The 288358-nt window shown below is 36.4% G+C and overlaps 6 protein-coding genes across 35 annotated transcripts; 2 read left to right on the forward strand and 4 right to left on the reverse strand.

Annotated features, from left to right (window-relative positions):
- Positions 1-8104: 8104 nt before the first annotated feature.
- On the reverse strand, positions 8105-119859 carry PMS1 (PMS1 homolog 1, mismatch repair system component). Of its 12 annotated transcripts, XR_012123635.1 has the most exons (18): positions 119735-119858; positions 118855-118975; positions 113963-114114; positions 111230-111412; positions 95800-95902; positions 89434-89597; positions 71121-71237; positions 64293-64415; positions 63627-63770; positions 62559-63445; positions 56973-57458; positions 53870-54000; positions 50626-50786; positions 47302-47523; positions 46988-47061; positions 17241-17263; positions 11785-11840; positions 8105-8490 (listed from the first exon to the last, which is right to left on the reverse strand). XR_012123635.1 is itself a non-coding variant. In XM_073218519.1 (14 exons), the coding sequence occupies exons 4-14, from the start codon at positions 111338-111340 to the stop codon at positions 47359-47361; spliced, it is 2592 nt and encodes an 863-aa protein (XP_073074620.1). In that variant the 5' UTR covers positions 111341-111412; positions 113963-114053; positions 118855-118975; positions 119735-119858; the 3' UTR covers positions 47167-47358. The 12 variants fall into 12 exon arrangements, 10 of the variants coding, with proteins under 10 accessions (XP_073074620.1, XP_017501049.2, XP_073074613.1 ...); XM_073218519.1 differs by lacking the exons at positions 8105-8490; positions 11785-11840; positions 17241-17263; positions 46988-47061 and having other exon boundaries at positions 47167-47523; positions 113963-114053; XM_017645560.3 differs by lacking the exons at positions 8105-8490; positions 11785-11840; positions 17241-17263; positions 46988-47061 and having other exon boundaries at positions 47167-47523.
- Positions 119699-131715, forward strand: ORMDL1 (ORMDL sphingolipid biosynthesis regulator 1). Of its 5 annotated transcripts, none has more exons than XM_037015090.2 (4): positions 119699-119826; positions 121771-121951; positions 126781-126932; positions 130238-131715. In XM_037015090.2, the coding sequence occupies exons 2-4, from the start codon at positions 121778-121780 to the stop codon at positions 130371-130373; spliced, it is 462 nt and encodes a 153-aa protein (XP_036870985.1). In that variant the 5' UTR covers positions 119699-119826; positions 121771-121777; the 3' UTR covers positions 130374-131715. The 5 variants fall into 5 exon arrangements, with proteins under 5 accessions (XP_036870985.1, XP_017501129.1, XP_017501134.1 ...); XM_017645640.3 differs by lacking the exon at positions 119699-119826 and adding an exon at positions 119898-120035; XM_017645645.3 differs by lacking the exon at positions 119699-119826 and adding an exon at positions 120293-120479.
- Positions 131716-138782: 7067 nt separating this feature from the next.
- OSGEPL1 (O-sialoglycoprotein endopeptidase like 1) lies at positions 138783-153370 on the forward strand. Of its 4 annotated transcripts, none has more exons than XR_012123642.1 (9): positions 138783-138916; positions 140346-140579; positions 143675-144062; positions 144884-145088; positions 145165-145313; positions 146097-146227; positions 147152-147256; positions 151392-151500; positions 153062-153370. XR_012123642.1 is itself a non-coding variant. In XM_073218530.1 (9 exons), the coding sequence occupies exons 2-8, from the start codon at positions 140362-140364 to the stop codon at positions 147228-147230; spliced, it is 1242 nt and encodes a 413-aa protein (XP_073074631.1). In that variant the 5' UTR covers positions 138783-138916; positions 140346-140361; the 3' UTR covers positions 147231-147256; positions 151392-151914. The 4 variants fall into 4 exon arrangements, 2 of the variants coding, with proteins under 2 accessions (XP_073074631.1, XP_017501161.1); XM_073218530.1 differs by lacking the exon at positions 153062-153370 and adding an exon at positions 146348-146419 and having other exon boundaries at positions 151392-151914; XR_012123643.1 differs by lacking the exon at positions 151392-151500.
- On the reverse strand, positions 149183-220305 carry ANKAR (ankyrin and armadillo repeat containing). 11 transcript variants are annotated; one of them, XR_012123638.1, is made up of 27 exons: positions 220171-220305; positions 219578-219643; positions 217963-218598; positions 209354-209791; positions 207706-207869; positions 206977-207080; positions 199716-199896; positions 198400-198619; positions 196979-197014; positions 192235-192436; positions 188663-188871; positions 185877-185981; positions 184300-184541; positions 180202-180370; positions 166058-166299; positions 165738-165891; positions 165492-165653; positions 163208-163314; positions 161443-161565; positions 158233-158391; positions 157414-157531; positions 155183-155292; positions 153498-153694; positions 152096-152143; positions 151423-151549; positions 151217-151263; positions 149881-149970 (listed from the first exon to the last, which is right to left on the reverse strand). XR_012123638.1 is itself a non-coding variant. In XM_073218522.1 (25 exons), exons 3-25 carry the CDS (start codon positions 218561-218563, stop codon positions 149723-149725), a joined length of 4338 nt encoding a protein of 1445 aa, XP_073074623.1. In that variant the 5' UTR covers positions 218564-218598; positions 219578-219643; positions 220171-220305; the 3' UTR covers positions 149183-149722. The 11 variants fall into 11 exon arrangements, 8 of the variants coding, with proteins under 8 accessions (XP_073074623.1, XP_073074624.1, XP_073074625.1 ...); XR_012123639.1 differs by lacking the exon at positions 151217-151263 and having other exon boundaries at positions 149850-149970; XM_073218522.1 differs by lacking the exons at positions 151423-151549; positions 152096-152143 and having other exon boundaries at positions 149183-149970.
- A 3113-nt stretch (positions 220306-223418) lies between these two features.
- On the reverse strand, positions 223419-229017 carry ASNSD1 (asparagine synthetase domain containing 1). Its single transcript, XM_037015084.2, has 3 exons — positions 227560-229017; positions 227110-227291; positions 223419-223916 (listed from the first exon to the last, which is right to left on the reverse strand). Exons 1-3 carry the CDS (start codon positions 229015-229017, stop codon positions 223631-223633), a joined length of 1926 nt encoding a protein of 641 aa, XP_036870979.1. The 3' UTR covers positions 223419-223630.
- ASDURF (ASNSD1 upstream open reading frame) lies at positions 228997-233051 on the reverse strand. Of its 2 annotated transcripts, none has more exons than XM_017657943.3 (4): positions 232874-233051; positions 231064-231117; positions 229689-229764; positions 228997-229131 (listed from the first exon to the last, which is right to left on the reverse strand). In XM_017657943.3, exons 1-4 carry the CDS (start codon positions 232961-232963, stop codon positions 229097-229099), a joined length of 255 nt encoding a protein of 84 aa, XP_017513432.2. In that variant the 5' UTR covers positions 232964-233051; the 3' UTR covers positions 228997-229096. The 2 variants fall into 2 exon arrangements, with proteins under 2 accessions (XP_017513432.2, XP_036870981.1); XM_037015086.2 differs by having other exon boundaries at positions 228997-229109; positions 232874-233049.
- Positions 233052-288358: the final 55307 nt, after the last annotated feature.

The following is a 288358-nucleotide window of genomic DNA, read 5'->3' on the forward strand; positions in this document are numbered from 1 at the left end:
TCAGCAGCAAAAAAACAATCCAATTAAAAAATGAGCAGAAGATATGAATAGACATTTTTCCAAAGAAGACATACAGATGGCCACCAGGTACATGAAAAGATGCTCACATCATTAATCATAGGGGAAATGCAGAAAAAAAATATGAGATATCACCTCACAACTGTTAGGATGGCTTTTATCAAAAAGACAGTAACAAGTGTTGGTGAGCATATGGAGAAAAGGGAACCCTTGTGCACTGTTAGTGGATATGTAAACTGGTGCAGCATAGTAAGAGAGGTTCCTCAGAAACAAAAATAGAGCTACCATATGATCCAGTAATTCTACCTCTGGGTTTTTCACAAGGTAAAACATATTTTTTTCTTTCTTTTGTATCTGCATGAGATGATTGATGGTAACTAAATTTATTGTGGTAATCATTTCATAATATATATAAATAATTATACTGCACACCTTAAAATATGTAGTGCTGTAAGTCAATTATGTCTCAATAAAAATGAAAGAAAATAAAGTATTGACTTGAAGGAAGACAAATAATTAAATGTTGATTATATGAATGTTCCTCTCAAAACTGAAAAATGAAGGAATCAATATTCACATAAGTTAAGTAGTAACAAAGAAATGCTTAGTAAAAACATCTTGCTCTCAATAATGGGCATGAGATATGCAAGAATTTGAGAGTCTCTACCAACAGAAGTAAATAAACAAAGACGGGAGAATTGTTTTCTTAAAACAACTCCAACTAATAAATGTAGCATAAATAGGAGTAGAAAAAAAATTATCACTTGTCATGAAATAAAGAGTGAATAATTATACCAGAGTGGAGGAGACTGAGAGAGACATGACAACTAAATGCAATAAGGGATCCTGGACTGAAGTAATAACAGTAGGATATTTAGCAAAATTTGGAAGAACTTTTTCTTTTGCTGTAAAGGGCATTGGTGGAACAACTGGCACAATTTGAATGTCTACAGCACTACTGTCTAAGAGAATCTTATGCAATTATCAAAATGGTCTATATCTATGCTCTCCAATACAATACCCCCTGGACTGCTGAGTGCGTTAAATGGGATTAGTGTGACCAAGGAACTGAATTTCTAATTTATTTTAAATTTAAAAAGCCACATGTGGCTAGTGGCTATCATATTGGACAGCACAGGTTTATAGATTATACAGCAGTACTATATCAATGTTAATTTCCTATTTTTGGTAATTCTATTGTATTGTGAGACAATTCTTTTATGGGAACCAGTTTTTAGAGGTTAAGGGGCATTATGTGTAGCTTGAAGACCTGAAAAAGTTTCACAGTGAGAGAATGCTAAAACAAATGTGATAAATATTTGGAGCACCAAGGTAAAGGGTTCTTTGTAACTTCTGTGACAACTTTTGTGTAAGCCTAATATTATCTCAAATTAAAATTTAAAATGTAAAATAGCTGTATAAAATGAATGTCATTCTCATTGCAACTTATTTGTAAATATAAAATTATTGAGTTCCTAATTCATCTCCATGTTTTTCACTTAGTTTTTTAAGTAAGTTTTCAACTAATTTAACTTTCACAAAAAATAACTCCTCCAACACTATATATTCAACTCATTGGCCAAAAGTGTATAGTACATTAAGGTATTCTAAACTCGTGTGGTTAGTAGAGAAGGAAAAGAGGACAGAGCTCAGATTTCAGCCTGACTACTGAATTGTAAAAGCAGCTAAGATATTTAAAAATTAAGGTTAGTCAGGGGAACATAAATAACATTTTGGGCATCTCTCTGTGGATGTGGGACATAGTCATCCCTACGGAACAAAACATAGAGCCCTGTAAGGAGTGAGATTTATCATCCTTGGGAAGATAATCAAGAAAAAATGCCTGTATGTCCCACCAATGTGATCAATCATATATCAGTGACAAATAAGCAAAAACTGTTGAATAGAAAACCTGGAAAATAAGGAACAAGAAAAAGTATCTAGATTAATTTCAAATCAGAGTTGTTTTTCTACATACTCATTAATCCAGGGTAATCACATTTCCACCATCATTTCCCTGAAATTATTCTCAACAAGATCATATATGAACTTTTACTAAATCCAATGTATAAGTTTTAGTTCTTAATGTCTGGATAATGTTTGATAATATAGACTATTGCTTCTTTCTTGAAACATTCTTTTCTCCTGGCTTTCCCCCATGCTTCTCTTCCTTTATTCACTTTTTAACTACTTTTTTTTCTCAAGATACTGTCCTAGACCATCATCTCTTCTTATTTACACACTATCTCTGGGTAATTTCATCCCATGTTCTTAGCTTCAAACACCATGTGTTGCACATATGGGAATGAACCTAAAAAACAGGCTATCCTAATCCATTCTGAAGTACATACGTACGAAAGGACTCACAGACATATATAGTTGGATTTTTTTCAGAAACTTCTAACTCAATATGTCAAAAACTAAACATTATCTCTGCTTCCTATGGCTAATGCCTCCCCATAAGCTGCTCTTCCTTGATTCCTGCTCTTAAAAACTGGCACCACCATTTATTTGCTCAAGATAGAATCTAGAAGTTAGTTTTTATTTTTTCTTCTTCATTACCTCTATTAAAAGGATAATCAAGTTTTACACATTCTAACACTTAGAGTAGATTCTTGTTATTTGCAGTAGTTATGCTCCACTAAAAAGTATAAAGTAAATGTTATTGATTTAGAACTTTTTTCCTTTTTTAATATCAACCCCCAGTAGCTTCTTATACTTAAGTAAATGAAAGCTAGAACAACAGCAAGCATATTGTTTCAGATGGCCTCAAGTTAAATTAGGGAGGGAAAGGATAAGCAGAAGCTTGAAATAAAAGACCAGAGTATTTAAGTATAAACTCTATACAGTTGAGATTTTTGGCTATGGCTACTTGCATAAGACAAACTGAAATCAGCTAAACTGGAAGCCTAAGATTTGAGAAATTTTTTTTTAAAGCACGCACATTGCTTATATATGTCTATTTGAGCCACTAAAGTAAATAAGAGGCTCCCCAAAAATGCACCAGCAGAAAGTGGCTCCCAAAGTTATGCATCTCTCAAGGAGAGCATACTCTTATATAAAGAAGAATCCAATGTGACCATAAACAAGAATCCTGTAGACAGAAAAAACAGGGATTGCAGAAAACAACAGAAAAGAGGATTCCTCTCAACAAACAAAATGGGAGAAAGGAGACAGGTGATGTTATTCTATATATGGGAAATGGTTTGGATATTTGATGGTTTATTAATTATCTATTATGATGTAATGAATCACCAAAAACTTAGCAGCTTAAAATAATACTCATTTATTATCTCATTGTTTCTGAGGATTAGGAGTTTAGACATTGCTTAAGAAGGTCCACTGCAATGCTATAATCAAAGGTGCTTGCAAGGGCTGGGTTCTCATCTGAAGGCAACCATCCATTCATTGAGATTGTAGGGCTGATCTTTATGTAATATCTGACCTATTCCAGCCAACCACCACAAAAATCTGGGGCCACACCTCTACCACAAAGCCAAAGTGAGGACCCTAGATTTTCACTCTGACCAGGCTATATAACAAGGTACCCCTTAATTATGCAGAGGTGGTATTAGAGAAGACCAATAGGGATCCAGGACTTCCATCCCTACTGGTTAATAATGGGCTTCACCCTGGGATTTCTGTGGAGGCCTTGTGGGGAGCTGGAACTTCCAGACCTTTCCTATAGTGATGAGAAGGTCTTCTCACCCCTACATCAGCACTGGAAATCAATGGAGGACAATTGGGAAACCTAGAACTTCTATTCTCCCTGGGCAATAATGAAGCAATATGCCCCTTCTGTTTTACAAGTGTCAGAGGAAGCCAGCTTAAACAATAGGTTTATGTAATATTCATAGTCTCATACTGTAATTCTGGACAAAATAATGTCCAGGTTTCAACTGCAAGTTACTCATCATACCAAGAACTAGGAAAATCTCAAACTGAATGAAAAAAAAAATCAACGGATGTCAATGCCCAGATAATAGAGATGGCAAAATTATTTTGATGGTAAAATAGAGATGACAAAAATTTTAAAGTTGTCATCAATGGCTCAAGGAGCCATTAATGACGTAGTTTAAACAAGCGAAAATTAGAAAATCTCAGCAAAGAAATAAAAGATATAAAGAACAAATGGAAATTTTAGAAATGAAAACTATATAACCTAAACAAAAAATTAAATGGATAGGCTCAAGAGCTGAGTGATGGAATCAGAAGAAAAAAAATCAGTATACTAGAAGATAAAACAATAGAAATTTATCAATATGAACAACAGAAAAATAGGCTTAAAAAATGAACAAATCTTCACAGACCTGTGGAACTATGATAAAAAGGTCTAACACTAATGTCATCAGAGTCCTGAAATAATGGGAGAAGGAGGGTGGGGCTGAAAAAGTACACAAAGAAATAAATGCTAAAAACTTCTCAAATCTGGCAAAAGTTATAAACTTATAGAGTCAAGCAGCTGGGTAAGTCACATAAATGTAAAACCAAAGAAATCTATACAAGATTCTTCATAGTCAAACTTCTGAAAATGAATGACAAAGAAAAAATTTTGAAAGCAACAAGAAAGAAACAGTTTGGATGAGAGTGGATTTTTCATCAGAAAACATGGAGACTAGAAGGACATGGGACAACACTTTTCAAGAGGAATAAGGAACTGTAAACTGAGAATCCAATATCCACTGAAAATATCTTTCAGGAGTGACAGGTAAATCAAGACATTCTTAGATGAAGGAAAACTAAGAGAATTTGTTATCAGCATATCCACTGTATAAAAAGAGCTATAGGAAATTCTCTAAACAGAAAGGGAATGATAAAAGAAGAAATTTAGGAATATCAGTAAGGACAGAAGAATACCATAAGTAAGAGACATTGTTAATATACTTTACTTCTCATCTTGAGTGTTCTAAACTCTACTTGATGGCTAAAGCAAAAATTACAATATTGTGTACTATGCCACCAAATGTATATAAAGAGGTAAAAGAACATTCACTTTAACTGATAAAATGACAACACCAATAAACAACAGTAAGAGGCATGTGTGTATGTGTATGTATGTGTGTATTACCACTTAGAGGAAACTTAAAAAACTATACAAAGAGGCACTCAAAAACACTAAAGATAAACCAAAATGTAACTCTGGAAAATGTTCCAGTGACACACAGGAAAGCAGGAAAAAATAAAATAAAACAAATGAAAAACATGAGGAACAGGAAAAAAAAAAAAGGTAGACTCAAGTCCAACATATCCATAATAACATTAATTGTAAGTGGTCTACTAACATTAAATGTAAATGGTCTTACTACACCAATTAAGACAGGGATTGGCAGAGTGGATTAAAAAACATGGTCCAAGTATATGCTATCTACAAGAAATTCAACTTCAAATATAATAATGTAGTCAGGTTGAATATAAAAGGATAGAAAAAGATTTATCAAGCAAACACAAATCAATATAAAGCAGGTGTGGCTACATTAAGAGCAGATAAAGTAAATTTCAGGAAGTTACCAGATACAGAGAATGGCACTGTATGATGATAAAAAGGTCAATCCATTTAGACAACATAGCAGTCTGAAATGTGAGTGCACCAAACAACAGAGCTACAGTATTTGTGAGGTAAAAACTGATAAGAACTCCAAGAAGGAAGACAATCCACAATTACAGTTGGAGACTTCAGCACCCCTCTCAACAACTGATAGAGCTAGACAGAAAATCAGGAAAGACATAAGCTCTAAACAATACAACCAACAAACAGGATCTAATAAACATTTATAGACTACTCCACCCCTAAGAGCAGAATATACATTCTATTCAAATATGCCCACAGAACATATGCCAAGATCTTGGACTGTAAAACAAATCTCAACAAATTTAAAGAACTGAAATATTATAGAGTGTATACTTTGACCACCAAGGAATTAAACTAGTAATCAGTACCAGAAAGATAACAGGAAAATCTTCAAATACTTGGAAACTACAAAACACACTTCTAAATAATCCATAGGTAAAAGACAAAGTCTCAAGAGAAATTTAAAAAATACATTGAATAGAATGAAAATGAGAATAAAACATATCAAAATATGCATGACACAGCTAAAGTGGTGGTAAGGGAAATTTATACCACTAAGTGTAGTCATATAAAAAGAAGAAAAGTCTCTTTATCAATAATATATGTTCTCACTTCAAGATCCTAGAAAAAGATAAAAATAAATCCAAAGCAAGTAGAAGGAATAATATAATTAAGATAGGACCAGAAATCAATAATATTGAAAGCAGAAAAATAGAGAAAAATTAAAGAAATAATCAGTTGGCTCTTCAAAAAAGGACCAATAAAATTAACTAACCTCTCACAAAAATCACAAGTAAAAATAGAGAAGACACAAATTACCAATATCAGGAATGAAACAGTGATATCATTATATACCCTAAAGTTGTGAAAAGGACAAGGCAATATTGATTCCGGATGTGGGTAAAATTGAAACATTTCCAGAATATCTTGCCTGGCTTTAGTATATCTGCATATCAATAGGCGTTAAGAGGTGGAAAGAAGTATGGCTTTAGTGCATTTGCATCTTTCCTCAGGGGTGGAGAAGTTCATCTCCATATCAATAGGTGATCACCTGGGCAAGGAGGGCTTATCTGTACCTGAGAGGTGATGGGGAGGGCTGGGAGGGCTGGGGTTGCTGCTGCTTGAGCAAGAGAAGAAACACGACCGGAAATTGCATTTTGTGAGCAATAAACGGGTTTTGGACTTTATTTCTCCCTTTGACTGATTTTGGTTTTTCGGGGTATTTTGCCCCAAGATTTCCTTTCCCTGGACTTACACCGGGGTTCTTGCTCACGAAGCCGAAGAATGAGCTTTACAAACAGTCAAGGTAGGGGAGCAATGTACAGGCTTTTATTTAGACATAAAGTGAAAGGACAGATCTCCCAGCTCACGCCTGGAGGGGACAAGAGAGCCCGGGGTAGTGCCTTGTCTAAGGGTTTTATAGGCAGTTGAGGATATTTGGGAACGTGAAAAAAAGCTTAGGGGTGTGGACTTGCTAAGTTGTCCCTGAATATTAAAAATTAACTTAAGATAAGGAATTTCCTGCCTTGATTTCTCACTGGGATACCGGCATCTTGGTCTGGGAGCACATCAAAAGGCTTCCTGCTCGGCCCCCAAGGTGAGCTGAGGTATTGTCCATTTGCTAAAGAATCCTGCCTCTCAAACTTCCTGTGTGTTAAAATGCAATCTTATCTTTAATTCCTGCCTTTTACCATGCCGTCTACAGCTGGGTCTGCATGCTACATTAGTTGCTCAGTTTGCAAAATAACCTCGTCAGATCTGAAGGAGGAAAGACAGCACATAGGCCTGGGCCTTTTAGTGTGCTAAAGTGAATCTTATACATGATTACAAATGATTAGCATAATAAAACATGTGCTACTCCTCTTTATCTGGGGAACATTAATTGATCTCACTGAAGAATGACTCTAGAGCTTAATGTTCAACATAGAGTTTTAGTAGGGGTGGGGGGTTTCCTTGCACATAGTTACATTGCTCTGACTGCAAATATCTTACCTTGCTTTTTCCGGAGGCCCTCACCGTACTCTGCCTGACTAAATCCACAGTCCCTGTCTCAATATTACAAAGAACCCTGTGTAAATAAATTTGACAACATGTATAAAGTAGTGCAACATCTCATAAATGCAAACTACCATAACTCACCCAATATGAAACAGACAACTTTCAGTGTCCAACATATCCACAATCACTTTGAGTTGAATGACCCAATGACAGTTAAAAAATTGAATTTATCTAAAACCTCCCAATGAAATAAATCTCAAGGCATAGAATTCTATCAAACGTTTAAAAAAGAACTGACATAAATACTGCACAATCTCTTTCAAAAAACAGAAGAGGATGAAGCACCTTGCAATTTATTTTATGAAGTTCATAGCTATTTAAAATAAAAAAACTAATAACCAAAAACAGAAAAAAGGAACCCATCAATATCCTTCAAGAATATAGATGCAAAAATTCTTAACGGAAGATTAGTGTAAGATAAATTCTGACTGAAATAAGCAGGCAAAGAGAGGCAACAAAGGGCCAAGTAGTTTATTTGAGCACAGTCCCGGGCGAGGTTCATCAGTCTACAGAAATGGAGGCTGGGGAAGCTGCGCCCAGCAGTGCAGGCAGCAAGTTTTTAAAGGAGGTAGTGGGAGGCAGAGCAAAGGTATACAGTGGTGTGAGGATTGGCTCCCCTACGGCAAGTGGGGGTCTCTCATTGGCCTTTAGACGGGTACTGGAAAGTTACCATTACTCTTCTAGCTTGGGGGAGGGCTCTAGTTAGGAACTCCTGGAATGTTGTCGCATCAGACCCTGGAATGTTGTCAGACCGGAAACTGTTGGTCTCTTCGCCTTGTTTGTGAGGTCTGAGCTTGTCCAGTAGGCTCACCCCTTCCCCTGGTACCTCCAGCCTTACAATTAGCCTGTAGAATTCAGCAATATATAAAAAGATTTTTTCACTATAGCCAAGGGAATTTATTCCAGGGATGCAAATTTTCAGTATTTGAAAATCAATGTATTCCTCCAACATTAAGATAAAGAAAAATCACATGATCACATCAATTGATACACATAAAGCACTTTATAAAATTCAACACCCAGTTCATAATTAAAAACAAAACAAAACAGAAAAATAGAAATAGAGGCAACTTCTTCAACTTGATAGAATATGTGGGTAAAACTGCAATATTTCCAGAATCTCTCGCCTGGCCTCATCCCATCTCCATATCAATAGAGGTATGGAGAGAATAGGGGTGTTTACAAGGGGTGGAGAGAAGCTGTTCTTTCCTTAGTGCATTTCTGTATCAATTGGTGTTTACAAGGTGGAGGGAGGCAAGCACTAGCCAGGATGAGAAACGGGAGAGTGGGAGTAGCTGCAGGAGAGAGATGAACACAGCCAGGTTTTTTTGTAAGCAACAAACGGGTTTCTCCCACTTTAGTTTTTCCCTCGGCTGACTTCAGTTTCACTGTTTTATTCGCCGCAGGCTGGAAACATGCTTTCCCCTGAGAGCTACAAATATCTGCAAAAATCTACAGTCAACATTACAACTAATGGTAAAACTAAATGCTTTCTCCCTAAGACAGGGGAAAAAGGGAGGGATTTCCTCTCAAAACCATTCATATATACCACAGTGCTGGAAGTTATAGCCAGGGTAAAAAGGTAGAAAAAAGAAATGCATAGAGACTGAAAGGAAGGAAAACTGTCCCTTTTTGCAGATGACATAATTGCCTACACAGAAAATCCCAATAAATAATCAAAAACTCCTAGAACTAGTGAGTTCATTAAGGTTGCAAAATACAAGATAAACATACAAAAAATAACTACATCTACATACTAGCAATGATCATATTGACACCAAAGTGTCTACGTTTGGTAAAATACACTACCCTTTATAACCATTCAAGAAAAATGAGTTATTTAGGTATACATTTAACAAGACCCAGTAGTTGGATGCTGAAACTAATGAAACTGGTGAAAAAAATAAAAGTACTAAATAGAAAAAATACATTGCATTCATGGATTGGAATACTCAATGTAGCAAAGAGTTCAATACTTCCCATGTTGATATACAAACTTGATTCAATTCCTATTAAAATACCAGCAAGAATTTTTGTAGATACAGGCAATATTTTTCTAAAATTTATATGAAGGCTAAAGAAGCTCGAAAGGCTAAAACAATTTTGGAAGGAGCAAAATGCTCCATTTCAAGACATTTATACAGCTATAGAAATCAAGACTTTATATTGGTAGAGGGAAAAACAGATCAAAGGAACACAAGAGAGAACCAAAAAACTTTTCACACCTATACAAATGTACCCAACTGAGTTTTTTATTAAGATGCAAAAGTAATTCAATGAGGTAAAGGTAGCTGTTTCAACAAATGGTGCTGGACCAATTCAGCATCCATTATTCACTCTGCTCCTTGTTCCTCCTCACCTGCCCCCAACCTCCCACCCCCACCCCCAGATAAAGACCCTGGACCTAAGTTTCACACCTTATACAAAAATGAACTCAAAATCAATCAAGGGCATAAGCTTAAAATGTAAAACATGAAACTTTAGAACAAACTACTGAACATACAAAAACCTGGATGACTCTCCAGAGAATTATGCTGATCGAAAAAAATCCCAAACGGTTATATGCTGTATGATTCCATTTATGTAACATTCTTGAAATGCTAAAACTATGGAAATGGGGAACAGATTAGTTGTGAAGGTTACAGGAAGGCAGCAGAGAGGAAGTAGATGTGGTTGTGTAAGGTTAACACAAGGCAGCCTTGTGGTAATGGGAATATTCTGTATCTTGACTGTTTTAACATCAGTGTTCTAGCAGGGATATTATACAGTTTTGCAATATGTTACCGAGGAGAACTGGGCAAAGAGTACACAGGGTCTCTCAGTATTATTATTACTTCTTAAAATTGCATGTAAATCTACAATTATCTCAAAATTAAAATTTAAAAGTCTTCAAAAAATGTAAAGGAAAAAAACAGACTACCAAATAATTCTGCATGGGATATTTCTGAACTATACAAAATGATAATTTTATTGTTTTTCTTCTTTCTTTTCGGTGTTGGGTAATCAGTTTTGATGGAAACACTAATAAAAAATTATTTGAACAAAGTAATGCTGAATCACTACCGGTCTAGTGAATTAAATTAACAAATATATAAAATATTCATTTAAAACTCATGAAAATTGACATTTCATATTACTGCATGCAAAAAGATGTGCATATTCTTCTGAAATTTTAGGCAGCCTGCATTCAAGAACATTTTGCCTAAGAACCACCTTGTGAAGGACTTACACATTATATTAAATTTTTTCCAGCAATACCTCATGACATTGTTGATCTTAGTTAATCTTATAAGCATTTTCATCAGCGTCAAGGGAAATTACATTGAAGTTAGCATCTGTTAGAGATGGAAATCTTAAAACTCTTTACAAAAATAATTAGCTAGACACTTTTAGACTTCTAGTGTTCTTTTTTTTTAAGAAAAAAAATCAAATGCATACAAACATAGTCTTCCAGCTGTGATCTAGATCAATTTAATATCTCTGAGTCTCAGTTTCCTCATGCATAAAATGGGATACTTTCTATGACAAATGACAAAATAACAGAATAGAAGTAGTAATAATATCTGACAGAGAACAGTTATTTAATAAGTTTCAATAATAACTGATAGTTCCAGGTTAAGACATAAAGTAATAGAGCATAGGTAGAGACTAAATCATATTGCTCTTTAAAATCTCTTGACCCAAAGAAAATTTCTTTTGGAAAAGGTAACAGATGGTAGTTGTTGTCTCCACAAAGTAGCACAATCAGAGTACAATCAAAAGGTGGTATCTGAAAATCTTCTCTAGTGTGGACTATGTCACAGTACCTGTGCTGTGGGACACTTCTGATGATGTTGAAGACCACTGACAGTCATCATGTGGTGAGATATCAAGAACTGGAGTTCTCCATGTCCTTGCATGTTTTAACTGTCTTTTCTTTTTAGGCAAAACAACTTTATGATCATATAACTATCACTTTGGAGTACACATAGTGGCTTCAAATAAAAAGACACTGGCAAAATTTACTTTGCACATAATTTCTCCTCTGCATAATGTTGATATTAGATAGTAAAGGCAGGAAAAATAGATGCAAAGTTGTTAAGAATAAGAGGCTGAAGGGTGAAAATGCCTGGGTTTAAAATCCAGTCTCCACTACTTACCAGCTGTTAAGACCCTGGACAATTTACTCCTTGTATCTATGATTGAATTTCCTCATCTACAAAAAAGAGGCAAGAATATTATAATACATATGAAGTTCTTTGCACAATACCTTTCAGATATTAAAAGCACAATTTATGTAAGCTATTAATAATAATCTTAGCTAATATAATTGCTCAAGTATAAAAGTGATTATTACTGAAGTGCTATCTAAAATATCCTTTCTGACAAGATGAGAGGATTAAAACATAATTAAACTGCAAAAAGGCTACTAGCATTGAAATAAGTTGCATGCTGTTTGGTGGTTTACCTTAATATGGTCACTATTCTAAGAGACATTTATGGCACTCTGCTCCATAAGTATTTGATGAAAGTACCGTAATTTCCTTTTTAGCTCATTGACAGCTGTTTTCAAGCATAAAATCAAACAAGAGGGTTATATTTAATAATCTTCACATTCATGACTTTCAACAATTATTTATCTATGTAGGTTAGCCAATTCACAGAAACAATTAATGAGAATTTTATAAACATATGAATTTGTCTCTTTACAGTCACAAAACTTATCTTTAGAAATTAAATTATAATGAACAAACTACATTATGAAACACTTTAAGATTAGAAATTAGATCTCTAAATATTAAAACATTTGGGCCTGGGAAGGAGCAATTAACTAAGAAATTCTATAATTGTAAGTAACAGCTGCACAGTCAATATTTAATCACTATATTGTGAGACAGTTCAGTAGTGGAAGACAGGATTAACATATTGCTTTAAAACATTCCATTACTTTCTGCATCTGTTTACTGATAATAAAAGACACAGCTGTTCTACACGAAACACGCCAACAGGTGTAAAGTGCCAATTTGGCATTTTTCATAAAAGTTACTCCTTATTTCCTTTTGGAATACTCTAAAATTATACTCTAAGCACAGTTACCAATAACTTAAAGACTTTTTTTATACTCACTTGGATTATTCTAGTCATTGAGAAAAAGATATGCTTCTTTCTCCATGAATTCAGGATTATTTTTAAACAGTACATATCCTGAACTAATTATAATTACCCCAGATGTTTTCCATAAAAATGGTCATACATATGAACAGGGCTTTTTTAGCAACCGCTCTATCTCAAATTTACTGCAAAGAGCATCGAAATTATGAAGCAACACTGTATCAGACTCACTATATTTAAACTACAAATGAAGCTTAAGCTTATAATTTATTTTGACAAGTACTCCAGCTCATCTGTTAGCCATATGTATTTAATCCAAGGACACCATGAGGAAATTCAATATTTTTATAATAAATTCTCAGCAATTTGCTCACCTAAAGCATGTTAAAGTAACCCAAATTTGTGAGCACCTTAAATGTAACTAAATAGTTTTGGGTTGTTTGTTTGAACCCAAATTTGTGAGTACCTTAAATGTAACTAAATAGTTTTGGGTTGTTTGTTTGTATTTAATACATAATATACAAGCATCAACTTAAAATGTCCTGAGTAATAAAAAAAAAGAATTACTACATTCTAGTAATATAATAAACCTGAATAACTAATTTCTTAATTTTATAAATTATAACTGATATTATAGGACAATTAAAAATGAATGTTTATGAAAATATTAATGTATTGGTGATAAGAACACTGAGAAATATTTTGATTTGTCCATTACATTTACTTCATTATATAGAACTTGGAGAGTTAAGGAGAATATCAAAGGAGTCCAAAGCATCTCAGTAGCTTTCTTCTCCTAAAGAACGACATTTGTCAAATTACGTTAGAAAGAGAGGTTCACTAACATATACATTTAAAGAGTCTTGAGACTATGTCTCTATTTTGAGATATACACCTGAGGAAAATAATATAAAACATACACATTTCACTTATTTAAACTATATAAAGTATTCAGATGTTCTCCCCAACAGTTCTTTTTCCTTGTTAGCTCAGGTATAGATGATTTTAAATTCATATAAGACACTCTATAGCTTGTCAGTAAACTGTCTTCAACCAGGTCATTTGGTTACAACAGTATTTCTGGTCCTTCTGGAAACAAATTTTGATCAATGAAAATTCTATCAGCTGTTGCTTAAGTTTTTGAAATAAACATAAGAAAATTTTTATATCAAATAAATAAAGCAAAACATGGTTATTGTGAAATCTGTAAAACTTAACTCTGCCTTTTATGTGGTAAAATGATGACATTACCTTAGAAACATACCATGGGATTTTCTGATTTATAAATCAAAGAATATAGTCAATAATACAAATCATATGACACTGAAATTAATGATTTGTTTGTATGGACTTCATAAAGCCATCAGTCTTTGTAAATTTAATTACCTTACATAACCATTTATCGAAGCTATCTTTTTTTATCACATTTAATTATCAAGAAGAGAGTTTGTTATTTGGAATTATGTACCTGCTATGGTGTACCAAATAAAAAAGGAATCAATGCACACTTTAAAGGACTTTTAAATTCCTTTCCCATAGAAGATTATATTAAATTGTTTAATTTTTTACTATGAATGGATATACATATATATTCAAATAATTACATATTTATTTTGCCTTCTTATATTCACAAGGAAAAGTGGGCTAACCAATTTGCATTAAAAGAAATAGTTGAGGTAAGTATAAAAGAAAAACTAGTAGTAGAAAGAAACAAACAGAAGCTCCCTTAGAAAACTCATATTCTAAACTGCTTGCAAAATCAGGGAAAAATAAGACAAAATGGAAACCAAGAGACAAAATGACTTGTCAATTTATTAAAGATAGCAGGAATGACAGTTTCATGCCTTTCAAGAATCAGGTTTTAAAGAAAATACAGGATGGATGTTTCTATTAACAAAAAACTAATTTTAAAAATCTGTATTGTATAATTTTAGTCATATTTCTAGAGTAAGCTAAACTTAGTCAAACTTCTATATGAAACTCTTGATTCTTTGTCTAGGACATGTAAGTACAGTCAGAATCATGAGATATTGGCATATGTTTTTACATTACAAAGGACTTGAGCTGTCACTGAAGTCCATCTAACAATCAAGTAATGAGTTACAGCTGTACCTTGAAAAATTTTAGGATGGTAAGAGATTAATAAATTCTCTAAATCTCTTTTATAATTGAGTAAGTAATCTTACTGCATGTATCGTGTACGTCCATCTCAAAAACCGATGTATTTCCTCCAAAACTAGTTATAAACACGTAATTACAATCATATTGTTAGGTAGAAAGACAGACATGAGCAGCCGGGGAAGGGGAAGATGACGTTCAAGAAAAAAAACCCACCCAAACAGCCCAGGTAGGGGCTCCCACATGAAGACAACAAATGCTTTGTAGGGAGAGAATTTCCTTGCCTATTGGGACCAGGCCAAACTGTTCCCAACCAGATCCCAACATGGGCAAACTGAACAAAACTAAGAACTGCCCAAACCACACCTTGTCGTGGGAAAGGACATGCACACTGAGAAAGATGGCTATATAGGTGGACTTGTCAATCAAATGACCCCACCTTGTCAATCAAAGAAGTGCCTCCTAGCCATAATGTAATATAAACACCTCCTGCCTAAAGGATCGAGGCCTTTGTCTACCTTGATTCTGGTCCCTCCTCCCTTGGAGTGTATTCAAATAAAAATTACACTCTGCTCCACTATTGTGTTTCTGCCTTGCAATTCTTTGTTTTGGTAGGGACAAGAACCAAGAACAAACTCAACCCAAAACAATAGGTTTTAATAAAATGCTATGTCAAGACTACCAAAGCTCAGCTTCTTTGTTCTGTAAAACTTCAAAAACCCCAGTAATTCCTAAAACCCCAGTGTGGTTATCCATCTGGTAAATTCTGAGGGAGTTAATTAATAAGTCTAAGTAATGTGTTCTTCTTTCACCTTCTAGTATGCAGTATTTCTTCAGATGGAGTAAAATTCTTCCCATTCATTCTCTAGCTTTCAAAGATTCAAATAAAAGTTTGCATCAATGTGTACAATGTATACAGAGTGATACATGGGAAACATTTAGGAAGGTTATATTGGAAGTTTATCTTAAATCCATGGAATGAATTCTGCCTCACCTCAACTTAAATTGTGAACAGTGCTTACAAAGGAAACAGATATTGAGGTATGGCTTATGTTAGATTATGTCCAATCTCTAGTGAAAATACTAAATTACACAAAATAGTGTTTATAAGTACCTTTTAAAAAGTTCATATGCTACATATCACCTTGTTTTACACCCCAAAATAAAAATTATATCCTCTTTTCACTAGAAGTTAAATAGCTTTTATTGCACTGTATCAACTTAATTTCTGATTCCAATTTTAAATACTGGCTAACAGTAATGAAAAAATGGTTATGATTCAATTCTTAATGGAATAAGACAACCATAAACATAGAAATAGATTACTCATGCATGTTAATCCAAAGAAAACTATTTTAAGTAGTAAATAAGTGAATTTTAAAGAAGTAGAATTTATTGATAAATACACAGTATCAGGTTTTGTCAAATTATTACCTATTAAAATCAAAAGGGATTGTCAAATTATTCTAGTACTACCTGGTTTTAATTTTTCCAGGTTTTAAAAAGCAATAAAAAGAAAATCAAATGTCACACATCACATGTTTACAAACAGTGGAAGATCATCAATGCATTAGTTTGAGAGTCTAGGGGAGGGGGCAAAACAAGAGAGGGGGTAGGTAGGGGGAGCCCTTAAGCTCAAGCTGACAGATTTTTTGTCTGGTCAACTCTGAAAGATTCCAAATTTTAGTACAGCTGATGAGAAAAGGATAGTGCGAAATGGACCTGTTGGTTTAAATTCAGATTGGCTGGCTCAGGTTCACTTTTAGGAGTATTCAGGTGAGTGTAACAATACTGTGTCTCAAGAGTACCATGATACTATTATGCCAAACAAAAAACTACAAAAAAAAAATACTCTATCCAATGCTGATTTAAGGCTATAAAAGTCATCCTTAACCCTGTTAAATTAGTTTCTAAAAACACGATCTTGTTCTCTGAGATTTCCTATGAAAAGTAGATGGTATTAATTAACACATGGCTTTTATGTAAACAGTGCTTTTAATGTTTGTGCTGTTAAAATATTTCATTTGCATATTAATCAATTTAGCAAAATTTCATAATACAAAGATAAATGTCTGCCTTATCCATTTCAAATGATAAACTATTGAATGAATAAAATTTGGATCAGAAGCCTAAATTCAGAATAGGTCCATATACATGAAACTGATCCAAGCACAGAGCTAAAGCAAAACATATTTATTCTAGATATTATATTTGTACTATAGAAGCCATTTTTATTCTTGAAAAAACATCTTAACAAAATTCAAAATGTAAAATGATTACAATTATCACTACTGAAATCAGTTACTCAAAGGGTTTGAGGTACACAGAAAATAGTAATAACTATTAAGAAAATACCAAGTTTTTGTATATAAGTATTATAACTTACCATTTCAACATTGACTTCTTTGCCTAAAAATAAAAGATACTTCAGAAATCAAATTATATTAAAATATGTCATATAATGGGTCCAATTTTAAAAAGTGGGAGAAAAAAACCACTATTTACACAAGTAATCTAAGCTGTTCTTTATAGCTATCCTTATCAAGCATCTACTATGTGCAAAGTACTGTGTAGAACTTTTTACATGGATTATTTGTGACTGTTAAATCATCTCTATGAGACTGGCATTTTCCGAATTTTATATATTAGGTAACTATGTGACAAAACTGGTGCACTTTGGAGAATAAAGACAGGGAGCAGTAATTGATAATCAAAAAACTACCTAAGAACAAAACACCTGGACCAGATGGCTTCAACACTGAATTTTATCAAACTTTTAGTGAAGACCTAATACCCATCCTCCTTAAAGTTTTCCAAAAAGTAGAAAAAGAGGGAATACTTCCAAACTCATTCTATAAGGCCAGCATCACTCTAATACCAAAACCAGGCAAAGACACCATTAAAAAAGAAAATTGCAGACCAATATCCCTAATGAACATAGATACAAAAATACTCAATAAAATATTAGCAAACCAAATTCAAAAATACATCAAAAAGATCATCCATCACGATCAAGTAGGATTTATTCCAGGGATGCAAGGATGGTACAATATTTGAAAAATCCATCAACATCATCCACCATGTCAACAAAAAGGGCAAAAACCATATGATCATCTCCACAGATGCCAAGAAAGCATTTGACAAAATTCAACATCCATTCATGATAAAAACTCTCAAAAAATGGGTATAGAGGGCAAATACCTCAACATAATAAAGGCCATATATTACAAATCCACAGCCAACGTCATACTTAACAGCAAGAAGCTGAAAGCCTTTCCTTTAAGATTGGAAACAAAACAAGAATGCCTACTCTGGCCACTTTAATTTAACATAGTTCTGGAGGTTCTCACCACAGCAATTAGACAACACAAAGAAATAAAAGGCATCCAGATTGGTAAAGAAAAAGTCAAATTGTCACTGTTTGCAGATGACATAAAAAACCCTAAAGAATCCACTTCAAAATTACAAGATCTAAAATCTGAATTCCGCAAAGTTGCAGGATACAAAATTAATACATAGATATCTGTTGCATTCCTATATACTAATGATGAGTAAGCAGAAAGAGAAATCAGAGAAATAATTCCATTCACAATTGCATCAAAAAGGATAAAATACCTAGGAATAAACCTAACCAAGGTAGTGAAAGACCTATACTTTGAAAACTACAAGACACTCATGAGACAAATTAAAGAAGATACCAATAAATGCAAACACATCCTGTGCTCATGGATAGGAAGAAATAATATTGTTAAAATGGTCATCCTGCCTAAAGCAATCTACAGATTCAATGCAGTTCCTATCAAATTACCAAGAGCATTCTTCAATGAACTAGAGCAAACCATTCTAAAATTCGTGTGGAACCACAAAAGACCCTGAGCAGGCAAAGCAATCCTAAGAAGGAAGAATAAAGCTGGGGGGATTATGCTCCCCAACCTCAAGCTCTACCACAAAGCCACAGTAATCAAGGCAATTTGGTACTGACAAAAGAACAGACCCATAGACCAATGGAGAAGATAGAGAGCCCAGATATAAATCGAAGTATAAATGGTCAATAAATGTACAATAAAGGAGCCATGGATATACAGTGGGGAAATGACAGCCTCTTCATCAGCTGGTGTTGGCAAAACTGGACAGCTACATGCAAGGGAATGAAACTGGATTACTGTCTAGCCCCCTACACAAAAGTAAACTCAAAATGGATCAAAGAACTGAATGTAAGTCATGAACCCATAAATCTCTTGGAAGGAAAGATAGGCAAAAATCTCTTGAATATAAACATGAGCAATTTTTTCCTGAACGCATCTCCTTGGGCAAGGGAAACAAAATAAAAAATGAACAAATGGGAAACTCATCCCATTCTCTTGGGTAGGAAGAATTAATATTGTCAAAGTGGCCATCCTGCCTAAAGCAATATACAGATTTGATGCAATCCCTATCAAAATACCAACAGCATTCTTCAACAAACTGGAACAAATAGTTCTAAAATTCATATGGAACCATCAAAGACCCCGAATAGCCAAAGCAATTCTGAGAAGGAAGAATAAAGTGGGGGGTATTTCGCTTCCTAACTTCAAGCTCTACTACAAAGCCACAGTAATCAAGACAATTTGGTACTGGCAAAAGAACAGAGCCACAGACCAGTGGAACAGAATAGAGTCTCCAGACATTAAACCAAACATATATGGCCAATTAATATATGATAAAGGAGCCATGGATATACAATGGGGAAATGACAACCTCTTCAACAGCTGGTGTTGGCAAAACTAGACAGCTACATACAAGAGAATGAAACTAGATCATTGTCTAACCCCATACACAAAAGTAAATTCGAAATGGATCAAAGACCTGAATGTAAGTCATGAAACCATAAAACTCTTAGAAAGAAACAGGCAAAAATCTCTTGGACATAAACATGAGTGACTTCTTCATGAACATATCTCCCCGGGCAAGGGAAACAAAAGCAAAAATGAACAAGTGGGACTATATCAAGCTGAAAAGCTTCTGTACAGCAAAGGACACCATCAATAGAACAAAAAGGCATCCTACAGTAAAGGAAAATATATTCATAAATGACAGATCTGATATAGGGTTGACATCCAAAATATATAAAGAGCTCATGCACCTCAACAAACAAAAAGCAAATAATCCAATTAAAAATGGGCAGAGGAGCTGAACGGACAGTTCACCAAAGAAGAAATTCAGATGGCCAACAAACACATGAAAAGATGCCCCACATCGCTAGTCATCAGAGAAATGCAAACTAAAACCACAATGAGATATCACCTCACCACAGTAAGGATCGTCACCATCCAAAAGACAAACAAAAACAAATGTTCAAATGTTGGCGAGGTTGTGTAGAAAGGGGAACCCTCCTACACTGTTGGTGGGAATGTAAATTAGTTCAACCATTGTGGAAAGTGGTATGGAGGTTCCTCAAATGCTCAAAATAGAAATACCATTTGACCCAGGAATTCCACTTCTAGGAATTTACCCTAAGAATGCAGCAGCCCAGTTTGAAAAAGACATACACACCCCTATGTTTATTGCAGCACTATTTACAATAGCCAAGAAATGGAAGCAACCTAAGAGTCCATCAGTAGATGAATGGATAAAGAAGATGTGGTACATATACATAATTGAATATTACTCAGCCATAAGAAGAAAACAAATCCTGCCATTTGCAACAACATGGATGGAGCTAGAGGGTATTATGCTCAGTGAAATAAGCCAGGTAGAGAAAGACAAGTACCAAATGATTTCACTCATGTGTGGAGTATAAGAACAAAGAAAAAAACTGAAGGAACAAAACAGCAGCATAATCACAGAACCCAAGAATGGACTAACAGTTACCAAAGGGAAAGGGACTGGGGAGGATGAGTGGGAAGGGAGGGAAAAGTTGGGGGGGAGAAAGGGGGCATTATGATTAGCATGTATAATGGGGGGGCATGGGGAGGGCTGTGGAACACAGAGAAGACAAGTAGTGATTCTACAGCATCTTACTATGCTGATGGACAGGGACTGTAACGGGGTTTGTTGGGGAGACTTGGTGTTGGGGGAAGTCTAGTAAACATAATGTTCCTCATGTAATTGTAGATTAATGATACCAAAATAAAAAATAAATAAATAAATAAATAAAAATAACAAATGGGACTACATCCTACCATTTGCAACTACATGGATGGAGGTAGAGGGTATTATGTTCAGTGAAATAAGCCAGGTGGAGAAAGACAAATACCAAATGATTTCACTCATCTGTGGAGTACAATAACAGAGCAAAAACTGAATGCTAAACAGCTTCTGTACAGCAAAGGACATCATCAGCAGAACAAAAAGGCATCCTACAGTATGGGAGAATTTATTTATAAATGACATATCTGACAAGGGGTTAACATCCAAAATATATAAAGAACTCACATGCCTCAACACCCAAAAAGCAAATAACCCAGTTAAAAAATGGGCAGAGGTTATGAATAGACACTTCTTCAAAGAAGAAATTTAGATGGCCAACAGGCACATGAAAAGATACTCCACATCGCTACTCATCAGGGAAATGCAAATTAAAACCACAATGAGGTATCACCTCACACCAGTTAGGATGGACACCATGCAAAAGACAAAAGGAACAAATGTTGGCGAGGATGTGGAGAAAGGGGAACCCTCCTACACTGCTGGTGGGAATGTAAATTAGTTCAACCATTGTGGAAAAGCAGTATGGAGGTTCCTCAAAAAACTCAAAATAGAAATACCATTTGACCCAGGAATTCCACTGCTAGGAATTTACCCTAAGAATGCAGGAGCCCAGTTTCAAAAAGACATATGCACCCCTACATTTATCGCAGCACTCTTTACAATGCCAAGAAATGGAAGCAACCTAAGTGTCCACCAGTAGATGAATGGACAAAGAAGAAGTGTTGTATATACATAATGGAATATTATTCAGTCATAAGAAGAAAGCAAATCCTACCATTTGCAACAACATGGATGGAGCTAGAGGATATTATGCTCACTGAAATAAGCCAGGCGGAGAAAGACAAGTACCAAATGATTTCACTCATCTGTGGAGTATAACAACAAAGCAAAAACTGAAGGAACAAAACAGCAGCAGACTCACAAAACCCAAGAATAGACTAACAGTTACCAAAGGAAAAGGGACTGGGGAGGGTGGGTGGGAAGGGAGGGATAAGGGAAATAAGGAGCATTATGACTAGCACACGTAATGTAGGTGGGGGCACAGGGAAGGCAGTATAGCACAGAGAAGACAAGTAGCAAGTTACTATAGCAAGTTACTACTCTGATGAACAGTGACTGTAAAGGGTATGTGGTTGGGACTTGATAATGGGGGGAATCTAGTAACCACATTGTTGCTCATGTAATTTTATATTAATGATATCAAAATTTAAAAATAACGTCCGAGTAAAACCTAGGTCATCCTAATATGAAACACATGTTTTAATAAAACACTGGCAGCTCAGTCTGATCCTTAAACCTCCAGAAGTATGGTTTTATGTGTGGTAACCTCCACATTTCTTCAAAGAAGAGTTAATAAACGTTATCATCTATAACCACTGCAGCTTTCATGTTCCTGAGTACCAGCTACACTGAATCAGGGCCTAACTGAGAAGAATATCCAAACTTCTTAGAACCTTACATGATTGAGTTTCAAAGGGAAGTCTCTAATCCTCACAGCTAGGGGTAATTCAAAGTACTCTAAAGATGCTAGATAGACATGAAGAAAATGAGAAAAAGCAACTGAAATCTGTTCTTCCTTTACCTGTTCTTTCTTTAGCTAAAATGTTTCCCAAAAGTAAAGTTCTTCCTTTACCTGTTCTTCCTTTAGCTAAAATGTTTCCCCAAAGTAAAGGCACTATATGATATACATCAATGTGCAATTAAAACTAAGGTATGTACCTAATTTCGGATAGAAAGTGGTCCTCAATATTCCATCCCCCATCAGCCCTTATTTCTATCTCCTTGTATCCTGTGGGATCCCATCTCTCTCATTCTATTCATGATTCCCTCTCTTTGCACCTCTACCCATTCTTATCTATGCTTCTTATATAAACATTGCATAATATATAAATGTGTTTAAAGTTTTTTCTTTACATGTACAAACAAAAATTATCACTTGGCTTCGTATCCCACTTTAGCTAGCACCCTGTGTCCTCATCATGTTATGCTTCATGGACACATGCCTCTCTTTTCTCACAAATTTGCCAAACTGTTATAATAAGATATCTGTTCTTTCTACTCTATTGAAAGTGCTACTGCTAAGGTCACCAAATGATCTCTTAACAGCGCAAGCATAATGCCAAACAGGCACTCCTCATATTTATTGAGCAAATGAACCCATTCATCCAAAGAATTTTGAGTAGGGGGTTCCACACATGATCAATACACAATTATTATCTGACCTTGAGTCCAGCCCTAGGACGTGATGCTCAAGGACATCGAAACCATGTGAGGGCGGTCACAAGTTGTAAGAACTGTTTTGTCTTCACTCATTTTCTTATTGATCATGCATCAGGAGTTGTAGGAGAAACAATCAGGTCATATGCATTTGCACATTTGATTTCTATATTACTTGATTTACGTATTAATCCCATCAATCCCACACACTATCTTGATCTACCCTGCCTCTGCAGCATCTTTTTGGCTGCATATTCTCACTAATCGTTATGGGCTCATCCTATTCCTTAAAACATTAAGGTTGGCTAGGGTTCCATTATTTTCTAAGTAAATTTCTAGATAAACTTAATTCTAAATTTTCTTCCTCTCGATATGCTCTTTAACTTTTCTACATTCAGGGTTTCCCTTGTACAACGATTATTTGAAGTCTGCATTTTTAGCTCTATTTTCTGTTCCAAGTCACAGACACATATGGTTATTCTCATTTAGGTGCCTAAATGAGAATAATCAATAGGCACTTTAGGGGTAGAAAACAAAATAAAAAGAGTATAACTTTTAAATTAGTACAAAAAAATATTGAAATAAGGAAAAAAAACTTCAATCAATCCACAGAAGTTATAGAGAGTGAGAAACAGAAAAAAGGCCAAACCAATACAAAGCACAAAAATGTGATGGGAAAAATAATATAACAGCACATGAGGTACATATATCAATAATTACTGCAAGTAGTAATGGGCAACATTTTCTAATTAAAAAGTGTTATGAGATTACACAAAAATCCAGCAGTATACCTAAAATTCAAGGACATAGAAATGGTTGAAAGAAAAAAAAAGATGGAAAACCTCCACTAATATTCCCAAAACAAAAAGTTGATATAGCTATACCAAATAAAACAGATTTAAAGTCAAAACTGTTTTTTAGCTATAAGAGCTATTACATAAGATGTTAACTAGCAAGATAAAACAATTCTAAACTTTTATGGATCTAATAACATAGCCTCAAAATACATATATAGCAAAAATTGACAGAACCAGAAGGAAAAACCTACAATCACAATGGAATATTTTAACATACTCCTCCAGTACTCAATAACTAATAGAAAAAGGAAACTTAAAAATCAATGGAAGTTTGTACTAACACAATTAACAAGCTTAATCTAATGAAAGGCTGTATGTCTGTGTGTATAACCCATCACTCACAACTAGACACTCTTTCCAAGAACATCTAGAACAGATATATTTATAAAGCTACAATAATTATAAACATTGTATTAACTCTGAGATAGACTAACAGACCAATGTAATAGAGTAGGGAATTCAAAAATCAATGGAGGAAGGATGTATAACTGAAAATTGGAGATCTTGATGATAAGAAGAGAAATTATTTGAATATATACAAAATAAATTCTAGATGAGTACAGCTCTTAAGTGTGACAATGTTGAACTTTGAGCTGTGTTCTCTGAAAGGGGTGATACTTAAGAAATTTCTCCATCTTTCTGTGTTTCCAGAACTAATTACAAAAGGCCACTCTGCTTTCAGATATTCCTAGCTATGACCCACCTCTACCCTTTCTCAAAGACTTGACTTCAATCAATCCACAGAAGTTATAGTAAAAAAGTAAAAAAGGAAAGACTTGACTTCCTGGTTTACCTGCTTTTATAAAACCACAACTCTTCTTCTACTTTGAGATGTTCCTTAATAAGGAATGTTGTTCCTATTGCAATGGCCTAAATAAAATCACTTTTTTAATTGTCTGGTATCTCTGATGAATATGAAAACAGAAGAGAAAATACTGGTAACATTGGGACAAGTAAGAATTTCTTGACTAAGATATGAAAACATTAACTTCAAAAACACTATTGAGTGAAAAAAGTTGTAGAAAAACCTTTATGTAAATAATTATACAACATTTAAAACATACATGTGTATGTGTACATAACAAAGGATACAGACCTATGTAATAAAAACATAAATTTAGGACAGCTATTCCCTCTTGTAAGGGAGGGAAGTGAATAGGATGGGAGATGGGGAGGTTTAGCTTGATATGTGTGTGTGTGTGTGTGTGTGTGTGTGTGTATATACATAAATAAATATATATATATATGTATATATATATATATATATATATCTTCCTTCTTTTTAAAAAAGATTTACAGCAAAGTTTCAAATAACTTTGGTTCTGATTCAGATTCTGATTCAGTAGGATTTAGGGTTAGGGTGGGGTGGTGTTGAGATTCTGCATTTCTAATAAGCTCCCAGGTAATGGGTGATGCTAACTAACATGGCTGGGCCATGGACCACACTTTAGATTCTGGATCTAAAGAAAATATGGCTAACTTTATTAAAGTTAGGTGGTAAGCATGAAAGAATCTATTATTTTCTACATGTTTGAAACAGCTCAGAAATAAATATAAAGTTCAGGAGAATTTCTAGCAGTCTCCATAAGGTACTACCAAGAAGTAGTTAATAATCCCTCTCTTAATTCTACATATAGCCTGAGACTGTTTTCATTTTGTGACATATAGAATCTTTAGAAATACATAAACACATATGAAAATAAGGAAAGCATTTGGGATTCTAACAAAAATGTTATGACAGTAGCTTAAATTCTTATAAAGATTTTATAGTGAACTATTAATAAAAATTTTACTTTTTGTCATTTAGTTCCTAAAAGTTGACAACTTTCTTAGTTAATTTAATCCTAACCTCTTTGTCTGATGAGATACTCCTGAGGGATACTTTCTGAGATGTTTATGTACTATACAAAAATGGAATGTAATAGTATTAATTCAGACTAACATTTAGAATATAGTAATTGGATTAATATTTAGAGTAATATAAGTAAATGGCCTCACACACACACACAAAAGAAAAAACTCTGCTTCGTGAATGGTTATTTTCTGCATTTTGGGAAGTGGGTTTAGGAATTTACATTAATTAGTTAATATAATCATTAAACATAGAATATAGGGTCTATGAAAGCCAGGACTTTTTGGTGTGTTTTGTCCTCTGAAATTTGAATGCATCTAGAATGCTCCTGATATATAAAAGCCTTCAACAAATACCTGTCAAACAAGTAAGTAAAATTTCATCTAGTGATTCCAATAAGCCAGGATGTTGTAAGGGATATTAAGATAAAAATAAAAGATGGCCTCATCCTTCAGATGTTAAAATCTAGTGCAGAAGACAGACACACAGAGTTAATTTACATATTTTACATTATAATATTATATACATAATAAATAATATTGACAAATTTAGAAATCTGTTTTTTACATAGTAGAAAAAAATAAATGGTTATGTAAAAAAGGAAAGATATATATTCAAAGAGAGGAATCATATGTAAATAAGCATATAATGTGAAAATAAATGTGGCATGGGTGGTAAAATAAGTACAAGATGCTATGAAAACACATTAAGGAGAGAGTGCTCAATTTGCTCAAGGAGATCAAGGATTCATTCTCAAGAATTAACATTAACTCTGAGTCTTGAAGGATAATTAAGTTTGATAGGTGGCCCCAGACTGACATGGAGTAGAGTGGGAAGGATGAGGTAGCAGAAAGGTGGACACAAATATTCTAAAGAGGGAAATTTATAAAAAGGGAGGAAAAAATAGATTTTAGAAAATTTTGAGCAGTTTTGCATATCAAAATTCAGGGTAGAGGAGAAAAAATTACTAGAAATGAGGCTGAAAAGATGTATAGAGGCCAGACTATGAAATGCTTTATTTATCATGCTAAGAAATTTGACTTAAAACAGTGAATATAAACAAGAGTGATTTGATTAGATTTGCATTTGAGATTCTTTGGTAGCAACATGAAATATGAACAAGAAGTTTATAGGACTAGAGAAAAAGAACATCAAGGTCTTTTTAAATGGTTGATGCCAAAAAAAATGTTAGAGCTTGAACTAGGGTAGTGGCCTTTGAGTTTGAGAAGAAGGAGCCTCAAGAGCTTTTAGGAAGTAGAACTGACAAGATAATCAGGGAGATGTTAAAATGGCTCCCATATTCCTGACTTGGGAAACTGGGTGGAGAGTAATAGTCACTACATGTATATAAATGCATGTGTACTAAAAGCATGTACACAAGACTTCATGAAAGAAGATGTGAGTACAGAAGCATGTAGGCACACAGGAAAGTGAGATGGAAAAGGTAACATATAAAATGAAGTATATATAATGTGCATGTGAGAGAAAAGATGAAAGTATATGAAACTTGATTGTGGAGAATGTCTTTTTTTTTTAAAGCAGTCCTCATTTTCATTTCAAGTCACTTATAAGCTGTACTTACAATTCAGGCAATGTCCAGTTCCCTATATTAGTTAAAATATATAAATGGCTTAGAATAGTAACTAGCAAATTGTAAATTTTGAATGAGTTAGCAATTTTATTATTACTCTGAACCTTTGAAGAGCTTTAGTCACTTTCCTAGTTTATTGAATTCTGAGTTCTAAGGAGAATTTGGTAAAATCTCTGGGGTATATATAACTTTCAAAATCTTCAATATTGTCACCCACTTAGAGCATTTTGTTCAAATAAAGATGATCTGTTTATTCAAAGAGAAGCTAGAGCAAGAGCTTTCATTAATTGACCATTTGCCCCAGGAAATATACAAAACTTACCCACCCCAAGTAGGTATTACAGTGACAGCAGTTTCAGATATGCCTAAGATACTTTACATAATTGAGAGTTGATGCAATCTGTCTCTAAAATGGAGTTGTAAGAGAAGAATTTGAAAAAAGGATAAAGGAAATTCAGTAAGTTCCAGAGCCTTGAGTTGCACCTTCAAGATGTTCTCTTATTAATTTCTTTGAAGAACTGTAAATAATCAGACCAGAAATATCCATATTCTAAGGAAAACTTCAAAGAAAATATAAATTATTTTTAGCTACAAAGGATTCTCTTTCATTAGTTTAACAGTAAATTAACTGTAAATTTATAGTATCACATTATGGTATCTAATCATTACAATGGTACCTGACTCTAAGATACTGCCATGATGAGTAAGTTTACTGAAAATGATACACATTTCTTATACTAAGGTGCATAATGACAGACTAAGCATTTTAAAATGCTTTGTTAACTACAATATTCCCTTATGAAATAGGTTGAAAGAGATGAGGGATGTAAACTAATATTCACTGAGTATCTACTATGTCCTAGACATTGTGTGTTGTACTATGCTTTACATTTCCTCTCATTTAGTCTTTCCAAAATTCTGCAAAGTAAATATTATTCCATACAACACAGAGGAAGCACAAAGAAACAAGTTAGTCTATATAACATAACTAGGAATGGATAGAGCAGGAATTCAATCCTGAAGCTGTCCAACTCCAAGGCCCACAGACTCTTACGTTATACTGCATTACTGATTCTTAAATTCAAAACATATATGCCTTATATTTGAATAAAAGTTATAAATGTAAAATAAATTTGTATATTTCACTGACATATCATGTGCTTCTCTTGAGCCACCATCTTCACTTACAGTTTGTTTCTTCCTCCATTAGAGAAAAAGAAAAATGAATCATAAGAACAGTCTTAAAATGTATATGAGAATAGGCAGTTTTCCCAAGAAATGTATATCCCTAAATTACCTGAAATTCAATCAGAGACTAATTCAGGGCAACTAATTCTCCTTAAAATCCAAATATCCTTTTCATTTACATTGTATTTTTCCCCCTTTATGATGGAATGCATCTTTATATCACTCACATTGATATAAATCCCTTTAAATCTAATTATTTTTCCTTTAACACTTAGCCAAGATCAGCCAAATTAAGAGAAAAGAAGTATAACTGGTGGTTGGGAAAGAAAGAACAAAGAAGAGTTAATCTGTAAGTATTTAGGTCCATGTGAAATGTAGGAGAAAGTATAGGGACAACAATAAGAACAAGGAACCTAAAAAGTCTACACAGAAGGATTTTAAAAAGTACAATTTTCTCCCAGGCAAAACATCAGAATAATTGCTATTGTGAAAATCAAAATAAAATTAAATAAATTTAAAGCATCTTTTTGTTCAAGTATACCATAAACTCAAAATTCTTTTTAAGTATAGTTCATCCTCCAAAGATACTAATACATTTTATTGGCAAATATTAGAACTAGAAAATTGAAAATAAAAAGATATGCCTTAAAATTTTACTTTGAATTTAAGTTTAGAAAAAATTTTACACAAGAATGTCAAATTCTTTAAGTTCTTCTAAAGAAATTTCTATGTTGAATGAACACAAGAAATATGAGATGACTAAGACACTTAGACACAATATAAATGGAATTCTAGAAGTATGGTTTTTTTCAACTAACCACCCCATCTCTATTTTTACTTATTCTAATTCATTTTCAATACTGATTTAAAGTAATATTCCTAAAGTACAGTTTTTATTACGTTACTTTCCTGCTCAAAACTTTTAATGGCTCTTTCCAAAGTTGAGAATCTTTAGCCTGATATTCAGGGCCCCCCCAAAATTTGTTTCCAAATGAACTTCTAATCTTATTTCCATGACTCTCTTTTGGAAGGGTAGTAAGACCATTACTGGTTTGTCAATACCTGCAGCTTTGGAATTTAAGGGAGAGAATGTTAAGTAAAATGCCATCATTTAAATACAGAGATAATTATAGACTGCCTTCTGAGTTAGGCAACTATACCAGGTTATAAAGAAGTGCTAAAACTATACATAAGAAAAATCACAATACTTAGGGGCTTTAATACTAAGTATACTAAGCATTGAATGAAAGAAACACAAGTCCTAGAGTATAGGGGTTAATTCACTGCTTTGAAAAAATAATAGGAGATTTTTGCCAGCTGAAGGATGTTCAAGCAGTGGGATTAATTCTTAGTGCAGCAGAGTCCTATAAAGCATTAGAAAGGAGGAGAAAATGTGGGAGAACTTTTGTGGTAATCAAACAACACAGGTTCCCCCCCAGTCCTAGAGATTCTTTTCTTCCTGTTGACTTCCTAAGAAATTATGAAAGAGAGACTGTAGCTCCAAGAGGGTGGGGGAGGTTTCCCATCCAGAGCAAGTTCTCCATGAATTCAATCAGACCAAAGGAAGACAAGAGCAAGATGTTGGGAATCAAAGGGTTTATTCTCACAGCTCAGTCTCTCCTCACTTTGAACCCTGGCTGCTCGGCTCTCTCTCCCTGCTCCCACTTGGCCACACTGCCACACAGGGCTGAACTCTGCTGGGTGAGTCCCCAGTGACTGGTTGGTGACTGACCAACTACATACCAGGAACAGAGGGGAGGAGAGGATGGGTGTGTCCTCTGCACCCCCACCCTGGGCCAGCAATCCTGAGTGACCAGGGGCTCTGCCACCAGTAAACATACCGTAAATGTGCAAACATACTCTTATTATATCCACAATGGGTACTATTAAGGCCAGGTGGGAATCCTGGTCAGAAATTTCCATTTTCCCCACAGAGGCAATTTAGGAGAGATGCAAAAATTTTTCTTATTAGGAAAAAGATGCTATTTCAGGCATAAGAAACTATTTAGGGGGAAAACTAAAAGTAGAAATGGGATTGCATAAATAAAATTTTATTGTATGGTATGATCAGGAGGAAAGGGAAAACAGATGAGGTGATCTAAGAAATGAATCTAAAATTGATAAAGTAGCCTCAGGTACTGTTGAAGGACTGAGCTTTAGCTATTATTTATAATTCAAATAAAAAGATTTTATTTAGGGATGCCCAGAAGATATGTATGTCAATTCTACCTGTAAAAGACATGGGTAAAATAGAAAAAAAAAAACCAAACCTACAAATATTCAATCTATGGGAAAGGGGCACTATGATGTTCAGAGACATTAAACTGAATGTTTCTTCATAAATGTGTTACAATGTATAGAAAAATTATTTTTATCTACTCTTCAGCTGCTGTAAAGTGCACCCATCTTTCAAAGATTCTGGGTTTAGGTATCTGATTTTAAAAGTTATTATTCTGTCTTTATAAGACATGAATTATATAAAAATTTTTTCCTGGTCTCCAAACCACTTATTTCTCCCAATGGGGAGGTTGGGTGGGGATGGGGCAGGGCAAGTAGAATACCGCAGGTGGTGGGCCTAGTGCAGGCTAGGGCAGGCTGGTGCAGGCTGGTGACCATGTGACCTTCAGGTGAAGGTCAAGCTGTTCCAGTCCACATTGGCCAAGTTCATGTGTAGATCCCACTGGGGCTGATTTGCAGGTGCTCAGTAAGCAGGCTGCAGAGCAGCTTGCTGGAGGAGTAGTTCTGAGCACCACTGATCTTGTGATGCTGTGCAGGCTTGTCACATTAATTTTTATGTTTAAAGAATCTGTGGTCATTTTTGGCCTATTACCTAATGTATAAAGGATACATTTATAAGGCAAAAAGGTTCATTAAAGGGAGAATACTTTTTATTGAACCTTCTTTTCATTAGTGCTCCTACATTATGTAGCTTTTCCAAACAGTACTATACCTTATGCACACAAGCTCAACTTGAGTTAGCTGTAATCCTATGACTTAATTATCTACCTACCTACCTATTTACCTAACTAGGTAATAATCCATTTAAGTTTATCTGCATTCATCTTTTTTCCTCCTTCCAATTTACAGGGTCATTGCCTTAATTCATGCATTATTTTGTGTACTGACTAAGGTAACAGGCCTCTAATAGGATTTGACTTTCTCACACAAAGAATGTTACACCTTGCTGCCAGATGTAGTTGGTCTTTCTAAGGTACACTTCTGGACATGTTTCATCTTTATTATCTTCATTCTTTTGTTTCCTATGTCCAGAATGTGTTCTCAGATTCCTAATTTAAAAATATGCATCTTACTTGGAATGCTCTGGATTTCTCCATCTTGACATCTGCTTTATGCCTCAAATTAGGAACGTTTTCTGCATTATTTCTTCAAATAAGATTTATGCCAGTTTCTCTCTCCTTCTGGAAGCCCTATAATGCACGTTAGTCTATTTGATATTGTCCTAAAAAGACAGACTTTAAGCTAGCTTTACATTTTTTCATTCTTTTTTCTTACTGCTGCTCTGATTGGGTAAGTGAAACTGCCTTATTTTTGAGTTGACAAATCCCTTTTTTAACTTCATCTTGTCTTCTATTGAACTCTTCTAGTGTATTTTTCAGTTTTGTTACAGTAGTCCCCTCTGATGTGCACTTTCACTTTTCTTGGTTTCAGTCTGGAAAGCAGATGATGCTCCTTCTGACCCATCATCAGAATATTAATAGTAGCCTAGCACTACATCAAAATCCTTCAGCTTACTTCAACTAATCACGTAGGCATTTATTATCACATCATCACAAGAAGAGTACACTACAGTAATGTGAAAAATTACATTTACATTATATACAATATATTTATATTATTTTTTACAATTTTTATTAAGGTATTATTGATACACACTCTTATGAAGGTTCCACATGAAAAACAATGTGGTTACTACATTCACCCATACTATCGAGTCCCCTCCCCTTTATCATATATTAATTGACCATATATATGCTTGGGTTTCTATCTAGACTCTCTGAATTTCTTCTTCAAAGAACTGTGTTCATATCCTCCACCCATTTTTTAATCGGGTTATTTGCTTTTTGGGTGTTGAGGCATGTGAGTTCTTTATATATTTTGGATGTTAACCCTTTGTCAGATGTGTCATTTACAAATACACACTGTATTGCTGTCATTGTCAATCAGTATAGTAAGATACCACAGAGTCACTACACGTCTTCTCTGTGCTACACTGTCTGCCCCATGATCTCCCCCACACCATTTGTGCCAATTATAATACTGCTCAAGTCCCTTCTCCTTCCCTCCCTCCCTCCCTTCTCCCACCCCTTCCCTTTGGTAACCGCTAGCCCCTTCTTGGAGTCTGTGAGTCTGCTGCTGTTTTGTTCCTTCAGTTTTGCTTTGTTGTTATACTCCACAAATAAGGGAAATCATTTGGTACTTGTCTTTCTCTGCCTGGCTTATTTCACTGAGCATAATACCCTCCAGCTCCATCCATGTTGTTGCAAATGGTAGAATTTGTTTTTTTCTTATGGCTGAATAGTATTCCATTGTATATATGTACCTTCTTTATCCATTCATCTACTAATGGACACTTAGGTTGCTTCCACATCTTGGATATTTTAAGTCGTGCTGTAATAAACGTAGGGGTGCATCTGTCTTTTTGAATATGAGAACTTGTATTCTTTGGGTAAATTCCTAGGAGTGGGATTCCCAGGTCAAATGTTATTTCTATTTTTAGTTTATTGAGGAACCTCAATATTGCTTTATATAGTGGTTGAACTAGTTTACATTCCCACCAGCAGTGTAGGAGGGTTCCCCATTCTCTGCATCCTCGCCGGCATTTGTTGATCTTAGTCTTTTTGATGCTGGCCATCCTAACTGGTGTGAGGTGATATCTTATTGTGGTTTTAATTTGCATTTCCCTGATAATTAGCACTGTGGAGCATCTTTTCATGTGCATGTTGGCCATCGGAATTTCTTCTTCGGAGAACTATCTGTTCATATCCTCCACCCATTTTTTAATTGGGTCATTTGCTTTTTGGGTGTTGAGGCATGTGAGTTCTTTATATATTTTGGATGTTAACCCCTTGTCAGATGTGTCATTTACAAATATATTCTCACATACTGTAGGATGCCTTTTTGTTCTGTTGATGGTGTCTTTTTCTGTACAGAAGCTTTTTAGCTTGATGTAGTCCCATGTGTTCATTTTTGCTTTTGTTTCCCTTGCCCAAGGAGATGCACTCAGGAAAGTTTCTCATGTTTATATTCAGGAGATTTTGCCTATTTCTTTTCCAAGAGATTTATGATTTCATGACTTACATTCAGGTCTTTGATCCATTTTGAGTTTACTTTTGTGTATGGAGTCAGACAATAATCCAGTTTCATTCTCTTGCATGTAGCTGCCCAGTTTTGCCAACACCAGCTGTTTTAGAAGCTGTATGTCCAAGGCTCCTTTATCATATGTTAATTGACCATATATGCGTGGGTTTATATCTGGACTCCCTAGTCTGTTCCATTGGTCTATTGTTCTGTTCTTGTGCCAGTACCAAATTGTCTTGATAACTGTGGCTTGTAGTAGAGCTTGAAGTCGGAGAGTATAAGCCCCTCAGCTTTATTCTTCCTTCTCAGGATTGCTTTGTGTGGGATTAATATATAAATCAAATGTATAATCGTATTTGACTTGATTATTTTTCTTAAATTCATGATGCATGATCAAGACCAAAACAGTTTCTGTGACATGACTGCCTTTGTTCACAGTGTAAGAACTTGTTCACCATGAAGGAACATCACACCCCAAGAGACTGGAGACAGCTGAGAATTAATGACTGTATATTGGATTCCATACACAAAATTCTATTGTTGCTAACATTTATTTGCTCAATAGATATGAGGGGTGCCCTCTCAGCACAACTGTTGCACAGTTAAGCCTAAATTCCCCTGGCTGGTCCTTTCAGATCTTCGATATCTCATCATGTCTTCTTCCTTATCTGTGGATCAGAAGCAGGGAGGGGACCGACAGCTTTGGCTATTCAGGCTCTTTTGTAGTTCCATATGAATTTTAGAAGGGTTTGCTCTAGTTCAATGAAGAATGCTGTTGGTGTTTTGATAGGGATTGCACTGAATCTGTAGATAGCTTTAGGCAGGATGGCCATTTTAACAATATTAATTATTGCTATCCATGAGCATGAGATGTATTTCCATTTATTGGTAACTTCTTTAATTTCTCTCATGAGTGTCTTGTACTTTTCAGGATATAGGTCTTTCACTTCCCTCGTTAAGTTTATTAATAGGTATTTTACTCTTTTTGATGCAATTGTGAATGGAATTGCTTTTCTGATTTCTCTTTCTGCTAGTTCATCATTAGTATATAGAAATGCAACAGATTTCTATTTATTAATTTTGTATCCTGCAACTTTGCTGAATTCGGATATTAGATCTAGTAGTTTTGGAGTGGGTTCTTTAGGTTTTTTTATGTACAATATCATGTCATCTTAAAAGACTGACAGTTTAACAACTTCTTTACCAATCTGGATGCCTTTTATTTCTTTGTGTTGTCTGCTGTGGCTAGGACCTCCAGTACTATGTTGAATAAAAGTGGGGAGAGTGGGCATCCTTGTCTTGTTCTCAATTCTAAAGGAAAACCTTTCAACTTTTTGCTGTTACATATGATGTTGTCTGTGGGTTTGTCATATATGGCCTTTATTATGTTGAGGTACTTGCCCTCTATACACATTTTATTGAGAGTTTTTATCATGAATGGATGTTGAATTTTGTCAAACGCTTTTTTGGCATCTGTGTGTGGTTTTTTTCCTTTTGCTAACATGGTCAATAATGTTGATGGATCTTCGAATATTGTACCATCCTTGCATCCCTGGAATAAATCTACTTGATCATGATGAATTCAGTTTTCTAATATTTTGTTGAATATTTTTGCATCTATGTTCATCAGGGATATTGGTCTGTAATTTTCTTTTTTCATGGTGTCTTTGCCTGATTTTGGTATTAGAGTGATGCTGGCCTCATAGAATGAGTTTGGAAGTACTCCCTCTTCTACTTTTTGGAAAACTTTAAGGAGGATGGGTATTAGCTCTTCACTAAACGTTTGATAAAATTCAGCAGTGAAGCCATCTGGACCAGGTATTTTGTTCTTAGGTAGTCTTTTGATTACCAATTCAATTTCATTGCTGGTACTTGGTCTGTTTAGATATTGTCTTTCTTCCTGGGTCAGCCTTCATAGTATTCTCTCATAATTCTTTGTATTTCTATGGTGTCCATAGTGATTTTTCCTTCTCATTTATAAATCTGTTTATGTGTGTAGACTCTTTTTTTCTTGATAAGTATGACTAGGGGTTTATCTATTTTGTATATTTTCTCTAAGAACCAGCTCCTGCTTTCATTGATTCTTTCTATTGTTTTATTCTTCTCGATTTTATTTATTTCTGCTCTAGTCTTTATTATGTCCCTCCTTCTACTGACTTTTCGGCCTCATTTGTTCTTCTTTATCTAGTTTCATAAACTGTGAGTTTAGACTGTTCATATGGGATTTTTCTTCTTCCCTGAGGTAGGGCACTATTTCAATATAGTTCCCTCTTAGCATAGCCTTCACTGCATTCCACAGATTTTGCAGTGTCGAATTATTGTTGTCATTTCTCCCCATACATTGCTTGATCTCTGTTTTTATTTGGTCTTTGATCCATTGGTTATTTGGGAGCATGTTGTTAAGCCTCCATGTTTGTGACTTTTTCATTTCTTTGTGTAATTTATTTTTAGCTCCATACATTTGTGATCTGAGAAGCTGGTTGGTACAGTTTCAATCTTTTTGAATTTACTGAGGTTCTTTTTGTGGCCTAGTATATGAATATTTTTCTGTACCTCCATGAGCATATAGACGGGTCTTTTTTTTTTTTATCCATTCAGTGATTCTATGTCTTTTGGTTGGTGCATTCAGACCATTTACATTTAGGGTGATTATTGATAGGTATATACTTATTGCCATTGCAGGCTTTAGATTCGTGGTTATCAAAGGTTCAAGGGTAACTTTCTTACTATCTAACACTCTAACTTAACTCACTTAGTATGCTATTACAAACACAATCTAAAGGTTCTTTTTTTTTTCCTCCTTTTTCTTCCTCCTCCATTCTTTATATACTAGATGTCATATTCTGTACTCTGTCTATCCCTTGACAGGCTTTGCAGGTAGCTGATTTAATTTTGCATTTGCTTAGCAATTAATTCTACTTTCTTTACTGTGATTTTATTTCCTTCCGTGACAGTTGTTTTGCCTTAGGAACACTTCCATTTATAGCAAGCCCTTCGAAATTCACTGTAGAGATGGTTGTGGAAGGCAAATTCTCTCAACTTTTGCTTACCTGGAAATTTTTAAATCCCTCCTTCAAATTTAAACGATAATCTTACCGGGTAGTGTATTCTTGGTTCAAGGCCCTTCTGCTTCATTGCATTAAGTACATCATGCCACTCCCTTCTGGCCTGTAAGGTTTCTGTTGAGAAGTCTGATGATGGCCTGATGGGTTTTCCTTTGTATGTGATCAGTTTTCTCTCTCTGGCTTTGTTTAAAAGTCTCGTTATCCTTGATCTTCGCTATTTTAATTATTGTATGTCTTGGTGTTGTCTTCATTGGGTCCCTTGTGTTGGGAGATCTGTGTACCTCCATAGCCTAAGAGACCATCTCCTTCCCCAGATTGGGGAAGCTTTCAGTAATTACCTCCTCAAAGACACTTTCTATCCCTTTTTCTCTCTTCTTCTCCTTCTTCTATTACTCCTGTAATGCAAATATTGTTCCACTTGGATTGATCGCAGTTCTTTCAATATTCTTTCCTTCCTAGAGATCCTTTTTTCTTTCTGTGGGTCCACTTCGTGTTCCTCTTCTCTAATTTCTGTTCCACTTACCATCTCCTCCACTATATCTAATCTGCTTTTAAATCCCTCCATTGTACGTTTTGTCTGTGAAACTGTATTCTGTAATGATTGAATATCTGTCTGGAATTCTTTCCTGAGTTCTTGAATATTTTTCTGTACCTCCATGAGCATGTTTATGATTTTTATTTTGAAATCTTTCAGGAAGATTGATGAGTTCATTTTTCACTTGAACCTTTTTTTGGTGTTTGTGGGATTTGGGTTTGAATGTGTTTCCTTTGATGTTTCATATTTGTATGTGGTGCCCTCTAGTGCCCAGAAGCTCTACTCTCTGGACATGCTCAGCCCCTGGAGCGATGTCATGGATTGTGGGGGAGCAGTGCTGGTGTCTGGGGGGAGGAAAAACTTTTCTGCTTCCCTTCTCAGCTGCTATGCCTGCCTCCACTGCCTGAAACAGTGGATCGAGCACAGAGGTGTAAGCCTCTATGCTTTGCATTTGTAGCTGCCATAAGTGGGGTTTTCGTCTGGCTGGCCTGAAGCCAGGGCAGGGGCTGCCGGTTTGTGAGCCAGTGCTGGCTGGCCAGGAGGAAGGCACAGTAGGCTGCGATCATGGTAGGGGGCCATGGGGCTCATAGTGAGCTGGGGCATGGAGTGCCTGAAGCTCCTGAGAGTTCCCAACCTGATTAGCTGACTGCACCCAGAAGATTTTGTCCACCTGTCCTTTCTCCTGAGCAGTAAGCTCTGTGCAATCCTTGCCCTTTTAGCAGCTCTCTCACTGTTAGGAAGTCTCACAGACTGCCTACCTTTCTTTTGTCCCAGAGCAGCCAGATGTGGATCCCTGTTTTCCATAAGCAGCTGGAATCTGTCTCTCCAGGTGTTCTACCTGTCTTAGCTTTCCAATCCCACTAATCTCCAGAGCACCATGCAATGCAGGTTTAAGCTCCCAGAGAAGATCTCCAGGGCTGGGTGTTCAGCAGTCCTAGTCCTGCACTCTCTTCCTGCTCCATTTCTCTTCCTCCCACCAGTGACCTGGGGTGAGGGAAGGGTTTGAGTCCCACTGGATCACAGAAATGTTACCCTGTTTCTTAAGTTTTGTTCTCTTTTCCAGGTGTATGAAGTCTGGCTCTGCATTCTCCCCTTTTGCTCTTAGAGGATTCGTTGTAGTGGTTTTGGGAGGAGGTCTCTGTCTTACCTGTAATGCCACCATCTTTAATCTCTGTACAGTATATTTTTATGACTGTTCTATTTTATCAGTAGTTATTATTGTTTATCTTTTACTGTATCTAATTTATGTCAAGCTTTATCATAGTTTCATATGTATAGGAAAAACAATTTATACAGGGTTTGGTACTATCCACAGTTTCAGGTATCCACCAGGGGTCTTGGAACATGTACCCTATGGATAAGGGGGAACTACAGTATTGTATTCTTCAGTTCTATGACTTTCATGCTTTGGTATTATATTTTCCATCTCTCTGTTGAAGTTTTCAGTGTATTCATCCATTCTTTACACTGGTTCAGCATCTTTATGACTATTAACTTTGAACTCTTTATCAGATAAATTATTTATCTCCATTTCATTAAGGCTTTTCTCTGAGGTTTTATCTTGTTCCTTCATTTGGAACATATTCCTCTGTTCATTTTGCATGGCTGTGTTCATTTCTATACAGTAGATGAAACAACTATTTCTCCCAGTCTTGAATGAATAGGCTCATGCAGATGAACCTTTTTGTTTCACCCTACCCTAGATCTTGGTTCTCTCCCAAACCTCTGTCATGTCCAAGAACTCTATTATATTTTTAATACTTCCCAGTAGTCGAGGATATGCCAAGACCTGTCAGTGTGCCGAAAGGGAGGATCTCAGCACCTAAATTCAGGCTGAATGGAAGCCACATCCTCAGGAAGCAGCTCTTAAAAGAATGCAAATATATACAGTCCTGAGTATAAGCACTGTTGGCCACTAGAGCCAGGCAATATGAAGGTGTCCCTGTAGGGAAAATTGAAGTCACCATGGCCAAGATCCTCACCTTACCCTAATATACTTGCTATTGTGCACATGCAATGCTTGCAGGCACATGCTTTCACACATGTTGGCAATGAGTCATTATTGACTGTTTTGCTATATAAAAACCTCCACTCAGTATGTGGAGGGGGGACTTGGTGAAGGGGGGAGCTTAGTAAACATAATGTTCTTCATGTAATTGTAGATTAATGATGACAAAAAAAAAAAAGAGAAAGAAACCTCCACTCAGTGCTCTGTGCAGAGGCAGAGGTGGAGACTTGCAGATGCAGATGCAGACTTGCTGGATCTAGACATGATTCTAGCACCCGACTTGCCACCATGAGAATAAACCTTTTATAAGCCTTTTTACCCCCAAACATTCATTTGTCATTATTAGGTCTCACTGAATCCAGAGTGAACTTGCCCAGAGCTGAGAGCCTCCAGCACAACATTTTGGCATAGTCAGGAGGATTCAATATAGACCAAAAAAAGAAAAAAGAATATGCAGCCCTCATAGGAGGGGTACTTCAGCAGGCTGCCTCTATGTATGGGGAGACACTTGGGTATTCCCCAATGGGCATGTGGTCTGAGGTGGCAAGCCTCCTAGAGGAACAGGGTCCTCTCCAGGACTGGGGGGAGGCCTTTCTGAGGCAGAAAAGGCCCTTTGCAATATAGGGAATTCTTTGGAAAAACAGATTGCCCATGTGGTAGTGCTTTGCTATTTCTCAGTGTTAAAAAAGGCTACAGATGAGAAGGATGCACTCCTGCAAGAAGCACAAGAGGCAGTGTGATAATGCAAGCTGTGAGACACTGTGGAGGAGGTAAGAGATTTGTTGAAGAATGAGAAGACGTTGCTGCAAGGCACTGATGAATAGGTAAAGGCCATGAAGGAGAACGTACTCCTGCAAGAAGCAGAGAAGAGGCAGCATGAGAACATGAGCTGTGAGGTACTGTAAAGAAGGTAATAAATTTGTTGAAGATTGAGATAGCGTTGCTGTGAGGTGCCATGGAAAAGGTAAAGCATGTGCTCTGTGGAGCAGCAAGAGAGTTGTCATTAGCCCTAGAAATGGTGGAGGATATGTTGAAGAAGAATGATGTGGGGTTGGTGCTGGAGGTACCCGTGCTGGAGGTAACAACCCCTCATCTATTGAAATCTAGTCCAGCTGCAGTAAAGAAAATAAAGACGCAGAAACACAGGTTCCTCCGGGAGTGGTGCAGCCCTCACCCCAGATTGTACAGCACTCACCGTTCCGCCCCTATAGACAGGCAAAGCTGGTGGACTGGGCTCCCAATGTTGGCAGAAGCCCTCAGAGTCCATATCAGCCTGGCTCCTGCACCTTTGGGATGTAGGCATGGATAGTATTCCCCCTATCCAGATCAGAGATGGGAAAGCTGGCTTCCCTGACAACTCAACCTGTCTTATGGCAATGACTGTGCAATGCACACAAAACCCCCAGGGAACCATTCACTTCTCAAATGGCAGATGGCTGCACTTTGTACTGCCTGGCCCAATCAGGGTGACTTACCATCTTCCCCCACTAGATGGCAGACGTATGTTCCAACATGTATTGCTGGAGTTGGGCATGAACAATGCCATTTATAACCCAGGAAATCATAGCCCAGATGAAGAGCTCTTAACCGCAGGGATGATGGATAAGGTGTTGCAAATGGCTCCCCTGTCCCTCTTTGGCCCCTTAGTGGCCATTCTTGCCCCTCACTTAGGGCAGCCCATAAGTGAGGTTACCCGTATAGTAGGAGACTTGGGAGAGGCTGAACCAATGACAACACTGAAGGAAATAAGGTCTGCTACTCAGAGGAAGAATTTAAAGGGCCCGTGAAGGTCACAAGGATCCAGCTGTCAGTTGATTTGATAAAGGCAGGAGCAGACAAAGAGAAATTGGATGGCAAGTCAAATAAAACCTTACTGGAGCCATGGCAACAATCAAAGCTGGAGCAATGGTTTCAGCTGTTGAGGACCAGAAACAGAAGCCAGAGACAAAGCCACAAGTCCAGCCTGTGCACCCATAAGGCTTCCTGCGGGAGAGTGAGCTGACCTCGCCTGGAAGCTGCACAGGAAGCCGATTGGGTGAAACACTTTGATTGAGGGGAGCGTTGAGGCACACACCTCAAGGGATCAGGTGGGGACTGAAGGCCACATGTTGAAATATCAATTCATTGGTCCTTAGTGAATGTACAATGTGTCCTGGTTCTAGCAGACACAGGAGCTGCTGAATGCTCACTGATTTATAACAACCCTGAGCAGTTTCCCAGGAACCCTGCTGTTATAGATGGATACACGTGTAAGTCTATCAGAGTCAAACAAGCCTGAATCCCATTGGGAGTAGGGTGTCTACCCTCAAAGGAATATACTGTCTATAGCTGTCCCATCCCTAATTATTTTGGGGGGACAGATATCCTGAAGCGCCTATGGTTGCAGACCACTGCAAGTGAGTTCAGACTGAGGATATGTGTGGTGAAGGTAGTTGAGAGGACATGCTAAGTAAGCATCTACCTGTAGCTTTGCCTGTGCCTTGGCAGGTGGCTAATACCAAGCAATACAAATTGCCTGGATGGCATATAAAGAAACTGGAGAAACCCTCCAGGAACTGGAGAAGGTTGGTATCAGTCCTTTAATTCTCTCGTGTGGCCAGTAAAAAGCTAGGCAGCTCCTGGCATATGACCAGGGATTACAGAGAACTGAATAAAGCATACCCGCTATGCATGCTACCATCCCCTTTATTGCAGACCTTATGGATACCCTCAGTCGTGAACTAAGGACACATCATTGTTACAGATCTTGCTTGTGCCTTCTTTTCCATTGATATAGTACAGGAAAGTCAGAAGTTTGCCTTCACATGGGAAGGATGACAATGGGCTTTCACTGTCCTTCCATGGGGGTACCTCCAGAGTCCCACCATCTGTTACAGACTTTAGCCCAGGATTTGGTATCATGGGAGAAAATGCCAACAGTGTGGCTGTACCATTATACTGATGATGTCACGGTCACTTCTGACACTCTTACAGACCTAGAAGGCACAGCACCTAGACTGCTGCAACATCTACAGGAGAAAGTATGGTCTGTAGACAGCACCAAGTTTCAGGGGCCTGGTTTGTCCAAATTTCTGGGGGTTGTCTGGTTGGGTAAGACCAAAATTATCCCAGAAGACAATGTGGGCTGTAGCCATCAGTGGGGCATGCCTTTAACCTTTGAAGAAGTCAGTAGAGCCCAGCAGGAGTGCACTTTATGCTCTAAAAGTGACTTACACTGAGTTCCACAGCAACATGGGACAATAGCTAAAGGGTCAATACCCTTCATCAGGTGGCAGACAGACTATGCTGAACCTCTGCCCAGATTAGAAGCGTTTTGACATGCTATAACTTACGTGGACAGTTACTGGACTTCTGGTTGCTTTTCCTGCATGTTGTGCAGACCAGAAAACAACAAAAAGAGGCCTAGAGCATATTTTTGATGGTATAGCCAACCACAGATAATCAAGAGTGTTCAAGGCACCCATTTTATGAGTGGATATGCATTAAAAGAATGGGTGCAACAATTAAGGATAAAGTGTAAGTTTCATGTACCATTTAACTCTACTAGAGTGAGCATGATAGATACAATGGTTTGTTAAAATATGGCCTGAAGTAAGACACTAACAGTCTTCGGGGATGGTCAGTCAGTCTACTTATGGACAGTGCTATGACATTTGAAGGAGAAGTCCTGGAAGGGGACATTGAGCCCCATAGATATGCTAATGCATTGCTGCCACCCCTGTACAACTGCAATTGTTGAAGCCAGGGTTTGGCTAATATCTTGTTGCCAGCACCAACCACAATAAGCCCCAGAGACTCTGTTCAGTGGACATGGTCTTGGATATTTTGACAAGCAGACCAGCAATGGCTAGCTCTCCTGGCACCTTGGGGCCAAGGCTGGAAGGCTGGCCTATGTCATGGAGTAACAGCAGAGTGGACCCCATGGGTCATTGTAGTGTACCCTAAATGGTTGGATGATAAGAGCATCTTACTAGTGAGTTTTGTCTTTATGGCTGGTGCATACATCTCTAGTAGCACCATAGATCCCTCAGTAACAACCACAAGGAGAGGGATAAAGATATGGTATACTAGATCCAGATGCAACCCTCTTCTTGCCACAGGACCACCTTCTTGCATGCATCCTATCTGATGGACAAGATCTGCCTATACTGGTGTCATTAAAAACATATCTTATCACCCTTAATCTCCTCTAAATTTCTTTGTGGACTGGGCACACACCTTAGCAAAAACTGCAGCTTGCTGGGCATGCACAGGGCTTCTATCAGTTCTGCTACTGGCCTCCCATGGAAAGTATAAGTCATGAAGTCGTCTGAGTAGAACTGGTTTGAATACAGCTGGAATGACCACTTAGTGGTAATCATCTCAGGCTTGAAGACAAGTACTATCATCATAATTTTTGTTATCTGTATTCTAGTATGGTGTAGCCTCTACTGCAGTTGTGAAACCTGGTTACAATGTTCTGGATTTCTTGCACAGGGACCATCATGGAAGATTGAGGGTGCATAGATTGTGAGGTGAGAATTCTGGAGGAGTGCAGTGTAGGGAAAATGGAAGTCACCATGGCCAGGATCCTCACCTGATCCTAAACTACTTCCCCACAGCGCACGTGCAATGCCCCAGGCACATGCCTCCACACATGTTGGCAATGAGCCATTACTGTGTTGCTATATGAAGAATCCCACCCAGTGCTCTGGATGACAGCAGAGATTGCAGATGCAGACTTGCTGGATCCAGATGTGATTCTAGTGCTTGACCTGCCACTGTTAGACTAAAGCTTGATATAAGCCTTTTTACCCTCAAATGTTCTGTTGTCATTATTCAGTCTCATGGAATCCAGAGTCAACTTGCCTGGAGCTGAGACCTCTGGTATGAAAGTCCTGTAGGCAGCAAACACAAAAACTGGGGCTCCAGACAAATGTGTATCTCCTTTCTGGGAGATAACACAGAGATGGAGCAAGGCAGAGGGAGAGCACCAAGATGGCATTCACAGTCTACATTCCTTGAGAGCAGCTCTGTAGGCCATTAAATATATGCCAACTCTGAAGCCTGTCCCTCCGTCCGAAGCTCCAAAAAAAGAAAAATGGCCTACTCTACAGAAAAGCTGGAGGACATGTGATCATACTTGCTGATGTGATTTTTATTTTTTCTGAACCGCCTCTGCATTTTTATTCATCTCATTCAACACTGATTCTAATAGGGCAATTTGTGGACAATACTCTTTTAACAGGCTAAAATCTCCCTGAAAGCACAGATTATGTTTTATTTAATCTTGAATCCCTCTGTGTATTGAATCCCCCAGGATGCTTTGGATAGATGTTTGGTTAAAACTGAGTGAATGGTAAGTTTAAAATATCAATAAAATATTCTTTATGAAGGAGGTAAAGCCCAAAGAAGGGTGTCCTTAAGAAACTATTATGGAGAGCAATACCTAGACAAATCATAGCATGAATCAAAGGTAAAAGTTAATTTTCAGTAAAGAATATGGATCTCTTCCTCAATCATCATTTTATCCCATGGATAGGTGACTGCATGGATAAATAAAAATGGAAAATTCTAGCAATTGGGTGGAGGAGCTCAAAATCTGATCTACAAATAGCCAATCCTCAAAATATTATCAATAATCTCAAAGTTAAGGTCATAAAACATGATTCAAATATAAGTTGTTTAATGCTAGAACACTTCAATGAAAGAAAAGAAAATGGTGGATATTATATGAGTAAATTTATGTTTAAAAAATCTCGAGACATTATTTATATGATGATTTCAGATGAATTTGCAACCCCCACACTGATCATTTTCTGGAAGAGCAACATGATATTTCAGTAATAAAATCACTCAAGTTGATATAAGGTAAATGATGTGTTTAGGTGTCTCTGCATAACATCACCTCAAAACTTAGTGGTTTAACTATTAACCTTTCTTAGTTTTGGAGGATAATAAGCTCAACTGGGTGGTTCTCACTGGAGGTACCTCAAATAGCTGTAATCAGATGGCAGCTGAGGCCGGAGTCATCTGAATGCATCTTCATTCAATGTCTGGCACCTAAGCTAGGACAGCTGAACAATTAGGTATGAACTCATTAAGCAACTCTTTCTCCACATGGCCTCTTCATCTGGTCAGCTTGTACTTTCTTAGTACAGACTCAGGGTAGACTGAGTTTTTATGAGGTGACTGACTTCCTCCAAAGAAATTCTTTTAAAAGAGCCAGGAGGAAAGCTGCAAGACTTATGACTTTGCCTTGGAAGGCACACAGTGTCACTTCTGTTACAATCTAACGGTTAATCATAAACTAGCCCAGATTCAAGGGAGTGGAGGAATAGATTCCACCTCTTAATGGGGGGGTGGGGAATAGCTTGTATGTACGTATGAGTAAGTATGAATTGATGGGGGCCATTTTGAAGCCAGCTATATCAGTAACATATTTGAGAATATGTAAATCCAACTTTTTAAAGAATGATGTCCCATAAGAAAACCTAAATCTAACTTTCCAATGAGAATGAGGAACAATAAACACACCCATAATTCTGATCATTTCATTTGCAACATATGTTTAGATTAAAAACATACTGGTGTTCTATTTCAAGAATCTAGCATTTGGCCAAAGGTCTATGTGCACTCTTGGTAACCCAACTGTGGTTCCTGAACTACCAGTGTCAGCATCACCTGGGAACCTGTTACAAATGCAGAATATCATATCCTACCCTAAACCTACTCAGTCAGACATCCATTTTAACAAGATGCCCAGGAGATACATATGCACACTAAAGTTTGAGAATGTTAGGCCACACTCACGTACTAGCATACAAGAGTATTCTCAAATTGATCATCTAAATAAACCTAGAAAACAACAAATATTCTTCTTCCAACTCTGGGGGCAGAGAAGGATTGTACCATTAAAAAATGGTTTTAAGTGGAAAAGATAGCTAAAACTTGATTGCTTCTTTATATAAAATCTTTGACAAGTGAGAAATTATGTGGAAGGGACATCTTGATTTTATTTGGGACATCAAGGATCATCACTATGCACGTGGAAATTGATCTATAACAGTTTTTACTGTATGACCAGGGAAGCTAAGGAGAAAAAGTGTAAAGACATTCAAAATAATAAGTCCCTTATTTAACTTAGTTATTTTCATGTAAAGACACATGAAAAAAATTCTCACTGTAATTCTTAGTGAATTACTTAAATATATTTTTGGACAGAATAGCATTAACTTGCTGTTATTTACCAATGTCTTTAGATAAAATGAAAGCAAATTTAAAAACAAAAATGCCCTTTTCAAAGATATAAAATTAACTTTTGAAAACATACCATTTTCTTCCAAAAATATATTCAATCCATTCACAATTTCTTGCTTGTTTCTTCTTGTCATTCATTTCTATGACCTAAATTATGAAACATAATTAAAATGCCTATGGTAAAAGTTCTTAAAAATCAAGTAAGTTCAACTTTTAAGATAGTTTATAACCAATAATTACTATTAAGGCTGGTTCTTAGAAATAAAATGAATACTCTATTAATTTATTTAAGTTTTCTATAGTTTTTAAAATTTTTTCAATATACAAACAAGTCAGTGAATCTTCACTTATAACATGATAGTATACAAAGATGGTTTAAAAACTGACCCATGTTATTTTATGACCAAATCAATTTCAATAATTAATTTTCTTAATGATATTTAATCATGTATCTTCTGGAACATGGGTTAAATGATGAAAAAATGGGCGACCGTGAACACATCCTTTAATTTCATTTCCAAATTGCTGCTTCATTCTGAAGATAATGTCTTGGATGTCCTCTTTTGATAAGTACATGGGTAACTGTCTACATAGACGCACTGCTTCTCCCTGTGAAGAGAAAGCCACACATTTTACTATGATGTATTACTGAAGCATAAAACATTCCTGGCAAGAAGAAAAGACAAAATGGTTTCATTCTTTTTCTTATTCATTCAACATTTATTAATTACTGATTATGTGCAAGTCACTACTGTAGGTTCTAAGCATACACTGGAGAACAAGACAAGCATGATCCTTGACATTTACACTGTAGCATAGAGAAACAGAAAACAAAAAAATTTCAGTTAGTAATAATGCACACAATTAAACTGGGCAACATGATAATGACTGTGTGGTTAGGAAAAGTTTCCTCAATGTGTTATTTAAGCTTCAATTTAAATAAGGAACCATGATCTAAAGATTATAGAAAAAGAAAAGCATTTCACACATAGGGCACAGAAAAAATTGAATGGTCAATGTAGGTGCAGCATAGTAACTAAAGGGAAGAGGAGTAAGATAGGCAGGGGCCAGATCACTCTTTAGAAGAGAGTGAGCAATTTGGGTTTTAATCTGAAAGCAAAGGGAAGTAACCAGAAGATTTTTAAGCAAGAACCAGAGATTTGTTTCACATTGTAAAACAATCAGTCTGGCTACTGTGTGAAATATGGTTTGAGGCAGGTCAAGAAGAACAAGAACTCTTGCAGGCAATCACTGCAGTCCTGGTGCAAGTTTTTGACCAGGGTGATAGTGTAGATGGAAGCAGGTTATAAAGACCTCAGACATGAAATGGAGGTAGAGTCAAAATTTGTCAATGGACTGGTTATGAGGGAAGCAGAATCAAGTATAATGCCTGCATTTTTGGTATGGTAATGCTGTTTTCTGAGATAGGGAGAACTGAGAGTTTGGGAGTAAAATAGATAACAAAGTTGGCTTCTTTTAAGATTTATTTTTTAAAAACCTATACTTCAAAGAGCTTGAAACCTAACATTATTCTAAGCACATACCTTCTTCTGTTACCTTTTCAACCATCCTACTCTCTTATTCCAAACTAGACCTATTATTTTTCTTCACTTTGTCCTCTAATCACCTCAATCCCTCTTTTTCTCCTGGCCCACCAGCACTCTTCTGTCATCTTTCTACTTAAGGTACAATACAAATAGTTAGTAAGGATACTAGCTCTAGCTTCCTGCATTCTTTTTAGATTCCTACTAGAATCGAATTCACCTTTATATCCCTCCAGTACCTAACACAGTTTCCTGTATATGTGTTCAAATTTCCTCACTTACCCTCTTGTTCTACCATATTCATCTTGCTAATGTCTACCCCTGGATAAATTCTACCAATACTGTTAGAGAATCATAAAACTGTCTGGGCTGGATCCAATACCAATGTTAGCTCATATGAGCCCTTAGTGCCATTTGGACATCTTGCTCTTCTCTAATCAGTCTTACCTTCCCCTACAGTTTGTATTTTCAAATCTTTCCAGTGTACTCATATTTCCAATGCCTCCCCAGCCTCTTCACTCTCAACAGGTTAACTTCTACTATTTTACCATGTTTCATATATGACTTCCCTCAAGTTTACCTTAAACTGTTTATCTTTCAGTTTCCTACTCCTCTCTCTTCTGCTCTTGATTCAGTGAATATTTTCTCCTTTAACGCTTCTATCATTATCTCATCTTCCTTCCTGCCTCTAACATTTGCTCTCCAATCTTTTACCACCAATCTTTTCTGCCAAATTCAATATAAACATGCTCATATCTCCTTCCTGCCTTTCAGCACCATGTGACTTGCTGCCTACACTGTTTCACCATTGCCCCACTCTTTGACCATCGGCAAATGTCTTCCATTCCTACTGCCTTTCATTATGGCTGTCTTTAACTTTATCACTACCATGTAGCAGCCACACCTGATGGTCTTCTAGCAACACTACCCTATAGGGAATGTGATACTACTTATTTTTAGATGTCTTTCCTCTATTGACTTTTATAGCAACCCTTCTCTTGGTTCTTCTTTTACTCTGTCTTTCTCTCTGATTCATTTTATTCAGCTTGATCTTAAACGGAAGCAGACCTCTGGTTCTGAGAGGTTTTTTTTCCCCTAGACTACTTCCTTAACAATCAACCCCCCATTGCCTTAATGTAATTAAGAGGTATAATAGTAAAAATACTTATATCTAGTCCCAACCACTTTGTTATTTCTGAAAACTTATTTCTTCCCACTAGTTCTTCAATACATAAATCCTACCCACAACTGCCTCAACCTTTAAGTTTATATTAACTCCTTCACAATAAAAGATTCCTTTGAAGTCCCTAGAAACTATCAGTGATGAACTGCCCCCACTAAAGGATAGGAAGTTCCATATAACAAAACTCTTGAAGGACTCACAGAATGCTACTGAATACAATCTTTGGAAAGGGTAAAAACTGGACTTTCCTGTTGAGAAAATCTGACTTTCAAAATGCAATGGGCACACCATGATTATAGTCTAAACAAAAATGGCTAATTTTTTAAAAGTTAAAAAGTAAACTTTATTAAAAAGTTCAGGTTTATGTTAAAGTAGTATCAGTCAACCTGGAGGGACAGAACCTTAAATAATAGAGACAATCACTATTATTTTCCTACCACTACCCTATACTTGGAAATTTTAAAGTTTATACTCTTCCTCCACCCTCTTTACTTCTGAATTTTTTAACTCAATTTTACTTTTTTCATTTGTGGTAGATATTGCTGGAAAACAAAAATTTCCATTTATTCAATATTCTATCTTCTACTTTCTCTCTCTTCTTTTGCTCTTGAAAAGATAAGGGCTTAAAAACACATTACAGTTTCATTTTGGTCAAATATTTGGTATAAAGGTGGAGCAATTTTGAAATCCTCCTAAAAAGAAAAAACAAAAAACTAAAAAATAACTTCACTACAAAGTATCTCATGCATAAGGCTCTTCCTCAAAATGTACTCAAGAAATAATGTTATAGTAAGGATCCTGACAGAGTTTACTACAACCAGTCTCTGAGGTGTAACTTTCAATGGAGTGTCTTTTTTTAATAGTATTTCCTCTTGCAAACAGATAATAAACCTTATAGAAACTACTATTTTGAAAAAGTTTACTATTAAAGAACAGTTCAGAATCTTAAAACCTAGCCAATCTATACAATCTAATAATGCATACCTCTAAAAAACTTATCACTTTGCGAGGTCTACACTCATAAACTTCCTTTGCATTTTTGTTTAATACAGCATTAAGAATTTCTTTTAAATCCATTACTCCATAGAATGGGAGACAATTAGCCATTCCTTCTATTTCCCAGTAGTTTTCAGCAATGGAAACTCCTAAAAGAAAAAAGTATAAAGAAAAGAAAAAAACCACATAGTTTTTTTTAAACTATATTTCAAAAAATGTCTATTAAAAACAAAATCACTATTAGAACATTTACTGAACCTTCATTAGAATATATTCAGAATAAAGTTTTGTTCCTTCTTTGGAGAACAAATAATTTCCCATCGAATTTCACATTCACATTAAGTCACAAGTGCTCATATATACCACATGTGCTTCGTATCATTTAATTTAATCTCAGTTATTGGTGTTTTATTCCCTACTTTGGAGAGAAAATGGAGTCCCATGATATTTATTAAAATACAACTGGTTTAAGTGTTTTAACAACTGATGCTGTTCAAATTCTAGGCTACTGAAAGGCCTGAATTATTTGATTACTTAACTTACAGATTATTAGGTAAATACACAGTAACTTAATTTTTTTCCAACTAGATTGATATAATTGACGTATAAAACTGTTAAGTTTGTGTATAAAGTGTTGATTTGACATAGGTATACACTGAAAACTGATTATCACCAAAATGAGTACCTTATTACTATATTAGTAATTTGAGGAAATGAAATACTAATATTTACTAAAAATATTTACTAGGAGGACAATGTTTAACACTGACATGTTATTTGTTATTTAAACTACTTTAAATTTAGTGATTAAAATAAAACTAAAAAACTAGCTGCATGATTAGATATATAATGGGGTGAAATATACATTTTATATTAAATTTGGCTTTAGAATGTATTTTATGATTTTGGAAAACAGTAGAGATTTGTCTTCTTTGGCTATATCTGTGTTAACTGTTCTTAATACTGAAGTCCACACAGTGTTACTCAGAAGTAAAGAAAATGAGATAGTACAATATTTGTGGTAGCTATCAACAGATGAATAAAAAAAGAGGAGTGATGTAGCTTCGCAGTTACAGGTTAGTTCCTTGACCTGGATGGCAGATGCAATGTTGGTAGACTAAGTAGAGTCGGCCCCTCAATGTTATTTCCAGGAAAGAACTGGAGGATAATGTAAGAAGATATATAATCAAGCTTTCCAAAGGGATAAAGTACAGAGTTCAGTAAAAGGAGACAAAATAGAGTTTGAGCAACCCGTGGGAACTTAAATGGAACTTCAAAGAGAGTTTAGATAGCCAAAGAGTAATCAGAATGTTTAAGCTCACATCTTTTTTACATATGTAGATACAAAACTTTACAGAACAATCAGTCAAGTAACTTCTCACTAGTGCTGGTTCTGTAAATTTTACAGTATGATTAGATTGAAAAGTCTAATACTGACTACATTTGCCTTGCAAAATTATTCATGTTTTATAAAACTACTTGCAGATAGGGGCAAAAGTACTTGGTAATATATGAAGAAACTGGGCAATACTTTAATTTTTTTGTAAAATTTAAATATGGAAAACTCAGAGACACTTGGAAACATGTAACAATAAATGTTCAAGAAGTTTCCATAAAATTCTGTGAAATGCTTTTCAATTTTTAAGGAAAATACTTCAGATGAATTAAGTAGTTGGTAAGTTTTCACTTCATCAAATATGGAACTTGTATTAATACAGAATAAAAAGCTATTTCCATTAACAAGTGAAGTTCTTAGGGTCACATTCAGAATCTTTTTCTTCAAAGTCAAGTATATTATTCTTCTCTTTCAAGTGTCTTTATTCAAAGATGTTTTGTGACAACTGGCAAACTGCTGATTCAAAGTTATTTCAATGCAACAAAACTCTCACTAAAAGGAAAAATGGTCTTTAAGGAAACATGACATAAAATTAATGAAGGAAAAAATACGAATCTTTTAAATTTGATCTGTTATAGACAAAATAAATAATGCCAATAATAAATCTAAGTAAAGTTAATTCTGATCAGATCAAGTCAGTTTGCAGATGACTTTCATTCATTTTTACATCATCTTGGGTGCCATGCAAAGCACCTGGGATTCAATAGGACTTAAAAAACATTATCTACAAGCTAAGAGATGAAACATCTGTCAGAAACTTACAGACTTACTAAATGGGTAACTCAAAAATAAACACACTCTTATAACACACAGGGTAGTTATCCTAACTTCAAAAAAAATTTCTGTGATACTATCTTTCATGAAAAAAATGGCACCTACCACCAATACCATACAGTTCATTAGAAAAATAGATTAAACTAAGAAAAAAATCATACACACACATACATACACCCCTTGCTTCTCACTTCGAATAAATTAAAAAAGATGCCAGGCACCCCAAGGAAGAGATTTTTAAGACTAAAATAAACGACTATAAATCAGTTCAGGTCAGTAAAGGGACTTGGAGAATGGTAAGAAAAGGAATATTTGAACACCTATAATTGCCAAGTACTATGTTAACTGATTTACAGAAATACCTCACTTAGTGCTTACAGCCACTTCATTAAGCAAATAACTCAATTTTAATAAGGAAGCAATATAACTAATTAGTTATGAGCTAGGCTTTAAAGGCAGAATGCTTGGGTTCAAACACTGTGTTGTACCCTTCAGCAAAATTCTCTGTGCCTTGATTTTTCCATCTATAACACTGAGAAAGTAAAAGAACCTACTTCATAGGACTATTAGGAAGATTACATGAATTAACTCATTTAATACTTAGAATAGTACCCTGCACAAAATTATTCAATAGTTTTTAGTGTTATTAATGAAGAACATTGCGGTCAACTGACTTTCTCAAGAACACCTTGTTTTTAAACTGCAGAGTTGGGATTTGGACTCTCTTCACTCCAAATCTAAATAACCAGGATTGAGGTAGGAGTTAAGAAGTTCAGGGTAAGTAATCTTAAAACTGTAAAAGTCAGTAAAGTTAGTTAAAGTTCAGAACATCAAAGTATTTTCTGTATATGCCTAATTTCATGGCTTTCAAACATTGTTTTTATTTATTTTCGTATCACAGTAGAACACTCCTTTAAAAATCTTCACTATTTTGGTTGAACTTTGATTTTCTGTACTTCAGCCATGACAAGTTTAGGGACAAGTTTAGGAGCAGGCAGGAGGAAGACAGTGGGACAGGACTTATTTTTCCAAGTCAGGAAATATTAAACCACAGTACTATACCTGGCATCAATTTTATCTTGAAACCATTTGCTGTAAGACGAGGATCCGACAGGTAAATTGATCCATTGTATCTTCGGTCATCTGTTGTCATTTTATATAAAATCTCTAAATAATGAGATCCATTAAAAAGACTGAAAAAGAAATTATGGTCCTTTAACTTATTAAGTATGTAAAATGACAAAGGAGGACAACTTTTATGGAAAAAGTTTATCCAAAAGACCTTTATAGTGTGTTATTAGTAACCAAAATACAAAGGTGTAAATAGTCCTTTACTTTGTTACATTTGTATTAGTAACTTAAAGACCTAATAGAGGAGGGAGGACATAAGAGACAGTTTCTGTCTTCTAGAATGTTACAAACGAATTGTGAAATTAATAAAATGTGATCTCTCTTTAACACAAATGCAAACTTTATAAGTAATGCCATTTGATACCTTTAGGCAGATATAATAATACAGTGTCAAGTTGCTCAATTGGTCCATTCTGTGTAACTTTCAATTGTTCATCAAGGTTTCTTCAATAATAAAAGGTAAGGATATATCTTTTTCTCCCAGGAACTTATAAATTTAGTAATTCAGAGCTTGGGAGAGCTTCATTCAGTCTACTGTAGGCATGGCATATTTGCCAAAGGTGCTGAGTGGTATAGGCCCTAAACAAAATTTCAAGGTAGCCAAAGATTCTAGGGCACAAATTACCCATTCATGTTGGCATTTTACCCCTTGAAAAAGTAAATAAATAGATGATGTCTTTGTTTATCACCTTTGAGAGGCTGAGGACCCCACTGGCAGTGAGAGCAGGTATCACAAAGAGGAGAGCTTTGACTATATTAGATGTGCTCTGTCGGGTCTAATCAATATTCAGAAGATCAATCTAAGCCAGCGTGGTGGTGGTGGTTGATATAGTATAGCAATTAATGGTACAGGCTATACAGTTATAATCTAGATTGGAATCTTGGATCTACTGCTTATTTATTTACTGGCAGTATGAACCTGGATAAATTACTTAATAGTTCTGTGTTTCAACTTCCTCATCTATAAAATGGAGATAATGATTATAATCATTATAAGGTTATTGTGAAGAAAAGATTAAAGAGTTTAGTAAACTTCCTATTGCATAGTAAGTGCTTAATAAACATTAGCAATTGTTGTTGCTATTACTGAGTTCTTACTGTGTATATTATAGATCTAAATTATTCCATTCAGAAATAAAGTACACAACCCCTATTAGGTAACTGAGCCCAACCCATAATTACCCTATGACTCAGTTTTGAAAAACATGTATTATTAATTGTGGTGAGGATGTCACACTTCAGAAGAAAGGTGAAAACAATTTTGAATTAAGCTTTGTTGCTATCTGTGTTCAAATGAAAAAGATTCATTTTCAGGCTAGTATGGGCCCAAAATAATAGTTTTTAATGTATTTGTTTTTAAGTAACAGAACATCACAAAGAGAAAATTTTAAAAACCTGTACTTTATACAAACACAAAAAGATTTTTGATATATAAATGAAATTTACAAATACCATTTAAAAAAGCAATCAAGTTTAAAATTTCAGATATCTCCTAGCTCTTTTTAAGGGAATAGTAAGAGGAGTATTATCATATTTTTGAACTGTTTTAGTAACAGCCTAAGGCTATATTAATTCTTTTTTTAATTTTTCCTTTGGCAATTTGCTAAGCTGATCTTAAGAGACTATGAAAAATGTCGGATTTTACTTAATGTGGTTACTGTTGCAGTAATTAAAAAGAGTTAAATTTTTAAATTTTGTTTCTGGGCCCTATTTTTTCCTTCTGGCTTCAGGATCTTTAACACAGGGGTTTTAATAATTTTATAAATGATTTTTGATTTTTTATTCTTGGAAGTTCTGAAACCAAGTTATCTAGTGATCTAGTGTTATAGAGAACAAATTCACATTATCTTTTTCAGGTTTTTATGCCCTTTGTCATACAGGGTTCTCTCCTACCTATGTCAGACTAAGAAAGAAATATTAAGTATAAAAAAGGGAAATATTATAGGCTAGTTGGTTATTTTTACAGAAAACAGTTTGCTCTGTAGGATATGAAAAGGAAATACCCAATTATACAATCTTTAATAAAATTAACTGCATAACAATCATCAGTGGATGAAACCATTAGATGGAAAGGTTGGTAGGGAACTTTAAGGTGGATGATCAGGCTGTCAGCAGTTGAATCCAGTGACAAGTGCCTTTTGACGTGATTAAATATGAAGCACATAACATTACCTATGAAGCAGTTTTACCAGAAAGTAGAATCTAAATCTGTTAAACCCTACTGAGCCAACTCCCACTTAACAATATGGGAGAGGAAAAAACAAGTTAACACCACAAAGAAGCAAAGAGACAAATCAAGACAAAAGGACAGTCCAATGAACAAGTGGCTCAGTATCAAGAGGAAGCTAATGGTGTGATATTAGAAGAGATTTTAAGAAGATGTAACAAAATGTAATGGTGGGTGGGACCTTGTTTAGATCCAAATTAAACTTAATAATTTAAAAACTATAAAAAAGACATTTTAAGATAATATGGAACAATTCCAAGGAATTATTATTGTGTAGGATAGGAAAAAAGGTGCTGTGGTTAGGTTAGGCTATATGAAAAAATAGCCATTTTGAGAGAGAGAGATGTTAAAAGATGTAGGGGTAGGAATTGTTCCAAAATACTTTAGCAAAGGAAATAAAATACGTGTAAAAACAGAAAAGGATAGATATGCCAATATGGCAAAATCTTGATCACTGCTGATAAAAACATTCAGTATATAATTCTACTTAGGTGTATGTTTGAAATGCTGAAGAGTCCATGATGAAGGATGGTCACAGCACCTAACTTTAAAACTACCCTAGGGAGATCACTAATGTACAGGAGAAATGAGCTTGACATTTATTAATTGGAGAAGTAAACTAGAGTATGCTAAAACTATTTAAGTTCAATTCTTTTAATGATTAGAAATCAAGTTTTAAAATGATTTCTTTGAATAAATAACTTTCCCTAGTAGGAAACACTATCAACCTTTCACCTCCAATTTCTAGTCTAGTACAGTTAATAAATGTTTTTAGAGTAAAAAAAAGATTGTATTACTTTACCATACCTCTCTGTTAATACGATTGGCTTTTCCAGTGGCTCTGCAGGAAGTTTATGATTCTCAAGAAGTCTTTTAAATAGCAGGGCTTCCTCCACTCTGTACGGATTTAATAACATTACCTCTGTTTTGGATGTAATTAGCCATGCATCAGGAAGCTTGAGATTGTGGATCAAGTAAAGTTCGTCCTTCTCTTCTAAGTCAAATTTTGTATGTTTCTCAAAAATTTTTTTTAAGTTTTCCATAGAAAAGGGGATCTGCACTATTTTAACGTTTTGGTTCTTCTTTTTTTCAATTTGGAACTGGAAGAGTTCATCAAGTTTTGGCTGACTAGATAATGAAGTTTTCAATTTGTGCTTCTGTACCAAATTCCATGTGCTGGTGCGTTTTATCTTTTTTCTGCCATCTTGTAATGATACCTGTGACTCCTGTTCAGTGGCTCTCTTGATCTGCCTATTGTATCGTTCCAAGTCCTTAGTAGCCTTCTCTTCATATCTACAAATAGAAATAAAATAGAATTAATGAGGTCATACATAATAAGAAATATATTACCATCTGAAGTAAATTTTATATAAAAGAGTTAGCATTGTAGGCCTGGTTATGATGAAGGGGCTTTTATTGAACTACCCTTCCCATACTATGATAAACTCTAAACAAAATACAGAAATCAAATATTTAAAATAAGCACTGATGAGCAACCAAAAGCAGGCAGAATTTGGAATGATTCAACCTTTGAAAAGACAAATACATATATATTTATACAGCTTTATCCAGAGGGCAGTTCCAAGCATTAAGGAGTGGCAAGAACTCAAGCATTAAACTGGACTCTATTAATCTGAGACAACTGAGTTAGTTTCAAAACAACTGTCAATCAAAGGAGAAAAATCCTGTAAGTGGGAGCCTAGAAGAAAATAACCACTAGGAAGCTCAATGAGCTAGAGATTTCAGTGGCTGCCCACTGCAGGGGAAATAGTTTGAAGCTTAAATTCCACATAATTAGACAGCTTGGTAAATACTTTGGGCTTTCAATTAAAACCTGATGAGGAATTTTAATTTAACTTTTAGTTAAAAAGATGAGGGCCATATTTTAGGGATAAGAAAAAAAACTCCTGTCCTAGAACTAAGGAAGCCCTCCCTAGGACTTAAAAGGCAACATTTTAACAGTCTCACTGAAAGACATAAAACAAAGCCCTCAGGAGCTCAAAGTGATCTGTTAGTAATACAGAACAAAACCAACACAAAAACCAATACTTTTGGTAGAACAAAACCAACACTTTACAAAAGAAAATAACAGAATCCAAAGTTTCTACAAAATATCACCCACAATGTCTATTATACAATCAAAAGTTATCAATCAATAAAATAGGAAAATGTGAGTCATGATCAAGAAAAAGTGGTTAGGAGAAACCAACCTCAAGATGGCTCAGAAGCTGGAATTTGCCAAAAAAATTTTTTTAACAGGTTTTTATAAATATTTAAGGACTTAAAGGAAAAGATGATGATATTGAGAGAATATGAGGGGGAATCTCAACAGAAAAGGTAAATTATATAAAAAGAACCGATGGAAACAAATTTAAAACTAAAAAATACAGTATCTAAAATGAAACATTCCTTGGGTATCCTTAACAGATCAGAGGTGCAAAAGAGTTGGCAAAATTGAAGACGAATAAAAATTATCCAATCTAAACAACAGAGATAAAAATGATTGAAGAAGATTGAAAAAAAACCTTCGGTGTCCTATGGCACAACATGCAACCTAACATAGGTTAATTAGACTCCCAGATTTAAAAAAAATAGTGAGGGGGGAAAACATTTGAAGAAATTATGGCTAACAATTAGCCAGTTTGGATAAATGCAACATTTTACAGATCCAAGGTCAGTGAACACCAAGCAGGATAAATGCAAAAACATCTCTAGCTAAGTATGTTAGAATGAAACTCCTAAGAACCAAAGATAAAGATAAAATCCTGAAAGCAAAGAGAGGGGAAAAAAAGACATTAGAAAAAAGGCAAATTGCCACAAATGATGGATATAACTTCTCATCAGAAGCAATCTAGATTCAGATGACAGAGAGTAACATCTTTTAACTGACAAAAGAATCCAGAATACTATTATATCCAGTAAAAATGGCCTTCAAAAATGAAGAAAAACATTTTCAGATTTTAAAAAAAGGTGAAAATCTGTTGCAAGCATAAATGCACTATTAAAGAATGACACTAGATAGAAAATCAGATCTATGAGGAAGAAATGATGAGTACCAAAAATGGTAACCCTGTAGGTATAGAAAAAGATGACCTTCAAAAATTTTTTCCTTTCTTCGAAAGAAAATTGTTTAAATTAAAAAAGCAAATTTTTAAAGTGAGGTTTATGTTGCATATAGATAAATATATGACACCAACTGTACAAAGGACAGGGAAGTGCGTGTAATTGTATTTTCAAAGTTTTTATATTTTATGCAAAATGGTACCCTATTAGGTCTAAATAGATTATGATAAATTAAGGATGTATAATGTATTCCCCAAAGCAAAAATAATGCAAAGCTAATACAGGAATTAAAATTGAATATTAAAGTATATAGTCTTAGCCCTAAAGAAGGCTGCCTCTCTCCTGAGGAAAAAAGGAGGGACAGAGGAACAAAGAGGAAAATGGCAGACCTACTACCGTATCAGTTATTATATTACATGGACTAAATATTCCAATTAAAAAACAGAGACTGTCATGCTGGATTTAAAAAGCAAAATCCAGCATATGGCTCTATAATAGTTATACTTTAAAGACATGAGTAGTTTGAAAGTGAAATAATGGAAAAGATACACCATGCAAATGGTAAGCATAAAAAAGAGTACCTATAGTAATATAAGATGAAATACATTTTCAAACAAATGTAAACAAGAAGTAAAACCACAGATAGAGGGATATTTCCTTAATAACAAAGGGTGCCGTTAGGAAGATATACCAATCACAAATGTGTAAGCATCTAGTAACAGAGCTTCAAATTACACAAAGCAAAAACTTAGACCCAAAGGCAGAAGTAAATCCAGACACACAGTTGGAGGTTTTAATACTCCTCCCTCAGTAAGTGACAGAACTAAGTCAAAAAACTAAAAATCAGTAAAGCTATAGAACATTTTAGCAACTATCAATTATTTAATTGACATTTTAAAGCACTACATCTAACAACTGCAGAATTCAGATTCATTAGGTGTACACGGAACATTCATTAAGATACTATATGCTGGGCATAATTCTTAATGAATTTCAAAAGACTGAAATTTAACAGTATTTTCCCCATCCATACAAAATTAACTAGATATCAACAATAAAGTATTTGGAAAAACCCCAAATATACAGGAACTAAACAACACAGATTAGGAATTTAGGAATTCTATAAGAATTTAGGAATATCCCAAGATATTTTCTTCACAGGTTCTTATTTGTCCTCCAATTTATATTTAATCTTAACTAAGCAAATGAAAAATACTGTCAATCATAACTGAGAAATTTCCTTTTCACAGATTAAGAACTGATTAACTTAATGGGCACTTACTATGTGCCAGACATTTTATCATGCATCATAATACACAGTATCTTATTTAATCCTCACAACAATTCAGGAGATATTGTCCACACATTTTTACAAAAAGCTAGCTAAGAGAGGAACCGGAGTTAGAACTCTCATGTAGATTCAGAGGTGTGCTCTGACCAAGAGTGCCTCTTTTGTCTATCCTACGGGAATAAGATAGAGAATTTTGGATTTCAGAATACTGCCTTGATGATAAACACATTTTTAGATGAGGTCTAGTAACCATAATCCTTGGGGCCTACAAGGAAAAAGATGCTGACCTTCCCCAAAAGGCAACTGTAACAGTATCTGTTGTTGTGAGACTGAAAAGGAATAGCTGTTATAATGTCCCAACTTCCATAAGACCTGGAAACATCTATTTTTTTCTATTTTCAGACAACTCTCAATTCACGACCTCCACAGGCAATGCAATTAAAAGTGCACTCATTTTTAAACTACTTTTGTCAATTAGGTAAAACCAAAGACAATCACAATGTGTGAAGCTTACTGCATCCCGATTAAAATAAACTTAAAAAAAATCTGACATTTATGAAATACTTAGAAATTGAATACTGAATATTTCATGGTATTAAATAATTCATGTTTTAAAAAGTTAAGACAATTGTATGATAGCTATTATTTAAAATAAAAGTATCTTTTTATAGATATGTATTAAAATAATTATGAAACAGGTGATATTACCCCAGGATTTGCTTCAGAATAACAATGGTGAAGGGGGGTAAGTGAAGTGCGTAGTTATGGATGAAACGGGACTGAGCATGAGATGATGTTTGCTGAAACAGGGTGATGAGTTCATTGCACTGCTTGTCTATTTTTGTGTATGTCTGGAAAAGGAACAATACACAACAACCATCCCCACCAAAAAAAGGTAAAGAGAGTAGTTTATTTACAGAGGTTTTGCCTAATGGTGTTAATAGTGGTTTTATTATTTTAAACTAATAGTGTCTTTGTAAGACTGTGTAAGCTAATGAAAAAAATGAAAAAAAAAATTGGTCAAGTATCCATGTAATTCAATCACCAAATATAAATTCTGGATGACAGGTCACATTTGAATTTTTTTCCATGTTTGACATAATATTGAGATGCCTTAGATAATAATACATTACTGGAAACGTAATTCCATTCTCGCTTTCTATTGGGCTAGATCACTCAAAGCATAATACTTTGTGTTTATAAGTGCTCTAAGTCAATTAGAAACACTAGTCATATTATTTTGGAATATTTGTTTAGATCATCTAATCTAAATATGGCAAGTAGTAAGCTATTTTAATCAAAGATAATACATTACTGGAAACGTAATTCCATTCTCACTTTCTGTTGGGCTAGATCACTCAAAGCATAATACTTTGTGTTCATAAGTGCTCTAAGTCAATTAGAAACACTCATAATATTATTTTGGAATATTTATTTAGATCATCTAATCTAAATATGGCAAGTAATATGTAGCTATTTTAATCAAAGATAGACCAGACTACTTACTTACCTACCAAGAAAACCCAAAATAGTTTATAAGTTGCAAATAAACAAATAAATAAAAGATTTTACAAGGAAAACTTGAGTTATTTTGAACAGGGACAGTATTAACCCCAATAACTAAATCTATACATTTTAGAGACCAATTTTAAAAAGGGAAGTTATGATATTTCTTAAAAACACCACTGTTATAATTGTTCTAGTGTATAAGCTTAAAAAAAGAAAAAGTCCTATCACAGAAAGACTCTAACATAAAATAAAAAAGAAATAGAAGAAAAGGGTAGTTTTAAGTTAAGAAAAACAGAAAACTTTTAATTACAAACTTAGAGGATAGTCAAGGCTTTCTACCAAAATAAAAAACATTAAAAACCTCTAAATTAACAAAGTGATGCCAAAAATCGTACTTTAGCCAAGCCAAAAGGCATTTTCCATTCCATTTTTCCATAAATAAGAAGTTAAAAAAATTTTTTTTAACATAGTGAGTAATATAGAATGGAAATATCTAAGATTAAGGTCACATGCAGGCTCTGGAAACTTACTTCAGTTTCTCCTCTTCACTCAATGTCTTCCACAGTTCTTCAATTTGTAACGTTGCATCATCCAAACTGGTCTTAGAATTTTCTGTGAGAAACTGAGCACGATGATCTTGAACAAAAAGTGTCCTTGCTGACATGGGTTTCTTGATTACTCGATTACTAATTAAATCATAAGCTATAAGCTGTCCACATTTGTTATCTACCACATTTGATTTTTTGTTACAGGAACCTTCACTGAGATTCTTTTGTTCAGGGTTTAGATGACTATTATTATTACTTACTTTACATGCTGAACTTTCTTGAGGCACTAAAATTTTCACAGGTTCAATGTTTTCCCCCATCAAATTAAGTACATTTCCTTTGCTCCAGTCATCTGCATAAATTTCTGGAGACTTACCAAGAACTGCTTCTTCATTTTTCCCACTGTCATCTATATGACTTTTATTGCCATTTTCTGATTCGGTGTGCTCAACAGAATCAACAAAACACATTTCACTGTATTCCTTCTGGGCATCCTCACATGATAAATTATTCATTAGGATCTCCTGAAATGTACTTCTAGTGTTTTTATCAATGCTAGAATTTTCACTACTAAAATGATCATTATAATGGTCACCAACATGTACCTGATGATTTAAACAATAATTAGTGTTCTTCCCAGATTCATCATTATGCACATCATTTTGGAAAGGAAAGGCTGAAGTATCAAGATTTGGATAATTATTTCCAGATGACTCTGTCTTATTAAAAAGTACATCTGTTTCTGTTGTTTTACGAACAACCATGTCAGCTGAGAAAACATCTGGTTTACTATTTTCATAAGAATTTGTACTGGGTAGTGATCCATAACAAGTCATCATCAGATTTTCAAGAGTGATTAAAACAGATTCCTAAAAATAAAAATTAACAAATATTAGGAAAGATTATGAAAATAATAAATAAAAAAAAAACATATATTTATATTAAAAATATATAAACAGGTAAATCTCCTTTTCTCACACAAAAATGGTTAGGATTATGTAAGTTTATAAACAGCACAAATTAACACAAAAATTATCTGAAAAAGGTTACCTTATTCTGTAGTAATACTTGACTTTTATCTGGTGTTAGATTTACATCCACATCAGCTGTAGGAACATCAATTTTCAGAAAGAAAATGGGATATGAACGAGTAGATTCCTTTAGGCACTTCAGACTGTAATAATGTCGGATAAGCTAGAAATACACATAATGAATAAAAATACCACATAAACAAAGAGAGTACTGCCATCCTTAAAATATCACGAAAATAAGTATATTCAACTGAGAAACTGCATAAATGTAACTGCTTATTAGGAAAAGGATTATCTAAATAGTAGTACTTATTTAGAGGCTCTGAACTTAGATGAAGCACAAGCATTCATTAAGAAGAACAAATTGTCTCATGCAACGTGTTTCATGGTTAAAAGATCACAGTGTCACAGATGTTTTGAAAGTCTAGGGTTCAAATCCAAACTCTGCTACTTTCTGGCTTATGTGATCTAACAAAGTCATTAATGTTCCAGTTTCTTCATTACAAATAAGGATAATAATCACAGAATTGTTGTGAAGAGTCATCTGTAAGGCACCTAGACAATGCTTAATAAATGTTATTGAATCTCTTTTTCTCTTTTTTCCTTATTTTAGTGCAAATCCTTAGAAGTAATCCTTAAAACAAACTGACAAATCCACGTGACAATTTTTTCTAAAACAGATTACCTTTAATATGTCTTTTTGGTGTACTGGTCGACTATTTATAAAGATGAAACTCCTTTCTGGGGTTGAAAGACTTGTCAAAGAGTGGTCTGCATCATGCTTAGGAAGAAATCCACTTAGATAAATCTGTAATTGTAATAAATAATTATAGAATTAATATGCATTGTCAATAATAATTATGGTTCCATGAGTCTGGCTATATACATTAAAAAGCATAAAAAAGTAAACAAAGGGATTTTCATCATAAGGCCTACAGAGCCACATACTTCCTGGTAACCATGTCCTGAGCATTAACCTTAAATAAAACAATGAAGCATTTTAAACTGGTGTTCTCTAACTTTCTTTGCAACTCTATTTTAAGGAAAAATTGTAAAGGCTGCATGAGTGGGTATCTACACAGTATGGGACACATCAGAACTCTCTGCTCAACCCTACCTTCTTTCTTTTAAAAATTTTATTTCTTCACACTATGACTTTCCTCTGGCTGTCGGTCTTATATTTTCAGCCACTTTTCCTATGAAGAAGGGGCTATCTCTCTCTTTATTCTAAGTACGGTAGGGAGTCTGACTGGGTTTTCATTCTGAGTTAAAAAAAAAAAAGTTCTACTGTTTAACACTGACTGCAGTGTTGTACTTTATCTTCATTTTCATCCAAGAAAAACCAATTTCATTATGAAAACCAATTATTTTTATATTCTTTATTTTACAGATGCATGAAAAGCAGGGAGAAAATGAATAAAGATTTTAGAAAACACTACCAGAGAGAAGAGAGAGGTTGAGAGGACAGAAGGCAAGGAAAATGCTCCTACTTTTTTACTTTAAAGATATTACAGAGAATTATTAAGAATCAGGATCAAGCCAGACTGACATGACTTAAATCTGCTCCACTACTCACTATGTCTTCTTGGTCAAGTTATTTAAAATACAGGCCTATAATCTCTTATCTGAAAGTGGAACCAGATGTGTTATTAGCCTGTTAAGAAATACGAATAAGAAAACTTCAGCTTAGGTTTAGAAAAGCAAGAATGTCAATGGAATTGTTATTTTTGGTTATGCAGAAGCCATGAAGCTCCTTACCAACACAGGTTGTATGCTGCCACCCTATGTCTATAGCTATCCCTGTCCTTGGAAATTAAGTGTTCAAGGAGATGCATTACTGAGTTTAGAATGCTAAGTGCATTACTGTCAAAGTGCCAAATTTAAAAGATAAATTAATAAAGTTGTATAATCCATTACAAAACACTACTTAATTAACTGTAAAACTTCACAGCATTTGTAAGTGGTTGTGTATAATTTACCAAGTAACATGAGACACTTCTTAAAGAACATGCTGAGCATCATCAGGGAGTGCCTGTTTAGTCCCTGAAATACTTACTGGGTTTGTGGATTAAAAAAAAAAAAAATCTGCCCCAAGTAGGTAAGAATGAAGAACAAATTGAAGAAAATATTGGTTAATATTGTTACTGTTTTCCTTTTACATCATTTGGTTGGCCACTGAAAAATTACTATTATTTCCAAATACTGAGCTTTAAAAATAGTTTAGGATAACGTTATGAACTAACAAACTGTATTTAAGTTATACGGAAATGTAAAATCAAACAGCAAAGTCTTATAAAATACTATAGAAAGTAAAAATCGGGCTAGTTCATGGAAAAAGAATGTTTAGAGACCAAATCAGTGCAAAAATAAGTAAGACCTTAAAAGATTCATTAGCCAAGTATTCCTCAACCTAAAAAGCAAAACAAAAATAAAAGGCAAAATATAAACAAATAATACCGTTCTTCAACTACGGACCTCTCTTTCCTTCCTTTCATCTCAAACCCCCTATAATCTGACTTCTGACTCCATAACCAACTCCAATGGATACTTAGGCCTCGCACCTGACTCCACGAATGACAGCTGTCTCTCTTGTGAAGCATGTTCCTGTCTCAGCTTTCTCTTTTGATTCTTTTGCTTCCTATCTGAAACTTCCTCTTTAGCCTGGTTTAATAGTTTCTTTCCCTTTGCTTACTCCCTATAAATGATGGTCCCCTGCATTCCCTCATCAGAACCTTTTTCCTTGCTCTTTACTCTCCCTGAGTAATTTCATTCACTTCTATTCACATACACCAGTCATTCTAAAATATAGATGTGCAGGCCTCTATATCACCCCCCAAATACTTAACTATTTTTATACAGATATCATTCACAAAAATCTCCTCAATCTCACTCTATTCAAACTTGATAAAATAGTTCATCTCACTTCTATCCTGCTAATTGGCTCCTCCTGTATTCCTTTACCATGATAATGGGTCCTGCCACCAACTCAATCTGTCAAATTCGTCTCCTCTCCCCTACTCCAATTCTATTAAAGTAATCCTAATAGTAGCCTTTTTCCTCTTTCAGTAAACCTCTATGAAACCATGGAGTTATATTTCTAAAGTAAGCAGTTAAGTATTTCTGGTCAGGAGAGTGGAGTAAGTTTGTGTGGAAACTCCCCTCTCCACCCCCCAACTTCACACACATAGCAGTGATAGATAAAATCAATTTTTACAAAAATTTCAAAAGATCTAACCATTAAAAATAAGACAAACATAAAATGTGTTATGGATGCAAAACATAACAGGGAATGATGGCTGAACTCAAAAGCCCTATGCATTCCAGAATCAGAAACCAGCTGTATCAGAAAAACAAATTTTTGTAACTATGTGTGGTGATGGATGTTAACTAGACTCATGCAATTATTTTGCAATATATGCATATAATGAATCATTATGTTGTACACCTGAAACTAATGTCAATTATATCCCGATTTAACAAAAGAAAGAATAGTTGTGTCCATTAGAAATTAAATTCTGCTATGGAAACAGGGACAGAAAACACATATAAGGCAGCGTACTGAAATCAGTTATTTCCAACTGAAATAAGCAGGTGAGACAGCCCTCCACCTGTCCTCTCGAAAAATACTTAAAAATACTGTGACCACTGTTTGGAGTTGCTTGCAAGGGTGACAAGAAAAGCATAGACAACTGCAAAACCAAGAATAAGGCTAAACTAAGTTGGCTAGGATTGGGGTCTGTAAAGTCCCGGCAAGATTAAAGACAGAAATGACTAATATTAAAACCTGGGGGGTAAGGAGTATCTGCCAAACTGTGGGGAGGAAGAGAAAGATGGGGAGGGGAAAAATAAAACAAACAATACATCTCCATTCAAGGTGATATTGCGAATTAAAAATTTCAAAGCATATAAAATAGCAGTGACTGAGAGAAAATCCTCTCAAGTAGAAATGATAGAGAGCAATATGAACAGGACTGTGAAGTTGGCATGTGTACCATGCTTTTAAAAGAGTAAAGAAAAGTTATATCCATTATAAAAAAAAGATAAATCAAAACTAGTAATCAGAAATAAAGTTTAGAAGAGAAGAATAGGAAGATGAATAAATTTTGAATCCTGGAAATAAAATACATAGTTTTGGAAATAAAAATCAGGCAACACTGAGGAATTCACCCAGAACTTAGAATGAAGTAATGTAGAGATAAATATATCGGAAGATAAATGTCAAAAACAAAAACAAAACCCCAAAAAACAAAAGAACTTGAGGAACTCTATCAAGCCAACAAAGCCACATTGGGAAACTCCTAACAGATACAACCACAGTAGTGGTGCAGCTGGGATCACCATCTGTATGTAACCAGGCAATTCTCACCCGGGGTTCCTGTAGATAAGAAAGGGACCCTCAACATTAAGGGAAGAGATATAAAAAGACTGTTGACACCCAAGGTACCCAGAGGCCTGTGCATCTGCCATCCCAGTCTAGTGAAGGGGCCTAAGTGGCCAAGTTATCACAATTTGAAGGTATGTAATGGGAATAGAAGTGGAGTGAAAGGGAGCAACCACAAGCAGCTGGCAAACAACTTAAGACTGCTTTTGGCTAGGAATGAGGAGTCAAAGAAACTCTGATAATTGTTCAACTCTCTTTACAAGCCCAAGAAAGCATGTAGTGGTGATGGGTGGCCGATGGCAAAATAAATACAATAACGGTTTAGAAACACAGTGCACAAACAGAAGAAGCATTTGGTTAGTTAATTACTCTCACTAGACAATCAAAATTCATTCTAACAGTCCATGGAACTGGAACTACTCAGCAACACATGCTTTTCAAATTCCCTCATTACTCTACTCAATAACCACATGAAGGTGCAGTAAATTTTGCTATCAATGATAGACTGCCAGCAGCCCTTATGCAATTCTTTCTCAAAATAAAATTTACAGATTAACAGGCAAGCATAGATCTGGCAACACATCTCAATACATATCAGAGAAAAAAACTGCCAACTGCAGGGTTGATACATGTGATAGTCTCAATTATACATGGAATTATAATTGCCCAAGGTCTAAATCAGTGCTTTTCACACTTGAATGTACACCTAGGAACCTTGTCAAATGTAAATTCTGATTCAGCATGTCTGGGATGAGGCCTGAGGCTCTTTATTTCTAACATGCTTCCAGTTAATGCTAATGCTCTGGCCTTCAGACCAAACAATGACAGCTACATCTCTAAAGCATAATACCACAGATAACAAGTCTGGATCTTGTGGCACAAGCTTACTGGGTTACCAGTGTAGGCAACAAAGTTCCAGGAAGTCACAGGGAACCCTGGGAAATTTGCTAGCTAGGGACAGGTTCTGGAGTGTACTGAAACTATTAAATAAAAAAGGGAGTTCTGAAAAACAGGACCCATGTCAAATCATGCTTTAGATACTACAGCAGGCCTGAATTGTTCCTCATGAAGTGAGAAGTCTTAACACATTGACTGAGTACAAGCTCCCATCCAAGACTAATAAAAAGATAAAAATTAAGAACTCAATACTGCAAAGAGAATAGAAGAGGAACTAGTAGAAGAGAGATTTCAACAAATTACGAAAAAAGGGAAGTATAGAATAGATAAGTCAACTGTCCAGCAGAACAGAGAGCATTAAGGCTTAAAAGCCAGCAGGCAAACAAAAGGACTTTTCTAAAAAGAAACTGAAAAAGGGTAATATGTCATAACCAATTACAGTTCATCTAATTTTGTGCTAGAAGGAAAAAAACAAAGCAAGAGAAAGAGGAAGGAACACAACAGAAAGGAGAGAGAAGAAGGAAATAAATTTCCTGAGAAGAATTAGGGCACTGAATAAGGGGTACAGTATGCAGAGTAAGCCCCCACTCCACAGTGGCACTTGTGATTCCCCCCAGACTCTGGGGACAGGGCCAGAATCTATCTTAATCAACATGCAAATGGCGCCTGACATCAATAAACTCAGCCACAAACAGTGAGTTTACCACAGACTTCCTCTTCAAAGGAAAAGATGGCTTGGAGGAAAAAGACCTCATAAGCAAAACAAAACTGACCTCCTAAGAAACAGAGATAATTTAAGGAACAAATAATTTTAGAACAGAAACAAAAACTTAGTATCTTCAGAGATATTCAAGATTTCCTATCTGTAAAACAAGTTATGAAAAAACAGTAATATTTTAAAATGCTCTTAGAAATTAAACAAAGATTTCAAATAAAAAAATCAGAAAAGGTAAAAGAGAATCAGATCTCCAAAAATTTACAGAAAAAAAATGATTAAAACAATAAAGAAAAATAAAAAGGAGGTCCTAAATCACCAACAGGGAGTTTCATTAAAAAAAGAGAGAAATTATCACATTGATGATAGATTGAAATACATAAACCAGGGCTAAAGAAATGAGTTTCACATTGAAATGTTCTCATACTAAATGATCATCATAATAATCAATAAATCAATAATAAAAGACATATACCTAGACAGATTACTATAAAACTTCAAGAACACAGATGAAGAAGATCCTAAGAACTTTCAGATAGAGAAAAACTCAGATGAAAGTTGTGTAGAATGCCTGACATAATCAATTCAAGAAAGAAATAAGTGGGTTCTAAGAAAAATGATTTTTTTAAAAAACAGATAACAAGATATAGGTAGAATAACTAAAAGAGCTGTATTGAATTGCTGACATGGTAAAGTTTCTTGACTTAAAAGAGAAAAACAAAAACTTTTGGAAAACCCAGACAAAGCAAAAAACTAAGATAATCCATATAAAGCAACGAAAAACGTAACAAATTTTGACCAATTAATGGGAGAACAAGACAGGAAATTCCATTTAATTGGGACAATAGCAATATTCTAGTTTATATGGCATAGAAACAAAACACTGGATCCTGAGAGAGGAAATGTAATCCTGGTACAATACGTGGTTTTGCAATGAAGATCACTCGTAGTCACAGTAATACATAATCCATATAAATTCACTTTTTAGAATCAATCTTCAAACAAAAGTTGGAAGACTTAAAAAATGGTTACATAAGAAAAGTTAATAAGCTTGGTAACATACAAGTAGAACTGACAGGACTGAGACAGGGAAGAGCAATTAACAGTGAGACAGGAGTGTTAATAACCTCACCCAGTATTACAGGGACTCAAGAACCACTGTCTGAAGCAGACAGATTGAGAAAAGAAAGCTGGGGCATATATTTTGAAGGGAAAACAAAGAGAGCTAATTCTTCTTCTTTCATAATCAAAAGTAAATTACAGATTCTAAATTGAAAATTGTTAAAAAAATTAATGTATGAACAATGGTTTAACTTAAAAACAACAGAAGATGTGAAAAGGGGAAGTGAGGCTGGGCTGAGTGTTTTAATATTGTCTCTATGTATTTTCTTTACCTTATAAACATATTTGATTGAAATGTTAGAAAGAACACTTCTTGCCATCCCAACTCCCTAAAAGAGAAACAATTTAACAGTTTCCCTTGTGAATTAGAATAATTAAAGAGCACTTTTGTTGTATACCTGAGATTCTTCAGAGTGGTACTGAAAGGATTCCATATTGCCCATAACAGCAGTCCCCAGGACAGACATGAGAGCCATCTTTTGATCTGATACTCTAGTTTTCTGCCAAATAACTGCCTAGGGACAAAATGACACAGGTAACTTTTTAACACAATTTAAATTTACTGAACTCAAGTACTTAAGAGCACTTATTTCTATATTTAGAATTCATGAGCCAAATTGTGTTTTCAGTATCATTTAGAAGAGATGCATGCGCTAGGAAGTCTGACAGAACTCTGGTTCTGAATTTTAGTAGCAGTTTATGTTGCAGTGTAGAATCTATGTAACTTCCCTTAACCTCATTTTTCTCCTCTCTACAAGATAACTAAGAATATTTATCTCCCAGAGTTGCTAGAAGATGAAAATACATAATGTAGGCAAATACACAGGCTTGGCATAAAAAAGGCCTCATTAAATATAATTCTTTCCCCTCTTCCAAACCCATGCTTCAGAATATATTTAAATTGTTACTCTAAGTAAGGTATTACTATTTTACTGAGGATGCACAGCTATGCTGATTCATGTAAAGAGTCAAACTATTATAAAAGTTTAATACACTCTCTTTAAAATTACCTTTACCTACAGAAAACCTACAAAAAGCTAACTGAACCTTACAGACATAAAAACTGAATAATGACCCTGAATTTTTTTCACTGCAAGTATGTAGTAGGTAATTTAAGAGAAATACGGTTCAGAGAGACTGGACCAAAGTTTGTTCAGACTGTGTGAAGTATGATTTATTGCAATTTCTTCAGTTAACAAGGTCTAATTATAATCAACTCTCTCAAGATACCATCAAGACAAATACAAATCTTCACTATTATTTAGGCAATTACAATTCATTATCAAAACACGATCCGTTAAAGAACTAAACAATAAAATACAGTAATTAAAAATTAAGGATCTAAAAGAAACGGATTTTTTTAAATACTACATTTTCTACAGCAAATAGTTTTTAGTTTGCTTTCTCCACCATTTCATCAATCCTACATTATTTTCTAAAATAGAGATTTTCTTTTCAATTCCTTAAGTTTTTCATATATTTTGCCCTTAGGTCCAGAGCTCAACATGTGCTAAAAATACATACACATACCCACATATGTTTTCTATCTAGGTCACACAAAGTTGGAGCATCTGAATGTGCCAAGTAAGAATATGACTCTAGTTAGTATGATGACAGTGCAAAAACACCTCAATAAAAAATATATCATTACATGCACACCATGTAATTTATTGAAGTTAGCCAAATATATCTTGCCACTGTTCCTACTTTATTGGCATATATTACCTGAAGCAAATGAAGTTAAATAAGAATACTCGGTATTTAATTAGTAAGCCTCAGTTGTGAAGGCAATCTGGGGAAAAGAAGTTTGTACACAGATGATGTACATTTAACTAAAAAACATAATGGTAATAAAACCAACTGCCTGAGCAAACATGAATCCATCTGGAATATGAAATAGAAAGTATACATTCTGGACTGCAGTGCAACCCACTTTTCATGTAAATTATATGCATAGATAGATATTAAGAATTTCACATTTGAATTTCTTGAAAGTTAAAAGTTTTAACTACCTTCAACATCTTACAAATTAGTGTAACTGGATCTGTATCTATTGCTATCTACTCCTGAATATGTATCTGTATTGGTCTGGTTCAGAAAAGGGCAGGGGCATAAACACAATATATGAAAAAGCAATCTGTTTCCACACTGGCAATATGACAACATTAGCTATAGAAGGTTATCACTAAAACATTACTAAATGTTTTGAATTCAGTATAAAATTATGGATTATTCCATCACAATACCAATACTACTGTTAAAAGAATATCACACTCTATTAGTATCATAAGCATTAAAATGATTTGATTTTGGCTAAGCAGCCTCCTGGTAACATTTATACAGCACAATTTTGAATTTAAAATCTCTTATCCTTAGTTTCACTCTGCTTAAATGTTTCTTATTTTTATATTTTTTGCAAAAGAGTATGCATACTTATTTTTCTTGAAAGCTAAAAGAAAATTAGAAACTACCTATGAGACAGGGGACTTACAGGAACTAGGCAGATGAAAGACAAAGATGAGAGTAATCTTTTCATTACATCGTTTCATGCTTTTTGGTTTTTGAACTGTATGGTGTTTTGAAAAAGTCACATAAAATTTTAAAAACAAAGTTATCTTTGTATAACTTTCAAAGGGGGAGTGTAGATACTTTTTGCGGTCTCTAAAACAAGACAGATTATTTCCATTTGCTAATCAAATCTTGTCTTACTTATATCAGAAATGTTTTTCTTGCCTAGAACCTCTTCTCCATGCTCTGTGCAACCACCTAGACCATTGAACCATCTTCTGTGATACAACCACTCAACATAACTTGGTCCATTCACCAACTGCCATGAGAATTATTTTATGCTGTTAGTTTCCTATTGAAATGTTGTCTCACAACCTCCTCGGGGGCTTCCTGGGTATAATCTGAAATTGGACCCCATATAAGAAGGGTAAGGAGAGGCTGAACACTCCAGATTGGTAGATGGAGGTTTTAAAAACCAGAGAACTTACTTACAAGGCTGTTCATAGGCAGCCTAAAGCTAGTTAGCTCTCTACCCGTCCACCAGATCTTTAAAGCTTATATAGATGCCTTAATCAGTTAAGTCACATATACTGTCCAGGTGGTCTCAACAACACTTTACTCTTTCACAGCTGGGTTCTAGGAACAATCCCCACTGTGGAAACAGTAGAGAGAGCATACATTCCAAGGACAGGAGAGGGGATGAGGAACCTCTGATTGCCAGGGTCTAGTTCAAAGGTCAACTGGTGGTCATGTCCTCTTGATTACCTCCTTCAACATGAAATTCCTTATTTTGTTCTCTTTGGCCACTTCGCAAGAAGTCCACATGCTCATTTAAGGTACACAAGGTCCTTCAGAATCTAGACCCGAGCAACTGCTCCAGCCTCATCTCCTGTTTTCCCATATCAGCTTTCTCTGAACTCAGACTCTCTGACCTTATGTATGCTCTGAATGTCTTTGCCCACTTAGTCTTTCTTAAGAACTTGTTCTAAGGTCACCTCCTATGAAAATGCTTTTTTTTTTGAATATGTATAGCAGCTTTATTTATAATAGCCCCAAATTAGAAACAACTCAAATGTCTATCCACAAATAAACGGACAAAGAAATTGCAGCATATCCATACAATGAAAGACCACCAAGTAATAAAAGGAATGAACTACTAGCATGCACAACAAACTAATACCGTAAACAGCAGAAATGTTGACAGAAAAATGTATAAATTTAGGTAAAAGCGTAAAGGAGAGCAGGGGGCATCAAGAGTCAGGAAAGAGAACTAATAACATCATTTAACCTAACTGCCTGTGTGCTTTGTTCTCAGCATGGGCCATCCAGTTTTGAATAAACAACCCGAGGCTAAGCTTAGAAATGCACCTGCTTTAAGTTAGATAACTAGAGGTGGGCAACAGCCTGGGGGCGTGATCCGTGATAAGTCACATAGACATGCTTGGGTAAGCAAGAGATAACAACTGAAGCGGTCAGGCAGCTGGAGTGTTTCCTGAAAGATTACAATATAGAATGTGTTTAAAAATTATTGGTTGTAGAAATGCGCGGGCTTCGGTGTAAAGCTGTGAAAATCCTATATAAGCAATACCTAAAGTTGCCTGGGGGTCGGCAGCTCGGACTCGGCCTGCGTGTCAGGGGAGGTGCTGTCGACCCCAGCTTGCTGGCTGAATAAAGACTTTGCCTGTATTTACATCTCTATGCCTGTGTAGTTTGTTCTCTGGAGAAGCCTCGGAAGCCAGGACCCTAACAAAAGTCATACAATGCAACACTACCCAGTAATGGAATGAACAACGTATTGCTACAGGTACAATATGGGTGAATTGAAAATGCTTTTTTAACCCAACCAGAATTTAAAAACTACCTCCAGATCACATCTGAATACTGATTATAGACAACCCTTCAGATCAGTGTTTCTACTCAGCTTTCTCCCATATTTAATTTTATAGAAAAGGTTATTTGCAAATCAAGCTGCTATTGCTTTATAACAATATTTGATTTCAGCTTATCCTTTTTATTTTTACTGAACAGAACACCAATCTATGACATTTTGTTTTTCATGAGGCTTTTTTCCCCTCCAAACCTGTTCTTTCTTCTTAATTCATTCTAAACAAATCTACCTCCATATCTTCTGCAATACAATTCCATCATCCACAGGGTTCTCTAGTTGATCTCTTTTCATATCAAGAACAAAAGTGGATAGAAAATCCAGAGAGAAGAAGGAAACAGGATTTGAACATTATAGACCAAATAGATCCAAAAGACATACACAGAGCATTCCATCCAACAGCAGAGTACATACTTTTCTCAAGCTCACATAGATCTTTCTCCAGAAGAGATCATCATATGTTAGGTCACACAACAAGTATTAACAAATTTAAGTAGACTGAAAAGTACCAAGTACTTTTTCTGACCACAGTGAAATGAAACTAGAAATCCAGAGCAGAAGGAAAACTGGAAAATTCATAATATGTAGAAATTAAACAACACACTCTTAAACAACCACTCAAAGAAGATAGTAAAAAGGAAATTATAAAATACCCCAATTTAAACAAAAATGAAAACACAACACAGCACAATTTATGGGATGCAGTAAAAGGCAGCACTAAGAGGGAAGTTCAGAGCAATAAACACCTACATTAAAAAAGAAAGACGTCAAATAAACAACCTAACTATACACCTCAAGGAGCTAGAAAAAGATCAACAAACTAAGACCAAAGTTAGCAGAAGGAAGGAAATAAAGATTAGAGGAGAGGAGAAATAAATGAAATAGAAAACAGAAAACAACAGGAAAAAAATCAACAAAATTAAGAGTTGTTTTTTTGAAAAGAAACAAAATTGACAAACCCTCAACTATACTAAGAAAAAAAAGAATCAAATAAAATTAGAAATGAAGAGATATTATAACTAATGCCAGAGAAATAAAAAATCATGAGAGGCTCTATGATCAATTTTACACCAACAAACTGGATAAACCTAGAAAAGGCTCAATTCCTAGAAAAACACTACCTACCAAGACTAAATCATGAAAATAGAGATAGTCCGAACAGACTTATAACTAGTATAGAGACTGAATCAGTATCAAAAACATTACAAGAAAAGCCCAGACCAGATGGTTTCCCTAGTGAATGCTACTCAACATTTAAAAAATTAATACCAATCCTCCTCAAACTCTTCCAAAAAACTGAAGAGTAAGGAACACTTCCAACTCATTTTATGAGTCCAGTATTACCCTCACACCATAGCCAAACAATGAACATTAACCAGAAAAGAAAACTATAGGTCACCCTTCCTGATGAATATAGATGCAAAAATCCTCAACAAAAACACTAGAAAAATCATACACCATGATCAATGGGATTTATGTCTAGGATGCAAAAATGGTTCAAAATATACATTTCAATTAATCTGATATACCTATTAACAAAATAAAGGTTAAAAATCACATGATCATCTCAACAGATGAGAGAAAAAGTATTTGACAAAACTGAACACCCTTTCATGATTAAAAACTCTCAATGAACTAGGCATAGAAGGAAAGTAACTCAACATAATAAGAATCATCTATGAAAAGCTCACTGCTACCATCATACTCAATGGTAAAAAACCAAAAGCTTTTTCTCAAAGATCCGGAAGCCCATTCTGACCACTTCTACTTATCACAGTACTAAAAGTCCTAACCAAAACAATTAGACAAGAAAAATACATAAAAGGCATCCAAATCAGAAAGGAAGAAGTAAAATTGTCTATTTGCAGATAACATGATCCTATATATAGAAAACCCTAAAGACTCTATTTAAAAAAAAAAAACAAAACTGTTAGAACTAATAAATTCAGTAAAGCTGCAGGTTATAAAATAAATATACAAAAATCAGTTGTTTTTTTACACTAGCAATGAATTATCTGAAAAGGAAATTAGAAAAACAATCCCACTTTTAACAGCACCAGAAGGAATAAAATGCTTAGGAATAAATTTGTTTAAGTGAAAGACTTGTATACTGAAAACTACAAAACACTGATGAAAGAAATTAAAGATACAAATGGAAATGCATCCTGTGTTCATGGTTTGGAAGACTTAATACTGTTAAAATGTCCACACTACCCAAAGCAATGTACAGATTCAATGCAATCCCTATAAAAAATCCCAATGGCATAAATAGAAAAACACAACTGTAAAACTCATATGGAACCACAAAAGAGCATAGGTGACTAATCAATACTGAGAAAGAATAAAGCTGGAAGCATCACACTTCTTGCTTTCAAATGTATTACAAAATTACAGTAATCAAAACAGTACGGTACTGGTATAAACATAGATATTTGACCAATGGAACAGAATAGAGAGCCCCAAAATAAATCCATGCACACATGGTCAACTGATACCTGACAGGGTGCAGAGAGTACATAGTGAGGAAAGGATAGTCTTGTCAACAAACAGTGCTGGGAAAGCAGGATATCCACATGCAAAAGAAATGAAATTGGACACTTACGTTACCATACACAAAAATCTATTCAAAATAGATTAAAGACTCAAATGTAAGACCTGAAAGTGTAAAACTCATAGAAGAGAACATAGGAGAAAAGCTTCACAACACTGGTCTTGGCAATGATTGTCTTGGATATTACACTAAAAGCATAAGTAACAAAAGCAAAAACAGACAAGTGTGTCTACATCAAACTAAAAAGCTTCTGCATAGCAAAGGAAGTGACCAACAGAGTGAAAGACAACTTACAGAATGGGAGAAAATATGTATGAACCATTTATATGTCAGTTAATCTCCAAAATATATTAGGCACTCCTACAACCCAATAACAAAAAAACTAATAACCCAACTAAAAAATGGTCTAAGGACTAGGACACTTCTCCAAAGAAGAAATACAAATGGCCAACAGGTATATGAAAAAATGTACAATGTCACTAGTCATCAGGGAAATGCAAATCAAAACCACCATGAGATATTGCCTCACATCTGTCAGGATGGCTATTAGCAAAAAAAAGAAAAGACAAGTGTTGGTGAAGATGTAGAGAAATTGGAACACTTGTGTACTGTTCAAGGGAATGGAAAATGGTACAGCTTTTATGGAAAACACTATGGAGGTACCTCAAAATATTAAAAATAGAACTATTATATGATCCAGCAATCCCACACCTGGGAATTTATTCAAAGGAATTGAAAGCAGGCTCTTGGAGAGATATTAGCACTCCAATGTTCACTGCAGCACTACTTTCAATAGCCCAGATGTGGAAATAACCTAATTGTCCATTGATGGATGAATGGATAAAGAAAAGTGTATATATACAATAGAATAACACTAGCTTTAAGAAAAAAGTAACTACAAAACACATGAACTTTGAGGACATTTTAAATGAAATAAGCCAGTCACAGAAGGACAAATACTGCATGATTCCACTTATAGGAGGTATCTAAAATAGTCAAATTCATAGATACAAATAGTGGAGTAATAGTCACCAGGGGCTGGGGTGGGGAGGAGAATTGGGGAGTTACTAATGGATATGCATAAAGTTTTACTTAAGCAAGATGATTAAGTTCTAGAGATCTGCTGCACAACTTTGAACTTTGTACCCCTAGTCAACAACACTATATTGTGCACAAAATTATAAGAGAACAGATCTCATGTTAAGTATTAACACTATTAAAAAAGAAAAGGAGAGGAGGGGAGGGGAGAGGATAGGAGAGAGAAGAGAAGACAAAAGAAAAAGACCAAATCCACAGATTCTAAGCATCTGACACTCCTAACAGCTGAGTCCCTGGTACTCACCTGATGGTATTTCTCTTCCCATACATTCTATTTATTCTGGCAAATGTCTCCAAAATAATCTATGGTTCTTGATTTTCTTATTTTGTGTCTTTTTTTAAAACATAGAAGCAACAAGTTTTAAGGCTAACAGATAATATCCAGCCTAGGGTTGATTAGCTTTTCTTTCTTAAATGACTAGTTAACAAAAACTCTTTATTATTAAGTTAACAATAACTTCACGTGAAAGTTTTGTTGAATTCTATTAGCTTCTTTTTGGATTAAAAACAAACTTACATCAGAGTAATTCATGAAGGTAACTCCATTATTAAAGAAGAAAGTCAGATGCACTGAAATAGGGATTTAAAAAAACAGATGTAGTATTATCATTTTCCTATGCATTTAGGGCAAATAAATCAAATATCCTTAAATCTTTCCTGTCCTTCATTTTCTATATGCAGTCAGTCAACCAGTCTTATTGGTTCTTCCTTATCACAGCTATCACAAACACTCTTTTCCTTCTAAGTACAATGTATTTATCCTAATTTAGGTCAACAGGGCCTGAACGTGTTACAGATTCCTAACTAGTGTCACTGCTTACAGCCTCCTATCATTCTTCCCTCCACACTACTGTCAAACTAATTGTTGGGGCTAACACCTTGATCAATTTGCTTCCCTATTCCCAATTTTCTGGAAAAAGACAAAAACAAAAAAGATACAGCCTAGCATTCATGACCCTTTATAATCTAACCTCAAATTATCTTTCAGAATTTATCTTCCTCTATTCCTTTATATAAAATACCTATTCACTTAAATTGCCTCTAAATGCACTATGCATTTTCCTACCTACACCATTTACGTTCATACTGTTTCTCTACCTAGAATGATCTTGATTCATCCGTCCAGATTAGCAAATTCTACTATAATAGAATTCCCCTATGATCCACCTACCTGGGGGGTTCTAGGTGAGATCACTCTTGCAGGTTGTTCCTACTCCACTGAATCAATAACACCAAAATGGCCAAAGTCAGCCCTCCCTCTTCTGTGACTTGCTAGGAGTACCCCAGAAGGAAAGAGAAGTGCCTCAAGTATAAAAGCTGATACTTGCTGTTTTGCCACCTGATTCAATTGTTTTCTTTAAGCTTTAGTGACACCATCTGCCCTGTATCTTAGGTGCTTTAATACCTCTGGTCACAATTCACTTTGATCTAGTGCCATCAATGTGATGGAGCACTCCTCTCCTCCATGCTCTGAACTCTTTATTACACTCATTTATTTACCACAAAATTTTTGAGCACCTACATGAAGTACTACTGTAGGCACTAGGGACATGGCAGTGAAAATAGTCAAAAATCCTTCCCCTGATGAAAATTTTATTCTAGTGGGAGAGAGGGACAATAAACAAGATAAGTATGATATGTAGTATGTTAGATGGTGATTAAGTTTAAGAAGAAAAATAAAGCAGGAAAACAGGGACAGGCAGGGGATTTTAGAGTGGCTAAAGAAACCCTGAAAAGTTTTAAGACAAGACCTAAAAGATGAGGATTGAGACAGATATACAGAAGAATGTTCTAGGCAAAGGAGCTATAATTACAAAGGTCCTGAGTTGGAAGTATGACCAGTATGTCTGAGGAGCAACAAGGAGGCTAGTGTAGCTGAAGCAAAGGGAGCAAGAGGAAAGAAGTAAATGAGATCAGACATAATGGTGGGTAGGATCATCTAAACAGGGATCAGCAAACTACAGCCCAAGGACTGAATCCAGCCCACTGACTGTTTTTTTTTTTTAAGTTTTATTGTGTATGGCTGCTTTTTTGCTGCAACAACAGAGCTGAATCACTGTAAGAAAAATTGTATGACTCACAAAATGCAAAATACTTATTATATGGCTCTTTACAAAAAAAAAATTACTGACCCTGATGTAGAACTCATAGGCCATTTATAAAAGCTTTGATTTTACCTTAGGATGGGACACATTGAAGAGGAGTTGCATGATTTGACTTACACTCTTAACACCATCACTCTAGCTGTTGGGGCTGGCAATAGACAGAAGCAGCCCCAAGGAAGGAAGTGGAGAGATCCAATTAGGATACCCTTTTAAAAATCCAGGTGAAAAGTAGATGGAGGCAGGGACCAGAGTGGTAGTCACAGACATGAAAAAAATAGACTTTATATGTACTTTATAGACTTTATATCTATTTTGAAGGTAGACTTACAGAATTTACCCATGAATCAGATTAGAATGTAAGAGAAGGAGTCAAGGACAACCCTAAGGCTTTCTGTTTGCCACCTGGGAAACAAGAGTTCTTGTATACTGAGGGGAAAGGATGTGGAATGAGAAGTTCTGGTAGACAAGATATCGAGCTTAGTTTTTGACATGTTAAATGCAAGGAGCCTATTACTAAATATCCAAAGAGAGATTATGGATGGCAGCTAAATCTATGAATTTGAAGTTCAGGGGAGAGCTACAGAATGGAAATAAAAGTTTAGGAGTCATCAATATACAAATGATATCTAAAATCATGAGAATGAAGAAGCACACTAAGAGAATGAATCTGTAGATTATATAATTATTAAATTATCATAAAATATGTAATAATATGTAATGTAGATTGTGTAACAATATAATACACACACATACATATATGTATCTTTGTGTATATATGTGTATATATAGAGAGAGAATCCTGGAAGTGTAAATTCCAGGATTGAGCCATGGGACACTAAATATTTAGAAGTTAGAATATGAGATGGAACTAGAAGACTGATAACAAGTAGAAAGTAAGGTAGGAAAAGTGAGCTGAACTAGAAGCAAAGCAAAAAAGTGATTTAAGGATGGGAAGACCAACTGTGGCAAATTATAAGTAAGAAAGGATTGAGAAGTGATTGTTGGATTTAGAATATGGGTCAATGGTGACTCTGAAAAAAGCAGTTTAGGTGGAGTGGTATAGAGAGAGCCTGGCTAAAGTGGGTTCAAGAATGAAAGGGAAGAGAGTAACTGGAGACAAGGAACAAAGACTACTAATTCAAGAAGTTTTGCCCAAGTGAAGGAATCAACCAGTCCTAGGAACATGGAGAGTATATCAATAGTAATGGAAGAAAAGGCCGAATATATGGACACAATGCAGACAGGTGGGTAGTTCTGCAAGTTCTCTTGATTGCCTCAATTTTTTCTCTAAAATAGGATGCAAGATCAGATGACAGTGAAGATGGGTAAGGTCTTGGCTGTCTGAGGCGAGAACAGATGAAACAACCATTTGAGACTTTGCAACTCAAGGTGTGGTTCATGGAACAGCAGCAATCTCATCACTCTGGAGGACATCCAGAACAAAGAAAGTTGGAAATGTACAATCACAGGCCCTCCCTAATCACAAAATCAGAACCTGCATTTTAACAAGATCCCAGGTGGTCTGAATGCACATTAAAGTTCGTTTAAGGTACTAATGTAGGAGACCAGGAAAGAAAGTGCACTAGATACGCACAGTATGATGAACAGGAGTGTTAAGATAAATAATAATGAATTTAAGGTGGTACTAGTCAGGATGAGTGTTTTTTTCAGCTATGTTCAGTTGTACCAGTTGATGTACCAAGACAACAGATGGATTAACCAGGATTTGGTTAGTCAAACAAGTACAGTTAAGTGAGAGAGATGAAAATTAAGGGAGTATATGAGGAAAGGATGGTAATTAGGGACCATGTAATTTGAGCAGGGTAAGGAGAGGTAACTGAGGATATCCAGAACAGGAAAGTTAAAAGGCAGTAAGATCAATAGATCACAGGTCCAGTAGAGTGTAAGGACTGTTGGCAGGAGTACGTTGGAGAGATAGGAGGTGATGGTCAGAAAGTGAGTGAAACACTTAACATTGAAATTATGGGGGAGGTGTAGTTTTTGTCAATGACAAGGTTTATGGTCTATGTTATAGCCACAGGAATTAATGGTTGAGGTAGGGTAAAGAATAAAATCGCAAGAGGAGAGGAAGTCAAAGATCTGAGAAACTAGAAACGACTATGTGATTACTGAAATTACCAGAGTGATAGTGACCTAAGAGTCTACAGAGATAAAATTCAAAGCTCAGTCAAGTTTTTAAATGGAGAGGAGAAGGAATGGTCTGGAAGCTGCAATAAGGCACAATGATGTAAGGAATAGATGACTGAAATTAATCACCATTTGTAAGGGCTGCAGGCGATCCAGGACCTCAGGAAGAGCCAGATTTCAATTAGAGCAAGATGATCAAGGAAAGGCTAAAGATACAGGTGTCTTTATTTAGACTTTATTTAGGACAGACCATGAAATGGGTCATTTGAGGAGACGGCTGTATGAGAGACAGAGTTAGAGAAAGCAATGATTTTTATGAGAATAAGAGTCCAGAGTGATAAGGAATAATTTGAGACACCCAGATTTCTTGTGTTGATTGACATGACAGTCCCAAAGCAGCAGTTGTACAACTTTAACGTTTAAGAGGGAAGGCTAGAGGTCTTGCCAGGATTACAAGAGTCCTGAGAACCCCATCTGACCGGTACACATGAAGGTGTGGAGGAGAGAGGAGTTGTCCCATTCTAAGCACAAGGGCTGCCCATTGATATCTACCAATGAAAATCTACAGGGACATCTTACACACCATTCTGGGCTCTCACCTGGATCCAATCAATGAAAATCTAGGGAGAAGTCTTACTTTCTGTCCACATCAGATACCTTCTCTTTCTCATAAGGATCTGTTCAGAGATTCTTTTGAGGCTTTTCTATATTTAGTACAGAATTGAATCCCAACTGTGAAGAGCATTTAAGTTTACTTCCATGAAGCTCTTTGGCCTTAGGCAAATCAGGGTTGTTACTAAGTTCTCTGAACATTTTGTGACAGGTAGGAAAGTATTCTACCTATTTAGAGCAAGTAAGAACTTTTGTTTATGGGAGTTACACCTATGTTCACACACTGATATATCTTAGCATTAACTCCTGCCAAGACACTTGTTAAACATTCACACAAAGATCCAGATCAAAACACATGTACCATTAAGTCTTCCCTGACTAGCTTTAAGTAATCTTTCCTTCCTTTAAATTGCTATAGTATTTATCAATATCATTGACAATTAAGTTTTCACTATTCTTTTCGTCTATTCAAATGTTCATACATTTCACATCTTACTGCCTCATTTACATTATAAGCTCCTTCAGAGTATTGGCCATCATGTAACTGTTGCATAGCACTTACTCAAAGCTCTGTATTTAGTAGTTGTGAAGAAGCCAAAGCAAAGGAAAATGAACATTAAGAGTATGAACTTTGGTTCACCCTCTGCAATATTCAACATTTAAGTTATTGGGCAATCCACTCAAACTCTTGGGGTCACATGAAGGTAAAACGGGAAGGGACAGGAATAAAAATACTCTATTTGCTGAAAGATTTGGGACTGGACAATAAAGATTTTCAATGGTCCTTCACAGGCATAAAAATCAGGATTCCCTATACCTCCCGTTATTTTATGATTTAATATATTGAATTATCTCATTATAACTTCTAAGTGATGGAAATGTGAAGTAAAGAAATGGAAATGCTCAAGATATATATGTAGATATCCTTAAAAATCAAAAGAGTTCTAGAGTTTAAAAGAGCCTTAGAGATCATCTGGTTAACTTTAACTGGCCTAAGCTAAAAAAGCTCCATTTGTAAAGAATTCTCTGGGTTACTGATCAGAAGAGAAATCTGTGTTGGAGCAGAGAAATATACTAACATAAATAGAACATACATAAAATGTACTTTGTTTGAGGCTCTATAAAGGAATAATTATACGATTCTATTTAACTTAGTAGAAAGAAAATACAGTAAACTGATGGCTCTTAGAAACAATGTGCCTGTCAAATGTTTCTCCCAGTGTCCCACTGTTGCAGTTTTTATGTATCTGCTGACTAGTTCTAATGCAGACATATCAGTGATAGACTCTGGAAAAGAAATAGATTAAAGCAGTATATATAAATACAAGTGAGAATATACTCTCTAAAAATATAAGAAGTCAACACTGATGGACAGTGACTGCAATGGGGTATGGGGGGACTCGATAATAAGGGTGAATGTAGTAACCACTGTTTTTCTTGAGAAACCTTCATAAGATTGTATATCAATGATACCTTAAGGAAAAAAAGAGAAAAGAAAAAGTAAAAAATATATATATAAGAAGTCATTGAGGAATCCAAAAGGATGAATCCTCAAAAAAAGATTCATTTTATTAATTCATATTATGAGGAAGAATTGAAAGAGATGAGTGTCTTCAAGACTACTGCTTTACAAATTTTTGTATTTTGATTTTAGCACTATCTAATTCATTTAGTATTCTACTCTGCACTATACACTAAGTAAGTATTAAAGAGAATGTAGATAAGTAAGTTACAGCCCTCCCTCCCACTAGAGGCTGTTGAGAAGGGGAGACAATGCAAATCATTGCTGATAAGGCAAAAATGACAACAGAAATATGGAAAAATAATGCAATGGAAAAAGGTGAGTAATAACAGTATTGCTGGGGCATGGGAGAAGACTTCAGAGATTTCTTTAATAGTGTGGATAAACATCAAAATCAGAAACTACTAAAATTTGACTTATGTATGTCTCTCATCTTCTCTATATACTAATTCATAGGACTTAGGTGGAAAGTAAGAGAAATTAATATATTAAAGAAGAAAACATGAGAATTATTTTAAAATTTCAGTTGTTATTAATTGCAAGCAGCAATAAAAATGAAAAACAACAAACAACCAATCATGACTGATAATCAGGCCCAAGCTAACCTTAATATATATATGTGAGTGAACATTCACCTTCATTAAAACAAAAAAACAAAACCCACCCAAATTTTCAAGGTTGGAATGGGAAGAGTAATTTCCTCATAATGAAGGGGCATCGGAACCACAGTCCTGAACTGGAATTTCTCATGATGATACTGACTCTACAACCCTGGCTGGGATGGGGAAGGAGGGTGACCCTTTAACACTGGTCCAATTGTGGACAAAAGACTTTTTCTTGTTTCCTGATAGCCCAGTTGAAACAAAACTGGGAAATCTAAAAATACTTGAGAAAAAAGCTAAAATATACAAACAATAATGTGAACAAAAACAACACTGTGAGTGGGAAGGCAGAGTAGCAGAGAAGACAAGTAGTGACTCTATAGCATCTTACTATGCTGATGGACAGTGACTGTAATGGAGTATGTGGTGGGGACTTGATAATGGGGGGAATTTAGTAACCACAATGTTGCTCATGTGATTGTATATTAATGATACCAAAATAAAATAAAAAATAAAAAAAGCATACTGTGAGTGTAGGAGGATACAAATGATATGCCAATACTTATTTATCCTCGATTTATATAAATGTGTCCTTTCTCTCTCATTTTTGGTCACCTTGCCCCCCAGTCTTTAGCCACCACAAAAGAGTACTGTCCTAGAGATCCAGAAAACTACGCCAAGAGAGGGAACCACCACAATCACTACCAAATCTCCATGACCGGTTTTCTGGGTTTCTGTTACCAGATAAAGCACTGCCTCTTCCCAGATTGACCAAAACGAGAGATTTTCAACTCTTCAAAGCTGTGTCATCATTTTTCTAGGCCCCCAAAAATAAATTGATCCCAATATGCTTTAACACTCATGTGACATGAAGGTAGGATATGTGCAAACTCTTTTCTAACAGTTAAACCTTTCTCATATCAATAATATACAATTCAGCTTTTGTAACACCATTTGACCTCTAATTATGAAGATAAAATTCAAACATTTTTTAAAAACACAAGCAGTATTTTAGGTAGAGGACAACATTCACAAAAATCAACAAGTATGAAGTATGAAAGTATCCCTTATTTAAAATCACATTCAACAATTATGTTCTGAATGAGTGGTCTATAAAATTTCTTATGTTCGTATGAAAGAGCTAAGATACTACATTGAATACTAAATACTAAATTGATTTCAGATACTATCACACTGAGAAAAACTTCTTATTCTGGGAAATTACTTTATAAACAAAAATACACATAGCAGGATTTCATAAGGACTCAGCTACTACCACTAAAGCTGAAGACTGTAGTGCTCATTTAAGGAATGGCTCTAGCATTTCTCCAAATAATATCTACTTTAAATAAAGTCACCAAACCCACTTATAAATTATTTCTCTTTGGCTGTCTCATTATTCAATATGCTTTCAAGGAACATGGTGATGAAAGAAGAAAAATACCTCTTTCTAACATAACCATACTGGCAAGAACATCAACATGGCAGTATTCAAAGAATGTCTTGGCAGGTTAAACCTTCATAAAAAGAAGGAACACTATCTAATCCAAGATGTCAAAATAGCAATAGTACTTCTCATATTATGTGCAATATGATTGTTTCTAATGCAGGAAAAAGACTACAAAAAAAGAAAAGATGCTGATCCTGTCATGTTTACATTTTAAGCAAAAGTGAAAAAATTCCTTAGGAAAGCACAGAAAGAATGATAAACATAAGCATGTTTAAAAGAAAAAGGCTTAGAGCAGAGCAGGGCTCAAGGTTCAAAAAGATTTATGATAATATGTAAGTGCTATTATGGTTTAATGATATATTTTAACATTTGAGGCATAATAGTACTTTTAAGAAATTAAGAAGTGGAAAAATAATTCATACCAAGAGGAAAAAGCTTGAAGATAATCTGCTTGTTCGAATTCAGTCATGGCTTCCTTGTGTGATAAGAGCTAATACTTATTTTTACTGTTAAGACTTGATAATCTTACATTACCCTTTCACGGTATAACACTCAGCATACTCTCCAGGATCTGAACTGCACCTGAAATTACCGAGGACTTGTTTTTGCTCAATTTAAGTTCAGACACAGTGCCCATGAAAATAATAAAATTCAGTGTATTACGAAATACTACTTCCCAGTCTCAAGAGAAAATGCCTACATTGATGATCTTACACTGGCTGGGAAAATAATATAAATTTATCCAAAAATATGTATTTGATTTTAAATACTCATTTCTATTACATGAGGCAATAACCTTGTTTTACTGTTCTATTATGTTTCCTCTTACTCAAAACTTTTCTCTTTAGTTGTAGTGACTTTTCTTTTATTAATAAGTAGTTTCTATCTTCCTCTTTTACCTTTCCATCTGTCTTCCCTTCCCTTCCTGATCACTGTTTCTTCCACCCTTTATCTTTTCTTAACTGGGTACATTCAGTTTTTAATTACTAAATGTCCTTTGGATCAAGAGGTCACAGGGTTACTTATAGTAACAGGATGAGCCTCCATCAACATCCTGAGGAATCGGAGCATGACAGAGCTGGATCTCGAGGTATAATTTGGTTGAGCACTATGTCATCAAAAACAGGTGGCTGACTACTCTTGATGTTTACTTTTCTTTCCTTTTTTTTTTTAGATGACCAAACATTCTGACCATAAATATTCCACCACAGCTTGGTGTAATATGGAATCATCTTAATAACAAGTAAAAAGATAGGGAGTAGAAAGAAAACTGGATGAAAAAAGGTTCTGACGTCATACTCTTACTTACTGTAAAATACAAAACAATCCCTTTGGTCTGAGATTCAAGTTCTCCAAATAGAATGCTGTTTAACTCACAAAGATATTGTAAGTGCTCTGAAACCGGGAAAAGAACTGTAAGTATAGTATAGTATTAAAATGGGAAGACAAGACAGCAGAGGGTAAAGAACCTGTGCTCTGTGGCCTTGTTAAGTTTCAAATTCCATCTCAACAATTTACTAGTTGTGCAACACTGAGCAAAGTGTTAAACCTCGGTGAGTTTTCAAATGACAACTGAAAATTGATATAATGTCCACTTCACTTGGTTGCTGCTGGGAATCATAGGATTTTAATGCAAAAAGAACAGGTTCTAGCATTGTGTAGGCCCTCAATAAAAGTTAACTTCCATCAGGTTTCCACACTCTCCTTACATTAAATATTTCAATGTGCACATATGGAATTTTATGAAAAAAACCCAGAATAATCAGAAATACATGTCCCTGCTAAGATTCAGTAAGCAACAAGTAGAATTCCTTATCAGCCCTGCTTTGAGAATTAGCAAGAAAGGAGGTAGTTTCCTTTAAAAAAAACAAAACAAAAATACTCTTCCAAAGATACAGTTTAGAATAGATGGTGAAAAATGTCACTAAATTGTGAACTCCTTAAAGGAACATAACAAGTCTTATTCATCTTCATATTTAGAAAGGCCTCAAACATTTCCTGGATGGAAAAGTCTGTGGGTGGAATCACTGTTCTTAGAAATTAAGAAATGAAAGGTTTAATCAGATTTCACATAGATACTAGGTAACAAAGTAAAGAAGCTCTTTATATAACAAAGCTAAATCTAAAGCGTGGACACATTTTTGACTCATCTAATTGATTTCGATAAAATACATGGTCCCTTTAATACATCATATACCAAAAAATCTTACAGAAGCACAATAATGCTTACCTTGTTATGTATAAAAACAATCCTTAAATCAGGTTTAAGTATACCATAGCTTATGAGGAGATCTTGGACCTTTTTTATCTCATCTTTACATTTCTTGGCAGTTGAGTAAAATTGCTTTCTTACAGGTAGATTCTTAAATAATTTTAAAGCTGTTACAGTTGTACCTATTGGCAGATGAGAGGAAAGCAAATTTAAATATGGAAGGAACTTCACAGATCTTCAAATCTATATACAACTAGTAGTTAACTGTTTTTTTCACTAAAAGCCAGTCCTCCTCTAACTCCGAGAACCCAAAGGCAGCTGAACTTTGCAAGCTATTCTGATACCCTGCTAGGTTCCTCTATTTGTAACAGGACTAAGTATGCACTAAGTATGATCTCTTCTATATGATCTAAACAAGAATAATTTTATTTCTACTACTGCAGAGAAATGCTGGCTTACCAGAATGCAGTATTTTAAGAAATGTGCTAATACTAAAACCACCTAGGGACGATGCTTATTCTTCACTTTAACATATAATATATAGGTGGTGTAAGGCTACACAGCATATAGCCTTAATTATTCCACTAAAAATTCTTATATGAAATAATATCTAATCATCTGGTTTAAATTAACCCATTATTCCACTAAAAATTCTTTTATGAAAAAATGTCTAAAAACCTGGTTTAAATTAACCCATTTTCTGAACAACAAATATTCAAAACAGGATAATCTAAAAGGGTTTTAACTCATGAATTTAATTAACTAAAAATGCGAGTAAAGGTATAAAATTATACCACTTAAGTATCAAGTTAATAATTAGCTTTTGTTGAAAGAAAAAAACCCATGAAATTAGGACTGTATGCTTTAAGGCCATATACCATAAGTCTCTATTTTTCCACCACTGAGAAACTTTTACAACTACCAGTCACCAGCTAATCTAGGATTATTAAATCAATCTCCTCATGTGATTCTAATGAAGTACTGCCATGACTGAGAAACAAATCACTAAGGAGTCAAAAAATCAACTTAACTGGGCCATTTCTCAAACTTGGCACTACTGACATTTGTTGTGAGACTATCTTATACACAGCAAGATGTGAAGCTGCATCTCTGACCTCTACCCACCAGATGCCAGTAGCATCCTGTAGGGAAAAGAGAAATTCCAGGGCCAGGATTCTCACTTTATTCTAATCTTGTCTATTGTATATGTGTGATGAGGTAATACTCAGCCTCCTATTCAGGCACATACTTGCACACCTCCTGGCAATAAGCTATTTACCACCAGTATTGTTTTAGGAAGAGTTCCATGTGGGGCTATGAGAGAGGAAAGCAGCAGAGCAGAGCCAAGAGAAGAAAGCAGGAGGGAGTAGAGACTGGGGAGCCACAAGCAGAGGCAGCACCTGGGGGGGCAGAGCCTGGAGCGGAGGCAGAGCCTGGGCAAAGCCTGGAGACCAGGCCAGAGATGGAGACAAGCTTGACACTTGTAGACAGACTGCATGAGAATAAAGCTTGCTATGAACAGCTCTTTACCTGGAACGTTCCATTGTCATTACTTGATTTCAGTGAATTCAGTGAACTTGCCCAGAACTGGGAACCCCCTCCACCCGGAACTATATACCCAATCCAACTGTAACAATCAAAAGTGTCTCCAAACATTGCCAGATGTCCCATGGGGTGGATGAAGTGGGTAAAAATTGTCCTTAGTTGAAAATCACTGATTTAGTGTTAGTAATGAGCATCTTTAAAAGGAAATTTAATTAAACTAAAAAGTCTAGATAGACTAAATGAGAACAGATAATAAGAATGTATCACATACAGTAAGGGTTTATATTTTACCAAGAATTTTTTGCTTTGATTACATTCATATGAACTGGGTTGCTATGTAAAATGTATTTCTTACTGTGAATGAGAGTCAAGAAGGCTAGAAGTTGCTGCAATTGGTCAATCTTTGATCTACTGTTCACAACAAAGGGCAAAAAAAAAGAAACTGCTATCATATGAGGGAAATGCAAGACTTAGAAGCCCTAGCATAAAATCCAAAGTTCTAGAAATAAAAAGAGAAACAAACAGAGATATAATTAAGTAAATAACAGAAGAAAATTAACTGGAGTTAAAGGTTTGAGTGCAGCTTTCTGAATGACAAATTGGAATATTAAAAAAAAAAGACCACATTCCACTTGGAATTCTAAATTTTAAGGAAAAGAAAAAAAATTTACAAACTTTCAGACAGAATGAGGGAAAGACTAGTATCAAATTTCTTATCCTTAACACTAAAAGACAACTTACTAACTATTGAGGTCATTAAGAAAGCTACACCCAGTCAAGATACACATACAGGTAAAATGAAGACATTTTTAGACTTGTAAGGATCCAGAATTACATCACTCAAGTACATTTGATGAACATGTGGAGGATGAACACTCTCCAAATGGTAATTATATCAAAATAGATTTCATGAAGAGATGAGAAAGTAAAAAATATATTTGGTGAGCAAAGAATCTTAAGAAAAATATAAACAGAAAATGTGAATCTAAAGTATCAAAGATTCTTGAAATAAAAGATATAATGTAGGTGAAAGCCTAATAATTGTTTGGAACTCAATGTTTTAAACTATTATTAGTAACACTGGATAAATGGAGTAAAGGGGTTGGGAATAAAGCTTACAGAGCCCTAGATAACCTCAACTATGGCTACCTTCCTCCCTCCTATCAAAGTCCTTTCTTCTGCTCCTACATCAGATTTGCTTCCACCTCAGGGCTTTTGTACATGTTCTTTCTCCTATCCTTCCTATGGCTAACTCCTTTATCAACATTCAGATCTCAAACCAAGTATCACCTCTTTAGAGAATCCATTCCTGAATAGCCCTATCAAAGGTTGTTTCTACCAAAATGAAACTATGTTTTACATAAGAATAAATTTTGTATTTGTTTGGATTCTTTCCTTTATTACAAATGACATGTGTTATTTTTGTAATTGAGAGGAAATTTACCAAACAAAAAATATAAAACAAGGTTAGGGAGAAAAGATATTTGTGGAAAAGGACCAAAGGAAAAGCTGTATTTCTATTTTGCTCATACTTGGTGATTTTTGCTTCTTTTCTCTTGATCAGGTGCTTCTTCAGCATGTTCCATTATTAACAATTAAAAAAAATGTTTTGCCTTTCACCATTTTTATGTAAGGTATTTTTTGGCGTAAGTGCACACATCACTTTCAAACCCATGGAATACCATAGTATTCCTCACTAGTAACACTGTGCTGTTATAGCTATCCTCTGCTTTAGAAAAGTTTAAAAGGCCACTGCCAAGTTTTGAGGTCAAGTTGGTAGAGATTAAGGAATGCATGAGACTAATAATCAAAACAGGTATGCACTCTGTTTCCATTGCTAGACAGAGGACACACTCACACCAGAATTCACATCAGACCCTATTCTCAGAGACCTCTATGCCTTCTTCTCATCTCAGAAATTCTAAGTTCTAAGTATTTCCTCCACTCCCATAGCTTCAACTACCAACCATGTCAATGATTCTTTTCATTAAAGCTATAAGAAACACCACATTTTTATGAACCCCTAAAAAAGAAAAAAAATGCCAACTAAATTATGATACCTTAACAACTGTCCTATATAATGCATGAATTGTTACACCAGCTTCACTGCTTTGGAAAATTCCATTCTCAAGATAAAAAACTCTTTCAATACATGCACAATCACACAAAGCAGGGAATTACCGAGAACATGATGATCTATATAGTAACAGGATACAGAAAGGAAATACCTGATCAGAGTATTAAATATTCTACTTTTGATACCTAAGAAATTCCTAAGGCTGAAGTATTAGGAGGTATTAAAAGAATTTTTCCAGGAGGGCAAATCAGTTTAGAAAGCTTAATACTGATTATCTAGGGTAAAGAGAATAGAAGTGATAACAGAAAAAAGATGATTAAAACATAATTTATTCAGAGTTTTTGGTAAAGGAATTTAAAAGCTAGAGACTAATTGTTACATTTCTTGTTAATTTTTAGAATATCTTAAATAGAAGTGAACAGTAAGGGTAATTTAAAACAACATACTATAAAACAGATAAAGCATTTTAAACAGCTAAATTAATCCATAAAATACCTACACCTGGAAAAACAGAACTGGAATTTCCAGTAAACTATTTTTAAGCACTTCACAATGTTTTTTAAAGTGTTAACAAATTTTTTATGTGTAAATATTTTGTTGTAAGTTGTCCTTTCACCTACAGTTAGGCTATCTACAGGTGTCATCATTCTATCAAATGGTATGAGGAGTAACTGCTAAGCAAGGATGTTCACACCACAACAGAAATTAATCTACAAGAACTCTAAATGCACAGATACTAATTAGGATAGTTGTATTGCAGTTTTATCTTACACAAAAAACATTTAAATGGAAGTTGAATGACAGCTGGTAGTGAAATATAAGTCTGTGGCTCAATCACTCAGAATCTATCAGCACTAAGGCAATATATATGTACAAGTCTTTTCTGCAACTGTGAGTGGATTTGTCCATGTCCACCTAGAGCAACGGAAACTAAGAGCTTGATTTTTTGTTGTTTTCTCAGCCAATCAACTATAATTAGGAGATAAAAATGAATTATGATAGGCAATTCCTTAGTTTTACAACCACTGACCTTCCAAGTATGTTGTTTTCTTAAGATAAAAGAAATATGCTAAGAGATGTAAGGTTAATTTGCTGACTATAGAAATTCCTTCATATGCATACCTAGTCTCACTAAAAGTAGAAGACTGGGGTCAGCAAGAAAAAAAATCAATCAGCAATTAGGCAAAGATTAGAAGGATTCTACATTTAAGGATTGTTGTTTCATAGTTCTCATGGAGATAAGTACAGAAAAGCATGAGAAATGCAAGTAATGCAGAGCCACTGACTCTAATCTCAAGATTAGACTGGCTACTACTATGATAAAAATAAATACATTTAAATTTTGTAAGGTGACTAGATTACTTCAAAGTACTCAAATGGATAACCACTCAAATACCTCCTAATAGTTTCCTAATTTAAACTCCTAAGAACTGGGGTCAGGGCATTTCTGGAGAGAGACCATTTTAAAAAATGCCCTCTCTTTGTTCTAATCTGCAAAAATCTGAAAAAGAAAAAGAGTAACAGTCTTTTTTAAAATTGAAATATGTACATTATTATACATCAAATTAAACAGCTAGTCAATTTGAACTCATTTTTATTAACCAAATTAATGAAGGGAAAAGTTTTTTTAGGAGTTCCTATTAACTCTTTCCTTCATATGTATAAAAAATATTAATTCTCAACAGGCAGAAGTTGTCAGTAACTAATTTGAGAATTTATAGAGAAAGAATAAGAGAATTTGGTATCAGCATTAAGATACAAGAAAATAAATTTCAATGAAGACATAAATCATTTGAAAAAAATAAATCAAATAATTTAAACATTAAAACTGGAGAGAAGAAACCACAGAAAAAAATATAGTAGTACTTTAGTAAATTACAATGAGGGACCACAAAACTAAAAATGAATCTACAGTAGAAATTGTATTGTAAATTGAAGGAGAGGAAGGGCAAACAACAAAAAAAATTCCACAAGTCCCTTTTCAGATCTAGTAATTCTTTTGAACTTCATTCTAGAAAGGTTATGTTTTAAAACAGCTCTTTACCGGAAGTTAACAGTATGAAAAAGATTAAAGGAGATAAATGAAATTCAAGCCCGGAGAGATTCTTTTTCCTTAGAAATACTTAGCAGAGGAACTTAAAAACATAAAATGTCAACTGAAATATAAGAAAATTATTTAAGTTTATAAAATACTAAATAACTAAATTACAAGGAGCAATGATAAATTAATATGTTTATTTGCTTCAAATAATGCAAAAAGGAATGGGTAGGAAAACATACTAGATGAAACATCAGCAGGGAGTTGACAATGGTTGAAACTGGGTGATGGGTACACTATTTACTTGTACATATGTTTGAGGTTTTCTGTAAATAAGTGTATTTTAAATTATTTAATCATAACATCTTAATAGTATGGTTTAATATCATGATTACCAAATCAGTAACATAGCATTTCAATAAAATATTATCCTTCGTATACAAAGAAGATACCAGTAATCCAGCAATAGTAAAATAATTGTTCTTACAATTTTTACAGACGAGTAACTAATCCATGTTGTCTGAACTCTTTCACAGTTTCTTGTGAAAACAACTCTAAGCATTTAAGAGACTAGAGGCTAAAGTAAAGGCTGAATATTCACTTAGAAGTTAACTAGCCTTTATTAGGATCAAACCTGAAGAAAGACATTTTAATTTAAGAAAGAACAGACTTTTCAATAAGACAGACAGAAAAGGCAAAGAATGCTACAAAGCTGCTCTCTTACCTTGACCAACATGTGAAGGTTTCTGAGAAATTATGTGGCCACTGCCATCTAAAACATACTGGGTGCTAAAATTATCAGCAGCTGTCCTTGTTGTAATTAAAACCTGGAATTATAAAAAAACTCTGATAAAATTATGATTTTAGATATTGCAAGGGACTCATTATCAAATTAGATTTAAAATAATTACTATATATTTACTTAAGACTGAAAAAAGTTGTGCTTGGTAAGTTCTTCTGACCAGTTAGTTGTCTTGTAATATTTCTTAGAGTTGCTATAATAAGCAACAGGTTAGCTTATATTTTTTACGTGGCATATTACTGATTTTTATTTATAGGATTTGACTTTAATGAAAATATTCATATACAAATCAGTATGCCTGAAATGACAATTTGTATTACACATATTTTATGACATATCTATAAAATCAAATACTTTAACTGTATTAGGGAAGCCTGCTTTTTAACAATTCCCATACGTTTGTTGGTAAAGTAAAAAATTCTACTGTAAAGTGATCATTCCCTCCTCCTTTTACGTGTTGTATAAAATTGCACTTCTGTATTTCAAATTAATAGCTCAAAGGAGTAAAAATAAATTATATAAACATATTTGAGCAATTTTTTACTAAACTCAAGCTTTGAACTCATTGCTTAAATCTAAAATTAACTTAAAAAATTTTAGCATTAAAACAGTATAAAAAAGAATGCATTTAACAAGAAAATATTTCCTAAGATGTTCTAGTCATAGAATCATAAATTTAAGAATGTCTGTACTCTTTTGAGACATCCTCACCCTCAGCTTTCTGTTTACCTACTTTGTGAGATTAGCAGGATAGTAAAATAACAGTAAACCATTCCACAGAAAATAGCATGGTGAGGAGTTGGGATGTTGGCAAGGAAAGCAGGGTAGACAAGGGTAGCCTCCTCACACTTCTGATAAGCAACGATGACCCCAAACTGGGATCAGTCTTTCTTGGCCATCCTTGGAGTCAGCAGAACTGACCATCTTAAAGTAAGTTTATATAACTGAGCAAGGAGCTGCAAAGATCCAACTGCACTGCTGGAATTCATCGAGGTCCAGTCAGGTCTACAGTTGAGGGTTTTATCGCCTTATCACCTAACCATGTGCTGATTTACACAGCTCTGTAGAACATATGGGTGCCATGCAGGGAATATTAGAGTCAACACAAAAAATTATAGCTTCTCTAGTGCACAGTACTAGTAGAATCTATTAGATTCTCTCCAAGGGTGATGTCCATAAAATTCTTAGTAGGACATTGCCCCAAAGTGCTATTTCTGTAATAACTGTTGCCCAAAAAAGCTGTACCTAAAACAAAGTTGTGAACCTTGTATACTCTTATTTAAGTGATTGCTCTACTTCTTTGAAAAATAATTCCATAGTTCAAGTTATATTATTTTAAGTTTTCCTGATAACTAACCTTAATTCTCCCTGCTACATCCCAATTATATTATGACCAGTAAGTCACTTCTTCTAGTAAAGTCTGTTCAAAACAAAGAGGGAAGAAATTGCTAGAAATTTTCTATCCTGTCTCTATCTTACTCTATGATTGTCCTTTAAAAAATAATTTACATTTAACCAACCGTATCTCCAAAATGCCAAGGTCAACTGAATTCTATTTCTATTCTCAAAAGAGTTAGCCACCTGACCTAAAGTTGGTGTCACTGAGCAAAAGTGGCCCTGGAACTCTGAGTTTTAGTACTAAGTCGGCCAGTGGTTTGCTAGATAGTCCTAAATAAATTATTACTCTATCATCTTCAAGGGAAGGGTGATGATAAGATAAAGATGATGTTAATACTTCATAAGATTATGTGGGTTTCTGCTTTAACTACTTCCAAACATTTAGTTAATAGTAAACATATTAGTTAATAGTAAATATACTCCAGCCTAGATGAATAAACCGAAGTACTGAAAAGGCAAAACAGGATGTTTTTGGTCATAATGTAACATTTATCTTAAAAGAAAAAACAGAATACAGTATTGTTTTCCAATGTTAAAGTTTTTGAAATTAGAATGTGCACTGTACTATGAAAATTCATTCAGACAGCAAATGCTTTGCAATTCACTACTCAAGACAATGACGGGTAACACACATAAGCAAGTTTCACAAATTCATGAAATACAGTGTGTTCCTCAGAGGAAGGACTTGTATCTAGAGTTCACTTCATCACATGACCCTGTGTCCTTGGCAGGAAAACATTTTTTGGACCAGGAACAGGTTAAGAATATATTAGCTGCAGAGCAGCTAACACATTTGAACCTGCAGTTAACTCCACTATCAGAAGCATCTCTAATAGTACAAATTATTATTTTGCTTCTTACTAGAGACATTGAGGAAATGTGGCAGTGAATGAATCAAGTGGTGTCAGAAGAAGAAACAAATTTGTACTAAAAATTTTTTAAAGGAGAAGTTTATTTTTAAAGGCATAGTTTCAGAAATCCTTAGAGGACCTAAGAGGTTACATTAGTTACCAATTATTAAATGCTGACTCTTTGGTCCAGTTATTGAGTTTTAAGAAATAACAGTACTAATACAAAGGTAAAGTTACATAGAAGGACTTGAACCTTAAATAAGCACATTTGTTCCTCAATGTTTTACATAAAAAGTTAAATTTAAAACTTAGGATATATCCTGGTAATTCATGAAAAAAGAAACCCTCTCTTAACAAAACTTTATTGAAAATAATTATGTTAAAGTTTTGCTTTTGTTTTTTTGTGTTTTGCTGACTTTTGGGATAAATACTTTGGCACAGAAACATGAGCCTGAAAACTAAGGTAAATGGTCCTCATATTCAGAGAGAGGGATTCTGCCTGGATCATGTTTGTGAGTATGCCTGCCTGCCTGCCTGAGCACAGTTGTACACTAATATGATGACTCTAACCGGACCTTCTCCCAGATACTTCACTGTAGGAGACTTTCACAACAGGGATATCTTGGCCCTCATTTTTCTCCTTAAAACAGAGTTCAATTACCTCTGAGGAGGTTGCATTTAGGAAGCAGGATATGCCAACTACTTCAAAAAACTTTGTGCCTATTCTAACTAAATTTGTATCATACAGCTCTACAGAACACAGGAGGTACCCTACACTGAGAACAGCAGAAACCATCACAATGATGCTAGGGCTTCCCCCCTACCCTTTTACAGCTACATGGGCCCACAGATATGGAAGTTTCAACTGAACACCTTCAAAACAGAATGATAAAGCTTCTAATTCTGCCCTCTTTAAGCCATGGAGGTTTAATGAACAAAAACAAACCTACACCTCCCATATTATCTCATCAAAAATTATGTATAATGAACTTGATAGAAAATAACACCCAGCACACTGTAACCACTTTACAAATCTTGGATGAATCAATCAATAAACATGACTGTAATCAGAGTATGACTGGCAACTCTAATTCCTCTTAGGGAAAAACAAAACAAAATAATGAACTAATGCTACAGAATAAAAACTTTTAGTGAGAATTAGAAGGAATTTATCTAAGATAGGCCATTGGTTAAGTTCTAGAAAGGATTTCCCAAAAACGTTGAGAAGTCTGCATAAGCTTTGAAAGCTAAGGTGAAATGCTGCTTGTCAACAAGGGAATGAGCAAACCTGATGTTATCATCCCTTAGACAATACAGCTGATACTACTTTCACATTCAAGTCCAGGGCAAAATGACTTTCAACTGTGGCACGTGATCATATTCAAGATATTTTAATATGTATTATTTCATTTGAGCCACAAATCATAATCTTCACTTAATGACTCTCAGAAAAGTAAACCTGCTTTATGCCGTTGGCTGAGTTTCTTATTCAAACACTTGGCAATGAGAATTAGGCTTCTGAGTCATTTAGGCTATTCTGATTTAAAGAAAACAAAACACATCAAAACCATTCTGTATTCCTCTGTCTTGCCAATGGGTTTCAGCCCCAGACAAGTTCACTACGGATTCAATGAGACCAAAGAAATGACAGTAGAATGTTCTTGGAGTGAAAGGGTTATACCCAACTTTATTCCCACAGTGGCAGCCAATCACTAGAATCCCATCCACTCAGAACAAGTCTGCATGCAGCAAGCTGGTTTCTGCCTCTGGGCCTCTCTGCCCCCGCAACTGTCTCAGTCTCTGTCCTCAGTGCTGCCACCACTACAGTCTCATCTCTACTTTCCTGCAGCCATGCAGCCATGCCACTGTGTTGCTCAGAGCACTGGACAGAGCTCTTATATAGAGTCAATAATGATGTATTACCCACACGTGTGTAGTGAGCTAGCCAACCAGGGCCAGGCAAAAATCCTGGCCATAGGAATCTTCACTTTATACACATCCTCCTAAACTGAAGTATAATAATTTAGCCTCCATTTAAAAATCCAATTAAAAAAACTTGAGTTTCTTAAGCATTTCTTTGGAGGGAAAAATATCATTTTTAATATAATGTATATAAAATATCATCCTGAAAAGAAATACAGTATTTTATGATGTGCTTTATTTTGCAACAGAAACAATACATCCAAAGAATCTTCACAAAAAATGTTATGAGTAAGTTAAAACAGAATTTTCACTACCTCATTCTAGTCAATATGCTTTAGGATTTCAACATTGTATACCAGGAATTCAACACTGAAGACAAATACCCCCAAATTATTGCTCTATAAACAACAATAAATTTCAAGAGAAGTTACAGTTGATCTAATTTAAAAAAACTGTTATCATCAATGTGTGTCAGTCACTGATACATTCATCACAGATTATGGAAGCAGCAACTCCATTTTTAAGTATCAATAGGATACTCTGTAGATATAAAATGAATGTTTTGCTCCTTTGAATTGTTCAATTCTAAAACAGGAAGTCATTTTGTAATTGACAAATTAAGAAAACTGCCCATTCTTTTAGAGTGTATAAAGATTATTATAGAATTAGATGTATTTCAAATTTCTCCAGTCAACTTTGCTGAAAGTCACTTAATTTTTTTCTTGTTATAACTATAATTATTAACACCTTTAAAATAACCTAACAAAAAATAATTCCAACAATCAAGAGTTTTGGGTGATGGCTGTTAATATTGTGAAAAAACTATATTCTATTTACATACTATAAATTTACCAAGCCTGAGATGATATACATGTTTGATTTTAAAATTATCTACATCAGTTAATTTGGTAGATAAAATAACCAAATCACTAATTTTTATTATGTAACTACAACCTCAGAGATTTTCAAAATAAAGTGGGCTTTGGAAATAAATATGAATCTTCCATACATGAACCTTCAATGTTTTTGAGTGGTAAAGTATATTAATTAAATTTAAAAAGTGAACTTTTCCCCCTCCAAGAGCATTAAGTCTTCCTAAATAACAATATTTATTTTTAAATGTAACTGACCTTAACAAGCACATATTACTTTCTGTACTTCTGAAATACTTTTCAGAATCCTCCATGTACATTTTAATTTGATTATTTACTGAACTTAACACTGCTGGCCCAAGTATATTATTTTAATATGAGGTATTTTAAAACTTATAAATATCTTTCTAATCATTCTAGTAAGAAGGCAGTATGACCTACTCTGTAAAACTCAGTATTGGGAGGCATGAAATTGGAACTGAATTCCTGGCTTTGCCATTGACAACTGTATGTCCTTAAATAGATCACAATTTTCATATTCCATTTACTTCACTGTGCACAGTTCCCTCTGAAATAAACCAATTAGCACAGCACCCTGTATAGAGTAGACAATGAAATACTAGCTAATTATTAGATGGAGTTTTGAAGTTGGAGTGAGGAAACCTGGCATTTGGCTTCACAAGACCTCAGTTTCTTTATCAGTAATATGAGGAGACTGAACCACAGAAAACCTACATTGTACGGTGGCTTACCCAGGTAGATGAATGAGACAGACACTAGTGAACAAGTTTACTGGGGAGTACACCCAGCATGATCACTTCTGGGGCCAGAGCAGAAAGAGAGGGGGTCTGTGCTACAGTTACAAGACTTTCTCTTTGACCCTGTGCAGGCACTGGGGAGCAGAGAGAGCATGGCAGAGTTGTTCTGAACTGGAATAGGGCCTTTAAAATTCCTTATCAACCAGTTATTGGATACAGGTTGCCCTGTATGAGGTGAGTAAGGAACTCTTCAGCTGAGGAAAAGACAATCTCCAGAGGGAGACTCAGCTTTGAGTGTTCAGTGACCAATAGCTGGGAGAATGAGTGCTCAGTCCTGACATGGGGGATTCAGGCTGTGCACCAGGATCCACTACTACTACTAGGGCTCCTTCCAGTTCTCTATTTCCTTTGGCTTTTAGAAACAGCCAAACCTAAATCATCATCACAAAATCTGTGACAAAATAATACTGGAAGATTCTATCTGCATCAAGTTCAAGAACAGGTAGAATTAATCTTACTGAGAGGGTAATGAGATAACCTTCAGGGGTTCTGACAACTATATCTTGCTCTGGAATATACTTATGTATAGTATATACACAGCACTTACTCATTGTGCATGCATACATAAAACACACACACATAACATACACCATACACACAACACACACATATATCTATGCATGGTTTTCCCAAAGATTTACAGGAGATTCCATAAAATTCTGTCAGTAATTTCTAAGACTGCAAACAAACACTTGACAATGCAATGTGTAAACTGAATATAATTTTTTAAAGTTACAGTTTTTTGTGGTGGTATTTCAATTCTTGTTTTAAAGTTTATAACTTTCTATTATTGTGATACTCTGCAAATTCTTTTACTCCTTTTCTAATTTTGATGACTAAAATTAAGTATACAGAAAAGATGGTGGTGTGAGAGGAGAGCCAGACGCTTCCTCCTAGAACTGGATACAATGAGAAAATACAGTTGGCACAACTAATCCTGAGAGAGCAACAGGAAAGAGGATGGCGTCGGCGTCAGACTGCACACACCTGGAGAAAAGAGCAGACCTCACTGAACGGGGTAACGTACCAGAGCTGTGGCTCTGTGGGACCCGAGCCCTTCCCCCACTCCAGCTCACAGGCAGGAGGAAGAGAAACAGAGCAGGGAGGGAGTGGAAGCCTGGGACTGCTGAATTCCTAGCTCCGGAGATCTGCTCTGGGAGCACAAACGTATATTTCAGGTGCTTTCATGAGTCTCGCATGACTACCGGGTTGGAAAGTTAATACAGGCAGAGTTCCTGGGGAGACTGGGATTCCGGCCAATTGTGGAAAGCAGGGATCCATATCCAGCTGCTCTGGGACAAAAACTTAAACCTGTGTGACTACAGCAGCCTGGAGGCGGAGAACAGCTCATTCATACCCCCAGGCACCAAGTACTGCTCCCTTGAGACCTCTGACATTGCTTCAGGGGCTCAGCAGCACCAGAATAGCTTCTGGACACTAGAGGGTACCATATATAAACATGAAACGCCAAAGGAAACTTGTCCAGAGTAAAATTATTAATACAACTCCCGAGAAAGATTTAAATGATATGGACCTCGTGACACTTCCTGAAAGGGAGTTCAAAATAAAAATCATCAACATTCTAATGGGGGTACAGAAAGACATCCAAGAACTCAGGAATGAATTCAGGTCAGAGATCCAATCATTGAAGAGCATGATGGAGGGTATTAAAAGCACGTTGGATATGGTGGAGGAGACAATAAATGAAATAGAAACTAGAGAAGGGGAATACAAAGAAGCTGAGGCACAGAGAGCAAAAACGATCTCTAAGAATGAAAGAATATTGAGAGAACTGTGTGACCAATCCAAGCGGAACAATATTCACATTATAGGAATACCAGAAGAAGAAGAAGAGAGAGAAAGGGATAGAAAGTGTCTTTGAGGAGGTAGTTGCTGAAAACTTCCCCAGTCTGGGGAAGGAGACACTCTCTCAGGCCATGGAGATTCACAGATCTCCCAACACAAGGGACCCAAGGAAGACAACACCAAGACACATCGTAATTAAAATGGAAAAGATCAAGCATAAGGACAGACTGTTAAAAGCAGCTAGAGACAGAAGTAAGATCACATACAAAGGAAAGCCCATCAGACTAACATCAGACTTCTCAGCAGAAACCTTACAGGCCAGAAGGGAGTACATGACGTATTTAATGCCATGAAGCAGAAGGGCCTGGAACCAAGATTACTTTATCTGGCAAGATTATCATTTAAATTTGAAGGAGGGATTAAACAATTGCCAGATAAGCAAAAGCTGAGAGAATTTACCTCCCACAAACCGTCTCTACAGTCTATTTTGGAGGGACTTCTATAGATGGAAGTGTTCCTAAGGTTGAATAGCTGTCACCAGAGGTAATAAAACCACAGTAAAGAAAGTAGAATAGCTAATTACAAAGCAAATGCAAAATTAAATTCACTATCACCAAAGTCAATCAAGGGATAGACAAGAAGTACAGAATTTGTTACCTACTATATAAAGAATGAAGGAGGAAGAAAAAGGAGGACAAATAGAAAAGAACCTTTAGATTGCGTCTGTAACAGCATACTAAGTGAGTTAAGTTAGACTCTTAGATAGTAAGGAAAGTAACCTGGAACCTTTGGTAAACACGAATCTAAAGCCTGAAATGGCAATAAGTGCATACCTATCGATAATCACCCTAAATGTAAATGGGCTGAATGCACCATCAAAAGACGTAGAGTCACTGAATGGACAAAAAACAAGACCCATCTATATGCTGCTTACAAGAGACTCACCTCAAATCCAAAGACATGCACAGACTAAAAGTCAAGGGATGGAAAAAAGATATTTCATGCAAACAATAGGGAAAAAAAAGCAGGTATTGCAGTACTAGTATCAGACAAAATAGACTTCAAAACAAAGAAAGTAACAAGAGATAAAGAAGGACATTACATAATGATAAAGGGCTCAGTCCAACAAGAGGATATAACCATTGTAAATATATATGCACCCAACACAGGAGCACCAGCATATGTGAAACAAATACTAACAGAACTAAAGGAGGAAACAGAATGCAATGCTTTCATTTTAGGAGACTTCAACACACCATTCACTCCAAAGGACAGATGCACCAGACAGAAAATAAGTAAGGACACAGAGGCACCGAACAACACACTAGAACAGATGGACCTAATAGACATCTATAGAACTCTACACTCAAAAGCAACAGGATACACATTCTTCTCAAGTACACATGGAACATTCTCCAGAATAGACAACATACTAGGCCACAAAAAGAGCCTCAGTAAATTCAAAAACATTGAAATTCTACCAACCAACTTTTCAGACCGCAAAGGTATAAAATTAGAAATAAATTGAACAAAGAAAGCAAAAAGGCTCACAAACACATGGAGGCTTAACAACACGCTCCTAAATAGTCAATGGATCAATGACCAAATTAAAATGGAGATCCAGCAATATATGGAAACAAATGACAACAACAACACAAAGCCCCAACTTCTGTGGGATGCAGTGAAAGCAGTCTTAAGAGGAAAGTATATAGCAGTCCAGGTATATTTAAAGAAGGAAGAACAAACCCAAATGAATAGTCTAACATCACAATTATCAGAGTTGGAAAAAGAAGAACAAATGAGGCCTAAAGTCAGCAGAAGGAGGGACATAATAAAGATCAGAGAAGAAATAAATAAAATTGAGAAGAATAAAACAATAGAAAAAAATCAATGAAACCAAGAGCTGTTTCGTTGAGAAAATAAACAAAGTAGATAAGCCTCTAGCCAGGCTTATTAAGAGAAAAAGAGAATCAACACACATCAACAGAATCAGAAACAAGAAAGGAAACATCACAACAGACCCCACAGAAATACAAAGAATTATTAGAGACTACTATGAAAACCTATATGTTAAGAAGCTGGAAAATCTAGAAGAAATGGACAACTTCCTAGAAAAACACAACCTTTCAAGACTGACCAAGGAAGAAACAAAATCTAAACAAACCAATTACCAGCAAAGAAAATGAAGCAGTAATCAAAAAATTACCCAAGAACAAAACCCCCAGACCAGATGGATTTACCTCGGAATTTTATCAGACATACAGAGAAGATATAACACCCATTCTCCTTAAAGTTTTCCATAAAATAGAAGAGGAGGGAATACTCCCAAACTCATTCTATGAAGCCAGCATCACCCTAATACCAAAACCAGGCAAAGACCCACCAAAAAAGAAAATTACAGACCAATATCCCTGATGAATATAGATGCAGAAATACTCAATGAAATATTAGCAAACCAAATTCAAAAATACATCAAGAGGATCATATACCATGACCAAGTGGGATTCATCCCAGGGATGCAAGGATGGGACAACATCCGAAAATCCATCAACATCATCCCCCACATAAACAAAAAGAAGGACAAAAACCACATGATCATCTCCATAGATGCTGAAAAAGCATTCGACAAAATTCAACATCCATTCATGATAAAAACTCTCAACAGAATGGGTATAGAGGGCAGGTACCTCAACATAATAAAGGCCATATATAATAAACCCACAGCCAACATCATACTGAACAGTGAAAAGCTGAAAGCTTTTCATCTGAGGTCGGGAACAGGACAGGGATGCCCACTCTCCCCACTGTTATTCAACATAGTACTGGAGGTCCTAGCCACAGCAATTAGACAAAACAAAGAAATACAAGGAATTCAGATTGGTAAAGAAGAAGTTTAACTGTCACTATTTGCAGATGACATGATATTGTACATAAATAACCCTAAAGACTCCACTCCAAAACTACTACAATTGATATCGGAATACAGCAAAGTTGCAGGATACAAAATCAACACACAGAAATCTGTGGCTTTCCTATACACTAGCAATGAACTAATAGAAAGAGAAATCAGGAAAACAATTCCATTCAGAATTGCATCAAAAAGAATAAAACCCTTAGGAATAAACCTTACCATGGAAGTCAAAGACCTATGCCCTGAAAACTATAAGACACTCTTAAGAGAAATTAAAGAGGACACTAACAAATGGAAACTCATTCCATGCTCTTGGCTAGGAAGAATTAATATCGTCAAAATGGCCATCCTGCCCAAAGCAATATACAGATTTGATGCAATCCCTATCAAATTACTAACAACATTCTTCAACGAAGCGGAACAGATAGTTCAAAAATTCATATGGAAACACCAAAGACCCTGAATAGCCAAAGCAATCCTGCAAAGGAAGAATAAAGTGGGGGGGGGATCTTGCTCTCCAACTTCAAGCTCTACTACAAAGCCACAGTAATCAAGACAATTTGGTACTGGCACAAGAACAGAGCCACAGACCAGTGGAACAGAATAGACATCCCAGGTATTAACCCAAATATATATGGTCAATTAATATATGATAAAGGAGCAATGGACATACAATGGGGAAATGACAGTCTCTTCAAAGATGGTGCTGGCAAAACTGGACAGGTACATGTAAGAGAATGAACCTGGATCACTGTCTAACCCAATACACAAAAGTAAATTCAAAATGGATCAAAACCCTGAATGTAATTCGTGAAACCATAAAACTCCTATAAAAAAACATAGGCAAAAATCTCTTGGACATAAACATGAGTGACTTCTTCATGAACATTTCTCCCTGGGCAAGGGAAACAAAAGCAAAAATGAACAAGTGGGACTATATCAAGCTGAAAAGCTTCTGTATAGCAAAGGACACCATCAATAGAACAAGGTACCTACAGTATGGGAGAATATATTCATAAACGACAGATCCGATAAAGGGTTGACATCCAAAATACATAAAGAGCTCACGTACCTCAACAAACAAAAAGCAAATAATCCAATTAAAAAATGGGCAGAAGAGCTGAACAGATGTTCTCCAAAGAAGAAATTCAGATGGCCAACAGACACATGAAAAGATGCTCCACATCACTTGTCATCAGAGAAATGCAAATTAAAACCACAATGAGATATTACCTCACACCAGTAAGGATCGCCACCATCCAAAAGACAAACAACAACAAATGTTGGTGAGGCTGCGGAGAAAGGGAAACCCTCCTACACTGCTGGTGGGAATGCAAATTAGTTCAACCATTGTGGAAAGAAGTATGGAGGTTCCTCAAAAAGCTCAAAATAGAAATACCATTTGACCCAGGAATTTGCACTTCTAGGAATTCACCCTAAGAATGCCGCAGCCCAGTTTGAAAAAGACAGATGCACCCTTATGTTTATCGCAGCACTATTTACAATAGCCAAGAAATGGAAGCAACCTAAGTGTCCATCAATAGATGAATGGATAAAGAAGATGTGGTACATATACACAATGGAATATTATTCAGCCATAAGAAGAAAACAAATCCTACCATTTGCAACAACATGGATGGAGCTAGAGGGTATTATGCTCAGTGAAATAAGCCAAGTGGAGGAAGACAAGTACCAAATGATTTCACTCATATGTGGAATACAAGAACAAAGAAAAACTGAAGGAACAAAACAGCAGCATAATCACAGAACCCAAGAATGGACTAACAGTTACCAAAGGGAAAGGGACTGGGCAGGAGGGGTGCAAAGGTAGGGAATAAGGGCAGGGAAAAAGGAAGGGGGCCTTATGATTAGCATGTATAATGTGGGGGGGCATAGGGATGGATGTGCAACACAGAGAAGACAAGTAGTGAGTCTATAGCATCTTACTACACTGACGGACAGTGACTGTAATGGGGTTTGTGGTGGGGGACTTGGTGAAGGAGGGAGTCTAGTAACCATAATGTTCTTCATGTAATTGTAGATTAATGATAATAAAATGAATTAAAAAAAAGTACAAAAGCTGCCTGCTATGGTCACATCAGGATCTCCTATTTTTATGAGCTCCTGTATATATGAAATTAAACATGTTTCTCTTGTTAAAAAAAAAAAGTATACTCAAGACAACCAAATGCCTCAAAAATGAAACAAAAGACAAAATTATAAATGTGGCTTAAGTAATCAAAGAAGTAAAATAGAGATTACCATTGAAGAAGGACCTGCAAGAGACAGAAATTACCACTGAACAGGGACTTGAAAGACTGCTATCTAAAATCAGAACTACAGTGAAGTTTGGGATAAATCATATGGCTTATGTACAATGTATTTTAAAAGACTAAGTATAGTGCTGCCATCTAGCAGACAAAGCTGATAATGTCCAGTTTCAGTTCTGAAAGGTTAATACATCTCTTAAAAAATACCGAAATGCCAAATTATTACTTATATATAGACCAAATTACATGTTACACCAATGCAAATACACATACACACACACTGTCAAATTACATATTATTCTGCAAAATAAAGCTTACAGACTACCTGCTAAATTTGGACAATAGCTAAAAAAATCAAATACTTGATGGTCTCAAACAATCATATTTCTAAAATAGTCACTGAGAGCCCAAACAATAATATGTACCAGTACTGGGAGTTTCAGAGGTTCCCTGGCACAAATCCCATCCCATTTTTAGAACAGACTCTTTCTATAAGATTTCAGAGCTGTAGGTTTTCAGATACAGTCTGTGGGGAGAAAGATGGGCAATGCCCAGTTGTACCCTCCAGTTACTCTTCCCTAAAATCTATTTGGAAATTTAGTGAATTCTAAATAAAGCAACTGCTGAGAAAGACAGGGAAGAATAGGGTGTACTATGTTTTGCATAGAGGTTTTAAAGAGAATGCACTTAAGGAATGACAAGGTCTTTTCTTCTCTAGTGTTATCTGAACATCTGGATTGTTAACAAGCTGGATTGTTAATCCCTATTCCTGTGCTAGAACAGCAAATCTTCCACTTTATACTCCACCTCTTTCCCCACTCACAATTTTCCTTTTTGACTTAGGCACCACCTTACAGAGCACCAAAGCCAGAGTAAGTGAATACCTAGCTGGAACCCTTCCCACAAAGAAAAGGGAGAAAATCTACACTGTGCCAGTGCTCTAAGTGCAGAAGGGTAGAGAGAAGACCACAATAATCCTGGAGAACATATCACTGCTGGGGAGACTAGACTACTAAATTAGACGTCCAGAGACTGGATGAGAAAACAGCAAAAATATCTTATGTCCATGTCACTTTTCTGGGATAAAAGGTATAAAGTCCTATCATTTTATTGCACCTCAGCATTCTCACCCAAATACGGTCTGCCAGCCTCAGTACAAATGTAGGAATACACAGCCACTGAGCAAACTAAGATAGCCGGACACCCTCACAATTATCACGGCACTCACTGGGACAGATACTATCAGGTACTATCGCACTACAAACAAGTAACAAAATAGGACAAAGAAACTAGTACAGAGTCATGTGACCAAACATAACTGAAATGCATGCCATGAAGTAGTTATGTATTCTTGGGTAGAGGTAGTGAAATATAATTAGTACTACACAACTGAGTGGGTCAGGCATTGAATCAGGGGTTTATATACATTGTAAGCACCTAACCAGCAGTCAGGAGAGCAAAGTTCTAGGATCCATTCTGCCTCTAACTAGCTAGGATTTAAGCCAAGTGAATTTATTATCTTCTAGACACAATCTAATTATCTGTATTGACTAGAGTGGTATTTCCAGAGAGTGTTCCACAAGGAAAAAACAGCAGTAAGATCTTAGTAATAGAGTTTCATAATCACCTAGATGCAGGGAAATGTACTTTCTATAAGCCACCAACTTAAAAGACTCATGAACATCTCTAGTACAGTAAAAAGTTCTGAAGACTGCTTATCATTAAGATATTTGTTTAATTTTACTTAAAACATTTTCTCCCCAAGCTGATGGGTCACTAAACTATTTCTTCCTCTTACAAATATTAACATTGTGAAATACACATTGCCATTCCTCAAAAAGTTAAACAGAATTACTATATGATTGAGCAATTCCACTTCTGGTATTTACCCAAAAGAAGTGAAAGCAGAGACTTAAACAGATCCATATTCATAGCAGCAGTATTTGTAATAGCCAAAAAGTGGAAACCACCTCAAAGTCCATTTACACATGAATGCATAAACAAAACATGATTTATATATACAATGGAGAGTTATTCAGCTTTAAGAAAGATTGAAATTCTGATACATGTTACAACATGCATTAGCTGCGAAGACATTACTAAGTGAAATAAGCCAGATACAAAAGGACAAATGTGTAATTCCCTTACATGAGGTATCTAGAATAGTCAAATTCATAGAGACAGGAAGTTGAATAGTGATTACCAGTAGACTGGAAGAAATGAGAATGAGACCTTACTGTTTAATGAGTATAGAGTTTTAGTCTGGGATGATGAAAAAGTCCTGGAAATAGATGGTGGTAGCTGATATACAACATTGTGAATGTACTTAATACCACTGAATTAACTGTACACTTAAAAATGGTTAAAATGATAAATTTTACATTATATATAGTTTACCACATTAAAAAAAAACACATTCCTTGCCAATCCTAGTTACTTTTGTCTTAATTCTAGTATTCCATGATTATGAAATCACTAATATAGTCAATATAAATTACCTTACCTCAGCTACACAACAAATTGACCCCAATGCTTCTCCACGAAAACCGTAAGTTGTCAAATTTTCAAGATCTTCATGACTATTTATTTTTGAGGTGTAGTACTTCATTGCCATTACAGGTGCATCAATGGCCTTAATACCCTCACCATTGTCTCGCACCTCAATTTTATCAAATCCATAGTTCTCCTATAAAAAGTTAAAAAAATTTTAGCATATAAAGATATTACACCGTCACATTTAGAAACAGAAACACATGTGAAACAATTTTGTCTTTTATTTATCTTTTAAGGAAAAAACATTAACAAAGCAGAAGTTTAAATTTTTTATAATTCCTTGCTTTGATATCATGGGCAAGGCCTTGTTTTTCCTGGACTCAGTTTCAACTGTAAAATAAGGAAGTCAGTTTGATCTTTAAGGTTACCTTGAATTGCGTCAGTATCATGAGTATTTATGTTCAGATTTATGTTTAAACTTAACCAAAAAAATTATTCTGAATTATATATACTTTTGTGTATATCTCGCAAAAAAAAACAGAATACCATTATCATCAAAACACCACCAGTTTCTACCCACCGAGAGTCTACCAATGATCATTATTCAACCTGACATGTACTACTTTCTCCCTTGACCTCCTTATTATTCTCATAAGAATTTTAAATATTTACATAACGACTTTCTAAATTTCTTTCTGCAAATAGTCACCTAACAGGAAACTGCTGAGCAAATATGCCTAACTTGGCAACCTCAACTGAGTTTTTAATTTGAAGAGGGGAGAAAAAACCAAGTCAATCCATAGTTTAGTATATGTGAACTAATACTAAAAAAAGGCATACATTACCAAAACAAATCTAAATTCTTACAGAGATCACACCTTCTATGAATACTGCATTTTAAATTTGGTAGCAAACTTTTATCAGAAGCTTAACTTCACAAAATTTTATGAGTATGACCATAGATGCAAGTAAAAAAAGGGAAAAAAAAATCTTCCAACAGTTTTTATAATGACTCTGGCATTTAAAAATAATACATCTTTTTATAACCTAAAATTATATGTGTTATAATTAGATAACTTACATATTTAAAGTGTTGGGTGGAGACACCCAAGATTTAGTTCCTCTTTTCTTTCTCAATCTAAAATTAAGTAAACATTCTGGGAAGAGCTTGTCTGTTTCATTTTATGGAAAGAATTAACTATAGAAATGTTAAATCTTTCAATGTAAATAAGAGTTCCAGTCATCTGACTAAAATAACACAAAAATCTGTTTAAATGTTTAAAATAGTATCAACAAGCATAATTAACTAATTATGAAAACATTCCTAGTTGGGACAGGTATTGTATAAAACCATAATAAAACAGATCTCAATATGTGAAGCAAAACAGCTTTTTTTTTTAAAACTCCACAAAGCGGAAGCTGGTAAATATCAAGAGACTAAAATATATAGCCAGATAAATACGTGTACTTTAATTTACTTTTATAGAAGGATCTCTGTTGACTTTATAACACTATTTTAAAAACTATGCTTTTTTTCCAGAAAACTTTAAGATATATGTTACCTGCCTAACATTCTTATGTGAAATCTGTCAGATTAACTATCTAATCCTATTTAATTATTATCAGTTGTATTCTAATCAGATTGAACTGACTCTATGAAATGTATAAGAAAAGAAATTGTCTTTCTTTGCATTTAATAATTTTTTTCATGTTTATAACGCTTGTATTACTTAAAAACAAAATACAGGTTTGGTATTGTAAAGAACAGCAGTTCTTAGCATCACCTAGAAACTTGCGAATTCTTGGGTCCCACACAGAATCTGAAATTCTGGGGCCCAGTTAACTGTTTCAACAAACTCCCTAAATTATTCTGATGCATCCACAACATTGTGAGGTTTTAGAGTCAGAAAGACCTGGATTGCAATCTCACTACTTACTAATTATATTACTTAGGGCAAGTTCTCAGAACCTTAGTTATTTGTAAAATAGGTACAGTGGCAGCTAATACAGTGTTTTTATAAGGAGTAACTGGGATTATATATATATATATATACATTTATAATACAGTTATATATAAGAAAGGGGTAGGTCTCTTCCCTATAAAGATTTGTATAGTATTATTTCTAATATAGTAATACTAAATATCTGACAATTAGGAGGTTTTACCAAAAAAAAGTATTCTTATATTCACTCAAATTTATACACTATTTATGAGCCAGGTGTTGGCCAGGTATGGAGGACACAAAAATGAAAAACTACAGACTTTACCTCTACAAGCTAGTAACCTCTAATTTGGGAAGGTAGATATGCAAACTAATAAATCAATAATAAGTGTCATAAGTCACATTAATTCAAAATGATTTAATATGTAGTACTTAAATTTAAAAATGTGAAAACTATGGAGCAATAGGGACATGGTTTTGAAATAAGATTAGGTGGGGAAAATAAAATGCAAGTGAGAATATTTAAAACAAGTAAATATGAATAACCAAGAATAAGTATTAATAGAAAATACAGACAAATTAAATTTCTATTTCAGGTGATGGAATCCTAAAGAGTAAGTTTCTTTTACAATTTTCTGCAGTGTTACTATAATATTGATTTGAATTAAAATTTATTTTTAGGAATTTACTGTTAAACAAGACAAAGGATTCAATGTCCTAAGAAAAGAAAGGTGAGAGTTATAAGAAAACTGTCCAGCCCTTTTCACTTTGAAAATAACTGGCTTCTCAGAAACACTCACCAATTTAACATCTATGCTTGTGGCACCAGCATCCAAGGCATTTTCAACAAGCTCCTTTACAACACTGACCACTGAAGTGATTATCTGAGAACTAGAAAGGAGGCGAACTGTTGCTGCAGGCAACTGTTTCATTCTAGCTATTAGCACTGTAGCTAGAAGATAAAATGTAAATTTTAAAAAATTAAAATTGCTGAACATTCCTGACTATATATGTAACAATAGCAGCTCACATTTATTGAGCCTTACTGTATACCAGACTCTACTATAAGCACATACAGTATTAAATCATTTCTCTTATGAGTTATTTCTCTTATAAATACTCTTTAAAATAGATGCCATTTTCATCTCCAGTGTATAACCTAATGCACAGAGAAGTTAATTGGTAAATCACATTCTGTTAGTAACTGAAGAATGATGAGAACAATTATGCTATAGTAAGTGTCAAGCACAATCTGCTTGGCTAGAAATGACCAGGTGGTGTTGTCATCTAGGGATGTGGACAATGTCAGTCACATGCCCAAATGGCAGTCTCATTTAAATATCATTATTCATCTATACATTTTGATGAATTACAATTTTTCAGTTATTGAGCTCTTTCCGAGTTAGGGTATCTAGACCCTAGAATTACTTTGAACCTGAATTAATCAGATCCCAAACATACCAGGCAACTATCCTATGCACTACTGGGCCTAAAACATCATTTTATCATGTGGCTCCCCAAAGCCAACAACATAAAATCTCCATGCTGGCATTTAAGGTACTTTACATGTTGATACATCTAAAATCTGTCAGTAATTGTCTTAGCTATGAAACCCTTTGAAACAAAACACTCCATATGGAAAACCCCTACATAAAATATGCACGGAGTGGTGTTTGCATCTATCTGCCATAATGCCTAATTTCAGAGATTTCAGGAAGATAAAAAACACTAGCTTGACAACATTCAATTCCTCTATAGAGCCAAGATTTTCTTTGGAAAAAAAAAAAACAGGATTGGGGGAACCCCAAATATTTCCTTAATTTACCATGACTAGTTACATCTCACATGGTGATTTGATTCTACAGATTTAGGTCCAAACAAAACAGCAGTATCAAAAACAAGTCAATAAATTAAACGGTATATGCTTAGGATTCTTTCTCAAGCAATTGAAGACATAAGACAAGCAGAATCACATAGAGTAAGAATAGCAACTGAGCAAAAAATGGAGTACAGCCACTACAACAATTACATAGGATTCTAAGTGATGCACTTCTGGAAAGAGGCCAACATACTGACCAGTGGGGCTGACAGGTCACAATTCATAAATATAACTATATATTGCTTTGTACAAGGCAAAGCTGATTAGCACAGTGAAAAGATACACCAAAGTCTAAAATAAACAGTTTTGGAATTCATTTTTATTACACATAAACTGAAACATATCACTTAAATCCCTCTATAAAATCAATTTATCGCCTATATAAATGAAGATAATGCCTCACTGGTGTGTTGTGAGGATCAAGAAAGCACATATAAAATGTTCAATAAATGCTATGGCCATATAAAATGTATAGTAGTATTATGAGGAGAGATAATTAAGTAAATAAAAGCTGGGAATTCTTTTTTCATTCTAACAGTTAACTTCTAATTAAGCTATATAATTGATTTACTTTTGGGGTACCCCATTTTACAAAGAGTAGCTGTGAAATACCACCTCCTTATGGTATTTTGTAGCTCTCAAGCACTGTGAGGCTTTCCCAGTCAGGAAAACAGTGGACAGTTAGGACATTCCATTGTCATAACATTCACACAAAATAGTGCTGTCACGAGCAAAAGACACCCTCTGCACCCTCCCAAGCTTCAGATTGGCCTCAGTCCTAAGGGTAGAAAGCTGTATTGTTGTCTGGTAACCATTAGTCACATGTGGCTATTGAGCACTTGAAAAGTGGCTACTGCAATTGAGATGTGCTAATACACTCTGGATTTCAAACTCAGAATGAAAAACTATGTAAAATTTTATTTTTATACACTGAGTACAGGATAAAATGACATTCTGAATCTACTGGGTTATGTAAACTGTATTATTAAAATAAATTTCACTTCATTTTTTTAATCTTTTTTAATGTAACTACTAGAAAACTTTAAATTATGTATGTAGCTTAAAGTTCTACTAAACAAGGCTGGAAAGAGTTGTGATTAGAAGAGCAGGCTCTGAAACCACATTGCTTTGGTTCTATCCCTAGCCCTTAAGTAATTACTATATAATGTCGAAGAAATTAAACTAAAACTCAAGCACCTAAATCTACAAAATGGGGATAATGGTATCATATGGTTGTGGTATGAAGTAATATAACTTATTACAGTGTTTGGTATACAAATGCTAAAGATTCCAGGATACTTGGACTAAATCAAGTTCCTCCAAACTCCTAAATGAAACCCCATCCCCACTTCTAATCCCTACCCCCAAAGGGGTAATGCATGGCCTGGTCTCTAGGCTTGGGTTCAAGTTTTCTACCTTAGTTTTAGAATCCCAAGGATCTAAGAAAAACAGTGATCAACCAACACAGCCTCACCTCAACCTTCACTTTTTTTGAGTACTCTCTTTATTAATATCATCTTTGTCTCATTCTCAAGAACCCCTCTTTCAAAATCATCCACTCTTCCCCCCAAGTCCCTAATTTCATCCCAAGCTACCTCATTCTTCTACTATACTGAGATCAAGGCAGACTACAGCATCAACACTGTCTTGATACACACCTTAGCTCTTCCACCACACTGTGTCCTCTAGTTCATTAGCTCTCCTTCCCCCCTTCCCAACACCACAGGCATCTTAGCCTTGAAAGCAGAAACAAAAAATTCTTCTCTCAGCCTTATTATCCAATTATCTTCTGCCTTTCTTTATGAAGCCAAACTTGAGCAAGTAACCTGTATTCACTTTCACCAATTTCTTATCACCAATATTTTTTAAATTCTTGCAAAATGGCTTATACCACAACCACTGTCAGGACTTTTTTCTCAAGTTCACCAATTTTCTCTTAAATCATCAAATAGCCCTCTCAGGAATCATGTTCCTCAACATCAGTGAAGCACTGATGATACTTCCTAATTCTCAAGGGTTTTTCTATCTGCAGCTTTTTGATCTGGTTTCTTCACTCTTCCCAGAAGCATGGGAACCCCTCTCCTCTTATTTTAAAACCCCAAACTTTGGTTGTAGAATAGTATCTAAATAAATTGCCAGTATTGACTTCTCTCTTCCCAAGTTGAGACAGGCATTTCTATCAGTGTCACTGCTACCTCAAAAAAAAGATTTGTAGAACTTGTGCTCCTACTTCCCTTCCCATGCCTTCTACTTAAAGTTGCTTTTTATCTTAATTACACAGTTCTTAGTGACTAAGGTCAAAAACTTCAATATTCCTTTGCCAGCAGTCCCACCCGACCTGCACCTCTTACTTCTAAGGCAATCCTATCATTCCAGATCCACTTCCAATACCATTTGTAAAATGGTCCTTCCTTTCCCCTACATTTCTTAAGAACCTAGTTTGCTACATTCATGGAATGCTTATTACCCGTCCTGACCCATACATTTGAATACAGGAAAATATGTTATGTATTTCTTGATGCAACAAAGAATAATCAGAGTACTTTATTCATGGCAACCACTTCATGTATACTAATGAAGGGCCACAAAATTAATTTTTTTATCAGCACTTTCATCAAGCCAATGTAAACATTAGAAGAATGTCCTTCTTCCCAGGAAGTCACCATCACCTTAACTCTTTCCCTTTATGTACTCTTTTTTAACTGGCCTCCATATTGTCTCCTACCTTGCCTGTATCTGTAACCATTTTTTCTGGACTCCAGGGCCTCATTTGCAATCATTCAGAAGACTTGGAGGCACCCTAAACTTAACATGTGCTAAAATGATCTCAGATGTTTCTCTTTCTTACTATATTTCTTGTTTGATAATAAAAATAGCTAACATAAGCAATTTTATGTTATTTATTGTCCTCAAAACAACCCTATGTATACTACCATTCCTCTGTCATAACTTGTTCAAGATACAAAACTAGTGACAGATGCACACCTGTATACTTCGGTATGTCTGACTCCAAAGGCCATGCTCATCTAGTTTCACAAAGCAAAATTAGAAACCTTAAAGTCATCCTAGAAATATTCTCGTCACTCTCTCTATCCTGCCACTAAGTCCTGTCTGTCCTACTAAGTATTTCTCAAACCAGGCATCCCCTTTCTGTACCTATAGCTACTGCCTTGTTTCAACCCAACCTTTCTCCCCTAAACTACTGCAATAACCGCCTGAATATTTTGCCGTGACTCTCAACCAACTATAGTGTTATCAATTTTGAATTTCATCATGTTGATACCCTATTTAAAATTTTATAACTATTTCTAACTGCTAACCAGTTGCTTACTGTAAACTTACTAACAACTGGACCTCTATCTTTCTAATCTCATCCCACTGTTCCCCAAATGCACACAAGGCCAGTCATACTATACAATTTACTTATCTTATTGTAGTAGGACTCACTCTTTCATTGACTCAGAAGGTTCCCTTTCTCTACCAATGACTTCTAGTTACCCTTCTAGATATAGTTCAAGTATCACCTCCTCAAGGAAGCCTTTTTAACCTGCTCAAGCCACCCCTCCCCCAGATGGATTAAGGCATTCCTTCCTCTGTACTCCCACAGCACATTTTCCTTATTTCTAACCCGAATTCATCACAGGTTATTCTAACTTGTTTTTCTGTCCCTTCCTCCCGGCTCTGAGTTCTCTGAGGACAGAGATTTTATATTAATCTCCTATCTCTAGCTTAACCAATTTCTGGGACATAGCTGACTTTCCACTGTCCGTGTACCAAATGGCATCTTTTAAGTGGAAGGGTTATCAAGCTTACAAATCCCATCATGGAATGTCTGAGAATGTCAGGCATCAGTCTTCCGTATTTCCTGAGATGGAAATTAAACACTCCTGAAAGTGTTGATGACCAGGAAAGTCAGTTAAGGCCAACAGTCTACCTAAAAAAGAAGCAGAGATCAGAGAGCTCACAGACTTAAGGGAGAACACAATGTAATAACAGATTTAAAAAACACAGTAAATCTAAACCCCATTTTTTTCAGAGTCAATTGCAATGCAAGATATTAGTCAATATTCTCTCACACCCACTTTTAAATGTTGTTGAAAACTACTTTAGCAATACAAATCACAACGTTTGTGTACTGGCAAGGTAATGAAATTCGATTTCAAAGATGATGCCAAATAATCAGGGTTTTCTTCTCCGTTCTTAAATAAGATCAATTTTTGCTTTCCACATTTCCTCAACAGTAAACACAAGGGCCTGTCTTCAGCGTGTGCATAAACCCACAATGACACCAGTGAAAATCGTGGCTAACTGAAAAAAGCTTCCTTGCACCACCTGTACGATGCCACAACAAACAAAATTTTAAACGCCACACTCACAAGAATTGATTTATAGCTGTCGTGGGTTAAAGTGTCTCCCTGGCAAACAACTTTAAGCCACGCACCCTAAGGATCTGGGGAATGGGCTGCAACAAAGGCCAAACCCGACAGTAACGACCCCAAGCCCGCCCGGAACCGCTCTTCGCCAGTGCGCGACCGCGAGTCCGGCTCCGTCGGCTTCCCGCCCCGTGGGGTGGGGGCTGGGTGCCGCCCACGGCGGCCTGGGTAGCGAGGGCCGACCCGGAGAGGCTGAGGGGAAGAAGCGCTCGAGCCTACGAGAATGTACGAATGAATGCCCGCTGGCCCCACGACACTACCTTCTTGATCGCGCGAGGTGGACAATTACCATCCACTACCGGACCAGCCAGCAACTCACCAGCCGCCCAGACCCAACCTCGAGGACACCTAGGTGGGCCCCGGGCGCGGCGGCACTTAGTCCCGCCCCGCACGGGAAACGTGGGATTGGCGCTGCCCGCAGCCAATCCCCTGGCAGCGCGTTCAGCTCTGAAAGCTTCCGCAAGCCGTGCTGGGGCTTACCGCTAGCATTGGGCCTTGAAGAGACCCGGTTTCCGCGGAGCCGGCGCTGCTCCCAGCCGGCCGCGGGAAGTCGGGCGGCGGGTGAGTGGGCACGAACGGCCGCGGGGGCTGTAGTGCTGTCTGCGGCAGTGGCAAGCTCCTGGCGGGCCGGGGTGGGCTTGAAGGGTGAAAATGCACTTCGGCTGCGTCCCCGGCGCCCTGTCGGGCGGTGCCGGCCGAGTGGTCCCCGAGGCGTGCCCCCCACATTCTCATCGTCGGGTCCTAACCCTGACGGGAAGTGCAGCCCCCAGAAGGGGCGGGTGGGGGAGGCGTTGCGGCGGTAGCAGCAATGGCTTTTCCTAAGCTTGCAGCGGCTGGGAGCTGTCGGCTAGCGGGGGACTCCCCAGGCGGTGGCTGCGGGTCGCCGCCCTCAACGCCTCCTCGAGGGTAGAGCCGAGGGGTGTTCTTCACGGTCTTCAGCCCTTGTTTGCCGGTCCTGAAGTGGCGCGACAGACTCCCTGGGAAGGTTTTCTGATCTGGGGTAGGGTTAGTATCACATCGGCTTTGCCTTAAAGTTCATATGATAAATTTTGAGCCTCTTTCGAGCATTATTTTTTTTTCCATTCCGTAGAAAGTGTGAAAAGTATCTTGAGTGGTGGTAGATTCTAAGTTTAACTTATAGCATATAAAAGTAAAGCATGAGGCACCGTGGATATTTATATTAGAAATATTTACGCATGTAAATTTGAATCTTTGGCTTCGTGTTAGGGTAACCAACTTTCATTACAGGAAGCCTTGTTGCCTTGGTGCGCTTTCCATAGATTTTTAGAGGGAGAAGGGGACACTACATTGGAAACGCTTGTTGGATGGGGTTATGAGATACTCTCTCAAAGTCAACTCTGTAACAAAGGGTTTATATGTGTTTAAAGTTAGAGCTCTTCCAAATATAATCTAGTCCTCTTTACCATTTTGCCTTTCTCTGGTCTAATCTAATCTTTTAAATCTAATCTTTCCTCTGGTCAGTTTTTTTTTCTCAGAGCCCGGGATGATTGGTATTCTTCAGGACAGCTTTATTTTGTTTAAGGGATTCTTAGACCCAAGAAACCATAGTTAAAATAACTGGGAACTATTATCACTTCTTCCTTTTGAACGCAAGAGGGAAAGGGAATAACTTAGAAAAGAACAAAAGAAAAAAAAAACCCTAGAGTTTCATGGGAGTTGACGAGTTAAAATACTCAGAGTAAAGACTAGGTGTTTTAACCTAATTGTTTCAAAAGATTGAGAAACAAACCTTATCCCGTGACCATGTAAATATCCACCACATAATCCTCCCAGGTTCAGTGTTCAAAAAGAAGGAATTTGAACTCTGACCGTTCTTTATGGATACATTACAAGAGTCTGGCTACTGGAACAGGTTGGCTGGATCGGCTTTGCTTTTTTTTATTTTAGTATATTATGTTGGTAAATTTAGCTCGTTTTTACTTTACTGTAATGAAATTAGAATATGTAGGTTCTCTCTTTCAGTTTTTTTCCTGCGCATTATTTCACTTAGTAAAGCCAACATGCTAGAAGATAAGCTTTAGGAAAGGGATTTTAACTGCTTATTTTTAAAACAAGAATCATAAAAATAAGTCTTGTTTTACCATAAAGTTAGATGTTAATTATTTACTGTCTTTGTCAGCATCCGCAACTAGCGTATTTTGGAGGATGTGTTTGTTCTATTTCAGGACAACTAAGAAAAAAAAATCCTACTAACACTTATTTCGCCATGTCAGAATTAAGAGTATTTAGGTTTCTCATTATGTTAGTGTTGATTCATTTCATTACGTTCTTGCAGACCAAACATGAATGTTGGAGTTGCCCACAGTGAGGTGAATCCAAATACCCGTGTAATGAACAGCCGGGGTATGTGGCTCACATACGCACTGGGAGTTGGCTTGCTTCATATTGTTTTACTCAGTATTCCCTTCTTCAGTGTTCCTGTTGCCTGGACCTTAACAAACATTATACATAATCTGGTAAGAATTTCACCTTATGCTAAACAGTTAAAAGTTTAAGATTTAGTGGTTTTCAAGGACTGGGGGAGGAAGAAATGGAGCATTATTGTTTAATGGATACAGTTTCAGTTTTGCAAGATATAAAGAGTTATGGGGATGAATGCTGGTGGTGACTGCAAAGCATTATAAATGTACTTGACACCACTGAACTGTACACTTATAAATGGTTAAGATAATATATTTTATGTGTATTTATTTTTTAAAAAGCTTAAAGTTTTCTGTTATAATGAAGAAAAACACATAACTTTGTTTTATTGAGATATGATTCACATAATATAAAATTTACCCACTTAAAGTATAGTGATTTTTATTATATGACAAATTTTAAATTCTAATCAGAATAGGATTCTATTTCATCTCTCACTTTATATTTAAATATTGATCTTTTTTTCTAAGTAAAACATTTTTTTCTCTTATAAGTTTTGCAGAATCTAGAAAATAATAGCTCTTTTTAGCAAAAATTAAGACGCTGTAATTCAGGCCACTATAATATTGATTAATCAGAATGTTTTACAAGAAGTAATTACGTTTTTTGGTTAGCTGAAGTCTAGTGAACCTTTTTGTTTCAATCCTTGTTAAGTCTTTGTACATTGTATGAATATACTTTCCTGCTTCAATATACAAATTGTGAACACTTAATCACAGCTCATATGATTCAGGAGATTATGCTGCCTTAGTTTCTTCATGTTGACTCTCACTCTTCTGTATTGTATGATAGCTCTACAAAGTATCAGAGGTTTAGTTGACTCTATTGACCGTATTATGCAGCACTGGAAATTGCCTGTTTAAAAAAACAATCTGATGGTGACTTTTCTTATCTTTAACAGCCTATTTAAATAGAATGAAAGGGGAGAAATCCAATTAATTGGGAATTTTAATTAAATCCAGATTAACTAAATATTTGTTTAAAGATGCCCCAAGAATAAAGAACTTAGGACATTAAGACAAAAATGAAGGAAAAATAGGTTTTTAAAAATTAGTACTATGTATATTGTTCTCAAGACTATTTGAGGTTGACTGGAGGAGGACAAGGATGATGTAGAAATAAGTGAATGTGCGTTTTATTTTATGTAGTAGACTTTTGTAGTGCAAACACTTTTTAGTTAGTGGCTTCTCTAAAATATTTGATACTAATCATTATCACTTTTATTGGAATTCTTTTCCTTTGGCTTCCTTGAAGTCATTTTTTCATAGATATATTTCTGATCTTTGATTTTTTGTTTCCTCTTACAAGGGCTTCCTTCTCTTTTCCCCTCTTGAATGTTGCTGTTCCCAAGGTTCTTTTCTTCTTGTCGTCTTATGCTATATATTCTACCCATATTTTCAGCTTCTACCTATAGAATGATGATGCCCATATTAATATTGCCAGATCACCTTTCATCTTAAACCAAACAAGTATAAATTGAGTTCATTCTGATCTATCCGTTATGACTCAAAATCTGTTCCTCTGACTTTGTTCCTACTCTAATTTATGGGTCTGTCCAGTAAACCAGATAGCTGAATGTCAATGGTAAAATGATTAATGTATAGTCCAAACTGAAGCTGTTTGAAGAATGAAAGGGAGTTCTAGTATTAATTTCTCTAAGAGAATAGGTATAAATTAGGACCATACATACAAACTAGGATGTATGCTCACCCTAGTCTTAGGATAACTTCTTTTCCTTTATACTCCATATCCATTTAGTCAAATCCCTGTCTGTTTCACTGCTTTTCTGTCTCTCAACTTGATCCCCACTGGCATTGCTATAATTTATACCCTTATCATTTTTCTCAGGTGGGTTATTCTAATAGATCAAATGGCTCCTTGATATTCCTCTCCTCTACTCTCCTCCATTCCAATTTGGCAAAGTGTTATTTTTAAAATGCATGTCTGCTCAAGTCATACTGTAAGTCTTTGATGATTCCCCATTACATTCACAGTAAAATGCCAAGTTTCTCTTGCGGTATATAAGACTAGTTGATAATAGTGCAGAGGCAAGAAAGGGACTTGATCATCTCTCAGCCCTGTCCAAACACAAGCTATGCTCTAACAATAATAATAATTGTCATGTTCTCACCTTTTTGCTTTGGCTTAGTCTCTTTCTTCCTCTATTTTAATACCCTTCCCTCCTCTCTGGTCTGCCTGGCTGGTTCCTACTTGTCCAGAGAAACTCAGCTCAGGTGTCACCTCCTCCAGGAGCTGTAAAACTCCCATGATACATTTTGTTATCATGTGTTTATCATAGTTTTATAATTATCAGTTTATCATTTTTATTTTAATTTCTTTATCTCTAAAGACATATAAATGTTTGCTAAATGAATTAGTCCATATTGTCACGTAATTTCCCCTTCTCTAATAGCATATATATTAAGTGTACATTAGAAGTCATCTTCCCACCTTCATGTTTTCAAGCTGGTTGACTGAGAATGACATACAGTAAATGGCCATGGACAAAAGATAGGTAATTGATAACATGTAGGGAAGTAAACCTCTGACTTAATAGTTTACCACACTAAAAACCTAACTAATCAGACATAGATGTAGCAATTATATGACTCCATTTTTAAATTTCTTTTGAAGATAGCCTACATGAAACTAATTAAAAATATGAAATATATACTGAACACTTTTAAATATGGGAAAATAGACCTAATTGTTATCCCTGGTTAGAAAAGATACTATGTTTACCTTTCTGAATCATACAGTAGAAACTTACAGTGATTGTTTTTATTCAGTGCTACAGTTACTCTTACAGGTATTAATTCTTCACAAAATTCTTAACCTAGCTATTAAAATAAATGGAAGTCCCTTCATTTTGAGTCAATAAATATTTCTTAAGGGCTAACCAGGAACTACATATTTTTTTCCTAATACTTTTGATGTGGGTACAAATCATCCTAAAATTGCTCGGATTTTATTCTTTTTCACTGAAAAGGGTATAGAAAATAAACTTTGAATGTTATATTCTAAATACTGGTGAATGCATGTGATTTGAAGGAAATAATGAGAGGATTTGTCCTCTTTGGTAATTCTAACACATGGGGCTAGAGTAGATTCTTAATTTTCATGAGTTATTTATTCCTGAGAATTTGAAAATGTACAATTTCTGTTTTTCATTTTAAAGCCCATGTGAAAATGGCTTTCCTTGTGCTTACAAAATAAATATTCCTCAGCTCAATGTCATCTTGACTTAATTTCTAATTCTTGCTGTACCAGCCCTTTTTCTTGAGGTATTCAAGCTAATGGGAAAAACAAACATTAGTAAACAATTCTAACAAAATACATTGTGCTATAAATGAAAGTATTTCAAATAAAATTCTATACAAGTAGTCAGGAGGTTAACTATTACTACGAAGAGGGGTTTCACTAGGGGGTTGTCATGTGAGCTGAACCTTCAAGAATGAGGTAGTTGACCAGGTAGCATCATGGCTTTTCCTTGGCAACAAGGAACCTTTCCCTCTGCATTTCCTGAGTACTCTAATTGTACCTTTGATAGCAATTTCTGCCTTATTTTCTAGTTTCTTATGCATATCTTTTTTTTCTTACCGTCTCTTAGAAGATTGAAGATTTTCAAGGCTTGGGACATGTCTTGCTCAGTTTTATATATGCATATGTGTCCTGTGTTCTGCACATGTAAGCCACTTACTAAATGTTTGTTGAGTTAAATCCAATTGAACATGAGTCCTTCCTATTATTGCATCTAAACAACTTTTGAATTGCCTAATGGAATAACTAGGAAGTAGACTAAGCTTTGAAAAGAAGGTTCTCTTAGCCAAATATGATAATATAAAATTTCAAAACATTATTTATTTTATATATTTATTAAAAGTTGAAGTAGAAAAAAATATCAGATCCTGACTTCTAGTTAGAAAAGTTGTTTCATGATAATATTTAGGCAGAAATACTGTTACCAGTACCTCAGACAGTGATCCTGCAATGAAGTACTACCTATCTATCTAAGTGGTTATCATAATCTCAAGGAAATGAACTCTGGTATACATAGTGTTTTTTCCTAATTAACCACAAAATTAGTCGTTAAAACACATGACGGGACAGAATGGCTTTTAGTAATGTTTTTTACTTTGATTTTTAAAAACTTACTTCAAAAGAGACACGTCTGGGCACAGTAGTGATTTTAAAAGCAAACTGAGTTGAACATTGTGCCTATACATCAAACCATCTTTGTTGCTTTGGAAGCGAACTATTGAGACAGACATTAATTTAAATTAAACATTTTTAAAACCATTTTCCCCTGATACAGAGATTTTGTTTTTTATTTATCAGTTTGTTATGTTTTTATCATTTTATAATTATCCTTAGATTTGTTATCATCAGAGTCTAAACGTTCCTTTACATTGGGGGAAAAGTGATCCTATTTCCTAGGAAAGGTGTTAGAAAATCTAAAAGTAATGATGTAAAGCTACTCTGATGTTACTTTTTATTTATTTTCAATTTAAGTAGAGAAAGCGGTTTCTCCCATATTTTTCCTTTACCACCACTTCCACCTGGCTGAGCTCTAAGCAGCATTTCTTGAATGCTTTATGTTAGTTCTACTTATGTGCTTTTGTTTAAATCATTTCTCATTCCTGAAAGCCTTCTCCTTTCTTGTGTTGACCTTTTACTGGTTTCACCAAGTAATATGTATATGCCCCTGGAAGTTTTATTTTACTGTAACAAAACAATAATATGAAAGCTTAAAACTTGAACTATTAAATTAAATCACATATTCTCTTATAGTCTGGAGTATACTTACTGACAAACACTGATTTTATATTTGGTACTGATTATAAATCCCTTGCTTGTTTTCTAGGGGATGTATGTATTTTTGCATGCAGTAAAAGGAACACCTTTTGAAACTCCTGACCAGGGTAAAGCAAGGCTCCTAACTCATTGGGAACAACTGGACTATGGAGTACAGTTTACATCTTCACGCAAGTTTTTCACAATTTCTCCAATAATTCTGTAAGTGGGAGAAATTTTTAGGTAGGAAGATTGGATGAAAGGAAACTAAGCTATCCTTTTATTAGATTAAATTTGAGTTAGAAAAAGAATATTTTGTTGAAAAGCTTTATTAATAAATAGCTACCTCAGATAGACTATAAAATACAGGCAGAATTTTTAACAAGCTGGTAATAAGCCAGTTTTCACTTCAGTCAGTAATATGTGGAGACAATATTATGTGTTTATCAGTATGTCTGTATATTATCAATATACAGGTCAAAATATTCTAGTTCATGTTAAATTGCTTATAAGAAAATTAAACACAGAATCTTAATACATATTCCATTGTCAGATTGATCTCCCTAAACAAGGATTTGATGATTTCAGATTAATTTCACTGACTACGTGCCCCATTTGGATGTTCAGACTCCTTGGGACAGATATTATAGTTTGGAGAAAAGAGAGGTTAGGCTTTCATTATAGGACAGAGGAGGGCTGAATCCTGTATATGGCGGGATTGGTTTGCTCATACTAAAATTTTAGGCAATGTCACATAACTCAGTCTGATGTGAGAAATAAATGAGATTTTTATCTGTGAGGTATTTAAACTTGTATCTGGCATCAGATTTCCTCCTATTACCTGATATTCAGGGCTGTCCACAAAATGATTCCTCCCTTATTCCCACTGGTTAAGCTCTTTTAAGCAGCATTTCTTGAATGCTTCATGTACAGTCCTATTTCTATGCTTTTGTTAAATGATATTTCCTATCTGAAATGCTTTCTCCTTTTTTAATTTATCAGTCTTACTCTTCTTTCTTTCAAGATTTAAATTCTGCCTCCTCAGTGAGGTCTTTTCCTTAGCACCCAACCTTGAGTGAAAATGCTCTGCTTTAAATTCCTTCAGTAATTGTTATATATCCCTTATTTATTCTACTCTGTATTATTTCTATTATTATAAATGTTTTATTTCTGCAAAGAATTTATAAGTGTATAGATTGCTTTGAATTCCACACTTAGTACAGTTGCTTGCATATAACCTATTTTGCATATATTGTAATCATATAGGTTATTCATAATATATCACATAACTTACTCATAATATATGCATGATAGAATTAGTTCAGTCTGGAGTAGCCTGAAAGACTTCTTGGAGGCATTGGAAGTTCTTAAACTGGGACTTAACAGAGGGTACGTTTTAGATACATGTTCAAGTAAGGGAAGCTATTTTCAAATGAAAAGGATAAGCTCATCATAAGGTGGTACATTTCTTTTTTCTTGTATTTATAGCACTTTGAGGAAATTTTTTGTTTTAGTTCCACATAAAAATAACATAAAAAGAAAAGTGGTTAGTATGGTCTAACAAAGATAAATGCAATAACAAGAATAATGGTTATTTAAACAGCCCTAAATTTGGATTTTAGCTGTACTATTTTCTAGCTATGTGACTTTTGACCATGTTATTGAAAGCCTGTCTCCTCATTTATGAAATGTTGAGGATTGCATTACAGTAAATGTAAAACACCTGACATATACTGAATTTTCAATAAGAACTACCATGAAAAAAAAGTCAACTAAGAGGTACCTGTGTACAGCATCCATATTTCTAAAAATTTATTTTTGACCCACAGGTATGATTCAAATATTCTGTGATTAAATTCCTTACATAACGGAAGAAACATCATTAAAACAATCCCTGTAGCATTGATACTTTTCAGAGTGCTTTCACATTTTCTTTTGAACATCATTTGTCAGGTAGGTGGGATATGCAGTCTTATCCCAGATTTTTAGATAAAGAAACAGACTCAAATGCATTACCTGACTCCAGATTTTGTAGCTAGTTAAGAGTCACAAGTCCAAACTAAACCCTAAACTTAAAGCTTCTAATAAAGGTGCCTTTCCAGTAAACCCTTTGGCAAAAAATGCTATCACACCGATTCCCACATAGGTTTTGAAACCCCTTGGATAGTTGTCTAGATTTTTGTAAAAATCAAGTAATTTTCATATACCAGATACCCAGTTTTCATTATAAGACATAAAGGGGTCATGTGCTACAGTTTGATAAGAAGCCATTCCAAGAAGATTTATTATTTCCAACATATCAGATTATAAATTAAACCTATAATGAAGATGGAAACTCAATACTAAATGCTAATGATATCCTATTTGGTTCAGTAAAGGAAGTCTAAAAACAGTTTTCAAGTATATGAAAATAGGAAGAGTTGAAATATTGAGGAATATGTTTTCATCTCAAGAAAATTTTCTGATTATAGTTTGTGAAATTAGTGGAAGATTTTAGAATTTCTTAATTTCAATGGTTTTGAAAATGAGATGATGTTTTTAGTCACAGTTGAAAATTGCTACTTTTCTAACCATAATTACACAAAATACTTATCTCCCCTTCTAAGAAACTAATAATAGTACTTAGAGCAAAAACTATTAGAATGCTTTCCTGTTACTCTAAAAGTACTAATTAGATAAACATCCTTACACAAACTAATTTCTTAGTTATGATCAAGAAAGGTATGATGTTTTATTCTTTACATCCTATCTCTATGAGGGTACTGTTCTATTGGCCAGATGATGTGTCGGCACTCTGATGTACTCTTGGGTAAAACTAGACCTTCTGACTCAGTGATTTATGATCTTAAAGGTGAAGCTTGTTAAATTCTCCGATGTTGGATGTCTTTGAATATGTACATATGTTCAGTCCTAACAAAAACAGCTGGATTTTACAATGGTATCTTTCAAATTTCCAGTTAAACTGGTCATAGAGCTGTTTAACTATAATATGGAAATGAGAACATCAAAGGGTCAATCAAATACCTGTTTTCTTTCAAAGATAATAAATTGTACTATACACTGACACCTCATTTTTCACAACTTTACAGCAGTGGTTCTTGACCTTTTGGTGGCTCACAAAACCCTTTGAAAATATTATGGATCCTTTGGATCTGGATCTTATTTTAAGAAGCATACACATAAATTACGAAACTATACCTGAAATTTCAGGAAGCATATAAATCCTAGTTGAAATCCTTCTGCTTGAAAGCATGCTAAGTAGCAAACATAGTCTGTTATAAATGCATTTAATACAATTGTAGAAACATAAAATGTGCATTATGCCTCCATTAAACACATTTTTAAATCCCAAATAAAGTAAATAGGCCCCCAAACTAAAATGTTTCCTCTTGGTTTAGTGTTCAAAAGTGGTTCTGCTTTAAGGTATTTATGCTTCCATAGCCTTTTTCTACCTTTAAATTAAAAAAAAATTTCTAAGTAATTTCATTTTTAGATATTATATATATTCTTAACTTTTATTTCTACAGGTATTTTCTGGCAAGTTTCTATACAAAGTATGATCCAACTCACTTCATCCTAAACACAGCTTCACTCCTGAGTGTGCTAATTCCCAAAATGCCACAGCTACATGGTGTTCGGATCTTTGGAATTAATAAGTATTGAAAAGTTTTGAAATTGAACTGTGGAGTTGTCTGTAAGGGAGATGTGGTTAGTAAACTGCACTGTATCAGTGATACTGTGAAATGAGAGGTATTTAGTTTGGAGGACCAATTGCTGGTTCTTCATATGCTGTTTTGAAGTGCAGATTTTTACTTGAAGGTGCCTCTTTAATGCATCTGTTATCTTTCTGAAGAAAGGCTTTACAGGCAGGCTGGGCCAGCCCAGCTTATCAGTTAAATGGCTATAAAGTAAGGGTATCGTAGGTAAATCCAAGGAATTTATCCAAGAGATTTATGAGACACTTAAGACCAGCATAGCTTAGAATGAATGGGCATTATGTTAGAAGGAGATTTTCCAATCATTCAACCAGGGTCAGTTTAAGCAGACTTAGATGTAAACCAGAATCATTTCTTTAAAAGTTTATTATAGATTGTTTTTATCACCATACATATTCCTCTTGTGTTATATAGGAGGTGATATGCCCTCATGTTTTATACAAGCCAATCCCTACCTTATGAGTGTACTTTTTTGGTTTTGCTGGCTCACCACTGTTGGCAGATGAAGTCATTTTTATATTTATTAAGTCACTGAGTTCATGAAGATTCACCTTATAAGTGATGATAGAAGACAGCTAGCCATCTTACAAACAGCCTGTGAGTTGGCCTTTTTATTTTGGAACAAAGTGAGTTTTGCTGCCTCTCTAGACAGAAGTCTGCTAAGCCAGTTAAGAAAATAATTTACTTTATGAAGTTAAAGTATATGGTAATTTAAAGGTCTCTGCTTATTTGGTCAAGCAATGTAATTGTTAAAGTCTGCCATTCTTTAGAAAGTAAATGTAAACTGGACAACTATATAGCCAGCCTTCTCTAGCAAGAGTACCAAAGTAGATAAGGTCTGCAATAAAGATAGCATTGTCTTTTCTTAGTCCTCCTGCTCTCAGTCCCCATATTTTGCCTTTCAATATATGAGTCTTAGTATAAATAACCGAAAATGGTAACTGGTTCCAAAGCAGCAACCACATGAAAATCTTGTGACTTAGAGAAGCTTTCTATAGTTGCTGATATTAATTGCAATAAATAACTATATACTACTTTGAGAAATAAACATTTAAAAAAAAGGTCTAATATGGGATAAAACTGAAAAAGCTAGTAACATTTGTAAACAGATTGAGTTAAAAGAGCTATAGACCAACTTAAAAGTCAATTTGCTTCAATAAACTGACTTTTGGGGGTAATGATCATTGTTTTGTATTTCAAAAGTATTGAGTTTAGAAATCAGTTGTATGATAATTCCTTTGTATTTTTAAATAACCAATCTGTATGCTAATAAAATTTTTTTGGTGTAAGATTATTGCAGAGGCTCTCAAATTCAGTAATCAAAGTTGTGCTTATATTTTTCAAGTTATTTTAAGCAACTGAGTTTGTAAACTTAAGGTAGTTAATATTTCTTTTAAAGTTTATCTCAAAAGGCTTATAGTTTTTGCACAGACTTCAGAGATAGAAATATGCCTCTAATACAAGCCTTCTTCTGTTTTTCTCTACTTTCACCCTTCAATGGTTTAACTATATTTATTCAATAAATACTTGAATGCCCACTCTGTTGTAGGTCTTGTTTTAAGTATTATGCATACAGTTTGTAAACAAGACAAATCAAATCCTTTCCCTTAAATGCTTACATTAAATTTGAGAACAGATAATAAAGGAGTAAACAGATACATATTATTTTATGGTGATAAATGCCATGAGAAAAAGAATAAGCAAGTGAAAGGCAGGGGCCTGCCCTCAGAAAGGTCTTCCCTAAAAATCCAAAAGTGATATTTGGACACAGACCTTACTCCTTAAAGGAGCAAGTAGTACAAAGATCTTGGGAAAGAGGCTTCCCAGTAAAAGTAATAACAAATGTTAAGGCTCTTGAACAAGAGTCAGGGTGGTGTGTTTCAAGAGAAACAAGACAGCCACTGGGTCAAGAAAGGAATAACAGAGCAAGGAGAACAAGAATGATAGCAAGTGAGGTCAGAGAAGCAGGTAGAGTTCAGATAACAGGACTTTACAGATCAAGGAAATGAGCAAATTTTACTCTAAGCTTGACAAAGCCATTGGAAAGTTTAACACAAGAGGTTAAAAGGAGATGTGATCTTTTTTTAAAGTTACTGGCTAATGTTGCAAAGAAAGTGTAAGGGAATAAGGAAGCAGGACAAATAGTTGGGAAGCTACCACAGGCAAGAGGTAGCTCAGACTAGGGAAATAGCTGATGAAGTGGTGAGAAGTGGTGAAAAGTAGATTAGGAATATAATTTGCAAGTACAGCTCACAAGACACTATTGAATATGGAATTGGGGAGGGAACTAAAATGATTCCTAGATTTTTGGCCTTAACACTTACCTAGGTGGATGGTTGTGTTAAATATGGAAACTGTTCCCAGTATCACAGATTTATAGTTCAATATAAAAAAAAAAAACAAAACACTTTTATTTTAAAACAAAGTCTATGATAATATGACTTATTTGTAACAAAACCAATTGCTATGGTATAATTGCTCATAATTTCAAATCAGGAGACATAATGCCAATTTCTAAATAAGCATGAGCTCAGAAATGCCACTAATTTTTTTTTTAAGAGGGCATCTCATATTTATTGATCAAATGGTTGTTAACAACAATAAAATTCTGTATAGGGGAGTCAATGCTCAATGCACAATCATTAATCCACCCCAAGCCTAATTCTCGTCAGTCTCCAATCTTCTGAAGTATAACGAACAAGTTCTTACATGGTGAACAAATTCTTACATAGTGAATAAGTTCTTACATGGTGAACAGTACAAGAGAAATGCTACTAATTTTAAAATTTGTTGATGAATCTTTCCTGCAGCAGTTACTACTGTGGAGTTTCAGTGGTGGTTTTCTATTTCCCCCATTCCTTCTAGTTATTTATTGGACTTCAGTAACAAAGATTTTTTCATTCTCCTCTATTCATTTGTTCAATCATTTATATTATTTTGGATTCATGGATATCTTATTCTTTGATTCCCAATTCACTATTATCGTTATTAATTTGTTATTCAAATTGTCCTCCACATTTGGCTATTGGGAGCCAGAGTTCTCAGTGGAAATTTCCAAGTTGGCTCCTGTGTCCTTTTTGACCTGCCCCATGCTTTTTTCTTTTTTTTTTGTAAATCATAGAACTATATTATTGTGGTTATGGCCCTATGGTCTATTAAACTATTAAGATTCTAAGGGGTATAACAGTGTATCCTTAACTGATATCTGTGTGAAGTAGCCTTAAAGAGCTATATGACACTCAGAGTTGGGAAAGACCTTGGAGGCTATGTAATTCAACCCCCAACCTTACCTTGATTTTTATTAATACCATGCCTGCATTCAGTTTTGTGTTAGTGCTAATTAAGGAGGATTTACAACTTGTAAGACTGCATTTTTGTAATGTAATATATTTTACATTTAACTAAAATCTAATCCTTATTCTGTATAACTTTAACTATTTAACTTTTACTGTTAACAACAGCACAGAATAAACATTATGAGAGCCTTCACCATTTTCTATATGATAGTTTCAGATTTCTCAGATTATCATAGTTATTCTGCTCTAAATTGTAGTTTATTATTATATAACACTACAGCTAGCTACAAGAGGTGATAAAATATGATGTCACTACACTACTTCTTCCCATGTTCTGGATACTTTTTTTAATGCAGCCTCAACATTTTAGCTATTTTGACAGCCATGTATCACTGATTCGCTATGGCCACTAAAACCTAGTCTTCAACATATAGTGCTTAAATGATGGCTCTCATCATATACTTATTTAATAGATATATTAAACCGAAATCTTAAGATTTATTATTTTTCCTATAGAATCCCATCTTGGCTGTAGATCAAGTTGAATCTCCATTGCCATGCAATATATTTCTTTTATATTATGTCTCAATATATGTTGCCAGTAAATATGATCCCAAAATACTGTCATACTAATCCTGAAGGAGACAAATGTCATAACCCAATATAGACCAATGCAGTTTAATAAACTTTCTAATGGGATAGATAGAAAAGAGTAACTCCCAAAATAATTACATAGATACTATGTATGTTGATGTGGGAAATGTAAACAGGTTCAGATTACATTTGAAGATGGTCTAGGTAAACTATTCGAAAAAGTTCAGAGTAACACTGGGCAGGGAAGAACAGTAGGTAGGAGAATAACAAAAATAAACTCCTTCATTTTGCTTGATGTCAATAAAAAACATAGTGACTTGCCTCAGGTTTTTATTTTTATTTTACTCCCTAATTGCAATTTCCAGTTAAAAGTGATTCAGCAGGTAATTTGTTATGTATGGTTTTAAATTTTTTCATTTAGGTATAAATGAACACATGAGAATTATGAACATCAAATTTAGAACACTGAATATCATGGGTATACAGTACAAGAAACACTTCAACTGTAATGGGTGATGTTTTATCTCTTAAATTGGGTGTTGGGTTCACCAAAGTTGATTATATTATTCTTGACACTTTTTCATAATCTGAAATATTTTATAATTTTAAAATAGCTTAGAAAAATAATCTGGATTTTATGTTCATCTTAGTAGTGTAATTCCATTTCTTGACTCAGTCAAGCCCTTGATAAACAACTAATGGTTATGGAAATGACTCAACTGGTAGCTCTATGTACTTTTACTCTAGCTGCATAATTATGTTGATAAAAAATACATTTTTCTCAAATACAAGAACTATAGTAAAGAAACTACACAACTAACACAAGAATGAACTTTTTCAAATATAAAATACATAAGAGGAATTTTATAGTATGTAAATTTCCTACTTTCCTATTAGGTAGTTATAAATTTTTATTGACAATACTTCTTTGAGGAACTTCCAGATTTTGCAAAAAAAAGTCTTATTTCCATTGACCATATTATCAAAAAGACTGACATGCATTATTTTCTTCACTTTATAATTTCTTAAATGGGAACAGGGAAACCAGATGATTTATTGGCTATTGCCTAGGAAAGTACCAGTATACCACCTACTATGTGAAAACCTGATATAGTGATCCTGCTTTGAAACAGTGTCCTTCCTATCAATTATCAAACCATGTGCTCCTACCATGGTACTTAACAAGTGATAGGGAGTGTATGGGAGCAACTAATAGATTCACCATCAATCTCTCCTGCCAAACACATACAGACCCCACACATTTAAATAAGATCATCTGAATTTGTCAGTTCCTCAAAAAGTAAACAATTACCATATGATCCAGCAATTCCACTTCTGGGCATATAGTGAAAAGAAGTGAAATCAGGGATTTGAAAAAAAGATATTTGTACAGCCCATGTTTATAGCAGCATTATTCACAACAGTCAAGGTGGAAGCAACTCAAATGTACATTGACGAATGGATAAACAAAATGTGGTATACACACACAAATATTATTCAACCTCAAAAGGAAGGAAATTCTGACACCTGCTACAACATTGGATGAACCTTGACGTTAATGCTAAGTGAAATACGCCAGTCACAAAAGGACAAATATTACATATTCCTACTCAAGGTGCCTAGAGTAGTCTAAGCCATAATGACAGAATGGTGGTTGCCAAAGGCTGGGAGGAAGAAATGAGGAATTTGTTTAATGGTTACAGGGTTTCAGTTGGAGAAGATGAAAAAGTTTTGGAAATGGATGGTAATGATGGTTGTGCAACAATGTGAGTATACTTACTGGTATTGAACTGTACACCTAAGAGGTTAAAATGGTAAATTTTGTTATGTATATTTTACCAGAGAAAAATCAGAGTAAATATGTAAAATAAGTGTAATGGCTCAACAAACAAAAAGGAAAATATCTTCCAAAGATGAGACTTGATTGACATTATTACCACTAGTGAAAGATTGTACCACATCAAAATACATACTTTTCAGCAAAGAAACTTAGAAAGGAGAAAGGAAAATGACTGTGTTTTGGCACAATCCAACCTGTGAAGAATAAGACAGGTGGTGACTCAAGTGGAAAGGGATGCATCAGGCTTAAAACATGGGCCATTAAAAGCACCAAACTAATTTCTACTGTTTCCATTTTGTATTTGCCAAACAATCTTCTGATTATAATTTGGATCTGGCTTTCATTGTTAATTTGATTAACAGAGAAGGTGAGGACCAGCAACTATACTAGCTCCATTGTTATATTTCTTCTAAATTAATACGTTAGTATTAATGGGTTTTACATAGCAATATCTCAGCACCCTAGAATCCATCACTTCAAAATATGATAAACCAATATCAAGCCTAGAAAAGAATCAGATGTTGAAACCCAGTAAATCACACCAAGGTCCTGCTAGGCTGTGGATACATCTGTGGCAAGCTATAGCAGCTTCCCTCTAGATTTACACTTTCCATACTGCTACATTGTAATTGCTTATTATTAGACCCAGTTCCTTGAAGAGCTTACCTTTTATCCCTTATAAGTAATAAAGTTCGTAGTACAAAGGAAAGAATCCAGTAAATACATGGTAAATGAAAATAAAATCCAATTTAGACAATGAGGGACAAAGTATTGTAAAGTTTCTTTATATAATTTTCTTCTAAAGTTTACAAATGGAAAGTTAGACGAGCAATAGAGGAGACCAAATGAGCCTATTTAGATTCAATTGCAACTCTCAATTCAAGTTGAAGTTACAGTAATTAGACCATATTTCACTGAAAATGCCCCTGAAAGGTGTTCTTACTATGTGATGTGATCTGCATGAAAGCCCAGAAATAGACCCCACAAAGCATACATGCCTTTCCCCCAGTAACTGCTCATCTAGTACAATAAAGAACTTGGACAACAGGTACCTTCACTTGGCAAATACGTGTGACTATTGTGCCATTTCTTTCTACGACTCACATGTACTCAAAAGGAAGAATGAAATTCCTTTCTGATGTGTCCTAGAGTTCTGCTGGTTCAACACCAGCCAAGAGTGCCCAGACAAGGATCTACTAAGAAACTAGCACATACAACAGGTGTAACTCGACTGTACAGGAGAGCATTGGGGCACACCAGCTTACATAATTCAAATTACAAGAAAAACAGTGCTATATGTGAAAGGTTTTATGTTCATGTAAACTAGATTCCAGTTTACAATAGAAAATAATCTCTGACCTATTATACACAATCAGACATGATGATTAATTTTTCTCAACTATTATGTGTTTGATATTCCTTTTTTCTCTTTGGGTCAACAACACATCCTAGGCAAAATATGAGTTATTTTCCTTTTTAGCAATTAAGAAAACAGACTCCAGAACCAGATGGCCTGACTTCCAATCCTAGCTCCACAAATCCTAGCTGTGTAACCTACAAATCACCCAAGCTCTGTGGCCCCCCCTTGCCTTATTGGCAAAATGAGGACAGTAACTCCCTTAAGGGATTTAATAAGGATTAAATAAACTAATTTGCAATACTTTCTGGCACAAAATAAGAATCACTTCGTTACTTCTGGTTGTTATTGTCACTGGTTGTGTTTTCAAACACAAATTTCACCTAAACTCTCAAAAACATTCTGGCAATTATGAATTTACGTATCTGTATCTACCACTAGACGGTAAGTGTGACTTCCTGATTGTGATTTATTCATTTTTTTATAGCAGAAGCTTCACACTGAGCAAGGCAGATACATGTACCAGCGCTGTCCAAGTTTGCATATATAAAGTCCTTGCTTAGTAAAACCTTAAAGCCCAGCAGAGACGAAGAAAGCCTTTTGGGAAAATCTATTCAATTTACTTACAAATGGTAAAAAGTTCACGTCCCGATAAAAGCAAAAAAGAAAAAATGGAGGTGCAATCTAAGTACATACTATGCTGGTTTGCATATATTTATCATTATGAAAATAGGATAATTTATTTAAGGAGACTACCACCGCATTCCTCCTGCCCTTTTTTTTTTTAAATCACAAAAAACAAACCTGTCCCTGTCAACTTTTACTGCAAGTGAAAAAGGGCGTAACGTTTTAGACTGTCCGACCTGAAACACTTCCATTCTGTCGGAACCTTGTACAAGTTCTTGGGGGGATGTCCCTAGTTTCCACTTTATGTTTCTGAAAGTATTAGGTTATCTCAGGCCACAACCTTTACATTTGGTAATAGTTCCTTTAGGACGGAAGGAGGAATAACCTTCCCTTGTCCATTTCTCACAGTGGCATCCAAATTTCAGTCAAAAGAAAAATTTCTTTTAATTCAGCGTAGTATTTAATACTGTGTAGTCAGACAAATCTGTATTCGGCCTCCGGTAGGTCAGTCACCAGCCATGTGACGTTGCAGAAGTCTCGTTACCAACAAATCCGGAAGAAGGGCATGAACGCCCAGCTAGCGTCTGGAACAGAGACAGCCTTTCCGCTTACACTCACTGTGAATAAAAAGCAACGCCGCCTAGGGCTGTAGCCGCGGCCCCTGCGACGTGACGCTACACCGTGTTGATTACGTCACTTCCGGGGCGACAGGTTTACGCTTCTTGCGCCTAAGGAAGGGCGTTTGGCTGTTTTTGCCCGGGAAGGAGACCAGTAAGGTGGGTGAATTGCTCACCCCTCTTCCGCCGATCCTTTCACGTGTCTGGAAAAGCGGTTTCAGCCCGAGCCCCTTGCCTGCTTAAAGCAGAGACTAGTGCTGGCCACCTGCCCTATATTCACGAGGGAGCCTTCTTGGCCCCGAAGAAAACTGCTTCGCACAGCTGCTTTGCCTGGATTTAGTGAATGCATATATAATTTCTTGAAGTGTACCCATTTGGACTGCACACCCCGCAGCTGCCCTCTGCGAATAGGTCCTGCATATCTAATCCCTGCATGCCCTGTTCTCCCATGGAACAATGTAATTTTACAATAGTTATTTGCTCTTTTTCCATTTTGTCCATTACTGTGGTAGGAAAGAGACTGTCTAAACATTCGAAAAGTTCTAGAACAGGTGATCTGGAAACTTGGCAGTGTGAAAATAACAGGTTGCTTTAATGATGGGCTGTTATTTTGGGGGGGAATATTGGGATAGATCCCTGTTGTGGTAAACCTGTGGCAAAAATGAGATTTAATTAGAAAAATTGTAATTAGCGAATTAAAAGCTTACTAGATTGTAGTTAATTTAGTTGAGATGTGGTTTTTTTAAAGGTATGCTTTATGAGAACGCCTGTTTCTCGACCAAATCTTGTGTGTTTATGTGAATTACTGTTTTCAAACCAAACGATGAAATTCTACTTTAAAAAATGTTTCCAGGAAATGGCATGCATATTTTTTTTATCGATTTTGCCTTTATCATTTTTTTAAAACCACGTTTTATCATAATTTTAGCTATCAAAACATAGCGCTTTCTAGAGGACTACCCATACAACTATTGTACTGTACTATTTGTTGTTTTATAAAGAGTACAGTAATACTAAAAAATTTTATATCGGACTTACCTGTTTTTCCCCTTCAAGAGCATTTATACTTCATTAATAGATTGTTACAGCCTTTAAAACTTTTTTTGAGAGGGCGTCTCTCATATTTATTGATCAAATGGTTGTTAACAACAATAAAATTCTGTATAGGAGACTCAATGCACAATCATTAATCAACCCAAAGCCTAATTCTCAACAGTCTCCAATCTTCTGAAGCATAACAAACAAGTTCTTACATAGTAAGTTCTTAGATGGTGAACAGTGCAAGGGCAGTCATATCACAGAAACTTTCAGTTTTGATCACGCATCATGAACTATAAACAAGTCAGATATGACTATTCGTTTGATTTTTATACTTAATTTATATGTGAATCCCACATTTTTCCCTTATTATTATTATTTTTATTAAAATACAACCTTTAAAACTTTTTCCTGAGTTTTGTAAAACTTTCCTATAATTTTGCAAAACTATATATGGAAAAATAAGTTATCAGAAATTTGCTTAACTGAATGGGCTGGTGGCTAATGTCAGTTCCAAATAACAGTGTTTATTTCTTTAATTCTTTTCTAGGAATTATCTATAAAGTATGCTAATATTGAACAAGACAGGAGTTTTTTCTAAACTATCAAAAAGGAAAATTTATGAATTTTTAATAAGTTTTAACTTTCATCCCGGAAAACTATTTCTTCATAAACTAGTATTGGGAATTGAAACCAGTTGTGATGATACAGCAGCTGCTGTGGTGGATGAAACTGGAAATGTTTTGGGAGAAGCAATACATTCCCAAACTGAAATTCACTTAAAGTAAGTAGACATCATCTTGGTAGTTTACACAATTTTTGGAAAAAGTAAAATGAAATAACTCTTTTGTGTTTATCATATATAAAAGTTAAATTTTCGCAGTTAATTTCTTTTGTGCCAAAGCTTCTAATAACTGCTGTAGAAAACCTTAAACCCTCAACCTGGCTTATAAGGTCCCGACATTAGCTAATCTTTTTGCCAAAAAGAAACTATCATTTCCTATTCCAAATGTATCCATGATTTCCCCTAAGTAATGCCTTTTCCTCTCTTATGCACTGTATGTTTCATGGTCTCAACTGAAGTCCTAAGACAGTATATGATCCAACATAACCTGCACTGATCACTGGGAAAAAAAAATCCTGTTCACTTTTATACACATAATTCATGTTGGTACTTGAATAAATAATAATATACTATTATATTAAAGCACAGAATGGTACAAGTTTTATAACTATAAAAGGACCCCAAGGTGGGTTACATAAATAAATAGGCTGGATGTAAAGTTGGAAAAAGTCTGGAGAAGGCCTCTACTCAGATCTAGCCAATTGTTGCCATGCGGGAATGTAGGCCCTATGTTATTTGATAGAATTTTCAAGAAAAAATGTAAATCCAGAATGTTCCTGTTAATATCCCCATCTTATTTTTTAAATGTCGCTAATTCAAAACATATTAAAATACCATACAGATTGAATATGCCTTCACGCCATCAATTTTCAAAATCTGAATAGTGATGAAAGATGGTATTTTGGTGTCACAGACCTGTATTTGAGTCATGACTTAGGCACTAAGTATTGCTCTAACTTAAGGCAAATTCCTTCTCATCTCTATGTTTTCACATACATAAAATGGGAGAGATAATACCTGCCCTGCAGGATTGTGGGGAGTATAATAGAAATAATATAAAATATTATAATTGGAAATACATGTGGAGGCAATATATGACTAAGATACATGATCCTTGCCTCTAAACAGTTTACTACATAAAGTGGTTTAGTGTAGGTTTACATTCTAGTTTAGCTACTTAACTAGCTTTGGGACCTTGCACAATTTTCTGTGCCTTGGTTTCCTTATCTGTGAAAGGGGGATAATGAAACTAGTTCATAATATTGTTGTGAAGATTAAATGTGAATTCTCTTAAAGCATTTAGTGCAGTTCTTGATAAACTGCTAAATAAAATAGTTCTCAATTAAACCTACCTATTATTAGTAACAACAGTACTTCTACTACTTCTGTAAATAAGTGAAGACAGGAAAACATCACTGTGAAACTGCATGGGAAGTGCAATAATAGAGGATTGCTTGGGAGGAGAGTCCTTTCTTCTAAGCCCAAAACCTGAAGGACAGTTTTGACTTCTCTTTCACCATTCTGTATCCAAACAGCATCCAGTCACAGGAAAACTACCTCTCAAATATTTCTTGAAACTTTCATCTCCCTTTGCACTGACTTAGTTCCAACACTGTTGTCTCTTGTCTGGACTCCTGGCTGTAGCCTTGAGACCAAAGGGTTTCCCTGCCTCTTTAATAGCTTTTTTCCTTCATCATCCCCTATCCATACTGTATACAAATTAAGAAAGACAAGAAGACATGCTCATTATTAATCCTTCGAGAATAAAGCCATTGTCTTATTCGTCCTTTTCATCTCTGGTACTTAGCATAATCCTTGGAAGGTAAAATACATTGAAGAGGCACAGAAAGGAAGGGAGGTAGTCAAGTGGGAGAAGGAAGAAAAAAGTCGGAGGGAGAAAATTTGGCTTTAAAGTCTCCCAAACTCCAAGAAAATAAAGGCTTTTGAGTAGGAGACTGATGGAGTTAGCACTGTGCTTTACTTTCTGGCAACACATAGAATGGACTTCAGGATGAGGGAGTGTATCTAGGGTAGTGGAGTTAGAAGGCTTTGAATATACTGAGATAATGAGAGCTTTCTAAATGTGTTGGCAGGGGGAATTGTGATAAACTTAAACGTGAAAAGTTAAGGAAAGAAAGGAGATGAAGGTGAACAGTGAAACCCAAGTGCTTAGGAGGTTATTGGCACCATGAACAATTGAGGAATATAGGAAAAAGTAGCTTTGAAGGATTAAGGAAAAAGGTATAATATGGATATGTTGAAATAAATTGATTTATTTTAATACCTCCCTCATTGCCTGACACAGTACATATAACTATTAAATATTCACTGAATGCTCCTGAGGATTTTCATTTCTTTGTATAGAACTAGCAGATCTTGCAACATCAAATATTTGAAGTTTTTTTTTTTTTTTTTTTTTTGAGATTAGAGGTGCATCTAGCAAACCCTGTATTATGGCCCAGCTTCTCTGATTATAAATCAGTCACATGCTTACAAATTTTTTGCTAACAACTTTGCTTCCCATTTCCTTACTCTTGGTACTTATTCATCCACTGCTTGTCCTGTGTGGACCACAAATCAAAATTACCAACTCTGAGTACTGGATTCCCAAACTTTTTCCCAGGATTTCAAGCTGTCTGCTGTCCTGCTGAAACCTCAAGAGCAGCGTGTTTAAAAATAAGCTCATCTTCTTCACAAAACTGTCTTCATGTTTTTCTGTTAATACTTCTTTTCTTCCAGTCATTCAAGCTCAGTATCTGAATCATCTTTGATGACTTAAGTTGTCCTTCCCTTATATCCAATTAATTATTACTGTTTTCAAGGCTCTATCTCTCTCTCTCTCTGTTTCCATGATCACCCAGTTTAAGATGTAATTGCCTTATACAAATACTCTCACAATAACTTCTTTAAAAATTTCCTTGTCTGCAGAGAGATTAATTTCCCTAAAATCCACTTTTATCCTGTGCCTTCCTTGTTCAAGACTTCTTACTTAGAATGCTTCTCAAAACTGTTTTGGTGATTTCATAGGAGTTTGTTGTACACAATTTTGAAGTCAGAGACACTACACCCACAATCACTGCATATTGAGTTCTTATAGTGTGCTACTTTATAAAGCACAATATTTGAAAATGCTTAACGTTTTTAGCTACATAATGATTAATTTGAAAGCATGCCTTCAGCTATAATATATAACTTTTCTTCATCTATTTTTACAATCTTAAAATTATAAAAGCTGTTGTTTTTTTTTCTTTCAGAACAGGTGGGATTATTCCTTCAGTAGCTCAACAACTTCACAGAGAAAATATTCAACGAATAGTGCAAGAAGCTCTTTCTGCCAGTAAAGTCTGTCCAAGTGAACTTTCAGCAATTGCAACTACTACAAAACCAGGACTTGCTTTAAGCTTGGGAGTAGGCTTATCATTTAGCTTACAACTGGTCAGGCAGTTAAAAAAGCCTTTCATTCCCATTCATCATATGGAGGCTCATGCACTTACTATCAGGTTATCAAGTAAAGTTGAATTTCCTTTTTTAGTTCTTTTGATTTCTGGGGGTCATTGTCTCTTGGCATTAGTTAGAGGAGTTTCAGATTTTCTGCTTCTTGGAAAGTCTTTGGACATAGCGCCAGGTGACATGCTTGACAAGGTAATTATTTAAGAATTAATTTCTTCATTTTTTTGGTTAAGATGTCTGTTTCAATTAAATAGTAATAGATGCACTACTACCATTCATCTAGCAATTCTTCTACCATTTCTGAATAATATATTGGACCCCCAAAAATTATGTGCAGTAAGAAAAAAAAGAAAAACACTACTACATAGTCATATAAAAAATTCTTACACATTTTGAATAAAATGGTAATAGACTTAACATCAGTAGATAAAGGCTCAGATAGTTTGCAGATGCAGGTATGCTTTTAATCAAATAATATATGTGAAAGAAAGTACTTTTTAAAGTGTAAGGTACTGTAAAAGTGTGAAATAAGAGGATATCTGAAGTTAATATAAGGACATTAAAGATACCCTGGGTTTATGATTAAATATCAAAATTGCTGACCCCACCACCAAGCAGATTTCTTTTTCCTTTATTTCAGACTCCTACAGATCCTACTGCCATATATAAAAAACCTGCTGTCAACAGCTGAAATAATTGGAAGAAATAGGGCAGGTTCTAATTTTTGAAGTTCATCATTAATAACCACTTTGAACTTCATACCTATTATATCCCCAACAGAAGAACAAAACTAGATAGGGAGGCAGTGATTGGCCACCACTGACCAAGTTCTCAGAAGGAGCAAGATTTTCTTGTTTTACTGATCACCAGCTGTAGTCCAGATTTGTAGAAGTCTAGCATGTGTTATTCATCCCAAGTTTTCTTTTATAAGTAAAATTCACTTCTTTTGCATCTTGCTTTCAAAATGTACATTTTTATGACTCATTACGTAAATTTTTGTTTGTTTTTGATAGGTAGCAAGAAGACTTGCTTTAATAAAACATCCAGAGTGCTCCACCATGAGTGGTGGGAAGGCTATAGAATATTTGGCCAAACAAGGAAATAAAGTGCATTTTGATTTCATACCTCCCATGCAACGTGCTAAAAATTGTGATTTTTCTTTTTCTGGACTTCAAAATGTTATTGATAAGATAATACTGCAAAAGGAAAAAGAGGAAGGTATATTTCCAATTAATAAAGTTGGACAAATAAGTAATCCTGGATTATGCCTAAAAATACCTTCTCATTTCTTCAGGTATTGAGAAGGGGAAAATCCTGTCTTCAGCTGCAGACATTGCTGCTGCAGTGCAGCACACGACAGCATGCCACATTGCAAAAAGAACACACCGTGCTATTCTGTTTTGCAAACAGAGAGACTTGTTATCTCCAAGTAATGCAGTGCTCGTAAGTTTTGTCACCTCATTTTAGAATAGTAGTAACTCTTTACAGTATGTTACTTTTCTTCCAAAAGCATAATTGACCCTGTGCATAGGATGAAAAGATGTTTATGCTGTATGCTAGCCCTGACAGTATGAAATAATGCGGAATAAAGGAGAACAACTATTTCATGTACAAGTATGGCAGCTCTATGGGACATCTCTGCAGCTTGTGTGGCAAAAAAGCTCAAGGCTGCATCTTCTCATTGAATTTAAAAGAGGGTTTTCAATAAGAAAAGGAATGCAGTAACTGCTGTCATCATCTTTAGAAAAATAGGCTGGTTTCCTTCAAATTTATGGTCTTTGATGAAATCCTTTTAAATGTGCATGAAAGTCTTCATAAACTTCCTGTTTATATCTTAAACTTAATTCTTTTGAAAGTGAAAAAATATTTAAATGATGGTAGATTAATAATACACAGATATCAAAGATAATAGGTTTTTAAGAATTATGTAGTAAAATGAAGAAAGTGCTTTTAAATGCAGCTGCAGGGTCTAGAGTATTGTTGTACTATGATTGTAATTAGAAATATGTTGGAAGAAAATATACAGAAATAATAGTTGTAAGCTGTTATAGAAACTGTTGATTTTTTTCCTTCTCTAAGTTTTTATTATACAGATACATGACTTGCCCAAATATCTAAATGTGATTATTTTCTTATTGTATAAAGTTGGTATTTTCCTAAGTTAACTAACAGCTTGGCTCATCAGTATGTGATATTTGTTAATGTTCATCTTCCCAATTTCTTCAGGTTGTATCTGGAGGCGTTGCAAGTAATTTATATATCCGGAAAGCCCTGGAAATGGTAACAAATGCAACACAATGTGCTTTGTTGTGTCCTCCTCCCAGGCTGTGTACTGACAACGGCATTATGATTGCATGGTAAGCCACTGGATGTATGAGCTTTACTCATAATTATGTAAATATTAATTGCCATTTCATCATGCTAAATCTTCCTCTAAATCGTGGGCTATTCATTTTATTTTACTGATTCTTATTTAGGAATGGTATTGAAAGATTGCGTGCTGGCTTGGGCATTTTATACAACACAGAAGGCATACGCTATGAACCAAAGTATGTGGTACCATTTATAATCTTCATGCAAGTTGAATTATGAAAGTCAAAGCCTGGATTTTGCTTTTACATTTGAGGTTTTCATTGACATTGTGGTAGTACTTGAAGAAAGGTTACATTAATTTCCTTTAATGAACTTAGGCTAATTAATTTATTCAAATTATAAAAATATGACAAATCATAGGATAGAAATAGACAGTGGGTAAGGGTGATGAATTACCTCAGAGAAGAATCAATAGAAACCTTGGGAATTTCTCAAGAAGGATTGGACACAGGTTTGACTTTAGCTGTGTGGTAAACTTTATGCTTGTAGTTTTATAGGGAATTATGAGGCATTTTTTGTTATTCTGTTTCATTTTCAGTGTTTATTTATTTACAGTATTTGAGAACAATAGAACTATTCCTTTCATAGCATCTAAATCCCCAAATTCATTGAGTTGTATACATTAAACACAGGTAGCTTTTTATATGTTGATTATACCTCAGAGTGCTTTTTAAGAAATCTCTTCAAATTTAGATTTCTTATTAATGGAATTAGCCTTCCTTCACCCATTCTTCTTGTTGTAGGTCTCACTGTATTTGTACATATTTAAGAACTATCACTGCATATGGGTGATTATACATCAGATAACTATATTGATTGTCAGAATTCTAAGCAAATAATATCCAAAACTAGTGACAAATCAGGAAGCAAATATTTGAAATAATGTGATTTGTCTGATTGTGATGCAGATGTCCCCTTGGAGTAGATATATCAAAAGAAGTTGGAGAAGCTGCCATAAAAGTACCACGATTAAAAATTATGATTTAAGTTTTACTTTTCAAAAATCCCTAAAGGTAATAATTTCAACATTAAGTTTTGATTTTTTTGTATATCAAATTGTGGAAGATAAATAATATTAATTGTTTATCAAGACTTCTGTTATACCTTTTTATGTTTGATGTTCAACCTTCTTTTCTAAGAGACTATAATAATATGTTATAGTCTTATAAGGGAGTATAAGTTTTTAAATTACCAAAAGCAAAGTAAGACATTTTTGTGGGGAAAAGAATGCATTAGTATTGGTGGGTAGAAAGAAAAACCATGAAAGAATTACAGTGATCTGCCAAATCCTGGCCCCATATCAGATAGGCCCAGATCTTTTTCCCCCTTTCTTATATCAGGATTGTAGACGCTATTGTTTGGCTCCTGCTAAAAAACACATTAGCCTGACTTTTTTAGTAAGAGAGCAGTTTTAGAAAGGTAGCCAGGTCAAAGTCATGTCAAATCAGAGCATTCTAAATCAAGACAAAAGTGACTTCTCTAACAGAATGTATGTTATTAACTATAAAAATATGTTGGTCAATTTTCTTCCATAAGTTTCTATGCACTCTGATTGTAATAGCCACAGGAAATAATACACCACTTCTCTATGAATTCAGATTCATGTGGTACAGACACAAATTCAAATGTAAAATGTGAATTCACAAACTATTAGTTTCTTTAAAATGATATTCACAAACCAATTCTATCATACTTATACCTCAACATCAAAAATGCAAAGGGGATGCATATGTATTTCTTAAAATCCATCTATTTTAAGAAATATGATATGCAAGTAACTCCTTCAGTGTGTATTATATTTTTTAGTTGAACACATACACTTACGGCCATTATTTTAGAATTTGTATTTAATCGATGAAAATATATGAGATAAAAAGGGTTTTTTTTGGTTTGCTTTGGGATAATTACCTTTGAATCTGAAACTTTGTACTGCAGCTATCGTAACAGTTTATCACATTTCTCTGCCTAGAGTAAAGCAGCTGAAGATACTATTTCATTGTATGGACAATGCTGCTGACTGTTTAATGTCCTTTGAGAGATTGTATCAAATTTATATTTCATCATCCATACTGGACCAAGTTATTAACTTTGTAATTAGTGACTTGCTTTATTGAGAAACTAGGGGGTAAGGATAAAAATCTAGAAAGAAAACATTTCTTATTTTAATCATGCCTTAAGGTGACCTCTCTTTTGAAAAATTCCATAGGTAGTTCTTTTTTTTTTATTGTGATCACACAATAGTATTGCATTGTCATCATCCATTTTATCCTGGACATAGAAAATATAATTTATATGGGGAACATAAAAAACATACAGAAACAGCAATATTTATGAAGCTTTGCATTTTTGATATTGAGGTTTAAGTATGATAGAATTGGTTTGTGGGGAACATAAAAAACATACAGAAACAGCAATATTTATGAAGCTTTGCATTTTTGATATTGAGGCTTAAGTGTGATAGAATTGGTTTGTGAGTATCATTTAAAAGAAACTAATAGTTTGTGAATTCACATTTTACATTTGAATTTGTGTCTGTATCATATGAATCTGAATTCATAGAGAAGTGGTATATTATTTCCTGTGGCTATTACAATCAGTGCATAGAAACTATGGAAGAAAATTGACCAAAATTTCTTGTACTATCACAAATATTATAAAATAGGGGTATATGTCATCTAATTTCTTAAAAATTCAAAGTATCAAAATTGTTCCAGGTGCTACAAGCACACATCATAATTGAGCTCATGATATAAAGAAGGGAAACTGCAGATAATGAAAATGAGAAAATTCTGGAAACATATTTTTAGTTCTATCAGTACTTACCCATAAGGAAGGAAGGAATGGAAGGAAGAAAAAGGAAAAGATGGAAAGGAAAAAGAAGGAAGAAACATTGACAAGCATATGTGCTGAGGTTAGTTTATAGAATAGTTAAGAGGCAGGCCATTTGCAGAAACCCTCTTTATCTTGGAGAATGGTCAGTGCTGGTGGCCACATTTTTTAGAGCCATGCTTTTGTATTTGATGGACAATGATTTCAGGGTTTTTTTAAAAAAATATATTTTTAAAGTATAATTTCAGGTTTTAGAAAGCGTCATGCAGGTATAGTAGTTATCATTAAATATCTCAAGGTATTTACAGTGTTAACATGTGGGCTACTTTGAGACAAGTCTCTAGCCCAGCTTACCAATTTTAAAATGTTTTCAACACTTGATAGACTAGCCACTCGTGTTGGTTGCCATGTTTTAATAGTTTTAAGTGCAAATATTCTATTACAGAAAATTCTACTAATTTTTTTTGAAACCATAACTAACCCGATAACAAAATCCCAGTAGACATGCTTAGGAAAATCTGTTAAGCATCAATATCAAGAACTTCCATTCAAAAAGATTACTAAGATACGTGATGTTTACCAAAACTAAAAATTAGAAGCTTTAAAAGATAGCTCAGGTATCCTTTCATCCTTTCATACTGATGCTTTTATTAGTCTTCTGCAGACTCTGGATTATCTTTCTGTACATGTTTCCCAAGTTGGCTCAAAACTACTATTCTTGGTCTTGATACTTTTATGATATCTGATGAAGTTACAGATGAAAAGGAAAAAATATTATGAGAAACAGTGGTCTTTTTTGTTGTTTTGAAGAATCCCATGAAGTTAGTTACAGGAGGTATTAAAGTCAAAGAATCTCTTCGTTGGATTTTAGGTTTAAATTTTCTTCGGTGCTCTTTTCCTAAAAATTAGAGAGCCACAGTTAAATGTCTCTTTCTTACCTAAATGCCCTAGGTATAGTCTCATTGCTTTCAATTCTGCATAGTTCTGTTTTCTTCACATCGCTAAAGCATATTAAGAGAACAAGTCAGTAGCCCCCATACTTTTAGATGTCAGAGTGCAAAAATTGTGGGGACCAATATATGGTTGCCAATTATTTATTATTTCAAGTTGGCACTAACAAAAGAACAAATGTAAACTACTATCAACATCATTTTGTAAAAGAAGGGATATTTTAACACCAAAAGAAAGTGTAAAAGGCATTATTTCAAAATGACAGACTTTATATTGAATGAAATTAACTATCAGAAATTTGCTACATTGCCCTTATTTTTTATTTTTCCATAAACCTTAATGGTTTATGGTGAAACTTAATGGTTGTTTAGAAACCAATATTAAAGTGAAGAAAAAAGGGACTGACTTTATTCTTTTCTGTAAATTACTCCTACACTAAAGAAATTATACAAAAAATATTCTTTAACCTGTGATATTCAGAAATATAGCCTCCCACACATATGTAACTACCCTGAATAAATGAAGTTCTTACCTCTCCTTTTATTCTCTCTTCCTATTCTCTCCCTTTCTATTTGTGGCTTAAGCAAACTGATCATATCTTCTAAATGTTTCTAGCCTTGCTTTTCACCATGGGACAATATACGCTACTGTAAGCATACATGAATAAGCACCAAGCATATACATGAAGTCAATAAGTACCTTATTTTTCCTATTACATGTTTAATAGGAATTGGGGGATAATATTATCATATCTGGACTCTGCTCTTAACAGGCTTAGGTCACTCAGTCATTATCTACCAACTATGTATAAAACTATATGGAGTATCAATGGAAAAAATATGGTCTCTGCCCTGAGAACTTTTAAGACAGATAATTATATGTGAAACAGAACAATAGCAAGATCATAATTTAAGTCTTACGTGTTTCAATAATAACATTCTTGTGCATGGCTTGAGAGAAAAAACTACATAAGAAAGGAATTTCTGTCAGGTGAATTTTAATAGAGAAAACCTTAAAAGAAATTATTAACATGGGCTTGTAAATGAGAGGATGTTTTAGGTACACAGAAAAAGCAAAAGTTTACAGATAAAGTTTTTGGTAGCCTCTACATTTTCACTTTTTAGAAATGGAACACAGTATTATAAAGTGTCAGAGCTAGAAAGTAACTCAGAAATAAAGGAAAAATCAATTACCTTTTTTAAAGATAGGAATTATGGATGGTCCTCCATTTTTCTCTAGACTAAAAGGAAAACATTTTTACCACAAAAACTAGAAATATATAGAGACAGTATACCCAGATACCATGTTCAGTAGCTAACAGTCTAATTTATACAACTTACTTATACTAACTATGCATGTTACCTGCAGGTATTTTATATTCAGTTACTCATTTACTCACCACTCAAAATATTTGGAACATTAAATCTGCTTGAAGTGATTGGGAAAAGCTTCATGGGAGAAGAGACACTTCAGCTGGGTATGGAAGAAAATAGGTCTTCAAATGAATGACATGGGAGGAAGGTATTCTAGATAGAGGAAATAGGATATGAAAAATTATAGTACTGTAAAACGTCATGGCATGTTCAGAGGGCACTAAGTAGTCTGGGGTGGTTGGAATGAAATGTGATGGGAGATGAGGCTCAAGAATAAAGATCAGGTCAGTCAGTTTATGTATTGAGAATGAAAAAATTTGAAAAGCAATTATTGATGAAGTGTTTCAAGTCAAAGAAAGTATCTAAGTTAATATGGTGCTCTGTGTATGGCTTTAACAGAAGTGTTAGTTAATTATCATCCTGTACATGTAACATATAAATAGAGTATTACAAAATTTCCCTGGTAATAAAATGTAAGTCTTGATTAAAGTTAATATATTAAAGGTTGTTATCACAAATGTATTGCTTGTTACTTTGATGAGGAACATTTGCTGTTGTTAGCTTCAATGAGGCACAGGCCTCGGTCTGTTCACATGCAACTTCATAGCTATAGGGTAATACAAAACTAGCTAGTGTTAGGCTCAGGTTATTTTCATGCAAGGTCAGTTAACGCCAGTATAATTATGTCTTTCTACATACTTCAGAATGTATATATCCATGGCCTCTTCTAATCTGCTATTCTTGGAGCTGGATGGGGGCATGGGAATAGAGAAGTGGTATGTACTCCACAAAATGCTAGCATGATCACAACTATTCATCTACTTTCTGTTTCTAGTAGTGGTATCAGGGAATATTTTGTGGAAGGATATGATTTTCCATCCCAAAGTTCCAAATTGTTCTTACTAATCTTTTAGTGCATTTCCCATAGTTTGATTTGAATCAAACTCCTTCATGGATTGTTATAAAATTTAAAAGAAATAGTCCATACAAATGCTCTAAGGAAAGTGTATAGCACTATTAGTTATAGGAGTAATTGTTATTTGCTTACCAATTCCACTTCACTTGGTAACCATTCTTATAAGTTTACAGACCAATTGTTATAATCCTGAAGGTTGAGTATTCACAACTCAGGGGTGCCACTTGCCTTACAGTCATTGCAGATTTGTATAGTTACTACAAACATTTTCCAGCAGATTAGCAGCGAAGTGTCCTGAGGAAGGGGCACCTTTTTCTAATGACCAAAAAGTTGCCATTTGGGCTAGCTGTAAAAGTGACTGTGTAAAATAATACCTCCATTATTTACCTTAAATTAATTTTTTGAATCATTATTTTTTAATATTGTCAATTATAGCAGATGTAATTTTGATTTTCCTGGCTTATTATATAAAATTAGATAACCAGCTTTGGGTTTTCCATTTTTGAAAGAGTTAAAATTAAAGTGACTCTGAAGATGTACTCATTTTTCTCCATATTTTAAAACTAATTTATAGAACCATGATACACTATTGGATCTTATTCTTTTCTATTATCATAGATTTAATGTCTTCATTAGTTATTTCCTGTACCTAAATAGTGCTAATTGCAGAGAAGACTTGTATTCAGCTACATGTATGAAAAAAGAGAAAATTTGCCCATTATAAGGAGGTTCTCCTCTCTTTTTTTCAGAAACTTAAGTTCATAATGAAACTGACAAGAAGGAGGCAAAATCATCTGAATATATGCCTGAGGAACTTTGCCGTTACTTCAGCCCTGTTTCTGCTGTGGGAATTTGGCATAGTTTTGAGTAAGTCCAAAAGTTCATATGTCAAGGACATGGTGTTCCTGGTTGGCTTAGAACTCTCAAATGTACCCCAGCTTACCCCCAAATGGCTTCCTGGATCAGACTTAGAGGCAACCAGTCTCCCAAAAACTTGTCTGCATTCACAGTTCTGTTGCTAAGTTGAAATTAAAACAGGCATTGGCAATGGACATTTAGAGTGAAGTTTTTCTCTTGGTAAACAATTCATATGAAGAGTTCCCTTTGTTTGATCTTCCTTCAACTTCCTTAAAATTTCCTCTATCAATAATTTCACTACTGCAAATTCAAACAGAAGCACAGTACCTTAAGGAAGGAAGTCCCACTCTTTGTTGCATTTGAAATTCCTTTAAAAATGCTGGGTTAATACTTGCATCTCTGCTGATATTATTTGTTATACGAAGGAACTGACTGGGCTTATTCCTGCACTCCTTTAGTAGTATGCGGAAAGCATTTGCATTGTAAGTTAAGTAGCCAAGAGCACAGGAGCAAGCTGTGCGGACCTAGGTAAAGAAGAAACAATTCCTCCTTAAATACTGAGCTTTGTTCTTAAAATATCTAACCCAGTGGTCTCATTAGAAATTTCACAGGAAAGTCTTTATAGCTATGTATAACAAATACATATGTCAACCAGTGGCAATCTATAGATGGAAGCATAACAGCCATAATTTTAGAGAGGGCTGCCAACTGCCATTGATTTCTACTAGGTCTCAATTCCTATTACATTTTTTTAGAACCACCAGGAGTTTAAGGAAAAGCCCACCAATTGAATCAGAATCTCTTGGGGATAGAATCTGGGTATTTGTGTTGTTCTTTAAATGCCACAGGTGATTTTAATGTTTAGCCAGAGGAAAAAACATTGAGTTTTAACTAAGAGGGTTTCAGTCTTGATTATGCCTTACAGTCACCTAGATAGCTTGAAAATTATTTGCACCTGAATTCCACCCCTTGAAACTGATTTAATTTTGGAGGGGTGCAGCCTGGACATTGGAATTTTTCAAAACTGCTCAGGTGGTTGTAATAGGAAGCCAGAGAAGAGACTGTAGGACAAAAGTAAGTTAAAAATAAGACACACAGGAAAGCAACTCAGTTTTCCACTGGTGAAAAGAAACAAGCACAAGTGTCAGGCCACAGAATTCCAGAAATAGTAGCCATTTTCTTCTTTGAAGGAAATACCTCTGCCTGTGACCTGAAGTAATTAGGTTGTCATGTGATTAATTAAAGTATAATTTTTGGGGCAGTTATTAGGAAAATCTGTTAGTGGTGGCATAAGAAATATCATAGAATGAAAATAAACCAGGCCCATGCAGGATAATAGAGGGTTGACATATTGGTCTTTATATTGGCAACTGACTGCTATACATGCCTGTATATCTTCCACATCTTGAACAGTGGTTCTCAGTTTATGTTCCCTGGACCAGCTGCTTCAGCTTCTGCAAACTTGTTAGGAATGCAAATCCTAGGGTGTTAGGTATTCTGATCTAAGGTACTACATCAGAAACTCTGAGAATGGAGACCAGCAACCTATGGTGATTCCAGTGTACCCTGAAGTTGGAGAAACACTACCATAGACTTTGGGGGAGAAGTGTGGGGGAACACTACACACCCTCATCTCTAACACTGTCTGGCAGGTAAAGAAAACTGTCCATTGGATTCCACTTTCATTCATTCCAAATAATCACAGAAATGACTTAGATCATAAAAATGAACCAGTTTTTATGAGATATTTTATAAATGTTTTAATTATACATTTCTTTATCAGTATACTTTTTCATAGATTGAATCTTAAATACTGAAGTTAAAACAAATAAGCACAATTGTGGGAACCAAAATTGTGTATGGCAGATGTAGTATTCAAGAAATTATCTAATTTTGAGTTAGTAGCATGAAGTATTATACAACAGTCAACTTACAGAGAAATTAGCCCACAGAAGTGAGAGAGGCAATTATATTTTTAGAATAGTCAATTTTAGAATTATTTTTGTTTTTACCTCTTCTTTTCCTGAATACAAATGATAGCAGAGCCGTTGGATCGTCCCTAATGTGGTAAATGCTTCTGGAATACCAGCTCTAGAATGAGCCAGGCTAGCTATTAAATTCCCTATAAATTAAACAAGAAAAAATGCTTGTTATTTAATTGATACAAACTGACATACTGTGCTTTTGTTCATTTACACAAAGTATTAAAAAGGTTTGAATCACAGACATCTCTATTAATGAAGTGTTGGGAGGATAGTGTATGTTAAGTGTAGAATACACTTTTGCCAAAATTATCATGGCTTTGTTTTCTGTCTCAAATAGTAAAGGTTACATAGTTTATTTAAGAGTGAGGAATTTTGAAAATAAGAGGTTTTCTTCCTCATGACTTCAGAATATATTTTGTTTTGAAGCTCTAGGGTTTTTTTTTTTGTGACTTCGGATGTAATAATTGAACTACCATATAATATGTCCTTTATGTAGTTCTAATAGCTTTGAGTTAAGAAGAGCATAATGGTATTTTAAAATCAAGCAATGTATTGTTTATTGAAGTTTAAATCTAAAATCAAGATTTTGCTGTAAAATGAAATGTTTTGGGATTGGAAATAATAAAGTGATCTGATAATTAAATAAATGTGCAACTACCAGCTTAAAATTATTTCATTTGAATTCATGTTTTTGGAGCTTTCATGTGATATTTTTTCACAGTATTTTTGCTATGTTGGAGTAAGTTTAACACATTTTAAGATAATGCATTTTTACATTTGTGAATGGATATTATATAGAGATATTAACTGGGTTTTTGTTTTCCTTGTATTTTTTTCTGGCCTCCATTATAAGCCAAGAAGGCTTTTATATTGATTGCTTCAAGATGGGGAGGGCCAGATTCTATGCCCTAGAGCAAAAATTGTCTGAAGATAACCTTTCTTTCAGGCTTATATTTTAAAAAGCCAGAGTTTATAAAAGGCATTATGCTGGGGAGAAGAGCGAGAGGTGTCTTTAAAGATAGGACTAAGAATTAGGAAACAAATGGAGGAGGACAGAGAAACTAAGTCTAAGAAGTAGAAATAGTTCTAGTGGAGAATGGCTAAGTAGTGCACAAAGGGAAACTGGACACTTGCCAGCAGAAATCCCACGTTCTGCAAAACTTCACCTTTGGAGCCTCTTCTAGGAACCATGTTGACTTGGACACTAAGCTCATCGTTTATTTTACTTACACCTAAGGCTTAAATATTCTGCTTTGCTTGAGATACACTGGACATACATTTGACTCTAGAGGTGTGTATGACTCTGATGGTGGAGTGCAGAGAAAGCCCAGTAATTTTTGAGATTGAAATCGTACCAGCCTGGGGAAATTAATATTTGAAAGCTAGTTTGTTTCTTGCATGTAAGAATTTGTGGAGTAGAATTTAAACCCACTACAATTGTGTTTCAGAGTCATGAAAGTACTGTGACAAATTAAGAATGTTAGATAGAAATATATTTAGTAATTTCTTTTAAACATATTTTTCTTAGCTAGTTTCCAATAGAAAGTTTTAGTTTGCTTGAATTTTCCTTCCATATCAAGTAAATATACTCCATAAAAAAATAATTCTGTGGCAGCAAGTGGAGTTTCCTTTGCTGCCTTCAGTTATCCTTGTTGGTTAAAAAATAAACACCATATTTATTTTTTGGTAGTAGTCACCCCATATGGCTGTCATTCCAATACTGTTTGTGTTGAGAATGATCAAGTGAGTTAACTTACTGATCATCTCAAGAGTTAGGTCTGGAGTAGGTAATAGTTACACAATTATCTTTAGGTGTGTAGAGAGCCCTCTTGGGCCATTTTGTTTTGCTACTTCACATAGCAATATAGGAAAATCCTAAATGTTAGCTAAATATGCACAATTGGTCAAAAAAGAAACCAGACAGGTACATCAGTATAAATCTGCCACTACTGCTATTAATCAGTGTGTAACTTGGTGGTGGTCGCTAGTAATTGGATTCTCATTTCATACTCTGGAAAAAATTATTAGGGGTTCGAAATGTAATTAGGAAATCAAAAAGACCATGTTCAGAGTTGACTCTGCTCCCATTCAGGACACAGAGTAGACTCACATTGCTCCATGTAGACTTAACACTGGTTCATTCCTCAAACTGTGTGACAGGTGTATCAGACTTATTATTTTATCATTGCTCAGATTATAAGAAAGCTTTTTCAAAAACAGTTTTATGTGAGTACAGTTAGCTTCTAGTTATTTCTTACCTGTCAAGACAATAGTAGTGGAATGAATTGAATATAGACTATCTGCTAAAATAGTAACGCCTCTTGCAGATAAAGTAATATGGTCCACATCTATAATGACTTTAGCTAATACAATAATCTAAAGAAAAAAAGCATAGAATCATTGAACATTTTCTACTCATATTTTCTAATTAAGCCTTATGTTTAGGGGGGCACTTCTCAGGAAGGTAGAAGGAATCATTTGGTATGATTCAGTAGAAGAGAAAGCAAGTGGCAAGGGAGGAGTTTGCATACTTGTTCCTGTCTGATCACTGCAGTGACAATAGTAGGCCATATTATTATTTCTTCAGTGTTTGCAACCTTTGCATCCTAGAAGTATGGATTCATAGAAAATACTAATACTAAAGGTCAGAGGATAGAAAAAGAAGAGAATAAGACTAGGAAGAACCCAGATACACATAATTGTCACAGGTTGAAGAATCAGGGTGATCAGCTAAAGATTTGCAAATGAATACTTGTGTTGAGCACTACCACATTTCTCTCTTTCCTTGTAATCAGGGGGTGATGAAAATACTACTATCTGCCTAGCAACCTGACAGAGTTGTTCTAAGCATCAGCTGAAGAATAAAGGCAAAAGTGCCATGTAACTTGTAAAATTCTATATAAATGAAGAAATCCTCATAGGATTTTTTATCAGGTGGAAGGGTCTGGTGTGAAAAATACTGTGAATTTTACAAATCAGTAAACATTTTTCTAAATTCCTTTTTTAAATTTTTTCTATTTTCAAGTTTTCACTAAGAAAGATTTATTGATTTGAAGTTTTAATTTCCAGTTTTATACCTGAAATGCTGCCATTGCCTTTTCAGTTTCAACTGTAGATTCAAGAAAAGGTTCCAAAATTGATATGGTCATTATTCCACTTTCCAGTATTAAGTATTGTTGCAAACGATTTTTGAAGGCAAAAAGGGCTAATGCATAGCCTGCTCTTAAACAAATATCCTGGAAATGGAAGAAACATGCATTATCTTGAACTTACTTCATTTATCATGTTATTAAAGGTAATAGACTTTTAATTATTATCCATTCAAATACAGCTAACCCTCAAGCAATGCAGGGGTTAGAAGTGCCAAACCCTCCTCAACTTTGTGCATTGGAAAATTCACATACTTTTGACTCCCAAAATGTTACTACTTAACTACTAGCCTACTGTTTACCAAAAGCCTTACTGATAATAGAAGCAGTTGATGAACACATATTTTGTGTATTTTATGTATTATATACTATATTCTTACAATAAAGCAAGCTAAAGAAAAACAATTTTTCAAAAAAATTTTTCAGATCTCCCCCAATTTTTCCAATATATTTATTGGAAAAAATCCATGTATAAATGGACCCCTGAAATTCAAACCTGTGTTGTTCATGAGTCAACTATGTATTACAGTCTTAACTCTGGGAATAAAATTCTAATGACATTATTGGGGAAAACAGATAATAAATTTACCCCAGAGTATTACTGAGAAGATAAAATAGGAAATTAGGTTGTGGTATTGGGGAAAAAAAGAGAAAAAATTTTTTTATTTTCATAGGGAATGTTAAGATTACCAATTATGCAAATTAATACTTAAATGGTAATAGGAAAGTCCATAATTTCACTAACCCTCAACTTTTTGTTTCAACCTACTTTTATTTTCATTTCAACTTTTCAAAGTACAATTGATATATTAAGCCTTCCCTTACATAGCATGCTATTATTGCATTTTATGCATTGTGAATGACCTCTATCATTTCTTAAGATAGGTTTATTTGTAAAATTCTATTGACATAAATCCTAAGAGGAGTTCTAGAAAATGATTTTAAAATCACATTTTAACATTCAGGGACTGGGCAAACAGAGCGAATTTTCCCTTAGAGTCAGTCCACTTGCCAAACATGAAGAAGTACGGTAGATCTTCCAGCAAGACCCAAAAAATGGAATCGTATCACTAAACATTATTTTTAATATTTTAGTTGAACAGTTTGGTACACAGAGAGAGAACCACTCATCTGAGTGAGTTTCCTCATGCTATTCTTCACCTTTACATAAAAATGCTCTGTTGTACCTACTGGAACATTTACAGGTAAAATTTTATGGTGCCTGAGATTTCCTTCGAAAATAATATAGGGAGAGCAAGTAGGTATATGCATGAAATAAAACTGGCCATGAGTTGATAACTGCTGAAACTGGGTCAGGGAATATTTTAAGTTTTTTATGCTATTTTCTATTCTATATATGTTTGAAATTTTCTGTAATAAAAATTATGTGTATCAAAGTAGTCATCTGGCCAAAGGCAAGAAGAAAGACATTAGGTACAGTCAAGGGAATAGGGTCCAGAAAGTGAAGCAGGTGGTAACAGTCTGGGATGAAAAGGAGAATGATTGAGAGTGGAATGGGAAGGAGAAGAAAAGGGAGAGAACAGTGTTCCTGAGGAAGAGATATTGAAAATACAGTGTTGAAGGAACAGAATGGAGAGGAATGTGGCTGAGGGAGTCAGTCAGACATAAATTCAATCTCCTCACCCTGTTATCCCCCATATTACTGTGGCAGCTCTTCTGCAGCCTCTTGTGTACCAAAGTAAATTTCTATATTTAAAAAAAATGCAACTACTTCCTTTCTCCCCTTACAACTCTTTCTTCCTCCAAAATTTCCCAGAACTGAGAGAGATAGTTGGCAGTTTTCTTCCTTGATTGATAAATACACTGCAGACAACAAAATTTCTCCTGTTTCTCTAGGGTTAGTGCTTTTCAAAGTATGGCCCATGGAACAGTAACAGTTCACAAAATGGTTGACAACAAGATTATGGAAACTGAGAGGAAGCAGTTAAAATAAACAGCTCTTCCTTACAGTTAAATATCAATTAATGTAGAAGGAAGAAGGGAAATTTTCTGAAAATCACATTAGGTAAATGCCACAGTAATCGTTGCATCAGTGGATGCTAAAATTGGTGAATAAAAGTATAATGCAAGACAGAATATTTGCATAGTCTCAAAATATCTCACCTCAAGATAATTGTTAATTACAAACAGAAGGACAGAAACTTCACAGTGAGAAATATGGCGGACTTCATGTTAACCAAGTACCATTGCCAGTTAAAAGATATGTCAACATCCTATAGCCCCTGAAATGATGCACTGGGAAGGTGAATGAAGGAAACTGCATCACTTCTGTGGTATTCTTGCCAAAGTGCATTATCTCAAATTAATCATGAAAAAACATCAGATAACTCAAATTGAAGGACATTCTGCAAAGTAAGTGGCCTGAACTTATCAAAATTGTCAAAATCATGAAAGGTGGGAAAAGGAGACTAAAGAGACATGATTAGATGCAATGAGGGATCCTGGAATTCTGGAACAGAAAAAGGACACTGATAGGAAGATTGGTGAAATATAGAAAAGGTCTGCAGATTAGTTAATAGTGTAGTTCAATGTTAATTTCCTGGTTGATAACCAGGAAAGCTGGATGAAGGATACACCAGAACACTCTATAACTTTTGCAAATTTTTGGAAAGCCTAAAATTATTCCAAAATTTAAAGTTTTTTAAAATTATTTTTTTAAAAATTATCTCTCCATAACAAATTGCTAGAAAAAGGCTATTCCTTGTGTATCACAGTAGAGTAAAAATGTGTATTTAAAAAAATAATTAGAAATAGTAATTTGTAATTATTCTCACAATAGTTTGAGATGCAGCCCTGTAGAATATTGGGTAAGAAGTGGATGACTGAGGGGTGAAAGGTCATAAAATTAACTTAAAGGTTTGATGTATCCAGGACAGAAAACATTCATTTTTGGTTAGTCTCCAAGCATTAAAATTGCTATATTTCAAAGGTGAAGAGTACTGTGAAAAACATGGAACATATTCTACTATTACAAATTAATGACCTACCAAAGGGCTTTTACATTTCTTAAATAACATATTTAAATATTGCCATGAAAAAGATACAATGATAATTTGAGGATATGGTCTAAAAAACATTTTTTTCTAAATGAGCTCTAATGTTTTGTAAACGTATTACCTTATCTTGTGAGTGAAGAAGATAAAGGACATCAGCATACTTAAATCCTTCATTTTCTTGTAATTCATTCTGTAACAGGTCATTCCCTAGGACAATGCATGCCAAGGAAAATGCCACTTCAACCTAAATATGTGGTTTTCAGATATTAATTTATTTTTCACTCATGGTTTATCAACTTATCTATTTCATTATACAGACATATACATGGGATATACGAATTCAAAGACACTTTAAAAACCATTGATTCCAGTCTTCTAACTAGTATTCAGAGAGTGGCATTTATAGCCTCTGGAGGAATGTCCCTTGCAATTTTTAACAGCTGGGAAAATGTCCTTTCTCTGTGTGCCAGCACAACCACAAAGCTCCATTTGAGGGCATGGGGAAAGGCAACCAGGATCAGTAGGACATGTGAGGAGAAATTATCTTAAGTGCATAGTTGTATCCCTTCCACATCTAAAAAAAAAATTTTTTTTTTAATTTTCTGGCATGGTTAAATAGCTGTTTGGAACTGCTTGTTGGCTCCTGACCATTGAGTTTGAAGGCTTTAATGGAACACCTATCAATTAAGCCAAGCACTGGGGAGAAGTCCTTAGGAATAGTTCTCCTCCTCTAATTCTGGAGTCATTTAATGCACATTCTGAGCCCTTGAGGAGTATGTAAATGTTTACTATGGGAATGCAATAGATATGTGTTCTAAATACTGTATTATAAATTTCTAAGAAAAATGTTATGAATTTGAAAAGCATGATTATTACTGCAAAAATATTTTGTTTACTGTAAATTCTCATTTAAGGAAAAATATTGAAATGTATTGTTTTAACATGTTTAAGAAATTGAAAATATATACTGAAATATAGATGGGTACAATTGAAGTAAAGTGTTTTGCCATGAAAATGAATATTCTAAGAAAATACTTTGATGTGGCGTTTCCCATAGTCTTTTGAAAATTATTCATACTTTGAAAGTGAGTGTAGTCTTTACATATAATGCAAGCCAAAAAATTGCTAGTATGTGCTCCATCCTTTATAATCACTTCCATAGCCAGAGAAGCCACATAATTTATATCTTTTCTGATAACACATTCCTTCAAAGAAATAATATGTTTACTTGCATATTTTCCTCCTATGTTATTTCTATTTTCTCATTTCCAACAAAGCCCATACCAAATTTTGAAGAGAAATGTATTTTTTTCTTATAATTTCCTGCCTGGCCAACTATAGATGTCCTGAATTTCCAAAGCCATAGTAAAAGATTTGAATAGGTGTGAATGTCATTTTATTAAAGGCATTTTACTAGAAGTAAATAGACGAGTGAATGACTCTTTAACAATTCATTAATTCTTCTTAATGTCCTCACTTGAGAAAACTATTGCTGCTACTAGGTTACTAGGTAGAAGGTAGGTTTTGGTGTAACCCTGACAGGATTCACTTATATTTGAGAAATTCTGCTGTGTAAATCAAACATCTTCATTATATCCACTCAGTTTTATTAATCAATATTTGAGGAAGTAGGAAAGAAATTCTATGAATAATCAAATATCTAAGGAATAAAACTTCTTTGATGAGTAAAGACAGAAGACTTTCTTATTATATTTGAAAAAATCATATTTTAATAAAATTTACTATCTTGGTAGCACCTTTTTGTTTGAAAGATTAAATATTTTTATTATACTTGTAAACTTGCATAACGATAAAAAGGATTCTTTAGAAATCATATTTCAGTTAAATTTTACAATATTAGAAAAAAACATAAACCTTATATGTACCTTAATATTAGGAGAAGGGTGATTTCTCAATAGTTGAATGAGTACTGGAAAGGCATTTTCCTCTACAACAAAATGTTGACTAATGGGATTGCTTGTATGGGCAACACCTGTAAGAATCCACATGTCAATGGGAGTATTTTTTCCATCTTGGAAATCGTAAAATCAAACATAGCTTGATATGTTTAGTTGACAAAGTGTTCTAGCATAAATGGTTAGTAAATTACAAAGGGAAATGCTCTATTGACGCTATTTACCTGAATTAATTTTTTAAAAGGCAAAGTGAATAAACATGGGAAATTTACTATTAGAAATGTGGGTTCAGTTTTCTAATAGTCACAAAACAAAGAAATGAGAAATGCTAGACTATTAATGAATAATATTACAAAAGTTACCATTTATTAAAGAATTATTGTATGCAAAAGTACTTAAGCTTATAGTTGCTATTGTTTTCCATAAAAAGTTTTATGAAAATGACTAGAGTAAATTACCTGTTTAAAATTTCTGGGTTCCTTAAATACACATACTAAAAAATAATCTATCTCCTTTTATAATATGCTACTTAAATTGCAGGCATAATCTCAATGAAGAAATGTAAGTCATGTCATCTCTTTCTAGTGGACATGAAGAAAATTTGAATTCTATTCTTTTGCCAATAAATGTCACAACAGATATATAGTGGGTTTATATACTTAAATATAAATACAAGATTGGGCCTCTTTACAGACAATGAAGAGACGCCATCTACTTACTATGATTTTTTTTTTTTCTTGAAGAAACTGGGGGAAATAGAAGATAAATAGAGATAAAAAGAACACTTTTATCTCCTTGTCTCCTACTCCCCTACTGGCCACCTGGGGATGTGCACAAACACTAATCACAAGAAAGTTCTTCCTTCAGCTTGACAGGTATTGAATTCCTAATGCATCAGACACTGAGTAGAAAGTAGGACTAAAAAGAGGAATTAGAATCTCTGCTCTCAAGGGGTTTATATTTTATAGGGGAAGCAACTGTTTAAATATGTGATTTCCATACTGTGCAGTAAGTGTTTTAATAGAGGTAAAGAAAAATACACTTGAAGTGCAAAACAGGGATTGCTTAATTCAGAATAGGTGGAAAATGAGTAGGTAGAGACATTTCAGCAGGGAAAGATGTTAGGTGTGGGTCTCAAAAAATGAGGATTTTTACTAATAATGATTATGATGAGGGTGGTGGTGTTACAAGAAGACTACTCTCAAATCTTTGACTGAATATTCACATGTTAATAATGAGATGAAACTCCATTAAGATGAGAAAAGAACCATGACAACATTCTTCAACCAGCTAGAACATTTTTGGAGGAAATACAGTGAACTGGAGATAAATTTTGTTTCCTCTTTTCTAAAAGAAGCATTGTACAGTCAGGTCCATACATTCATAAAAGTCAACAAAGGATCCAGCTTTTTGTTTTTCGTTGGTCACTCACTGACAGTTCCACCGCATTTTTCAGATATCCCAAAATGTTCATTCCTTTGCGATGAAAAGAACAACTAGACCGAGTGACCACTTTATAAGCAAAGAATTGTTAAGGAAAGAGACTGGAATTGAAAAATGTGCACCAGCCTTAGAAACTCTTCTGTCTTCAAAAGGATACACTTCTTAAGTTTCAAAAGAAGAAATATTTTTATCCTAAAATTAAAAAATGAGATGCCTTTAAGTGAAAGAGTCAAGGCTAATTGTCTTTGTTTTCTTTAAAAACTAGAGTTTTCACTTTTACAATATGATGTTTCAGACTCACCACATGCCTGCTCTGACTCCTTTTAATGAGGAACAGTATTTAGAAATCAAGATTTGGGTTCTAGGTATGCTCATTACTACTGGAATATCATTGCTTCTAGACTCTTAGCAGGGCAACACCAGGAAAATACATACATTTCCAATTTTCAATTCCAGTCTAATGTCACAAGATTCTTTATAGCCTTCCCACATTCTGTATATTTCTTCTCACAGTGAGAACCCAGTAATGTCAGCACATTCATTCATTTGTTCAGTCCTACAATACGTACAGCACTGGTTCAGAGCTGCTACACCCATAACAGTAGGAAATACAAATCCACTAGGAATTCAAAACTCTAGACTGATAGAAAATTCTTAATTATATGCTTTTTACTCTTGAAAGTCTTGGAGAGATAAAATAATTATACTAGCCTTTTATATATTGAATATGGTGTAGGACTCTAACAGCAGAGTAGAGAGGAAGAGATATATCTTACTCATATTTTTAAAAATTGAGAATAAGTTTACAGACCAATACAAATGGATCCCACTGCTCTGATGACACTCAGAAGTGTGCCTTCAGCTAGTTCACGAATTCGTAGTAAGCGAACCAATGGTGCAATACCATTCCCTTCACATATTTTATTTTGATGCATCCTGCTGTCTTTACTTAGAGCTATGACCGCTTCACCTCCTGGCAAAGAAAAGTGAGAAATATATCTGATACTACGATGCTCTGTTCTATATTGTGCAGATTTATGTATAGAAAATAACTTACCAACATACTGCATCTTAGCTGATGGTGACAAAAGCATATTTATTATAAGGGTGTATCCAATCTGTTCTGCCATGTACTTCTGTTGTTTCAGTGTTTGTCCTGCCAAGGCCCAAAGTGCTACAGCTGCTTGTTCCTTAACATCTATTTGAAATGCCTGTTTAAAAAAATATTCCATTCATTCAATGGACATTTAATGAACACTGAAGGAATGTATGTTTTATATAATATTCCAGAATTGATTTTCATTTCTTTACAGCTAATTAAATTCAATATTGTCTACTTTGTCTAAGAAAAATGGTAAGTACTCATAAAATTCCTACCTTGAGGAGTTTTAAAAGATATTTACTTAATGATTTTTCCAGAAATGCTTTCTGTATAGGAGGGTTGTAACTTGCCAATGATTCCACAGCCATTGCACCCTTCACTTGGACACTGACTTGTTTCCCTTTGAAAAGAGCCACCAGAGGAGGAATGGCTCCTTCCAGGGCCACCACATTCTGAACATCCTTATTGTCACGTGAAACCTCAGCAATTGTAGCAGAAGATACAGCCTTCAACACATCTTCAAATGAATTCAAGAACCAGTTAAATATATCTTTTACAAAGTAAGAATATTAAAGTGCAGCACATCATTAGTTTCCCATAAAAAATCAAATTTATAGTTAATAGAAAATTTAGAAAGTAAAGAAAAATGGACAAAAGAAATAAAACTCTGGATTATCACCATCCAAATGCAAACATTTCATTTAATCATTTCTAGTTTTTATGCATATAGTTTGGTGTTATACACATATTTAATATAGTTGTTCTATAAACACAATATTCTATTCTACAGTTTACTACCAAAACATTTCCCCACTTTTTTATGAACATCAGTGCCTCCTAAATATTACATTAATGGGTGTACTATATTTCCTTATCCATTTGCATATTTAAAAACATACATTGTTTCCACCTTTTCACTGTTTTAAACAATGCTTAGGAAAAATTTTGGCACACAAGGTATTTCCTTCCTGTCTGTATCTTTTTCCCTTAGTATAGAGTTCCAGGAATTACTGGAATAATTTAATATATCCCAGTAAATTGCTCAAAAGTGATAATAGCATCTCACCCTTCCATAGAGTATGAGCGTACCAATGTTACTGTGTCTTTTTAATTATATATATTATCATTAAGAATAAATATAGATAAATTTTGCTAATTTGATAAAAAATTGTCTCATTTTATTTTGTATTTTTAGTTGCTGGTGAGTATAAACATTTTCATATATGCTTATTATCCAGTTGCATTTGTTCTTTTAAACTTTATAGAAAAATGCAAGAATAAGTTAGAGATTCATTTACAAGATTTAGCAACAATTGATATTTTTTGCCCAAACCAATCTTTACTATGATATTTGAAAAATATTAATTTTCCAAATCTGTAACTCCCTTCACATTTATCAGTTGGCATTCCACTATAAAGAAGAGCTCTGCCTACTTATTTATTTTGCATTTATCCAGTCATCAAGACAAACTCTTGGATTTTTGCTTTACTTTTGAGTTATAATCCATTAATTTCCTTATTTGCATTGGTAGCCAAATTGTCCAAGATTTAGCAGTTGTCCAACTTGAAGGACTAGTGGGGGCCCCTTCAAGTTGGCCTCTGTTTCCTTTAGATATACCTCCATCATTTTTTATAGTATTTCCTCACTTTTACAATATGATGTTTCAGACTCACCACATGCCTGCTCTGACTCCTTTTAATGAGGAACAGTATTTAGAAATCAAGATTTGGGTTCTAGGTATGCTCATTACTACTGGAATATCATTGCTTCTAGACTCTTAGCAGGGCAACACCAGGAAAATACATACATTTCCAATTTTCAATTCCAGTCTAATGTCACAAGATTCTTTATAGCCTTCCCACATTCTGTATATTTCTTCTCACAGTGAGAACCCAGTAATGTCAACACATTCATTCATTTGTTCAGTCCTACAATACGTACAGCACTGGTTCAGAGCTGCTACAACCCATAACAGGAAATACAAATCCACTAGGAATTCAAAATATATTTGGTTTTTTTCTCCCCTAGACTAAGGCTATATAGTAAAGCACTGTTCGAAAGTTATTTGTATTCTTTTTTCTTTTTCTTTTTAAATCTAGTTATGTAATGCATTTTAAGAACATTCGGGGAGAGATTAAAGATGGCGGTGTGAGAGGTGAGACAGAGAACTCCTCCCCAAAACCACACATAACATAAAAATATAGTTAATACAACTAATCCTAAAAGAGCGACAGAAAAGAAGGCTGTGCCAGACTGCATACACCAGGAGAACAGAGCAGACCTCACGAAAAAGGAGTATATATCAATGATAACCTTAAAAAAAAAGAAACCCTAGGCAGTGGCCGCCCCTCTCCTTGTTACCAGCTCTCGAGAAATTGGTCATTGTCCCCTGTCAAAGGTCCTCTGACCATTCCCACCACACAGAAAAAAAAAAAAGAACACAAGGTTCATTTGTTTCTGTTTGTATTAAATTTTAGTTTCCCCCTTGTAGCCTTGTAGAGTTAATAGTTAATGCATTTTTAAAAATATATGACGTGTTTCCAAACGTTAAAACTTTTCCAAAGGTGTTTTTGGATTCAAGCATCTAGACTCTAAATCTACCATTTGTTCTTTCATAGATGATCTATTCGGGTTAATTATCTTGATTAAGGTCTTATCAGTCTATATACCCACTTTATAGTCAAGTATATAAACTTTTTTTTTGCTTTTAATGTCTAAGCCATTCATTTTTTTTAAACCCATTGATTTCTAGATGAGTGCTAAACTCAAGTAACTTATTTTTTTGGTATCATTAATCTACAATTACATGGGCAACATTACAGTTACTAGACTTCCCACTTGGTCAAGTCGCCACCACATACCCCATTACAGTCACTGTCCATCAGCGTAGTAAGATGCTATAGAGTCACTACTTGTCTTCTCTGTGTTGTACAACCCTCCACGTGCCCCCTGCCTACACCATGTGTGCTAATCGTAATGCCCCTATCCCCCCCTTATCTCTCCCTTCCCACCCATCCTCCCCAGTCCCTTTCCCTTCAGTAACTGTTAGTCCATTCTTGGGTTCTGTGAGTCTGCTGCTGTTTTGTTCCGTTTTTTTTTTTTGTTGTTGTTCTTCTACTCCACAGATGAGTGAAATCATTTGATACTTGTCTTTCTCTGCCTGACTTTTTTCACTGAGCATAACACCCTCTAGCTCCATCCATGTTGTTGCAAATGGTAGGATTTGTTTTCTTCTTATGGCTGAATAATATTTCATTGTGTATATGTACCACATCTTCTTTATCCATTCATCTACTGATGGACACTTAGGCTGCTTCCATTTCTTGGTTATTGTAAATAGTGCTGCAATAAACATAGGGGTACATATGTATTTTTCAAACTGGGCTGCTGCATTCTTAGGGTAAATTCCTAGGAGTGGAATTCCTGAGTCAAATGGTATTTCTATTTTTAGTTTTTTGAGGAACCTCCATACTGCTTTCCACAATGGTTGAACTAATTTACATTCCCACCAGCAGTGTAGGAGGGTTCCCCTTTCTCCGCAATCTCACCAACATTTGTTATTGTTTGTCTTTTGGATGGTGGCGATCCTTACTGGTGTGAGGTGATATTCATTGTGGTTTTAATTTGCATTTCTCTGATGATTAGCAATGTGGAGCATCTTTTCATGTGCCTGTTGGCCATCTGAATTTCTTCTCTGGAGAACTGTCTGTTCAGGTCCTCTGCCCATTTTTTAATAGGAATATTAGCTTTTTGTTTGCTGAGGTGTGTGAACTCTTTATATATTTTGAATGTCAACCCTTTATTGGATCTGTCATTTATGAATATATTCTCCCATACTGTAGGATGCCTTTTTGTTCTCTTGATGATGTCCTTTGCTGTACAGAAGCTTTTCAGCTTGATATACTCCCACTTGTTCATTTTTGCTTTTGTTTCCCCTGCCCCAGGAGATATGTTCATGAAGAAGTTGCTCATGTTTATGTCCAAGAGATTTTTGCCTATGTCTTTTTCTAAGAGTTTTATGGTTTCATGACTTACATTCAGGTCTTTGATCCATTTTGAGTTTACTTTTGTGTATGGGGTTAGACAATGATCCAGTTTCATTTTTTTACATGTAGCTGTCCAGTTTTACCAACACCAGCTATTGAAGAGGCTGTCATTTCCCCATTGTATATCCATGGCTCCTTTATTGTATATTAATTGACCATATATGTTTGGGATAATTTCTGGACTCTCTATTCTGTTTCACTGGTCTGTGGGTCTGTTCTTGTGTGGGTACCAAATTGTCTTGATTACTGCGGCTTTGTAGTAGAGCTTGAAGTTGGGAAGCAAGAACCCCCCTGCTCTATCCTTCCTTCTCAGGATTGCTTTGGCTATTTGGGGTCTCTTGTGGTTCCATTTGAATTTAGAACTATTTGTTCCAGTTCATTGAAGAATGATGTTGGTATTTTGATAGGGATTGCATTGAATCTGTAGATTGCTTTAGGCAGGATGGCCATTTTGACGATAGTAATTCTTCCTAGCCAAGAGCATGGGATGAATTTCCATTTGTTAGGGTCCTCTTTAATTTCTCTTAGGCGTGTCTTGTAGTTTTCAGGATATAGGTCTTTCACTTCCTTGGTCAGGTTTATTCCTAAGTATTTTATTCATTTTGATGCTATTGTGAATGGAATTGTTTTCCTGATTTCTCTTTCTGTTAGCTCATCATTAGTGTATAGGAAAGCAACAGATTTCTGTGTGTTAATTTTGTATCCTGCAACTTTGCTGAATTCAGATATTAGTTCTAGTAGTTTTGGAGTGGAGTATTTAGGGTTTTCTTAATGTACAATATCATGTCATCTGCAAATAGTGACAGCTTGACTTCTTCTTTACCAGTCTGGATAGCCTATATTTCTTTGTTTTGTCTGATTGCCATAGCTAGGACCTCCAGTACTATATTGAATAACAGTGGGGAGAGTGGGCATCCCTGTCTTGTTCCCGATCTTAGGTGAAAAGCTTTCAGCTTCTCGCTTTTAAGTATGATGCTGGCTGTGGGTCTGTCATATATGGCCTTTATTATGTTGAGGTACTTGTCCTCTATACCCATTATATTAACTTTTTTGTTGTGCATATTTTCATCACTCAATCATATCTTTATTCAGCAAATATTTTATTAAATGACTACTAGTCAGGCACTATCCTAGGCACTGAGAAACAGTGATGAACCAACAGACAAAGTTCTTGACCCTGTGGAGCAGCTCAAAGGCCAGAAGGATAAAACAATAATAATAAGCTCGTTATTACTTTAGAGTAAAATAAGAGAGAAAAGGAGTGATAGAAAATGATAGAAGGTGATTTCCTTTTGAACTAGGAAGGTTAGTGGATTTAAAGGTTATGCTAGAAATTTGGACTTTATCCTGGGTGACAGAGCCACAGATAATTTAAAGGAGGGGAAAGATAATACTCAACTTTGCACTTCAGATACATCACTCTAGTAACACTTGGAATACTGTTAGCCAAATAGGTTAATAAAATTTAGAGTTGGGGTGAACCGTTCTTTTACCACATATTCCTGCATCAGTCCAAAAAGTAAAAATCCCTACTATGAGTTTCCATTTAGGAACATCATTCATTCCTTCCATAAAAGGAGTAGTGAGTTGCATAATTTCTGAATTTGAAGAATGAACCACTGCAAATGCATGGCTTACGTTTTTTTTTGGCACTTTTTGCTATTTTCTCAAAACAAGCTTTCCGATAATAAGGTTTAAGTTTTGACATGTGTTTGATTCTTCCTGTGTCTGTTTATCAACTGAATCCAAACTCTAACTGGAGAGGGCATAGGTTGTCTACTTAGCAACTCAGTAATCCAAACAAGCTCTTAAACTCAGAGGCAAGGCTAGGGTTGTAGATAGAGAACTGGGAAGAATAGATGATAACCTTAGTGAAGTTCTTATGGGTAAACAAGATTACTTTAGGAAAGTGTGTTGTGTAAAAAAGCAACTGACTAAGAATAGAACCTCTAAGAACTCCAACTTTTAAGAGTTGGGTGGAAGAAAGCCTAATGGTGAAAGTTGTCTTTTTCTAAAACTCTTGGGGTCAGAATTCCAAAGCTTGCAGATTTTAGAAGGTGATGAGTACTTACACTATATACTACATCCCAAGTTGTCTAGTAAAAAAACAGTTGTGCAATGAAATGTGAATAATCATTCTAAAAACAATGAGGTGGAAGATGGCAGCATGAGTAGGGCGCAGAAATCTCTCAAAACCATATGTAAGCTGATGGACAGTAATCGTAATGTGGTTGTTAGGGGGGACCTGATATAGGGGAGAGCATAGTAAACATAGTATTCTTCATGTAGGTATAGATTAAAAATTAAAAAAAAAAGAAAGAAAGAAAGAAAGAAAGAAAAGGGGGATTACTCCTTGATAGGATAAAACCATTGGTAAATCAAAGATCAACGCATGCTTTAAATATCCTTAATGTTGATCGCTTAAAGAGTGTCAGATGATCAGCTATGGAGGTACTCTTTTCTGATAATATTCCTTTCTCTTAATAAAAAATAAAAAAAAAAAAAAGCAGTTACTGTGTGCTGACCTCCAGTGAGTTCTGCACAGTGGTATAGAGGGCATGCCAAAGTGTGGGCAAAGGGTCTGTTTGTTTCTATGCAGAAGACCAAGGCCTAGCTTTGATACCCAGAAAATGAACTAAGATACGATATGAGGAGGAGCTTCTGGCATCAGCACTCTCTGGAGGACTTGTGCCAGGGGATGATCATCAAAAAGCCTCCACAGGGATCCGGACGATGCTGTGGTTGTGGCTGCATCCAGCCCACCGTCTCCTGGACTTGCCATAGGAATGAGGAGGGAGATGTCTAGGCTGGCATGTGCATACAGTGAGACAACGAATTTGACCGGATCTGTACTGTTGGAACTCAACCAGGAGTTGGGAGGGGTGCAAGGTGTAGCACTCCAAAATCTTATGACTATAGACTATCTACGGTTAAAAGAACATATGGGATGTGAACAGATCCCAGAAATGGGCTGCTTTAATTTGTCTGATTTCTCTCAGACGGTTCAAGTACAGTTGGACAATATCCATCATATCATAGACAAATTTTCACAAATGCCTAGGGTGCTTAAATGGTTTTCTTGGCTTCACTGGAGATGGATGGTAATTATAGATTTGCTTTGTTTATGTCACCGTATTCCTATTATGTTAATATGTGTGTGCAAATTAGTTAGTAGTTTAAAACCTATACATACTTAAGGTACTCTACAAGAAGATATGTCAAAGAAATAATCAATCCTTCCATGTTTCCTTCCATATGCTACATCTGTAGCTTTTCTTCTTTCTTCCTAATTACATCCCTTAAATAGAATTCGTGCCTCATATCGAATTTACCGAGTATCATAATTCCTCCAGGTGGTAAAGATACCTTGAGACAAGTGCTGGGCATAGAAGCCACAGGGCATAAATCTGCAAAGAAGTAAAAAGCTAACCTTTTCAAACAATATGGCTTCTCTCTCACTTACCAAGTTTACATTTCCCTGTATGGCCCCGGAAGATGACTGGTTAGCCAGAGACGGGTAAGATTCCTCAAGGGAGGAACAACCTAAGACAGGCACAGTCGCAGGGGGGCCATCAGGTGAGAATTTGGGGATCAACAGAGGTGAGGCTCAGAACCTCACCCCCCCTGCTTTGAGAGAAATCTTCTGCATCCGTGGATGTTTTGCTGCCCTTGTCTAGCCTGGATTAATACTTAGTCCATAGGCACACACCTGATCATCTGATCATCTACATTTGCCCTCTTACAGCACTAAACTATGTTTTCTACCTTTATCTTGCATCTACCTACCACTTCAGCATTTTATTAAAAATAAAAATAATAATAATAATAAAGGGAGAAATGTGGGATCAACATATAAATCTAGTACAAAAATCAAATGAATATTCATATTTGACCTGATTGTTTATAGGTCATAATGTGTGATCAAAACCAAAAGTTTCTGTGATGAATGCCCTTTTACTGTTCACCATGTAAGAATTTATTCACTATGTAAGAATTCGTTCACCATGTAAGAACATGTTCGTTATGCTTCAGAAGATTGGAGACTGACGAGAATTAGACTTGAGATGGATTCATGATTGTACATTGAGCATTGACCCCCCTATACCGAATTTTATTGTTGTTAACAACCATTTGATCAATAAATATGAGAAATGCCCTCTCAAAAAAAAAAACCCCAAAAAAAACCATATATATTTTTGAAAATACAACAAATACAACTATTCTTAAAAGAGAGACCAGAAGATACAGGACAACAGCCAGGCTACATTTACATCTGTGAGAACCCAGTGCCTCACAAAGGGGGTAAAATACAAGCCACGGCCTGGTGGGACCCGAGTGCTACCCCTACCCCAGCTCCCCAGTGGGAGGAGAGGAGTCGGAGCAGGGATGGAGAGGGAGCCGAGGACTGCTAAACACCCAGCCTTAGGCATCCACACCAGGAGCATAGACACACAGTGACTGGTGTGCTGGATACTAGGGAAACAGAACAGTAAAACCTGTGAGCAGGTTCCCACAGCCAGTGCCCCTGGAACAAAAGAAAGGCAAGTGCTTTTTGAAAGTCTTAAAGGGAGAGGAGCCTCACAGCTAGACAGAAGCATCCCGGCACACTCAGCCCAGCAACTGGGAATCCCGGGGAACTCTGGGCGCCATAACCACCTGGGTGGCAGCGCAGCTCTGAGGCCCCTTATTGTGGTAGCCTCCCGCCTGTTCCCCCTCCAGCGCGGCCCTGCCATAGCAGAGCAGCAGCCTGAGACTGGTCACGCCTACAGCAGCAGTGCAGAGCTTCCTCCACAGCAGCCCGGGCAAGAATCAGAGACCCCATCTGCATGCAGCTGCCCACCACAAGCTGCTAGGGGTCACCATTCTCCCAGGAGAGGAAAGTGAGGAGCAAGCAGGAACAGACTTTGTTCTCCCAGCTGACACATGTGCCAACTGCCCACGACTCCCTCTATTGCTGTGAAAAGGCAGAAGAATTTGATCCAGACCAGACTAACCCAGACATCCTCCCCTGAGAAGGAATCTGGGGAGATAGACCTAACCAATATTCCTGAAAAAGAATTCAAAATAAAGGTCATAACCATGCTGATGGACTTGCAGAGAAATATGCAAGAGCTAAGGAGGGAGAATACAGAAACAAAACAATCTTGGAAGGACTTAAAAGCAGAATGGATGAGATGCAAGAAGCCATTAATGGAATAGAAATCAAAGAACAAGAATGTAGAGAAGCTGATGCAGAGAGAGAGAAAAGGATCTCCAGGAATGAAAGAATATTAAGAGAACTGTGTGACCAGTCCAAATAGGACAATATTCGCATTATAGGGATACCAGAAGAAGAAAAGGGAGAAAAAGGGATAGAAAGTGTATTTGAAGAAATAATTGCTGAAAACTTCCCCAAACTGAGGGAGGAAATAGTCACTCAAACCATGGAAGCGCACAGAACTCCCAACACAAGGGACCCAAGGAGGACAACACCAAGAAACATAACAATGAAAATGGCAAAGATCAAGGACAAGGACAGAGTATTAAAGGCAGCCAGAGAGAGAAAAAAGGTCACCTACAAAGGAAAACCCATCAGGCTATCATCAGACTTCTCAACAGAAACCTTACAGGCCAGAAGAGAATGGCATGATATATTTAATGCAATGAAACAGAAGGGCTTTGCACCAAGAATACTGTATCCAGCACGATTATCATTTAAATACGAAGGAGGGATTAAACAATCCCAGACAAGCAAAAGTTGAGGGAATTTGCCTCCCACAAACCACCTCTACAGGGTATTTTAGAGGGACTGCTCTGGATGGGAGCACTCCTAAGGCCAAATAGATGTCACCAGAAAAAATAAAATCACAGCAAAGAAAGCAGAACAATCAAATACTAACTAAAGGCAAAAAATAAAATCTACCCACAAAAGCAGTCAAAGGAAACATAAGAGCACAAAATAAAAACACCCAACATATAAAGAAGGGAGGATGAGGAATAAGAAGGGAGAGAAATAATCATCAGACTGTGTTTATAATAGCTTAATAAATGAGTTAAGTTAGATAGTAAGATAGTAAAGAAGCTAACCTTGAACCTTTGGTAACCACCGACCTAAAGCCTGCAATGGCAATAAGTACATATCTTTCAATAATCACCCTAAATGTAAATGGACTGAATGCACCAATCAAAAGACACAGAATAACAGAATGGATAAAAAAGCAAGACCCATCTATATGCTGCTTACAAGAGACCCACCTCAAACCCAAAGACATGCGCAGACTAAAAGTCAAAGGATGGAAAAAGATATTTCATGCAAACTACAGGGAGAAAAAAAGCAGGTGTTGCAGTACTAGTATCAGACCAAATAGGCTTCAAAACAAAGAAAGTAACAAGAGATAAACAAGGACATTACATAATGATAAAGGGCTCAGTCCAACAAGAGGATATAACCATTATAAATATATATGCACCCAACACAGGAGCACCAGCATATGTGAAACAAATACTAACAGAATTAAAGGAGGAAATAGAATGCAATGCATTCATTTTAGGAGACTTCAATACACCACTCACTCCAAAGGACAGATCCACCAGACAGAAAATAAGTAAGGACACAGAGGCACTGAACAACACACTAGAACAGATGGACCTAATAGACATCTATAGAACTCTACACCCAAAAGCAACAGGATACACATTCTTCTCAAGTGCACATGGAACATTCTCCAGATAGACCACATACTAGGCCACAAAAAGAACCTCAGTAAATTCCAAAAGACTGAAATCCTACCAGCCAACTTTTCAGACCACAAAGGTATAAAAATAGAAATAAATTGTACCAAGAAAGCAAAAAGGCTCACAAACACATGGAGACTTAACAACACGCTTCTAAATAGTCAATGGATCAATGACCAAATTAAAATGGACATCCAGCAATATATGGAAATAAATGACAACAACAACACAAAGCCCCAACTTCTGTGGGACACAGCAAAAGCAGTCTTAAGAGGAAAGTATATAGCAATCCAGGCATATTTAAAGAAGGAAGAACAATCCCAAATGAATAATCTAATGTCACAATTATCGAAATTGGAAAAAGAAGAACAAATGAGGCCTAAGGTCAGCAGACGGAGGGACATAATAAAGATCAGAGAAGAAATAAATAAAATTGAGAAGAATAAAACAATAGCAAAAATCAATGAAACCAAGAGCTTGTTCTTTGAGAAAATAAACAAAATAGATAAGCCTCTAGCCAGACTTATTAAGAGAAAAAGAGAGTCAACACACATCAAAAGAATCAGAAACGAGAAAGGAAAAGTCACAACGGACCCCACAGAAATACAAAGAATTATTAGAGAATACTATGAAAACCTATATGCTAAGAAGCTGGGAAACCTAGGAGAAATGTACAACTTCCTAGAAAAAAACAACCTTCCAAGTCTGACCAAGGAAGAAACAGAAAATCTAAACAGAACAATTACCAGCAATGAAATTGAAGTGGTAATCAAAAAACTACCCAAGAGCAAAACTCCCGGGCCAGATGGATTTACCACAGAGTTTTATCAGACATACAGAGAAGACATAATACCCATTCTCCTTAAAGTTTTCCAAAAGAAATAGAAGAGGAGAGAATACTTCCAGACTCATTCTATGAAGCCAGTATCACCCTAATACCAAAACCAGGCAAAGACCCCGCCAAATAAGAAAATTACAGACCAATATCCCTGATGAACGTAGATGCAAAAATACTCAACAAAATATTAGCAAACCAAATTAAAAAATACATCAAGAGGATCATACACCATGACCAAGTGGGATTCATCTCAGTGATGCAAGGATGGTACAACATCCGAAAATCCATCAACATCATCCACCACATCAACAAAAAGGACAAAAATCACATGATCATCTCCACAGATGCTGAAAAAGCATTCTACAAAATGCAACATTCATTCATGACAAAAACTCTCAACAAAATGCGTATAGAAGGCAAGTACCTCAACATAATAAAGGCCATATATGAAAAACCCACAGCCAACATCATACTGAGCAGCGAGAAGCTGAAAGCTTTTCCTCTAAGATTGGGAACAAGACAGGGATGCCCACTCTCTGCACTGTTACTCAACATAGTACTGGAGGTCCTAGCCACGGCAATCAGACAACGCAAAGAAATACAAGGAATCCAGATCGGTAAAGAATGCAGCAGCCCAATTTGAAAAAGACATGCAACAAAGGAAAAACTGAAGGAACAAAGAGCAGCAGAATCACAGAACCCAAGAATGGACTAACAGTTACCAAAGGGAAAGGGACTGGGCAGAATGGGTTGGAAGGGAGGGAGAAGGTGGGGGAAGAAGAAAGGCGGCCTTACGATTAGCATGTATAATGTGTGGGGGGCACGGGGAGGGCTGTGCAACACCAAGAAGACAAGTAGTGATTTTACAGCATCTTACTATGCTAATGGGCAGTGACTAATGGGGTATGTACAGGGGACTTGGTGAAGGGGGGAGTCTAGTAAACATAATGTTCCTCATGTAATTGTAGATTAATGATACCAAAAACAAAACAAAACAAAACAAAAAAACAATGAGTTGATCTTTAAGTTTTGCTCAGATAGTTTGGAGTTTAAAAGCATTTTATTTCTGTTATTTTTGGCTTTCCATTATGGTGTCATTTAAACCTTTGTTAGTGACACATAAACAGGACAATTCTGTGTTATAGAAAAGATGAAATCAGAAGCATTGTAAGAGTGAAAACTTACATGCATGTGCATACACAGGTGGAAGAGTGTGAAACAAGCAGCTAAAAATAGGCGAAGGAAAGGCTAAAACAAACCAAACTCAGCAAAGGTTGAGGAAATGCCCCCTGGAGAAAGGGGTTAAAACTAAAGAGATGTTAACAAACCCATAGTCTCAAGAAACTTCATGTGAATCTATTTTGGGGCAATTTACTTTAATACATGAAATCTCACAGTGGTTCATAATGGTAAAAAGATGTTAGAATTGATAAAATTCCTTTGTTATCCCCTACAACTTAACAACCCAGCTAACATCCAAGAGGATTATTTGTTAAAGCACTAAAATGATGAATGTACCTTTTATAAATAATATATGGAGAGAAAAAAGTTAAAATGTTTTTTCAAAATTAAGTTCATCTTGCTTGGAGTATTTGGAATAAGGAGAGTAAATATGATTACAGTATAGGATAAATTACTTTTATTTAGGTTTCAAATAAGGCAATAATGTAAAATAAGTAATTCCAATAATTTTTTCTATAGCTTTCTTTTATGAATTCATTTATTGTTTATTCAAACTGCCTCTACAATTTGTGCTTTGTTCAAGCATATGGGGCTGGGAGGATGGAAAAGATAGGGAAAACCTAGTCCCTGTGTTTAAATTTTGATTAGGGAGATAAAACAAAGAATAAAATAAAGAACAATTATAATCAAGTAAAAATGCTATGGTTAAAATACGCATGGAAACTGGCTCTCTATTATGCTCTTTTAGATGACAAAAGAAAGCATTGTTAGTGATGGAAGGAAACTTAGAGCAGATGACCTTATGAATCTGTAATGAAAAGAAAGGACTTTCAAAAGATTTCACTACATGATAGAGGTTCTTAGAAGATTATACTTGCTTAAATTCGAAGTTCTAAAGTAAAAAGCCCTCTGCAACAATATTTTTATCCATAACCTTGTCTTACATGTTAACCAACATCTTTGTTCTGTATTTTTTCCTAAAGAACTAGAATAGAAAGACAGATGATGAGCTGAACAGGAAGAAAAAAGGATAAGCTCTTCCCCAATTTTTTATCCCCCCAAATTCGGGGAAAGCTGTAAATTTGAAACTTACACTGTATGTGTATGCTCACTGAAATGAGATAATTCCTACAGGACCTAAACTACCGTATAGCTTCTGGTATTCATGGTACTTCAGAGTCTTATAATTAGACTAATAGTCTGCTAATGTTGAATTTTGATACCAAATAGTCTAATGGCACATCTGAAGTCCTTGTTGTAACTTGAAAATTACCAGTATGTGTTTTTTCACACAAGGAGGCATCTACTTGAGTTCCCGAGCATATTAATTGCATTGTTTTTATTATTTCCATTTATAAAAATGTCTAACTTTCACACAAGGAGGCATCTACTTGAGTTCCCGAGCATATTAATTGCATTGTTTTTATTATTTCCATTTATAAAAATGTCTAACTTTTTTTAAACTATGGTTTTGAGAGTCAATTCCTTTTACAAACCCAAAAATTTACACTCAAGTGTTTCAGATATTATGTATGTCTAGATCCATTCTAAGATAAATCCAGGAAATTTATTCATATAGGACAAGTCCATACCTCTGCTTCACTTTTCTGGCCCTTTAATAAAGAAATAGAGTCTCACCTGAGTCAGAACTTAGAAATGTGATTAGGTATTGGATTCCTTTATGGTCTTTCACTGCTTTTTGATTTTTTTCATTTCCCATACATAATACCCGAATACAGTTCATTACATTTACTAGCACATTTTCTATGTTTAACTTTAAGAGACTCAGTAGAACTGGGATTCCATTCTAAAAATAAGAAACAAAATAGTTAATTACAATTGGATTTATTTAAAATGTATGCAATCTTTATTTAAAAAGACAAGTCTATAATCTTTCTTGCTATAAATATCTATTTAGGACAGAAGGATTGACCCTAAATAAATGTGTCTGCTGATACAACATATTAAATGACAGTTAATACAATTTTGAGCATAAAATAGACTACTCCATACAAAAATATACCTCTGTACCAAAACTGAGGCTGCAAGTTCATCGTAACTTTTAACAAATATCTAAAAAATGTAGTTGAGTGAGATCAGCTGAATACAGTACCCATTTGGAAATATTTGCCATTGTAGACATTGCACTGGTAACTGGTAATTGTATTTGTGTACTACAAAATGTTATTTTTAAATGTGAATATAATTTCATAACTTTAAGTGGAGTAAAGGTGGCATTTCTCCCTACTAACAGAAATAATGCAAGAGTATTAAGGAAGATAAATAGAAATGTAACCTCATTTTCAATAAAGTTATAAGACATCTATAATGTTGAACCATAATAAGTATGTATGAGTTGCCTGCTGAAATGAGAGAAATCTACCATGGCCACTGGCCACAGGTAATGCTGGCAGAGCACAGTTTTCCAAAATGAGTGGCTCTACTCTGAAGAGCAGAAAAAGAAACATACATTTCCCTGTTTCCTGCCTGGAACAACAGGAATGGGTATGCAGGAGGCCAACAGACTGTTTCCTGGACCAGTCTGGCATTGTTTCCAAAATTAAGGAAGGCTAGGATGATCAAGGAATCACGCCAACAAGGTATGTTTGGAACAAGTCTATTGGTGAGGTAAAAAGGAAAATACAGACTTTGCCTTATGGAGGAAATAGAATCTACATTGTGAGGTACTATGCACCAGTCTCTGTTGGCTAGGGAAAAGTAAAGCCGAAAGGATCCATTCATACAACTCTGTGGCATAAGTCATATGCTTGCTAGCCTAGAACATCAGTCTGGGCTCTTTCCTAAATATACTTCCTACCAACAGGTGGTCCAGAAAGAATACACCTAATTAAAGATGAGTAATGATAAAAAAGACTGAGAACAGGATCTGTCCAAATATAGGGGGAAAAAAAGGAAAATCTTATGATAAATGAAAAATGCTCATTAGAAAAATATTGCCACAAAGTAAATGAAAATTGTAACCCAAAGTGGCATATTATTACCAATGGGGAAAAAAAATGAGGCAGCCATCTCATAAAACAAGCATGCACAGAAAAATACCAGAGCTTAGAGAAGAGTTTTTGACATGGGAGAGATGAAACAAGAGCTGAAAAAGCTCAGGAAAGATGTAGAAAGATATGAAGGCCAAATTGCAATGCACACAAAAATGAACAATGCTAAAAAAATATATATAGCAAGGGACAAGAAGGACAAGATTGTGAAAAAAAGAAAAATAAAGTGAAACTGGAAAAGTATTTGAAAATGATAGCTATATAAGACAGGAAAAGGTGATACAATACACAAATAATTGATTTTGCCAAAGAGAAATGGTCAGTAATTCAGTGATCAGTTAATTCAATGGTCAAATTTTGACTTTCATCTGACTACAGCATTTGACATTATTGATCATTCTCTCCTCTTTTCAACACTTTTCTTCATTTGGCTGGTAGGACCACGGATTCTTCAGGTTTCCTCCTACCTCACTGGTCATTCCTTCCTAGTATCCTTTGAGGTCTTTCCAGATCTTCCGACTTCCCCACAAACCCTGGTGACTCAACTTCCAAAAATACTACAGAATATGATCACTTTTCATTATTTCCAGTGTTACCACCCTGATTCAAGACAACATTATCTGTCACTTGAACTACTGTAATACTTAATTAGTTTTGCTGCATCCACCCTTGCCCACCTATTGCAACACAGAAGGTAGAGTGGTATAAATCTAAATCTTTTTGTGGAACATTTCAGAACAAAAACATTCAATGGCTTAACAGAGTAAAGTCAAGGTGTCTAATAATTGCCCACATGGCCCTACATGATGTGGTCCACCACTAATCAGCAGAGAGTTCTTCTATTTCTCTCCCCTCACCTACTTTTGTTTTCTTGCTGCTATTCCCTGAATATGGCAGGCATGTTTCCTCTTTATTTACTTTGCACTTGTTTCCTCTGCATACAGTGCTTTTCCCAAAAGAAAAACAAACATGGCACACTGCCTCATCTGGTTTGGGTCTGCACTCAAATGCCATCTTCTTAGTGAAGCATTTTTCATCGTGTGTCCTGCTCCCTCTTCCCTGCCTTATTTTCCTCCATAACACATATTCTTATCTAACATATTTGGCTTATTTGCTTTGTTTATTTTTTTGTTACCTTGAACTAGAATAAAAGCTCCACAAAGCCTGGGATTTTGTCTGTTTTGCTCACTGCGATAACCACAGCACCTACAATAGCATCTGCTATATGATAAACCCTCAAAAAGTATTTGTATTAGTGAACTGAAAGAGTACTACAGAAAAAGTACTACAGAAAAATTATTTAAAGATATGAATTCAAGAAACGTCCCCAAAATAAAAGAAGATGAATGTGCATGTTGAAATGTTATACAAAGTGCCAGGCAAAATAGGTAATGAACGTTGATGTGTATATCCTGGACTTCAAAGATAAAAAGAGAAAAAAATATTTATCATAAAGTAAAAGATCTAAAAAGGCCAAGAATAACAAAATATGACATAATTAAGAATAAACATGTCACACCAATAGATATAAAAGTGATACTCATTAAAAATGAGACAAAGCAAGTAAATGACAAAGCAAAACCTAAATATGCTGCATATGAGGACACATTTATCCTAATTCTGGGTAATTATCAGAATCATGGGAGATTATAAGGAGTAAATGAATACAACTAACAGACAAACTCTGGAGGTGAGCCTGGGGATGTCTATATTTTTCATAATTTTCCAAGTGATTGATACAAACCAACTAACAAGAAATAAAATGATTCTAAAAAGATGAAAAGAATGAGTAAAGCCAAATTAAGCATGAGAAACAGATCACAAGCATAATTTTGGGGAAAACAATTCAGGACAAAAATGCAGCACTTGACAACAAGGGTATATTTTATAACACTAAATGACTCTATCCATAATGAAGCATCACCTGAAGAAAACTTTACAAATAATCTTACTTGTAAATATCTATTAAAAGATTTTAAATAAACTATTAGCAGACATAATAAGGTAGGTTTTATTTGAGGAAATACAGCATGGGGAAGATTGCTTGCTGTTCACAAAAAATAACGTTCTTCTACTTCTTTCTGATACACAATTATACTACCTTCCCAGCCAGAGTGGAAATAACCAAAATGATAGAATTTCTTGTAATATATTCTCATAAACAAGAAGCATCCCCTCAAGCCTAGTAGGCACTTGGTCTGCCTTCCATGCTATCACAAGTGACAGTTTTACCAGATAGTTTTGTTGAAAAACAGTCCTCCCTGGGTCTCTTGCACTGCTATTTGTATTGTGAGTGTATCTGGATTGTAGCAGCTCTTTCATCTGGAGTGTTCCTTAGGGTTTTTATGTATCTAGTGATCTTGAAAGGTGTGGTAACGTCTTCCTTCACATGAAGAACAGTCTTGCTTATTGGTTCTATCAAAGTTCAAGGTTCCTTAGATGTGACACAGACCCAACGTACAGGTAGCTTCCATCGGGGCCCACTGTTGTCCTGTGGGTGGGGAACTGAGTAACTGCTGAAGCTCAGGCCCTTTGGTGATTGCTCTGGTACTGACTTGCTCTTTTTACTTTGGGCACCCGTGGGATTGTGGGAAGTTTTCTCTCTGCCATCATCATTGAGATTGGAGTTCTTCCCTGAGAGTTTTACCACTGTGTAATAATATGGGTATGTATCTTTCTAGCTTCTAAATAAGGGAATTACTGATGTTCTATGCAAAGAACTTACATATTTAGCAATAATGTCCTTGTTTTCAAGTTGAGCAATATCATACAGAATGACAGCACAGCGAGAATGTAGTTCAGGCTCATCAGAAGCAAGTAGGTTGATGAGAGCTGGAATGCCTCCTGCCTCTACTGTAGCATGCACTATATTTGCATGGGTTGAGATATTACTCAATAACCCAACTATTTTGCACTGTAATTTTAATTTGGAACTTTTTAATAGATTGATTAAGGCAGGAATTGTGCCTGCAATGAAGAGATCAAAGAAAAGCATGAATTATTTGTAACCATTTATCATGATAATATTTAAATGATGTTTATGGACATTGTCATATAAACAATTAGAAAATAATTCTATAAAATATTTATAAAATTATCATTTTAAAGTACATGAATGTACTTTTCTGTCTTATCCACAGCATAGGCAGCTCCCATTGCTCACATACTGGATTTTCACAGAGCACACAATCATACATTTCATGTTGGTAACCCCAAGCCACCTTTGAAATGCTTAATTTTGGGTTAATATCATTCATAAATAATTCTTTGAGCTACCAATATAGTAGCATTCAGTTCTGGTTACTGCGTCAACTTTGTGTGGCAGTGTTTGTGCAATTATTTGAGCATTTTATTGTATTTTACCTATATTTAATACAAGTGACTGAAAAAATAAAGTGCTGAATCTAGTAAAAAGCAACCTTAGCCTCATTAATTACAGTTGGCTCAAAGATATGAATATCACTGGGCATGGCGAAAATAGAAAATCTGGCTTCAGTTGGATGCTTATATCAGTTCAATGTGAAAGAAAAGAGCACATTATAGAGTACATACACAATGCTGGAAAATATAACAGGGATAATTAGGAATTTATTTATTTATCTACCTGAAATAAAACCTCCATCAAAGACTTGATTATCTAAGGTTCACTTCTGAACAGAGATTTTTATACATGTCTTTAGAACTTATTAGGGAACCACCTATAATAATTTTTTTATTCATTTATTCATTTGACAAATATTTAAGGAGTATCTCATGTGTGCTCAATATCCATATTAGAGTAGTAGCTCTCATATTGGACAGTGCAGAGAGAACATTTCCATCACTTCAGAAAGTTATATTGGATACTGCTATTCTCAGAACAACCCTATAAAAGTAGGAGACATTTTATTAATGAAGAAACTAGGCTGAAAGAGGTAAGTATTTAGCCTATTAGAAACTATAAAAAAATCAAAACTAGTTACAAACCCAGGACTGACACAAAAACTGCTATTTTTAATTAAAAATAAATTGTGTAAATACAGAATTGGGAAACTCTCTAAATCAAATATAAGAGGTAATATGGTAAACTGGTTTAATATCATTTTTAAGTTTGTAAATTTTTAGAGAAATGGGATTTATCTGTCTTTTTGATACTGTGAAGGAAAATAAAATATAAGGTTATCAGGTAAAGGAAAACAGAAACTCAAAATCACCTAAAACATTTCCTCCACAATTAAAAATAGATTTTAAAGCTATTGACTGAATATAATATAGTTCTACATAAAATGACATAAGAAAAACAATTAATAGATTTTATGTCACCTGCACTCAAAATACATCTCCAGTATCCATCCCTCGCTAAGCAAATTACTTCCAAGGACATGACGGCCATCATCCTTCGCTTATAGCTTTCACACTGCAACATTTCTGATAAGTATTCAACAGAAAAGCATGTTATAATTTTACATAGGGAGTGGAATGATTAATTCTGTTTCTGTATAGGCCAAGTGAAGCTATGATTTGAGATCACTACCCTCAAATGCATTCATTAAACCCCCTCTGTGCATGGCCTTCTGTGAGATGCCAAACAGATTAAACACACATGTGCTCTTTGAGGTTTTTAATCTGTATAATTAGTACAAAAACATCCTGAAATTTTTTATCTTTGGTCTGAATAACTTAGATTTACTGGTCATACAGTTCAAATTCACTTGGAAAATAGTACACCTCTCTCTTGTCTGAAATAAATCGTTGAATAAAAGTTGAGTATGGGTTTTCAAAGATGGCAAAATAATCTACATTATTGTCAGTAAAAATTTTATTCATTAAATCATATATGAGGCTTTATACATATATGAATATGAAGTAGATACTTTTAAAAATCTTGAATGAACTTATACTCCAGATAGGAGGTAATACAAATATACATGCTTCTAAACAATGTCTGTGGTATAAGAAAAAACACACAGATATATCCTTTCCTCATCTCTCTTTACCAAGCCCCTGTAAAGCAGATCTGGTCCTAAACTCCTTCCTTGGCTAGATCATTTCATGGCTTCTACTCCAAACCTAACCCTGGAAACTTCTAATAAATTTTAATTATTCTTTTACTCAGGTGGAAATGAGCAGTGTAAAGAGGATATACTATTCCAGGGCTCAAAGCAAAGAAGCAGTGACGAGATGCTCACTGGTTGTTACTGTGTTTGAGTCATTGTCAGGACTACCCAATAATGGTTGCAGGAAAGGGTGGATGTCAGGAATTTTTTGTGCCATTAGGCCATTCTTTTTTGGGGTCAGAGTTTCCTATGATTGTGGTGAGTATTTCTTATGTGTTAGTCTATGAAAAGTAACAGGATGATTTTTTTAGTTCCTCCTAAGAAGACTAAGATATAATGATATATATATACACACAAACATTGAAAATACTTTCTAATATCTCTTGGGGCTGATATAATTGGAATGTGTTTCCAGTAACCAGTAAATTCCAAAATCAGATATTAAAAATGTTTTTAAACCAATTATTCAGACTTCTTGAATCCATAGAAAGGGGTTGAAAATCTTAGATACCCCATCTAAATGATTTGTTGGGAACACTATCAGTTCTCGTTCTACACTTTGTTTCATTTTTTGCTTGAGTTTTTATCTTATTGAAGCAATACATGCTCATGATTTGGAGCATGGAAAGACCTATAGCAAAATACAGTGGTTTCTTGCCCACTCTGTCCACTTGTCTGACTGAGTTCATTTCTCCAGATATAACCACTTTGGACATTTTTCCTGTATCTTCTGTGATGTAAATATCTCCACAGTTCTAAATATTAATATACACTGTTACCTTTTGTTATATAAAATTTAAATATCATTTGACTTCATACTATGTTAAATGAGAAACTAGCTCTTTCAACACTGCTCTGCCATTTCCCTGCTTCCCATTCCCCATATTTATAGTTTTTAGTTAAATGAATATTCAATACTTACATTGTAATGCCTGTGTAGGTATTATTCACAGCTAAGCATTGTAGTCTAGTACAATTGTATCTCCTTTACTACATTTGTCTTTCCCGAAGGTAATAATTTCCTTATTTTATTTTATCTGCTTAGTTTTCTTTGTAACTATAGGTAATTCCTCCCACATTTTCCTTTGGCTGGGTATACAATTTCCAGTCTGGGATTTCCCTTTACTGTCATCTTTGAAATTTCCTTTGCTATGCTCTTGGTTAGACTCCCAGTTTGCTGTTTGTTGGGGAGAATTCCCACCTTAGTATCTTTAGGTCCTGACTGGTTCACCTCAGCAGAGACCACTCCTGACTAGCACTGCCGTCCTCGAGCGCCCTGGAGATTTACGGTGTGAGTCTGCGAGGTCCTCAGCTTCCCCACTGTTGGCTCAAAATGATTTCTCTGGTCTAAGTCCTAAGACTTGCCTGTTGCCAATATTTTATTGTGTCATATCCTTTCCTGTTTTCTCTTGAATGCTTGTTTGTTGCTGCTTGTTATTATTCAATCTCCATGTAATGTTAGTGGGGTCTTGAGAAGAAATAAAATTGTATGTGTACACTCAACTGGAGTTTTGTGTTCCCTTAACCCTTATAGTATTTCTGAAAGCAGCCTTTACCTTTACAATATTTCTGGTTAGATTGAATACAAATATGGAAATATCTTGAGCAAGATTTTTCAAAAAATCTTTAGCAAAGTCTGAAGGAAAATGTTGCTGAATCTGTCTCTAACATTAGGAGTAAGGAATAACATGGACGGAATCTTTTCCATTCAAAATTTAATTTCCTCCCTGTGTGTGTGTGTGTTAATTAGCTCTTTTGATGGAGAAGAGAATGGTTGGACTTTGGAGAAAGTTGGAAAAATAAAAACAAATTGTGTAAAATACAGTTTGGGTTATTCCTTGATTTTAATTTAGAAGTAAAACTTTCGTACACACATACAGTTCAGTATTATTTGTACTTCTGGCTTTAACTAAAAAATGTCATGATTTTAAAATACTTAAAATATGATGCATGTGTTATTTTATTTGCTCTCTTTCATAGTTAGTATCAATATTTAAGCTGTATAATAATCAGAACATTTATTTATAAAGGGATTATGTGATCTATACTCACCTACTAAAGTTTTCCAAACTGGGAGTTCAGGAATATTTAACTCTATTAAATGCTTGAGAACCTCTGTATGAAAGGTTAGCACTGATAAATGAATTATATTGTTTCCTTTATTATCTGTTTTTCTCCAGTTAGCGCCAAGAGCAAACAGGTACTGGACAGTGTCCAGTGCTCCTGAAGTGGCAGCAAGAAGGAGTGGGGTACACTGGGTCCTGAAAATAAAAAAACATTGTGGTGACTGAACTCTCGCAGTGTCAGATTTACTTCTGTGAAAGCACCCAACTGCTGTTGGAGGAAGTCTGATTTATACTATCATTGTCTTTTCCCTATTTGTTATTATTTATATTACACATGTAAATAGATTGGCCTCCCTTGCCCTGGCTGTCCTTGGTATTTACTCCTACCCTCCCTCCCAACTTAATTATCATGTCTTATAATTTGTTCAGCAGTTAATACACCACCTCATCTGATTCTTGCAGCGACTTTCCGAGCGAAGGAAGAAGCACGGTAAGTACTGTCGGCCCATCTCACAGCTGACGGAGCTGAGGTTCAGGAAGCGTTCCGACCTGTCTTTACACTTCAGGTCTAGTTCTCAAATCCCAGCTTCCTCATTATAGCAAAAACAGTTTTTTCACAAAAATCCACTGTCTGCCTTTCAGATACTGAAGATCTTTTGGTTTAGCACATGGCTCTCCATACAAATATTACATTTCCCAGTTTCCATTATGGATAAGTATAGCCACGCAACTAAATTTGCCCAGTGTGATGTTAGGAGAAGTTACCTGGGCAACGCCCTAAAGGGAAGAGTATGCCATTATCTCTTTCTTTTTCTTCTCATGGCTAGAATACAGGCATAATAATGAAAACAGGAGCTGCATTTTGTACCACGATATGGAAACCACGTGTGAAGAAGCAACAAGAGGAAGTCTGGGTTCCACACACCATTTATGCCAGCTCATAGCCACCAACCCAGACTTCACAAGAAAGTGCTACATGTTTATCTTGTTTAAACTGCACTATTTTGGGGTATGTTTGCAGCAGCTTTAACTGTATCTTAACTGATAGATCTCCTGAATAGCAATGTGACCTTAAGCAAATTGGGTTACTTTCTTTGTAAAAGAATGAGGGCAACAAGAATCAGCGGACGGTCTGCTACCTCTATAGCTTTCTTCTTCCTTCCTAATTACAACCCTTAAATAGAATTCGTGCCTCATATCGAATTTACCAAGTATCATAATTCTTCCAAGTGGTAAAGATACCTCAAGACAAATGCTGGGCATAGGAGCCACAGGGCATAAATCTGCAAAGAAGTAAAAAGCTAACCTTTTCAAACAATATGGCTTCTCTCTCACTTACCAACTTTACATTTCCCTGTATGGCCCCGGAAGATGACTGGTTAGCCAGAGACGGGTAAGATTCCTCAAGGGAGGAACAACCTAAGACAGGCACAGTCGCAGGAGGGCCATCAGGTGAGAAATTGGGTATCAACAGAGGTGAGGCTTAGAGCCTCACCACCCCCTGCTTTGAGAGAAATCTTCTGCATCCGTGGATGTTTTATTGCCCTTGTCTAGCTTGGATTAACACATAGTCTACAGGCACACACCTGATCATCTACATTTGCTCTTTTACAACACTAAACTATGTTTTCTACCTTTATCTTGCATCTACCTACCACTTCAGCATTTTATTTAAAAAAAATAATAATAATAATAAAGGGAGAAATGTGGGATCCACATATAAATCAAGTATAAAAATCAAACGAATATTCATATTCATAATGCGTGATCAAAACTGAAAGTTTCTGTGATGACTGCCCTTGTACTGTTCACCATGTAAGAACTTATTCACTATGTAAGAACTTGTTCATTATGCTTCAGAAGATTGGAGAGTGACGAGAATTAGGCTTGGGGTGGATTAATGATTGTGCATTGAACAATAACTCCCCTATACAGAATTTTATTGTTGTTAACAACCATTTGATCAATAAATATGAGAGATGCCCTATCAAAAAAAAAAAAATCAGCGGACGGTGTAGGTGAAAGGGATGAATAAAGTGCTTAGCGCTGTTCCCCTCTCCCTTTTCACCACATCAGATTGCCTCAAAGATTACTTTTTTATCCTTATTCCTGTACTTTCCTCCCTTTGTCAAACCCCTTTCTCTGGCTGCCTGTCCTTGAACTCTCTCTGTGAGGCTGGCCCTGACTCTCCTCTATACCTTTTTTCCTGGTTCCTGGGGAAACTCTTGTTTATTGTGAGCAGTATCTGTATGCTTTCCCCCCTTTCTACTTTAACAAGACTATTTTCCTGCTATTGTTTTTCTCCTACACAATGGTAGGAATAAAGATTGCTTGTACTTCTAATACCATCACTGATTTTCCTCATTTGAAAAATGTTACCAAATAAATTTTATTACCCTTTTCAGTTCCATATTGCCATTCTGCATGCCCAGCTGGGTCCTCTTCCATCAACCTAGCTTATGAATTGCCTTACTGACATGCCCCTTCCTGTTGTCAAAGACTTCAACATCCATGCTATTAGACCTGTGTTCTGATTTTTCAGTACTTTGTCACACCTTCATTTGTGCTCCATATTCACACACACCAGCATGGTCACACTCCTCATGTGTGCCACATAGATCTCAGTCTCAGTAATTGCTTGAATTACTAATCCTTTGCTTCTTCCCTACATCACAGTTTCTTACTTCTACCTCTGACATCCAATTGTTTGAGTTTTTGCAGTTCACCCAGTCTTGTAGCCTTCTTCTGCTCGAAGACATATTAAAATACAACCAAACCAAGAGCTGAACTCTGGTCTCCACATTCCATGACTCTTTCCAGAACCTATTAGAGAATCTATTAGCCAGATCATTTCCTAGTTTCCCAAAAGCTTCCTCCACATATCTTTGCCTAAAACTTGAGTGAGGATTAATTTTTTCACTTAATAATAATGGGCAGGTTTTTTGAAGGCCCTGAGTGAATGAAACTATGTCTAAATCATGCTCAGAGATTCAAAGTAATAACCTGGTCTTTCAATTAATAGCCAAGAATGTACCTTCAGGAGAAGTTATACCTTCACCCTAAAGGTAGTTCCTCAACGAAATTGAGAAATGGAAGATTGTTTAGGAATTTTCCCTATTGCAAAGTTATTTTCCTCTTTTTAATGTTTTTCTCTTCTAACGACTAGATATTCTCCTGTTATCCAAGGCTTATCCACTTTGGTCTAGAGCTCTTGATTTGCCTCCTGGTAGTATAAGTTTCAATTCAGAGCAGCTCACCCCTTCCTAGTCTCAGACTTCTTCCAGGGCACTAAGTAGCTAACCTGATAGTGTATAGAACTATACTGGGAGGAGTTTAGGAAAAATTCATTAGGTTTACTCCTTATTCTTCCAGACAACATCCATAGGTTAACAGAAGTTCTGTCTTTATAAATTCTAAAGATAAGTGGTAGGAGGAAAAAATAGTGACCAGAAAAGATAGCGGAGCAAGGCTTCCATAGCCTTTCAGGTCAACCATACCAACCATTCTGGAGAAGCCATGAACACAGAGGTTTATATTTACAAGTGCTTGATAACTTACTCAGCTGTCGCCTCAGCTTCTAGCAAACTAGGATCCTTCCTACAGAGAGCAATGATGATGCCAATGTTATCATAGAAAGCAGCAAAGTGAATCGGCATCCAGCCTCTTTTTTCTGAAAGGGTATAATCAGCTTTGAAACAGAGTAGACAGATGGTTGTTTCCAATGAGCAAGCCTGTGCAGCCAGGTGTAGAGGTGTTGGACCTGCAATGGGTGGACAATTCCAGTGGTCAAAGATCTAAAATTCCTAAAAAGCATGCCTTTTTTATATCAAACCACAGAGCTTAGTATTGAATGATATAAAAGCTCCAAGATAAACACTGAAAGGATTAACTTAGACAATTCTGTATTTCTTTAACTCAGGATGTCTGACCTTTGAAAATCAATACTTTTTAATAAATTAATAAGTAACACTGATAATACTAGATAATTCAAAAATTAAGTCTGTGTAAAAGTCTTGTGATAAAATAAGCTATTTACTATTTTAATTATTTTCTATTTTATTCAAAATGTTTTGTAGTAGGAGGTATAGTCCTTTGAAATTGAAAAATAAAAAAAGCTCACAAAAAGCCTCTCTATGTCGCTAAATCCAGTGGGTGTTTTTCAATTCTCATTCTCATCTTACCTCTCAACAGTAAGTTGACCATTTCTTCTTTATAATAGTTTCTTTTCTTGGCTTTTGTGCCAAAACCTCCTGTTTTTCTCCTACCTCCCTGGCCACTCCTTTGTAGTTTCCTTTGGGACCTTCTCATTGTCCTGTTACCTCAATGAGCCTTAAGGCTTCCCTTGGGCCTTTTTATCTTTTCAGCGTCTTCATTTACCACCTATAAATTGTTGGTTTAGGATTATGTCTCTGGATCTGATTCTTCTCTGGATCTGATTCTTCTCCAAGCTCCGGATCCGTATCTCCAATATCTCACTTGGCATCTTCACATACCAGCTCAAACTTAGCATATTCAAAATTGACCTTGTTGCCCCAACATAATGATTAGTACCTGTCTTGCCAATGGGTTTCAGCCACTGGCAAGGTTGCTATGGATTCAGTGTGACCAAAGAAATGACAGTAGAATATTTCTTTGGGGTGAAAGGGTTTATTACAGGGCTTGTTCTCCTGGCAGTAGGTTGAGCACTAGTGTCTCTGCCTCCTCCAGAGCACTGGGCCGAGCTCTCTATATAGAGCAGTAAGCTTATTGCCTATGGGTGTGGAAGCGGCAGCCCAGCAACAGGCCAGTTACATCATCAGGTGGTTTAAGTTCAGTGAGGATCCTGGCCGTAGGAACCCCAACTGCTCAACAGTACCCCTTCCATTTTCAAGTCTCACTGATTTGGCTGATAAATTATCTGAGCACCTTGGACTATTCCTGCTGTTTGAAAGCTTCCTTCTCCAAACAACACGTCCCTTCCAGGGCCTATTCATTTCTCAGCCTACATGTTATTTATTCAGTGAAGTACTGTTTTTCTCCCAACTTAGAAACTTCTGGTGACCTCCTGCCTGCTTAGTAGTATAAGTTTTATTTCACAGCCTTTGATAATCTATAATATCTGACCCAAATCTACCTACTTAAAGTTACTGCTTCATTTGCTGGTCTCTGGACTGGCATTAAGGAACTTAAAAGTCAACACTCCATCCTAACAGCAAGTGAAAAGCTGAACAAAATGAAAAATCAACAACCCTTCCTAGATCCATTAGAGAAGTGAGGTCACAGGGTGTGGATAAAGTGAAGGTTCCTATGGCCAGGATTCTCACCTGGCCCTGGTCAGCTAGCTTACTACATAGGTGTGGTCAATACATTGTTATTGACTGTATATAAAGAGCTCTGCCCAGTGCTCTGGGTGACACAGTGGCATAGCTGCAAGGCTGCAGGAGAGAGAGGCAAGACTGGAGTGGTGGCAGCACTGAGAACAGAGACTGAGACAGCTGCAGGGGGCAGAGAGGCCCAGAGGCAGAGACTGGCTTGCTGCATGCAGACTTGCTCTGAGTGGACAGGATTCTAGTGATTGACCTGCCACCATGGGAATAAAGTTGGGTATAAACCCTTTCACCCTGAGAATGTTCTACTGTCATTTCTTTGGTCACATTGAATCCATAGTGAACTTGCCCAGGGCTGAAACCCACTGGCAAGACACAGGGAAAAATGCTGCCCCTGAAATTGGGTGTAGAGACAGATGGGTACAGAGTCACAACTTACTGCAACAGAAACCTTCACAGGAACCAGCACTAGGGTAGGAACACCTGACCTGTAATTAACAAATTGCTGGCAGCTCAGTGTGGACAAACTTGAGAGTTAAAAATTCCAGGAGGACTCAGTCACAGGAGGCCTCCATGCTTTAGTGAGTTTTACCTTGTTGGGAAAATTGAATCCTATGGCCAGGATCCTCACCTGACCCTGAACTATTTGATGATGTAACTTTCCTGCTGCTAGGCTAATGCTTCCACACCCTAGGCAATAAGGTATTATTGACTGAGTCACTATATAAAGAGCTCTGTCCAGTACTCTGGGCAGAGGCAGAGACAGAGGAGGATTACAGACCTGCAGATTGTTGGATGCAGACGTAATTCTATTGCTTGACCTATTGCGGAGAGAACAAGCCAGGTAATAAACCCTTTCACCCCAAGAATGTTCCATTGTTATTCCTCAGTCTCACTGAATCTATAGTGAACTTGCCCAGGGCTGAAACCCACTGGCAAGACATACCTCCAGGAGCTTGATCATGTCCTCACAGTGAATACTGGAGAAAACCCCCTTAGGCTTCTGGGAACCATTTTGAAATATGCCAGAGCACTCTGTTTTTCTTAACAAGGCCTGCCCTCAAGAGAACCTAGTTTACCAGAGCATAACCTGCTGGGGTTTTATCACAGCCTAACCTACTCAGGGGAAAGGAAATACCCAACTCTTGCCCCCTCCAGCCATTCTAAGGTGGGAGAGGACTCACAAGAACGTGTGAAGTTCACAGTCAAGTAGCACAGGCTCCAGGAAAGACTTCAGCCTCATCACAGGACTAGAGAACACACTGGTTCCTTTCAGTCAGCAGAAGGCATTAGCTGCCCTCAGCAGGACAAAACATACCAAAATGACTGAAGAGGGTTTTAAAACTAGCCTCCCCATTGACCCTTTCCCTTCTCTCCACTTCTTTCCAAAAATATGTCAGCACAACCTATGGGCAGGAGTACTATTCTTATATCCCCCTTTTACTTCTTTAACATGTGAATAGAATGCAGAATCTTGGCTTCCATGTAGCCCTTCTGAATTAGAATCTGCATTTTAACAAGATGCCTGGGTGATTCCTGTGTACTTGAAGTTTATTCTAGAATAGTGGGATAAAGTGCCCCCATCCCATACCTGCAAAAAATTTTTGCTTGTCACAATTTAGTGGGTACAGGCCAGGGATACTACTAAACATTCTATAGTATTCAGAACAGTCCCCCACAACACAAGATTATCCATCCCACAATGTCAGTAGTGCTGAGGATGAGAAACACTGCCCGAAGGTGTGCTAGAATCAGCAAAGTTCTAGAGGGGTTTATGTAGTCTAAAGAAATTATTTTGTGGTTGAGATCCCTTGTCTAGGGAACAGATGCTTTGCTAGGACCTGAAAGCTACATTTATCTCCCTTTTCTTCAATTTTCTATAGTATCTCAATGTATACGAATTATGCCAGTGACTTTCAAATGCATTCATCCATCCATGCATTCATTCAACAATTATTTCCTAAGCATGTACTGATGTCAGGCTTTCTTCTGGGCACTAGGATACCATGTGCAAGTAAACCAAAATCTTGCCTTTCATGGAGCTTATACTTGAGTGAGAGAGACACAATAAACACATACATAATATTACACAAGGTAGTAATAAAGTGATACTTAGAAAAAGAAAAAAAGAGAGAGCAATAATGCAGCAGGCACGCTATTGTTACTCCACTGCCAGTTCACACAGGGCAGGTGGGCCAGATAAACATCCTTTTACCCCACCCGGCCCCTTCACTTCCCTTTACCACCTTCCCTGAGCTCTGCCTTGGCAGATTTGACAACCCCTGTTGTCCTTTGGCCTTTTGTCAGCATCTGCCAGTGGAGAACACTGGCCAGAGGTTGGAGGGAGGAGGGAATAAAGTCAGGATACTTATATACTCCCTGAGAGGTTCCCTCTCTGAGGTTGCCTTTAGCTGTGTTCCTCTACCAATGGAAGGTGGCTGGTTGAAATAACTACCACCCTCCCCTTACAAAATTCAAGTCTTTGTAAATGATTTCTTTAAAAATAACTATCCTTGCATTACCTTATATAGAGTATTAAGGTATAGCTTCTTGGATTTGGAAGATAGAGTCCTTAAAATTTTTTGTTTTCCCCATATCCAATATTTAGATTAGGTCTCTCACCTCTGTCAAGAATGACATCCTCAGAACTCACAGATTGTTATTGTCACTAGATGGCAGCATATCTAAATAAGAGCCTTTTTTTTTTTTTTTTTTTTTTTTTACGGCGTAACAAGCACTTTGGAGCCTGATTTTACAAAAATAAGAGGTGATAGTAAATTTCAAAGGAAGGAAGGGAAGAAGGGAGGAAGGGAGGCCAGTCAAACTCAAGAAGAATATGAATAAATAACTGTAAATATAGAAAACTTGTACTTCAAAATGTATACAAAACATCATTATGTGATATCCTCACGTGACAGCATTTTGGAGATTATATAAGAAAATTTTAATGTATGCAATAACATTTTAAATGCCCAAATATTTTACTTATGTCTCACCATTTCTTTCTTTTTTCACATCCATTTTTGATGACTCTGTTTTGAAAGGGAATACACATAGAAGTATGATTATTAATATATAGCAGTTTCCTAAGTTAGTCAAAGTAGACTCATATGAATAAAGAACAAAATGATTATGTTTAGATACAGATGACAGGATTACATCAAACAGAGTGTAACTTTTGGTCAAGCCATCTAGTCGCATGTATGCACCTGACATCATCCAGAGCAGACCTGGAGCACTGCCTGCCTCTCAAGTTGCTGGTGAAAATCACAGCAAGCTGGGACAATACATAGACAGTGCCACTAGAGTTACACATTTTCCATATTTCCAGATCTACCTAATTCTCAACAAATGGAAATCCATGTAGCCATAGGATGAATGAGAGACTTTACCAAAGTTTTTTTTCTACACCAAAAAAGGCTTAAAATACAACACATCTTTAAATGATAAGTTACCCATTGCATTTAAACTGGACTGAATTTGTACTCTATTTTAACTAAGTTCATTCTATATTGAATAGTTTGAGTAATAGAAGCATTTTAATATCAAAACATTTTAATTATACTGATAGAGCATGGAATTTATTAGCAGTCAATACAATTAAAGCAGAACATTTGGTATGTGAAAATTTAATATGCTTACTAAGATAGTTAAATACATAAAATCACCATTTCCTATCACCAGTATTGCTGTAGCAGCCATTCCTGACACTATTTCTGTTCTCAATCATGGAGGATTTCCACTTTCATTTTCCACTTTATTATTTTTATACTAGTTAAATTTATTCCAATGAATATATAAATATGTATGTATATCAAATAATCAGGAAAACATTGCTTGTTAAAGTTTAAACTAGGTTAGCCTTAAATGCATCACTAATCTTAAAAGTTATTATTATAGAGGGATTTTTTGTTACTAGATGTAACTTTATGTAGCGTGAAGAAACTACTCCTTGGTTGAGAACCCTGGGATAAGAAATGGATGTTCTGTGGGAACTGTATCTCCCTTTTCTCTGAATATCTGTAGTACGTCACTGTATATTAATTCTGCCCATGATTGGCAAATGCTCCTCTGCATTCATTCACCCACATGTTCATTCAACAATTATTTCCTTGAGTACCTACCAATGCCAGCCTTTCTTCTGGGCACTAGGGTACAAAGTAAACAAAGTAAAACAAATCCTTGTCCTTTATGGACCTTATTTTAAGTAAGGGAGACACAACAAATCAATCAATCAATCAATCAATCTACCATATAAGTGATACTTAGAATACTAAAAGGAGCCCCTCTGAAACAAAAACCTCAACTACTCTATGTATCAATACCAAATTTTATCCTTGTTCTAAAATCAACATGCATTCTTTATGCTGAAGAGGGGTAAGTAAAAGAAAAATATTTTAGATTTAAAACTTTGTACCTTGGCTAAACATAATGAAGCGTCTCTGGTTGACATTGAAGTTAGCATTGCACAGCTGACATATAATAGCAACTCTGTTGTGTAGAGCAGCATGATGGAAAATAGCATAACCCGCCTCATCTGAAATGTTAATTGTTGAGCTTGAGGTTTTACGGCTAAATGTATGGAAAATAGCAGATAATCCTCTTTCAACGGCAGACTTCAGACCAAATGGGATACTCTAAAATTATCAAATAGGCCAGAATTAGTTTTTTCAAAATAAACTTAAAGTTTGGTTTAAGGGAAAAAAAGGACAATGAACTATGTTAATATAATCAAATAATATGTGCTCAATTACAGTAGATCTTTTCACAAGAGCCATGTGGAAAGAGTCTTACTGGACAATGATTAAAGTTGTTAGAGTTATAAAGAAACATGGAGACCTTTAAAAAATATTTTTGGGAAGTTTTTCCCCTTTTTAAAAGGAGAAGTTGTAGATAATTCTTTGGAGGCAATTAAGACAGTATAGACAACTATCTTTCTGAAATACTCTAAAAGCAAATGGATATCACTGGTTTCTTCCTCTAATTTAAGATCAGTATAACTTAGTAGTCTAGAAACTTGAAATATATAGATGTAGATAGTTTGTCTTCTTGTTCTAGGTCTCAAAATGGAGAGGTAAAAATGTCACTAAGACATTTTGACTAGTTTATATTTTAAAATTAAACTAACAGATTATTAAATTTAAAATTTTATGGACATTGAAACAAATAAATAGTAAGAAAATGCCAGGGTAACCTTTGAAACTGGTGAGCTCAACACTTAATTTATCAGTTCCAGAAACTGTAGATCAAGGCTTCTGGAAGCAGATGCAGAGATTTGATTCAGGATGCCGGGTTTGCTCCTTAGGTTTAATTCCCAGGACTGAAGCCCGGCTCTGCTGTTTACTGGCTGTGTGAATTGGGAAAGATCCTTAACTCACTGCACCTCAAATTTCCCATTGTAAAATAGGAATGGTAATGATAGTACTACTACCTTGAAAAGAGTTTGTTGAAAGGATTTATAATAGAGTCTGCCATATAAAATAAGCACTCAATAAATATTAGCCATTATTAAGATTAATCACAATCCAATTCCTTAACAGGTTGTTTGTATCCCTGCCAGAAATTCATAATCCAGAATTTTATAGCTTCTCAGCTGCTAAAAGGTGGAATTTTTGTTTCATACTGAAGACTTTATTGAATCTATTATTTATCCCAAAGTTAAAAATTTGAAACATATATTCATCTACAACATATAACTTCTTACACTAAATAATGTGGTAATTACTGAAATACCTTGCATTTCATAGCTTTTTCGAAACCAAATTTTTTCTTAAACTGTTCATGTAATTGAGCATCTGTCAATGGGAGTCTTTTCAATCTTAGACTGTTCACTATTTCATTTATGGCTCCCCACCACTCTGTCTTATAGAGTTGCTGATAGAAAGTTTCAAGTTCAAAATAGATCACATAGTAGCTATAAAAAAAATAAAGAAAAAACAAAGTTTTTCTGACTGAAGTGATTTGCTACTTTTTTATGATAGCTAAACTTAACTTTTTGTAACTATTAAATACAAAAAATGTAGTTTAAGTTTACTTGATTGTAAATATTTTAATAACACTATTATCAACTGTTATTAATCCAGTCTTTCTACCACAAGTACACTCTATATATTGACTCTCCTTCCCATGCCAGTGACCAGGGGCATTGCCTAAAAGTCACCAGAAAGCCCTAACTCTGGCTAGAGGAATTCTAGGTTTACCTTTTAACCATCTGCTTATGATCCTCTCACAAATCAATATATTAACTATTAACTTACAAATAAATACATTTGCTTTCTAAAGAGTTTTTCTTGAGTCTGATCTGGAATAATGCTTTGGGTAATGGCTTCTTTTACTCACTATGGTAGTGGACTTAAGAGAAACTCCAGCTCTGCAGGTCCCTGAGACATAGGTGGGCAACAGCCCCAGCCACCTATCGCTCTGGAATGGGGAAGTGACAATATTTTGAGTGACTCTTTTCCCTGGGATTGCTTCTCATCAGAGGCAAAAGAAAATGGTGGCCTTCCTCCACTTCTGCCCATGAGGTATCTTTTCCTACCCCCAGATTTTAGCAGTAAGTGCTTAGCTCCTGACTCTACCGCTGCCAATAGGAAGCCTCTGAATGTTCCTTGGTTTCTGCTGTAAATGGAGCTATTGATTCTTGACAGTGGTCATCCCCTCCTGGGGTTCTTCACTACTGTTCAAGGACTGTCAGTTCTCCTAAGGATGCCAAGAAGTTCATTCTATTGTACTGATTTCCAGGGAAGAGGTTCAGTGACTACGGTAAGGAAACTCCTTGACCAGAAGCTAAGGGGGAATCACTGGGCCCCATGGATCAGTTAAAGGAAAGTCTTAGGGAAACACTGTTGTGAACTAGTTAGAGGCTAATACCCTCTTTTCCTTGAACTTTACTTCAACCCCATTTTTCTGACTATAATAAACCTCTGCATGGATGGAAACATGCTTGAGGACCTATTCACATTTACTTGAGGTTGTCATTCTTCCTATCCAGCATCCTCTCCCCTAAAAGGAAATTAGACTGCAAGATGATAAACTAAAGGCTGTCTTCACCCATATCTCTCAGATACAGTGCCAGGCCAGACAGTGGGACTTGTCACTTTATCCATGGGCCCTGACCTGTGGAGGTGCCACCTTCATCAGTAGGGACTTCCTAACTTACTAGACTCCAGCCTCTGAAATCAAGGAACAGGCATTCTGAGTCCTACTCAGATTTGAAGGCTTTTCAAATCACAGTGATGATAAGCTCTACGATCTTAAGGAGCTATATGGATCAGACCTGGATGACTGATTTGAGTGGATGACTAGATCTCTAGAGGAAAACAGCTCACCCTCCCTTAGTATTACACACACTGATAAGAGTGGATACTGCAAAAAGATACCCCGAGTTCTGGAAGACTGCCTCCATCGATCTAGGCCTGGGTGATCCATCAATGATGTCCTTTAGTCTTTGACTGGGCCAGCTCTACATCATCCTGCTCCATGAGAGTCCCAGGGCCAGCAACCTCTGTCTTTTCATGTACTTCTCCAGGGAGTTGGCTCTGGCCATGAGAAATTACTATGGGATAAGAAGCTGCTGACTACCTTTGGGGCCCTGGCACTCACTGATGTAAAGGCATAACTCACTTTAATGGGCTTCACTTTATTGCACTTTGCAGATATTGTGTTTTTTTACACACTGAAGGTTTGTGGTAACTTTGTGTCAAGGAAGTCATTGGCACCATTTTTCCAACAGCATTTGCTCATTTTGTGTCTTTCTTTGTCAAATTTGGTAATTCTCATAATGTTTAGAATTTTTCATTATTATTATGTTTGTTATGGTGATCTTCAATACTATTGTAATTACTTTGGGGTGCCATGAATACCCCCATATAAGCTGCTGAACTTAATAAATGTATGAATTCCAACTGCTCCATTGATTGGCTGTTACTCCATCCCTCTCCTCCTCAGGCCTGCCTATTCCCTGAGAGACAACAATCTTGAAATTAGGCCAGTTAACAGCTCTATAATGGCTTCTAAGTGTTCAAGTGACAGGAAGAGTCACACGTTTCTCACTTTCAATCAAAAGGTAGACGTGACTGAGCTTAGTGAGGAAGCCAAAAACTGAGATAAGCTGAAAGCTGAGCCTCTGGGCCAGTAAGCCAAGTTGTGAATGCAAAGGAAAAGTTTTTAAAGGAAATTAAAAGTGCTATCCCAGTGAACACAGGAATAATAAGAAAGTGAAATAGCCTTATTGCTCATATATGGAGAGAGACTGATGGTTTGGATTGATCAACCAACTACAAAATTTCCTTAAACCAAGCCTAATCCAGAGAAAGTCCCTAATTCTATTTAATTCTGCAAAGGCCAAGAGAGGTGAGGAAGCTACAGAAGGAATTGGGAAGCTAGAAGGGGTTGGTTCATGAAGTTTAAGGAAAGAAGCCATCTCCATAACAAAAAGTACAAAGTGAAGCAGCAGGCGCTGATGTAGAAGCTGCAGCAGGTTATCCAGGAGATCCAGCTCAGATCTTTAATGAAGGGGGCTAGCCTCAACAGATATTCGATGTAGACAAAACAGTCTTTTATTGAAAGAAAATGCCATCTAGGACTTTGATAGCTACAGAGAAGTCGATGACTCACTTCCAAGCTTCAAAGGACAGGCTGAGCATCTTAGGAGGGGCTAATGCAGCTGATGGCTTTAAGTTGAAGCCAGTGCTTATTGACAATTCTAAAAATTTTAGGACCCTTAAGAATTATGCTGATTGTATTCTGCCTGTGCTCTATAAATGGAACAACAAAGCCTGGATGACAGCACATCTGCTTTTAGCATGCTTTATTGAAAATTTAAAGCCCACTGTTGAGACCTACAGCTCAGAAAAAATGATTTTCAAAATATTACCACTCACTGACAATGCACCTGGTCACCCAAGAGCTCTGATGGATGTTTTTTCATGCCTGCTAACACAACATCCATTCTGCAGCCCATGGCTCCAGGACTCATTTTGACTTTCAAGTCTTATTATTGAAGAAATACATGTAATAAGGCTATAGCTGCCATAGATAATGATTCCTCTGATGGATCTGGGCAAAGCAAATAAACAGCCTTTTGGAAATGATTTATCATTCTAGTTGCCATTAAGAACATCTGTGATTCCTGCAAGAGGTAAAAAAATCAATATTAACAGAAGTTTGCAAGAAGTTGAATCCAACCCTCATAGATGACATTGAGGGATTCAAGACTTCAGTGGAGGAAGTAACTGCAGATGTGGTAGAAACAGCAAGTGAACTAGAATTAGAAGTGGAGCCTGAAGATGTGACTGAATTGCTGCCATCTCATGATAAAACTTGAATGGATGAGTTGCTTCTTATAGATGAGCAAAGAAAGTGACTTCTTGAGATAGAATCTACCTCAGAAAAGATGCTGTGGAGATTGATGAAATGACCAAAAAGGATTTCAAATTTTACATGAATTGAGTTGATAAAGTATCACCAGGTTTGAGAAAAGCGAGTCCAATTTTGAAAGAAGTTCTATTGAAAGTGAACGCTATTAAACAGTATCAAGTGTACAGAAAAATAATTTGTGAAAGGAAGAGTCAATTGATATGGCAAACTTCACTGTTGCCATATATTAAGAAATTGCCACAGCCACCCCAGCCTTCAGCAACCATCAGTCAGCAGCCATCAACACTGAGGCCAGACCCTCTACAGGAAAAAGATTATGAATCACTGAAAGCTCAGATGATGATTAGCATTTTTTAGCAATAAAATATTTTTAAATTAAGATATGTACATTGCTTTTTAGACATATGCTATTGTACACTTAATAGACTAAAGAATAGAGTAAACATAACAATTACACGTACTGGGAAACCAAAAAATTAATTTGACTTGTTTAACTGCTATATTTGCTCTATTCCAGTGGTCTGGAACTGAACCCACAGTATCTCCACGGTGTGCCTGCACTCTTAGGTCACTGCCCAAACAGTGAAACAGACATAAATTTAACAAATACCAAGGGAAGATGGGATGATTTCTTCTAGAAGTTCAGTTTAGTCATCCAATACAAATCAAGCACCCAGAACCAGCAGGAGGCCGTCTTCCCTAGAAAATGGAGAAGCAAGAGGAGGCAAAGGTTGATGTGCCCTAAGAAAGTCTCTCACTGCAGAATTCTGTGACACCCCCCCCGCCGCCATCAAGGTTGGAAACACAACCGGGCATTAGGCTAACACTGGCCTACACAGAGATAATTGTTGGGGGCACGGAAAGCCTAGATGGCCAGCGCTATGAGGGAGCCCTCATCCAAGTACTGCAGAGTGACACTGTTCTCACTCAAAACCATGAGGAGAGTCATCAGCAGGGATTTTAGGGAAACCTCCTTTTAAAATAACTCCCTCCATATTCTTTCACCTAGGAATCTGTACCCAGCTTAGGGACTGTGACAAGGAACATCTAAAATTATACTTCCTGACAGGCCACTGTCACAAAAAGTTGATTTCTGACTTGCCTCCTAACATCCACAAGAGTATCATGATGCTGATATGCTCTTCCCAAAACAGGACATTTTAGTACCAATATCAATTTATCTATTTGCTCCATTAATTGTCATCTTAATAATGCATAAGTTCTTTTATTTTTATGGACTGTGAAATCCTGAGTATCTGAGTGTGGCCCCTATTTTTTTATTCTGGAATGGTGGGAGAACCTAACCTAAGTCAAAAATCAATATAGGATTTAGATGTTTCCAGGCATGACTAGGGGACCAGGGGAACTGATCCTGTTTTCATAAGGGACTGGAAGTCACCTAGGAAATACATCCTTCTGAAGAAAGAGAACATCAAGATACATGAGCTCAGTCCAATAACAATGCCCCTAAAATCCAAGAAGAGGGGAGATTTTGAGATGACATGTTTTTAATCATTCGGATTATTCTCTGGTCCAGCACCAACACAGAACAATCCCACATCATAGAATGGAACAACTGTAAGCAATATGAATTGAAAGATCTGTTTTTCACCAGACTGTTAGGGGTTCAAGGTAGCACTTTTTTAAGCCAAAACAGTTAGGAAAGAAATTCTCCTTCTTCACTGGATTGGCTTCGATATGTCTCAGTGGATGCATGCTACTTAGCAGGCCTCAGGAGGAGCCAGCCCAAAGGAGCCACCGGCTCCAACCAGGAGCAGCAGTGTTGGAGACAACAATGGCTTTAGTGCTGAGTTACCGTCACGGGGCCTATTGGGCTCGATGGGCCTAGCAGTGGATCATTACAGGGAGATCAGGCAGGAAAGGAAGAAACGGAAGATACCTCGCAATACCTGAGAGTACTGATTCAAGGGCCTATGAAGTTCTAAGAATAATTGTGTGGGAGTGGGTTTTACAGAGAACCAAAGGTTCTCTAGTAATTGGTACGGAAGCCAGGAAAATACTGATTATTACTCCACTTGTGGTTTTTACTTTTACTCCATGCTGGCTGGGTCTAACAAGCTTATGCTGGTTTTGAGAGCCTGTATATTCAAATCCTTCTATCCACAGTTTTCTAGTAGTGATGACCAAATGCTGTTCATTAGTCAGAAAGTAGAGAAACAATTCCATCATGTTATCTCATTGTTAAAATATGACTGGATCCCTTATAGTGTAATGTCAATGTGCTTATACCAAACATATTCCTTCACTCACACAGCCTCTCATCAAGTACAGCTTTCATCCCAGTTGCTTCCCTGCACTCCAGGATCACTAGTGTCCATCCAGACATTAGAAGCTGGGAGAATTTGCGAGAATAATCCTTTATTTAGATGTGCCTCCAGGACACAGTTTAGCTTGGCAAGTATTGTACATGGAGTATGTCAAAAGGTGCTGGCTCCCACAGCTAGAGATTCCTTCTCCACAGAGATGCACACCAACTGTCCATTCCAGAGGCATGAGATCGGCCACTTAACTTCCTTCAAAATCATGGAGGTAATCAGCCACATAGTCCTTGACTTCATCTCTAGTACCAAGTATGCATCCAGGCAGTATTCAATGGAAAGATCCACCTCTCATCCTTTACCCTGACTCTTCCTCTTCCTTATTTCTCTTATTTTTATCATTGTCATACATCTTTGTTTTTGTTTCTTCACAACCCATGAAGTCCCCCCAGCTTTAACCTTCAACTTACTGTACATAGACTTCTAGACCCACAGCTAAAATTCTCTTACCAAGTCATTGCCAAATTTAGAGAACTGTCTTCAGTCTTAAATTGACTAGGCTTTTTTCTCTGTTGAATTCGATGTTTCTAACTATTTCCATATTTTAAAAATTCTCCCCTTTTGGTTTCCATGCTATCGTACTTTATTGGTCCTCCTCTGCTGGAATCATTCATCTCAGTCTCCTTTGCTCTCTCCTTTGCTTTTCTCTACCCCCTTTAAAAGCTGTTGTTCTCCAGAGTTCCAGACTTAACCCTATCCTCTCAACTTCTTCCACATTACTAAGAAAACAAACAAAATAACACCAAAAAAACACAATTCCATATGCTTTTCAACCTTCAGTCTCTATCTCCAACACCAATGTTTCCTCTGAGCTCTTTTTCTCATATTTCCAAACTTCAGTGTCCAACATATGAAAACCCAAAAACACAACACACAAAAGACCCTAGCAATACTGAGAGAAGCATACCACACAAAAAGATGGCAGCATAATGAGACCTGGCAGAGGAAGAGGATTTTAAATTATCTCCTTTATGGAAATAAATTCACTGCTTTTCAGTGGGCCCAGGGGAATTGATCCTCTCCATCCCCATTAAGCAATATGTTAATTATAAGAATTAATTACCATCTGTAAGGACTATTACACAGAATGTATCAAAGTGCAGAAAGTAGTAAATATAACATTTAATACTTTGCTGAATCCATATGTCAATCACTGGGGGCTATTATTGTTCTAGAATCTCCCATCCTGAGGGTTTTAAGTTAGCCTCTGCATTTTGACACTTTGTTTTCTGCTTCAACAAGCTGGCTACTGTGAATAATTGCTGAAAGTACCTTACCTTTTTCCATTAAGTTCCATGACTGGTATTGAGTAATATTCTTTGTATCCTGAATCTTCTACAAATGTATTAGCAGCACAATCCCGTATTTTTTCTAAATTGTTCTAAAATATGAGTTGTGTTACTAAAAACACATCTTTAAACAAACTAAACAATTATGACTTCAGATGAAATTTTATACATGTAAATGACAAATTGTTAATATTATATCCCACCAGATCCTAATCATAATTGCATAGACTCAATCCCTACTTTGGGAGTGAGAAAAAAATACAAAAAGAAAGATAACATAGGGAAGGTAAAAAAGCAATGACAAATGAGCTATATAATGTTTACACTAAATTCCAGAGGGAGAATTATTGTTCCCAAACTAATCTTAGAGGAAAATGGAAGATTATGTAGTAAATCTTCAGGGATTTCTACTTCACTCTTTGATTAACTATTCTAGGGCAAATATGGTCCATCAGATGCCTGTAAGTTCTGCAAGGATGATAGCTGTACCTAGCTTATTTATCATTTTATCCAAGACATCTAACATAGTACCTTAGATATGGTTGCACTTAATTCATGTATGCCTTTTTCACAATGTATGAAAAAATTAGTGAGTTGGGAAGATAATCATTTGTAGAGCTGCCTGGTGCTTGTACCAACAGAGCTCTTTCTGGATAGAAAATAGGACAGAAGAGTTGTGAAATGACAAACGGTTTCAGAAACAATAATAAGTTATACCTTAAAATCTTCCAAAGCATTCTCAATTGAAGGGGTGCTGATATCAAATTCAATTCCTCCATGAACATGAAAATACTGATCCTCTTTGTAGTGAAAATTCTGGCATTTAAAATCTCGTCCGTAAATAAATGGAGGCAATTCTCGCTCTGTCTTGACCTTGTCATCTCCAAAAATGAAAACAAACTTTTACTTAAGAAGTGAAAAACAGTGCATAAACAATCACATTTTGGAGATCTAGATTCTTATTTGCATAAAGTGAAAAAAACCCACATGAAATGAAAATCTTAGTAACTATAGTTTATAAAGTAATTTGTGCTCTTATTGTATATTTTAAACATTGAAATATATTTACATCATACATTTGGGCAGTTTCTGTAGTTTCATTGTACAGACATTTCAAAAGAATAATCAAAACATAATTCTACTCATTGACTTCTGTGTGTGAGGTCAAGATCAATATTTTACCTCCAATTATTAGAAAAGATTTGAAATTCTGTGCCTTAGATGATCTTTGGTTAAATAAACAAAAATCTACCTGTTTAAGCCAGTTTAGGTAAAAAGGGACATTAAAAAGAAATAGGTTATCTCTCAGGTGACAAAAATAATGACCCCACTTTTCTGGAAAAGTAATGGAACTACACATATAACATTTATTTAAAAAATAATTTTCTAAAATCCTAGTAAGGATAGGTTTGCTCAATATTTTGACTTGTTAGCAGAATATAGTTTCACCAATATAAAGCATATAATGTGTTTTAAGAAATGTATAAGCTGTAGACAGAAGAATACAAAGAATAATGTAACACCCTAATTTGGAATTAATTATAAACATTTAGTCATATTTGCTTCCAAAAATCTAAGTAATAAACCATTGCAGATATAACTAACATTCTCTTTAAGCAAGTCCCTCTTAATTCCATTCCCTATCCCTATCCTGGGATAAGTGTTGTCATGAGTTGGTTTTTAAATGGTTTAGAGATACAGCTAATCCTGACCATTTGAATGCTCATGATAAAATTTTCATTAAATAATTTGCAAAATTTCTGCATAAAAGGCCCACTAAAATAAACCTAGATTCTTGGACACCAATGAAAATATATAAATTGTGTGCTGATCTGGGTAGGAGAAATAGTCTTCACTGTATTCCTGTCAGATTCCATTTATCACCTTTCTATTCTCTTGTATTAGTTTATTTGTTTATCACAGTGCTAAGACATCATGAAAGTTTTAAAATATGTTTTCATCTATTTTTCAGAAATATAAGACCATTTATGATCCTTTATGGCTCCATATTAATTTCAGAATCAGTTTATAAGTTTTCATCAAAAATGCAATAGGTATTTTGAGTAGAAGAGCATTGCATTTATAATTTTGTTGTCCCATCACAAACATGGCATATTTCCCTGTTTTCTCAGAACTTGTTTTAAGTCTTTCAATAGCCTTTCTAATCAGTATAAATATATACCAAGCACTATATACATATACCAAATATTTTTAATTACTTTGGAGATATCAAATTTTGTTTTTTCTTCCTAACAGCCTTCAGTTAGGTAACATGTCTGGACCCTCATACTAGAAACAAATTGAATTTAAATATAAATTTAACATCTAACTATATTTTATATTTGAGTTTTGGTGATACTCTTACCGGAAAAAGGCTGAAGCAGACTATGTAAGTATGGAACTTTCATCTTCTTTTTTAAACTTAGTAGAAATGGAGTCAGAAAACATATTAACTTTAGGTATCCTATTCCTCTTCTGATTTCTTTTTTCTTCTCAAAGTGTTTTTGAATAATCTTTTTTTGAAGATGTAATCTTTGCTGTAGTCTCTGGTAAGTACAAATATCAAGATAATCTTGATTGTATTTTACAGCATTAGTAAGCCAATAGGCTGTTTCAAATATAAAAATATTTTCATACTGTTGAACTTGTGTGGTACTGAATGTCAACTTTAGCATAATATTTTCAGCATATTTCATAAACATGTCTTTTTCTTCAGGACTGTTGGGATTGTATGTTGGATCTTCATTCATGTCTTCATCATAGATTCCATTAAAGTCTGGATCCTTTGTAATATCAATTAAACCTTCAAAGTAAAAAACATTTTAGAATAGTAAAAACTTCATACTTGGCTTCTGGATAATATAGCAGATTCAACATTGATTTCTTGAAATCCTACTAACATGACAGTAAAGGGATAATGAGAGGCCAATAAAATTGTTAAAGATGAAAAGCAGTGGATGAGTGGTAACTAAGCAAGGTAAAGCAAGATATAAATAGAATTAAAAAGAATAGATTTCCATTCTGTTTGGAGGAAAGAAACAAAATACCATGGAACAAAGTCCCACCTGTAGTTAGGGAAAATATGGAAGAGCAACCAGAAACTGTGATCCCCCTTTAAACAGGGAATCAGCTTCTTACTTGGGTAAAAGTATAATTTGCTTTTGCAAGTCCTATGTTACACATGTCTGTTTTAGCAGATAACAGAAGCTAAACATAAACCATGAAGAACTTGCCTGCAAACTAGTCATAATGAGTAAGTCAGAATTAAAACTTGAATTTACTCTACTATAAATGACAAATTTCCTTTGTAACTTTTTCTTCCCATTTATATGAAATTAAGGACTTTCTTGTTGCCAAATGGTCTTCTTAAAGATAGTTACATTTATAATACCCTTAATTTAGGCTTGAGAAAACTGCTTATGAGATAAAATATGACTAGAAAATGTGTAGTCTGTTTGTAATATGTGTGCCTTAAAGTGTAAAGGATTCATCAGTGTGCCTCCCTTTCTTTTCCTTTTTTTCTTTCTCAAACCTATTAAAAAGAAAAATAGCCAGAACACTCTTGGATTTTAAAAATGGCCACTATGATTCACCTTTCTTTTGCAAAGTTAGTACACCAGGCTATTAAGAGATCATTTAAAAATTCAAGTGTTTTGACAGTTGCTAAAATCTAAACTTAGGGAATCAATGTGGTCAGTGAGACACGGAATGGCTGAAAGGCTTAGGTACTGGAGACGCGTGGAACCTCTCTGCAAGGCAGGTCAGTGTTTGAATTAAAACAAAAAACAAAAACATTGTTTCAGACTGTGGTGACGGCGCAGTGCGAGTCCCGGCCACCTTGCCCGGAGAGCGCAGCTCCCGCCCCTCCTCGCCAAAGGGCTGCGCGGCGCAGCGAGGGGGGAGCGGGGCCGCGGCTGGGTGTCCGCGCGAGGAACCGGGAGGCCCGCGGCACTTTCTCAGGCCCACACTCGGCGCTTTTCCTCCAGGCAGGGGGCCGGAGGACACAGACCAGTCAACAGAAAAGATCTACATAGTTTTTGACTGTTTACTATTGACGTCCCTTTGTTTTACATCGCTCTCAACAAAAATTTGCATTGTGCAGTAGGAGAGAAGAGACCTATAGATACAGCATTTGGGGAGCAGTTCCCCAGTTAAACAGCAAAATTTCTTCCTGATTCCCCTACAGTGCGGTGTGCCAGTCGGAAAACCTCGCTCTTGCCTCACTCCTAAAATGAGTACAAACAGCAAAGGTCGCCAGACAGGTGAGGAAGGCCTTTCAGGTGAAAGGCAGAGAAAGCAATGTGAGGGTAGAGAGGAGGAGAGGAGAGGGGAGAATAGATTTCGGGGGGCAGTGAAGTGCCTAGAGGAGAATCGTTCGGTTCAGATGGGACCAGGAGGATGAAGGTGTGCAGAGAGACATCGCTAAGGAAAAATGGAACTGCTGCACTACCTGTGAGAGTTTGGGCTGAATTAGTGATAGGTACATGGAAAACTAACCTTATTTGTTTTTATAAAAAGAATGCAATTGTTCATGTCACAAAAAATGAAAAGTTATTAAAGAAAGGAAATGTGATCATAGCACATTATACAAATCATCTGGGAAGACAGGTACAAAGTTATAATAAAGAGAAAAGTGAGAAAGGATTTAATAAAAAAATGGATATAACTGAATTTGGAGGATTACGGAGGGGGAACCCAAGATTCCATCATTTTAACCTCCACGCCAATTTCACTTAGTCTTATCTCTTGCCCAGCTTTTGCCCCTGACTCCAGGTTCTTTTTCAATACCTAGTACATATCTTTACTGAAATGCCAAAGAAGCACTCCCAAACTAAATTCACCTTTCCTCTGTCCAAAATTTGCTTTTCTTTCATTCCTTATCACAGCTATGGTATTATTTATCTGTCAGTTCCTCAAACTAGAAACCCAAGAGACTCTTCTAATTCCTTTTCTCTTACATTCTGTTGTATCTACTTAATTTCTACATATTTTGAAAGTTTACGATTTGCCAAGCACTGTATAAGATGCCAAGAATTTAAAGACAAGAAAGACATACTTTTCTGTGCTGTCAAGAAGGTGCTAATAAGGAAGAGAGAGATGAAGTCAATAATTTCAGTACAAAATACAGTGTGCCCAAAACAGAGAAGGCTGGGTCTGAATTAAGTCTCAAAAAGTAAGTAGTAATAATCTGGAGACAAATATAGAAGAGTGAAGTGAAGTGTCAGAGAGAAGGGCATTCCAGACAGGACAGGGAATTAACAGAGGCATAAAAAATAACCATTTCACTTTACTAGCCGGTGGTATTAAATTACATCACCTCCCTCTCTCTCTCTCTCTCTCTCTCTCTCTCTCTCTCTCTCTCTCTCTCTCTCTCTGTATGTTTCCTTCTCTGTTTTCTATTTTAACAAAAATTTCCCCTCTCACATTTTGCTAACACAAGAATATCTTTTCTTTCTTTCCTCTCATCCCACAAACTTCATATAATAAATCCAAGAATCCAAGAATTACTCATATCAAGGAACCCACCTTACTTAAAATCCCCTCTCAGAAAACTGGCTAATGTTCCCAGATTTTGATGTGCTCTATTCCCTACTGCTGTTGCAACTAAGAGTAGTTGCTGGTGGTTTTGTACAGTGCAAAGCTATAGGAGAGGTAAAGTTTAACTTGGCCAGACTAATGCCCAGCATCTGCCCTTCCAGAAAAAGAGCTGGCTCCCAGAGAATCCTTGGAAATCCACCACAGCATAGCGATAAGGCATCACATGGTCGCGAGGCCTGAACCCAGTCTCCCAGTCATGCAAGAGAAGGAGCCATTTTCCCAAACATGAAAGATGACATAGGAGCACTTGCTGTTAGCTTGTTGTCAATACAGCTGCAACTACAAGGCTTGGACCCCAGCTCCCTGATCACGCCAGTGAAGGAGTGGCATTCCTCCTCCACCTCCAGCACAAGCTGGGAGGATAGGGCTGGAGCCATTTCCATGAGTCACACTGTGTATCAGAAACCTTTTGTTCCCTCCTCAATTCCCCCTAGACCAGATTTTTGACTCCTGCTACTGTTACATTGACCAGCTCCGCACAGATACAGCCTGATCGCACTTAGCCTCAGATGCACCACCTGGGTTCTTATTTTTGCCCTGGGGCTTCTCTGCCACTGCTGTGCTAGACTTCTGATGGTACCCATTCAGTCATTCTGGTGAATGAACAAATCTGAAAGTGCGTTAAGGTGTTAATCCCCATACAGCCTTTGGCCAATGGGTGGGGGGGAGAGTCAGGGGTTACATACTCCCCTCTCCATCCCTTGGGATGACAATTCTGAAGCATGTTCTATGTGACTCCTTAGAGTCTCCTAGCAGAATGGAGCTCAGTTGTCCTTGCAGTGAAAGCTCAACAACACATCCTTGGATTGATGCTCCCTCCTTTTCTACACACTTTTCCTGTTCTTCATTTCTGTTTCCTAGAGTCATTTCCCATAAACTACCCCGACCTAAACCCTAATTTCAGGCTTTAATTTGGGAGGTTATCTAGGCTAATACACACATTGTTCTTGCATCCTGGCCCTTGACCTGGTGTTTCCTTAATCATGCAGCATGAAAGCCCCACAGCCTAAGAGTCCAGGTCCCTTTCCCCAAGTATGACATTTGGTCCTGCAGGATTTCAGTGATGTGTCCGTGGGTTTTCCCCATAAACTCTGCTCCAACAAGACTGGTGTGCTGGAGGACTAGTGCTGCTTGGTCATTTACCATTGTTTTCCCTGTACTCTCATTACAGAGCCTGAAGCATGCCAATGCTACTGGGTCTTCAGCAGACTCCTAACGGGCAGTGAAGCGAGAAGAAAATCTCTATCCTGGTATGATGCTCATCTTTGATGGCCCAGCAACCAACATATAAATATTATAAAACAAAATTCTGTAACATAATCATTTTACCCAAGGTGCATGGTGGTAGAGTGACTGCATTTGGAAGATATTTGGCCTCATTCATAAACAATGAAAAAGGGATTAGAGGCAGAGAGAGCAGTCAGAAGGCAGTTGCACTATATAAAGCTAGAGAAAAGGGTATTCTGTTATCAGGGTTTTGTAGCAGTAGAAATAAACTAAAGTGGAAGATATATTTTAGAGGTAGAATCACAATAGTCAAGATATAGTTTCCCAGTCAGGAAAAAAGAATTAAGTAGAAAGGTTCCAGGACTGATATTTAGCTGCTATGTGCATGGCCACACTGGTTGATAAAATAGTGAACCTTTGTATATTGTTTGGTAAACTGAATTGCTATAGCCTTGGCGTCTTTGAATGCTTCTTCTCTGGGATCTTCTAGAAAGACCCACAGTCCAGCAAAGGCTATATATGATAAGCAGGAGGTCTCTGAGGTCCTGCTGCAGCATTATGGCTAATACCTGTTCTGATTGATCATACAGTGCTCATGCTGTACTGGTGGTTAAATATGAATATCATGCTGGAAAATGTAGGCAGCAGAAGATAGGCAGCTTTAGTCCCTGGTGCTCCCCTAGTCTACCTACAACTTGATTAGAATGTTCCTAAGTATTTTTCATCTATCTACTCAACCAGGAGCACCACTGAAAGGGAACCCTCAGAGAAGGTGGCCTCAGATATGACAAATGCTGGGCCATGAAGTCACTTGATATAATTGACTTTGTTATCCACTGAGTAGGAATTCTCTGCCAGTTATACAATAGGGCATGTGCTCCTTCCTGAATGGCCTTGTCTCTTATTATTTATACTCTCCCTGGATGATCCAAAGGCTCTTCTGACTCTAAAATGTGCACAGCTCCTCAAAGTGTACCTCTAACCCTAATCACTGCCTGGAATTTGACTTCTACTATGGTAGTTTCCACCTAGATATCTGAATCTAAACAGGCTTGTTGTTTCTTTGCCAGTCAAATCTGTCAGCTTTGGCCTTTGCCATGCTTGACACATGACAGATGGAAATCATGGTTCATCAGTTTCACCTCCTCTCTGATAAGAGTCCCACATAATCTTTGTGAAATGGAAAGAAAAGCAAACTCAATTTATATCAGCTCTCCCATTTTTGGAAACAACTGTCCACTTCTGCCTCTCCTTAACCTCCATGGAGCTTGGATCATCATGAAGTTCCTGCTGTCATCTTGATCAGGAAGGGCAGACCATGTAGCTTCACTTTCCAGACATATCTCAGCCAATTCAAGTAGACAGAGACATCATCTGGCTTGTGCAATGTTCCCTACCATCTTCCAGTGACAGAAGGGTCATAACCTACTAAAATGGCATCTTCTTAATTTGGTCACATTTTATTTACATGATTTGAGCTAGACCTGGAGGTCCTAAACTACCAGCAATGACAGCACTTCTGGATGAATGCTAACATGTTTTTAAGACTTCAACTATGCTGTATTGTCATTCTCTTCAACAACGCATCCACATGATGCCCAAGTGTCAGTGGCCTTTAAGAGGGAACTACGAACTACCAGACCAGTCAAGGGAATGCAGAAATAAATGGAATTCATTAGATATTATTGGCAATATTTTGAATTTCTTCATCTTATTCACATTAAAGATCTGAACAAGAAAGGATTTATTAGGTTCCAGTTACGGATATAATCTCTTAGAAGCCCAGATCCTCCAATATTATGATAACACCTAGACAGAAGGCATTAATTAGTGCTGATTCCAGCACCACAGAGTGAGTAATTTTCTCCTGGAGAAGAATTTCTGCCTTATACTCACTACACCTGGTATCTGCTCTCAACAGAAGTTGATTACCCTGCATGGAAATGAGAGCTATTAGCTATCTAAATTGTCTTTGAGACACAGAAGTACCATCCTCAAGAGACTATACTGCTTGTTGGTGCACTCAGGCTAAGAGCCTGAAACAAGACGTCTGAAAGCCTAACACACAGCAGGTGAGTCAAGCTGCCTTACTGTCATCAAATTAATTTTATTCTCTGGCATTTGAATTTCATAATAATCCAGCCACAGGTGCAGTAAATAGCATACAAACACTTTGGTAGTTCAGGTCCTAACCAAGATTTGGATGTTCTCAGTGGTGTGGGGTGCTGGAGGGGGTGGTCAGGAATGATTACTCTTTAGTAGCCATTGCACCTAGACACCATCCTGATTGGATACTTGGGTACAGTCAAAACATTGAGCAAGGTCTACCTGTGACACCTTTGCTGAGGGGCTGCTCCCTTAGTTCACATTTATTAAATCACTTTGGGACATCCATGCTAGGCTTAATCTCCAACCTGACCTGGTAATGGTAGAAGCCCTTTCAAGATGTGTAACACCCTGCCCCATGTAAATGATTCACTGATTCAATTCAATTCATTTAATGTAATTTAACAAATTCTGTTGATGTCTACTATGTGTTAGGCATTGTTTTAGGCACAAAACATAAAAGGATAAACAAGGCAGGTAAGGGCCCTCTCTTCACAGGGCTTACACTTAAGCTTTCTGTTTATTTGCTCTTGACATCAGACAGTTTTGTGTCTTAGCAAGAACAAAAGCTCAATGAATATTTGTAAAATGAAAATATCAAACTAGAGTCCTTTGTGAACATACATATGTATATATTTTGTGTGCTTGTGTATAATTTTTGGTTTAGCTATCAATGACAGAGAAGAAAAAAATTAGGAAAGAAAACAAACATCTCCATGAAAGTAACTCATCATATTAACTGCATTAAATATTCAAATGATCATAATTCTTCCAAATTCTACTGAAGCTAAGAAAAAATTAATTTGATTTTCAAGGCATTTTCTTTATAGCCAGATTTAATTGACAAACAAGTTTTTTCCCAATAATTTTCTCCCCAATTACATTTCTAATTCAGATAATAGTGTTTCATTTCCACCTGATTTACTATTAAAAAGTTCTATTATTAGTTCTATTTAGTCAAGAGAAATCTGGGAATTATGGGAGAATATTAAGCCCTTTCTGTTTTAATAAGATTATGCAAAAACTCCTTGCCATATTAAGATTACATATAAAAATAAACTGAATAAAGATTGAGAATATTTTTGCATAGCAATACCATAATGTGCAGTCAATTTCAGCAGATTTTGTTCTCAGAATAGCCAAGAAAGGAAGTATCTGGGCAACATATTATTCCTGAAGGACGGGGTGTCATCCTTTTTCAATTTCAGATATGATAAAATCTATGTAAAATCTGTTGCCATGTTCTCTCTTGCAGTCAAGTGAAATTCTAACACATGTTTAAAAGAATTGAGAGTTACTTTTAAGTTCATGCCAGCAAACTGTGGAAATTGACATAGAAAATTAGATATATCTGATCAACTAAAGCAGTTCAAAACAGTGTCTGGGACATGCTTTTCCCATTTCACTCCTTATTCTATTTGGCCTGCTGCAAAGGAACTATGGGAATTTGATAAAAAATTTACATATGCTAAAGGAGATGCACCAGCACTCAGTAGTATTGAGTGTTTATATATTGGCTGTGTGGCCCTGAGGAAGGAGGAATTTAAAACTTAGGTGAACCCAAAATAAATACTTATGAGAAACCACATGTTACTGAAGTACCAAAGCTTAGATTGCTGATGCACATCTGTCCTTAACTTCAATTCTTCTATCATTCATTTCTGAGGTTTATGAAAATGGCAATGTAGATGGCTAACCAATCTGGCAATCATTTTGTTTTCAAGTTTGGGATATTCTCATTGCACTCCAATTCAACCCTTGGATCTATTACTAATTTTCCTACTGAGGCCCTGTAATACAGAAAGTATAAACTGAAAACTCTCCATCAGGCTTTTGAAATCTGTTTTGCAGAAAATGGAGATTAAGAGAAAAGAGGTAAGATATCTGACTTAAAACATAATTTTTGGTGACACTGAAAAGTCTTTGGAGTTTAAAAAGTCTCTTTAAAGAAATGCAGCTAAATACATAAAACTGAGTCTTAGATAAATTACTTTAAAATTTTAAAAATGGCTATTAAAAATAAAATGTGTTAAATTCTTTTACCTGCTGAACTAAATACTGCAAAAATATCTTTATTTGTCTGAGGCTTCCCATCTGGATCAATGTCCATGGTGGTACGCCACAATTCAGAGAATCTGGCTCGTTTTTCTTTGGGCATGTATATCCCATGCCACAGTGCTTTTAGCATGTAGTCAATATTGATCAGAATTTGTCCAATTCTGGTATCGTAATAAGCTGGAGGTAACTGACAAGAAGAACTCTGATCATAATTAGCTTCTAAACTGATTGAAGGAATTTGATTTAAGCAATAAATTCCAACAGCCAACTCCCTTATGATCTGATGAACCTCTCTATAGTCTAAGAGGGCAGTAGGGTCCACAGGAGTCAGCAGGATTGCAGTAGAGAAGCCCACATTATTCATTTGACTCATAATTCCGCATGGGATGTCTAATTGAGAGCGTACATCTTCTCTGGCAGACAACCAGCTAACTAGTGCAGTAGTCAGCAACTCTTGTACTTCACTATGCTCATATTTTTCAAAAAAAGCAGAAGCATTTCTCTGTACTGCTAAATTTTCCAGGTAGGTTTCTTCATCTTGAACTTGATCATATCTAGGTAATCCCTTTATGGGTAATCTTAACATTTCTAATTAATTCCAGTATGTCCTTTCTGAAGTTTCTGCAATGAATAAAAGACAAGCAATAAAATTTGCCATGGTAATGAAGCTGGATTTCTCAAGAAACAAATCTGTATTTTTCATCTTCCATTAGGTGAATTGCTTCATGGTTAACCACTACATGTTTTTCAATATTTTTTTAAACAGTTAAAAAATTGAGTTATAGTTGGCATACATTTTATTTGTTTCAGGTGTACAACATAATGATTTGATATTTGTATATATCACAAAAGTCTAGTTAACATCTGTCACAATACAGTTACAGAATTATTTTTATCATGAGAGCTTTTAGATTTACTCTTAGTAACTTACAAATATGTAATACAGTATTATAAACTATAGTCATCATACTGTACATTACATCCCCATGATGTATTTATAACTGGAAGTCTCTACCTTTTGACTCTTTCACCCATTTTGTCCACTCCCTACTCCCCCACCTCTGGCAACCATCAATCTGTTCTCTTTATCTTGATTTGATCCCACAAGTAAATTAGATCATATGGTATTTGTCTTTCTCTGTCTTACATTAGCATAATGCCCTCAAAGTCCACCCAAGTTGTTGCAAATGGCAAGATTTCATTCATTTTTATGGCTGAATAATATTCCATTGTATATATTTACCACATTTTCTTTACCCATCCATCCATAGATGGACACTTACACTGTTTCCAAATCTTGGCTATTGTAAATAATGCTGCAGTGAACATGGGGGGGTGGGTGCATACATCTTTTTGAGTTAGCATTTTCTTTTTCTTCAGGTAAATACCCAGATGTGGAATTTCTGGATCATATAGTAGCTCTATTACATTTTTCAATCTTAAACTAATTGCAGCATAAGAAAGTTGAAATTTGAATTAAAACGACTACAAGTGTAAAACGTTTAACATTAGCCATGTTTCACTTTTCAAAAACAGGCAAAAGATACTAAAAAGTATGTCAAAAAGAAATGTTTATATATGAAAAGCTACTGTTACATACCTATTTTTTTGTTGTTGGAGAGTTTTTGAATGTTGTTTTCAGCTTTTAATGCTTGAAAATAAATACCTGCTTAAAAGAAAAGGGTAAGACAAGAAATGCCTGCTTAACTTTGTATTTCTGTGCCACTAAATGCCTCTCTGTTCCTGGAATAATAATAGCCATAAACACCATTTATTGAACATCTATTTGCCCAGCTCTTTAGATACACTATTTTATTTCTTTGTCTTCTCTTATATAATGGTTCTCAAAATTTAGCCTGCATCAAAATCACCAAGGGTTTGTTAAAACAGATTGCTGGACCCCACCCTAGAGTTTCTGATTCAGTTGGTTGGGGTGGGCCGATAATTTACATTTCTGGGAACTCAGCGGTGATGCCGTGCAGCTAGCTCCACCCTTTGAGAACTCTGTTCTGCCGGGTAGGCCTTCCTGTCCCCACTTTAAGGACGCAGAAACGGAGACCAGGAGGCTTACAGAACACGCGCCTAAGGTGTCACACCGTCAGAATCAAAACGAACCCAGGTCTGCCCATATGCAAGTCGTATGCCCACACTGACGCGGGAAGAAGGGAGGTACAGGACAGAGAAGAAACCTACTTTGAAACGACTGCTGTCTGGCCCAGGAGAGGGCGGCTGCGTGCACGGGCCTGAACCCTAGTCGGGAACCGACGTGCGCGACGGCGAGGGAGGGAGGCAGCCGCCGCGGCGGGGGCTGCGAGGGCCTTTCTGAGGCGAGGCCCGCGGAGGCCTGCTCGCCCCGCGTGGCCGCCCGGCCTTCCTGGGGGCCCTCGCAGTGCCCGGGCGCGGGTGGAAGCCGCCGGTCCTCAGGCCCTGGGGCAGCCGAGGCGCGCCTCAACGGGGCGCCCGTGTGCGCCGGGTCAGTGCCACCCACCCGCCGGCGTCAGGGCTGCTCCCTGCTGCGCACGTTCTTCCCGTACGGCCGCCCCCGCTCCCACCCACCGGATCGGGCCGCATACACCGCACGTTCTCTGATACTTGCTACCTTCACTGCTTGGCTCTGTGAGCACACAATAGTGGAGTGGCAGCGGCGAAAGCGCCAGGCTCTGAGGAAGTGCTGAGTTGGAACCCCACCTCCATCATCATTCTTTCCTGCAACAAACACGTATGGAGCGCTATTGTGAGCCAGACACTGCGCTAGGGCTTGGGGAACCCTGGAAAAAAGGGCAGACATAGAGCCCCAAAGAGCTTACAGATGATCATTCAGGTATATTTAAATAATGGGATAAATTTAAGATTTAATGACAGCACATGAAGGAAAGCCAACCAATACCAGGGTCTAGGAAAGGCTGCTTTGAGGAGGTGGTCATTTAAGCTGAGCATAGATGGAAAAGAGCTATCCAAGCAAAGAGTTGGGTAAGTACCTTCCCAGGGATAGGGAACAACAGGTGAGGAATTGAGAAGAAAGTTGAATTTTTGAGAAACTAAACAAAACCTTGTATAGAGAACGTGAGAGATGTGGGCACAAAACTAGGCCTTAGAGATAGATGAAGGACAAATCATGCAGGCCACTGAATTAATGATTTTGAACTTTATTCTAGAAACTTAGGCTACATTGGTGGCAGTAGAGATTAGGTACAGACTACAGTGGTGGCAGGGAGATGCAGGACTGTGGATAGATTTGAGAAATAATGAGGTGGCCTATTGGTAACAGAATGAATGGGGATGGAGTGTCGAAGTGATTGTCCAGGTGACATCCAAATGTCCATCAGGAGCAACAGGTGATGAGGACAAGATTAAGAGTTCAGTTGTGGATGTATTGACCTTAATGTGCCTGTGAGAGAACCAAGTAGAGGTGTCAGATGCCTTAGATACACAGGTCTGGGCTAAGAATGGTGCCTTGAGTTAGATGTGTACTTCTGGGTGGGCTTAGGGTAACTGAAGCCTGGGGAGTGGTTAAAATCACTATGGAAGAGAATAGAGAAAAGTTGAGAACCAAGGGTGGAGACCTGAGAAACTTAGTATTTAAAGGTGAGGAGCAGAGGGCGGACTCGGCAATGAATATAAGCAGTGAGCAGTCAGGCAGGAGGAAAACCAAGATTGGGCTCATAAACCACGATAAGTGTTGTGTGAATAAGGGAATGGTCAGCTTCATTGGCTGCTGCTCAGACAAGGGAGGTAACTGAAACTTCTCCACTGATTTTACCAACATGGAGGTCTTTGGTGATTGTTTGAGGGTAGAACTTCTCTTAGTCCAACCATGTCATTATTTCAGCTGCTACAGAGGTAGTGAATTCTAGTAAATTTATGATTCCTGTTCCAGGGCAAGGGATGTAAAAAAGTCTTCTTGAGATTTGCATGTCGGCACTTAGGAAGTTTAAACAATATATGTAAATTCCTCTAGTTTTTGTTCAGGTGATTTAGAACCCAGATGGTTCTAAGTGTCTCAAATCATTGGAGAGATTGTTCTCTTAAGGATTAACATTTATGAGATTAAGTATCAAAAAGGTTTTAACAATTGGTCTTCTGGGGACTAAAGCAAAACAAAAAAAACTATGCACACAAAGTATCCAGTTGGAGATGACCTAAAGATTCCCTACAGAGGTTCAACTGATTAAATAAGCACCTACCAAGTTCAAAGAATAGTTCCTGGCATATAGTTAACACTACATAAATGGTAGCTGTTTTCAGTACTGAACTACATATACTATGACTATAAAAATTATTACTATACTCAACTCTTGGCTGCAGGACAAACCAGTTAGTTTTTCTACTCCTCACATGAGCGATGTCAGTGTAGTGCTCACGTTGTCTTCAAGTTGTCCACTTTTCAGGTAGAGGGATGAAAGCTATTCAGGTCTAAATCTGGTTTGAACATTGTGTTTCCCAGGGAATAAATTCAGGGCATGTTAAAACTTTTGACAGACTTGGGTTTGTCAGTGTCCTAAAATCTCTTTCCCACTGTTTAAAAATACCAGAGTATGTCCAGAACCAGAAAGGGTGTCAGCTCTAATTGAGCATAGATCCCAGTGACCTTGATATTGTGGTCACAACTGAATAATGTGGGTGGATATCAGGTTGTAGTAGAGTTGGGTGGGCAGGTGAAAAGGTGCAGAGGATGAGTATGGATGGGAGGCAAGAGATGGGTAAGTAGAAGATAATATAGGGCCAGGGATGTGCATTTTTAACTGGTTTAAACTTTTAAAAATTGGTACACACATTTTTAATTGGTATAATTAGTAAAGTCAAGTTTGCCTTTTCCCAAATTGGTAGGGAATTGAAAAAGGAGACATTTTCATTAAACAGAGAACATTTTAAATGATAATACAGATCTTACAGAGAAGAGGCTGAAGACACTAGAGAGAAAAGTGTAAGGTTCCTGAAAGGAAGGATTGGGATACAGAGAATGGGTAGAGGTACCACATTTTGATGGATGGATGGATACATTTTCTTTTCTAATGGCAAGAAGGGAGAAAAGTATGGGTGTACCTACAGGTAAGTTAGAAATTCTGGTGTTGGAAAGTGGAGGCAGTTCTTGGCCTAATACTTTGATCTCTGTGAAAAGTCCAGGTCATGAGCTGAGAATGGGACAGAGGAGGGAGGTCAGAGATTTGTTGGACAGGACAATGTTTTAAATAGTCTTCAAGAATTCTCAGAGTGGGAAAATGGGCTGCCTAGAGAGCTGTAATAGAAGCACCAACTATTGCTCAGGAAGTATGACCCTCAAGCAAATTGTTTAACTTCTCTAAACCTTAGTTCTCTCATCTGTCAAACAGGGACCAATCTAAGCCAGGCCCCTAACAACAATAAATTGAGTTGTTTTTTTTTTGGTTGTAGCTACCAAGAAAGCTGGCTTCTTTTAGTGTCGCAGATGGGACAGTACCATGTAGGAGTTCAAAGCAATGTTTAATATACAGTTTAAAATATCCAAGTTGTTCTTTCATGTGTAATCTCTCTCTCCAGAGTGTTAATTTGACTAAATTGGTTATATTAAGCAACACAGTTAAATTCACCTAATTTGTGAATTTTACAATGTTAAAACAGACAGTGTTTTATTTTTATATAATCATCATTCAGTAAATGTGACATTGTGAAATAATTATGTTTCAATTTCCTTTTCAATAGAAAGGTTTTCTAAGGAAATGACTTGGAGCCTTCCACATTTATCAGATGCCTTTTCATTATTATTCTCCATTTTTGCAATTCTGGATCCAAACTGCATGGCCCGTTTTGGCAGAAGAGCAGAGGCTGTCAGACCAAGTTCCATTGCTGCAAGACGCAAAATTAGTTTTTCACCAATTCCACGGGGTAAAGTCAAGTTTGCCTTTTCCCAGATTGGTAGGGAATTTAGAAAGGAGACAACATTTTCATCCAGAAAAGGAAATCTAAAATAGATAAATATAAATATAGCCACTATAACAAAATAAGATCAATCTATTATTTCTCTTGTATTTTATTCAATATGTTAAAATTAAAAGTATAAAAATTTCTGAGGACATTATTTTTCTCAAAAATATTCTAGTTATTACACAATTTTACAGCTAAAATTTGATCACATTTAAAAAGTATTTCATAACTAATTCATAACAAGACTAATTCTAATACATACGCTACATAATAACTTGTTTCAATAAATAAATAAATTAGGCCAATGATGTCAAGAAATAATTTCAAATTGTTTCACAAAATGTCTTTGGGAAGCCTTGAAAACAGACATGGTCTTAAGTCAATTATTCAGTCTGTGTCTGCTCTTTATCATGTCTAAAGAAATTGAACTTTAGAGATAGTAAATCAAGGGCTCTACAATCCTGAACTTGTTAAACACTTACTTACGGTAAAACTTATGGTCTCAAAACTGTTTAATTGCATTTAAATCATTTAAATAGCAGTAAATGGTGTAACATAACAAAGCATTAGACTAAAAAAATAACTTCCTGCCTTTTGGTTTCCTAATTTCCTACAAAATTCTGTTTTTTGTTTAAAATACTTTATCATTCTGCCATCTCAATTCTTTAAAATGCAATACAATTACACTTGTGTTTCTATTTCATTACAATTGATTGGCGCTCAAGTAGAGAGACTGGAAGGGGTAAAGGTATTTGTTACATGGAATATTTTATAAAAATGAATAAATTTTAAAAGCAAATTTATATATAAGATAACCTAGTCAAAGTACTACTGTTAATATGTATGTCAAAATTAATAATAAATTTATTAGATTTAGCTATTATAATGGTATTTGTTAAATCACAATTCTGTATTAGCTGTTTTAAACATTCTTTATGTGCATTTTTACCAAAGGGTATCATATGGGGCTTTAGAATTAACTGCTTTTGAACAAAAAAGGCAGCCTACAGTATAGCGGAATATACTTGTACATGATTTATCTGATGAAGGGTTAGGACCCAAAATACATGAAGAGCTCATATGCCTCAACATTGAAAAAACAAATAACCCAATTAAAAAACAGGTGCAGGACCTGAACAGACATTTCTCCAAAGAAGAAATACAAATGGCCGACAGGCACATGAAAAAGATGCTCCACACCACTATTCATCAGGGAAATGCAAATCAAAACCACAATGAGTTATCACCTCACATCAGTTTGAATGGCCACTATCCAAAAGACAAGAAATAATGTGTTGACAAAGATGTGGAGAAAAGGGAGCCTCCCTACACTGTTGGTGGGAATGTCAATTGCTGTAGCCACTATGAAAAGCAGTATGGAGGTTCCTCAAAAAAACTAAAAATAGAAATACCGTAGGACCCAACAATTCCACTTCTAGGAATTTATCTGAAGAAAACAAAATCCCTGATCTGAAAAGATATGCACCCATTTATTGCTGCATTATTTACAACAGCCAAGATATGGAAGCAACCTAAGTGTCCATCAATTGATGAATGGATAAAGATGTGGTACATATACAGTAGGATATTATTCAGCCATAATAAAAGAAAGAAATCCTGCCATTTGTGACAACATGGATGAACCACGAGTGTATTATGCTAAGTGAAATAAGTCAGGAGGAGAAAGACAAATGCCACATGATTTCATTTATTTGTGGAATATAAATGCAAAGCAAAACAGAAGGAACAAAACAGCAGCAGACTCATAGAGAAGGGACTGGTGGTTACCATGGGGGACAGGTTGGAGCGAGTGGGAAGAGTGAGTAGGATAAAGAGGCACAAAAAATTCTCAATCATAATGTAGGTTGGTCACAGGGGTAGTAGTATAGCATGTAGAATATAGCCAATGATTCTGTAACATCTTCCTATGTTGACGAATAGCTGTACTAGTGGGGGTGAGGATTTAATATGGGTAACTGTTGAACCCCTGTGTTGTATACTTGAAACTAAAATAAGACTATATATCAATAAAAACAAATAAAATAGAAAGAAGGCCAAGATAAAATGTTAAAGAAAAATGCATTTTAAGTTATTGTAAATAAAAAAAATTATAATAAATACAGAAATTAGAGCTGAAAAAAAAAAGAATTAACTTTTACCAAAATAAAAAATATTCCCTTATTTCTGACCTACCTGAAACAATGGATTGAATTTCTCTTTTATACACACACACACATTCCCACATGCACTTCAAAAGGGAAACCATTTTACATATTTTGTATTGTATTATTTTTACATATTTTGTATTTGTATATTTTGTATTTGCATTATAAATATTTCTCTCTTTATAATGGAATTTTGAAAATTAGGATGTAATGACATAGTAGTCAGAATGTTACATGTGTCAGAACTGGTAAAAGTAAGGATGATGACTGTGTAAAGGCAACCATGGTTTAGTGGACAGAGGGAAAAACTCAAGGAGGGACAAAGAAGTGTGAAATCTCAGAGTGGTGTATTATGATGTTCCAGTTCCTATGAAGCTTGTTTGGACTCCCTGTTCTTGCATACTTGCACCTTCTAATAAACTACTATTTAATAAACTACTTGAATAAACTTCCATTTTTTATAACTAAATAACACACCTTCTTGTATTCTTAATGCTTTAAAAAGCTGTGTTCAAGCAGTTGTTTATTACCATTGGAAATATATTGTTGGTAAAAATAAACACTTGAGATCACAAAAGAATACACATATGAAATGCCTTGATATCTCTGAAGGTTTAGGTACTCTGAAACAGATGACTAATTGTGTTAAAAAAACACAGAGGGGAATTCAGGACTGGAAAACCATTTAAATCAGTATGGAGGTATACATACGAGGTGGGAGGAGAAAGCTTGGGAGTACGTCCTTGGGAGTATACCTGCTTAGTATTTCACTTTCTCAATTTTAGTCTCTTTCATGGTAGTTTTAAAAGCATGATGTTGCTGTATTGTCTTTGAAAACTACAGGGAAGACATTGCTTGGAGATGAGTTCTGGAAAACAACTGTTCCTCTGGTTCCTCCCCAGCTTTGATTCTGACTGACTGTGTTTGTAATATTAAGCCAAGATAATATTGTTGCTGTTATTCATTTGAACAGTCTCCAAAAAAAAAGAAACATAAAAAAAAATCTCCTTCTACAGTCTACTGTTTTTACAAAATTACTCAACAACATTAAGATCGATAAGATTACCTTGCTTCTTTCCCATGATCACCAATAACTCTGTCATCACGACCAAGATTTCTGGACGAAATTCGACCCATGTCCATCTTGATTTCCTTATTCAATCCTTCCATTCCCTGTGTCTGAAAGCTGAGCCGATGACGGGAATAACCGGCAAGTTGCTCATCAGCACCAATTCCAGTAAGAACTACCTATAAAGTTTGAAAGATTTCCATGTGAAAAAATGTTTTCTATTATACAGTAAGGGAAATAAAAGCAAAGTTTTGAAAATACAATCTCAATAACATTTTCAAAGGAAAACTACAAGGTGAAGTCATAAGAGTAAAATATGCCCAAAATTTCAAAAAGTGTGTAGTAGTTTAAATGCAACCAAAATATGCTATCCTCCTGCAACCATGTTCAAAGCTTTAAGGGTCAAAATTAGGTCTCAAAAATTCTAGCAGAAATAATATGCCATACCTTTGCATTACTCTGATATGACTGCATTTCGTCCTGAGTCATTAACCAACCCATTCCTCTGGAAGCAAACCAGACTGCACAGCCAATGCTATCATCCAACACTGTATCCAAGGGCTGAACTAAGTGGCATATTCGAGTTCTTCTTAGTTTTTGCAGTTCGTCCAGAGAAACATTAATTTCAACAAAATTCCAAATCCGGGAAGGGTTAGCAGCTTGTAGTTCCTTCAGTCCTGCTCTTCCTGTGATTCGATCTGGTACAGTAGATTGTTTGTCAGCACTATCAGCAGCTGCAGCAGTATTTCTAGAGGATTTTTCAGAAGGTATTTCACAATGATGTTTCTGTTTTCTCTTTTTGTTACAGTTAGTTGATAGGGTCTTTTCTTCAGTCTTGAAAGCCACATTAAGGAGATCGACTGGTTCATCTAAAGGAATATGACGGTCAGCAAGGGTCGCGATAACCATGGAATCAATACCACCAGAAAACAGGATTGCAACATTTGCTTTCCTTTCACAAGTTTTCAAAACTTCACTTGGTGCCAGACTGTCATCCCTAGGTAAACACAAGACACGTCTCCTGACTGCGACACTTAGGACATCAATGAATTGTTGAACAACTTTCTTCATGTGCCCATCGGTAAGAAAGACCTCCAGTGTCTCTCTCGTAGGTGGGACACTGGAAATGTTACTGCAATGAATTTCAAATGGACATTGTGGCAACGTCATATTTAAAGGAACAACAGGTTCTTTAACATATAGTTTGGCTTCATTCTCTACCACTGATACAAACGTTGGCAAGTTTGCTGAAATCTGAGTCAGGCTATTAACACATTCTTTGATAACATTCTCTCCAGAAATGTATTTCCAAGGATATAATTTTAAAATGACTGAATTGGAAATGGAAGAGAACTTGAGATCAATTCTGAAAATTCCAGATGCTGGAACTTCTTGCCATTGATTGGCCATACCAGATGTCTGACTGCCAACTGAAGAGAGGCAGAAACTCCTGCCCAAATTACTAAAATGCCAAAGCAAGCTACGGCGGCCAAAAAAGTCCCTACCAAACCATAAGTAATGACTAGATGCTTGATAATATATAAAAGACCAAGGACCTTGGACATCTGCGAAGAGTGACAAAATATCAGATTCACTCTTACAAGAGGAAAGATAATTAAACATTATCTGAGTATCATTCTCTTCAGCCTCAACCTTTATCCCACTAAAGACTTCTCCATTCCACAGGAACACATTGCCTCTTTCGTCTTCCACAGGCTGGGCAGTCAAAATACCTCTTAAGTGAAGGACATGACCAGAAAATAAACAGTGGTAATTAGCATTGAACTTTAACAACTGTTTACTACTATCAGGTCCTCGCCGTTTAAGGTTATACAGTAAGTCTTCTTTCAAAGCTTTGTGGAAATGCTCCACAGAAAAGCTTACAGAACAACAAATGCCACACATTGTTATGTGAAATCAAGTTGACTATTTCTTGATTTTGGTCTTCTCTGAGTTTTCTATTTCTTGGTATTCTTTTTTCAGCTCATCCAATATATCTGTGGAGGGAGGGGAAAAGAACTATTATGCAAAATAAAAACTGCCTAGTAATTCATAGGATGACATACAGTATTTACCAAGATCAAACCATTTGAGTATATGCACTGTTAAGGTGAACAACTTACAACAGGCTTTTAATAATAAGTGTTTATCTTTTAGGAAAATAGTTTATTAGATGCTTGTTTTTGCAGTTCATATATATCATCTTATTAAAATCCCACAAGACTTCGGAGGCTCAAAGTAATTCACTCGAAGTCACAAAGGTAGAAAGTAGCAGAACAGTTTTTCATACCTAGCTCTGTCTAAAACTCTAAAGATGTATTAATAATTATTGCTTTTGAACACATCTTATGTATTTTTATTTGATTTCATCTTTACTGTACATGCATGTTTGGAAGGCTAACTTGATGAAAACCCAACCATTGCATCAATTTCATTTACAGGTATACTACCATCCAATCTTTAGATATATATTAAACATTCAGATATAGACAGTGTAATTAGGTACTACCACGAAATTCTATAGAAAGCCTACAAAAGAATTTGTATATTTGCATGTAATATACCGAAAAACTTACTTTTGCTTTCAGAAAGCATTTCTGTTCGGTCTGCAAGAAAGAATATGTTGCTGTTCTGTTGCTGCCGATATACTTTCTGCAAAACATAATTCAGGCTAATATGATTTCATCTAAAAAGTATCAGCTATCAGAACTTTGAACCCTACTATTGCTTATTCTTGAACTTCACTAACATATGTTCAGAACAATACCTTAGCAAATATGGATATATAAGAGTCACCTATTGTTGTACCATCTAGAACTTGTTACCATTTATATTGAGGTGAAACTTTTTCTCTGCATAAACAATACCAATATTTTTAACAAAAAAAGGCTCCTATTATAACTACAGATTTATAATTTGCTTTTATCAATGAACAATATATTGAGAACACCTTATTAATAAGGAATAATTACATAAAAAGATATTTATAACATGACTATATGTGTATAACATATTACAGTTGGTTAGTTCTCAAGTTTTAGACATTAATGGTGTTACCAACTTTTCACTGTGATAAATTAATGTTGTGGTGAACATCTCTGTAACAAAATCTTTGGGCACTCCCATGATTCTTTTCTAAGTATCAATTCTTTTAAACAGAACTGTTGGGTCCAAGTATTATAGACTTTTAAGGCTTTGGTACATTCTGACAATTTGCCCTCTAGAAAGTTTGTATCAATTGTATCAAGTATGTCAATTTAACTTCTAATGTTATACAAGTAAAATATCAGAAATGTCTAACCTGTCAGTCATCAGTCTTTAACATGCTTTAAAAGGCTCGAAATATTTCTTCTGGAACTTTAAAATGTCATTTGTGCAGCATAATTACAAATGAAGCAGTAGATTGCTTGTTTATGAATACACTAATGGAAATATCTTTACATAACCATGTTAAATACTTGGAAGATTTGTGTAAAAAAAAATTGGAGGGTAAGGGGAAGCAATTTATCCTTTGTTTTTTCCAACAGTTATCCACATTCACTTAAAGGAATAGTTTCTTCTCTTTTCAATATATTTAAAGTTCATTTATTTCAAAAGAAAACACCAAATTCAAGTTCTATAAAATAAATATCATTAGTGATTACAGCTCCAAGACACCATAGTACAATTAGTATCATTTGGTTCATAAGTAATGTGAATTGCACAGGAGGGGAAAAGATATCATCAACTATGATTAAATATATATATCTGTATATGAGATATATATATACATGTATATATAAAATCTTAGCTCCTTTTCACTTTTGCAATTTAACTGAAAAGATGCTGAAATCTTATTATTTTAATGTCAATATAAATCTTTTATATATAATTAATATAACTTTAGTATATAATCAGTAAGTTATAATCAAATATTCCTGCATACTATTCAGAATTACTCTAATAACTCACCCTGTTCTTCTTCAGGTTAGAAAGTTCATCCACAACGATTTTTTGTTCTTTAATCTATTGAAATAAAAGAAAAACTTAAATCACAGGTTATCAAAGTATGCTTAGTGAGGGCCCTTTAACAGATGGGCTAAAGGGAATATACTGTACTGATTGTCCAAACAGGCAGTCTGTGAATATAAAGATTCTTTTTAATGGCAGTCTGTGTGGAGGTGCAGGTGGTGGAAAGTTGGAGGAGGAAAGCATCATTAGACTTGTCAAGTTTAGTCCATTGAGTCCAGACAGAGGGTTTGATTTTGGTAATGAGCATTCATGCAAGGGCAATAGTTACTAAACAAGGTTTACACCTTTTACTCAAGAAAGACAATACACATGAAAAGTAATTACAGTTTTTCAATGATTCAAGTTCTTTTTGTTTTTTCCTTTTCTAAACAGCAAATGGAATGAGGGTTGGGCTACCCTCACACACTTGATACTAATACTTTTCATGATTTATATACTGAATGGCACAGCCAGACATTCTGAACAAGCGAGTAGTACTAAATGCCCTATCTGGATCTGTAAGAGCTAACACTTTTCATCTTTGCTTTATTCCACTTTGTATTTCAAAGACTAGCTGGCATTGTTGAATTAGGCCTCACTTTTTATTAGTTGGAGAAGGCTCAACTAAGTGGTAATGAAGTTCCTCTTTTCAGTAACAGTACTTGTTTTGAGAATATGACTATTATATAGTAGCACTAGAGCCTCTAAAAGCAGATTTTATAATCTTTCTCCTGCTTTGCACACCTCAGGAATCTGTCACACATCACTGTAAGTAGTTTGCTACATAGTAATCAGAATGCCATGTGTGTGGTTTGAAAATTCACCTCCCACCAGGGTGTACCATTCATTCTGTCTCTCAGTTGGGGTTAGTGTAGTAATTGACTAGATTGAGTTGAATTTCAACATCGAATTTGTACAACCTCCTTGAGACTTATGTTTGAATAGCGCATTTCCATTTATTTGAGGAATGGCAGGTACACATTTTACTTTACTTCAAACAAGGAAACTGGCAAGATTACAGACTTGCCCAAGGTTGTCACTGTTAGTTTTGAACAGAACCAAAGTAGAATCTAGGACATCTAATACCTGAAAGGCTATAACCATCCCCATCTCCAATTTATATGTATTTTTAAATGTCTGTTTATGGCAGTTAAGACTTACATTATCGGCTCCCACCTCTTTTTTGGGGGGGTAGAACTGTTACAATCAGACACGTGTTTAAGGATCATTGCTCTGGCTAGAGTGGAGAACAGGTCGGGACGAGTTAAGGAATGAATGAAGGAGACCAGTAAGGAAACCGTTGCAGGGTTTCTGATGGTAGATGAAGGTGGCTGGTTTAGGATGTTTTGTGTGTACAAAGTGATGAAGGGACACACATCGAAAGGAACTTTATAAGTAGAATTGATAGGACTTCATAATGGACGTCAGGGATGGCTGCCAGGGTACTGGCATGGACAAATGGTTGGGAAGTGGTGACATTTTCTGAGATGGAGAATATCTGCAGCCGATTTGGGGTGGGCGGTATTTTCTAAAAGTTCAAAGAGTAGAGGAAAAACAACAACGAAACCTCCGCCACACTGCCTCCTTGGTCTGACCTCGGGGCAAGTTTCATGGTCTCCCTTTAACTGTAGCTGTCACGTGTTAAGCCTAAAAAGAGCAACGCTGCTGGACAAAGCCAAGGCCGGGCCACGGGGCCGCGGTGGGCCTTCTCCGGGGACGAGCGGAGGTCTATCCCGAGCCATAGGTCCTTCTCGCCTCGTCCCACACTCACCTTACTGCTCAGGTCCTCTTTGTGCAGGATCGAGTTCTCCGTAGGGACCGGCGCGGCTCCGTCCTCCGGTCGCGACCCCCCGCTAGGCATCTCCACCCAGAGTGAGATTCCCGGAGAGCTGAGCCCCGCAGCCGGCAGTCCCCAGTCTTCGCGCGTGCGCGCTCCCAGCGGCTCCACCCACTCCTTTCCAGAGTCCTACCAATAGCGGCGCGCACTCACGAGAACGCCTGCGCAGTACGGATCTGGCGTGAAAGCAGTGGCGCGCGTGCGCACAGTTGCGTAGAAGCGCGTGAGCAGAGCCTGGTTATGAAATCTGAAACATTCCGGAGCGGTCCCCTAGCGGCTACCGTGTAGAAACGCTTCTGTGGTCTTTTCACCCTCTGGCATCCAGTAGACTGTGAATTGAATGCACCCCCCAGTGGTAAATGAAAAATAGAGGTGAGGTAGCAAGCAATACTGCTTACATCAGGGCAAGGATAGGGAGCGAGGCACAGATTTAAGAGACACATTGTTGGCGACGGAACTGTACAGACTTGGTAAAGTTTTTGTTGATTTGTTTTAGGGTTAAAAGATAAATACAGGATGACCAGTTAAATATGAAGTAAAACAAAAATTTGGCATTCTTTTAACGTATCTCCTGGCTCCATTCCCTAAAAACCTTTAGGTTCACTACAGTTGAGCTGGTGGGAACATAGGAACATGCTTCTCCTGATATATGGGATGTCATTTTAATAGTGTTTGGAAGTGAAGGTGAGGCTTATCTGTAAAGCTGAAGAGACTGAGTCTCCTGGCATTTTAGTCTTTTTTTTTGTACCCCACCTTCTACAGCAGTGGCTTAGCTCCCACTCTTTTTTTCCCCCAGTTATTTCCATACTGAGTGGCTGGAAACATTGCTGATTGGTTTACAGCTGTTCACCCCCTTTGGGGGGTGCTTATGGTTCTGCCTTCTTGTGATGTTTCTGTTTATTTACAAGGGCCAGTCAAGATGATATAATATATTAAACAAAGTAATCATAATCATATCAGTGTGGGGTTAAGCTCTCTTCAAAGTTCTTTCAAGTTTTATCTTACTTTTCATGCTTATCCAGTTGCTTCTATATTCCCCTTCAGCTGCTGCAATTCCTGCATTGTTTGAAGTCACACTTTAGGGCTACATGGTATTATTTGTCTTGTCTGACTGGTTCAGAATTGCACACCTGGAGCCCACCATACAGCTAGCTAGGCTGTTCTTCCTTTTAAGTCCATTGCTGTCGTATATCCTACTTAATAGAATAATTTCATGTGTATTAATGCTATGTAGCAGTCTGATACTACATTCTTAATATATTTCAGTCTATTTAACAATACGTAGTTCACTATTGACCATTTTGTAAAAATAGCATGTGTTATTAGTCTGGCTTCCAAGGTTTTGAATGAATAGCTCTCCCAAGCACTGTTTTTCCTTGCTTTCTCAGTGGACTTCAATACAGATTTGTTTTTAGCCACATGGTTCTCCTTTTCTCTCCCAGATGAGGTGTGAAATAGTGCTGTGGTTCCTAAATACTAGTTAACAGGTGGGTGCTCTTCTCATACAAAATCTCCTGAAAATCTTGTTCATATACATACATATTTCTCAGTCCTTTCTCCAGATTTACTGAAACAAGTCTTTGGGAATGGATATGGTTATCTGCTGCCGAACATAGTCCTTACCATTTACCCTATAATCAAAAGGCTGGGCTTGAATTTTGGCTTCTACATTTATTAGATGTGTAGCTTTGGTTAAGTCATTAACCTCCCAAGCCCCAGTTTCCTAATCTGTAAAATGGGAGTAATAATAGTACCTACCTAAAAGGGTTGCTGTGAGGATTAAATGAGTTAATTTTTGTAGAGTATAACAATTTCAGGTACATAGTAAGTAGTATCGAAGTATGCATTACATAGATAAATCAGAAGTTGCCCCAGATGAATTTGACACAGCAAGGTTTATGAACGAATGGAATGGAAAGAACCATGCTTGAAATGCTTGACTGTTTCTTATTGAAGATATGTCATCTCTTTTACTTCTAGTGATTGTCAACAGGGCTGGAGGTACTTTTGGCGGCCACAGTCTTTACATGGTCTGTTAACTCTGATGGAGTGGGACTAACTGGGAGTAAATTGGAACAAGATAGGCTGAACCACAAGCTCTTCCTAAGAAGCCTAGACTAGCAGGCCAAAGGGTTGCCTCATTAAGCAGACAGCACTGGAAATTGTATGGGGTGGGAATCAGATGGACTCTAGGACCAAATAACAAGGAGTAAAATCAAGGGAGTAATGATATTGTAATCTAAATACGTTATGTGCATCAGAAATTCTGTCAGAAGATGACAGGACCTGAGATATTGGACTGATTTTTATAAGCAGAGCTCTAGTATCTGGAAGGGATACTACTGGGTCCTTATCACATAAGCACTGTGGGGAGGAGGCAGCACCTTAGTCTTGGTAAGGAAGCATAGCAGGCTGGTCTTGGTCTGTTAAGGGAAATGGCTGTGTCTCCAGGTACTGGTTTGGAGGTGAGTAAACCCTTTCTGTCTGAGGTAAGATTGGTTCTAAAGCTTACTTAGCTTCAGACATGCGATATGGATATCAAGTAACCTGGACTACTATGGCCAATATCACTTTGGGGCTCTCCTGCAGGGCAGAGACTAGGGTGAAACAAATGAGGCACCTAGGGTACAAAATATAAGGGTACACTCACTCTCAGGGTCTTTCAAGAGAGTGCCTCTTTAAAATTTCCACCTAGGTACCTCTTAAACATCACTCTAGTCTCAGCCCTGCTAAGGCACCCACTGGATTTGAAGATTTCATTGTTGGTGGTTCTGTTTTGCAATATAGTGTTAAGTGTGGTTTGTGAATGACACCAGTGAAAGATGCTTCATATGTATCTATACATGACTGACAATTATGAAAAAGATTGATTAAAATTATCTTAACTTCTGCCATATGGAAGCCATAGTCCACCTGCTTTCCCCATGCTTAAAAAGTTTTGGTCATTATTGAAGAAGAAAAACTAAACCTAACCATGTCTGTGAGTTAGATCACAGTGAATGGCTGAGTTGATTGAATGAAGAATTTATGAATTGTTTAATATTCCGAGGAGTTTACAAATAATGATTAGGTATTTACTGTTACCAAATTTGCATTTAGATGCTTTTAAAACATATGGAAATATGTCCATTTGAGTGAATCAACAGGGACAAAGTCTAATTGGTGTATTAGTGATAAATATTTATGTATTCAAATAATGTTTTCCTTTATAGAATGCCCTCATTATAATGCAGAACTCTTGAACTGGTTATTTTTACTCTATTTCTGATTGTTAGCTATAATAAAACTTTACAAAGCTGTTAATCAAACTCTGTTGATGGCGACAGTGTAACTCTACGTTTGTGTCTTAAATTTGTTTTTCTATGTGAAGCAACTAGCCAGTAAAATGCTGTTCATGTTATTAGAGAGTAAGCAAGTAAGTTAGTTCAGTTTGTGCTTGCTTGTAGGTTCTGTTGTTTTAGGGTTAAAAGCATTGCTGCGCTGTGGTTATTGACTTGCCCTAGTCAAACAGCACACACAAAACACAACACACAGGTATGTGTCTGTAGCTCCCAGTGATTTTATAGTGGACGTTGAGTGTGCAAGGCTGAGATTACATTTTGAATGACCAAAGCCATGCTTACTGCGGGTTTGATGCCATCACAGGGGTGGTTGTTACTGCACTGAAAACTGTGGTTGAGGCTCCTTGAAAGAAGGGGCATAGGATGGCTTTTGCAGAAGAAAGGTGTATGTAGGAGGCAGGGGAAGATGCAGGAGGTGAAAGAGTATAAAGAAGTTGGGTATGAGAACTTGGGAGATTATTTTGTTCAACCAGAAATTATGATCAAACCTCTGATACTAATATTTGAACTAATTGTGTTTTTATTTAGAATTAAGTAAATGAAGACAAAATACAACTTTGTAGACTTCCCCATAAATATAAAACTAGAACTGGGCTTTCTTCTACAGGTTACATGGCACATGGTTAAAAGTGTTTAATTCAGCTAAAGAAACTTTTATGTAGGCATGAATTTGTCTATCATCAGACTCACAAGACCCTGAACCTTTTTTTCATTTTTTATTCAGTTCAGGAATTCTTCTATTAATACATTTTTTTCTTGAAAAACAAAATATTTCATGAACTTCTTAAGAATAGTAGCTTAAATATTATATCCCTATGATAAATTAAGGCTTACATATTAAAGTAAGAACTAGAAAGGAACTGGTGGGAGTTTCCTTACTGGGAACTAAATATACCTGAAACTAGCTCTCTGAAGCTGGTGTAATACTTTATAGCCCTATTTTAGAGTGATAGGCTCTGCTTCCAAACTCTACAGTATCTCAGTTTTTTTCTTTACTCTCTATGCCTAGCTGTTTCTTATTCTAAATTCATGAATTTTGATTAAGGGGTCTCATCATAAAGTTTATCTGATCCCTATTGATAAACTAAACAAAACCAACAGCATCAATAAAAGTCCTATGGTATTCCATTGTTTACTCTTTCATGTAGATAGGAAATTATTCAACCTCTCAGGATAATTAAATTCTAGTCTAAAAATGTGGAATCCTAGCTTATAAATACGAGATAGTTCTGATTCACTACCTAATTCACTAGATATTTTCTAACTCATTGAGCAAGTCTCAAGAGTCCTGTGCCTCAGCTTCCTGTTCTGCAAGATAAGGCAAATGATTAGCATTTGCATTATAAGAGTGTTCTTAAGTACAGCTAGAGTGAAAAGATTTCTTAAGCACAGCTAAAATAAAAAGAAACACAAACTAATGTTGACACTCCCTTGGATATAGAATACTCAAACAGAAGTTCTTAATAAACTTTCCAGGAATTAGTTTTTAAAGCTCTTCTATAATTGAAGACCCAGTTCATCTCTAACGATACAGTCTTACATACCATCTAGAAAGACAATATTTATAATATATATATATATATCCCAAACATCAATCATCACAGAAGCAAAGAATCTGAAAGTTAAAATACATGGCTACCAATTCAATTCATGACTAGGATTTTTAACTTAACCTCATTTATAGTTTCAGAATAAAAATACCAACAGTACATTCTATCAACATGATTTCTTTCTTCCTTTGGGAAATATCTCACCAAATGTGTACAGTTAAATTACTGAGCTTTAAAGTAATTTCAAATAGTTTCTCTTGATAGATTTTTAGGTAATGCTTTATAAAACTTTGAAGTTCACTTTATACTTATGCAAATATTTACAAGGTTACAAATTAAGTATACAAAACAAGGTATATTCAGAGTTTAGCTTCTATTCCTGCTTCCACTTTATTTCCTACCCTCCCTTTATTGACAATCATTTATTTTTCATTTAAAAAAATTAAAGTAAAATTTCACACTCTTTTGTGTACTGTCCTGTGAATTTTGACAAATGCATATATAGTTATACAACCACTTCAGTCAACTGTACTGCCACCCCAGCTTCTGGCAACTACTTCTGTTTCCTGTCCCTGTAGCTTTGCCCTTTCCAGAATGTCTTATAAATGGAATTATATATAGAAAGTCTTTTGAGTCTGGCTTCTTTCACTTAGAAAAGTATATTTAAGATTCATTCATTATTATTGAATAATCTAATAGGTGTGTAGTAGTACCCCATTGTGGTTTAATTAACATTTCTCAGATTAGTGATGTCACCTTTTTTTCCATGTGTTTGTTGTCTGTTTATCTTTTTTTGGTGATGTGCCTGTTCAAATCTTTTGCCTATTTCATATTGGGTTGTATGTTTTCTTATTTTTTAGTTTTGATTGTTCTTTTATATAGATTGAATATAAGTCCTATGTCAAATATATGATTTGCAAATGTTCTCCCAGTCTATGGTTTATCTTTTTATTCTTAACAATTTCATTTAACGATCAGGTGTTCTAACTGTAATAAAGTCAAATTTATTGATGTTTTTTTCCTAGAACTGTAATAGTTTCATTTTGTATTTAGTCCTATAATCCATTTGAGTTACTTTTTGTAACAGATATGAGGTAGGACTCGAATTCCATTTTTTTTTTGCATATAGATATTCAAAAGTTCTAGTACCATTTGTTGAAAACTATCCCTATCTCACTGAATTGCTTAAAACTTTGTAGAAAGTTACTCTTCCTTAGGCTAAATTTTTAGTTGTAGAATTAAAGGTTCAAAGGGCATGGGAATTTTTTGGCTCATGTTCGTTTTGTCAGATTGTTGTTACTTAAATTTTTCTTTTATGATTATTATTGCTTTTGCCTTTCTATTTCAGTCCTTGCCCATTGGAGGTTGAAATTGTCCATGGTTGGAATATGTATACCACATGTATTGATAAATTAGACATATCAGAGATTCTTTGCCTTCCCCCACCCCACAGGTGGTGGTTGTTACACATTATTAACACACCAGTTTTCATTTAGGATATAATTTAGAGTGAAATGAAAAGCTATGTGTACAGAAATGTTCATAGCAGAATTATTAATTGCAAACAACTGAAAATACTTTAAATTACAGGTCAGGTGTCTTGCTAATGGGTTTCAGCCCCAGGCAGGTTTGCTATGGATTTAATGTGACCAAAGAAATTGACAGTAAAATGTTCTTTGGGGTGAAAGGGTTTATTACCCGGCTTGTTCTTCCGGCGGTAGGTCGAGCACTAGCATCTCTGCCTCTGCCCAGAGCTCTGGGTCGAGCTCTCTATATAATGCAACAATAGTTTATTGCCTAAACGTGTGGAAGCAGTAGCCTAGCAGCAGGCCAGTTACATCATCAGGTGGTTTAAGTTCAGTGAGGATCCTGGCCATAGGAACCCCAACTTCCCCACACTCCACCCCTCCAGGATTCTTGCTTACAATCTACACACTTTCAATTTTCCACAATGGTCCCTGTGCGAGAAAGCTGGAGCACTGTAATCAGATTCCACAACAGCAACAGAGGATAACAACAACTTAGAGATAATAACAAAAATTAAGATACAACAAGATTTTGATACAGGTAACACAAATTATAAAAATCCTTAAGCTAGAAGAGGTTCCTAATAACAATAATTATAATAATCCTCAAGCCAGAGGCAGATCCCAATCCACAAAGCCTTTGGGGCGATAAGACACATGTTTTAATGACACCAACATAGGCAAATCTTGTCCATCAGGTAGGATTCATGCAAAAGAGTTGTCCTGTGATAGGACTGTAGCAGGAAGGGGGTCCCTTCCAGGTCTAGTACACCATACTTTTACTCCTTTCCCCATGGGGGTTACTGAAGGGCCTATAGATAGTGCTACTGGAGGTGCATGCACTGGCCAGAATGATAAAACAAAACTCCCCAGGAAGATGCTCCTACCTTCTGGCCATTCAGGATATACCACTGTGACCTTTGGGGGCCACTCTGCTGCCTCTCCAGGAATACACAGGAGGCCAGCTTCCAGGCCTTGCCCACAAGATGCCAGGAGAGCCAACCATCATTGGTCCATGTGTCAAAAGGTCCAAGGCCACATCCACTCAATGGAGTCTCCCAGGTTCAGTGCAGTTGTTGCTGGCAGCAAGATGTTATTCTGGTGGCCGAACCTCTGCTTCAGTGATTCTCCCTTGGTTTGTACTTGCAGTTGTATAGGGGAGGCAGCCATATGTGTTAACATGTCTATGGGGCTCAGGGCTCCCTTTCATGGTCTCTCGTTCAAATGCCGTAGCTCGGTCCATAAGTAGCCTGAAAATCCCCGCAGGCTATCGGTATCTGATTGGAGTTTGGATTTTAACAAGCCTTTGTGCCTTTCTATCATGCCTGCTGCGGTAGGATTGTATGGCACATGAAACTTCCATTTGATTCCTAGCTGTTGCACCCATTCTTGCAGTGTATGTCCAGTAAAATGGGTGCCCTGATCACTCTGAGTTACCTGTGGTTGGCCATAGGTAGCATAGAGATGTTCCAGGCCTCTTTTGGTCATCTGCTGGTCTGCACAATGAGTTGGAAAAAGCAACCAGAAGTCCAGTAGCTGTATCCACACAAGTCATGGCATACCAATATCCTTCTGACACAGGTAGAGGCCCAATATAGTCTATCTGCCACCTGTGGAACTTCGTGTAAATCTGTTTTGGAGCACACAACACACTCCTGCCGGGCTCTACTAACTTTTTCAAAGGTCAAAGGTAAGCCCCACCGATGGGCTACAGCCCACAATGTCTTTTGCCCCACATGCAACAAATGCTGATGTAACCATTGGGCTACATCAGAGGCAGGCTTTCCTTATAACCAATGTACCTGGACCAATTTATCTGCTTCATCATTTCCTGGGGATGCCAGTGGCAAATGATCTGTCAGATGGTATACTTTAATTAATTTGGTCTGACCACAGGCCCATAAGTCTTGCCACAGTTCTTGCCCCCAAAGGGGTTGGTGACCAACCAGCCAGTTGGCATTGTACCAGGTTGGTAGCCACAGGGTAAAGCCCCAATAGAAAGCCCAGCTGTTGATGCAGACAACTATAGGGGAGGGCTCCTGGCTGATCACAAGCTACATGGCCCACAACTCTGCCCATTGGCTGCTCTTCCCCTCACCATCTTCCATCCGCATTGTCTCAGTCTTAGGATAGAAAGCTATGGCCCTCAACTTTGGGGGCTGCCCACAGCTGGAGCTGTCTGCATAATATGCATCTTTGGGTATAAGGGCTCTTCCCTCCCAATTGGGACTCTCTGCTACTAATGGTTCAAAAGCAAGTTATTCCTGCTTTTCACTAGTATATGTCACCATCTCCAATAAATGTTGGAGTTCTTCACTCAAATGGCTACTAGAAAGGGCACTACACTGCTGTAGGTAAGCACCCCACTTTGCTAGTGTGGGCATTTGTGCACACTCCTTGGTTTTTGGGTCCAGTCCCGTACCCACCCCATGATGGGATAACACAGCAGCCAGTTGTTTTTCTATCAAAGTGTATCATACCTCTGCCCCTTTCCAGAGTTGTGACCAGAATCCAAAAGGTTAGCGAGTTCATCCAAGCCACTGCCAGAGACCCCAGCCATAACCATCTTCAGTCACATGAACATCCAGCTCACAGGGCCTTGATGAATCTATCACACTCAAGGCCTGCACAGACTTGACTGCCTGTTTTGCTGTAGTAAAGGCAGATGCGCATGTCTCTTCCCAGTCCCACCTGACACCCTTTTGTACCAATTGGTATAAGGGCTTCAGAATTTGTGCCAAGTGCAGGATAAACACTCTCCAGTAGCCTAGAAGACCCAAAAACTCCTGTAGCAATGCTACAGTTATAGAGGTAGAAAAGGCCTGGATTGTATACCTGCTTCTCGTATAACTTTGGTCTTACCCAAACAGATGACCCCCAAGAATTTGACAGACAAACCAGGCCCCTGAACCTTGGTACTGTTCACAGCCTATCCTTTCTCCTGTAAATGTTGCATCAGTCTAGGTGCTGTACCTTTTAGATCTGAAAGAGAATCAGATGTGAGTATGATATCATCAACATAATGGTACAGTCTCACTGTACCATGGGTGGTTTCTCCCATGTAGCCAAGTCCTCGGCTACAAGTCCATGACAGATGTTGGGGCTGTGGAGGTATCCCTGTGGAAGGACAGTGAAAGTCCATTGCCATCCTTCCCACATGAACACAAACTGTTCCTAACTTTCCTGCTCAATGTCAATGGAAAAGAAGGCATTAGCAAGATCTACCACATAATGGTATGTTCCTAGTTCATGGCTAAGAGTATTCATTAGACCTGCAATAGAGGGGACAGCAGCATGCATAGGGGGTATGACTTTATTCAGTTCTCTGTAATCCACAGTCATATGTCAGGAGCCATCTGACTTTTTTACTGGCCACACTGGGGAATTAAAAGGACTATGGGTGGGCTTTATAATACCCACCTTTTCCAGCTCCTGGAGAGTTTCTCCAATCTCTTTTTGCCCTCCAGGCAGTTTATATTGTTTGGTATTAGTCACCCGCTGAGGCACAGGCAAAGGTATGGGCGGGTGCCTAGCATGTCCTCTCAGAACTGCCTTCACCACACATACTCTCAGTCTGAACTCACCTGCAGTGGTCTGCAACCCTAGACCCTGCAGGATATCAATCCCCAAAATATACTCAGGGATAGGAGATATATACACAATGCATTCTTTTGGGGGTAGATGCCCTATTCCCAAAGGGATTTAAGCTTGTTTCACTCTGATAGCCTTAACCCTGTATCCATCTATGATAGTGGGGGTCCCAGAGAACCACTCAGGGTTACCATGAATCAGTGAACATTCAGCCCCTGTGTCCACCAGAGCCAGGACACATTGTATGTTCACTGGGGACCAATGGATAGCTATTTCAACATGTGGCTTCTGGTCCCCCCTGGTCCCTCAGGGCAGATACCTTGACCTTTCCCTCAGTCAAACTGTGTTCCCCAATCATTTTCCTGTGTGGGCTCCAGTGAGGTTGGCTTGCTCTCCAGCAGGATGTCTTACAAACACCCAAGCAGACTCATGGCTCTGTCTCTGACCTCTGCCTCTTTGGTCTTAATGGCTGGAACTGCTGCTCTGGTTTCAGTTGTTGCCATAGCTCTAGTAATTATATGGGAAGCACATTTGACTTCCCATATAATTTCCTTCCATCTGCTCCTGCCCATATTAAATCAACCCACATCTGGGTCCTCGTAACCTTCATGGGGCCCTGTAAATTCTTCTTGTGAGTGGCAGACCTTATTTCTTTCTGTGTTCTCTTTGCTTCAGCCTCTCCTAAGTCTGCTACTGTACATGTCACCTTGTTTATGGGATGCCCTAAGTGAGGGGAAACAATGGACACTAGAGACTCAAAGAGGGATGTGGGATTCATTTGAAGCACAATATTTCTCATCCCAGTAAGTGAAAATCTCTTCATCTGGGCCATAATTCTCTGGACTATAGATGGCATTTCTTACACCTTGCTCTTGTAACACCTGTTGGAGCTCAGTATACATCCGCCATCTAACAGAAGAGGATGGTAGATCACCTGGATTGGGCCACACAGCATGAAGTGCAGCCATAAGCCAATCGAGGAAGGAGTGACTCTCTGGGGTCTGACATGCATTTTGTAATTGCTGCCTCACGTAGGGCTGCACTGTCAGGGAAGACAGTTTTCCCATCTCTGATCCCTACAGAACAATTCCATCCACCCCTAAGTCCCACAGACGTAGGAGCCAAGCTGATATTGACTCCAAGGGCTTCTGCCTAAACCAGGAGCCCAAATCCACCAGCTCAGCCTGAGTAGAGAGTGCTCCATGACCTAGGGAGAGGGCTGATCCTCTCCTTGGGGAACTTACAGCTACTGGGTCTTTATTTTATTTACAACCACTGGGCCTGCTTTCAATACAGGAGGAGTCAGTGCCTCTGGCACCACCCCTTCATCCTTCTCCAGCTCCTCCATTTCCAGGGCTAATGGCACCTTTCTCTCCCCTCCCCCGAATGCTTCTTCTACTACAACATTTGCCTTTTCTACCATGCCTCGCAGAAATGCTAGCTCAGTCTTCAGAAGCTCTCTTACCTTCATATCAATGTTTCACAGCTGGCATTCTTGTGCCACCTCTGCCTTTGCTTCCCTCAGGAGTTTGCCTTTTTCCTCGGTGGCCTTTTCCTCTTTCAGAGCACCTGGCAGCACTGCTGTCTCATTCTGTAAGGAACCTTTTACCTCTTCAATGGTACCTTGCTGCTGGCATTCTTATGCTGCCTCCTCTCACATCAATGCCATTTTCTTCAGGGAATCTACAGAAGTTTGCAGTTTGCATTCTCTTGCTTCCATTTCTTGGTTATTTTCATTGAGCATGTCCTTCTCTTCTGTAGACTTTTTTAATACTGTAAGAAGCAGCCAACCCACAGTCCCCACTGTCTCACAGGCACTCTGTCTCTCAAAAGACCTACTTACTATACCAAGGGCTACCCCTACTGCCTCAGGTCTTATATCCACTTGCCTGCAGTCCTGGGGTGGGGCCCAGTCCTCTAGGAGGCGAGTCACCTCCGACTACATACCCACTGGGGGACAATACACTGTCTCCCCATTCACAGGGGCAACCCGCTGAAGCACCCCTCCCACAAGGGCAGCCTGTCTTTTTCCTTGGTCAACAATGAATCCCGTTGACTATGCCAATTGTCTTGCCAGTGGGTTTCAGCCCCGGAAAAGTTCGCTATGGATTCAATGTGACCAAAGAAATTGACAGCAAAATGTTCTTTGGGGTGAAAGGGTTTATTACCCGGCTTGTTCTTCCGGTGGTAGGTCGAGCACTAGTGTCTCTACCTCTACCCAGAACACTGGGCCAAGCTCTCTATATAGCACAATAATAGCTTATTGCCTAAGGTATGGAAGCAGTAGCCTAGCAACAGGTTGGTTACATCATCAGGTGGTTTAATTAAGTTCAGTGAGGATCCTGGCCATAGGAACCCCAACTTCCCCACAAATGATAAGTCACCCTGAATGGGCCATACAGTGCAAAGGGTAGCCATAAGCCATTCAAGAAAGGAATAGGTCTTGGGGATCTGGTGTGCATTCTGTAATCTCTGCTGCAAGGCAGGATGAGCTGTCAGGGAATACAGCTTTCCTATCTCTGATCCAGACAGAATGATCTCATCTACCCCTACATCCCAGAGGCACAAGAACCAGGCTGATGTGGACTGTGAAGATTTCTGCTGATACTGGGAGCTCAAATCCACCAGCTCCACCTGTGTATAGAGGCAGAATATGGAGTGCTCCATGACCTTGGGAGGGGGCTGCACCTCTCCATGAGGAACCCTCAGTTGCTAGGTCTTAATTTTCTTGACTACAACAAAGTGGGATTTCAATAGAGGAGGGGTTGGTATCTCTGGAAATACCCCTACTTCCTCATTCTCCCCCAGTTCCTCCACCATTTCCTGGGTCTCTGGCAGTGGCTTGAATGAGCTTGCCAGCCTATTGGATTCTGGACACAACTCTGGAAAGGAGTAGAGGGATGGTACACCTTAATAGAAAAACAATTGACTGCTGTGTACCATGCCTTGATGGCTATGGAGCCTATTACTAGAGTGTTCCCAGCACAGGTTAGAACCATCTGTACTGTCATGGTGTGGGTATGAGACTGAGGCCATATAGGATGGAAGATGGAGAGGGGAAGAGCAGTCAATGGGCAGAGTTGTGGGCAATATGGCTCATGATCACCCCAGAACCCTCCCCAGTAGTTTTCTCCACTGACAGCTGGGCCATCTATTGAGGGTTGACTCTGTCTGCCAACATGGCACCATGCCAACTGGATAGTTCATCACTGACCCCTTTGGGGGCAAGGGTTATGGCAAGACTTATGGGCCTCTGGTCAGAATAAAAGAATTACAGTGTATCATGTGACAGGCCATTTGCTGCAGGCATCCCCAGGAAACAATGAAGCAGATAAATTGTCCTAGGTACATTGGCTAGAAGGAAGGCCAACCTCTGATGTGGCCCAATGGGTACATCAACGTTTGTTGCATGCAAGGCAGAAGACAATGTGGGTTGTAGTCCATTGGTGGGGTCTTCCTTTAACCTTTGAAGAAGTCAGCAGAGCCCAGCCAGAATGCACTGTGTACTCTAAAAGGTACTTACATTGAGTCCCACAGCAATCTGAGATGACAGCTAATGAGCCACTACCCCTTGTCAGGTGGGAGATTGACTGTATTGGGCCTCTGTCCACATCAGAAGGGTATTGCTATGTCATGACTGTGTGGACACAGCTACTGGACTTCTGGTTGCTTTTCCTGTGCTTTGCACAGACCATCAAATGACTAAAAGAGGCTTAGAGTGTCTCTCTGAAGCCTATGGCCAACCATAGGTAATTAAGAATGATCAAGGCACCCACTTTACTGGACACACACTACAAGAATGGGTGCAACAATTAGGAATAAAGTGGAACTTTCATACACTATATAGTCCTTGTCCTGTTTCTCTACCTGCTTCCCTTCCCAGCCACTCACAGAATGGGTCATGTACTTATGTTGAGGTGACCACCTTTCTGTCCTCCTGTATCCTTGAAAAGGAAATTACATTTTTTGCCAAAAGTGACCAAATTAAGATGGTGAGACCTCTGAGACCAAATCCTGCCAACTATGCCAATTGTCATGATGGGTGGTTGGGGAGGGGGTTCCAGTTCCCAGCAAGTTCACTGTGGATTTGGTGAGAATGAAGAATGACAACAGAATATTGGAAGTAAAAGCATTTATACAAAGCTTTATTCTCACAGTGGCAGGTCAAGTGCTAGAATCATGTCCGCATCCAGCAAGTCTGCAATCTGCAATTCACCTCAGCCTTCACTCCCAGTCAGAGCACTGGGCGGAGCTCTTTATATAGAAGCACAGACAGTAATGGCTCATTGCCAACCCGTGCATAAGCATTGGTCTGTGCAGTAGGTCAATTACATCAAGTAGATTAGAACCAGGTGAAAATCCTGGCTGTGGTCAGTTCTATTTTCCCTACCTACACTTAATTAACATTTAGAACATTTAGTTAACATTTTAATTAACATATGTCTTGCCAATGGGTTTCAGCCCAGGGCAAGTTCACTATGGATTCAATGTGACCAAAGAAATTGACAGCAAAACGTTTTTGGGGTAAAAGAGTTTATTATCTGGCTTGTTCTCCTGGCGGTAGGTTGAGCACTAGCGTCTCTGCCTCTGCCCAGAGCACTGGGCCGAGCTCTCTATATAGTGCTGTAATAGCTTATTGCCTAAAGGTGTGAAAGCGGTAGCCTAGCGACAAGCCAGTTAGTTACATCATCAGGTGGTTTAAGTTCAGTGACGATCCTGGCCATAGGAACCCCAAGTTCCCCACAACATATTATATATACATATGCATTTATATACACACACCATTATATAGTATATAAATTAAGTACAGTTGATCTGTGATCATGGATTTGAACTACACAGATCTACTTACACACAGTTTTTTCAGTAACTCCATTGGAAAATATTTTGGAGATTTGTGACAATTTGAAAAAAAATTTCCTTAGGTTAATTTATTGTAAGAATAAAGCATATAAAATATATACAAAATGTATGTTAATTGTTCACGTTATTGGTAAGACTTCCAGTCAACAATAGGCTATTAGTTAATTTGGGGCAGTCAGAAGTTACATGCTGATTTTCGCAGGTGTGTGGGGCAGTGCCCCTAACCTCCACATTGTTCATGGGTCAACTGTAATTGTAGATAGGTTACACACATTATTTTATATTCAGCCTTTTAATAAAAGGAAACTATTTTAATACTGATTTTCATATACCAACAATGTCCAAATACATATGTATTTCATGTAATTATTATTTTTCTTGCTTATACACCTGCCACCAGATTGACAAATCAGTTTCCTTAATCTCTTTCAGCCTGTTTTGCCTTTATGAATAATATTGCTTTATAATTTATGGTATTATTGACTATATACTTACATATGGTACATAGCATAGCAGTATACCCTATGAGACATTTTGGAGTTGAGCTCGAATTTCAGCCATTATTTGCTGGCTTTGGGATCTTGGACAATTCATTAATTTCTCTAAAGTTAATTTCTTCATATATAAAATATGAATAGTAGCATCTTTTTCAGTCTTGAAACAAATAATAAAGTTCTATGCCTCTGCTGAAAGAATGCTAGGTGTCAAAGAGAAAAAAAAAGTAGACTCAAGCTTGAGTGTTGAGTGAGAAAGTTGAACTGCCAAGAATGGAACAGTGCAACATAGTCCAGGCCCTAGAAGGATGAAGTTTAGAGGGAAAAGAAATGGAATAATAGAGCTTTTAGGCCCAAATATTGCCCTATATCTCTCTCTGTCCCGTGCTATGAGTGTAACTGTTGGCTATGGTTTCTGGACTCTGCAGATTAGGTAAGCACTGGGTCTTCTGAGGTGGTCTGGTCCACTTGCAGGCACCACCTTGTGGTTATGTCATGCAGCTGTCCCCTGTGCTCTCCATTAGGTGCCTGCCCTGGTGGGGTGAAGCCTCGTTTACTCCTGCTGTGCACTTTCCATGCTCATTGAGGACAACCTCCACACACCCCTAGTCAGGTTTAAACCAGAGTAAACAGGCTAGGTAGCCAGCCCAAGGTTTGTCAAAGTAAAAATTGAGCAATTGCTAATGTTTTCAAAATCATTAAAGAGAGACATCACGTGATAGGTTAGGTTACTCTTTCTTATTTGATTTCTTAGCTAAGTTAGACATTTTTTACTATCTGTATTCATTCTCTAAATGTTGAAATCAGTCAGGGCTTAGTTATAGGCCTTTATCTTTTCTTAACTTACACCCTGCTCTTGGGCAACCTCATCCACTCCTATGACTTCTAATCTGTCTAAATTTCAACAGTTCCGCTTGATCCTGACCACACTTCCCTTCTGATATTTAGACCTGTATATGCAAATTCTCATTTTATATCTTGACATAAATGCCTTACACTCATCTCATGGTAACATATCCCCTATGTATGTATGTGTGTGTGCGCGTGCGTGCATGTGTATCTGATAATTGGATATCTGGAGTTACATATGACTCACCAGCTGGTGAGTTTGGGTAAATCAGCAAACCATGAGGAACTTCAGTTTTCATACCTGTAAAATGGAGGTTAAAATAATCCTACCTTGTAGAATTAGGTGAGAAATGAAGGAGCTAATTCATTTAAAGCACTTAGCATGATAACTAGAGAATGGTTGCCATAGCTAACTACCATTATTGTTGTTTGCTTAAAACCATTTCATGTTTTCTGATAAAGTAAGAAATCCTTTAAAATGACCTACAAATTTCCACCTGTGACTGTAGACCCACTTCCACCATTCATTTCTTTCTTTATACTCTTGTTTAATTGGTCTTTTTCCTTCAAGCAATCAAGCTGCATAGTAACTCAAGACCTTCACTCATTCTGACCCAGGATATATTCTCATTCTTTCAGTGTTAATTTCCATTTTGTCTTCAGGCTTTGGTTTAAACGTTATAGATACAGAAAGGTTTTTCCTGACCTTCTTATTTAAATTAGGCACCCCTTTCTCTTTTCATTATACCAGTTTGTACCTAGGCACTTATTTGTATGATTACTTATTTAGTTTATCTCCATGGGGGCAGAGACTATGACTGTTTTTCTGGCACATAGGTTACTATTAAATATTTGCCAGAAGTATGGGTGAATAGTTTTATTTCCTAGCTAACCTGATTGTAATACTTGTAGCTCTGGGAATTTGGAAAAAAGACAGGTTGGCAGAGAAAGAAGTGCAGGTAATAATACATGTGTATTAAAAGCAAAATTCTCCAGAGAGAACTTGAGGTCTCTAAAGCAAATTATTAGGATGTGTTTTTAAGTAATCAACCAAAATGTTTCTAGGCACAGTTAAATAGATTTGGTACACCAATATGATTTCTAGGAAAATATATCCTAGATTTTGAAAGCAACTTATAGCTTTCTTTTAAAATTCTGTGTTACTATAATTAATGCCTTTGAATGAAACAATAAGGAGAAGGGATGCAAAAGACAGAGGGAATAGATTAGTCCACACAGGTGCAAACATTTTTGACACTTATATTGTACAACTGGAAAGCAGTAGAATTCTGGTGTTTCTGTACTTAATAACAAAGGGACATGTGTATGTACTAAGAATTCAGTGTCTTTTCTTAATGCAGAGAGAGTAAGATAGTATAATTTTGCCAGATATTCCTATTATTCTTTGGAATTATTGTTTTTTCTAATATAAAGTTAAGTTGTATAAAAAATTGTAATAGGGCTGTTACTGGAATATAAAAAGATTTATTTATAATCTTTATTTTCAAGATCTTTGAATCTTTATTTACAATTTTTCTGTTATAGTCTATTTTTATTACCAAGTTAAATACTTGTATGTGTAGTGTTACTTTCTCTCCTTGGTAACCAAAATATGATGAAACACTTAAGTAACTATTATAATGAAATCTCATTTATCTATGTCAGTGAAAGTAGGGATGATTAATTCAACTTCACAATTAAAGGTATATGCTTTTGGATGAAGAAGTTGTGATGTTATATACACAGTGGAATACTATTCAGCCTTATAAAAGAATGAAATCTTGCCATTTGCAACACTGTGGCTGTACCTTGAGGGCACTATGCTAAGTGAACTAAGTCAGACAGAAAAAGACAAACACGATAAGCTCCTCAGTTAAATGTGGAATCTAAAAAAGCAAAAGAAAACAAAAACTCAAGCTCATAGATACAGGAAATAGATTGGTTGCCAGAGGCAAGTGGTGGAGGGTAGGTGAAATGGGTGAAGGGGGTCAAAGGTACAAATTTCCAGTTGTAAAATAAAATTAGTCTTGGAGATGTAGTGTACAGTATGGGTACTATAGTTAACAATATTGTATTATATATTTAAAAGTTGCTAAGACAGAAGACTTAAAAGTCCTCAAGATAAGAAAAAAATTTGTAAAAATGTGGGGTGATGGATGTTAACTAGATTTACTGTAGTGATCATTTCACAATGTATAAAAATATCAAATCATGTTGTACACTTGAAAACTAATATGTTATATGTCAAGTATACATCAAAAAAACAACAACAGGCATATGCTTTTATACTTGGCATATGAACATAAATATATGAATTAACAACAGTTAAATTTATTGGGAACTTAACGCTATAGACCAGGCCCCGATTTAAGAATTTTACATATTTTAACTCACTTAATACTTATAACAACACTATGAGGGGTAAGTGCTATCATATCACCCCATTTTACAGAAAGAACACAGTAGTGTTGGTTAATTTGCCCAACACTATGTAGTCAGTAAGTAGCAAAGGTTCTATTTGAACCAAGGAATCCTGACTCTGTGATCTACACTCTCAATATGCTATTCTAGGGCTTATCGCCTATTGTCTTAGGAATTCAACTAAATACAAGTAGTAAAACCACATGAGGAAGACCTGATTGGAAGAAACTAGGAGCAGTAAAATTATTTCTGGAGGCCTTCTCTCTATTCCATTTTACTTCTTACTCCACTGTATAAGAAGGAAACATAGTTTTTCACATGGTTTCTGGGAAGTTTGCTGAATTTTCTTGGAAGGTTGCTAAATGTCTACATGTGATAATTGGTACTGAGAAGTTCACTTAAAAGTGAATATATTTAAAAGGAAAACAAATTTTACATTAAATATTGGAAGAAACAGCTTTGAATCATATTATTTTGAAAAATGAAACCAACACTTATGAAAATAAATTCATATTTTCTTACACTTAATGAAATTCAGGTTATATGACAGCTATGCCATAATTTTTAGAATGAACAAAAAATAAATTGTGTTGTTTTACATTGGCACAAGAAAATGAAACAATATATGCAAGCCTGATTTGACATCTTTCATTTTACATTTGATTGGCCTGAAATGATCAGAGGGCAGTTTTGCAAAAATATTTGAGTACTTAATACTTCTAACATTTTTCTCCAAAATTGACTCTGAATATTTTGATACTCAAAGCATTCTCTTCGGAATCACTCACTGTGATACATGTGAGCCTTGCTTATTTTCTCTGTTGTCAAAGTTTTTTCAGTGACCCACAAAACATCACAACTTTGCAACATTAGTAGTATCATTTTGCAATTCATTTTCATTTTGTATATTTACACTGGATGTTTCCAGCAATACAATTTCTGTGGGACCTCAGATAATAAATCACAAATAACACATATACCTTATTCTTTTTTTTTCTGCTAAACTACAGAAGCAAAATTATATTTTGGCAAAAATTCAAATGTCATGGAAGAGTACAAAGGAAAAAAACTATTCATCCTCTTTTCCTTCCCCAACCGGCTTATTTAAAACATTACTTGTTTATTTTCAAACTAGGAACACTGAAATGGTATAGAAATTAAAATTAAGAGGTAAAAAAGAAGAACAACAAAACCAAAACAAATAGGAAGAGAGATATAAGGAAGATAAAATCTGAAATTGAGAAACATTTTTAAAAATGAATAAAAACAGTAAGTAAAATTAAAAACTGGGTTCTTGGAAAAGATTAATAAATATCATTAAGGAAAAGGAAAAAAATAAAAGATACACATTTAGAAATGAGAAAGAGGACATGAACATAGTTATGAAAGAAATAATAGAAAACTGTTAAGTTAATATTACCTGTAATAAAATGGTAAATAAATTTGAAAATCTAGAGAAAACTATTTCTGGAAAAATATAAATGAACAAAGTGACCCAAGAAAAGGAAGAGAACAGAAAAAGACTAGAAAATACAGAAGAAATGGAAAAGATTGTTAAAGAAATACTATCTAAAAAGGCACTAGGCCTGAATTATTTTTAGTACTGACTTCTTTCTAATTTACTAGTAATGGACGATTCTTGTATTTGAAGTAGTCTGATTCATAAAAATATTGTGGGGAAACTCCTAATTTATGAAGCTAGCATGGTTTAAATACCAAAACCTTATAAAATAAATGCCTCCCCCTCAAACTTACGAGTATAGATGCACATATTGAACTAAAATATTAACAGAGTAAATCCATCCCCAAACTGGAAGAAGACCATAGTATAATTTATTCCAAGGTTACAGGGATGGGTTTCCTTGTTGATGATCTAAATGACAAACAGATAAAGCTAAGCTGTTAATAGTAAAAGGGAATTAAGCAACAGTGTCCAAGGGTTTAAAGCAAGTAATTGACATAATTCCCTTAACATACTCACAAACAACAGCTACTCTGGGATAAAGTACAATTACTCTTAATTAAACAAGGAAATTTTTAAGAATTGCCTATAGTAAAAAAATAGTATTTACTATTTAGTAATAAACGAGCATTTACTAGTCACAAGAACATACAATGATATCAATAGATGTTAAAATATGGCCCTTTAAGAATATAATAGTACACTTCAGGTATTATATTTCAACTTGAAAGTTTAACTAAATTATTACCAAAATAAATAAGAATACTTTGGGGAAAATTTTTAGGATAGTTTTAATGTATATTCCTTAAAGTCACAATTAATTAAGTTTTTATTGACATATATTTGCATTTTAGGGAATTTTTAACAGCTTCTTTTTATATTGATCAAATATTCATTTTAGAGTTTGAGAATTAAGAAAGCATGTCCCCACAGATACAGTCGTATTGAAGTTAATTATGAATATGAGAAAAACACAATAAAAGTAATTTTGTTTTTCATTTAGACTTGAAGGGAAGTTCCTCAGACATCAAAGTAATAAAACTTAAGCCCTCCAATTACTACTGCCTAACATGATGCAAGGCACTTATGAGGCATTCAAGTATTTGTTGAATTCAACTGAAATCAGTTCTGTAGCCATTGAAAAGACATTTCACAATTGTGTTATCTGAACTGTCCTATGATAAAAGGCCAATGGGCTAATAGTTCTGTGTTCTGGTATCATCTCTGTACTAATAAGCTATGGGACCTTGGACAGATCATTAAATTCTTTGGCCTTATTGAGCTACGACCAGTAAATCCTCAGCATGGGCCCTCTAGAACACATGATCCACTTTTTTGGGTATGAATGCTTTTATCTATGAATGTTGGGTGAGCTTAGGGACTTAAATAATAAAGGCCTGAGATTATAGCCAACCAACCAACAAGCTTACATATGACTGGCACTATTATTCTAAAACAGCTCTGTTCACTAGAATGTGACTCATGTATTTAATATAAAATTTTGTAATAGCCATATCAGAAACACCAAACAGAAATAAAGTAAAATTAATTTTAATAGTATATTTTATTTAACTCAGTGTATCTAAAACATTATCATATCACCATGAAATCAATATAAACATTATTAATGAGATATTTTATATTTTACTTTTTTTTCACACTGTCTTCAAAATCTATTCTGTATTTTATAACACATCTCAATTAAGATTTGGTGCATTTCAAGGGCTCAGCTGCCCCATGTGCCTAGTGGCTAACCATATTGGTCTGTGCAGTTCTAGGCCTGCTGGCGTAATAAAATAATACAAAAGAGTGTCTGCCATTATTGTGTGAAGGCTGACATGGTTGCCAAATTAACGTGATTCTCAAGCACATCAGTGGAACATTGAGAAAGCTTACCTTTCCTGATTTGTGAATTGGATAAGTTGATCTACAAGGTTCTTCTATTTCTGACGTTAGTGCTGTGGCTCTGTTGAAGCACCTCGCATAGAGGAGCCACTGCCTATTACTGTATGTGGTGTGTAGGCTACATGTATACGCCTTGCCTCATTCCATAAAAGCTTTAAGACAGAAACTATCTGTGGAAAGAAAGAAAAATGAAAAAAAAAAAGGAAAAGAAAGAAGGGAATGAGGATTAAAGGAATGAAGAGAGAGAGAGAGACAGAGAGAGAGGGAAGAAGTTGGGGAGAAAGAGAAAGGTAGGGAAGAAGGAGAAAGGATAAATGGAGAGGGCTCAGTCTCAGAAATGTCAATCTCCATTAGGTTTATTGGTAATTATTTCTGGTGTCAAATGAACTTTCAAACAGAAGCCTTACCTGTTGGGTGCAGTGCTCTTTTAAGCTACAAAGTACATTTTCAGGTAGACCATGTCCCGAGAACCCCTTAGACTGTGGACTTACTTACATGTGGCACAGGCCTAACAGACCTTGGGCTCTGTAATCTGCCCTGTGAATTGTAAAGTTCACGTCATCATGAGAATGACCAATCACAGATCTGCAATTTGCTCCCTGGATTTTCATGTTCAGTGACATTTAAAAGAGTGTGATATAAATATATTTCAACTTGTAAATCTTATTAAGATTTAAGTGGCATCTCTTATAACTTGAGACATACCCTCGGTTGATACGTGCTTTATTAGAGTGAAGTTAGGCAAGTCTGCTTTTAGATGAATTTCTAGTTTGGGGTTGAATTGAGAGATAAACCTCCAGAGAATAGAACAGAGAAGGGTATACCTACTATGACCAATAATAGGAGTTTTCAGGGTATTTTTCATGGCAGTTGAACTAAAATCCAGGACATACACAATTGCATTTGTTGGCCTAGGAGTCACTTGAATGCAGTGACCCTAGCGCCTACCATTGTTTCCTGACACATAGTAAATTACCACATCTACTTCTAGTAACATCCATTATCATCTACATGCTCACAGTTCTCAAATGTGTAACTTCACTCCCGGTCTTTCTTGTGCATTTCAGACCCATTTTAATGAAGACCTCCATTTGGCTGACAGTGTTTCACACTCTATGCGTCCCAGACTGAACTCATGTTTCTCACTGAACCTGCTCCTCCTCCAGATTTCCTTATCTCAGTCAATGGTGTGGTCATCCACCCATTTACTGAAATCTTGATGCGATGTTTCCCCACCTCCCACAGCCCATCAATCACCAAGCCCTTCTGAGTCTCCTCAGAGGGTCATCTTGTATCTATTCACCTTTCTTCATCTCTACTCTCACCACTTCATAGTCCATCACAGTTCCCCTGTCCTCTGTGGCAGCCTGTTCTCCCTGTACCCATTCGCACATCTCTGCACTCCAAGCACTCTGAGGATGTTAAAATTTGAACCTCAGATCACCTCAGCATCCGGCTTAAAATATTCAATGCTCTTGAATTCTAACTCTCTTACCTGGGTATTGTACTAACTCCTATTTATTCTAAATCTTATTCCTCCTTCCCCCTTCACTTACTAGTTTCAGTCTTTTTGGACTTCTTTCTGTTCCTAGAATACTCCAGCTCCTTCCACCTCAGTTTCTTCCAAATTGCTGTTCATCCTGCCCCAACACATACAACTTCAATTCATTAATCATGTTTTACCTTAACTCTCACTTCCCCCTACAAATCTTTCTTGCCCCCTTATGCATTCTTGTAGCTCTCTGTGTGCCATTGTGATCCTAATCATATTTGTGGCATTTACACAATGTTTATCTTTCCACCCGGGCTTGGATTGTGTTTCTTATACTCTGCTGTATCCCTAGTAACTAGCACAGGGGCTGATTGATATAGCAGGCACTCAACAATAAATATTACCTGAAACACTGAAGGAATGGGTAGATATATCCCTGTCTTTTATTTAATTAGCATGTGGGTCATTGCTATTCACATGTCTTGGCCTACAGATTTTTTAAAAAATTTTTATTAAGGTATGATTGATATACACTCTAATGAAGGTTTCACATGAAAAAACAATGTGGTTACTACATTTACCCCTATTATCAAGTCTCCACCCATGCCCCAATGCAGTCACTGTTCATCAGTGCAGCAAGTTGCCAGAGATCCACTATGTCCCTTGTCTGTGATACACTGTTCTCCCCATGATCCCCCACACCATGTGTACTAAACATAATACCCCTCAGTCCCCTTCTCCCTCCCTCCCCACCCACCTTCCCGCACCCCTCCCCTTTGGTAACCACTAGTTCATTCTTGGAGTCTTGGAGTCTGCTGCCATTTTGTTCCTTCAGTTTTGCCTTATTGTTATATTCCACAAATGAGGGAAATCATTTGGCATTTGTCTGTCTCTACCTGGCTTATTTCACTGAGCATAATACCCTCCAGCTCCATCCATGTTGTGGCAAATGGTAGGATTTGTTTCTTTCTTATGGCTGAATAGTGTTCCATTGTGTATATGAACCACATCTTTAGCCATTCATCTACTGATGGACACTTAGGTTGCTTCCATATCTTGGCTATTGTAAAAAGTGCTGCAATGAACATAGGGGTGCACATGTCTTTTTGAATCTGAGAAGTTGTATTCTTTGGGTATATTCCAAGGAGTGGGATTCCAGGGTCAAATGGCGTTTCTATTTTTAGTATTTTGAGAAACCTCCATATTGCTTTCCATAATGGATGAACTAGCTTTCATTCCCATCAGCAGTGTACGAGGGTTCCCCTTTCTCCACATCCTCACCAACATTTGTTGTTCTTAGTCTTTTCCATGCTGGCTGTCCTTACTGGTGTGAGGTGATATTTTATGTGGTTTTAATTTGCATTTCCCTGATGATTAGTGATGTGGAGCATCTTTTCATGTGTCTGTTGTTGGCCTACAGATTTTAAAAGACTTTATTATACTCCTGAATATTTTTGCATGGAAGTAATACCTCATAAGAGTACTTTAGAATTATTAAGTCTCTTTCCTACATGAACATCAAATACCTAATGGAAATGTTACTGAAAAAAGGTAGAATAAGAAAAAGGGTATATATGTTTTTACATATAGCATGAAGTGAATCTCTAGAGTTGACAGAAGAATTTAAAATTGGCAGTTATTAAATAAAAGTTATTTCAGAGCTAAAAGCATCTTAAAAACCACTCAGTTAACTTCATTTTAACCTCAGCTATACAACATAACAACTTGGATCAATTAGATTAGAATCTCTGGGGATGGCATGTTCTAAAAACTCATGAAGTGATTCTAATTGTGTCTATGAAAGAGAACGACTGATTTGGCCCAACCTTCCCTTCTTCTATAAAAGAAAAATTCAAGCTCAGAGCTCTTAACTGACTTGTTCAAAGTCATACAACTAGTTTCTATATTAGCGGTCCATTTAGTGGGACATACTTCCTTATATTAATAGCTAGGAAAATAGAAATTGATAAGGAATGATGCTGCTAAGCCCATGAAATCAATGATTTTTTTCCCCAGGATACCTAATTTCTAATTGACAATTGAACCTGAATATCTCATAAGATTAGCTAATAAAATATTACCCAGTAACTTAGATCAGTTTTTCCTTAACTGAGCTGATTCTAAGAATCACCTGGGTTGCTTGTTAAGCATTCCAGTTCCTAGGCCCGTATCTTGTATATGCTGATGCAGTAGATCTGGAGAAGGGCCCAGGAACTGTAATGCTTAATAAACACTCAAGTGATCTTATCCTCAGTTATGTTTGGGAATCATGGGTTTAGAGGCTGTCATAATTTCCATTTCCAGAGACGCCAGTAAAGAGGCCATAAAGAGCTGCCTTCAGCATGATGATTCGGGTTTACTCCCATGGAAGAAGTTCAGTGTTAAAGCCCATGATGCAGAAGTAAGTCAGGGTGTGCTGATAAGAAAAGGAGACCAAGAGCCTTGGAAGCTAAGGGCCAGCAGAGGGCCCAGGCTTGAAATGAGTTGGCACAAAGCTTAGGTATGCTGGCAACAGAGTCTCCAGATAGCAGTGAACTATATGAGGTGACCTCATATGGGGTGGAGCCCCAGATATAGATAGGATTGGGCTACACATTGATGTGAAGTGCTGCCTCTATTTCTAGAGCAGCAGGAGGCTCCCATAGAGTCAGTTTTTAAGGACTCATTAAGGACATTCTTGGAGCACACCTCGTAAGTGTGAGATATGGTGCTTTACTGTGCAACAGCATACAACAGAATTATAATCCATTTGGGCAAACATAAAATTCCCGCGGAATTAAATTAAGGTGCTATATGGTATAGATAGACTGTTGGGGCTGTGAACACCTTAAAATAGAAAAGTCTTGGTGAAGCTACAATGGCCAGAGAATGCTTCTTCTCACGGGTGCTTCAGCCTGAGCTGCACCTACAAGAGTGGCCAGGGTTTGGACTGAGAAGCAGAGATGAAGGAGAACATGGCCAAACATGGAAGCCACTGGATGAGGGACACAGATAAGCAAGGGTTCCCTTCAGCCAGCTGGTAGGATAGTGAGGAGTTTGGCTAGGATGGAGGGGCTAGAGAGCATTCAAGGGCCTTGAATGTCAGTTAGTGAAGTTTACACTTAATGCTTAAGAAAATAAAGATTAGTATGTGCTTTTCTAGTGAGGCAATTACTTGGTGAAGTTGATTACTGCCAAAGATTGATCTGGCAGCAGGATGCTAAATGAAGTGGAGTGAGGCTCAGGGAGGACCTCGGAGGCATTTGGGGCATGAGCTTTAGTGAGGGCAAGGGCTTAGGCAGAGTTCATGGAAACAAAAAGGAGAAGCCGAGTGGAAGAACAATATTAATTGGAGAGGGACTCAGGAATGCTGAGGGAGCGAGAAGAATTAAAGATGGAGCCTTATATATTTTTAGTTCCATTCGTGTGTTTTTAGAATAACGCCGTTTTTGCTTGTTTACCCATTTCTGGTAGGACTTACCAAAACCCTGTTGCTCTGCATAGAAATGCTCAAGGATTACAGACCAAGATGAGGATTCTTAAGATCATCACATGACTCTTAGAGGTGAGGTTTGGCTTCACTATTATCCTCTGAAGGTCCTCCTATGAATCTATAGGTAGTGCCTTTGTGGGTGAGAAGCCGAGGGAGAGGCATAAAGACATACATCAACTATATCAGGGAGGACTAATGAGCACACAGTCAAGCCACAGAGTCAGCTGAACCTGAGCAGTTTGGTAACATCTTTGAGTTGTCAAAGCTTTACCTGTAAAACAGAGATAATGTCATCAGCATACTACCTTGTCTGAGTATGCCTAGGAGTCAGTAAAACATTTGCAAAGAGCTCAGGTTATTGTACTGGCTCTCAATCAGGGCTGACTTTGCTCCCCAGTCATGACTGGGGAGATGGTACTGGCATCGGGTGAGTAGAGACCAGGCATGTGCTCACCACCTTATAGTCACAAGACAAACACTGCCCCTGCCCCCAGAGAATCATCTGCCCCAAATGCCAATCACACTAAGATTGAGTGACCCTGGCATAGAGTAGGCACGCAAAAATAGCTATGATATTTAGATTACTTAAAATGTGTAAGACTGTATTAAGTGTGTAGTATGTGTTTTCTACTTTAATCCTTTAAACATCCTATGGAAGGTACTTACTCCTATTAGGCCCACTTACAGGTGAAGAAACTGGGAGTCTGAAAAGTTAAGTAACTCTCCCATGGACAAACAGCTGGTACATAGATTCAGAGAAACAGTCTGATTCTAGAGAGTTGCTTTTTTTTAATCACTTATGTTACCTTGTTAATCCAATAAATGATAGATATTATGTTGTTATTACTGTTATGTAAAGGCAATGCAAAATTTTTGATTCATCCATGAATTCAACAAATTAAGTGGCTATGAGACAGGTCTGTTGTAAGTACACGGCTAACTACTAAAGCAATGAGCAAGTCTAAGCTTACATTAATTGTTAAGTTAAGCCTCTTGTCTCTTTCCCTCTTCTGAAAATGGACAAGCCCAGCCAAAGACCTATGACGATGACTTGGTGCAGCTATTATTCCACTTTAGGATTTCCAAATGGTAGCCACAGTGGTGATAGTGGTACTGGGTGGAGCAAAATCGTAGTCTCTGTCTCCAGGACTGTTGCCAAATGCTGCTATGTTACAAATAAGAACTGTCTACTACTGTTAATTTCCAATCTAGGCTGCAATTTCAGTGGCATTTGGATTTGAAAGTACTGGGAACTTCTGCAATCTGGGCAATAATCTGAAATGACTGAGTCAGTTATGCTAATTGAGAAAATGAAGTCTTTGTATTTTCAGCACTTTCATTTAGCATTAACAAATGAAGTTTTAGGATTTTACTATTTTCAGAATCTTTAAATCTAGCTTGCTTTGATTATCTGTTAGGAAATCTCCATCTTGATTTTTATACTCATAATAATACTTAGAATAAGATATTCACCTACATTCATTAAATTTCTATTTGTAAAGAGTTTTCATGTAAGTAATTAAAAAATTAGTCTTAAAGAACTTAATACTCATGGATATTATACTAGGTACTTTAGAAGAATGTAGAATAACAAAGCTCTTAAAACACTTAAACCTAGGTGAAGAGACAAAATATGAACAAATAGCTATTGGAGAACAACTGCAAAACAATTTGCTACCATATATACAGAATAAAATAAAGGCAACATGCAAAAGTGATATAAAAAGAGAAAATGAATTGGGTTCCTGGGATCCAGATATATGGAAAATGGTTTCATGGTATGAAAGTAAGACTCAACAAATGCTGGTTGATTACAGGCTGGATGATGGGCAAAGCACACAGTGGTTAGGGCTCAGATGGCAGTCAGATAGCCTGGTACCAGATCCTGCCTCAGTGCTCACTAGATGTGTAATCACTTAATATTGGGCAAGTGATTACCAGCCCTTACACTTCAGTTTTCTTATCTGTAAAGTGGGAATAGTCATAACAGCTATGTCAGGTTGTTATAAGGATTAAGTTAAAATAGGCTTCTGAATTCAGCAAAGTTGCAGGATACAAAATTAATATGCAGAAATCTGTGGCATTCTTATATACTAACAATGAACTAGCAGAAAGAGAAATCAGGAAAACAATTCCATTCACAGTTGCATCAAAAAGAATAAAATGCCTAGCAATAAACCTAACCAAGGAAGTGAAAAACCTATACTCAGAAAACTACAAGACACTCAGCAGAGAAATTAAAGAAGATACCAATAAATGGAAACATATCCTGTGCTCATGGATAGGAAGAATTAATACTGCCAAAATGGCCATCCTGCCTAAAGCAATCTACAGATTCAATGCAATTCCTATCAAAATACCAACAGCATTCTTTAATGAACTAGAACAAATTGTTCTAAAATTAATATGGAGCCACAAAAGACCCAGAATAGCCAAAGCAATCGGAGAAGGAAGAATAAAGCTGGGGGGATTATGCCCCCAACCTCAAGCTCTACTACAAAGCCACATTAATCAAGACAATTTGGTACTGGCACAAGAACAGACCCATAGACCAATGGAACAGACTAGAGAGCCCTGATGTAAACCCAACTACATATGGTCAATTAATATATGATAAAGGAGCCATGGATATACAATGGGGAAGTGACAGCCTCTTCAACAACTGGTGTTGGCAAAACTGGACAGCTACATGCAAGGGAATGAAACTGTATTATTGTTTAACCCCATACACAAAAGTAAACTCGAAATGGATCAAAGACCTAAATGTAAGTCATGAAACCATAAACTCTTAGAAGACAACGTAGGCAAAAATCTCCTGAATATAAGCATGAGCAACTTTTTCCTGAACATATCTCCTCGAGCAAGGGAAACAAAAGCAAAAATGAACACATGGGACTACATCAAACTAAAAAGCTTCTGTATGGCAAAGGACATCATTAATAGAACAAAAAGGCATCCTACTGTATGGGAGAATATATTTGCAAATGACATATCCGACAAGGGGTTAATATTCCAAATATATAGAGAACTCACTTGCCTCAACACCCAAAAAGCAAATAACCCAATTAAAAAATGGGCAGAGGATATGAAGAGACAGTTCTCCAAAGAAGAAATTTAGATGGCCCACAGACACATGAAAAGGTGCTCCACATCACTAATCATCAGGGAAATGCAAATTAAAACCACAATGAGATATCACCTCACACCAGTAAGGATAGCCAGCATGGAAAAGACCAAGAACAACAAATGTTGGCAAGGATGCAGAGAAAGGGGAACCCTCCTACACTCTTGGTGGGTATGTAAGCTAGTTCAACCATTGTGGAAAGCAATATGGAGGTTCCTCAAAAAACTAAAAATATAAATACCATTTGACCACGGAATCCCACTCCTTGGAATTTACCCAAAGAATACAACTTCTCAGATTCAAAAAGACATATGCACCCCTATGTTTATCACAACACTATTTACAATAGCCAAAATATGGAAGCAACCTAAGTGTCCATTAGTAGATGAATGGCTAAAGAAGATGTGGTACATATACACAATGGAATACTATTCAGCCATAAGAAAGAAACAAATCCTACCATTTGCCACAACATGGATGGAGCTGGAGGACATTATGCTCAGTGAAATCAGCCAGGCAGAGAAAGACAAGTGCCAAATAATTTCCCTCATTTGTGGAGTATAACAACAAAGCAAAATGGAAGGAACAAAATGGCAGCAGACTCAGAGACTCCAAGAAGGGACTAGTGGTTACCAAAGGGGAGGTGTGTGAGAGGGCAGATGGGGAGGAAGGGAGAAGGGGACTAAGGGGTATTATGTTTAGTATACATGGTGTGCGGGGGGGGGGGTCACAGGGAACACAGTGTAGCACAGAAAAGGCAACAGTGAATCTATGACATCTTACTCTACTGATGGACAGTGATTGCATTGGGGTATGGGTGGGGACTTGATAATATGGGTAAATGTAGTAATCACATTGTTCTTTCATGTGAAACCTTCATAAGAGTGTATATGAATAATACCTTAATAAGAAAAATAAAATAAAATAAAGAGCAAAAGAAAAAGAAATTACAATAGGCTTAAGTGCTTGAAATCCAGGCTGACCCCCAAACTTGACTATAAACCTCCAAGTTACAGCAGCCTAGAATTGTCATTATATTGTGGTGGTTGTTATTACAATAGCATTTGAAACAGAGCGAATCACGGAGACACTAAAGATAGGAGACCATCTGAGGATTTTAGAGAAATCTTGGCGTAGATGATAAGCATTAAGTGGTTTTAAAAGTAGACATTAAAGGGAATAAATGCAGCAAAGGACCAAATTCAAAAGACATTACATTACATGAATCCAGAGGGTAGTATGATGGAGCTGAGGTATAAGCAGTGAAATGTAAGATAACAGAATTGTGGGCTCAGATTCTCAAAATTGGGTCATGCCACTGAAAGTAATGCAGAAGTTCCCATTTTATGATGGAAAAACGACAAATTCAGTTTTTGAAATGTTAGATTTTGTATGTTAAAGGCAAATCTAAGTGAATATCACCTCTAGATGATCAGAATATAGTCAATAAGAAGCCAGAGACAGAAAAAAATTTGCCTTTGAACTACATTGCTATTATATCATTGGAATGCTAAAGTAGGTAAGGTTGGAGTATTGCTACCCTCATCAGATTCTTGACTAGTTGCCCTTGGATGTCATCATTTAGAGTACTTTCACTTTTTCTGATTCTGCTTTGATCCATTTCCTTATTTCTAAACTACTCTAGTCCTTAATGCACTGCTAAAATGTTTCAAAGGTTGATAATCTTGTTGTTAAGTAGCCAAGTGATTCTTTCTAAGGTCACCATCCATTTTATTAGTAACAGTACTTAATTAATGCTTATTAATAGTTCATCCAAATGTTTCTGATATTGAGTATGATAATTGTTATCACATAATTGTTTTAGCAGAGTTTGAATTGCTACTGATCAAATGTGGAACATGAAAACCCAGCCCTTCCCTTTTCCTTGAGATTGACATTTCCCTCAGTTCAGAGTACAACATTTAACAATTGTTTTTAGAAGTTGTACATTCCTAGCAGCTGAGTAGGGAAGCAGTTGTATCTACACCTCTATGCAGCTCATCATGACTTTCAATGTCATTATCGTAACTTGCAAAAAAACAGAGTTTCTTGAGGTAAGAAAGTTAGGTCAGAGATACTCCCCTCAGCACTATTGATATTTAGGGCCAGATAATTCTTTGTTGTGGGGGCTGTGCTGTGTTGTAGGGTGTTTAACAGCATCCTTGACCTCTACCCACTAAGTGCCAGTAGCCAAACTGTGACAACAAAAAATGATTCCAGACATTGCCAAATGTCCCCAGTTAAAAATCACTTAAATTCTTCCATTTAGCTATTCATATTGCTAATTTTGAATGTATTTTAAATCTTTAGTGCCATGTGAAATAGGACACATTATATGTGCTACCTCCAAGGGTTTCAGAAATCCTTGCTTCTTAGATAATGATGTGAATCCAGTTTAGTAACAAATCTTAGTTTAGATTTGTATGCTTTTAGAATGTGAGCCACATTATTCAATATGCAGAAGGTATATGGGGAAAAAGTACACCAGAGGCTTGTTTCTTTTGTCTTCGAATACTATGTTGCTGAATGTTTGGAAGCAAATATTTAAAATCTAGTCAACATTCACCCAACTGAGACTTATTAAGTAACTATTACGTGCCTGGCTCTGTTGCTATCCACCAAGGATACAAAGATGAATTAAATGGTCTCTAATCTCAAAGAACTCTCAGTCAAATGGAAAAGCTGGACATGGAAATAGTTATATCATAAAATGATAAGTATTTTAGCTGAGGAATGGAAAAGACAGTATGGGAGCTCAGAGGAAAGGAATCAGGGAAGGCTTTTCAGAGGAATAAAACCAGAACAGCTTCTTAAGATAAGCAAGAATTTGCCAGACACAAGAGAAGAACAAGAACTTTAGGCAATAGGGACAGCCACTGCAGAAGCTCAGAGATTCTGTTCTCGGGGAATGATAAGCCTGTTTGCGGGACTGGAATTGGGGAGGTGTGAGGTGGGGGAAAGGGAAGAGCCTGGGAAAGCGGGTAAGGCCTAGCCACTACAGGCCTTGAATGCCTGGTTAAGATCTCTGAACTTTTTCCTGTTGGCCACGAGAAGCCCTTGAAAGATTTATAGGTAGGAATAACCCTATTTGGTTTAGGGATTATCTAGCCAATATTGAGATATGTATTTTGTAATTGCATTTATTGTGAATTATTTGTGCATGGGCATCTATTCAGTTAAAAAAATTGATTGCTTACAATGAAAAAGTCCTTGTGCAAAATATGGGGGTAAAAAGACCTCAAGGAAACTTACTTTGCTAGGGAGGAAATCCTGGTATGTCATTAAGTCTGTGCATAGTGAGGAGGCGTCAGACAAAAAGGGCTGATTAATTTTAACTGAGGGAGTCAGGGAACCTGGGAAGGTGTCACAGGACCTTGACAGCATCTGCCAGATGGACAAAGGCTTAGTGATACAACCTTGTAGGTGTGCCCACTCTAAGGACAGAAAATTTACTCTGATCTAGGAAGAGTTACACTTCATATTTTTGTTTTCATAAAATAAGTATCACTTCAATTTAAAAGTTTAGACTATGTGGATAAATTTATAGGCTCATTCATACCTTTACTTAAGTTTTTCATTGACAATTTCCCTACGCATCCTTTTCTTTGTTTCATTTTTTTCATGTTTACTGTTTAACAGTTCACTGTGTATTTTATGAATTTTGTTTATTATCTTCTTCCTCTGTAATGTAAATACCATGTGGCAGGGATATATGTCTATTTTGTTCACTGCTACACCCCTAGTGCCTAGTAAAGGGACTGGCATACAGTAGATCTCAATGAATGTTGAATAAATGAGTATAATTTTGTAAGTACTTATGCTGGATTACTTAGAATTCAGCTAAGTATACCATATCATTACCTATTAATGAATGTTTATATTTAAAAAGTGGTTAAATACTCTTGGAAATAGCATTATTTCCTTCAGTTTTATTCCATATTTCCCAAAGGAAGTGAATTATTTCATTTTCTTTCTTGTCTTGATTCATACTTAAATTCAAAATTCATGGACAATTTTATAGTGACTGGCTGATATAGTATATATTTTTTATTGAAACTGTAAAAACCATTTTAGAAATTTCAAGGCCAATAAATTACTTTGAAGTATATATTTTTAGTATCTGTAAATATTCAATCCCAATAACAAGATTTGATTTTCTGTAACTCAAAATGTATTGAATCACTTTGAGAACAGATGCAGGGCTAACATACATTTATTTTAACTCTGTGGAAATCCTTAGTATATTTTTTTTATCTCCCCCAACTTCTCTCCCTCCACTTCTTTCACTTCTTTCTTTGCTACATTGCAATGGAATAGTATTTAAGTCATGGATTCGGAGCAGCAGAAATTTATTCTAGCTACAAAGGGGGATGAATTCAAGCCAAACTGACTTCAGTATCTGTCTGTGCTTCAAACTGAGAGAATATATTTGATTGGTATTGCAGGGGAAGATGTTGGCCCTGATTTGCTCTGCTGTGGTCAGGGAGGAGACGTCATGTCATACCTGAGAGCCACCTTTCCGGTGGGGGCTGCAGCGGTAGCGGGTGTGTGTGCACGGGAGGGGTGGGCAGAGAGAGTGGGAAGGATCAGCTATACAGAGACCTCTAAAGTGTCCACACTAGTAAGTGCTCAGCTTGAAGAGGACCATATTTTTTTATTTTCATAAAAGCACTAGAAACATCTAAAAAAATTAAGATTACCAGGTAGTTTTTCTTTTATTCTGAAGCTGTTTCCCTCCCCTTCTCTTCCCTTCCCTTCCCTTCCGTTCTCTTCTTTTCTTTTCTTTTCCTTTCTTTCTTCTCCTACTTTTGGCTGAGATCTCTGTTTAGGGAAAAGAAAGATAATATTTTGTTTTTCACTTGATATCTAAGAAAAAGTCTATATTTAAATAAAAAATTGCCTTCATTATTTTCTCTTGAAGATCAACAAACTTATCAAATAGTTTATATCATGAGAACCAGAGTCAGATAGTTCCCTGTTGTTTCAGAATGCATTCTGAAATGCTGTTTTATTCAGTTTATTTTCACTGTTTTTTTTCTATTTCTGTCTCTTCTTCCCTGCCTGCACCCCTTGATGTTGTTTAGCAGTTCGTGTTCCATGTTAGTATTTTTATTTCTTTTCAAGTTAAAAAACAACAACAAAATAAACAATTAGGAGTAACACGGACAATTCCCTGGAGGGAACAGTGAGCTATCCTTAGCTAACAGGGAGATGGATCCAAATGAACACATGTTTGTTTTCATAGTTTTCCAGATTTCAGTTGGAGATAGGCTGTGTCACTGCCCAGCCAGAGGCATTTCTTGGCTGAGTGTGGAAGTCAGCTTTTAATCCAGCATGCCTTCAAAATTCCTGTGTGGAGAAATATGAGACAGATGCGGTACCTCCTACAGAGCCATGTACACATGATTCACTCATGCCACAAGTAAATGTTAACTTCTACTTTATGTTAGGCTAAGTGCTGGCAATGTAACTGAGCAAGATAGGCAGTTGTCTTTGCCTCAGATAGCATGGAATGCAGTTAGACAGGTAGACAGGCGACAATTATTTTCTGAAGTGCTAAATGCTGTGACATGGAAAGCACTGTTTGCTGTGGGAGCACATATGTGGAACACCAAACCAGATGGGTGGGGCAGACAGGGAGTGGTCAGGGAAAGGTTAAAGGTGAACCTCAGGTGAGACTAAGAGCAGTGCAAATTAGCTAGGCAAAGGGTGAAAGTATTGGTATAAAAGAGAGGGAAAATGAAGTCTTATACATAATCATCACAAACATTCAATACGATATCCATTTCTGTGGATATTTACTGATGAGCTACCTTCATGTGTACTACCTGCTAATACAGGCATCAAACTTGGATGAACAAGTGCTTTTCACCAAAGTGGACGTGTAAGGAACGGCCAGTGCCCACCTGTGCAAGTCCATCTTTTACCATTTAGTCATTAGAGGTTCCTTTCAGAGGCTCAGGATGCTTCTGAGGAGTCCTTATGCCCGCATTTATGTGTACACCCTTCTCTTAAGGCTTGTGGGACTCTGAGAGCACATGAAAATCAGCTCAGCCATGCCCATAATCCAGGGATTTCCCCCTTAGTCTAAGTAAGTAATGCCAACATACCAATCTTTGCCAATAAATGTATGACAAGTTACAACATTAAAATGCCTACCCTCCAGAATGTGTAGACAGGAGCCATTCAGCCCCAAGCTGCCAGTTTATTCCTGCCATTTTGACTGGCCTTGTATTAGGTGTGGGGCGTAGGGATTGGGATCCTATAACTCGAGGATCCCCGTACCCATTGTTTTCTAAAACAATGTCACCTCCTGGAACACAACCATGGTCAAAGCAAACAATGGCCTTTGGAACTGAGCAAAACTCTGAGCCCCAAGTGTGGGCACAAAGTATTTGAAAACTTTAAGAGAGAAATAGCTTCTCCTCTCTCTCAGCAATATTCAGTTAATAAGTTTTGCCCTCCTGTTTTCTCCTGTGGGATGGATTCCAGAAAGAAGAAACATAGTACTAGAAGCAGAGTAAGATTAGTCCCCCTTACTAGCCTCCTGTAGTTTTCAATCCTCTGTTTGCTTCATCTGTGTATCTTAGAGATAAGAGAAAATCTGGAGACCGCAGAGGACTTTGGATTTGTCCACAGACTAGTCATTCAGCCCTTGGTTAGCTGTCCTTGGTCTATAGGATGATGGCAAAGATCCCTGACTAGCAGTCACATTCGAGTTTCTCTAGTAGTAGATTTTTCATTTATTGGGTAACTCAGCCTCTCTGAACTTTAAGTTATGAGAATCAAAAAAAAAAAATGAGGGATGTACGATATTATTTGCTATATTTAATATTATTAATTATAATATTGCTGTACATACTATAACATTAAAATATTGCTATAGGCTTTGCTTCCTCTATAAGACTGGCTCTCTCTGTAAAAGATAAAACAGCTCCCTCGGAGGTTCTAGGCCCGTGGGCTGGGAGCCTGGGGAGGGTGGGGAGCCTGGGATGGAGACAGGATGGCCGCATTGTCCCCCCTTCCACCCCCAGCTTGTGCTTACTTGCTTGCAGACACTCCCTATGAAAGTCTGTGGCTTTGATCCAGATGAATGGATGTGCATGAAAGCAAGAATCTGCTTGGTATCTTTGACTACTTTGGCTTCAGAGCATTGAACTGGGGTACAAGGCAACCTGCAGAACCACTGTCATCTGGGAGAAAGCTGTAGGACTCACCTGTTCTGCATGAGCAGCAGGTGTCTCCAGGGACTGACTAGGGAATCTACTAAGAGCTTGAAAATTACATGACAGTGCCTCAACCCTATCCAAGTGCATGTCCCGTATGTTGTCATCAAATGTGCCTGAGAGGAACACATCAAGGTTGCCATCCTCACAGAGGGGAGATGGTCATGCCACACCTGACAATATTTCCATAAACGTCATCTTGTGCTCAAAGACAAGATCCTTGTACATTCTCTCCAGGATGCCATAGATAAGCTCACAGTGCCTGATGATCCTCAAGAAATGGGGTCTGGATCAGGTTGTGTGTGTGGAGGGGTGTGGCTGGGGACAATAGGGACAATAGGAGCATCCCCTTTTCCTTCCAACCAGCCGGGGCATTCTCCCTTTTTATTCTTCTATCTTCCTCATTATTTATTGAAGCCCAAACCATTTTCTTACTCTCTGCTTCATTTTCTCTCTGAGCTGGCAGGGTTAGCAAAGCCGAGGTCCATCTCCTTCTCAGCCTGTGGTCACCTCTGAGAAGCCAAAACAGGCCTTCAGGAAAGGTCTGAGGAGGACTCCTTCCTTCCACTAAGCCCGAATGTCTGGGATTCCCTAAAGAATACCCAAGAGAGCCACAGAGAGCACTTGGCTCTTAGAAGAGCAATATATTTGGAAAGAATAAATATACTTGGTTATGAGAAACAGAAAGAGAGACCACCTCTTCAGATGACATGGTAGCGTGTGGACTAAGTAATTTTTTCTAGTTGTACAGAAACATTTATTTGGTAGAAACTTTCCTTCTCAGAAGAGATGGAAGACGTTCTTGCTGACTTGATGAAATACTTTATAAAGACAAAGCCTGGGATGAAATCTTTAAAGACAAAGCCTGGGACAGTGGGGAGGGTGGCTTGAGGAACCCAGCCTCCTTCACCCATGCTGGCAAGGCCTGACTGGGGGAACAAGGGCTCATGGCATGGGGATGACCCAGGCACAAAGGCCGATCCAGTTTTGTAGGGCTATCTAGAAACATGAAAACCAAATGCAACGCTCCTGTGGATCATGTTCTGGATGGCAAAGAAAATACCTTTATGGATATTATTGTGTAAATTGACAAGATTTTAATATCAGACAACAGATAAAATTCTGTTGTAATGTTAAATTTATTGTAGTTTTATGTGTATTGTGTGTATATAAGAGAATATCTTTTCTTTATAGTTTAAAAAGCTGTAGTATTAATAGGTAAAGGGCTTTGAAATATGTAACCTATTCTTCGATATTTGGAAAAAACAATCTATTTCTCTATTGATCTGTCTAGACAGAGAGAGAAAGAGAAAGAAAGAAAGTACAGTGAGTAGGGGAGTCCAAGGGGTGAATGGCTGAAGGACAGAATATCTGGGTCATGTGTCTGGGTCATTCATGCAACTTTTCTTGAGTTTTTATGTTATTCCCAAATTAAAACAGTGTCCAGTTGACTTTGTCTCCGTGTCATCAAAAACACACATCATCTTTTAGCTATTTAAATTTTTCATTACTTAAAATTTCAAACATATACAACAGAGGAAAAATATAATGAATTCTTACATACCTACCTCCTATCTTAAAAATTGTCATTTTCCCATTTGTGACAATACCACCTTTAAAAAAGCATAGAAGAGCAGTCTAACTGAACTCCATGTTTCCCACTCTTGGAGGCCATGCTCTGTCCCCTTGGACCAAACTCTCTGACCCTCTAGAGCTCTCCCAGTCATCACTTGAGGAACACACTTCCCTACATCAGATTTACACAGTGTTGGTGCCTGGCACTCAGTGAGCTTCCAGGCCCATGTGCCTGGGTCAGCCTTGCTCTCTGAACAGCTCAGGGGTCATTTCCTTCACATATCATAGGTAAGTCATCTGACAAGGGTAATTTCAGTGCACAACAGTATAATCCTTCAGTCAGTAACGACTGCATGCAAAACAAGCAGGCAACTGGAAATATGGTTAGAACTTCAGCTATCTATATAAATACTTTCTAATATTAATAATAAAAATGGGTATAGTCCCAACACACATCTAAAATAAGAATTTGGGATTCCAGTTACACATCATTTATGGAATACACACTTTATCTTTTTTCATTCCAAAATGCCACTAAAAGTAGATAAATAATAAGCTGATAAGAGTGAAAGAAGATAAAACAGTTTTCACATTTTTGGAAATGGAAATAAGATTAAGGAATGGTAACAGATTTAATGTGGGAGAGTTACCAGCTTATGTGCCTATAAGAAGGGATTCAGGAAGCAAATCATATCACTCTGCAAACCTCAGTAGACTCAAGATTTGTAGGCTTAGAGAAGGAAAATATGTGGTAAGGCATGAATCTAGTACTGAAGGATTGGTTGAAAGTCTTTGTGACCACACCCCTTCCAGTTCCCAGCCATTACTTTGAGCAGCCAAATTACCTTCTTCATTTCTACCCTCTCTTTATTAACCTTTACCCACACCCACTTTAGTACCTTTAAATCTAATCAGATTAGAAAATCAATTCCAGAAAACTCAGGACTAATTCAAAGAATCCGTCCTTAAATTCTGGTCCTCTGCAATCATTTCTGGTACTAAATTCTGTTCATTCAGGGTTTGGTCAGAGAGGCATAAGTGATGTGTAAATTTTTGTATGTATATGGATATACATATATATGCACTTTTATAAGAAATTTGGCTAAGCATATCCAAAATCTGGAGGGCAGAAATGGGAGATGGTGGGCGGGCTGGAGCTCCCTGGGCACAAGTAGAAGCTTACTGTCTACAGGCATTCGGGAACAGCAGATTATGAGCACAACTTGAGCTGAAGCTTGTAATTTGTAATCATAGACAGCTTCAATTTTGTCACTTGCCTGAATAATCCAATGTTGGAAAGTATTACAGAAGGCAAGTGTCAGGCAAGCAGCTACTATTAACATAATAAGCATTATCTATTGACTTTCTATTTGGGGTCTCCTAGGAGATTTTTATCTTCAACCCAAAATGGATATCTCCTATTAGAATGATGCATTCAATTTAGAGAAATGAAAGCAGGTAGGAAGTAACATTCCTTCAAGATCTTTAATTCTTTCCATGGAATGAATAAATGTTCCAATAGTTTGTCCAAGGCTAGTCTTAGGCAATAATGTTTCTGATAATAATGACTATTCTTTATTGAACACTCTTTATATGCCATCTAACTGGCCTCTCACATTTCTGCATGTCTTGTAATCAGAGGCATTGCCAGCCTTTGTTCCTATCTATCTTTAAGGGTATTTCTACATATGCTTAATCATATTACCCAGCAATCTTGCTTGTAAGTCTTTACCCAAGAGAAATAGAAACAAATGTTCATACAAAAACCTGAGTAGAAGTCAGGTTTACTGCCACCATAAAATAGTTGGGTTCATTAAATTTGAGGTTCTTTCCTGTAATACAGCCCACTGCATGTACAGGTGACACAATTTTTTTTTGCATCACTATGCAGAATTAGAACTCAGGCAACTGGTGTAAATGCTGATATTCTGACAGGGTTATTGCTGTGAGTAATTAACTGTCCTTTCCTCTGACTCAGGAGTCTCATGTCTTCTGTCAACACCCATGACTAATTTGTTAACTTGCAAGCAGGGTAAAATCTCAGATTCTTTAAAGTTCTAGACAAAATACTATACATGTATGATCAATAATTATAAGTATAATGATAATAATTATAATAACCCCATGAGAGAAGAATTATTTTTGGATGCAGAAGCTGAGATTTAGGGAGGTGAAACTTGCAAAGGTTACAACTTATAAGTGGTAATAGAAGGTGGTAGTTAAGAGCCTTGTCTCTGGAGTTGGACTGTGTGGGTTTAAGTCCTGACTTCACTACCAAATAACTTCTGTAGAAGGCAGATGTAATTAGGAATGCTGGAGGCTGTCTCAGCTCTCTTGCTCTGTAATCTTGAACATAAAGGATAGTGAGGAAATATGATTGAATACATTAAATATAAGCCAAGTGCTGTATTTAAACAAACACACAAATTATCAGGATCACTGGGTTTCATTTTTAGGTATCCTTATATTGAAAATGAAAGACTGAAACTACCTGATATTTTTATATATCCTCTAGCTTTGAAGTTCCACAATCTAGTGTTTTAGCTTTTGGTACTGTGCTTCCTTTCCTGTTTGTCTCTAGAATTTAAATCCTGGACCAGGAAGTCCATGAGCTAGGAGTGCTGCACTGAATCATTCCTGTCTACTCCCCTGTTCCTCTAGTTAAGGGAAAGATGTGACATTAAGATCAATGTGTTCTTGGAAGTGAGACAAGCAAGATAATAAAATTGTTTCTGAGGGTCTAATGCCAATGGTTCTATTACATTCTTGTTTGACACTGGGCCTCAGAGAAAGTCTTCCTTTTCTAAACTATATTGGCCCATATTAAATAAGAATAAACTTCAGGTCCCTGATGTCAATAAAACAAAATTTACATAAGGTACAATTAAGTCATCAGGTTGAATTTTTAAAAACATTTTATTAGATATGAAAATTTAGTGATCTAAATGTATGTTTATCCGAAATGCCCAGAAAAGCACCTAGTGTATAGTAGGAGCTCAATACATTCTTGTTAAATAAATAAATTAATGAATATTGATATAGAAGGATATATTTGCTTTACTCCATGGAAAAATGTGGGTTATGAGTAGTTAGATCTCCTTACAACTCTGTGTTTTATATCTGTTTTATCTACCTATCTATCATCTATCTATGTATGAGATTCATAGTAACAAAACTAAAAAGTCCTGTCTCAAACAGATTTTTCTGGGAGGTAAGGTTATGTAGGACTTTAACTTTCTATTTTAGACACTTCTACATTTGGTGGGGTATAGTAGTTCTAATATAATTTTTTTTGTTATAATTAATCTACAATTAAATGAAGAACATTATGTTTATTAGGCTCCCACCTTCACCAAGTACCCACACACACACCATTACAGTCACTATTCATCAGCACAGAATCACTACTTGTCTTCCCTGTGTTGCCCAGCCCTCCCCATGCCCTGCCCTATGTGCTAATTATACATGCTAATCGTAATACCCCCTTTCTTTCCCCCCCTTATTCCTCCCTTTCCACCCATCCTCCTCAGTCCCTTTCCTTTTGGTAACTGTTAGTCCATTCTTGGGTTCTGTGATTCTGCTGCTGTTTTGTTCCTTCAGTTTTTCTTTGTTCTTTTACTCCACATATGAGTGAAATCATTTGATACTTGTCTTTCTCCGCCTGGCTTATTTCATTGAGCATAATACCCTCTAGCTCCATCCATGTTGCTGGAAATGGTAGGATTTGTTTTCTTCTTATGGCTGAATAATATTCCATTATGTATATGCACCACATCTTTTTTATCCATTCATCTACTGATGGACACTTAGGTTGCTTCCATTTCTTGGCTATTGTAAATAGTGCTGTGATAAACATAGAGGTACATCTGTCTTTTACAAACTGGGCTACTGCATTCTTAGGGTAAATTCCTAGAAGTGGAATTCCTGGGTCAACTGGTATGTCTATTTTGAGCTTTTTGAGGAACCTCCATACTGCTTTCCACAATGGTTGAACAAATTTACATTCCCACCAGCAGTGTAGGAGGGTTCCCCTTTCTCCACAACCTCACCAACATTTGTTGTTGTTTGTCTTTTGGGTGGTAGCAATCCTTACTGGTGTGAGGTGATATCTCATTGTGGTTTTAATTTGCATTTCTCTGATAACTAGCGATGTGGAGCATCTTTTCATGTGTCTGTTGGCTATCTGAATTTCTTCTTTGGTGAACTGTCTTTTCAGCTCCTCTGCCCATTTTTTAATTGGATTATTTGCTTTTTGTTTGTTGAGGTGTATGAGCTCTTTATATATTTTGGATGTCAAGCCTTTATCGGATCTATCGTTTATGAATATATTCTCCCATACTGTAGGGAATCTTTTTGTTCTATTGATGGTGTCCTTTGCTGTACAGAAGCTTTTCAGCTTGATATAGTCCCACTTGTTCATTTTTGCTTTTGTTTCCCTTGCCCAGGGAGGTATGTTCATGAAGAAGTCACTCATGTTTATGTCCAAGAGAATTTTGCCTATGTTTTTTTCTAGGAGTTTTATGGTTTCATGACTTACATTCAGGTCTTTGATCCATTTTGAATTTACCTTTGTGTATGGGGCTTGACAGTGATCCAGTTTCATTCTCTTACATGTAGCTGTCAAGTTTTGCCAGCACCATCTGTTGAAGAGGCTGTCATTTCCCCATTGTATGTCCATGGCTCCTTTATCATATATTAATTGACCATATATGTTTAGGTTAATGTCTGGAGTCTCTATTCTGTTCCACTGGTCTGTGGCTCTGTTCTTATGCCAGTACCAAATTGTCTTGATTACTGTGGCTTTGTTGTAGAGCTTGAAGTTGGGGAGTGAGATCCCCTCCACTTTATTCTTCCTTCTTAGGATTGCTTTGGCTATCCAGGGTCTTTGGTGTTTCCATATGAATTTTTGAACTGTTTGTTCCAGTTTGTTGAAGAATGTTGTTGGTAATTTGATAGGGATTGCATCAAATCTGTATATTGCTTTGGGCAGGATGGCCATTTTGACGATATTAATTCTTCCTAGCCCAGACCATGGGATGAGTTTCCATTTGCTAGTGTCCTCTTTAATTTCTTTTAAGAGTATCTTATAGTGTTCAGGGTATATGTCTTTCACTTCCTTGGTTAAGTTTATTCCAAGGTATTTTATTCTTTTTGATGCAGTTGTGAATGGAATTGTTTTCCTGATTTCTCTTTCTATTAGTTCATTGTTAGTGTATAGGAAAGCCACAGATTTCTGTGTGTTAATTTTGTATCCTGCAACTTTGCTGTATTACGATATCAGTTCTAGTAGTTTTGGAGTGGAGTCTTTAGGGTTTTTTATGTACAATATCATATCATCTGCAAATAGTGACAGCTTAACTTCTTTACCAATCTGGATTCCTTGTATTTCTTTGTTTTGTCTAATTGCCATGGTCATGACCTCCAGTACTATGTTGAATAACAGTGCTGAGAGTGGGCATCCCTGTCTTGTTCCCGATCTCAGAGGGAAAGCTTTCAGCTTCTCACTGTTCAGTATGATGTTGGCTGTGGGTTTATCATATATGGCCTTTATTATGTTGAGGTACTTTCCCTGTATACCCATTTTGCTGAGATTTTTTATCATGAATGGATGTTGAATTTTGTTGAATGTTTTTTCAGCATCTATGGAGATGATCATGTGATTTTTGTCTTTCTTTTTGTTGATGTGGTGGATGATGTTGATGGATTTTCGAATGTTGTACCATCCTTGCAGCCCTGGGATGAATCCCACTTGGTCATGGTGTAAGATTCTTTGGATGTATTTTTGAATTCGGTTTGCTAATATTTTGTTGAGTATATTTGCATCTATGTTCATCAGGGATATTGGTCTGTCATTTTCTCTTTGGGTGGGGTCTTTGCCTGGTTTTGGTATTAGGGTAATGTTGGCGTCACAGAATGAGTTTGGGAGTATTCCCTCCTCTTCTATTTTTTGGAAAACTTTAAGGAGAATGGGTATTATGTCTTCTCTGTATGTCTGATAAAATTCCAAGGTAAATCCATCTAGCCTGGGGGTTTTGTACCTGGGTAGTTTTTTGATTACCACTTCAATATCTTTGCTGGTAATTGGTTTGTTTAGATTTTGTGTTTCTTCCTTGGTCAGTCTTGGAAGGTTGTATTTTTCTAAGAAGTTGTCCATTTCTTCTAGGTGTTCCAGCATGTTAGCATATAGTTTTTCATAGTATTCTCTAATAATTCTTTGTATTTCTATGGGGTCCATCGTGATTTTTCCTTTCTCGTTTCTGATTCTGTTGATGTGTGTTGATTCTCTTTTTCTCTTAATAAGCCTGGCTAGAGGCTTATCTACTTTGTTTATTTTCTCAACGAAACAGCTCTTGGTTTCATTGATTTTTTCTATTGTTTTATTCTTCTCAATTTTATTTATTTCTTCTCTGATCTTTATTATGTCCCTCCTTCTGCTGACTTTAGGCCTCATTTGTTCTTCTTTTTCCAATTTTGATAATTGTGGCATTAGACTATTCATTTGGGATTGTTCTTCCTTCTTTAAATATGCCTGGATTGCTATATACTTTCCATTTAAGACTGCTTTTGCTGTGTCCCACGGAAGTTGGGGCTTTGTGTTGTTGTTGTCATTTGTTTCCATATATTGCTTGATCTCTATTTTAATTTGGTCGTTGATCCATTGATTATTTAGGAGCATGTTGTTAAGCCTCCATGTGTTTGTGAGCCTTTTTGCTTTCTTGGTACAATTTATTTCTAGTTTTATACCTTTGTGGTCTGAAAAGTTGGTTGATAGGATTTCAATTTTTTTGAATTAACTGAGGTTCTTTTTGTGGCCTAGTATGTGGTCTATTCTGGAAAATGTTCCATTTCACTTGAGAAGAATGTGTATCCTGTTGTTTTTGGATGTAGAGTTCTATAGATGTCTATTAGGTCCATCTGTTCTAGTGTGTTGTTCGGTGCCTCTGTGTCCTTACTTATTTTCTGTCTGGTGGATCTGTCCTTTGGAGTGAATGGTGTGTTGAAGTCTCCTAAAATGAATGCATTGCAGTCTATTTCGTCTTTTAGTTCTGTTAGTATTTGTTTCACATATGCTGGTGCTCCTGTGTTGCATGCATATATATTTATAATAGTTATATCCTCTTGTTGAACTGAGCCCTTTATCATTATGTAATGTCCTTCTTTATCTCTTGTTACTTTCTTTGTTTTGAAGTCTATTTTTTCTAATACTAGTATTGCAACAAATGCTTTTTTCTCCCTGTTGTTTGCATGAAATATCTTTTTCCATCCCTTGACTTTTAGTCTGTGCATGTCTTTGGGTTTGAGGTGAGTCTCTTGTAAGCAGCATATAGATGGGTCTTGCTTTTTTATCCATTCTATTACTCTGTGTCTTTTTATTGGTGCATTCAGTTCATTTACATTTAGGGTGATTCTTGAAAGATATGTACTTATTGCCATTGCAGGCTTTAGATTTGTGGTTACCAAAGGTTCAAGGTTAGCTTCTTTAGTATCTTACTCCCTAACTTAACTCACTTATTGAGCTATTATAAGCATTGTCTGGTGATTCTTTATTTCTCTCTCTTCTTAGTCCTCCTCCTCCATTCTTTATATGTTGGGTGTTTTATTCTGTGCTCTTTTGTGTTTCCTTTAACTGCTTTTGTGGGTAGTTGATTTTATTTTTGTCTTTAGTTAGTATTTTGTTGGTCTGCATTTTTGCTGTGATTTTATTTTCTCTGGTGTCATCTATTTAGCCTTAGGAGTGCTCCCATGTAGAACATTCCCTCTAAAATATCCTGTAGAGGTGGTTTGTGGGAGGCAAATTCCCTCACCTTTTGCTTGTCTGGGAATTGTTTAATCCCTTCTTCATATTTAAATGGTAATTATGCTGGATACAGTATTCTTGGTTCAAGGCCCTTTTGTTTCATTGCATTAAATATATCATGCCATTCTCTTCTCAACTGTAAGGTTTCTGTCAAGAAGTCTGATGATAGCCTGATGGGTTTTCCTTTGTAGGTGACCTTTTCCCTCTCTCAAGCTGCCTTTAAAACTCTGTCCTTGTCCTTTATCTTTGCCATTTTAATTATCATGTGTCTTGGTGTTGTCCTCCATTGGTCCCTTCTGTTGGGAGTTCTGTATACTTCTGTGGTCTGAACATTTATTTCCTCCACCAGTTTGGGGAAGTTCTCACCAATTATTTCTTCAAATACACTTTCTATCCCTTTTTCTCTCTCTTCTTCTTCTGGTACCCCTATAATGTGGATATTGTTCCGTTTGAATTGTTCACACAGTTGTCTTAATATTGATTCATTCCTGGAGATCCTTCTATCTCTCTCTGCATCAGCTTCTATGCATTCCTTTTACCTGTTTTCTATTCCATCAATGGCCTCTTGCATCTTATCCATTCTGCTTATAAATCCTTCCAGAGGTTGTTTCATTTCTGTAATCTCCTTCTGTACATCATCCCTTAGCTCTTGTATATTGCTCTGCAGCTCCATCAGCATGGTTATGACCTTTATTTTGAATTCTTTTTCAGGGAGATTGGTTAGGTCTATTTCCCCAGATTCCTTGGCAGGGGAGGATGTCTGGGTTAGTCTGGTCTGTATCAAATTCTTTAGCCTTTTCATGGCGATAGAGGCATTTGTGGGGAGCTGTTGCATGTGTTGGCTGGGGGAACGTCCCTTCTTGCTAGTTGTGGCCTTCCTCTCCTTGGATAACAGTGACCCTTAGTGGCTAGTGCTGGGCAGCTGTGCGCAGATGGGGTTTCTAAATCTTGCCCGGCTGCTGTGGAAGAAGCTCTGCCTGCTGCGTCAGGCTGCTTCTCCACTATGGTGGAGAGGTGTCAGAGGGGAAACAGATGGGAGGCTGTTTATCTCTGTGAGGAGCCTCCGAGCTGCGCTGCCGCCCAGCGGTTAGGGCACCCAGAGTTCCCTGGGATTCCCAGCTGCTGGGCTAAGTGACCCGGGATGCTTCCATCCAGTAGTGGGGTCCCTGTCGCTTTAAGACTTTCAAAAGGCACTCACTTTTCTTTGTCCCAGGGGCGCCGGCTGCAGGGACCAACTCACAGGTCTTACTGTCCTGTTTCCCTAGTTTCCAGCACCCCATGCATGCACTGCATGTCTGTGCTCCAGTGCAGATGGCTAGGGCTGGCTATTTAGCAGTCCTGGGCTCCCTCTCCTTCCCTGCTCAGACTCCTCTCCTCCCACCGGGAACTGGGGTGAGGGGTGCTTGGGTCCCGCTGGGCTGTGGCTTGTATCTTAACCCCCTTCACGAGGTGCTGGGTTCTCACAGGTGTGGATGTAGCCTGGCTGTTGTCCTGTATCTTCTAGTCTTTCTTTTAGGGATAGTTGTATTTGCTGTATTTTCAAAAATATATATGGCTTTGAGAGGAGATTTCCGCTGCTCTACTCACGCCACCATCTTGGCTTTACCCTCAATCTAATATAATTTTTATAAAGAAGAAACGAGGCCTCTCCCTCTCTTCAAGAGGCCTGAATGGAAACAGATAGTGGCTTGGCCCAAAGCAGGAATGGAAGGGCAGTTTTCTAGGTTGGTGGAAAGGTGGAAATGTTTTCTTCCTCCCCTCTTCCTTTCTCTATTTTCCTTCCTCTCATTCTGCCTTTTCAGAGGCTTCCAGTGAGGACTGGTTCTCAGAAAGGTTGATTGAAGAAGGTAGGAAGGAGGCCTAGTTATTTAAAAACTTAATATTTGTGGGCAGTGTATGGATCATTTTTAAGAATTTGTAATTGAAACTAATTATGTCTCTGAAGAGGAGACACCCACTAAGGGATTCCTGAGGTACTAGAAACAAGAAGTAATCTACATATCCAACAGGATGAACTTCCATTTACTTTAGCTAAATCTTCAGTTCAAGTTAAAAAGAAGTTAGATTCATTCATTATGAAAGGAGTATAAGAGAGTAGCAAATAGAAGAATAATAAAGACTTCATATTGATTTTATAGGAGGAGATTTCTAATAATAACATAAAGAGATGAGCATGTTATATTTATGAGTACAGAAAAACTATGTAGTATTCAGGAGTCATGGGGTACTTATCTTAATCATCTTTAGTTGGGGTTTTTTTCTTTTCGAATAGTAGTTTCAAGTCTTTTAAAGGTTCACAGGCATATTCAGGTTCTTGAGCTTTGGTGCTCTGTGCAATGGGTTCTTCTTTATCTGTGTTGTCTGGGAGGTCTTGGGAAGAGTTTTTCCAGGCCTTTACTCTGGAATGGTGAATCCAGGCTTTGATACCTGTGACTTTGACAGCAGTAGAAGAGAGTATAACAGTGTGGGGCCCTTCCCAGACTGGATTAAGAGTTGGAGAATTAGAAGGAGTTGACTTAATTAGAACTTGATCTCCTAGTTCAAAGAGGGGTTCTATTTTGTCCTTCAGTTAGATTTTGAAGGAGTGCCTGAAATTTAGCAAGGTGTGTCACATACTGGATTATTTCTGTGACTTCTCTGTCCATGATTAAATTACTCTTTAAGAAAGGTCTTCCATAGAGCGCATTTCAAAGGGACGTAACCCCAGAATTTTGGGAGTGTTTCTTATTCTTATTATGGCTAATGGTAGTAGGTCACGCCAGGGCAAGTGAGTTTCTTGTGACAGTTTCCTTAAATGTCGTTTTATGATGTCATTAGTCTTTTCCACTTTGCCTGAGGATTGCGGCCTCCAGGCACAGTGTAAATTATACTGAATACCAAGGGCCCGGGGCACTCCTTGAGTGACGGCTGCTTTAAGTGCTGGGCCATTGTCACTTTGTAATCCTTGGGACATCCTAAATAAGGGAATAATTTCATGTAAGAGTACTTTAACTAACTTCTTTTGCTTGTTCAGTTTTACAGGGGAAGGCCTCGACCCATCCTGTGAATGTATCTATCCACACGAGGAGATACTGGAGTCCTTTTGTCTTTGGCATATGTGTGAAATCTATTTGCCAGTCTTCTGGGTATGTGCCTGCTCGCTGTAAGCCAGGAGGAGCGGCTTTTTAATTTAATGAGTTATTTCTTTGACAAATCTCACAAGGCTTTAGTGATTTGCTCTATGGTCTTTAATAGACTACTGCCTGCAAAAATACTTTTGGCCATCTGATAGGTATTTTCTATATGTAAATGGAAAGTCTGGTGTAAAGTTTTAAGAACTTTCCATTCTGTACTCTGAGGTAAATAAATTTCTCATCATCTGTCTGAAGCCAACCAGAGGGAAGGAGAGAACTGCCTTTGGAGAGGCCATCTTGCAGCTCTTTTTTACTATAGCTGGGGATAATATCAGCTGGCACACCTGTCCATAAGAGAGGGGCTTGGATAGGTGCCTTATAAGTCTCTTTGGCTTTGTATCAGCTCACCTGTTTCCTTCTGTTATTTCATTTATTCCTTTCTGGTGGCCTCTGCTGTGAATAACTGCTACTTCTTTAGGCTTATGCACAGCTTGAATTAGCTGGTTAATTTCACTATGGTATTTGATAAGAGAACCTTCAGAATTTAAAAACTAAATTTCCTTCCATATGGCTGCATGGGCATACAGCACTAGGTAGGCATACTTAGAATCAGTATATATATTGACTCTCTTTCCTTTCCCTGTCTCAAGGGCTTTAGTGAGGGCTATTAATTCTGCCAGCTGGGCACTCATGCCCAGTGAAAGTGGTTGGCACTTGATAGTATCCCACAGAGTCATAACTGCATAGCCAGCTTTCTGCTGGCCCTGCTCAATAAAGGAGCTGCCATCTGTGAAGAGGACAAGCTCTGGGTTCTTTAGTGGGGTGTCTTTTAGGTCTTCTCTGGCAGAATAGTTTAGGGCAAGGACCTGTTGGCAGTCATGCTCAGGTCCTTTATTCATGGATTCAGGTAGCAAGGTAGCTGGGTTTAGGATGGAACATGTCTGCAGCTGGGTGACAGGGCCCTCAAGGAGGAGTGACTGATATTTTAGTAGCCTGCTGTCTGACAGCCACAGGTCTCCCCGGGTGTTTAATGAGCTGGTGATGTTATGGGGTGCATGCACTATCAGGTCTCTTCCCAGGGTCAGCTTTGTGGCTTTAGGTACTAGCAGGGCCACTGCTGCTACAGATCTCAGACAGTGTGGCCAGCCCTTAGCTACTGGGTCTAGTTCCTTACTTATATAGGCTATGGGCTGCTGCATTTCTCCTCAAGGTTGAGTTAGTACTCCCAGCGCCACTCCCGATCCCTCAGTAACAAATAGGTTAAACCGGTTTCCAGTGGGTAGGCTTAAGGTGGGGGCCTGGAGTAGGACTTTCTTCAAAGCCTCATAAGCTTTAATGGCATCAGGTTCCCACTGGAGTTTTATGGTGCCTTTAAGGAGTTGGTAGAGGGGTTTGACTAACTCCATATCTGGGGACCCGAATTCTGCAATATCCAGTGATGCCCAAAAATCCCTTCAGTTGCTGGATAGTAGAGGGTAATGGGTGGCAGAGAATGGGTCATATTCTCTCTTCTCCCAGGGCTCTGGTTCCCTGAGAGAGGTTAAGGCCCAAATTTTTACTTGCTGCTGACAGATCTGTGCTTTTTGTTGGGAGACTTTATAGCCACAGTCAGCTAGAAAGTTTAGTAATTTCTGAGTACCTTCCTGACACTCTGCCTCAGTGGTGGCACAAAGCAGTATATCATTCACATTTGGATGATTTCCACTTCCCATGAATTAAAGGAAGGTAGGTCTTTAGTTAAGACTTGCCCAAATAGATGTGGGCTATCTCTAAATCCTTGGGGCAAGACTGTCCAGGTTAATTGGGCTGAGGGATTTATAGCATCTTCAAAAGCAAAGAGAAATTGAGACTCAGGTGCAAATGGATACAAAGGAAAGCATCTTTTAGGCCTAGCACAGTAAACCATGCTGTTCCCTCAGGAACCTGGATAATAGAGTGTAGGGATTAGGTACTATAGGATGTAGGGACACAACTGCTTCATTAATGGCTCGTAGGGCTTGTACAAGGCACCAGCTTCCATCTGGCTTTTGTACTCCTAATATGGGAGTATTGCAAGGGCTGTTACAGGCAATTAAGAGACCTTGAGCCTTTAAGTTAGTAATAATTGGCTTTAAACCTTCAGGAGCTTCTGGTTTTAAGGGACACTGCCTCTTATGAGGGAAGTAATTAGGGTCTTTAAGATGGACCTGTACTGGTTGGGCTGATTTTGCTTTTTCAATGATCCTATTAGTTGCCCAGACTTCAGGATTAATGTCTACTTCCACTAGGGGAAGATTTTGCTTATCTTTTTCTACATTCATATGTACAGAGGCTTGTACTTTAGAGAGTATATCATGGCCTAGAAGCGGCGTCAAACTTTCTGGGATTACTAGGAAGGCATGTGAAAATAGCACTGAGTCCCATTCACAACTTAAAAGACTGAGTAAAATATTTGGTTATTGACTTCCCAGATACGCCTCTAATAGTAGTTGACTGGGAGGAGGGAGGGCCAGGATTATGGAGGAGGACCAAATAGGCGGTTCCAGTATTGAGCAGGAAATCGATGGTGTGGCCTCCTACAGAGAGAATCACCCTGGGCTCCTGTGGGGTTATGATGGTGACAGGAGCCAGCATGGGTAGCCCCGGGCCCCGTCAGTCTTGACCATACTGTTGCAAGTCCAGCCCCAGCTGCCTTCACCTCTGAGGGCAGTCCTCCTTCCAGTGGTCTCTTTGACAGAGTGCGCAGGGCATTGGCAGTTTGGAGCACCTACCCATAGGGCACTCTCACTTAAAATGCTCCTCTCTGCCACAGAGGAAACAAGCCACTTGGGGCCTGGTCCCTGGGACCGGTTTCCTTTTCAGGAGGAAAGGAACAAGAGGAAACGACCACATTTGTTGAGCATGTGCTGTGGGTCATACTGCATTGGATGTTATCATAGGCATCATGTCATAAGCCTCAAAATACTTCTGAGGGGTGGGTTTTGGTATGCCTTTTTATAGATTATCAAACTGAGTCTCTAGGATTTTCACCAATTTGCTCAGATTCAAACGACTACCAAGTGGCTGAGCTGAAATTGAGGCCCCAGCTGATTTCAAAATCAGTTTATCTCTTTCCATTTAACTATACTAGACTCTCGTATAAGGGCAATTCCAGAAGTCAACCAAACAATGACTGAAAATACTCAATTTCAGCTTAACTCATAATACATCATCTAAAGTGAGACCTGGGACACTGTTTACTATAGCAGTTTATTCTCATCTAACTGCTGAGATTAGAAGAGCAATTATATTTGCTACTAATCCCATAATTCAAGCAAATCTTTACCAAGTAACTCAAGGATGTTTTTCTCGGTCATACTCCCCAATTTTGCCTGAATAGTTATCAAATATGGAATTTACATCAGATTAGTTATGCCATGTGTGATATTATATACCATATTATGGCCCAACGTTATTGAAATAGCTCATGTGAAGCTATTTATTATAGTAGGGAAAATACCTGAATATGGGAAAGCAGATTCAAGGTAGGCATGTTACCCTAGAATTGACATGTTTCTTCTCAGTTCTTTTGTTGTTGGGAAAGAATTCTTGATTAAATTATCAGAGTTTAGTAATGATCTATTTCACAAATACCTTGTGAATGCCAAGTTCTTTCTGCCTTGGACCTTTTCATTTGCTGTCACCGGTACATGAAACCCTCTCTACTGCTCTGTTATATGGTTGGCTTCTTCAGCTTTCAATTTAAATGTCAGCTCCTTGGAGAGAAGGCATCTGTTGTTTTGCACTCCACATCCATCCATCCATCCTTTTGGTAAGAGAGTGACCCAATTTTACTATAGAGTTCCACTCTTGCCCCAGTTTAAAGCTTGTGGTTTAGGTGGGATGGACCCCATGTTCAGCTCCAGGCACGGTCCCAATTGGCTTGAGCCAATAAGCCTATTCCATTACCCTGGCCACAGTGGTTCATTCAGGGATGGGCTTGTAAGCCAAGATGTGACAGGACATTTATTAGGGCTTCTGGGAAAGGAAAGTTCCTTTCTATTCATTAAGAGCTTTTAGAAGAGACCTCCCTCTTTCCCTGGCTTATTGGATAGCAGTTATGCTCATGAATGAGAATATATGTGTGATGGATGGTGTGGTGGTGGTGATGAGTGTGAAGAGACTGTGTGGAGCCTATTGATGAGTTCATCAGTGAGGAAAGCAGAGGAGGGAGATGGGCTGAAGATCTGAAATGGCTTTGAGCTGCTAGACCAAACCCTGCGGGTGATTAGATGTATCCTCAGACAAATCAACACATTCTTTTTATTGTTTAAGTTGGTTTGTTTTTGCCATTGGTATTTATAACATAAAGAGTTCTAATCAATACAGCTATTTAGAGAGGATTTTCCTGATGAACCTATCTAAAGTGGTTCTCTCCCTACACTCCTTAACATGAACCCTTTTTATTTCCTCATGTTACTTACCACGATCTCTAATTATATTTTTAATAATCTTGCATACTTGTTAATTGTCTATCTCAGCTATGAGGCTGCAAAGTCTTCAGGGCTGACAACTTGTGTATCTAGTTCACTATCACCAGTGCCTAGAGCAGTGTCTGAAAAGATGGAAATAGCATTTATTGGATGAATTGATTAGGAACTTTCCCGTAGATCCAAACATGCATTTTCCCTAGTCCCCTGCTCTATGCCGCCTTGTGAAAGCAAGAAGATAAATAATTACAGTGATACCACATGTTTCTACCAGTATGAATTCTGACAGTCCTTTTCCAAACAAAATGGAATAATTTTCCTGGGAGTCAGCTTTTAACATGAAATTTTGTTATTTTACTTAACCGCAGTTAGACTTCCTGAAGTTTTATAGTTGGTTCTCAGACAAAGAACTTGCACAATCTGCTTTTAATTTTGAAAGGGCGCTCCAAAAGACACATGCCTGAAAACATACTGAAACAGAGCTTAGTGTTAAATGAGCATAAAAGTTTTTCCAAAACTGTGACCCAGAAGGTTAGAAATTAATTATTTAGTCCTTTTGGCAACAACAGCAAAACAAAACAACAAAAAGCTTCATGTTGTGAATAGTTGCAGATAATGACAGAAGGAAATGAGATATGAACAGAGCAAAAATGATGAATAATTCTCAAACAATGGACTTCTAATCCTGTCAGTTATATCTGAGTCATTGCTTTACCTGTGATAATAGCGATTAATAGCAAAGGATTCTGTTTTCTGTCTTTTCCTTTTCATATTCTAAAATATAAACCATTCTCAAATGGGGTAAGATAATTTTTTAAATGTGTTTTGTCAATATTTTCACAAAGTGGTTTTCAATTTTAGGGGGAACAACACAATTTTACTGATTTTTCTAATCAGAATCTCAACCTCTGGATATTAAATAATGCTCATCCATTTAATCAAAAAAATTTACTGAGCAGCTACTATATGCTAAGCACACTGTTAGATTTATATTTGCGAAAGATGACAAGATCCCAGCTCTTAAGGTGCCTGTAACTTAGTTACAGAGTATGGTAAACATTCTTAGCACATGATTTATATTTTAAATGTATTGATGACAGGAAACTTAAAAGATGAATTATTAAAGTCGGCCACAATGTATACCTTTAACGGTCTGTTACTGATGTGTT

This window comes from Manis javanica, chromosome 12, assembly GCF_040802235.1.
Source record: "Manis javanica isolate MJ-LG chromosome 12, MJ_LKY, whole genome shotgun sequence".
Taxonomy (NCBI): Eukaryota; Metazoa; Chordata; class Mammalia; order Pholidota; family Manidae; genus Manis; species Manis javanica.

Coding starts and splice junctions, on each gene's coding strand:
- PMS1 (XM_073218514.1), bottom strand. CDS start 114,094: ATGAAACAGTTGCCTGCAGCAACAGTTCGCCTCCTTTCTAGTTCTCAG. Junction 111,413..113,962: donor CAAGCATAGATGTTAAATTG/GTGAGTGTTTCT, acceptor AACTTTTTATAG/GAGAACTATGGATTTGATAA. Junction 63,446..63,626: donor AAGTATTACTACAGAATAAG/GTAACCTTTTTC, acceptor TTTTATTTTTAG/GAATCTGTTTTAATCACTCT.
- ORMDL1 (XM_017645633.3), top strand. CDS start 121,313: ATGGATACATTACAAGAGTCTGGCTACTGGAACAG. Junction 121,348..121,770: donor GAGTCTGGCTACTGGAACAG/GTTGGCTGGATC, acceptor ACGTTCTTGCAG/ACCAAACATGAATGTTGGAG. Junction 126,933..130,237: donor ACAATTTCTCCAATAATTCT/GTAAGTGGGAGA, acceptor TTATTTCTACAG/GTATTTTCTGGCAAGTTTCT.
- OSGEPL1 (XM_073218530.1), top strand. CDS start 140,362: ATGCTAATATTGAACAAGACAGGAGTTTTTTCTAAACTATCAAAAAGG. Junction 145,314..146,096: donor CTCCAAGTAATGCAGTGCTC/GTAAGTTTTGTC, acceptor CAATTTCTTCAG/GTTGTATCTGGAGGCGTTGC. Junction 146,420..147,151: donor GGCATACGCTATGAACCAAA/GTATGTGGTACC, acceptor ATTGTGATGCAG/ATGTCCCCTTGGAGTAGATA.
- ANKAR (XM_073218522.1), bottom strand. CDS start 218,563: ATGTTAAGATTACCCATAAAGGGATTACCTAGATATGATCAAGTTCAA. Junction 209,792..217,962: donor TGCAGTATTTAGTTCAGCAG/GTAAAAGAATTT, acceptor TTTACTTTGAAG/GTTTAATTGATATTACAAAG. Junction 192,437..196,978: donor TGTGAAAAAAGAAAGAAATG/GTGAGACATAAG, acceptor CACCCATTGCAG/GTCCAACACCTCTACACCTG.
- ASNSD1 (XM_037015084.2), bottom strand. CDS start 229,017: ATGTGTGGCATTTGTTGTTCTGTAAGCTTTTCTGTGGAGCATTTCCAC. Junction 227,292..227,559: donor CATATCAGAGTAATGCAAAG/GTATGGCATATT, acceptor CAAACTTTATAG/GTAGTTCTTACTGGAATTGG. Junction 223,917..227,109: donor GATCATGGGAAAGAAGCAAG/GTAATCTTATCG, acceptor TATCTATTTTAG/ATTTCCTTTTCTGGATGAAA.
- ASDURF (XM_037015086.2), bottom strand. CDS start 232,963: ATGCCTAGCGGGGGGTCGCGACCGGAGGACGGAGCCGCGCCGGTCCCT. Junction 231,118..232,873: donor AAGAGGACCTGAGCAGTAAG/GTGAGTGTGGGA, acceptor TTATTTCAATAG/ATTAAAGAACAAAAAATCGT. Junction 229,765..231,063: donor CTAACCTGAAGAAGAACAGG/GTGAGTTATTAG, acceptor TATGTTTTGCAG/AAAGTATATCGGCAGCAACA.